The 282,625-nt window shown below is 42.5% G+C and overlaps 22 protein-coding genes and 3 pseudogenes across 23 annotated transcripts; 11 read left to right on the top strand and 14 right to left on the bottom strand.

The window, feature by feature from the left end:
* Positions 1–20,598: 20,598 nt before the first annotated feature.
* dlgap3 (discs, large (Drosophila) homolog-associated protein 3) lies at positions 20,599–36,120 on the top strand. Its single transcript, XM_070921382.1, has 13 exons — positions 20,599–21,651; positions 26,045–26,077; positions 26,685–26,899; positions 28,076–28,178; positions 28,268–28,484; positions 30,127–30,138; positions 30,243–30,781; positions 31,495–31,589; positions 32,536–32,755; positions 34,071–34,365; positions 34,449–34,540; positions 34,750–34,896; positions 35,604–36,120. The coding sequence occupies exons 1-13, from the start codon at positions 20,599–20,601 to the stop codon at positions 35,916–35,918; spliced, it is 3,336 nt and encodes a 1,111-aa protein (XP_070777483.1). The 3' UTR covers positions 35,919–36,120.
* Positions 36,121–43,467: 7,347 nt separating this feature from the next.
* On the bottom strand, positions 43,468–47,270 carry LOC139298719 (tissue alpha-L-fucosidase-like). The gene is made up of 8 exons (XM_070921448.1): positions 46,805–47,270; positions 46,504–46,638; positions 45,586–45,723; positions 45,310–45,415; positions 44,977–45,177; positions 44,641–44,831; positions 44,260–44,359; positions 43,468–44,007 (listed from the first exon to the last, which is right to left on the bottom strand). Exons 1-8 carry the CDS (start codon positions 47,143–47,145, stop codon positions 43,873–43,875), a joined length of 1,347 nt encoding a protein of 448 aa, XP_070777549.1. The 5' UTR covers positions 47,146–47,270; the 3' UTR covers positions 43,468–43,872.
* Positions 47,271–51,647: 4,377 nt separating this feature from the next.
* LOC139299229 (zinc finger and BTB domain-containing protein 8B-like) lies at positions 51,648–55,413 on the bottom strand. Its single transcript, XM_070922131.1, has 4 exons — positions 55,240–55,413; positions 53,781–54,696; positions 53,411–53,589; positions 51,648–52,619 (listed from the first exon to the last, which is right to left on the bottom strand). The coding sequence occupies exons 1-4, from the start codon at positions 55,411–55,413 to the stop codon at positions 52,311–52,313; spliced, it is 1,578 nt and encodes a 525-aa protein (XP_070778232.1). The 3' UTR covers positions 51,648–52,310.
* Positions 55,414–60,950: 5,537 nt separating this feature from the next.
* On the bottom strand, positions 60,951–64,228 carry LOC139299228 (zinc finger and BTB domain-containing protein 8B-like). Its single transcript, XM_070922130.1, is given in 5 exon segments — positions 60,951–61,273; positions 61,276–61,533; positions 62,439–62,617; positions 62,809–63,706; positions 64,055–64,228. Coding segments are annotated over 5 exon segments (1,560 nt in total). The 3' UTR covers positions 60,951–61,222.
* A 12,474-nt stretch (positions 64,229–76,702) lies between these two features.
* heyl (hes related family bHLH transcription factor with YRPW motif like) lies at positions 76,703–80,167 on the top strand. Its single transcript, XM_070922306.1, has 5 exons — positions 76,703–76,782; positions 78,833–78,899; positions 78,989–79,072; positions 79,166–79,247; positions 79,491–80,167. Exons 1-5 carry the CDS (start codon positions 76,703–76,705, stop codon positions 80,165–80,167), a joined length of 990 nt encoding a protein of 329 aa, XP_070778407.1.
* Positions 80,168–82,323: 2,156 nt separating this feature from the next.
* LOC139299226 (coagulation factor XI-like) lies at positions 82,324–85,348 on the bottom strand. Its single transcript, XM_070922129.1, has 9 exons — positions 85,288–85,348; positions 84,906–85,062; positions 84,446–84,555; positions 84,201–84,363; positions 83,990–84,105; positions 83,752–83,884; positions 83,452–83,558; positions 82,719–82,878; positions 82,324–82,426 (listed from the first exon to the last, which is right to left on the bottom strand). The coding sequence occupies exons 1-9, from the start codon at positions 85,346–85,348 to the stop codon at positions 82,324–82,326; spliced, it is 1,110 nt and encodes a 369-aa protein (XP_070778230.1).
* Positions 85,349–86,498: 1,150 nt separating this feature from the next.
* Positions 86,499–92,092, bottom strand: LOC139299225 (coagulation factor XI-like). Its single transcript, XM_070922128.1, has 10 exons — positions 92,032–92,092; positions 91,709–91,865; positions 91,056–91,165; positions 90,782–90,944; positions 89,413–89,531; positions 89,206–89,338; positions 88,825–88,931; positions 87,789–87,948; positions 87,499–87,593; positions 86,499–86,588 (listed from the first exon to the last, which is right to left on the bottom strand). Exons 1-10 carry the CDS (start codon positions 92,090–92,092, stop codon positions 86,572–86,574), a joined length of 1,122 nt encoding a protein of 373 aa, XP_070778229.1. The 3' UTR covers positions 86,499–86,571.
* A 1,189-nt stretch (positions 92,093–93,281) lies between these two features.
* On the bottom strand, positions 93,282–95,889 carry LOC139298606 (glutathione S-transferase A-like). Its single transcript, XM_070921283.1, has 6 exons — positions 95,650–95,889; positions 95,447–95,512; positions 95,145–95,250; positions 94,187–94,302; positions 93,690–93,775; positions 93,282–93,570 (listed from the first exon to the last, which is right to left on the bottom strand). Exons 1-6 carry the CDS (start codon positions 95,815–95,817, stop codon positions 93,438–93,440), a joined length of 675 nt encoding a protein of 224 aa, XP_070777384.1. The 5' UTR covers positions 95,818–95,889; the 3' UTR covers positions 93,282–93,437.
* Positions 95,890–98,196: 2,307 nt separating this feature from the next.
* LOC139299468 (glutathione S-transferase A-like) lies at positions 98,197–101,354 on the bottom strand. The gene is made up of 6 exons (XM_070922377.1): positions 101,141–101,354; positions 100,245–100,310; positions 100,029–100,134; positions 99,241–99,359; positions 99,066–99,154; positions 98,197–98,942 (listed from the first exon to the last, which is right to left on the bottom strand). Exons 1-6 carry the CDS (start codon positions 101,306–101,308, stop codon positions 98,810–98,812), a joined length of 681 nt encoding a protein of 226 aa, XP_070778478.1. The 5' UTR covers positions 101,309–101,354; the 3' UTR covers positions 98,197–98,809.
* Positions 101,355–101,689: 335 nt separating this feature from the next.
* On the bottom strand, positions 101,690–102,955 carry LOC139298551 (glutathione S-transferase A-like; annotated as a pseudogene).
* Positions 102,956–104,616: 1,661 nt separating this feature from the next.
* On the bottom strand, positions 104,617–156,272 carry fhod3a (formin homology 2 domain containing 3a). The gene is made up of 30 exons (XM_070921477.1): positions 156,108–156,272; positions 151,152–151,261; positions 147,304–147,371; positions 131,265–131,332; positions 130,227–130,332; positions 124,885–124,979; positions 124,070–124,181; positions 123,840–123,934; positions 123,391–123,534; positions 122,963–123,198; positions 122,734–122,760; positions 121,378–121,512; positions 120,653–121,072; positions 119,625–119,684; positions 118,904–119,038; positions 118,250–118,300; positions 115,603–115,811; positions 113,489–113,809; positions 112,026–112,723; positions 111,427–111,567; positions 109,597–109,755; positions 109,319–109,501; positions 108,286–108,405; positions 107,834–107,995; positions 106,808–106,998; positions 106,335–106,539; positions 106,138–106,161; positions 105,681–105,888; positions 105,398–105,562; positions 104,617–104,716 (listed from the first exon to the last, which is right to left on the bottom strand). Exons 1-30 carry the CDS (start codon positions 156,270–156,272, stop codon positions 104,634–104,636), a joined length of 4,896 nt encoding a protein of 1,631 aa, XP_070777578.1. The 3' UTR covers positions 104,617–104,633.
* On the top strand, positions 126,220–127,426 carry LOC139299182 (uncharacterized). Its single transcript, XM_070922094.1, has one exon. The coding sequence runs from the start codon at positions 126,220–126,222 to the stop codon at positions 127,003–127,005; it is 786 nt and encodes a 261-aa protein (XP_070778195.1). The 3' UTR covers positions 127,006–127,426.
* LOC139299181 (uncharacterized) lies at positions 128,227–128,937 on the top strand. The gene has a single exon (XM_070922093.1). The coding sequence runs from the start codon at positions 128,227–128,229 to the stop codon at positions 128,935–128,937; it is 711 nt and encodes a 236-aa protein (XP_070778194.1).
* A 63-nt stretch (positions 156,273–156,335) lies between the features above and the next one.
* Positions 156,336–163,352, top strand: LOC139299224 (sodium-dependent neutral amino acid transporter B(0)AT1-like; annotated as a pseudogene).
* Positions 163,353–164,510: 1,158 nt separating this feature from the next.
* Positions 164,511–170,103, top strand: LOC139299423 (sodium-dependent neutral amino acid transporter B(0)AT1-like). The gene is made up of 13 exons (XM_070922326.1): positions 164,511–164,556; positions 164,892–165,101; positions 165,764–165,904; positions 166,581–166,718; positions 166,897–167,078; positions 167,192–167,302; positions 167,853–167,965; positions 168,049–168,177; positions 168,263–168,419; positions 168,543–168,747; positions 168,849–169,008; positions 169,510–169,672; positions 169,894–170,103. The coding sequence occupies exons 2-13, from the start codon at positions 164,903–164,905 to the stop codon at positions 170,101–170,103; spliced, it is 1,908 nt and encodes a 635-aa protein (XP_070778427.1). The 5' UTR covers positions 164,511–164,556; positions 164,892–164,902.
* A 1,606-nt stretch (positions 170,104–171,709) lies between these two features.
* Positions 171,710–176,766, top strand: LOC139299223 (sodium-dependent neutral amino acid transporter B(0)AT1-like). The gene is made up of 12 exons (XM_070922126.1): positions 171,710–171,908; positions 172,782–172,922; positions 173,051–173,188; positions 173,261–173,442; positions 174,256–174,366; positions 174,449–174,561; positions 174,699–174,827; positions 175,326–175,482; positions 175,574–175,778; positions 175,874–176,033; positions 176,248–176,410; positions 176,632–176,766. Exons 1-12 carry the CDS (start codon positions 171,710–171,712, stop codon positions 176,764–176,766), a joined length of 1,833 nt encoding a protein of 610 aa, XP_070778227.1.
* Positions 176,767–179,332: 2,566 nt separating this feature from the next.
* Positions 179,333–184,029, top strand: LOC139299474 (sodium-dependent neutral amino acid transporter B(0)AT1-like). Its single transcript, XM_070922382.1, has 12 exons — positions 179,333–179,531; positions 180,515–180,655; positions 180,766–180,903; positions 181,002–181,183; positions 181,274–181,384; positions 181,467–181,579; positions 181,706–181,834; positions 182,349–182,505; positions 182,605–182,809; positions 182,899–183,058; positions 183,582–183,744; positions 183,868–184,029. The coding sequence occupies exons 1-12, from the start codon at positions 179,333–179,335 to the stop codon at positions 184,027–184,029; spliced, it is 1,860 nt and encodes a 619-aa protein (XP_070778483.1).
* Positions 184,030–185,867: 1,838 nt separating this feature from the next.
* On the top strand, positions 185,868–190,847 carry slc6a18 (solute carrier family 6 member 18). Its single transcript, XM_070922349.1, has 12 exons — positions 185,868–186,009; positions 186,845–186,985; positions 187,094–187,231; positions 187,651–187,832; positions 187,964–188,074; positions 188,156–188,268; positions 188,362–188,490; positions 188,582–188,738; positions 188,953–189,157; positions 189,252–189,411; positions 189,510–189,672; positions 190,629–190,847. The coding sequence occupies exons 1-12, from the start codon at positions 185,868–185,870 to the stop codon at positions 190,845–190,847; spliced, it is 1,860 nt and encodes a 619-aa protein (XP_070778450.1).
* A 983-nt stretch (positions 190,848–191,830) lies between these two features.
* On the bottom strand, positions 191,831–199,983 carry tert (telomerase reverse transcriptase). Its single transcript, XM_070921720.1, has 16 exons — positions 199,774–199,983; positions 198,015–199,326; positions 197,753–197,942; positions 197,475–197,628; positions 197,187–197,354; positions 196,818–196,979; positions 196,615–196,716; positions 196,440–196,525; positions 196,132–196,248; positions 195,934–196,005; positions 195,017–195,205; positions 194,644–194,770; positions 193,245–193,306; positions 192,721–192,845; positions 192,493–192,630; positions 191,831–191,934 (listed from the first exon to the last, which is right to left on the bottom strand). Exons 1-16 carry the CDS (start codon positions 199,981–199,983, stop codon positions 191,831–191,833), a joined length of 3,318 nt encoding a protein of 1,105 aa, XP_070777821.1.
* A 1,040-nt stretch (positions 199,984–201,023) lies between these two features.
* rbbp4 (retinoblastoma binding protein 4) lies at positions 201,024–206,012 on the top strand. 2 transcript variants are annotated; one of them, XM_070921229.1, is made up of 12 exons: positions 201,024–201,160; positions 201,788–201,938; positions 202,046–202,191; positions 202,641–202,814; positions 203,001–203,116; positions 203,252–203,412; positions 203,525–203,651; positions 203,843–203,920; positions 204,162–204,238; positions 204,638–204,695; positions 204,805–204,915; positions 205,124–206,012. In XM_070921229.1, exons 1-12 carry the CDS (start codon positions 201,145–201,147, stop codon positions 205,184–205,186), a joined length of 1,278 nt encoding a protein of 425 aa, XP_070777330.1. In that variant the 5' UTR covers positions 201,024–201,144; the 3' UTR covers positions 205,187–206,012. The 2 variants fall into 2 exon arrangements, with proteins under 2 accessions (XP_070777330.1, XP_070777331.1); XM_070921230.1 differs by having other exon boundaries at positions 201,033–201,160; positions 201,791–201,938.
* Positions 206,013–206,563: 551 nt separating this feature from the next.
* On the bottom strand, positions 206,564–208,915 carry sync (syncoilin, intermediate filament protein). Its single transcript, XM_070922124.1, has 6 exons — positions 207,956–208,915; positions 207,644–207,850; positions 207,342–207,556; positions 206,981–207,188; positions 206,693–206,817; positions 206,564–206,612 (listed from the first exon to the last, which is right to left on the bottom strand). The coding sequence occupies exons 1-6, from the start codon at positions 208,913–208,915 to the stop codon at positions 206,564–206,566; spliced, it is 1,764 nt and encodes a 587-aa protein (XP_070778225.1).
* Positions 208,916–222,652: 13,737 nt separating this feature from the next.
* nhsl3 (NHS like 3) lies at positions 222,653–255,846 on the top strand. The gene is made up of 9 exons (XM_070921769.1): positions 222,653–222,884; positions 248,431–248,589; positions 248,856–248,899; positions 249,007–249,145; positions 249,735–249,842; positions 249,939–250,105; positions 250,214–250,414; positions 250,561–254,050; positions 254,559–255,846. The coding sequence occupies exons 1-9, from the start codon at positions 222,653–222,655 to the stop codon at positions 254,597–254,599; spliced, it is 4,581 nt and encodes a 1,526-aa protein (XP_070777870.1). The 3' UTR covers positions 254,600–255,846.
* On the bottom strand, positions 255,653–260,771 carry yars1 (tyrosyl-tRNA synthetase 1). Its single transcript, XM_070921770.1, has 14 exons — positions 260,724–260,771; positions 260,087–260,156; positions 259,853–259,999; positions 259,566–259,741; positions 259,303–259,432; positions 258,938–259,018; positions 258,502–258,594; positions 258,271–258,406; positions 258,074–258,159; positions 257,817–257,952; positions 257,544–257,641; positions 257,221–257,414; positions 256,986–257,127; positions 255,653–256,804 (listed from the first exon to the last, which is right to left on the bottom strand). Exons 2-14 carry the CDS (start codon positions 260,141–260,143, stop codon positions 256,694–256,696), a joined length of 1,587 nt encoding a protein of 528 aa, XP_070777871.1. The 5' UTR covers positions 260,144–260,156; positions 260,724–260,771; the 3' UTR covers positions 255,653–256,693.
* Positions 260,772–261,637: 866 nt separating this feature from the next.
* Positions 261,638–262,342, bottom strand: LOC139299352 (SOSS complex subunit C pseudogene; annotated as a pseudogene).
* A 1,012-nt stretch (positions 262,343–263,354) lies between these two features.
* On the bottom strand, positions 263,355–279,445 carry mfsd2ab (MFSD2 lysolipid transporter A, lysophospholipid b). The gene is made up of 14 exons (XM_070921321.1): positions 279,250–279,445; positions 276,174–276,299; positions 275,005–275,129; positions 270,365–270,488; positions 269,823–269,901; positions 269,526–269,701; positions 269,281–269,371; positions 268,593–268,711; positions 268,273–268,356; positions 266,476–266,559; positions 266,253–266,365; positions 266,014–266,157; positions 265,388–265,564; positions 263,355–265,295 (listed from the first exon to the last, which is right to left on the bottom strand). The coding sequence occupies exons 1-14, from the start codon at positions 279,337–279,339 to the stop codon at positions 265,241–265,243; spliced, it is 1,587 nt and encodes a 528-aa protein (XP_070777422.1). The 5' UTR covers positions 279,340–279,445; the 3' UTR covers positions 263,355–265,240.
* Positions 279,446–282,625: the final 3,180 nt, after the last annotated feature.

The raw sequence follows: 282,625 nt of genomic DNA, 5'->3' as shown, positions 1-282,625 counted from the left end.
AAAGTTCAGTGTCACTCAGATTCGTCTAAATGATGTTCCAATATACTCAGAAGGAGAATGGTCTCACTCTGTTTTTAAATGCAGAAATGCCCTTTTCACTCTGAATACTTAATACTACTTTGTCTGCACATCTTGATCAAATTTAAATTCAGCAGATTGGTACCATAGCTAGTTCCATGGTGTAATGTGACATTTTGACAATAACAAAAGCAAATTGATTCCCATTTTTCCACAAGCACCACTTAAAGGAGCAGATTTTGGGAAGTGTCTCAGAGAACAGCACCACGACCAATCGTACAGTACACCAATACCTCCCACCTCACCGGTCCATTCAGCTGCTCCACTGCACTTTTGATTCAAGCCCCCCGATTTGTTTTCTTTCCAGCAGTTACTGAACTTATCAGGCTCTGACATGGGTGTGCTGGTCCTTCCCTCTGTTGGCAGCAAGGTGGAGAGTTGCCTTTGTTTGTCAAGATGTGCTCAGCAATTCAATTTCACAGCTCCGTCTCAGATGAGAGCAGGAGGAGCATAAGGAGAGAGAGGACAGTAATTGAAAGGCAGTGGAGCTCATCCTGTGTCCTCTTCTTCTACTTTTATTTCTTTTGTGTACATCTCTCTTATATTTGTGTGTGTGTGTGTGTGTGTGTGTGTGTGTGTGTGTGTGTGTGTGTGTGTGTGTGTGCATGCCTGTGTATTAGTATTTGCCCTCTGTGTCATTATTTGGACGCTCCATGTAGTTATTGACAAAATAATGTATTATGAACACAACTAACATGTCCACCCCCCCGCCTTTGTCCCTGCTTTTGTAGTCAGCATAAAGCTGTCCCAGTTTTGTCCCAAAAAAAATGTGTTTTGATCTCTACCTTGCTTTGAATCAAAGCCCTTTACTTTAATCAATAATTGAATTGCCTGTGTGCCGGCAAAAATAATAATATTAGTCACATGAAAGAACTTAAATTTGCACGGAAAGGTACATTATTATCCCAGTGATCTTTCACTCTCTAATTTAGATTATAGGAGTCTTTCTTTAAAGCTTGAAACAGGGGTGCTGAAACTAGAATTTTGAAAAACAAAAATTAGCTTTATTTATCCAGTATCTGGGTTGACATTGTGAACTGCTAGGATTTTAATATGAGTATGTAATTATGCTGTAAAAGACGAGAAGAGTCTACAAATCTGTTTTGCTTTTGGTTAGTAAAATATTTATTTCAGCCTTCAAAAGTATTGAAAAAGAACATCAGAAATTTTCTATCATTCTTAAATTATTTTTTTGGGGGGGTTATTGGCTCTCTTCTCATTGTGTTAGTGTAGTGTGAACCAACAAGGGCTTTCAGTGGAGTGTAACTAGGTCTGAATGAATGCTTTGACAGTGATTTTGGCCAGAGGAGAGAGAGAGAGGGAGAGTCACACTGCATAATTCAGAGGGGATGGTAGATTATGCGCCATCTGTGCCCATCTCCCAGTGGCCCTGTCAGAATTGATCCACAACCCTTGACCTTTACAGATACTCGGAGTGTTTTCCACCCGCTCTATCGTGCATGGTGTGTTAGTGTGCAGGCATGTGGGCGTTTGTATTTCGGTGTGTTTTGAGCATGAGTCAGCCTGCTGCTCGCTAACCTTTTCCGCTGGATTACAAAGTGCAGGTCAGATATACACGAAGAGTTTTTCTGTCTTTATTTTGTTGTCGCTCAAATTCAAAGGTCAAGCATTTCTGCTAGAATGTGGGATATGTTGTGGCGCTAAATACACTACGTAAATAGGTCATGAGAATGAAGTTAAAGGAACAGTGTAAAATTTTTTGGGAAATACGCTTATTTACTTTCTTGCTAGCTGTGCTACCCGCCTGCCCGCTCCACCTTCCTATCTAGTGTAGGAAAGCGATTTACTCAGTTTGTGCATCACAGACAGGAAGAGGAAAAGGAGGTCTGCAGTTCATTTTGGTAAAACTGTCTAATTCTGGTGTGTTGTCTCAGAGCTCTTAGACCGTTTTTCATCTTTACGATCCCAATGCATGATAAAGGTGCTATGCTATACCTTTGCGTTGGCTGTGAAGCGCTGGCAAAGCAATAAGGACAAACTGTTCTGTTTCTTTTCAAAGAGAAAATTGTTGTAATGGTACAGTATAGGGTCACCGTATGGCACTGAATGGAGTGACGGCTGCGGTGAGTGCATGGTTTTGATCCGACCCTGCAGAAAAATACAGCGAGGCCTATTCTCCTCCTGATCATTAACGTACAGTATTCACACCTCTGCTAGTACATAGCTATGTACCGTAGCCGCTATGCAGAGGATGGCTTCTTCAAGGAAGAAGAATTCTAGCATTTTCTGCATTTCAGTAGATATTTTTCAAGTGTTTCAGATTTGTGTTCTTCCCACTTTCCATCAAACTGCTTAATGATTTTGTATATTTCCCTACAGGCCTCATATGTGAACTTTTTTCCACATAGCTGTTGGTTATAAATGAAGGACAGAAACAGCAGATCAACAGAGTCGTGTTGTGGTGCACCTTGAATATACATCAAGCCTAAATTGTGCTTCCCACATCTGTATGGTTGCGGGTTGCGAGGGTCTGCGTGATGTGAGATTCGTCCCCTGTCTATATCCGCAAGGGTCTGCGCAGACCGTCAGTTATGACAGCATGGACTGTATGTGCCAACAAATGTGTGACAACATCCATGTATACTGACACCCAATGCTGTATAACAGAGCCATGCGATCATCTAAAACACATCAAAATAAGTCTAACTGAAGTAGAAAAAACGCAGTCTTACTTTGTATGTACTCTAATAACACGCACAACCATTGAGTTTTCCTTTATTTAGTACCATCAGATCCACTACAGGCTGATTTACAGGTGTGGTGGTATTACCCACTCTCTCCACAAAATCATGATGCTGACGAACGAGGTGGCTAATCATATACTTTGTGTTGCCCGCATACTTTAATTCATTGAGACAAGTGCGGCAGATCATATAGTTCTTATGAAGTGTTGTACAATCCACAGTGGACCCTTTTGATTGAAAGTCGGCAATGTCTCATTTTCCAGAATTTTTATTCTTCATGGCATATTAGTGAACTTGCTTTTATCCTTACGTCCTTAATATAAAGGCAACCACTCGAAGTTATGAGGAAGTGATACTTTAGAGCACTATCAATACTTGGCACCAGTGTATCAATAGAATATTACAAAAGGAAATATATAGCTCTATGGATTTTATGCCCCACTGCATTTTGATTTTGTATGTGGGAGGTGCAGAAATGCGGTGGAGAAATTCATGTCTTTTCCACAATGGAAAAGGAGTTGATCAGGCCACATGACGAAGCCGAGATGCAGTTCTTGCTTTTTTTTTCTTGCTCCATTTATCTGGCCATTCGCAGGAAAAAGACCTATACAGTGTTTGAAGCTGGAAATAACAGTCCACTTTCACTATCATGTTCCACTTGTAGATTGGGCCAAGCCAATCAGATGCCACATGTTCTCTCTCTCAAAGCTAAAAAGAACAGTTAACAGTCCTCTACCATGAGTAGAGGACTGTTAACTGAACAAAGCACTGACCTTTAGAATCCATTTTTGCTTTATATTAAATCTATTAGCTCAGGGAAAGGTGTACCTTTGGCTCAGGGAATCACTGCATACCCTTTTACCTCTATCCAGTTCTGTACATTGATGTGACATCGTGGGTTAAAGGGCAAAATAAACTATTTTTGTGTTTCTGAATACTGGTAACTGTGGTGAGTTCAGAGCACAGGAGCAGGAGAATTAATTCACTATAAAATATAAATATAAAATGATGCGATACTTGATATTTTCCATCTGTACTGGCGTCTTTTTTTTGGTCCTGTGAAATACAGCTTGATGACCTTTGTTGAAGTGGGCGCATACAGCCTTAACATAAGCACAGTCGAAGGCCTCTGAAGAAGCAAATCGGCTGTGTGATGAGCTTGAACTAAATGACTATCTTACTGTAATTCTCGCTAGGGTTGGGACGCTTAAATACAAAGTGCGACATGAAAGGCCGGGAGCCTCGTCTCTCACACAGCGCACATCAAAGAGCAGACAGGCGAATGACACCGAGCTTTCCTCTGATCCTCAAGGAGTCAAGAATGGGAACAAGTGGTTGACAGTGCTCCTTAAATCGCTCCGTCTCCCAACCCGAGCGATTCTCCCGCCTTCTCTCTCCCCCTTCTCTCTCTCTCTCTCTCTCTCTCATTCTCAGCTTTTGTGATTCTATCTTTCATTTGATTGACTCCCAGTTTTTCCTCCTCTCCCTCCTCATCACAGCTGGCTGAGAAGTTAAGGCCGTTAAGGGTTAGTATCGACGTGATGAGCCCAAATCGTTCCACTTTGATGGCGCCCTTGAAACTTAGTGAGGTCGCACCGCAGATGCCTGTACACATAGAAGAGTATATTGAGGGGGGGGGGGGGGACCCCTATGCATAGCCAGTCGGGCTGAGCTAAGGCCACTGTGTATGTTTGTGTGTGTGTGTTTGTGAATTTGTGGGATTGTCTAGGTAGCACTAATGTGTTGTAGATTTCCGTCTGATTGTGATTAATTAGATGATGAGAAGTGTGCGCTGACAAGCTGCTTATTCTGATTAGAGAGATCAGCTTCCTGTGAGAAGCAGAACTAACGAGGCTCCTGAACCTCGACACCAAGCTTTCTTAACACATCTGCACCTTGTCTGCACTCTCCTCCCTCAGCTTTAGTTTCCTGTCACCAAGTGGCTCCCTGCTTCTTACCTTCTCCATATATTTATAAAAACAGTTCTTATTCTTCTGTAATTAGCTGAGATACACATGAGTGTTGAGCACATAATAAACAGCTACTGTACGTGCTAAATAACGTAGCTTTGCAGTAATGCTGTTAAGATACAGTGCAGTAAGCTAAGCCGTGCTAAGCTAAACAATAATACATGAAAGCACTTCTGAAAGAAGATGTAACACCGTCTTCCTCTTACAAACTATAAATTCATAAGTAATACAACACACTCTTCCTGACCCAGCCTGGCCTACCGAGTTATTTTTTGCTGAAAACAGCAGGTGATGAATGCGGAGTTTGCAGGCCAGAAAACGAAAAAACAATTAACTAAAACAATCAGTTGAAAGAAGCTAAAATGCCCCGTACACTTGAAGAGAAACCACGCAGAGTTAGGTGGTAACTTCCTGGAGGAACCACACACACATTCAATCTATTGTTGATATCAAAGTTATGTGTAGCGCAGCTTTAAAGCAACAGAGGAGAATTTGGATTTATGAAACATATGGTGTTGAGTTAACCATTAACCCACATGACATAACATAACACTTCACTTTGTGCCAAACAGCACCTAGCTACTTAGCTACTCACTGTATGACTGTAAAGTACAGTCAGAGTGGTTTATTGGTTAAAAGAGAAGGTCTGTATCCGTACAAGTGGTTCAAGTGAGAAAAATAGTACCTCCACCATTGAAAAGCTCTGACATCTCTCAGCATTACCCTAAAATATGACTCTGTAGACTCAACAGTGCTCTGCAGAATCACTTCTATTAAAAAATTGGACCACTTGGACCTCTAAATGATTCACCGCTGTTCGAACACTTCAGTTGTTCCATGTACCACCATATTAAAATGAAATTGCTTTGTGGCTCTGGGGTTCAACAGTGGGATTGCATGAATTACAAGTGGACAAAATATTGACAGAATTATACAGTGATTGGTAACATACATTTGAAACCTGCTAATGAGTTTTTTTATAAGCTGTTCAGCGCAAATAAAAAGCTCTGTATGGTCATACACAACTTGGGGGAGTTAAGTGTTTCCTAATAAAGAAAAGCATACTATTTATTTTTGAAGCAGAGGCATTGCTTTGTCCTTGGAGTGGGGTTCTGCAAGGTTCATACCTTTTGCTTTTGGTGCTCAGCGCTCAGTGCACCAATGCACAAGAGTAGGTTGGTTTTTTTATTCGTTATCTGGAGTGATCAGCCTTGCTGCTTAGAAAAGAAAATATCAAGGCTTTCCTAAAGAAAAAAAAAGCTGAATTCCATCATAAAGATATCTACAGCAGATGGGTGGGCTCCTCCAAAATGTACAAGTTTGAGTTAAGGTGCATTTACCCTCCCCGTTTGCTGAATATAGCTTCTCCCTCTGTGTGGGAAGGATTTCTCGGCTATGGCTGTGTAGCTCATCTGTTTCCCACAGATGGCTTGTCAGTCATTCAGTCTCCAACTCACCAGAGATCCAAAATTCCTCCGAAAGTTTTGCTAAGCGTGTCCCTCTGAGTCATCCCAACTCTCTGTGTTTCTCTCTGATTGTGGGTATTTCTCTGAGGGCTCAAGGCTGTCTTTTATTGTCTCCATTGATGGGTGATGGACAGGCCATTCTCGCTAGCTCAGTGACACATGCAAACACACACACACACACAAACACAAATACAAATTTGCAGGCCTGTGAAGCTGTGTGACATTAGAAGAATAAGTCCCCTAGCACACAACACGGCTCACACAGACAGAGATAAAAAAGACTTCGTTGGTGAAAAGAGAGACTGATGGAGCACAAAAGTATGCACCACAAATACCCTCACATACTCACTGCAATTTTACTGTTGGAAACACATTAATCATGGGTGCATTGTCTTCCATTACTGCCAGTCAGACAGGTAATCAAGTGGCTGTTTCCATGAGTTGTTCTCTCCTCATTAGCACTCATTAGCGTTTTCCTCTCCACTCCACTACTTCCATGATCCTGATTATCTGCAAATCTAAAGTTGGCTGTACAAGGACAGAGGCTTCTTAGAAAAGCAGCAACAGACCTCGTTTATCAAGTGTGCACGCAGCCAATTTTCATTATCAGACTATGTTTTTCTGAGATAATTAGTATTTATCAATTCAATTTTTTTTTAAATTGTAAATGAGGCTTGGCAGTTGGGCTGGGAGTTCGATCCCCGGCTTCCCCCGTCATGTCGAAGTGTCCTTGAGCAAGATACTGAACCCTGACTTGCTCCAGATGGAGACCAGCACCTTGCATGGCAGCTCGGTCGCCATCGGTGTGAGTGAATGGGTCAGTGAGACCTGATCTGTAAAGCGCTTTGGAAACCGTTAAGGTTGAAGAGGGCTGTATAATTGAAGACCATTTACCATTTTCCCACTACATTCAAATCTGTGACCTCTTGACCTTGCAGGCTGATTTCATTCAGGCAGGAAAGACTTAAACAGTCATGTTTAAATGGAGCTCCACTGATTTTACACATCAAATTCAGTTCAGAAATGTGAAAGTCTAGACACTGGTGGTGGTGGTAAAGGGATGGCTGAAGATTTGATGTGATGAGGAGTGGACATCTGACGAGCTCAACCCAGACACTGAATGTGATGACTGGAGGTGAGTGGGGTGGAGGAGGGTCGCAGGAATTCCACACTGAAATGACGGCTGACAGCAAGCGACAGGAGAACAGTTTTGGCAGCAGCAATATGATTGGCTGAGATTGTGGCAAAATCCGGTTGGATAGTGAGACAGTAAACGTCCATGATTAGCTGATTAGACAAACGGGAAGAGAGAGGGATGTGAATGAATGAGCAAAAGATCAGTCTTCCTGACTGAACTTACACTGAGCTTCATTTGTATAATGTCTTCTGTAGCTTTGGAGGAGCTTTGTCGAGTCTGACCAAATGACATACTATGATGTACTATACTTACTTACCTGCAGTTATAATCGGACACTCTTTTATCTGGAATACACTTGTAAAACCTGCTAAAAGTTTTAACAACAAAGCTTCACCATTTTGCTTACAGGAGCTCCTAACAGCTTATTGTTTCTACCACTCAGCACTGCTCCGGTGGATACAGGCAGACGTATCCAAGATAACACAATCCTGTCGATGTAACTGTCACTGTCAGGACATGATACAAGCCACCAGCACAGAATATGTCAAAGTAATTGAAGCAATGCGGGTGGAGGCAACTGTGTCCTTTTTGAAAATGACATGTATTTTTGAAATAGTGTTCAGTGGTTTACTGGGTAACTGTTTAAAGAAGGCCACAGCTTATATTGTGGCATTTATACTGTATGTCTTAGTTTTAGCACGTCAGTCTGTTGTGGGGGCTATTTAATATCTCAATGAGGATAAGAAATGAAGTGTTGCTTTTTAAAGTTTGCTATATTTATGTTTATAATACTACTGACATTGCTCTTCGCCCCACCCAAAAGAAAAAGAGAGCTTCCTTGAAGTGTTCATTCTGCATACCCCATAGGAAAACCTGCTGCTTTCCTCGATCTTTTCTTTGACAATTTTATTACATCTGCAGACGTACAGTCTGACAATTTTATCTCACTAACATTTTATTGAACCGGCAGCTTTCATCGCTATGAAAATCAAAGGCACAGTGCGCCACTGTCAACGGGGGAGACACTGTCATTCCCTTCACTCCTGCATCCAAATCTTCCCATTCTACTCCATTGAGCTGATTGAAAATCCAGCGTACATACCACCTGTAAATTTCACCGGAGGCCACTGCGCGAGTGTGTAAAGATTTCTGGATTTGTGTTCTTACAAGTGCCTCCTTTCAGCGTGCAGTCCTGCAGATCATGTCATTGTGACGGCAAGTGGGAAAGTTTCCACAATCAGGCATTTTTAAGGACATCTCAGCGGTGGAATTTGTTTTGGTTTCAACAATGGCGTGATAAATGAGGGCTGGCATCGGCGCTGATTAATGAAGTCTTCATTATCTCCTGTTTCCCCTTTCCTTTTCATTCTCGCTCTCGTGTGGTCTCATTGTTTTGCCTGGTTAGATTGCGCCGATTTTGTACTCCATAATGAGGCACAGAACAATAGTACTTTCTCACTTTTCCTCCTTAGCAGGACTTGTTCTTTTGTCTGAATGCTCAGTGAATGACTCCTGAATGTCACTCTCTCTCTCTCTTTTTTTTTATCCCTCTCTTCCCCATTTTCTGCAAGCAATTCTCATTGATTCTTAACTATGAATGGTGACTGGAATGAATGAGCAGACCTTTCCATTTATAACGCTGCTGACTTATCTAGTTTATAGGCGGCTATAAACCAAAACACCAGTTTCTAAAATTTAAATGCTCTTGCGTTTATGGGATTTTGAATGACATGACTAAATGTCAGATATCGCCGGTTTTGAACGTCTTTCTGAGGGAACAGTGATTGTAATGCTACATGGCAGTGTGCATATCCTATTAGATAGTATCTATTAGAGAAATGAAATTACCCTCAGTTAATTTGATTTGGATAATATTAGGCTAATAGAAGTGTGCGGTGCGCTGTGCTGAATATGAATTGAGCGAACAGAATTATACATTCATATGGCGCACAGCTGCAACCTCTGGATGTGAGATGGGCTGGATTTCAAGGTTTCCTCTTTCTTCCTTAGCTATTCCTCCTTCCTTTGCTCTCTCTCTCTCACTCACTCCTTTCTCTGACACACACTTGACACAAAAGAGTACAGTAATAACAAGAGCCAGCCGCGGTGCTGCTCCAACAAATTCAACACTAAGTGAAATAGATTACTTTTGTCTGGCATTGCGTAAGCGCTGCAATAATGGAATTACATACATCGCTCATCTCCGCTGAAAGAAAAGAAAAAAATCAAAGTAATGCTTGAATGTTTTGGAGGCTTGTTAATGAGAAACAGGGCATTTTACTGTGATAGTCATGCACAATGTTCTCAAGGTGAGACTGTTGTATCTGTTTCCAAACACCTGAGACAAAATAATACATGCTCATATCAAACGCTGTGTTTACTGTCTGTCTGTGTAATGACTTTGATGATCCCCCGACGTTTTGTCCAGCGCCACCATGGGGTTCACATTTGTGGTTTGTAGTGAAATGTCTCAACAACTATTGGATTAATTGCCTGAAATGTGGTCCAGACATGTTTCCTACAGGATGAAATGTAATAACTTTGGTGACCCCAGCACCATCATCAAGTCAAAATATAATTTAACTTTAGTTTATGACCAAATACCTGCAAAACTAATGTCATTCCCATCAGCCTCAGCTGTACTTTGTGTTCAGTGCTAAGTATCAAATGTTAGCCTACTAACTTGCTAAACTAAGAAGGTGGGAACAAGGCCTCATAGTGCTTCTAGCATGGCTGTAGACTTATAGGCTGTGTTCAGACCAAGATTAGCCCGGTCTTGTTTGTCCAGCAAAAAAGTTGAACCTGGCTCAATTTTTGCCAAAACGCAACTTGACTTGACAACTTGTCATCTGGCAAGGCACTGTGTTGGCCAATCACGTACATGCAAGTGCACAGTCCTGGTAGATTTCTTTGTAACATGAACACGTTTAACTCACAATGATTGTGACGAAAGATAAAATAATTGCTGATGTGATAACTTTCCAGATTTGTATATTCCTGTGTTTTGGCATCTGATAAGCCTTTAAATGCATTAATGCATATTCCTGTTACTCCAACTGGACTTCCTCGGTCATACTGATCAATACCGAATGCCTTCTTAGTCTTGTTCATTGTTTAGGGATTTTAGCAGGTCAAAAAGTGAGACTTTCAAGTGTCAAGTCAAGTCAAGCCTTCAGGGAGTCGTATCTCACAGCAGTCGAGGTCCAAACCAAGTCTCAAGACCTCAAGTCCAAGTTTCAATTGTCAAGCATACAGCTCCGCTCTCCTCTCACATCAGGCGTTTACAGCGTCAAAATGTGTACTCAGGGCAGAAACGTGCATCTCAGCACTGATTTGGATATTTTCTGTCAGTATCAAGGAAAATAGCTCAAAGTTAAACTTGAGTGGATCACTTTAATCACAAAAACACCTGGGAAAGCTGCTGCCTGCAGAGCTTTATGCTCACTTCTTAGCCTCTCTGTGGATAGTACGTAAGTGTGCCTGTGCATGTGTGTGTTTTATGGGTACAGGTGGTGGTAGCTGGATGGGGGTAAACTAGTGGCATAAGCACAGCCAGCGGGAGAAGGTAGTACACATGCACGCACACTCTCCACCACAAAACACAGTATTTTCACTGCCTGTCACTATTGCACAGCTGTGTCCCTGTTGCCAGGAGTGACAGAACACCTCTCGGCACGACACCGTTTTCATATTTCTGCGTGTGTGTGTGGAGTGCTCTGTGTGTGTGTGTGTGTGTGTGTGTGTGTGTGTGTGTGTGTGTGTGTGTGTGTGTGTGTGTGTGTGTGTGTGTGTGTGTGTGTGTGTTTGTGCCTGTATGTGTGCATGTGTAAAATCCATCCAGCTATTGATTCATGCATGTGGCACAGGGGACACAGAGCCTGCCTTTTCACTAAACGATATAAACATTTCCAGTTTAGCCAAGATGACTGTTAAACTATTTCTTTTGCACCTTAACAAGATTAAGTGTTATTAAGCCACCACCATCTGTTTGATATAAGAGTTCTCCAGACTGAACGCCGCACTTTTAGCATTGATATTAGTTTGCTCTAATAAGGAGTTGCATGGGGGAGGAGAGAGTGAGACTTGAAGGAGAGAAAAGTGCGATGGGCATAATAAAGAGAAGGAAATATGAGGAAAGAAAAGGAAAATAAAAGACGGGAGGAAAGAAGAGGAAATTATAAGAAAAAAAGGAAAGAAGAAGAAGGGAAAGGAATGAAAAGCAAAGGATTTGGCCCACCTATTGGCACCTATTGCCCTCAAAGCTACTGTACATGGTAATCCTACATCAAAGCACCGACATAAGCAACCACACACATGCACACTTATGCAAATGTGCAATATGCAAATGCATATATACATTTTGCACGTGTACTTTATTTGCATTTCAAACATGCTTACATTTGTATTTCAAACATATTCAACTGAACACACACAAATAAGTCCTAATCTTGCTGCATTGTATTGGAAAGATGAGCTGAGGCTGATCACAACTCTCTCTCTCTCTCTCATGGTGTATGAATGCCCATGTGAAATTTATGCAAAGATGTTCTACATGTAGTAACCTAGTTCACCAAGTAACCTAGCAACACTAGAGTCAGCTGGTTAGAAGTGTGTGCGTGTGTCCATCCCTCTGCCTGTCTATGATTTGCATCTGTGGACACAGCTGCAGCCAGTATCCATGCATGTGCAGCATTTGGAGGAGATTGAAGGGAGTGTGCATGCTGGGAATCTGTCTACAAACTGGTAAAGTTGTGAATTACAACTAGAGCGATCCGTCTCACTGCATGATTTTAGTTCGTGAGTTACTTCTTTTTATGATTTTGTCTTTGCTCTTAAGTACGTCTTACTGTGATTTTTCCTCACCCGTGATCACCTGTCAGTCAAGCACTGGGTCCAGAACTTTAACGTTTAGGTTTCTGTAGGTGGTGGAGCTTTTGATAATATCACACATCTTCCTCAGCAGACAGATTTTGCCCAGTTATCAGGGATGGATTTTCAAATTTCCATGTTTCTGAACACTTTATCCTTATCCATGTTGGCAAAGTTGAGGCAAAGATTGTCACTTGGCAGCAAGAGAGGTGTGTTTGTGTCTGTGTGTGTGTGTTAGCGTAAAAGAGAAGAGCAGAAAAATGAAAATACATCATTCATGGCTAGAAACAAAACTGAGACGAACAAATCAGTCCTTCTACCAGTTTATAAGCATGTTGGCATAAGTGAGAATGAACATTTATTCTTGACCTTGGAAGCAGCTGTTCGTAAAACAATCTCCACAACGTTCAGTGAGGTCCATTTCTTTTCTTTTTCTTTTCTTTTTTTTTTCTTTTCAACCATGGTGGTTATTGCTGCTCATGCTAATTAAACTGTTGAATTCCAAACAAAAGAGAAATGTAGAAATGCATCACTGCTTATGCAGCAGAGGATTTTTTTCCCCTGGAAGTCCTACCCAAATTAAAATATACACAAAACATCCATTATTTAAAGTTATATATTCCTTGGGAAGTTGGAGGTGTGCAGCCTGCAACTGTGCTACCTGCAACTCCTCCATCTTGTTCCATCTATCTATCTATCTATCTATCTATCTATCTATGTGTGAAAAGTGTGATTTAAGATTATTACTACCAATGAATCTAACTAAACAGCACATTCAGGTGAAAAACAGAGGGGTTTAAAGATCAGTTCAGAGTCGGTGGCGACCAAACTTTATGAGAGAGGAAAAACACATTGCCTGTATGTGTGTGTGTGTGTGTGTGTCTTGATTCTCCTCTGAGCTGTGGTTTCTGCATCTACCTTTGGACTTTCTGTCAGGAGAGTTTGTAAAACGACAACACGAGCGGCGAGAGAGACGGAGAGAGAAAGAATTGAGGGAGTGGCAGAAAAGAGGCAGCGATGGGCAGACAGAGAGAAGAAAAGAGGGGAGGAGAGTTATGAAGTGGTAAAGTAAGCGCTGAGGAGAGAAGACGCAGGTGAAGGAGGAGAGAGGGAAAGAGGGAAGAAGAAGGGCAAAAAAAAAAGGAGAGAAGGAATGGCGAGAAGGGGGGAGGGGGTGAGGAAAGCAAGAAATGGAAGGAGAGATATGAAGCTGAAAGGAAGGAGGCGTGAGGGACACTTAGCTTCTGTGTATGATAGAGAAGTACTAGTACTACAGTGTGTGTGGAAGGACGAGCGCTCTCCTGCAGAAGGTTAAGACCTAATGTCTAATGACTGAATGAGCCTATTCTCTCATTGCATTTGATCTCTGTTTACCCCCATCTAATATCCCCGGCAATGTCCTCCCATGTTATCCGAGGTAGAGAAGGAAAATGCAGGCCAATTACAAGCGAGCAGCACTCTGCTAAGTGGTGTTGGTATTTTCCCTCTCATTAAGTCACAGTCAGAGGCCTTCTCAGGCTGTTTTTCAGCGGTGTAAACATACAGCTTTATGTGTCTCGTCATCGTGTTCATTGAATCAAACTGATGAATGTTGACTGAAGGTAGGCTGTTGTAAAGAAAAAGGAAAACATGTTGATATGATCAGTTTGATTTCATTACATAGATTGTGGGCTGCAAGGCATCTCTATGATAATGCATTTGTTTTTGAAAGTACAAATATAACAAAACTGTGTGGAGCTGGCTTAAGTCCTAAAAGTGCCCTGCAGACATTTAGATGTACATTTGAGCCGCACAAACACTGAAAACCTACATTTTCAAGATGACACCTGTGGTCATTTGGTAAAAACACTTAATAACCTATGCTTATGCGCTCCTGACAAGCAAGCTATTGCACTGGTAAATAATGACTATTCTGTCTGAGAAGCAAATGCGGAAATAGTGTGAAGTTGTTGGGGTACCACAAAACCTCTTAGGGAGGGGGAAGGGGTCGATGGTTTGACTGACGCTTGATTCTGACATTGGAGAGTGCTGCACATCCAGTCTGCTATCTCCTGTCAACGTTGGGTATCTGCAGGTCTTGAAAAGTCTTTGAATTATTGAATCAAGCTTTCTCAAAAAAAGGCCTTACAGGGTATTTCTCATGTTAATTAAAAAATGGTTTTGTATCCAATTGTGGGCTGTCAGGAGATCTTGTATCTATATACACGCCATGCGTTATATATACATGAGTAAAACAAGTAAAAGTGGGATTGTTGCTACAGTGGGTTGTGCACACAGGGGGCTGTTCAATTTTGTTTGGAGTTTCAATCAGCGCCAACAAACCAACACTGTCACTACTGCTAGCTACATTAGCTAGGAGGCTATCGTCTGATAATGGGAAAGTGTCGAATCTAACAGAAACTTCACACACGTCTGAGGGCGTTTACATAGCTGCTACTCCCATCAGTTTGCAAAATCAAGACATGAATATCTGTTAAATCTGAGTTCAAAGCAGTTTCCAGAGATATTTTAATATGACATTGAAACATCTACAGTATGTATTATGTGGTTACCTTGAAGGCATTGTGGCCTTGTACAGGCATTGGATCTGTTGCATTCATTTTAAATATGTTCTGAATATGCTTGAATGTGAAAGTTTTTATCTGTACTGTGTGCCGCCACCTCAAATAAAAATCCTATTGGAAATATTAAGTTCCACAAATTGAACTTGAAATGAAATGATTTTTAAATATGTTGTGCTGATCCTGCAGGTCTTGTATACTGAAGGGGTCAGACTTGATTACCTCCTGCACGTCGACAAATGTCATAATGTCGTTTCTGCGAACATGTGTTGTAAGAGGAGTGAAAGTGAAAGAATGGGAGAAACGAGGGGGAGGAGGAGGAGGAGGAGAAGAGGAAGGAGAAAGGCAGGTTGTGCAAGAGAATAAGGGAAGGATGGGAGATGAGAAAACAGGGCAAGAGGAGGAGGAGACAAGGAGAGCAAGATAGAGGAATTGCCCCCTAGGCACTCTTCAATTTTGCCCTTATGATGGGAGCATATTTCCCCTGTGCTGCGGCCATCATCTCTCTCTCACACACATTCGCTCTCATACTCTCTCTGCCTCTCACTCCACCATTTTCATCTCTGTCCTCCTCGCTGCATTTCTGCTGCGTTTTCCTCCTCTCTCCCTCTTTTCTGCTCCTCATAGGCATCTCAAGCCACAGTCAAGTGTCAGCCCTCTTCACCAACACCTATTTTTATGTACAGAGTGTGCCTGTGAGTGCACACGCATGTGAACGTGCAGGTGCAGCGTACCCATCTGCACCACCATGTTTGTATATTAACTCTTGCCAATTCCCACCTGAGGGTCTGCACTTACAACGTCTTCATCCAAAATAGATATGAAAGCATGTACCAGGCCAGCAGGTGCCTTGCATTTTTTAAAACCCTAAGCCATTATTTTTTCTTCTTGTCTTCATATTTCTTTCCACTCATTCCACATCGACCTCCCTCTCCATGTGCACAGAGCTGACAAGCTGCAGCCGCCCGGCCCGGTGCTGCGGTTGTATTTCACAGGTCTTCTTCCGCAGGTCACCCTTGAACCATCCCATCTTTCCTATCATCCTTGATTCTCTCTGGATCACGTTTGGGTTAGCTACGGCAGTCACCTGGCTGCCAGAGCAGCGTGTGTGTGGTGTGTGTGTGTGTGTGTCGTGCGTGTGTGTGTGTGTGTGTGTGTGTGTGTGCATATGAAAAAAGGCAGTGGAAAAATTAAAATAGATCATTCATCGCTAAAAGCTGAGAAGAGGAAATCAGTCCTTCTGCCAGTTTCCCAGCATGCATGTCTCTCTGGCTGGCAAAGTAGGAAGTGCACGCCAACTCACAGCTGAGCCAGTCCTCTATTATTTCCATTCCCATCTTTATGCATTTTACTATTGTCTGTCCCATTCTCCATTATGGGTGTGCAGAGCTCCAGCGGTTAATAGCATCTTTGAAGTCTACTGTACTGGCACATATGGACAGATACCAGACTAATGAAAACTTTCCCATTGTTTGACTACAATTCTAGGGCTCTGTGCTGTTCACCTTCTCGTATTCTCAAATGAGTCGACATATCTGCCCCTGACCACGCTGTAGCTTTGCTCATTGTATCTGCAGTCAAACAAAGCCAGTATTCAGGGACACAATACCCACTGCCTTGCAGCGTTAGCCCATTTCAATAAAAGCCAAGACTTTGGCTGCCTTGTCCAAATGATTGTCTGCTATTGTCTCCCATTCTGGTAGCAAAATAAAACCCTATTTAAAGTAGTAATTCAGGACATTTTAAGGATATTAAAGGAATAGTTTTACAGTTTGGTAAACTCTGCAAAGATTGATACCACTCTCATGTCTGTACGCTAAATACAGCTAGTTAGCTTAGCTTAGCACTTAGCATCCAAACAAAATCTGAAGGGTAAAAATTGTTTTACAGGGGGTTATATGCCAGGATTCTTTTTTTTTTTGCTGGGCACAGTAACATCCTGGAGTCTCCGTTAGCTGCCTGCCTGTGATGACAGGCCACATAACATAATCATCCATCAAACCACAACATTTCAGTTTGGTTTTTGTGAGGTTTAAAGTTGCTTTTAGGTGGATTTTGATATCATAGGGTGGAGCCAGGCTAGCTGTTTCCCCATTTCCCCATGTCTTTATGCTAAGCTAAGCTAACCAGCTGCTGGCTGTAGCTTCATATTTACCAGACACACATCAGAGTGGTACCAATCTTCTCATCTTACTCTCGGCAGTCACGCCCAATCATATTCATGCAGGCGTACATGTACAGGACAGTTCTCACTGTTACCCTGCTGATACACTCATGTCATTGTCAACTTCCCAGTCTCCTCTTTATGTGCTCTTTATTTTGGTATTGTGACTTCGTTGCTGCAGGAACTCTTTGAGAGTCCCCTGAAAGAGCAGCACCTTTCCTGGTAACTCTAATGTTGTTGTTCTCATAGTGGGATTTTACCATCTAAATGAAAATCTAATGAAATGCTCCTGGGCTCAAGGTATTTCTGTCCACCAAACTTGAAAATCTGAGCAATCCTGTCTCCAGACAGGCAAGTACATTTCCTTTGAGTGAGAAAAAAAAAATCAAAATACATTATTTCTGGTATTTCAGCTGTTGAATTCTCAATGAAACACCCTTTGACCCAAAACTCGAAGAGATGGCAGAGAGCGGACAGACTCAGCTGTTAGCAAAGTGGGTCAGAGCAGCTGGCATGATCACATGAATATTTAAAATGAAACAGCTCCAGACTGAAGCCTCTGTAACAATCACGTTGATGCCAAGCAGTGTTAAACAATGACAGCATGTTGTACAGCTCCAACTCCCTCCTGAGCACGCTGAATAATTCTGTCTACACAGGGAGGAGGGGGGAAGTTGTTGGAAATATGGAGAAAACAAAAAGATGTAGAGTACAAAAGGGAAGGAAGTAGGTGTAAATCAAATAGTGGCCGTATGTTCAGATTTTAATTTGGAGAGATCCCTGAAAACGTAGACAGGAAGCAATGGAGGAGGAGGGAAAATGAAAGAAGCACCTATTGTTTGGTGTACAAAATGTGTGTACACAATACTGTGATACCTCAATTATCTAACAAGAAATGAAGAAAAGAGAACACTGATGGATGACAGATAGATCAGCGGAGGCCAAGAGATGAAGAATGGAAACAAACTTTGTAATTAACTCAGCGCAGAGAAGTGCTGACAGGCAGAGAGCCAGACGGACTGACAGGTTTAAAAAAACAGAAAAAATAAATAAGAGTGTAGGGAAGGAGAGACGTGACTGGAGGATGGATAGAAGTAGGTCAGGAGGAGAGACTGAGAGGAGAGGGAGACATGTGGAGAGGTGGATGGAGAGAAGGAAATAAAGGAAAGAGACAGCCAACATTGGGCTGCGTCTTTTCTAATTCTCCATCTTTTCAGTTGCCTCTCTGCACATGGGTGCCTTTTTTAATGTGCGCGCACACAACCACACACACGCAGGCAGGTGCGTGCGTGTCACCGTGATTGACAGCTCCTCGCCAGCAGCCTGCTCCAAAGCCAAAGACTTCATAATAAACAGAACATGGTTTAATTTACTCCTCCAGGCAGAGCGGCGCTGCTCACTTTGCTGTCTATTCATAAAAAGGGACACACACTTGCAAGTACGGCACACTGCAAAAAATATCCATCTCCGTTATGACTTTATTTATTTTGCTTGCTTTTCTATTACAAAGATTTTAAAGCCAAGCTGAAATTAGAATTCTGCTCACTTTATAATGGCACTGCGGTTATTATGCATATTCTTCTGTTTTTCAAGGGATAAAATGATAAAACCAGTTTTCGACATAATTATAAGAACTATTCCTAAACTTGAGGCCCCAGCCCTTCAGGGTGGGCTTTTTCCATGACAGTAGTTGACTGACATTTGAGAGGTGATGTTGCCAGGAGACACCCTGTCAATTGTGGCACACGTCCGATTAAAGTGCCTCCTATATAGCCTACGAACAAGATGCGGCCCCACCTGCCCAGGTGTCCTGGCTGTCTGAAATCTTTCCATGGTGGGATGTTGACTCGGAGAGGCCCATCGTCACGGCCACACCAATGACACGGCTGGATGTGGGTGAGCTTCCTGGGTGGCGGCTCTCATTTCAGCCAATCAAGGCAAACAGGCCACGCTCTATTTAATGATTATCCCAGCATCTGTCCCCTATCTCTCATCTCTGCGTGAAAGCCGACAAACACGAGTGAATCCCATCCAGCCGAGCGGCTCGATTCTGGCTCTCATCGAGTGATTTCATCTCAATTTAATCAAATCTAGAAATGACGGGAAATGGTCGTGTGCTTTATAAACAGGCCCTGTGCCTGTGATTCATTATATAGTTAGCGGAGAACGTGGTTAATAGAGGATGTGATTACAGCAGCAGCAATTAATGCCAGTCCAATAAAATATGATTACCACATTTGGAGCGTAATCTCGGTTGTTATCCATGTGCTGAAAAGAAAGGCAATACAAAGATAGGCTTTATCCTGTTTCCATTCTGTTTACTTTTACTTACCACAATCAGAGGGTGTGGGTGATAAGGTTTACATTGTGCCACATTTTTGCTGTAGCTTGGCAAGGTGTATTGATATCATTTCCTGGGTTTGCTTTGTGGAGACGATCCCATCCTCTTCTGCACTTCTATCCCTTGACGACATGGTTGGTTTCTGCCCGGTCACCTGGAGATTGTGTATCATGTTATTATTCAGCTGGAGCTCAAACGGTGAATTTGCAGTGTAATTGATAGCACAGACGTTTGTGAATATGCTTGGACGCTTGCCGCCACTCTCTATCTCCCCTGCGTTAGGATGCAGTTGATCAATAAACACATTGTTTTCCTCAGCTGTAAATCATGTGAATGCTCAGAGGCTCCCTGCGGACATGGATGGAGGAAGGAGAGACAGACAACAAGGAGTGCCGGGCTGATGAATATAACGATAAACAGGAGAGAGGAACGAGAGGCGCTAAATGGGAGAGTGAGGCAGAGACAGAAGAGACACCGTGAGAGAGAAAGAAAGGCTAATATTCTTGATTTATCAGCCCAGCAGCCTTTGAGATGAATGAGAAGAAAAGAGCTGTCTGTGGCCGCTTATTGCAGCCCGCGGGATGAATGCTCACTATTGCACTGTTTGTCTTTGGTCGGGTAAAAAATGAAGTGCTGAATCAATAAAAATGTTAATCAGAATAAGAAAAAAAAATATTGTTTTCACTTTCAATTTAGCAGACCACTTGATAGAAGAGAGAAAACAATCTGGACATCAATCTACAAACTCTATTTCTTTTTGTTGTGATTCATTTGTAAGTCATACCATGAATTACACTCAACTGCACCTCCCACCGTTGTGTCTCACACACATATACAGTGCAAAAGCATCAAATAAGTTATTTATACCTGCGCTCACTCGGAACCATTCTTTTAAAGGATTATAACACTGTTTTCGTATGTTATGTTTCGCAAGCGTATTCCCATGTGTGCGTTATTTTGCCTGTTCAGAAAGCTTGAAATCTCAGCAGTTATTGTGGTAACAGAAGAGTGATCGGCTGTGATCAGCAACACCCACTCATCATCTCTTATTCTGTGTAATGAGACAGAAAAATCTTATTGATTGCAAGACTGAACACTAGATTCCGTTATTTAATAAGATTCAGATTGTTATTCATAAACACAGTGTCTTCACTCCTGTCTCCCGAGATACAAAACCTAAACGGTTACTCTTTTTGTGCCTCCAGGTGAGACCGGTGCAGCCCTGTCACGCCCACAGCGCCCCCTTTCGGCCCGGACGGCCCACCACGCCCCGGCGCCTGTGAAAGGGTACCATGTCAGCCGTAGCATGTCCCAGCATTCCTCTGGTGGTGGAGGCCCCTGCCACTGCACGCCTGAGGACTGTGACGGCCCAGGAAGAGACTACTACCAGGGTCACAGCGATGGCCACTATTACCCTCCAGGAGGTCCAGCTGAGGCCCTGGCGCTCGAGAGGCACCACTCCCACTCCCACTCCCATAGCCACTCTGGAGGGGGGACCTTCCCCCGCTCTCACCCTAGCCAGCACCCACCTCTCCAGTCGTTTGACTCTTGCGAGGAGTGCCTGTCCTCAGGCCACGGAGGGAAGATGCACCGCATTCCCCCGAACCTGATGGACCAGTTTGAAAAGCAGGTGCCCTTTCATCCTGATGGCTTCCACACACTGCAGTACCAGCGCACTACTAGTGGGGGTGCTGAGCCGCGCAGTGAAAGCCCCTCACGTATCCGCCACCTGGTCAACTCTGTGCAGCGCCTCTTTGCCAAGTCCCATTCCCTGGAGGCCCCATCCAAACGGGAGTACAACGGCATGAGAGGAGGCGGGGACTACCGTGGCGAGAGAGGAGGTGGCCACCGGAGTGGAGGAGAGGACGGCGGAGGCCACTATTCAGGCCACCAGCCTCGCTCTACTAGGAGGAGCAAGTCTCGAGAGCGTAGCAAGAGCGGAGACTCGAGACACGAGTCAGGCAGACGTCACCGCAGCAGGACAGCAGGCTGGTGGAGCTCTGACGACAACCTAGACAGTGACAGCAGCTACCTGGTCAGCGGGGGCAGACGGGGGTATCCCAGCGGACACGAAAGCCTGGATGCAGCCATCCAGGAGCTCACCATGAAGAGGCCCAAGGAACGTAGTGGTGGGCCGGGGCCTGGGGAGTGTGTGGCCTGTACCACAATGGCTCTGGCTGGGGGTGAAGGAGGGGGACACCACGGGCACCAGGGCCACTCCCTGAAAAGAAGCACCTGGTCAGCCATGACAGTGAGTCAGGCCAGGGAGGTGTACCCTTCCACCAGGGGAGGAGGCTACGATAAAGCCCTTGTGCCCGTGGAGAATAAGCTGAAAGAGAGGACCTTCCACTACCTACAGGTGTGTGTACGCCTGCATGTCAACCAAGGTATATGTGTGTGATTGTGTGGGTACAGAGGGAGTATGTGGGTGACATTGTTTGCTGCTCAATGCTGACCTGCAGCAAGAAAGAAACATTTCTGTAAGTTAAGACCTTACATTTTTCCTGCAAGGTTCCCACATATAAGACAATGTGCATCAGCATATGAAGAAATCACACTGAAAGAAAGTGGCCCTGGGACTGAGTCTTGTGCAGGTTAGCCCACGTTTTGCATCAACAATTTCACGCCGAGTGTATGTCTCTCTTTCCAGTGATAGCAGTGTTTCCAGTGTCCATTAAGGATTAATGTCCCTAAATCCATTTCACAATCATGTTAAAACAGTGCTCCTTCATCCCTAATAATCCTCATATTTTGACTTTTTCTTCTGTTTCAAAATGAATCCATTTGATTGTTGTCTGTACATCCATGGTTACTGTGCTAACAAGAAGCGCTAGCAGCTAATGCAGCGCAACTTCATGGTGCAGATTCGCCCAAATGTCAAGAAATATAGGCTAAAAATCATGTGTGGATTACAGCTATCTAACTGACTCCTTGACAACATAACACTTCCTATTTGCATTGCTCAAAGCATGATGGGAACCGTAGTGCCAAGAATACGAAATGCTTTAATCCCAAATTGAAAGGAAACCAAAGCATGGATATCATTTTACACTATCCATACATTTCTTTTGTCAAGGTAACTATGTCCCATCAATAAACGTGACAGTTTTGAATTGCGTAAAACTATTTTTTCATAACGTGATACGTGAAAATTGAGCAAAAACAGCCCAGAGTTCAAAGGGTTAAATGTCCACCTGAAAGGTCCAATAGTCTGTCACCCAAACAGAGATTATTTAATGTCTTTCCCAACAGTCCGTCTCCCAGTCTCAGTCACCACAGCCTAACTCCGAATCCAACACATACAAGTTTCCCTTCACCCTTTCACTCATTTTGTATACATGAATTCCCTAAAATGAAAAGCCAATGGTTGTTACAGTGTACCTACAAAGTCAGTTTAAGGAGCACACACACACACACACACACACACACACACACACACAAACAAGCACGCACGAAACCTCCAGCTGTGCTGAGGTAGAGCTGCCATGCAGACTGTGTTTCTACGGAAACAGCAGGTAGCCACAGGAGTCCCTGGTGTTTTTCCAACTCTCATCCTTTAGACACAGCTGAGGTCTGCTGATAGAAGAGACAGAGAGAGCAGGGTTGTGTGTGTTAGTGTTTCCAAAGGACAAATCCCACACAATTTGCCTCTGTGCCTAAGGCTGCCATCACACTCACACCTTAGGACACAAAATGAACTTCCCCACTGCAGCTTTTCTCATATCTCCAGGTGTCACTTGCAGTTTTGTGGGAGGGGAGGGGGGGGGGGGGGGGGGGCACTTAGATGATCCGTGGCTTCAGAGCAGACAGCCTCCCAGAGCTGTTCAGGTCTACTCCATCAGTACTACACAGCAGCACAGGTGCCATATTGAAGCAACAGCTCCAAACTGAAGCCTCTGGAAGCAAAACTGACAATGTTTGCTGCCAGAGTGTGTAAAGTCCACACATCATTCATTCAACAACTGACTTTAAAGCAGCTATCGATGTTCTTACACTAACGATGGATCACATGTCTACTTGTAAATGAAAGCGGTCGCTCATGGTGATGAACCCTTTATAGCTTCATGGCCATAAAGGGCTTTATAGCTTATTTTAGCTCATTGTTTTGGCTTTATGGCCCGCAACTTTACTGTTTTGGTTCACTCCTATAACTCTCATGGTGTCGATTCAGGCCTTTTTCAGCAAAAAAGCTCTAAAAACCCACTGCACCGCTACCTGTCCAGCACCAAACAGCAGACAGACACAGTTAGCAACTAGCTGGTGAACATAGTGGAACATTTAGCTGCTAAAGAGCGAGATATTTCCCTCAGGAGTTAGTGGAGACCAAAACAGAGCTAAGAGGAGATTGAACATTGGACTTACATTCATCAGGTGGCCAGAAACGTGACTCCAAAAGATTGCAAATACTCACTGTACGATACAAACTGAAGAAAAGATGAAGGAGAGACATTTTTCTTGACACACTTCTAATTTTAACCTTATTCTTAAGTCTGGTCAGATTTGTGTGGTTGTTGGGTTCATACTATATGAGAGTGTTTTTCCCCTCAAGGACATGAGTAAAAGTTTTGAAAGAATATCATAGTCTTTATAATAAAGTTACAAAGTTCTTTTTGTAGCACAGTGAAGACACTCTTCTGAAGACAAAGCCAGTAGTTCATACAGTACATTTCAAATCAATTCACAACTGCTCCTTTCAGTCAGAAACAGACAAAGTAGTTGTTCTCCCAAGCTTCCAACTGGCATTTTCTAACATTAACATGTATATACAAGCTTACACTGACAAGTCCACACTGGGTCATCGCTCAAGTTTGAGCACAAAAGCAAGAAAACAAATGAAGCAGCGCAAAGTGAAAATTAAAAGAAACAAAAGTGCATGAATCTTCACAAGTCTGAATTATTGTGGTCAGAGGCAAAGGGACATGTGCAAGGTTTGTTCCCATGGTGTCAATGACAATCACGATGTGCGGCATCAGAACCCGGTGCTCTCCATTCCCTAAGCCTCTCCCTTCCCCTCGGCCTGTGTCTGATAGATAAGGAATGATAAAAACGAGAATATGGAGCGAGTGTGAAATGAAGACAGAAACAGCGAGGGAGAGGGAGAGAGAGACAAAGATAGAAGGGGGAAAAGAGCACGGTAGGGGGATGCAGAGATAGCAGAGCAAGCTCAGGGTTAGAAAAGAGATAAAGGAGGTGATGGTAGCCAAGGGGCAACGCGAGAGAAAGAGCAGGATGAGAAAATGAGAGCGATAGTAGAAGGCCAGGGGGATCGGGAGATTAGGGCTGAATCATCTTTTAAGTGATGACCTTAAAAACACACACTCAACTGGATGCCAAACCCTGAGGCCTTGACAGTGTGTGTGTGTGTGTGTGTGTGTGTGTGTCAACGTGTAGGTGTTTTAATTTGATCACATATGCGAGACAACACACCTCAAAGCATTTGCAAAAACTGAAAGATCGAGGGGTCTCTCAGCACAAGCAGCTGCTGTTGCCTTCTGTTAGATGGTGTAAAGCTTTCATCATGCTGGAAGAGAAGTGGGATCAAATGGTACACACACACACACACACACACATTTACATATCGAACTGAGTGTTCTTCCACAGTGTTAGAATTATACAGTATGTACAAGGTTAATATCCTCATCTGCTTTGATGCTAATTACATTATTTTCTATATCAACAATGGCTCAAATCACTATGTAATGTGAAAGAATTTTAGCCTCTTTTTGCTCGTTGTTTTGGTTTTCCCATGTCACATGGTCACATCAAGCTGTTTTCAGCAAAAGAAACTCAGATAAACCAACCATGCGCTACCTACCAAACCACACACACACAAAGTTAGCAACTAGTTGGTGAAGAAATCTAGCAAGATAAAAAGCCAGATATTTTTTCTCAGGAGTTGGTGGAAATGAAAACCGAGCTAAAAGGAAATTGAATATTGGACCAGAAACACAACTCCAAAAGGTTACTAATGTTGCTGTTTGTCTGCCGGACTGTAAAAAGGTATTTGCTTGCTTACACATTTGCCACAGCAACTAGGGGATAATATGTCAGATGTTGGGTTTTCAGTTGTCCGGTAGCCCCCAAATGGCCAACAAAACATCAGCTAATGTAGCTTTAAAGACATGAACTGTGACGTGTTTCATTGTGTCTCTCTATAGCTGCCTGGCTCGCTGTTTTTCATTGGTCAGGTTCCCCACAAATCATGGAATTCTTTTGGAATATCATTGAATTTAAGAGGTCTATTACATTGCATTAGATTTTGTCTCAAGCTTTTTTAATTCTGAAAAACTACAACAGCAACAAGAAAGAGAGCTTAAAGAGTTATGAAATCATTCTGACTTAGTTATGAAAAGTCATACACTTTACATGATGGCCACAATGGGAACCTGTCAATGTAAAGTTTTTGTTTCATTTCAGTGCTTCTTATGAATTTTGTATGTGACGTCTTCCTCCTTAGTTTCATATCTTGACTGTGTTCGTGTGTGTGTGTTTTTCATTTTGTTGTCTCTCATTCGTCTGCTCATCTGTCTTCCTGATTTCTGCCCGCATTTGTCTGTTATTCAGCGTCTCTGCTTCTTTTTATTTGACACCCTGTACGCCCGTCTGTCTCTCTTTCTGCCACCTTTCCTGTCTGTCTGCCCGCATTTTGTCTTGTCTGTCCATCCACTCTGCTTGTGCCTTTTTGTGCACTGGTTCATTTGCTCTCTGTCTGTCGGCTTCTAGCTTACGCTGTTTCTCCTTCTCTGTGTCAGTGTTTCTCCAGCTGTCAGAGTTTCTCTCTTTCTGTAAGTCCCTTTGTCCCTTTCTCTCTTTCTTTAACTCCCATGTATGCATATATGGGCGTGTGTGTGAGTGTGTGTGAGTGTGTGTGTGTGTGTGTGTGTGTGTGTGTGTGCTCTCATTGTGTGCATGAGCATGCTTAAGCTATCTGTGCTGGTGTGTTGGCTTCACACTGGGTGCACGTGTGCCATGATCATATGTCTGATTCATCCCTGTCCTTCTGTTCGAGGTGCAAAATATGTTTCGACGATGAAATATATTTTTGTTTCGAGAAGTCTTTTGACTTCAGTAACAGATATTGGGAAGAAGCTGCCAACAGTGCAGTGAAAACGCCTTCAATATCTCAACACTAATTTAATTTAATAACATTGTGATCAATTGCTTTTCCCATAACAGTCGGTGTAGAAGAAGAATGCATACTTACTTTTAACTCATTTTAACTGTTTAACCCATTTATTGAAAGTCTGACTAAAACCGAGTTTGACCATGTATATACTCTACATGGTTGCACACTTACATTCACTGTATGTTGCAGATGCAGATGAATCCTCCTCGGCCCTTTGACTAATCTATGACTGTGTGAATGTTTGTGTGACATTGAATGTGTCTCAGGTCCCGTCAGAGGACTGGGGAGGTGGATATGGCGGTGGCGGTGCAACCGACAGCGGAGGGGAGATTCCATGCCGTCGCATGCGGAGTGGCAGCTACATCAAGGCCATGGGCGATGATGACAGTGTTGACTCAGACACCAGTCCAAAAGCCTCGCCCAAGTCCACCCTGATCGCCCAGAGGGATGCCTTTAGACGATCTATCAGCATGGATCAAAGGTCAAACGTCACAAATGGAGTTTTTACAGTATATGAATGTTGAAAGACCCTTTTTGAAAAACAGCTGGTCTTTATTATATTGCCAGAAATGACAGTACAAGTTAGCTGTAGTTAGATTACTAACTACATACTCATTTAATGTTTCTGTAGAAAACGTGTTTGCTCCATTTTGCCATAGAAGGACATTTTGCACGATGCGTTGTACTTTGTGTGGGTCAAGCTCCACTGGATCCTACATTTCCCATTATGCAACTCGCATAGCATATTTCATTAGACCCCCCCTGCCAAGTAAATGCCCATGTCTTGCAAACTTCACACATACAGTATGGCAAACCACGCTTTAAAAATGTGCAGTCTTAAAGCTGGGATAACCCTGATGACATCATCCCTGGGTTATTTTCTCCCTCCAGAGTCACAGGGGATGTTATATAACTGTTTTCACTGTACAATTGTGTAACATTGGTGTGTGGAGTGCTTCTTTAAGATATTCTGTGACATATTTTAGTAACATTCAAACCATTCAGCGGTGAAAACTGCGATCTTGAAATGAGGATTTTGTCACAGTGTGATATGGAGAGACATTAAGTGATAATATTGAATTATTGCACTCATACAAACATTAAGAAATCCAACCTTTTTATCTCAACAGCACAATCCAATTACCATCACAAAAAAAGAAATAGAAAAGTAGCACTCATGTTGTTATAGTATATGCAGTAGTAGATACCTTCATATAGACAAGCTCCGGGGGAACTTGGGGTTTGTCGTTGCACTCAGAGTTTTTAGATTTAACTACACTTCTGCATAAACAACATGAAAAATACATTTACTCAAGAGTTCAGACAGATTTCCAATAAGATAAACAAGTTATAGTTATAATTCATTGCAGTTTTGCAGCATTATGACACTCAAAATGACTCCAGCTGGCAATAGTCATAGAACATGACTCAGTGACATTTTCTCTGCTAGTTGTGGTTAACCAGATGGTGTACTGCATGTTGCTAGATGTTACAAACATGAGTTTTTGACAGAAATAGCACAGCACCTGGCTGAAGATTTTACAGCCAGAATATCATCAACATCAAGTGAGTAAGAAGTAACTCTCTGTGTCGTCATACACTGTAGTTGCTGCAGTCTTCAGTAAAGCTGACTATGTCTATTATTTGTTTCATTCAGGTACTCATGTAAGCAGTGTACAGACTCCTACCCCAACAGCCGAACTACACCTAAAACCCACGCCCGCACTCGTAGTTACACCCGCTCTCTGACCAGCTCTCAGGTAACAAATGATGTGGTTTAGTTGTGTGAATGATGTATTTGCACAGATGTCTTGACCACAGCAACGTGTCTCTCTCACCTTCCCTTCAGCTGGGAGACACGTTGAACCGTCAGTTTGAGGCGGTGTGCGAGACCATGTTCGGGGAGGTGGAGTCTCAAGCCGTCGAGGCCCTGGATCTTCCGGGTGTGTTCCGCACTCGCAGCCACAGCTATGTCCGTGCCATCCAGGCTGGCTGTTCCCAGGACGACGACTGCCTCTCCGTCTTCTCCATGTCGGGCCCCCAGGGAAGCATCAAGGGCGGGGCCGGTGAGTGTGCTCATGCGTGTGGTTTGGTGTGTGTGTGCATGAATGTGAGTTTGTGGCGTCTGTGTGAGTGTTGGAAGGATGTGTGTGGTTGTCTTTTATGCGGTGGCAACCTGGTGGGGGACACAGCAGGACAGCCGGTGGGAGAGGGAATTGTATGACAGCTTGTGTCTGCTTACCTCGACAAAAGCCGGTTTACGCACTTTCACACACACACACACACACACACACACACACACACATCCACAAACCCTACACCCTCAGTTATTGCACAGCTGCATGCAATGAGTATATCCATTTTTCATTTTTAACCTTTTTTCCTCTCTATTCCTTCAATCCGTATGATCTCACTCTTTCACCCAAGCCCCCTGCTCCTCTGCAGCACTTTCCTTGTGTTTGTGTGTATGTGTGTATACTATAAGCATAGACTTGTGTGTGTTATGTTATTGTGCATGCTCTTTGTTCTCCGTCATCTCTGTCTTGTCTCTCTATCTCATCTCTCCCATCACCCTCCCCTGTGTGATGGCAGGTTTCTCAGTAATAGGTGCAGGAAGGCTCATGATTATGGTGAAGGCTCAGTGTCTCCAGCTGCTTCTTTCTCTCTGTCTGTCTGTCTCTCTGTCTGTCTCTCTGTCTGTCTGTCTCTCTGTCTGTCTGTCTCTCTGTCTGTCTGTCTCTCTGTCTGTCTGTCTCTCTGTCTGTCTACAGTGCATTTCTTCCTGACGTACTCTCACTCTTTCACCTTCTTACTCTGTACCACTCTTTATTTGAAACATGCCTGTTATTTGTGCATTTTGTGGGGTTTTTCGTTTTTTGTTTCATCTTTGCAATCACACTCTTACTCAAGCATGATATACAGTACGTCTGCAGTCATTTGTAATATTGTGATAGTGTGTGTGTGTGTGTGTGTGTGTGTGTGTGTGTGTGCGTGTGTGCTTATATTTGCCTATTTGTGTTTGTACAGTAGACTGCAGAGCCACTCCAGTGCCTTACAGGACTCGAATTCTGAGCTCAGACCAGCAAATCCCCCCTGATACTTATTAAAGCCTCTGTGAAGTGTCATATAAATCAACTACAAACACTCAAAAGACACATACACCTACATGCATGCTCCCACACTGGAGCTTAGAGCTTCATGGTTAGAGTCTCTGGAAACTGTGTCTAGCTGGCTGGTGATGAAGATGCTTGGAAAGAAATGCATTAAAGTTTGATCCTTTATTCACTGAAAATAAACAGTATGTGTGTGTGTGTAGGCATATACATTTGAACAAAGCTGGGGGGGGGGGCAGAATCTTTGGCTTCTCATTTTAATATTTCTCTCAGGAAATTGCTTTATCTTCTCAAGAAGCAGAGTTAAGTTAGCTCAAGAGAAGAGGTTTTCTTTTGTCACTTCTGTCATGTCTGTCTTTTCCACCTCTTCGCTCCCTGCCTCTCACTGAAATTCATACCAAAAGCTGATTTTTGGTGAGAAGAAATGGTGCTTTTGAGTTACGTATAAATCTTTCTGACACATCTTGCATCTTGCCATTATTTCTTAATGATTTTGTTGTTTTCTCTCTTTCTCTCTGTATTGGTTCACCCCCTCTGATATCAACAAATTTCCATCTTTTCACTCTTTGTCTTTCCTTTCACGTTCCCCTCCCAGTCTGTCCCTTTTGTAAGTATCCACCTCCCCTGCTCCCTGCTGATATAGTACCCATTTTGCTTTTAACAGCCCACTATGCCTTTGTCTTCCTTTCTCCTGCTCTTCTCACACTTCAGTCTTTCCTTACCGTAAAGGTGCTCCTCCCCCACTCCCACCTCGCATGTCCAAGTCTTCGCTCTCGGTGCGAGCCCAGAGCAGCACCGAGTCCACACAGGATGCCTACTTCCAGAGCAGCGGACAGTTGGCCTCAAGCTCAGGCCCCGGGCACCCCAAGCTGCACAGCAACTCCGTGGACCTGGGCAGCTCCGATGTCCCCTCTGGTCGCTCCTCCAGAGGAGGCTACTACACCGCCACGGGCCCTGGACGTTCCCGACAGCACAGTAACTCAGCAGAGAGCCTTGATGGGGTCAGGGGTTCGCGGGAGCTGGTGCCCTATGGAGGGGGTCCAGGAGTTGGGGTGAGGGCCAAACACAGCAGTTCGGCTGACAGTCTGCTGGAGGGGCCACCGAGGCCGGCCAGGGAGAGGGACGGCAGGGTTGGGGGCAGCTTGGGGAAGTCAGCCTCCCTGCCTCAGAACAGCATAATACTGAGTAAAGCTGGGGGGCAGGACGAAGGCCGTGGCGGGAGAAAGTGGAGGCCATCCATAGCAGTGCAGGTGAGAAGGGACATTTTATTCCATCAAAACCAGGCTGCAACTAACATGTCTGTCGAAAAGTATTCAATTTACAATTATATAAAACAGACAAAAGCAGCAAACCATCACATCTGAGAAACTCAAACCAGAAAACTTGATTTAGATGACTGATTATTTCAGCACTAATCAAAATGCAAGGTACATGTCAAAGAAACAGTTCAACATTCTGGGAAATACAGTAACTTTCTTGCAGAGAGAGAAGATTGACACCACTCTCGTGTTTGTGCATTAACTACACAGCCAAGAGTCGGGAATCGATACGCGTAGCTTAGCATAAAGGCTGGTAACAGGGGAAACAGCCTGCCTCTCCCCAAAGTTAAAAAATATGCCAACCAACACTCTAAACTCACTAATTAACAGGTTGCACCTATTTGTATATGTTGTAACTATGTCTTGGCAACTAAAGGCCGGGCACACACAACTTCCTGGAGACATGAGATGTGACAGATGAGTATCGATGTTCTAATTTAAAACAATAGTTAGACATTTTGGGAAATAAATTATGAATATTTGCATAACCGATCTTCTCATCTAAGCCCGAAAAAGAATGAGCATACATACAAAATGTCTAACTATTCCTCTAATTCCAGTTGTGTATGATGTCTTTAGGGTGTGTGTTTCAGCAAACGCCTCGGTGCTCTGACTGTGGTGCTTTGTGGCTTCTTCTGTTCCAGGTGGACAGCTCAGAGACTCTGTCAGATTCAGACGCAGAGGGCAAAGCTCTTACAGAGGTCCACTCTATAGGCGTCCAAGTGGAAGATGACAAAAGGTAATGGAAATAAAACTAAAACTCAAAGCAGGGAAAAAGTATTTATCTTTGGAATTTCTTCCCAACTTGAAGTGTGTTTATATTGCCTGACATTTAACTTAATTATGGACACAAACTTACAAACTAAGACGTGCGTTTGTTTATTTGTTAATTTATGTTTGCCCCAAAATATGTGGCTTCATCAAGAGCTTTTGGTCTTTGCACAGTAATTTATGTGAATAATTTTAATATATAATTTGAAAAAGCCTTCATCTCCTGGGCGCCCGACAGTGCACCCATCTATGGTTGATTTCTAGGCTAGATCCCATTATTTCATTTAACATTTCATCAGACATCACAGCTTGAACTCAGTAACACTTTGTTCCAAGAATGTCTTGTTTTTCGACTGTAACCATGACTACTGCAAATCATACACTCGACATGACTTTCACACATGATGCAGCCCTTCTCCTAATTATATCCAGCATCGCTTATGGGTCAGATTCACACGCATGCATGCGAGCACTAACAACATCACATACCCCCGAACCCCAAGCACTGTGTGATCATGCACCTGTTAAAAATGTCCCCCACCTCCTGCAATCATCAAGGATGACAGTGTGACGTCGGGGGACAAAAACAGGAGTGCAAGAACGGAAATCTGAGTCACACCTCACACCTCATCAGACAGCAAAGACGGATGAGGGGAGGTGGGGTATAAACTTGTAATAGAGTAAACACTCATCACTGAGTCCATTGATATGACATTTGCACACACTGGTGCGTCATATGCCAGAGGATTTAGCAGGGCTTATCACAACCGAGTGAGTAGTAGTGACTGCAGTGACAGCATGACTGTCCCTGCTCCAATAGGAATGAGGAAAAACATGATTTGAGAAAGGCTTTTGCATGCGATACCCTGCGTGACTGGATGGCTCCGGGCCTGCTGTGACTCCCTGTGTTGCAGGCGGGCTCGTTTCAAGCGCTCCAACAGCGTGACGGCGAGCGTGCAGGCCGACCTGGACCCGGAGGGCTTCCCGGGGCTCAGCATCGCCGTGCCAACACAGGACAAGAGTCTTCAGTTCGGCTGTTCCTTCCAAAGGCACTCGTCAGAGCCAGAGTCAGCCAGCCAGTTCACAGAGTGCCACCGCACCGTCCACACACAGGGACAATGGGCCTACAGAGAGGTAGGTCTGCAGTGATACGCAAAACATATCGTCTCCTTGATTACAGATAGTATTCATGTAAACTACATTCAGGGTTCCCACCCGATTGACGCATTGTGATATGCTTGAAACCTGTCAAAGGTGTTGAATGTATTTTGTTCCTCATGAAACATTTCCAAAGACAATAAAAATGTTGCTCCATGGTGCCACTACCGGTCAAAAAATCCACTGGGTACCTTTACAGGAATAGTTTGACATTTTTCTGGCATCTTGCTGAGAGATGAGAAGATCGATACCACTCTCTTATTTTCCTGTTAAATATGAATCAACAGCCTGAAGACAATTAGCTTAGCTTAGCTTTACTCTTAGATGTCTTTTGTAGGAATTAAACAAACGGAATTTAACGTATTAATTAGTGAGCTTTAAAGGTGCTGGTAGGCTGATCTTGTTACCTTCGGACAGAGCCAGGCTAGCTCAGCTAAGCTAATGCTGCTGGCTGTAGCTTTGATGGATACACTATATATGATAAATGTATGCTATTATTAGTGTCCTGGTATTCTCATGGTTCTTATTGCAGATTTCTTGCATTCCCTCATGCACAAAAGAGGCCCTCTTGGTATATCTTTCCTGAGAGGCCCCTTGGAATTACCTAAAATGTTGCAAGGAAGAAGTTATATTTCAACCTACAGAATATGTCTTGATATATATATATATATATATATATATATATATATATATGACTTTATTTTACATACTGATCTGCTTCTTGGGTTGAACTCAAGTAGGTTCATTGTTCTTGTCTTTCACAATTCATCAGAATTTGAATAAAACCCACAGCTTCATATTCAGCGAACAGACATGAGAGTGGTAGAAATCTTCCCAAAATGTCAAACTAAATATGGTCTGTTTTTTAAAATGATGCTCAAACTAGTCTAGCTTAGGTAGGATGTTACACAAAACTAGTGATGAGAAGAAAAATGTTTTCTTTTAAAAAGGAAAAATACCAGAGATTGAAAAAGTAGATAACTGTAAGTAAGGTAAAACATTTTTAGAATATATCAAACATTTAGGACTTTTTAAAATGTTGCCTCAGATATTTAGTGACTTGTGTCCAAAATGTTGTCACACTGGCCAAATGCTACTGTATCTTGTCATCCATTAGTCAGTGATCCCATGTCCCCATGTTGATGTGGATGTAGGTATTATATATTGATATATTACCTTATGGACAAATGTATTGCCACTAGACTAAGACATGAGGATTGAGGATGAGGTGTTCCACTTACTGATGGTCCTAATACTATGTGTCCAACAGTGTTTTCTTACGTTATCCCAGGACTTGATCCAGAGTGGATATACTACTGAGGCCTGCCCAGCAGACCCACGGCCCCACCAGCACCCACACTTGCCTCCACGTTCCCACTCCCCTCTGCCCATCACCTCTGAGAGAGCCTGGGCGGGGACGCCGTCCCTGGAGGGCCCCCGGAGCCTGCCCGACTCGGGCCGAGCCTCGCCCTGCATGAGAGACGGAGAGTTCTTCTTACGCCTCCTGCAGACAGAGGTGGAGAGGATGGAGGGCTGGTGCCAGAACATGGAGAGAGAGGCAGAGGAGAACGAACTGCCAGAGGAGAGTAAGTTTTGGGAGGAGGATTGAAAGGATCAGAGATGAAACAATTCTTGGATTTCTAAAACTCATGTGCTCTTTCCTCCCTAGTTCTTGAGCTGATCCGAAATGCAGTTGGCAGTGCCCAGATGCTCATGTCTCAGAAAGTCCAGCAGTTCTTCCGCCTCTGCCAACAAAGTGTGGTGAGTATGTATGATTGTGTGCAAAATCATGACAACACACATTACGTATGGTGCATGGTTTTGCTAAGATTAACTGTCACTAAAGGCAAAATTAGCTTGGGTGCAAAACCACTACTGCAGAAATTGGTCTCATGTAATTTCTCAAATACTTGCATATTACTTTGTCACCCATCACCACATGTCATGTCCCGTCTCCCTGCACCCCCCAGGACCCGTCAGTGTACCCCCAGCCTACCTCTCAGGACCTGGCAGGCTTCTGGGACCTGCTCCAGCTCAACATAGAGGACGTCAGGGTCAAGTTTCAGGACCTCCAGAGGCTCAAGGACTCTAGTTGGAGGCTCCCACCTGAAAAGAAGGTGAGAGGCCCAGGGGTCCAAACAGCCCTGGTTTCCCTACAGCACTCCCCCAGAGCTAAGATGGCAGTGTGCAGAAGAGTAGCGCAGATGGTCGTGCCCTCCAAGCCTTTGCAGGTTGTGAAAATACAGAACAGCAAGAGGAACTGAGCTGAGCTGCCCACGAGACGGTGGAGTCTTAAACTGTTAGAAATCTAAATGCACAGCAGCATTTTTTTTTTTGCGTTTATTGCAGCTGGTCAAGCAGAAGGAAGTATTTGTCTGTTAAATTATTCTCTATAAAAATTAGGCTACTCACTGATCAACTACATTATTCTTGAAAACAAGCTAACAATTGTTTCTCTTTTCTTCTTTTTTCTTTTTACATGATCTTTGTTTACCTTTTCTTCTCCCATTCCATTACCTTCTACGTCACCCAATGTCCCGACGCATGCTGAGATACTTTTTCGCTGATTTTTTTCAATTCAATTTTGGTTATTTGTCTGTCATAATGCTCATGATTCTTCCTCACTTAAATTTGACCTTCTTTGTTGATGGTTTACTCTTTGGTTTGTCATTCTCTTTGTTTCTCCCAATATCTCCACTTTTTTTTTTGCATGGGATCCCTTTTGTACAACCATACAAAACCATTTCTTTTCACCATCCATCCAACATGATAAATCCACTGTCCGTTTTCATCTGATATCTACGTCTCACCATTGCCGGGCTAGGAGGATAAGAAGCTTCCTCCTCCCTTACCAAAGAAGCCAGCAGGCGGGGTGAGTGGCAGCCTCCGGGCCGATAGCGTTGGGGATGGGGGCGCCGGAGGTGGAGGAGGCGGGTCGGGGGGCCTGGTGGTCCCTCGCATGGGTGGACATACTCTACCCATCAGGGAGAAGTCCCTGGACCTCGGGGACCGTCAGAGGACAGAAGCAAGGAGGAGGCTGCTGCAGACCAAGCGCACCGCCTCCTTCAGGCAGAACTCAGCCACAGAGAGCGCCGACAGCATCGAGATCTACATCCCCGAAGCCCAGACTCGACTCTGAACACTAGGCTGAGGTGTCTCCCGCTTACCTCCTCACTGACCCTCCCCCCTGCGACGCTGATCCGCGCACCAATCTCAGTCTTTCTCTGAGCCCAGTTTTGGATCTTCTGCGGGTCACCGCTGTTTATCTGCTCCCCTCCCTTCAGCATTTCCATTACTTCACCTCCCACAACTGCAAATTCACTTCTCTTGCTCATTAAACAAGCAATGACAGCCATTTTAGTGTCTTGAAATTTGGATATTTTACTGACACAGAGGCCTAGACCTGAAATGGTAGCTAGCAGATATGAGTTATAGACTTTTTTTTAAGAATTCTCTGAATTTCTTTTTGGCTGACAACAAACAAGAAACAGTCCACTTTTATAACAGTAATCAGCTGAGGTTCACGCAGTAGTAGCATGCCTGTGCGTGTTCATCTCGTACTTCTCCACCACTGAAAATAAAGGGCTTAACAGGCACAAAACCTCTGTGGAGATGAGGAGATGGCCGAATCTCCCTATGGATCCCCTGTTGCCATCTCCTGAATGCCATTTGCAACAGAATCAACTGAGATATATCCACACTCTTCACTGATGCTATTAGTATGGATGAATAAACATGGATTCATTTCTCGCCATCAGTTTAAATGCCCTTAAAAGTCAGATGGTTGACAATCCCCAAAGATCATTCTCATTCAAGCATAGTCAGTCAACTACAGCTGGCTCCTTTCACCCAGGTGCCATCTGTCCACCCAGGCACCCAGTCAAAGAACATGAAACTATTTCCTGTCTCTTTCCTTCTTTCCTCACATCCCGCCTATCCATTGACTACCCTCAGCATTCAGCAGGGAGGCTGTTTGAATGTGAAAGTGCTATTTGTACATAGTGTGCACACTCATGTTTGCCAAAAGGAGCTTTTGCGGTGTAGCATCACAGCCTTGACAGCTAGAGAGCATCACAGACAAAAAAAAAAACAGAGCTGTTTGCTTTTTATTTAGTCTCTCTGAAGTTTCAAGTGTTCAGGGGTGGGGTTGCTGGGGATTTTTAGGAGAATATATTTTGGTGGCTTTTCAGGACTTTACTGAGAAGGTCCCCATTTCACTGTGAGACTATAGCACCACCACGTGGTCAAATGAGGACCCAAACCAACAACAGTGGTCTGCAGAGAGTCCTTTCCACCTCAGTCAGGAATTAACAGACGTCCTGATGAAACAGCCATGAAAGAAGATCAGTTTCTTCATTACTTTTTTCCCCAGTTCTTTCCCTTGACACACGGTGTGTTTTCTCCTCTCCTCTCTTGAATATTCAGAGTGGACTTTCCCATGTTACGTTTGCATAATTGAAAAGATAAAGCAGTGGTTCACAAAGCAAAAGGGGGAGAGCTGTCAGCAGAATCCATTTGCCGAACTCAATCAATACAATCCTCTCAATTTCACACACCGCAGAAGAAAGAGGGAACGATTTCTCTGATGGAAAGAAAACAAAAGAAAGTCACATTCAATGTAGCTCCCTCCGAAACCCCTTCCAAAGAGTCATCAAAGAGAGGAAACCATCAGGTGTGAAATGATAGAAAAGAAGTAACTTGATAGTGTTTGGTAATTATGCTGAGATTAAGTAACACTTGTTATGAGTGGAATTCTACTGTATGTTTGTTGCTTTGTGTTCCTTTCTCCTTTCTCTTTATTTACTTCTTGAAATCATACTATCTGATGTTTCCACTGAACAAAGTGTAGCATGATTTTAAAAGCTTGGGAAGGGCCTCATGTGCACATTTGTGTCAGAGGAGATATTTTGTGTGTGGATGATGCATATAGGCTTGTGCGCGTGTGTGTGTGCAGTGTGTGAATATGAAGGGCTGTGTGTCATAAGCAACGTGTTATGAAGCCCAATGAATACTAAAAATCCAAATTAGACATTTTAAACAGAAAAAAAAATACAAAATATAAGACTCTTTTAGCATGATGTTTTTATTTTCTTTCTTTTTTAACATTTGGATGGAATGTGTCGGCAAAATGGGATATTTTAATGGGAGATGTATATTTTATAATATAATCTACATTTCTAGATTAGTAGAAACTATTGAGTACAGTATATGTACAAAAACAGCATATATCAAATGTGAAATGCTACAGTATTATTATGATAGATTATAGCATTGTGTGATACTACAGCTATGTGGCATATCCAGATTCAGTACATGTGAAAAATAATTTCAAATGATTATTATCTTCAGTTTGTGAGTGCTGGGTCAGGTTCACAGGGTATAACTGGCAAGAGTATTAATTGCCAAGTATGATCCTCCATAGGCCTACTGTCTGTCTGTGGTTCTAACATATACTGCTGTATCCCCTCCCTGTATATCCTCTTTAGAACCAACTACATGTGCCTAACCAGCTATATGTGGAGGTTTCCTTTGAACACAGTTTACAGTATATACATACATATATATAGAAAGATATGTAAATAGAGAAGTATAAAATCTGCAGAGAATATTGTGAAAGAAAATGTTTTTATTGTACTGACATGACACCCTTTGTCTCCCCCTCACTCTCACTTGCAATACACACGTAAGACTGGCATATTTTGTTGATGTTAATACTGCATGTTTTATGTCAACCTCCTTTGAGAAATTTAGCAGAATCTCCTTTTTGACTGTTAAAAGGGAAGCAAATTTTGTAGCTGATAACCTCTTTTTGTGATTGAAAAGAAATTGACAAGATTTTACAGTGCAGTCACTTTGTACAAAGATTATATCCTCGGAGGACAATGATACTGGCAACCTTGAAACAGCAAACAATGTTTTGATTTGAATCTCGACAGATCAATTTAACAACCTCCATGTGAAACAAGCTGCCCTGGTGATTTGCCCTCTCATCCTCTGTCGCCCTCAAACTTGACAACTTCTCAGTGGTATGTGACACAGCCCTCAAATAACAAAGCACAAAGACCTGCTTTTATACTGTTACTCCACTGTGAAGGCCTCTTGACTCTGCCCTCACAATCCTCAAACCTACACGCAGAGGGATGGCAAGGTCGGCCTTGAGGGACACCAGGAATCAAAGAGGCTTTGTTGGATATTTATCCACTGTAGCAACTTCTTCTTCAGTTCTCGCTGACTCTCTCCTCTATACTTTTGATCACAAGTTGAGGTGTTAGCCAGCCACCTTGCCTTGAAACAGGTCCATTGCAAACACACTTTTGGTGGTATGAGTTCCATGCTTTTTGTTCACTATTTTACCCATCCATCTGTCCTTAATCTTCACAGTATAAATGCAGGAGCCTCAGCTAAAAATAGCACCTGGGTGTATAGTTGTACAAACATGATCCGAGCACTTACCAACACACCAGGCAGACTACTATACGAACCCTTTCACCTCTTTCTAGAAGTGCAAAAACCCCTTGTGGACAGCCAGACGGACAAGTCAACTCCGAGTACCTCAGTTTCTAGCAGCAGTGTCTCCAACCCCAATCCAGGCCTCTGTCCTCAGGGGATTCTTTAACACCACACAACCGACGGACTCTGAAAACACAGGACCAGATCAGTCCCGCCGGAATGTTGTTCATATTCTCTGAATGAAAGGGGAAATCCTTTGAACCCAGATTCTCTAGTAGCCATTTTCTGAGACTGGAGAGCTGGAGTGAAAGAAGTGGTGGCTGAGGCAAGAGCTCAATTGTAGCCAACGTGTGTGTGCTGTATACTGTGCATCTGCAACAAAGTGGAGCAGGAGGGACGCTGTAGCAGCAGATTTGAGTTTTAGTTATGCAGGCATTTCTGAGAGACAGAGCTGCTCTGGAGGTCACTGGTTGAGTTAAACCTCAGTTGGAGAAGCAAAGGAATTAGGAACTAGTTGGCTGAGTAACTAGAGCTAGGAGCTGTGGCTGCTCCTTCTTGTTCCATTACTCGCTGCAATATTTCAAACTGATCCAGTGTCAAAAAATGACGAAAATTACAATGTCTTGTTTTTTTCATGCAACCATGGTCACACCGTGTTTCAGCAGTCGAATGCTTTTAACGAGAATAGGCAAGAATAGGAAATGTTAGGTTAGCATTAGCAGTAGGCTAACTTAATATAGCGCTGATACAGAATTAGGAAAGCAGTAAACAGTGAGGCTGATCAATTAGATAGAATAACACTGGATTACCTACATGCATCATTTCTCTTTCATGAATCTCTTGTGGCAATTTCAATTCGCTGCGGGAATGGCGGACTCTGCCACTAACACTGAAATCTACTATATAGAAAAGGAAATACAGAATGTAAATTATATCTTTAATACTTACCATTCATACTTTGACCAAACTTTCTTAAAACATTTTTGGTTTTCCTCAGAGGTTTTACTTCCCTCTGTCTCCAGAGCAGCTCAAACCCTAGAAAATGTTTAACTGAAACTCCAATGTGCCTTTAGCACAATTGCATTTGTATTTGTGTGTGTGTGTGTGTGTGTGTGTGTGTGTGTGTGTGTGCGTGTGTATGTATTTACATTGTAATGTTGCTTTACAGTACACACACAGGTAACCATGTGGGTCAGAGACAACTGAGCAATTACTGTGTAATTAACAAAAAACACCACCCTGCCACCCTCACGTTTACAAAAATGTAAATACCTGTTGCCAATGGACATTGCTCTTCTCAATATTACATATATTGTTATTACAATATGATTATTATTAGTACAATTATTGTCATTAAAAGGATTAATTATTGCCATCACTCTCATTATTATAAATGGTGTTGTCAGTTATAGCTATGGGTAAACATTGTTCTGTATTCAAGGGCGAGTCTTATGTACAATAACAAAAAAAATAGTTTAATCTATGATGACAAGTCTTAAATCGCTGCTACTAAGGAGATGGAGTAGAAGAAAAGCAAACTGACAATAACTCTGGGAAGATATTCTTTCTCTGGGATCAATGAGGGACACTCCAACGAGGAGTGAGAGATCACCAAAAGAGGAAACCAAGCGTTGAACAAATGGACTGAACGGAAGATCCAAACATAAGACCTTCTTTCTCCATAATTGTGCATTTATTCCACTCTGAACTCTTAGTTCTGCCAGAGGAGGAAAACAACATGGACATCAAACTGCGACTCTACTCTCTCTGTATTCTACTCTATAATGTAGCAAATCCTAAATAGCCCCTCGTTCTCTACTCTTTCCTCCTCTTTCATCTCCTTCTTGTGTTTCTCACTGAACACCATGATTTTTAATCAAACGGGTTTAATACAGCGAGCTTTTCTGTCTTTAAGCTCGGCTTTATTCTTGAGTTCTCTTGTTTTATACATTTGATTCAGTGCCAAGACAGCATATTGTACATACAAACATTAAATGCTTTTGTTTTTTTCTCCTATAAAAAGAACTGAACGGAGCATATAGCAATAGCGATGCCATAAGATATGAACTTTTGTTTCATAATGCCGCCAGTGGATACACAAGATGCATGAGAACACCACAGTGACCGGGAGATGCAGTCTGAACATGTGCTAGACGGCAGTGTAGGGTGTTGCACAGTGAAGTGTAAATCATGATTCTGTTTGTTGTGTTGTGGTTCTCATTTTGTACATACAAATTTATTTATTGATCTTGTATGTTTTATGGATCTAGATGTGTCGAAGGAGCACGTCTAATAGCGCTGAAGCCCAGAGAGATGGCACACTGTGACGTGGTTTACCCCAACACAGAATGTAACACTGTCGACGTTGTCAAAACATTTTCTAATGGCTAATATTATTACTATTAATATGATTATTATAAAGCTATTTTAGCGAGTTAAATGAGGGGTGCAGTGTCTCCTTTGTCTTTCTTTCGTGTTGATTTTCTGACTCTTTTGAATGTTTTAAATGCTGGGGAAAAAAAGTAATCTTTAAGTCAGTTAGCTCTGAATCAAAAGTCCCTGAAAACTTACTTTCAAATCTTTGAACTTCTTTATCATATTAAATATTTAGGACTTAATAAGCAACACACAAGTTACAGTTTGAAAAAAAAAAAAACATTCTTGGTTATTATTCATGTGCTGTCATACAAATGAAAGGTAAAAAAACAAAAAAAAAAAAAATTCACCATCTTACAGGCAGTTATGTGTCCAACTCTTTCCTGGCTCTCAGCAGTTACCAAGCAACCAGCGGAGACTCCAGGAAGTAACTGTGCCTGGCCAAGATATAGTCCAGCACATAGCCCCCATAAAATGTCAAATAGCCGTTTTTACACTTCAGGTTTTGTACGGATTGAACAAACAAGACATAATGTGTTAAAACCTGTACAAGTGCTGGTAGGCGGGATTGGTTACCTTTGGACAGAGCCACGTTTCCCTCTGTTTCCAGTCTTAATGCTAAGCTATCATCTTCTCATCCAACTCTCCGTTAGAAAGTGAATAAATGAAATTCCCAAACTATTCCTTTAAGAGAATTGTGTGTTTGTGCAAGGCCTCATGGCTAATAGTAACAGTAAGTAACAGTTGAGAAAATACTGTTGTTATTATAATAATTATTGGGGCAACTTTCAATGTCATTTTCTGCAATGTGTCATTATTTTACCATGTTTAAGGTATTAACTCTGCTAGTGGCATTATCTCATCCCATTCATGGCAAAATCATGGATAATTTTTGCAGTGCAGACATATCCACCTGGGCAATATCTATTAAAAAGGCAAAGCAGAGGTAAAAGAGAAGGATTTTGCAAAGTGAATTTCCATTTTCTTTCGTGTTTTCTTTGTCTCTCTCTCTCTCTTTCTGCCTGTAGGAATTTGCAATGCAAATACCAGGCAGACCACATAGACCCATTAAGGAAGGTTAAAAGAGAGGACAGAGAACAATTTAGCACTGGCATTCTGAGTCAAATGCACAATCCCTGTGGGTATCCTCTTCCCAGTCAGGTCTAAACTCGGGTCAACACATTGAGGGGATATTTTTGTCCATTCTCACAATAGCTGTTGTAAAGAACTGCACTCACAAATACAGCCTCCTGCTGCTGAATATCAAGTGCCCAACTGAGAGTTAATAACATGCAGGACCATTGGGGTAAGAGAAGCAGGTTATAACCAAAGGTCAGGAGTTAGTAAAATAGAAAAGTGTGGGAGGTGAATGAGTAATGCCATCCTGAGGCACAGAGAACATCAAAACAGTCATCCAGAAGTACCCATGTCATCTTGTTCTTGTCTGTACTATGTAGTATGTATTCACTTATACTTGAGTGTAATAAGGTTTCTACATCTTATCTGAGACTACAGCAATTTGGTTAGGATTTGAGTTTTAGAGAGGTGATTGTGTCTGAGCCCAACACAGCAGAAAGGAACAAAAGTGAAGTGATGAGGCCTGAAGGATGCTTAAAGGGCCATTAGACACATCGTGAGACAACTTTGTTTCTTGACCTTGCTTCAAGGGATTCCAGTGTTTCAAAAACCCTACAGGCCAAGGGCACTGTGAGAGAAGGTGAAGAAAATGGACCATGTTTTAATATATCTAACCCCAAATTCCATACCGAACTCCGTCGCTCTTCCCAGAGCTTCTTCGGAAAAACACAAACCTTTAAGCTCACTAATACAGTGTACAACATAACACAACCACATTAGGCTAATCAAATCATCTTTTATTCAACCACTTTAAAAGCATACAGTAAAAAAAAATTAAAAGTGCTTTGTGTGAACTGTTCATTTTCAAACAAACCACTTGAAAAAACGTATCACTTCTGAGACAGCAATTAGGCCGCTGCCAGAAAAACTTCACAAGCTGAACAGCAGATTCCACTTTTCATTCAATCATTTAAAAAAAAAAAACAGAGCACAATTGAGAGGCGGCAACACGTTGAACCTTCAGTCCTCAGAGCCACAAAGGTATCATTGAAGAGGAGTGTTACATTCTTTTTTGGCAAAAATACTCATCCATTACACAAGCGCTGATCCTCCAGACATAATGAAACCCTGAGATGAATAGATTCTAGATATTCAAACTTGCAGAGGTTGAGCACTTGAGGGTTTAAGGCTCACTGGATACCATCCAGTCTGAGTGTCCAGACTTGACCAGGGGTATAGGGCAGTTCAGGCAGGAGGACAGTAAGGCCAGCATTGGGGTGGACTGGAGACCAGGGTAAAGGCTTTGGATTCCCCAACAAGATCACCTGGACAAGGGACCAAAATCTGTGATTTAGTAGCTTACATTTCACGTACAAGGAATCATACCTATATCCCTTCTGTAAATGAATAGTCACTAAGCTGGTTGTAAAATGTCATGTTGTGGACAGCGAGTAGTACTGCTCCTCTATAATAAAAAACAAACCTATATACGTATCTGTATTTAACAAGGTTTCTTTTTGACAAGGTTTTACTGTTGAGTATCTGTAAAAATAGCAACATTGTCTCAGTCCCTTTACCTTAGTGGCTGCTGATGTTTTGGGTCCCAATAGTTGAACTGTGGGCTTGGGGGGTTTGGTAGTCATGATGGCATAGACAGAGGCTCCTTTAGATGTATACCTAGAAAAAAGGAGATGATAACTGCATCAATGATCTCAATTTCTGAGCGTCCGGTAGCTGAGTGGTTAAGACGCATGCCTCATTTGTTGCAAGTTATTTCTGGCATTTCCTGTCTGTATCTCTACCATCACTATCAAATAAAGGCAAATTATCAACAAATCTTTTTTTTTTTTTATATCTGCCTTTAAATAAATAAATCTGGAAATTGTGCTTTCAGCTCAGACAGGAACTTCAAGATCACAGACTGGTTCTTATGATTCAGCTCTCCCTCTGGGTCTTACCAGACTGGTACAGTGGTGTTCTCGGTCTGGACCCTCCAGGGTTTGGAAGCGTAGATGGCCTCCCCGTTGATCTCCAGCCAGGCTCCAACACCCCTGAGCCTCTCCTCAAACACAGCAGGGATCATCCCATCAGGTGTGGGACCCACATTCAGAAGATAGTTACCTCCCAGAGCCACAGTGCGAACCAGATCCTGTAGCAGATGCAGGAGGGGGAGGAGGAGGAGACCCAGTCAGTCACTGGAAAGAGACACCTCACTGATATTACTATTCTTTTATACATTTTTAAGCAGTAAAAAATAAGACATGTTAGAAATTAACACTATCACATATTCTTACCTCTATGATAGTGGGTAAGTCCATCAGCTCACTCATCTTCATGTTTCGACGGTAACCCCAGGAAAACGTGTCCACAGACGTGCACTTCTCCCACTTGTGCTTGGGCAGCTGGCCTGGAGTATATTTGTCTTCACAGTTATAGTAGCCGCCATGTTTACAGGCACAGCCAGCTCCCCATCTGTCATTGGTCACAACGGTATCCTACGACAAGGAAGATCTGGTAAGTACATGCTAAATTGCTACCATGTGGAAACATTTTTTAAAGAAACACACTGTCTATATACAGCATTCTTGCACAGTTATATGTTGCTTCCTTGTTACAAAAACACTTACTTTGACAGGGCTGTCGTTGTAAAGCCAGGCCAGGAACTGGGTGGAGTTCCAGTAGGTGTCAGGTGCTTCCCAGTCCCCATCAGACCAGATCACCTCAGGTCTGTACCTGCAAAACAACAGGAAGGCAAAGGCTTGAACATACTGCCGTTGGGCTGTATTGACATGTGTCTCATACAGGCTCATATCAATATAACTATGTCTGACTTTATTACATGCAAGCGCAATAATCATGTTTGTGCTGCAATCAGCTGGTGGAGTAATGTCAGCGCTACTGACCTTACAACCATGTTATAAAGCTCCGGTAGCAGTTTATGCATCACAAACTCCTGTGTTTTGAATCCATTCTGCTTGTCGGCCAAGTAGAGAGGGTGGAACCACTCATACAAGGAGTTGTAGAGTCCATAGTGCAATGACCTAAACAAGGAAATCAAAAACCATAAAATCTGTCATTGAAGACAATCAGAGTCAATAAGATTATAATAGCAGGGAATAACTCAGCTCACAGTGTCTGCCGGTCAGGGTCGTTTCTTGCTCTATGCGGACTATGTGGTTGCATAGAGCCCCCATAGTCCCCAAGGGGCCCCCAAGCTGCCATTTTAGTGGGTTCTTTTTTTTTAGAAATTAAAATGACGTGTTGAGTTAAAGCACCTATATGCTCAAAAAAAAAACAACTATATAGTTATTATAAAAATCTATAAACGTTACTGTTAAGATGCTGCAATGGATAGGGGAGCTGTGTCTTGTGAGCAAAATAACAACATTTTGCATGGGGCCCTCACACAGCTGGAAACGGCCCTGCTGCCGATGCAGAGTTCCAATCTCACACCAGGTCTCTCTTTATCACAAACTGAAAATCTGTTTACCACACTGCACGTAACTCATTGGAGTCTGCAGTCCACCGTGACTGCATGAGCTGACAGAGGAAACAAGGAATTTAATGTGAATACGTCAGGTCAACGCCAATTCCTGAACCACTCCATAAGGTCTGTATCTGTGCCGATACATCGGATTGGTGCATCCCTTATCTAAGTGAATGGATTACTATTAAATCTGGAAATACATTTGACCCAAACAACTATCAAGGTGTGAAGTGTGAGCAGCAACTTGGGTAACACACTTCTTTGAGGCCTGCAAGCCCTCCAAATCCACCATGTCTACAGCAAAAATATCACAACAAAACATTTGATGCCCCACCTGTTGCGCACTGCCTCTCCCAGGTCTCCCACTAGGTCCCTGTGAGGACCAGTATCAACTGAATTCCAGTTCCAGGAGTTTGGAGACCCCCAGTTAGTAAATCCTTCGTGGTGTTTGGCAGTCAGGACGACATATCTGCAGTGGAGATAACGTGTATGTATGCATGTTAAAGTGTAACATACAGTATGGCTAACAAACCACAACAAATGCAGGTCAAACAAGAACGTGTTCGATACCCGGAAGTGAAGCTGCCTGTTAGCAGATGCTCTGTCACGACATTTAACTTTAGAAATACACTCACTTTGCACCAGAAGCCTTGAATATGTCCGCCCACTCCCCCGGGTCGAAGAACTGAGCATGAAACTGGGGGGCAAACTCCGGGTAGCTGAAACCTGGCGGGTAATTCTTTGACATGTAGCTCACACACTTCTGGTCCGGGGGCTGCTGGCCCTGCCAGTGCCACCAAAACCACTCACTCCCAAACCCGGGGACAGAAAACACTCCCCAGTGGACAAAAATCCCCACCTTGGATTCGTCGTACCATGACGGCAGCGGTCTGGCGTCCAAACTCGTCCAGTCCGCGGTGTACTGAGCCGCAGTTTGAGAAACTAAAGCACCGACGAATAAAAATACAGCTAGCATGACTACAACAGGTTAACTCCTCTGGCTGATATGGACTGAGACTGGTAAACCAATAAGCCTGTGATGGAAGTTGTTTGGCCGCTGGCAGCTGTATTAGACGGGCATTTCACTTCTTGCCGTGACCCTTCAGGTGCATCGTTTCCCATCACGTGACTGTAATCACGTGAGTTATCACGTGGCTATCCCGTCAGTCGTACTGACAGTTCGCGTTAATCAAACCACATCTGTATCCAAAGCATTTGTCCTAGTCAAAATTGTATTCTCACAATTACATTCTTTAGGGTAGAAATTGTATTTCAAGGTGTCTACAATTTAGATTGTACTCGTCAAAATTACATTTAAGATATCTTTAAAGCCTTAAAAAGTACAAGTGGTCAAGTACGTTTTAACATTTAATAGCTAGACTGGATATATATTGCAGATATCTATAATTACATTCTTCCTATTCACAATTGTCATTTCAGATATCCACAACGTCAGACGTCACTTTTGCCATTCATGTGTATTGGACTTTCAATTTCAGATATCCACAATTGCATTTTTGATATCTAGAAAGAACATTCTGGATTTCTGCAATAGATTTCTTATTAGGAAAAACTCCCATTTCAGATATCTACAATCTAATTGTTACTAGTCATACTTTTTATTTCAGATATCCATAAGGTAATTTTGAATGTCCAAATATACATTACATGCCCAACCGCCCCAGGATCAGGAAAAGAGAAAGAAAACTGTATTGCATTTTAGTTGCTGATCATACATCGTAAGTGTATTGGAACTGCATTTGTTGGAAAGCTATACACTGGCAGCTAATGATCTACCAGACTATGAAGTAAACTGCAAGCTAGTGTTAGCTACCTCGCTAACCTCTATGATCAGATCAGTTGTGCCCCTGCCTTACTAAATTCGGAGCAAACTTTTAAATTAGGCCTTGAAAACCCAATACACATGAATGGCAAAAAGTGATGTAATTTGTCCTTGGAAGAATGTCATTGTGGATATCTGAAATGTTCATTTTGACTAGGAAGAACTGAATTACAGATGTCTACAATATATATCCAGTCCAGCTATTAAACGTTAAAATGGCTTGCCATAACCAACTAGTCTGATGAACTAAGCCTCTCACTCGTAATGACCTACCCTAGCGAAAAACATTGTTTAGAAGCTACTCAGGTCAGATATGTGTAAGAAGCATAAGAAGACATACAACCCCTAAAAAAAATAGGATTAAAAGTAGGGTAGCTTATTCTGTCAGGTAGGAAATATCTATTTCCAACATCTATAAATACTGAAATACCCACCATGTGAAAGTTTTTTATTGTAGAGGGCAAACTCTCCGTAGGTTGCTAAAACACCTAAATTCCCAGAATAGCTACAGCAGGATAACTGCTGATAGAAATTGTGTTAATAATAAAGTAAAAGTGGTTTCTTTTAGAAGTTTGAACTGGATATTTCCAGTAATAAAGCATGTGTTGGAGAAGTTTGATGAGTGTATTCTTCTGATTTCTGTTCATTAGAAAATTAAACTATTCGCAGTGTTTTCATTGTAAATAGACAACAACATTCTGGATAGACATTGATGGAAGGAGAAAGATTGAGAGAACGATCAAACTACAGGATACAGAAATGTTTGAACTGTTTTGAAAGCAACAACATGGGCAAAGGTTGTCTTTTTACAACTGATTCCGTAAAACAAAATTTAACAAAAGAAAGAAATGGACTGACTCCAAAACACACTTCAGACAGTTTTGTCCAGACCTACAGATGGACATGTGCTAAGGCGAAAGAAGAAGGTGAAAACGTATGTTTTGTTCAATACATTGGCAAATATTTTTTTTATTTCATTTGTTTGCTTTTTATTTTTCCAATACTTATATTATAGATTATATGCATTATAAACTCTGTGTGTACATAATCCCGCATGTACATATTGTTCCCTTAATGAAGAAATGCGCCTTTCTGAGGAATTAAGGACGCCATCTCGGAACAAGGTGTCCAGTTCTTTTCTACACCTATGGGTCCGGGTCTTTGCCTGTGGAGGACTGAATTGTTCGCTCGGGGTTATTCTCGTTGCTGCACACAGAGTCCGTGGAGGACTGGATTCTTGGGTCCGGGTCTTTCTCGTTGCTGCACACAAAGTCCGCGGGGGTCTCCGGCTGCTCGGGGCACGATGTGTACACAGCCAGAGCGTCCAGCCCGGCCAGGACTAGAGAGTCCCGCTGCTGAGCCCTGCGGCTGTAGCCCAGCCGCTTCAAGGTCCTCCGGGTGGTTGTGAGCGAGATGGGCTTCTCCTGTCCGCTGCTGTTGTACAGAGCCTGGATCTGCACACTCGTAGCATGGTTGTTAGCCTCCACCACCCTCTCCATCGTCCTCTCACCACTGTCATCGACGAGGCGTTTCCTCCCGCAGGACCCCCGGTGACTGGAGGTTTTCTGCTTCTCACACCATTCCCTGTAAACTCGGGACACCGCAGTCTTTGAAAATCCCAGCCGGTTCACTGTTTCCGAGATGCTGCAGCCGGAGCACCGGGCTCCCACTATCATGCCCCGCTCAAACTCACTCAAATCCCGCGACTTCCCCATGAGTCACCGTGCAGCCCGACAGGGAGATTACGGAGCACCTTTCTGGTAAAAAAAAACAAAAAAAAACAACAAAGTCGTAAACAATCCTTCTTCTTCTATGGTTTTTGGCACATTAGACTCAACGACGGCTTATTGTCGCCCTCCACAGTTGGCTTCGTGATTTCTTCTTCGACCATTTTGTCTCATATTTGATCAAGAATATGTATTATAGTACATGAACATATGACAGCCTAAGATTCAAAATCACACATCATAGCACAGATTTAGTGCCAGCTGTTACACACATGTTTAGTGCAGCACGCACTAAAACAATGAATGCTTAGTCTTCTCAGTCTGCTACTGCCTCTATGAATAAGTAAGTAACAAAAAACCCACATTTTTTTCCTTAGGTGCCCTCTTATCCCATAATTACAATTTTCTCAATTTATATAAAAATTCTTTTTGTTACCACATTTAATGCAAACATGACTACTCTTAAAAGGCTCTTCCCCCGTGGTTAAGACAAGATAACCATCCACCAGCACTTATTCTTTTCAAATTCTCAAAGACATGTTGAGATTTTATATAATATGTATGTGCCAGAAAAGCTTTTGTCAGAGGAGCCCAGCTTCATCCTTACAGTAAATACCCGAGGGAATTAAATACACATTACACAGTGATTGAGCGTACAATGTTTGGGTTTCTTTCTAAATCCTGCTGTGAGCTTTGACAGTGTTTTAATATTACAGTGCATAGTAAATCATATTTGATGCTTACACTTAAACCCCATTGATCACTTTATTTACAATTACACACACTCAGAAGGTTAAGTGAACAGACATGCCCCTTGACCTAAAAACGACTTTGTTACAACTCCCTGATGTTAGGCTACTCCCTCCAGTTTCAGAGACCAGGCATTCCCAGGAGATACTGGCATTATAGGCATAACAATCATCAGTCCAGCTGTTTGCGTCACTGGTGCCCACTTCAGTGGCACAATAGGATAGTCCATAAGTGTAACCTGCAGATGTGAAAGAGTAGTGGGTAGAGTTTATGATTATGGCAAAGAAGGTAACTGGAATTAAACCTTGAAGGTATAAAGGTGTAAGGCTTACTTTTGTGGCCCCAGACGTCCTTGGTGTTGTGAGCTGGAGTGATTGTTTGGACGGCCAGCAAAGGATTATGGCATAAACTGCATTGTTTTTGGCAGTGTACCTATAATAGGAGCACACAGAGGCTAAAGACCAAACTACTACAGGCTTTGCATTGATTTACATCACAAAAATCACATGATGTTGCTAGGGAGCAGGACGCCTGGACTATGCTGCTTAACCTGCAACCAACAATGAAAAAGAAAAAATACAAAATCACAATCTCACCAAACAGCTACAGTGCTGTTCTCCATCTGGACCCTCCAGGGTTTGGAAGCATAGATAGCCTCCCCACTGATCCCTAACCAGGCACCAAGTCCCCTCAGCCTCTCCTCAAACACTGTGGCAATCATACCATTTGCCATTAGCCCGATATTCAGCAGGTAGTTACCACCCATTGCCACCACATACACCAAGTCCTGAGGAAACAGAGAGTCAGACTAATACAAGCTCACCAAATAAATAAGCACAAAATGACTGGACATACATCAGTTGTAGGCTTTGACCTACTGTGACCTTTCACCTTTATGATGGACGGCAGGTCCATGAGTTCACTTAGCTTCATGTCTCTTCGGTAGCCCCAGGAATGGGTGTCAATGGACTGGCATTTCTCCCATTTGTGGTCTGGAAGTTTACCAGGCGTGTACCTGTCAGCACAGTTGTAGTAGCCTCCATGTTTGCAGTAGCAGCCTTTACCCCACCTGTCATTGGTAACCACCACATCCCGAAGAAACACACGAGTCTTAATCTACAGGGAAAAAAAGACTACGGTGGTCAGTTGCTTCCTTGATGCAAAAGTCTTTAATTTCAGTGATTTGCACAGATTTCCACTGAATAATCATTTTCCTCCTCCACTTTCAACCAATACAAGGCGTCAAAGGGCACTTTTTGCGTCACAATACTGCAGGTTGATCAACTGATGCAAATCCATGACGAGCAGCAGGGAAGTGTACACATATCACAAGATTAGAAAGTATCTACATGTAGAAAAGCACATAAACACTCAAAGTGTGATAAAAGGAAATGTCCACAGTTACACAACACATTTATTGCAACAATACCCACAATGGCCCCATTATAACCACAAAGCTCATTTTATCCATGAACTGTAATATTTTTTGGACAAAACATGTAATGAGCTATAATGTGGACAGCCACATTCTCTTTATGTACAGCACATACAGAGAAATTTGGATTTGATCAGCTGTGCAAAGACATGCATGAAATTAAAGACCACATTTATGATTTATAAAAAACACAATCATAAAACACTGGATCTATTTGCTGCCAGGCAAATCACTGGAGCACAATATGTCCAACAGGCAAAAGGACACATTTTCTGAGTCAATATAGTCATTTTACAGTAATAATTTAACATCAATAACAGTATGGCCACAGTTAACTGAACAGTAGAACGGTTCAAGGAAGGGTTTTCTTCTCTAAGTACAGCGGGCTACAGATTCACATCTGTGCAGGCAGCCAGCTGCCTTTCAAGCATCTGTTTCTGTACCAAGTCCTCCATTCTGCCAACCTCCACCTCATCTACGTCGTCCATAAAACTGGACCAATCCGTACCACCGTCTGTACGTTCCATGGGCTCTGGTTGGCTGGCGGAGTGAACAGGGGTGGAATCATCGTGAGTGGTTGTCACGCAGTTGCAGCTGTCGCAGATGCCGAAGCGTCTGAGTCCTGGTGAAACACTGGATCCGGTGAAGGTTCGCCTGCAGCTCTTACATGATACTGGCCAGTAGTGTCTATGGACCTGTCAATGGTCAGACAGCAGAATGTGAATCATTTTGCTCAGGCAACACCAACTTTAAGAGTATTCTAATAATAATAACAACATGGGAGCCAAAAGATGTACTGCTCTCATTGTGCTTCCTTCACAGCTCACAAAACAACAGGGGAAAAAGAACCAAATTTAACAGCACTCAATTAAAGAGTGAGACGGCTAATTACTGTTTACTGCTAACTGCTAGCAATTACTGGCTTTAACTGGTTTTGTACAAAGCATTATATATTAACTATTATTCAGTATACAATTCTACTACAACCGAGACAAAATGCAACAATTTGTAAACTACAACAAGAAGACAGATAACTCCCACTGTGTATTCTCCCACAAAAAGTTAGTTAAAAATGGATTTTGAAGTCATTCATCAAAATGATAAACAATTTAATTAAAAATTGTTTTCAATAAGTGAACTCCTTTTTCAGACAGTTGCCGACACACGGCTGGCCACGAAATTCCTCAATAATTTAAAACTATGAACAATTTCAGAACAATTTGTAATTTGCCTGTTTGACTTTGTAAATATCACATCCCTTCCAACAAAACACCCAGCAGTGATTACAATTGGAAATTAATCACAATTTCTAGCTAGAAAATAAGGCAAAAATGCTCATAAGAAGGCATATATTATTGTATAATTCCTTCTTCAATTGACTTTTGTATCATAAGCTCCCTCAGACTCAAGAGGCCTACACATCAAAACCAAGTTAGACGTCACAACATAATACATAACCAGGCTCATCGTCTTGCAGAGTTCTTACACTCAGGGCATGGCTGCGAAGGTGCTCCTGTCTTGTGAACCTCTTGCCACACATGGGACAGGGGAAGGGCCTCTCTCCTGTGTGGCAGCGAATGTGTCTCTTCATGATTCCCTTCTGCTTGGCGGTGTACGGGCAGAATGGGCACTTGTGGAGTTTCACTGGCACTACCAAACCATCACCTGCAGGGGGAGGCAGAGGCCAGCAGTTTAAATTTACCTCAAGAGGAAAAGACTGAAAAATGTGTACACATGCGCTGCTGCTTGAGAATCTATTGAATGCAATGCAAGAGAGTATTCATTTCAACAGCCTACAAGGAAACATATGTCACCCTAAGCCATTTGCGTGAACTTAGATTGATTTTGCCAATTACCTGTGTCCTCTCCAAGCCAATCAGACTGAATCTCCATGATAGATGATCCTACAAACCCTAAACCTTCATCCATTCTGCCTCTTCCAGTGTTGCCGCCTAGCCCTTGGGTAAAGCGCTGCCCCCCTCTGTCCCCCAGAGGACTGGGGCCTTCACCTCTGGCCAACATCTCCATCAGCTGCCTAGCATTAAAGGAAGGGCTGTATCCCAAGGGAGAGCGCTCATTGGAGGGAGAGGGACTTGGGAGAAGTAGCCTACCATGATGAGGGTTATGGAGAGAGGGCCCAGGATATGAGGCCAAGTCTTTGGTGTCCGGGGACTCCATAAGCTCCTCATCTGGGTCATACTCTATCTTGGGGTTCACTAACTCCGGGGTCAAAACAGATGATGAAGAGGATGAGAGGTTAGTCTCATCCATGTGTCCCTTCTGTCCTTCACTCCCAGATGCAAATTCCTCTCTGGAATGGTAGTCGCTGTCCATGTCCCTGCTGGTGCCTGGAGTTGTGGTGACAAGGATAGACAAGGGGGTTCTAGCCGAGGTCACAGACTCCACACCTAACCCCGAGCCCCTATCTGCCTCTGCAACCTGTGAATGAGGCTCTGCAGCCCCTGCACCTCTGGAGACTGTCGCAGCAGGAGTGCCGCTGTCTGCTGAACCCATCCCTCCACCCTGTACCTGGTCCTTCTTCTCTGTGTCCCTCTCCTTCTCCTTGTTGCAGATTTCCAAAGATGAATGGATGTATCCCTTACAGAAGTTTACCAGATCAGTCATCTGCAGGTAGCTGGCTGCTGACATCACCTCGATGACATTGCTTCTGTTCAGGGCCAAACGGCCAGTGTAAAGGAAGTCCAGGATAATAGAGAAGGCATCGGCTGTCACAATGTCCAACGATGCGGTGCTGTAGCGCTGTCCACTATCCTGAAAAAAGATGTATTGTAGAAATTCAAGACAATCTAGGACTTTCTTTACTTGAAAATACTATTTGTTTTAATCTGCCTTACTTCAAACTTCTTTTGACTGTAACAAGATTTAGAATGAGAAGCAGAGCAATGATTTTGGCAAGCTTGATTTAACAGATCTCTAATTTCTGATATCTTAGCAGCATACTGGATGCCCTACTTTGACAAGTATGTCCCGCAATACAAAACAATGGAGAATCAGCAGTCACATTAACAAAACAGACCAGGCCTCTAAATCAGTTCACTTACACAGTGCCCCAGCTCCCACCATCCACCCATGGGGAAGTTATTTATTTCTTATATTCTTCTTCATATATTATATTTCTTATGTTCTTCTTTTTTTATTTCAGGACATTAAAGGAATTATTAATAACACAATAATAAACATATTATCTTAGCCAAATCATTACATTTGTTTCTAAGAAGCCATGCCCAACACTTGCCCACCTCTCCTAGAAAAAAACAAAAACATTGGTAGGCAGTGATAATAAGCTATTCTCACCTGCAGATAGTGAACCAGAAGAGCCCGGAAATAGCCGCTCCCAGCAAACAACACATTACGATGGGCCTTGAAGACACGGCCTTCCACAAGGATGCTGCAGTCACAGAAGAAGTCCCGCTTACGCTGCTCATTCAGCTCAAACAGCAGTTTGGGCAGGTAGCAAGGCACTTCCATGTCTGCACCTCAGTGAGCCCTGCCAGGAAAAGGGAAGAGAGGCACAATCATTTAAGGGAGTGTTCATTAAACATCACAGTGGTTGGTATTGGACTTTTTGGTTCTGAAGTGCCAAACATTTGATTTAAAGTGAACTACACACTTAATGTTCTTGTGTAAGACTTCACATGTCTGGTTTACACTTTGTTAGAGTATACAAATGTAATTACAACAGTACTAAGTCAAACCTTCACTAATTAATTAACTTAATCACTGAGTTCAGGCTACGTTTCATGTCACTTCATCATTATGTAAAGCTTGTGTTTAAATGTTTAAGTGGACTTGCTCCTCAGCCTTTCTGCAAATACATCAAGAGATCACAGAGCTGCAGCAGATCCACCAGAGCAGCTTCCATTCTGCTAAACATCTTCTGCTCAGACAGCTTTTTCTGTGAAAGTCCTGGAACTCGCTGATCACTTGAAATCTGCTGCACACTTCATTACTTTTAAGAAAGCTACTAAATCCTGGTTAATTCAGCAACAAACCTGTACTCATGCCTAGTTTTTAAATGTGTGCTTTGTTGTATGCTGCTGTACCCAGTTTCTTTTCTTTTTTTATCTCAATGTTTTAATCTCTTATCAAAAAAGCCCTTTTAGTGACGACTGTTGCAAAGTAGCATCTGCTACAAACACAGATTATCTATACAGCTACAATATATCTATCCCTGTCAAATAAACTACAAATAAATAAACCACAAACAAATACTAATTGAATACCCTAAAAGTCAGAGAGGATATAGCGTTAAACTAAATACATATGCGTTTGACAGGGGAAATAAAAAGAGAAGGGAACTGTCAAATAGCTCTGTGTTTACTTACAAGCTAACTTGTGTTGCTAGCGCCGAGTAGCTAGTTGGTGATACATTATTGAACAAAAAAAGCACACTAGCAATACCGACTGCTCTCTACGAAGCATGTTGACACACCGTAATATAAACAGGACATGTAATGCGGTCTCACCTGTATAATCAAGCGACTGAACGTGAGAAAACCTTTGTCATAACACAAAGATAGACATTAAAAATGTTCATTCTCCCATGTCCACATTAGCCAGCAACTTCCGCCTTCATCTAACAGTGACGTTTTTCAGTTATCCAATCGGTGGCTGACGGAGGCGTGGCCAGTGCACATTGTTTTTTTTCACGCCTGAACCTTTTTCAGTGCCAACACAATACACAATATGAAACAATACGTGTTTCCATAGCAACCCTTACCCCACCTGTCATTGGTAACCACCACATCCTGAAGAAACACACGTCTTAATCTACAGAAAAAAGACTGCAGAAGTCATTTTCTCTCATTTGATAAAATGTGACTTATGGTTCAACTCAGTGTCCCTTAACATGAAGAATAGGCCCACACATGCTGACGGAGCTGGAATAAATTCAATTCAATTCAATTCAATTCAATTTTATTTATATAGCGCCAAATCACAACAAAGTCATCTCATGACACTTTACAAAATAGAGCAGGTCTAGACCGACTCTTTATAATGTTATTACAGAGACCCAACAGTTCCCACCATGAGCAAGCACTTTGGCGACAGTGGCAAGGAAAAACTTCCTTTTAAGAGGCAGAAACCTTGAGCAGAACCAGACTCTAGGTGGGCGGTCATCTGCTTTGACCGGTTGGGTTTTAGGGAGAGAGAGAGAGAGAGAGAGAGAGAGAGAGAGAGAGAGAGAGAGAGAGAGACAGACAGAGACAGAGAGATAGACATAGAGACACAGATAGACAGACAGACAGACAGACAGATAGGTAGGCAAAGATGTATGGCAGCACTAACAGTAGAAATAGCTGTAATATTAGCTGAGATTAATAATAGGAGCTTTAATAGTGACAGAACTACGACTAAACATAATAACGGTAGTGATGGGAGTCAGGCAGGCCCATGGCAGCAGCAGCACCCAGGCGTACCAGGACCACGATCCACAGCGACCTACGAGTCGACAAAGCACAAAGAAACTCCGGGGAAGAAATAAAGTTAGTAACATGCATTGGACTGTGATGAATGTGCAAAGATGAAGAGGGAGAGGAGGAAAGCTCAGTGCATCATGGGAAGTCCCCCGGCAGTGTAGGCCTATAGCAGCATAACTAGGGGGCTGGTCCAGGCAGGCCTGAGCCAGCCCTTAACTATAAGCGTTATCAAAAAGCAAAGTTTTAAGCCTACTCTTAAAAGTAGAGAGTGTGTCTGCCTCCCGGACCCAAACTGGGAGCCGATTCCACAGGAGAGGAGCTTGATAGCTGAAGGCTCTGGCTCCTGTTCTGTTTTTGGAGACTCTAGGAACCACAAGCAGCCCTGCATTCTGGGAGCGGAGTGCTCTAGTGGGGTAATAAGGTACTATGAGCTCTTTAAGATATGATGGTGCCTGACCAGTAAGAGCTTTGTAGGTGAGGAGAAGGATTTTAAACTCTATTCTAGATTTTACAGGGAGCCAGTGCAGAGAAGCTAATACAGGAGAAATATGATCTCTTTTCCTGGTTCCTGTCAGTACACGTGCTGCAGCATTCTGGATCAGCTGGAGAGTCCTCAGGGACTTATTGGGACAGCCTGATAATAAGGAATTGCAATAATCCAGCCTAGACGTGACAAATGCATGGACTAATTTTTCTGCATCTGTTTGAGACAGGATCTTCCTGATTTTTGCAATATTACGGAGGTGAAAAAAGGCAGTCCGTGAAGTTTGTTTTACGTGGGAGTTAAAGGACATGTCCTGATCAAAGACAACTCCGAGATTCCTCACGGTGGCGCTGGAGGCCAGGGCAATGCCATCTAGGGTAACAATATCCTTAGATATTGTATTTCTGAGGTGTTCAGGGCCAAGAACAATAACTTCTGTCTTGTCTGAGTTCAACATCAGATAATTACAGGTCATCCAGGTCTTTATGTCCTTAAGGCATGCTTGGAGGTTGGCTAACTGATGAGGTTCTTCTGGCTTGATCGATAAATATAGCTGGGTATCATCTGCATAGCAATGAAAATGTATGGAGTGTTTTCTAATAATATCCCCTAAAGGAAGCATATATAAGGTGAATAGTATTGGTCCAAGCACAGAACCTTGTGGAACTCCATGACTGACTTTGGCGTACATGGAGGATTCATCGTTAACATGTACAAACTGAGATCGATCTGATAAATACGACTTAAACCAGCTTAGTGCGGTTCCTTTGATGCCAATTAAATGTTCCAGTCTCTGTAATAGGATATGATGGTCAATGGTGTCGAATGCAGCACTAAGATCTAACAAAACAAGTATAGAGACAAGTCCTTTGTCTGATGCAGTGAGAAGGTCATTTGTAACTTTCACCAGTGCTGTCTCTGTGCTATGATGAGCTCTGAAACCTGACTGAAAGTCCTCAAGCAACCTATTGTCATGTAGAAAGTCACACAGCTGGTTGGCGACTGCTTTCTCAAGGATCTTGGAGAGAAAGGGGAGGTTAGATATAGGTCTATAGTTGGCTAAAACCTCTGGATCAAGTGTGGTCTTTTTAAGAAGAGGTTTAATTACAGCAACTTTAAAGGACTGTGGTACGTAGCCTGTTAATAAAGACAGATTGATCATGTCTAGTAAAGAAGTGCTGACTAAAGGTAAAACCTCTTTGAGCAGCCAGGTTGGGATGGGGTCTAAGAGACAAGTTGATGGCTTAGATGAAGAGATAGTTTTAGTAATTTGGTGAAGGTCAATGGGAGAAAAGCAATCCAAATATACATCAGGTTTTACAGCTATTTCTGAGATTCCTGTGTTTGAAGGTAGGATACCACCTGAAGACAGGAGGTGATCAATTCTGTCTCTAATAGTTAGAATTTTATCATTAAAGAAGCTCATGAAGTCATTGCTGCTGAGGGTTATAGGAATACATGGCTCAATAGAGCTGTGACTCTCTGTCAGCCTGGCTACAGTGCTGAAGAGAAACCTGGGGTTGTTCTTGTTCTCTTCTATTAGTGATGAGTAATAGGCTGCTCTGGCTTTACAGAGGGCCTTCCTATAAGTTCTAAGACTATCTTGCCAAATTAAACGTGATTCCTCTAGTTTGGTGGAGCGCCATTTCCTTTCAAGTTTCTGCACTGTTTGCTTTAATTTGCGGGTTTGGGTGTTATACCATGGAGCTGACTTTCTTTGTTTTATTATCTTCTTTTTAAGAGGGGCAATAGAGTCAAGTGTCAATCGCATTGAGCCTGCAGCACTGTCAACAACATTGTCTATTTGAGAGGGACGAAGGTTAGCATAGGAGTCCTCAGTTGTATTGAGACGTGGCATTGAATTTAATGCCGAAGGAATCACTTCCTTAAATTTAGCTACAGCACTATCAGATAGATATCTGGTGTAGACTTTTTTGCCTAATGGCGTGTAGTCCAGTAATAGGAATTCAAAAGTTATTAAATAATGGTCCGATAACAAAGGATTCTGTGGAAAGACAGTTAGATGTTCAATTTCAAGTCCATATGTCAGAACCAGGTCGAGGGTGTGATTAAAACAGTGAGTGGGTTTCTGTACCCTCTGACAGAAGCCAATCGAATCCAATAAAGAGGTAAATGCAGTACCAAGGCTATCCTTATCAACGTCCACATGAATATTAAAATCACCTACGATAATGACTTTGTCTGTTTTAAGGACTAAGCCTGATAAAAACTCTGAGAATTCAGATAAGAATTCAGAGTATGGACCTGGAGCGCGATAGACTATAACGAATAAGACTGGCTTCAGTGTTTTCCAGGTTGGGAGTGAGAGACTCATAACGAGGCTTTCAAATGAGTTATAATCCAGTTTAGGTCTAGAGTTCATCAACAGGCTTGAGTCAAAGATGGCTGCAACTCCACCTCCTCGGCCGCTGCCTCGAGGGATGTGAGTATTAGTATGACTGGGCGGAGTGGATTCATTCAGGCTGACATACTCTTCATGACACAGCCAGGTTTCTGTCAGACACAGTAGATCAATATGATTCTCTGATATTAGCTCGTTTACTAATACAGCTTTAGATGACAGAGATCTGATATTTAACAGTCCGCACTTAATAAATAAACATGGTCTGATGAAACCTGTTCTCGTAAACGCTCTCTCACCTTGACCGGGCTGTCGTTGTAGGTATCTGGTGATTCCCAGTCCCCATCAAACCAGATCAGATCGACGAGTGATCAGGTACTCTGTTAAAAGTATTCTGGTTTGACTTTTGACAGACAATAATAATTATGTGCTGAATAATAAAGATTATTGTATTCTGATTATTATGGCCTGAATAGCACTGCCTGCAAGCAAACATATAGGTCTACAAGACAGGTGACTCTACCTGTCTGAACATGTGCATTACACCTGAAAGCTGATGGAGGGAGGGCAACCGTGTGCCGCCAGTCGCCCTCTGATGGTAGAGTTCCTGCACAAGATAAATGGCTTAAATAAAACTATGACATCCATCCCACTTAGACTTGACTCACTATTTACTGATTTTGTGCAATTCCAATAACAAAAAACAAACAAAAAAATTAATTTGTTTTAATTGATCGCTTTATACATTTTACAGTGGTCAGTTGTTTCCTTGATGCAAAAGTCTGTAAAGACCATATTTATGATTTATAAAAAACATAATAATAAAACACTGGATCTATTTGCTGCCAGGCAAATCACTGGAGCACAATATCTCCAACAAGCAAAAGGACACATTTTCTGAGTCAATATAGTCATTTTACAGTAATAATTTAACATCAATAACAGTATGGCCACAGTTAACTGAACAGTAGAACGGTTCAAGGAAGGGTTTTCTTCTCTAAGTACAGCGGGCTACAGATTCACATCTGTGCAGGCAGCCAGCTGCCTTTCAAGCATCTGTTTCTATCTACCAAGTCCTCCATTCTGCCAGCCTCCACCTCATCTACGTCGTCCATAAAACTGGACCAATCCGTACCACCGTCTGTACGTTCCATGGGCTCTGGTTGGCTGGCGGAGTGAACAGGGGTGGAATCATCGTGAGTGGTTGTCACGCAGTTGCAGCTGTCGCAGATGCCGAAGCGTCTGAGTCCTGGTGAAACACTGGATCCGGTGAAGGTTCGCCTGCAGCTCTTACATGATACTGGCCAGTAGTGTCTATGGACCTGTCAATGGTCAGACAGCAGAATGTGAATCATTTTGCTCAGGCAACACCAACTTTAAGAGTATTCTAATAATAATAACAACATGGGAGCCAAAAGATGTACTGCTCTCATTGTGCTTCCTTCACAGCTCACAAAACAACAGGGGAAAAAGAACCAAATTTAACAGCACTCAATTAAAGAGTGAGACGGCTAATTACTGTTTACTGCTAACTGCTAGCAATTACTGGCTTTAACTGGTTTTGTACAAAGCATTATATCTTAAGTATTATTTAGTATACAATTCTACTACAACCGAAACAAAATACAACAATTTGTAAACTACAACAAGAAGACAGATAACTCCCACTGTGTATTCTCCCACAAAAAGTTAGTTAAAAATGGATTTTAAAGTCATTCATCAAAATAATAAACAATTTAATTAAAAATTGTTTTCAATAAGTGAACTCCTTTTTCAGACAGTTGCCGACACACGGCTGGCCACGAAATTCCTCAATAATTTAAAACTATGAACAACTGAACGAACAATTTGTAATTTGCCTGTTTGACAGAGTGTAGTGCTTTGTAAATACCACATCCGTGCCAACAAAACACCCAGCAGTGATAACAATTGGAAAATGGAAATTAATCATAATTTCTAATAAACAGAAGAGAGACTAAACTGCTGGTTTTTGTTGAGCAGGCTACGCAATGAAAAGAGCTCACCACTGAACAGACGCTAAGTAACTGAATAGCTAGAAAATAAGGCAAAAATGCTCATAAGATGACATATAGTAGTTGCATAATTCCTTCTTCAATTAACTTTTGTATCATAAGCTCCCTCAGACTCAAGAGGCCTACACATCAAAACCAAGTTAGACGGCACAACATAATACATAACCAGGCTCATCGTCTTGCAGAGTTCTTACACTCAGGGCATGGCTGCGAAGGTGCTCCTGTCTTGTGAACCTCCTGCCACACTTGGGACAGGGGAAGGGCCTCTCTCCTGTGTGGCAGCGAATGTGTCTGTTCATAATTCCCTTCTGCTTGGCGGTGTACGGGCAGAATGGGCACTTGTGGAGTTTCACTGGCACTACCAAACCATCACCTGCAGGGGGAGGCAGAGGCCAGCAGTTCGAATTTACCTCAAGAGGACAGGACTGCAAAATGTGTACACATACGCTGCTGCTTGAGAATCTATTGAATGCAATGCAAGAGAGTATTCATTTCAACAGCCTACAAGGAAACATATGTCACCCTAAGCCATTTGCGTGAACTTAGATTGATTTTGCCAATTACCTGTGTCCTCTCCAAGCCAATCAGACTGGATCTCCATGATAGATGATCCTACAAACCCTAAACCTTCATCCATTCTGCCTCTTCCAGTGTTGCCGCCTAGCCCTTGGGTAAAGCGCTGCCCCCCTCTGTCCCCCAGAGGACTGGGGCCTTCACCTCTGGCCAACATCTCCATCAGCTGCCTAGCATTAAAGAAAGGGCTGTATCCCAAGGGAGAGCGCTCATTGGAGGGAGAGGGACTTGGGAGAAGTAGCCTACCATGATGAGGGTTATGGAGAGAGGGCCCAGGATATGAGGCCAAGTCTTTGGTGTCAGGGGACTCCATAAGCTCCTCATCTGGGTCATACTCTATCTTGGGGTTCAAAACAGATGATGAAGAGGATGAGAGGTTAGTCTCATCCATGTGTCCCTTCTGTCCTTCACTCCCAGGTGCAAATTCCTCTCTGGAATGGTAGTCGCTGTCCATGTCCCTGCTGGTGCCTGAAGTTGTGGTGACAAGGATAGACAAGGGGGTTCTAGCCGAGGTCACAGACTCCACACCTAACCCCGAGCCCCTATCTGCCTCTGCAACCTGTGAATGAGGCTCTGCAGCCCCTGCACCTCTGGAGACTGTCGCAGCAGGAGTGCCGCTGTCTGCTGAACCCATCCCTCCACCCTGTACCTGGTCCTTCTTCTCTGTGTCCCTCTCCTCCTTTTTGCAGATTTCCAAAGATGAATGGATGTATCCCTTACAGAAGTTTACCAGATCAGTCATCTGCAGGTAGCTGGCTGCTGACATCACCTCGATGACATTGCTTCTGTTCAGGGCCAAACGGCCAGAGTAAAGGAAGTCCAGGATAATAGAGAAGGCATCGGCTGTCACAATGTCCAACGATGCGGTGCTGTAGCGCTGTCCACTATCCTGAAAAAAGATGTATTGTAAAAGTTCAAGACAATCTAGGACTTTCTTTACTTGAAAATACTATTTGTGTCCTGACAAGACACCCCATATTGTTGGCAAATTTTCCTAACCAGTAGAGCTTTCCTACAATTTGTTTCGATCTGGCTTACTTCAAACTTCTTTTGACTGTAACAAGATTTAGAATGATTTATTTCAGGACATTAAAGGAATCATTAATAACACAATAATAAACATATTATCTTAGCCAAATCATTACATTTGTTTCTAAGAAGCCATGCCCAACACTTGCCCACCTCTCCTAGAAAAAAACAAAAACATTGGTAGGCAGTGATAATAAGCTATTCTCACCTGCAGATAGTGAACCAGAAGAGCCCGGAAATAGCCGCTCCCAGCAAACAACACATTACGATGGGCCTTGAAGACACGGCCTTCCACAAGGATGCTGCAGTCACAGAAGAAGTCCCGCTTACGCTGCTCATTCAGCTCAAACAGCAGTTTGGGCAGGTAGCAAGGCACTTCCATGTCTGCACCTCAGTGAGCCCTGCCAGGAAAAGGGAAGAGAGGCACAATCATTTAAGGGTGTGTTCATTAAACATCACAACGGTTGGTATTGGACTTTTTGGTTCTGAAGTGCCAAACATTTGATTTAAAGTGAACTACACACTTAATGTTCTTGTGTAAGACTTCACATGTCTGGTTTACACTTTGTTAGAGTATACAAATGTAATTACAACAGTACTAAGTCAAACCTTCACTAATTAATTAACTTAATCACTGAGTTCAGGCTACGTTTCATGTCACTTCATCATTATGTAAAGCTTGTGTTTAAATGTTTAAGTGGACTTGCTCCTCAGCCTTTCTGCAAATACATCAAGAGATCACAGAGCTGCAGCAGATCCACCAGAGCAGCTTCCATTCTGCTAAACATCTTCTGCTCAGACAGCTTTTTCTGTGAAAGTCCTGGAACTCGCTGATCACTTGAAATCTGCTGCACACTTCATTACTTTTAAGAAAGCTACTAAATCCTGGTTAATTCAGCAACAAACCTGTACTCATGCCTAGTTTTTAAATGTGTGCTTTGATGTATACTGCTGTACCCAGTTTCTTTTCTTTTTTTATCTCAATGTTTTAATCTCTTATCAAAAAAGCCCTTTTAGTGACGACTGTTGCAAAGTAGCATCTGCTACAAACACAGATTATCTATACAGCTACAATATATCTATCCCTGTCAAATAAACTACAAATAAATAAACCACGAACAAATACTAATTGAATACCCTAAAAGTCAGAGAGGATATAGCGTTAAACTAAATACATATGCGTTTGACAGGGGAAATAAAAAGAGAAGGGAACTGTCAAATAGCTCTGTGTTTACTTACAAGCTAACTTGTGTTGCTAGCGCCGAGTAGCTAGTTGGTGATACATTATTGAACAAAAAAAGCACACTAGCAATACCGACTGCTCTCTACGAAGCATGTTGACACGCCGTAATATAAACAGGACATGTAATGCGGTCTCACCTGTATAATCAAGCGACTGAACGTGAGAAAACCTTTGTCATAACACAAAGATAGACATTAAAAATGTTCATTCTCCCATGTCCACATTAGCCAGCAACTTCCGCCTTCATCTAACAGTGACGTTTTTCAGTTATCCAATCGGTGGCTGACGGAGGCGTGGCTATTACGCATTGTTTTTCTTTTCATGCCTGAACCTTTTTCAGTGCCAATATTTTTTTCAGTGCCAACACAATACACAATATGAAACAATACGTGTTTCCATACCAATGTTTCCTTTTTCAGTTTAGGTTTTGTTTTCAATGCCAAAATTGTCATTGTCCTGGCTCCATAGCACAGCCGCCCTCCACATGTACTGTGATGGATTTAATGATGTGGAATTAATGAATTCATGTTTGTAAAATCCCTTATTAGTAGGTGGTAGAACACAGAAAACTTGATACAATTGGTTGCGGGTACAATCAGCCAGACAATTCATATCAGACTAAATCCAATTTGGTCTGAATCAGTGTGTATGGAAAAGTCCCAGGCATGACCCAAGTAAGATGTTTCCTGTGCTCTTTTTCGTATGTAAATTGTATAACTCAAACTGACTTGTAATACAATGTTTTTACCTATGTTTTCAACAAAATATTTTATAGGGTTATTAAAGTACTTTTTGCAGAGAAGTCTGTATTTCATCTACATCTGCGTTTTCTTTGGAATCATGGTAAAACCCTAATACATGGCAATATTAATTCAATTCAAATAAACATCATGGTGCCAGCCTTCCTTTGCTGCAGTGTATTGTCCCTTAGGGCGGCTGTAGCTCAGTTGGTAGTCGCAAGACACTGACATAGATTAACTAAATTAAAAGGAAAAATACTGTGCATCATGTACCTGATGTGAAACGTTATTTTAGACAATGTTCAACTCTACTTAGATCAACCAAACAAAAATTGGAATACTAAATATAAAAAAGTTATGCAAGTGCTGTTTGCAGGTGGGTGAATGAACTCGCACTGCTCGGCTGTAATCCCATTGTACATCTCTAAAATAGGGACAAAAACATACAAATTAACCAAAATAACCTTCATAAAATTTCGCTTTAATTCAAGGTGTGATAAAAAAAAAAGACATATTAAGCAAAATGTTTTATTATTGAGCAGTTAAAAGTATATACGTTTCTTAATCACCCTTTTGTTGGTAAATAATTCTGTTTTCAATAATAAAATCTTTTCTTTAACTCCTATGAAGTTTGAGTTATGTCTGCCATTCTCCATTGCAGAAACTCATTAATAGTGATGATGACAATGATGATGATGGTGATGATGTTGTGGGGAAGAACCTCAAAGTGTCACCCTCCTTCTCATACCAAGTCCGGCATGCCGCTGCACAACCGCAGGCGGCTCTCGCCTGCCCACGTTGTCTGCTCAAGAATACTTGTTTATTTGCCTTCCAGAAAATAATTCCTTCTTTTTATTTTCGGACATAGCGAGAGTAAACAAGTAGTTCCTTCAGCGCCGTGCCACACCCTCTCAGCACAATCCACAGCTCTTAGAAGTGTTTTTGCACTGATGGGTGCCGACCGAGCGACTTATTTGTTTCAGATATTTTCCCATGGCAAACAGGGCGAACACAAAGGCTTCGTGGTGGCCTGTGGAAACCACAGGGTAGGCGTACATGAGCCTCCATACTCACCCTCTTTTGAAAATGAAATTTACGGCACCTCATAAAAACTCTATTCATGCTTATAAGCACTAAATATAAACTAGTATAAACCAGCAGGGTTTGACTCAGTCCTTGTAAACTTGACCTGAGGGAGCGATGTGTCCAGCTGAAGGCAGGCCAAACGTCGGTTGACCCAGCTGCCCAGCCCAAACACGGGTCTGCCCCAAAGCAAAGCTGAAATGGGTTGAATTCTGAGGTCGCTCTGGCTGCTGACCTTCTTCTTGCTCTGACTCGGGGAAACACAAGGCCTTTGTTTTGGTCATTTGTTGACATAAGGACAGGAAACTCCCTCTCCATGGACCTTTCACAGCCAAGCGATCGCACTGGAGTTTCAACAACGCTGCCCTATCCGAGTGGCAGTTTAATGCTGGTTCACACCCAGCAACCCCTTAGGAACAAATTATATTCATGATTTATGATTGGGCTTTGGCTCACGCCTATGATTATGATGGCGTATGATTTACTGATCGAAGCCCAGTCTAAAAAGTAAATACATGTAGCGATGGCTGTTATGTAAGGCTGCATCCAGATTTGGGACCTCACTCATTGTGTGTGTTAGCCACTGTGAGACCCACGGCTGGCACAGAGGGCTCCAGCAGCACCCCTCTGGGTCCCTGTGGTCTGCGCCTCAGCACATAACAGCCACTTAGGCCAGCATTTTCCCAGGCTGAGACAACACACCACGGTGGCAGTGCGAGCCACAGAGAGGGCCTGATTAAAGAGTAGGGACAATGGAGGGAGAGAGACCGTGGTGGCATTTTCCATCTCCGCCGCTGTCTCCTGGGGGGACCAAGTATGTGCCGTGAAACGTTTGAATTATCCCAGAATCTCTGGAATTCAGACAGAGGCACCGCGGAGAGGACCCTCGACCGGGGATCAAAGAGCTTTGAGAGGAGTGCGGTGGACTGGTGGTGAAGTCGCGTACATAGGGGAGTATGAGTGTGTGTGTGCGTGTGTGCGTGCTTGTGTGTTTCAGAAAACTGACTTGAAACAGATAAAAAACAATGTTTGAATTTGAATCATATTTTCTTTTATGGCTACATGTCTAAAGATGTTTTCAAAAAAGCCATGTTTGACTTCTGAGGAGGCGGTGATCACAGAGCAATGAAATACAGGCATGTGGTGTGTGTGTGTGTGTGTGTGTTGCTGTCCTTTTATCCCTCATGGGATCAGATAATGCAATCACAGCCAATCAATGGGAGTCTAATACCCTCTTTAGTTTGGAGACGCCACTCTCCTCTGTGGTGGCAGAGGAAGAGGAAGAGAAAAGCGAGAGGGGGAAACCTCGTCCATCTCTCTCTGTAATTATCACTTAATGTTCTTCGCTGATCTGGAGACGTCTGTCTCTTGCTTAGTCCTTTCTTCCCTCGCTTCGAGAGGAAATGTATCACAGTCTGAAATAAATCTGCCAGCCTTTTTATTATTGTATATTTAGCACCAGAACAGAGTAGTAAATGGAGCCGTCCCAGACCACAAGCTTCCGGTAGCGCCGGGCCTCAGCGCTGGCTGGCTGTCTTTGCCACAGCCAAGTCCAAAGATCAAAGCCTCCTGTACTATATACAGTCAGCTAGTCGTCCTCAAGCATTGACCTCAAGCAAGTTTTCATGTCTGAGAGAGACAGCGTGTGTTTGTGCATGAGCTACATGCAGTGTACAGAATTAGTTCACTACACAAGTATGCCTCCCAGTTTTGCATCAACATCTGCTGTGTGTGCTCTGTGCTGTAAGTCAACCTTTGTCATGGCATTGTCTTGTTTGATGTCAAAAATGACAGCATTGCATTTACACAGAATGCAATCCCAGTGGACTGGGAAGTTGTCTCATGGCATTCAATGAGCACAGTTAGCATCACATATGATCTGATATATGAGTCCCAACCAGTGGTACTTCTACCCTGGAGGAAAACTCAATTAAATTAACTAAACTTCTTGTAATTTGATTTGAAAGACATATCCACATATTTGTATTATGGAGGAAAATAGACAGCCAGAATAGGACTACTAATTGTTGTGACACTGATCTTTAGTCAATTTACAATAAATAAAGTGAGCTGCCCGTCAACGTCAGTCGTAACACACTAACACCACATGTGCAATTGAGTTAGCTGGTTAGCAAGGGAGCAGATACATTGAGATAGCGAGCTAATTAATAAATTAATAAGCAAATAATTAGCTAATGATGAAACAGTTGAAATGGCAAGCTAAAGGTAATGAATTAACGGCTTAAATTAGTTAGCTAAAGGTAATGGATGTACAATTGAAATAGATAGCTAAAATAATGAATAAACAGTTAAAACAGAAGTAATAGATGAACAGCTGAAATACTCAAAGTCATGGATAAATGGTACAAACATCTATCTTTTACAACTGCAAGTGGTAGTAGCATGTTTGCTTGCAAATGCAAACTTGACCAAAGGAACATTGACAATTCAATGATATGAAATTTGCTTTTAACAATAACCACTTTTACACAATTAATAGTGTTAAATAACAAGTTTTTAATCCATTCATAAAAACATATTTGGAACATGGACGGGTGGTGTTGATGAAGGGGTATTTGAGCTCATCTGAAAGGGCAGTGGGAGTATGTCAGACAAAAAAGAAAGGGAACCACTGGGATTTCTATTCAAGATAGGGCCATATCACGCATTCACTCCAAAACACTAATACCTAGTGTGCATGTTTATAGATCAGCTGATCTGATCCAGTCCATTAATTTTACTGAACAACACAGACTTAGTTTGGTTTCAGTTAAAAAGAAATGCTGATAAAATCCAGATTCAGTGCATCCATTATTTCAGTTCTAGTAATTTTGAATAATAAAAGCCACTATGAGGACCAATAAAAGTGGTACCAATTCCCTCAGGAGATGAAAATTCTGTTTGTCATTACCCTCATCCTTCCCCCGTCAAAAGTCTTCCTGTCTTTCTCTGCACACTCACTGTAATCCCCTTCTGGGAATGCTAAAAATTACCCAGCAGTTCGGTGGCGGCAGGTTTTTATGCTGGTTTTTAGGGGCTTATGTCTGCTCTTCCGAGCTGCCGTCGGAACGAGGTGTCGGCTGGATGCCTCCCAGATAAGGCCGTAATCTGAGGTGTAAAGTTATAAGAGGGATTTGGGAAAGTGAGAGGCTGTCAGAGGGCAGCAGCCAAGAGTGTCTCGGGCAGCGTAAAACAGGGATGGGGCACCATCTCCTTGGTTTATGACTCTGTGAGAGCTCTTCTCAACCAACCTGGTATCCAATTAATCCAAATCTCTGAATTTCAACCTGACAGAGGAACAGATGCATATGTTTTCTGTTTTGAACACACCCTTGTCATGTACAGTTTGATTTCTTTTCAGAACTACAGGCTTCTACAGAGAACGCCTTTTCTTTAGACACTGACGAAAATAGAAAGCTGATGGAGGAATTAAGCATCACATGGCTCCTTTGCAATAAAAATGAGTCTCCTCCATAAACTTGAATGATAGTCAGCTTCCAAGTCAAAACGCTTGAGCGAAACTAGCTTTACAGTGGCTAATATTAGCTGAGTCTTAAAATCCCCCCAGTCATCAAATCGGGCATAGTTGCATGCATGGCTGAGGGGACGCAGTGGATTAGCCCTGAACTCTTTCATTTTTCACTTTCCCCTTTTTCCGCCTCCTCTTTCTCTGTGGCTCATAAAAGATTGCGTCCTGTGTGTGATGTGGCGGAGGAGTGCAGTCAGAATGAACTGATTACGGACGAGGGCCGGCGTGCCTTTGAGTCATGGCACCGAACGACATTCTTCAAGCACTTAAAAATAGTAACCGTTGGCTTTTTTTCAGGTTTGTTTTTCTCATTGAAGGACTTTGGGGCATCCTCTGTTGGCTTTTTTTGGAGAGTCGAATCATAACCAGATTCTTCTTTTTCTCCACCCCCTCCCCCCTTTTCTCTCTTCTTTCATTTTGTTATTGGGAGTTTGTTTAATCTTGTGAAGAAAATTGGCTTAGCGTGGGAAAGGCAGAATGCTTTTGGGGATAGGTTTTGTTGTTTTAGAGTTGTGCGCATTGTTTTTTTGTTTTTTTTTCCGTGCAGGAAGAAAATGTGCCAGTTTGTGCCAAAACCTCATGAGGTATAGATAAAAAGGGGCTGAGTGAGAGGGAGGCCGCAACACCACGACAAAGATATGGGCTGTCTAAGCAAAGAGCTTTACAAATGACAATCTCCAGGGGAAAAGGGGGGAGACAAAATAAGGGAGGAAGGCAGTGGAAGAGGAGGGTGGAGGAAAAGAGGAGAAACAAATGTGGATGGATTGGTAGGAGGAGGAGGAGGAGGAGGAAGATGGGTATTGGGGGGAAATAACGCAGAGCAGTGAGGAGGGAGGGGAGGAGATGAGAGGGGAAACATTCCCCCTTGCCCACATTAAAGACATAAAAAAGAAAACAAACAGAAAAACATGTCTGACATAAAGAGGCTGGTTTCCGCGGCGACAGCACAATGGCTGCCTGTGGCTCTCGGGGCCCTCGCCGTCCCGTCTGGGGCCCGGCACCAGCGAAAGTCACCACAGTCACAGGGCCCATGAGCGTGTGTGTGTGTGTGTGTGTGTGTGTGAAACATGGTGAATGTCATCACAGGCCTAGTACTGTGGGAACCGCCATGAAAGGGACCCCACTCGGAAGCCACAAAAGTTCCTTTCTGCTTCTTCTCTTCGGCTTTTAGCCTCTTTATTTATCTGTGTGTAGGGGAGCCGGATGAGGAGGGAGGACTCTCTCTCGCCCTCTCTGTTCTCTCTCTATGTTTCTCGCTCTCTGACAGGCAGCATGACCCATCACTGCAGCCCTCCTGCCCTCTTGACACCTCAAATCACAGCAGCCACTATCTCAAACACATATACTGACTGTGTCTAACCCTATTTCTCTGGAGGTTTATTCACACCTCATATCAGCTCAATCAGATCATTAAAAACACAACGCAGCTCTTTAGAAACACCCTATAGGAACAAACCTGGTGTTCCCAGGAATGCCTCATATATCCAGGTTATTTGGAGTGAATCATGGAGATGGCCAGACAGGCAGTGCCGCAGGTCCCAGGCATTCCTTATGTGTCTGAAGGGCAGATAATTCCCTCATGGGTCCCGCCTGGACAGTGCCAAGCTACTCCGGTGCCAGTTCCCATGCCAATCCAATCTTGACCCCAGCGACTGAGCGCCCAGCCCCAGGCTGACTACTACAAAGGCCTCATACCAATAAGAAATAAACAGATTTTTTGGGTGTATGTCAATAGCACTTGCATACAGCAGGGCACCATGCAGGGCTCCTTTGACCACAACTGGCCTTTCATATATTCTCTGCAGGGGTTCTAGACAGTGAACAAACATTAGATTTTGACTACTTGATTACATCTGAGGAGTTATTTCTGGGTATGTCAAACGATTTATTTACACCAATGCCATTCTTACTAAGGTATTTTTCAAGGATATAAATTAAAATAAAAGTAAATAAAACCTTTTTAAAACCACAGCTTCACAGTTACAAAAAAACAAACAAACAAAACAAACTATGATAAAAAGCATTTGAATGAATATTTAAATTAGAGACAAGCAAGAATCATTAAAGAATAACAAAAGTGGCTCACCATCTTGGCTTTGCTCCCTTGTGTCATAAAAAGTTGCCATCTTTGTATTTCCTCTTGTATTATCACAAACATGCTCGTGATTTCAACGCAACATTGTTTCTATGTTTTTGTATTAGTTGCACATCGTCGCTGTACAGTGAAAACCATGTTTCTAAATATTAAAGTTTTCTGATTAACTGAAAGATTATCTTCTATTTTCTGTTTTGAGAAAATTATCTCCCATATGTGGCAAAAATCAATCATAAATTAACATAAATTATTGCAGAAAATTGATTGTCAATGAGCTTCAAACTAGGCTGTTTTTCTTATTTTATGAAAACGTGACATGTTGGAGATACATTAGACTGTCAAACATGCACTAAACTGAGTTTATGAATATTATGATGTATTCCAGCTTTTTCACTGAAAGTCTATATATGCCTGAAAACCACTGAAAATGTTACAAATTTAGAAACTGTTGCTTTCCCAAAATGTGTTTAGAGGTTAGGTTTAGATACATAAATGAGCACTTTCAACTGCTTTTCCCAGCTTGTTTCTGCATGATATATAATAATAAAGTTATGTTAATATAAATAACACATCCTCAGTGTATTCACTGATGAAGATTCCAGACGCTTAAAATGACTGGTATTTGTATATATGATATAAGCACCACTACTGTTTGTAGTTGTGCACTTTTGTGAGAAATAAAATACACTGAAAGGATTGACTCTTTGTATCTTTTTTGATGTTTAATGGTTTACTAAAAGTATTGTAGTATTTTTGTCTTTGGGTGTCTTTTTACACTGGAGTATCTACATTTTAGGGGGGGAAAGAGGCTGAAAGTTGGCTTTCTGTTACTGAAAAACAGAGTACAAATAATCAAAGTCAACCATCTAGTGAGACATATCTGATCAGTTATTCAGTTTGACATGAATGCAGAGAAAAAGTCACAAACAAAATATCCTGCTGAGCTGGTTCCATCTCACAGACTTTCAAACAATAGCAATAGTCATGCATCAGGAACAATAATTGCAGCTGAGTGTTTGTGCCTTATAAATTGTGGGTATGCACTGTCCACATTCGTGTGAAGGAGTTGCGTGTGTGTGTGTTCTTGTATGAATCAGCTCATTGCCCATATGTGTGTATGTCCCTGAGCGTTCACACGTTCATATTCGAGTTGCGCATGTGTGCGTGTGTGCGCAAATTGTAAAAGTATGAGCTTGTTAATTTCAATAAGGGACGTCGCCTTGTTGTGGTTTGGAGGGATGGGAGGGAGAGGACTTGAAGTGGCCGACCAAGATCGCCAGAAATCTCCCAGAATTCCATCCCACCATCCAGTGCCAGCTCTCTCTCTTATGTTTCTCCCCATCGCCCTCCCTTCACACACCCCCACCATGAAACCATTTTCATAATTAACTTATTTATTTATTCATTCATCTTCTTAATTACTTTCCACTTTGTGCATGTTTTCCATGCATCTTGCCCCATCCTGGAACAACTGGGAGGTGTGGCCGGCCAAAAACGATGAGAGAAGCCAGAGTGATTTCAATTTCTTTTTTTTTGAACAAGAAAGACTGGTGATACAGAGAAGAAAGTTATTCTTTGAAGACAAGGGCGGGTGGGTGATAAAAATAACAACAGAGAAGAGACTGAAGCCTGACTTCATAGATGTCTCTTTTCTTTCAGACTCTTTCTTCCCTGTTTTCTGATGCTGAAATTAGATCCAGATCTGAATTAAGGAATGATTGGTAATGAAAGGATATGTAGACGGGGGGTTGTTTGGAGGGGGGGGGGGGGGGGGGGGGTTCTCTTTTCTGTTAGTCCTGACTCATACTCACCACACCATAATCCCCCTGGTGATGGTCACACTGATTACTGACACTTGGGCATTACAAACACACGCACACGCACATGTTTTAAGTTAGTTTATTACTTTACATGTATGATATGATAAAATGCAGACGGGCAAGGCTCAGTTACATCTAATGCAAGTGAAATAAACAGAAAAACAAAGCACATCGTCTTAAAAGAGACAAAGAAAGAGAAACATCTGGAGTAAGAGAAATAAATCAAAATACACCTGATTTTATTTACAAAGAGCTCTTTACAACCTACAACTGACTAACTAAAAAAGACACTCGTTCAAAAAACATGCACAAAGATCTTGTGCTCATGCATTGTCGTTTAAACTAACACACCCTTCCAGTCTGCCAGGCAGGAAGAGACACACTCAGCTGGGCATTGTGTGGAAGGGGGCATGCCACTTGGCCTCTCTCCGTCTTTCACACACACATATGCACACACTGCTGGGTCAGTCAGGCATCGCTCCTAACAACGGGCGCCTGGGCTTTGTGTTTCCATGGCAATCTGTACCAGCAATCTTCCCACGGTGGCGGCGGAACCGAGCGCTAAGTGTTGCAAGGGGCCGTGTGTGTGTGTGTGTGTGTGCGTGCAGAGAGTGCTATCTTGTCCAGTGAAGAGCCCAGATGTTCAGACACTCACTGGGCTGAGTCCTCTCTTGACCCCTCAGTACCTGCCCTCATCTCTGCACACACTGACACACTCAAGACAGATCAAAAGTTTGGAAGTAGGGTTTAAAAGTGTGCACCTGAGCTCCGATCTCGCTTTCTCAATTTGCAGGATTTCTTTATGTCATGATTACAGAAAAAAACACTCCCAAATCTGTGTCAATAGTCACATTTTCAAAAACCAATAATCAGCAATCTGTAAATCTGTGTATATATGTATAATTCTGTGATTCACAACCAGAGTTAAGTTAATTGTAATGGATAAGAAATAGTTAGCTAAGAGGAATGCATAAACAGCTGAAATAGTTACATTTGGTGAAAAGTAATGAATCAGCTTTTGAAATAGCTAGTTAAAGTAGTGGATTAAACATCTAGCTTCTGCTACTCCAAGTGGTGGAAACAGCCTATGTATGTAAAGTTGAGCAACGAAACCTATACACTGACAATTCAATTGTATGAAAAAAAAAAATATTGTAACAATAACCCCTTTTGTATAATGAAACAGATTTGTAGCCTGGCGAGTGGTGTTGATGAAAGGGTCGGCCTGAGGTTTCACTGATTGGGAATTACTGGTGTAAATGATTTACACCTTAGTAAGCAGTATTAAAGCAATATGAAGTATTGCTTACGGATGAAGGGGAAAAAAATATGCATGCTTTTCAGATTTGTCTTCATATTGTGGTTGTTTGCTGATCACTGACAGCTGCCTAAAGGGTCATGGGCTATCTTTTTATTACTGCAGTACTGTTTTCTCTCTCTGCTGTTTGCCTCTCACACTCACTCACAAAAAGCAGTTCACTAACTCCATTCTCCAAGTCACCTGTGCGATTGTGTGAGAGTCAAGCTTTATGCACTGTCACACACTCCCCTGTTAGACGATGGAGTGTTTTCACGGTCCATCATTCCCACACTCCTCACCTCTCTCCCTCCCGTTGCCATTGTTCTACAAAGCAGTATAATTAAAGGAGCAGAAAGAGAAAGAACGGAGGACAGAAAGAAGGAAGGAAGGAGAACAGGATGAGATTGGAGGCTAATTGACTGAGGATGACTGAGCAAAGGGGTGGAAAGATGGGGCCGGGGGGTAGGGAGGGAGGGAAGGAGGGTGACAAGCTGGGGAAGGCCAGATTAAAGGGAGGGAGGAGGGACAGGGAGAAGAGGCGGGGGAGCCAAAACTGGCAACCCTGCCCCAACTGCCAAAGTCCTATTTTGTCATTGGGTGGCTGTGACAGAGAGAGGGAGCCAAGAGAGGAATAACAGAGAGAGAGAGCGAGAGACTATGATTGGATGCCAGTGATAGAGTAAAAGACTAAAGCAGCTTGTGAATTTTCTTAGTTGCCATGGGCCCTTGGGGGTCGATCAAGTGGCACTGCTGACTCACAGAGGAAAGGACAGAAGACACATGAAGAAACAACAACAAAAAAAACCCAAACACAAGTGACAAGAAGTAACTAAGGACAACAAGGCTTTTATAAGTAACAGCTCAAGAGAAGCAGAGAGTGAGGGGCACACAGGGTGAGCGCTTAGTCCAGAGGGGAGTCGGTCTTCAGTGTGTTGCCTCCACGCAGCAGAGATAGAGAGAGAGCGGCCGACAGGATCACAGAAATCCAGCAGTCCATCATCTATCCGTCCATCCATCAATCCAGCCGGTGAGGAAGGGGCAGAGACATGAAGAGACCTCACGACTACAGCTCCCCAGACTCGGACACAGACGAGTTCATTGACGTGGGACAAGAAGACGGCTATTGGTGAGCATCCGCCAGCCACACCTGAGGTTGTAACACATGCCCTGCAATCACACTTTAAAGGAAAATGACACGACATACAGCTGCAATTAGTAGCTACACACATATTTGGCAGTGTACTGTTGGCTTTACAAGCATGTTGATAGATACTTCCATACACAAAGCTGCAGACAAGTTGAAAGACGCCAGGAAAAGTGTCAGTTTTGAAGTCTGAGAAGCTGGTGTGGTTTATGAAGCAATAATGAAAAAAGATGTTGTTGCTGTCAGTGTGAAGTTTAACTCCAGGCCTCTGGCAGCAAACCTCCCGTATTCACTGAGATATATATCCATTGCATTTCCCCTCTCCGTGAAACGGTGTCATGTTTGCTCCTTTTACTCGCCCATGTGAGTAAATGTAGAGGTTTATGACATGCATTACAATAAGTATAGGTTAAAAATGATGATGATGATGATGGCCTGTCACGTTTGGAGTGTGGTGATGGGTTGTCATAAGCAGCATTTGAGAATAAATGTATTTAATATAGAAAATATCTTCAGATCAAATACATCATGTGAGTCAAGATTCACAATGTATTCATCAATTATTTTGGGTTGATTTATTATTGCACATTTTTGTGATGCAGCCTCTCCAGTTCCAGTTCAGGAACTCTTCGATGTCGCATTAAACAGAAAAAGTGAGCAGTCAAATTAATATCAAAGCAACAAAGAGGGACGACTCGTATACTGAGCATTTTATAATAGTTTGTGGGAACATTTGAGGCACGCTGTGTATGAGTGAATGCAATTAAATTATTTTATTTACCTTTAAAATATGACGTTTTGATTCATTTGAGAGATTTAATTCACGATCAAAAATACGGATATTTCGAAAGGCTTTTTTTGCTCTGTTGTGTGAAAGTTATAATCTTATATCCAGGAAACCTCATGATAATAATTAATCATAGTTTGTTTTTATTCATTATACACACACACGTCATTATTCATGTGCATAGTTATAGAAGACATAAGGTGGAAAATGCAAACTAAAAACTAAAATGCTTTTTATTTGAAAGAAAAAAAATCCTTTGAACCTTTGAAGGCAAATGCGACCTACAATGCCAAGCTGCTTACCTGCAGTCTATTATTTATAACTTGATAAGCAGTAAAATGACTCCTAACACTGCACACACATTCTTTTCAAGTCATTATCCCAATTTGCTTTTTAGGTGAATTAGTCAAATTCCTTGTCTGGAATTACAGAAATGTGGATTAAAGAGAATTAATGAATATTTAAGAGTGAAATGTTCATCAGAGAGTATTTGCAATAGTGCATCTAGAGTATACAAAAACACATTCACACCAATACTGGTTACATCACAAGCCCTGAGCAAGCCAATAGCACTGAAGACGGTTTGGATAAATCAAATTGCCATGTGACATGCAAACAGAAGACAGTGCCGCCTTTTCAAGTCAGCCCCATCAAACATAAACCTAAACAAAAACACACAGCTAAATTGGCAGCCTTCATGTTAAAATCTAATAGAAACTCAATAAGTCTCTGGTGGGACAGTTTGAAGACATCTCCAAGCTGTCAGGCTCTTTCAGGCCTGTAAGATGAGAGTTCACAAACAAACACGATCCACATTGAGTGACTGTACTCGGAGGAGCTCAGATCCCATGCTGCACGTTGGAGCCCCACGCGAGCGAAAGCGTCGCCCCGAGGCTATATAATCATCTTTCTAAAAGTGCTTTCGCTCAGATGGAAAGGAGAACAGCATGTCATTTCACTGAGACTAATGTCCAGAAACGAATTAAACTAAAAACAATCTTGTCTTCCCTCCTCTCCCAGCGCTCCTATGCCTATGCCCAAAAAACTAATTAGATTGAAGGGAGCTGATGTGCCATCCTGCCTCTGTGTTATATTAAGGAGGATAATAATAACAATATGCAGGAGAATCAAAGTTACCATGTTTCCCTCTGTGCCAGTGCCATCCGCCCCCTGCCCCCCGACCCCCTCCCCCCCACCTCACCCCCCTCATCTCTCTCTTTCTCTCTCTCTGTCTCCATGGTACAGCCCAGTCACCGGGTCCATGTCTCCTGGCAGCGCCTCGCAGATTCTGGCTCGAAAGAAGAGAAGAGGGGTGAGTGGATTACAGCCTTGGATCTTAATCTTTTTAGTCCGGTTGTTTTGGTTGGCCCTGACTGTCCCTCTGCTGCTCTTGCTGTGTAGATCATAGAGAAGAGGCGCAGAGACCGGATCAACCACAGCCTGTCAGAGCTCAGGAGGCTGGTGCCCAGTGCTTTTGAGAAACAGGTAACTGCTCATGAATCAATTGAAACAGAAGTAATAAACCAGCTTCATGCCATCTGATGCAACTGAGTAAAATGTTGTTCATTTTCCCTACAGGGTTCATCTAAGTTGGAGAAAGCAGAGATCCTGCAGATGACTGTGGACCACCTCAAACTTCTGCATGCCATGGGAGGCAAAGGTGAGACTTTGTTTGTTGTTTGCCAAAAGAAATCACTTTGCAGCTTTTTCTGCTTGTCATCCATTTTCTGTGGATCATAGACACAAAAAGCCCTTGAAATAATGCAAGAAAACATCTAAAACCCTTTAATTATTTGTTGTCCTCTTTTTTGGACCAGAAATAATATAAAATAACTAAATCATGACGAACTGCATTCCATTACTATTATTCAGTGCATGACTAAACTCTCTGTTTCTCTCTTAGGTTACTTTGATGCGAGGGCCTTGGCAGTCGACTACAGGACCCTGGGCTTTAGGGAGTGTGTTGGGGAGGTGGTGCGGTACCTCAGCTCCCTTGACGGGGAGTCCCCGGACCCTGTAGGAGCCCGCCTGGTCTCCCACCTTTCCCACTGCGCAAGTGAGCTAGACCCTCTCCTCTTACAGTCGCCCCCGGCCTCCGCCCTGCCCTTTCCTCCTTGGCCATGGGCGTCCTTCCCTCAGATCTCCCCCACCTCATCGGCCTCCTCCTCGCCTCCTTTCCCCAGCGGGCGAAGGGATCTGGCCCTGCTGGGGAGCTACCCGTCGCCCGCCTCCCTTCGCCTCGCTCCCCTGGCCGGCTGCCAGCAGGGCGCACCACCGCTCCTTACGCCTACAGCCCTGGCCACCATCCACAGGGTGTCCTCCCTCGCAGCGTCCCCAGCCCTAGCCCCCTCTAGACCGAGCCTGCCGTCCCCCCACAGCGCCACCAGGGCCTCGCCTCTTCCCCTCCTCACACCTTCCTCTTCCTCTCCTTCCTCCTCTTCTACTTCATCATCTTCTGGCCCACTGCAAGTCTCTTTCAGGCCCTTTGAACCTCTGGGGTCTCCCACAGCCCAGCGTAGGGGCTTAAGCGGTTCAGCCAAGTCGGCCCAGGGATGGGGGACTGAGATTGGAGCTTTCTGAGGGTCTACCCTGGTTTCATTTTCCAAATGAACTCTGTACAGTGGACGTGGAACTCCCATGTGCACCATGTAGCAAATATGATACCTTTGGAGAAAGAAGTGTTGAACCTTTGAAGGACTCTAAAAGCCATATCAGACTGTGGGTGAAGTGTCAGATAATCACAAACAATCACAAATAATGGAAGAATGAAGGAATGTGAAAGAATAGAAGATTTGAATAAATTCACATTCATGATTCTTGCTTGACAAATACACACAGTGTCCAACAGAGCCATATATATATATAAAGCTCGACAGAGTGAAGTTGAGTTTTTACTGATCTTTTAACTGTGATATTTGTTTGATGTTTTGTTTTTTTTTCTCTCAAAACATTTATACATTTGATTGCATTTTCCAATTTTGAAGAATGTTTGACAAAAATTTCTATAAAGACTAAGTGCCTTTACCTTTGTTCATGTTTTCCTCTGTGTGTTTTTTCTGACTGTATGCACAAATGGCAGCGCGTACTTGCAGCTAACCATTATCTGCTGTCAATGCAAATGGCAAAGGAATGGTCGAAAGCTACATGTTAGCCACTTAATCCATATTAGCCATGTCTTACACGTTCCCCAGCCGGAACCCCCTCTGTATCTAAGCTGTCTCCAGTGATGGCTGATGGGAGCTGTGGTCTTGTGGCTGCAGAGGATAAACATGGTGGGAGCTGGTGATGTTTTTGGGATGCCGCGGCGAGGCAAACAGACCCATCACTTTGCCCTCTAATTGGCAGTCCCCTGTAATTAACTTTACCCTCATATCAGTCTATGTATCTTTCTCTCCTCTGCTGTCTCTCTGCCATTCTTTCTCTCCAATCTTGTGGTACACCAGCGGATATCTTTTCTCCCTGTTTGTCTGCGCCACTGTCTCCTCAACAATGGACAGACAGAAGAAGAGGGCGAGAGGGAGGGATGGAGAGGCTGAGAGAGGAGAAAACAAAGAAAAAAGATCTGAAGGGCTGTGGTTGGGTGACTGATTTGGCGTAGACGTTCAATAACAGGGCGGGAGGGAGGCAGGAGACAGGGTTAAGGGGGAGATGAGAAGGATTGTGAAGGTTTAAAAGGACAGGAAGAGGAATAGTGTGAATCACAGAGAGTCGGCCAGCGTGAACAGGGCGCACGAGAAACCCCCCGAACAATGACGACTGACAGTTGCGACCAGTTGTTTCTCAGGAAGATCAGCATAATTGTGCCGTGCTTCACCAAAACGGCTCCGCGGGGATGAGAGAGCAGAGAAGAGCCTTGTGTGTGTTTACTGCTGGAGAACACTTTGATCTACTTCAGGATGCAATGTCTGTGGTCTGCGGTCCAGAAATGTGTGTTCCGCAAAGTGCATATTGTTTATTTGAGTGAGTGTGCTAGTGTGTGCTTAAGCCAGTCTCATGTGCTTGCTGCCCTATGTGTGTGTGTGTGTGTGTGTTTGTGCCTTTCTGAGTGTTTTGTTTATGTGGTGTTGTGTGCACACACGTCCTATGTGTGTGTGTGTGTGTGTGTGTGTGTGTAATGTGAGTCTTCTGGGCTGGCGTCAGGACTGAACCGCGGTGGCGGCGTGGCTCTCGTGCGAGGCCGGCCGGCGGTCGGACGGACGGCATGGTGGTGGAATGTTTGTGGAGGGTGCATGCGTACACATACACACACGCAGACAACACACAAACATAGTAGACACACACACACACACACAGGCTGGCTGGCACTATTCTAGCCTCTGAGCGGAGGAGCCAGAGTCACCACCACAGCTTCCAGGAAGGACAACCACAGTCACACTGCACTGGGTTTCCCACGGGGGAGGGGAGGCCGGAGGGAGAAGAGAGGAAGGAGGGAAGGGAACGATGGAGAAAGAAGGAGGGAAGTGCGCCTGTGTTTGTGTATGTGGGGCGAGGGTGTACGGAATAGTTATGGTTCAAGCTGGATGAGGAAAAGAGGAGGGTTCGATACACAGGGAGGAGGCAGAAGTGAGAGAGAAAATAAATTTCTCCACTGACGTGTAAAAGAAACTCATCCATGTATTAGTGTTTAATCTTTTATTGGTTTATATGAGTGCAATTTTATTTGCTCTCTCTGTTTGTGTGTGTGTGTGTGTGTGTGTGTGTGTGTGTGTGTGTGTGTGTATGTGTGTGCGCGTGCTCTACACACAGTTCTTGAGGGAGAATCCAGACACAACATTGGCCAGTTTGGTAACTTTAGGAGGAGCAGGCACGGTGATGACACGCTTTAGATAGCATATGCGCCTAGAAGAAAAAATCAACGAGAGCATCTTTAATTACGTGCCATGATCAATTGTATGTAAAAATACATCTTCAAATTAATTCAAATGAAAAGTGTGGCTACAAAAAGGCAATCGGAGCACTAATTGAATATACTGATACATGATTTCTGGGTGCTTATTTACTGCTACACTTTTAATATGAATATGATACAGGTCTCTGGTACTGTATGAGCAATGCAGTGTCACATAATGCAGCTTCATCTGTTTGTGTTTGTGTGTGCGTGTTTGCCTGCATGCATGAGGTACAGGCATACCTGTTAGCAGCCTGAGAGAAACCCTCAGTGGCATAGGTGTAGAACTGGCAGTTGGGATCGTCAGTACACGTCCTCTGGCATGCCTCAGCGTCATCTGTCAGCACATTGCGAAGGTCAGATCCCCTGAAATCTACTCCTTCATGAGTTGTGTTAGCCCAGTCTGTTAGCAGAGAGGAACAGGTTTAGACTGCTGCTCCTTGCCAAACTACAGAAACACAACAGCAACAGTAAACTGAGAGGATAGAAACAGACACACATTCATATTTATTGATTATTCCAATCCTTTTCCGTAATATTACATTATATAAGGACCAAATCTAAAATAACAGGTTTTGTTTTAAATTAAATATTTGCAGGTTTGACTCTGGTTTTAGTGTGTTTCACCGCTCAGGGAGTAGGCCACTGTTTCACTTTCACCATAACATCTTAAGGTGATAATACGTGTTCTGTTTGCAATTTGTTGTGCTCAGTCATGGATGAGATGAGGCAGGACAAAAAAAAGTTGGTAAAAAATAGGTAATGGCACAACTACCCCAACCATCAAAAAAAAATACTAATACTATTCAATAGACTGTAAATGCTAAATATACAAAGCACAAAGGAAAACACAAAGAAAAACATTAAAGCAGGGTTAGCCTTTCTGAACACCCAAAACACTGTGCTGGTCTGTTGAAACTGCGTCAAAATGTTTCTCTGTCAGTAATGTGTTTTATATTTGAGAAGTGGTACATACTGTTGTCTAGCTGACAGGAGTGTGTCGGCATCCCAGATGTGACTCCTTCTTTAGCTTTTAACACCATTTCATTTGGATTGTTCTTCAGGTGACACATAAAGTCATCACTGGAAACGTAACGACAACAAAACCTGGTCTCAATGTCATGTGTACATTTTTTAAATGAACAGAAGTTGGGAAAAAAAAGTTAAATTCATTGTTTTCCATCTGAGAAAGTATGGTCAAAATACTTCATACCGCATTAAATATTGCTACTGCTACTACTGACTACCTTAATCAAAATGTACATCCAGACCCCACCTGGCATAAGAGAAGTAGGTACACTGTGGATGAGCAGTGCACAAGGCGTGACAGTGTTCAGGAGAGGCAGCAGGCAGACTCTCTGTGCCATTTCCTGGGGTTTTAGCATTTGGAATTAACTTGATCTGACATTCTGTAAATACACAATTAAAAACAGTGAAAAACTATGCACATGCAAACAGCCTGCAAGATGCTCCCGCAACCAATGCAACCACATTTGCTATGAGCATTGGTGTACCTGTGTCAGACTGTTGTGTTATTTGTAGACTGTGGGAGAATCCGGACACTAAACCAGCCCCTGCCTTTACGCAAGGCCTTGGCACCGTCCAGCTGAATTTAAGGTGGCACTTATATCTACAAACAGAGGAAGAAATAATATTGGTGGGGTGTGGTACGCCATCACTCCACCCTGTTCATCATTTAGTAACAGTAACATTATTCCCTTTCACCTGTATTCTGCTGATGTAAAGTTTCCACTGATAAAGGTAAAGAACTGACAGGAAGGATTATGTGTGCAGGCTCTCTGACACTCCTCATAGTTGGCTGTGAACAAGGTCTGGTAGTCTGCCCCATAGAAGTCCACTCCGTAATACACCTGAGACAGGCAAGGCTCTGGGAGACAGACAGAGTTAAAGAAAGTGTCACCACCAACCAATGTAGCTACCGAACTTGTCTGAAATAGTTGCATGCCTACTTGAATCTGTGTTGCAGGGTTTGAGAGAAAAGCCAGAGGTGAAACCCTGCGCTGAAGTCCGAACGTAGGGCTCCCCAGAGGGCGTGAACTTTAGGTTGCAGTGGAAGTGCCTGGCGAAGAGAGAAGCAGCAGTACTGAGGCCAGCAATTGGCAAATACACATGGCAGGGGGGCAAAGCTTTCAGGACCTCCAGAACCACAGAAGACATTATACAACTGTTTTCACAGGTCCAGTAGTACTAACACTGGCCCCTTTAACTTAAAACTTTCAAAAAATGTAGAGATTTGGTCACCACATTTGCATTTAAGACCTAAGAAATTACATCTGATTAAAACAGTAGGCAGGATTTTATGTTTTAATTTTACAGATTTAAGATTTATTTTCTGAAAGTGTTATATACTTTACTTCTTACAAAATGACTCTTTTGCATTTATTTCAATGTGTATTTTTAGTAACGCACTGCTTTTCGTCACTGGAGTTGGACCGTACGAAGGTAAAGAAGCGGCAGGAGGGGTGCTGGGTGCACAGCAGCTGACAGTGCTCAACATCAGGAGAGTAGAGAAATTGAATGTCTGTTCCCGGGAAATTCTCGTTCTCCAGAAGCTCTGGAGTACATTCTAAAGAAATGGAAACGGAAACATGTACATGCACACAGGTTTAGATAGATTTTTAGATGTTAAGTAATAAAATAGACACAAACAGGATGTAAAACAACATACCGTGTAGCGCGTGTGTGATTTATGTCTACGGATAGACGTGCTGTATATTTTACCGGTAATTAAGCCCTCTAAGACACATTTTGGGCTATACACATATATTTGACTTGACTTGATGTGTATTACCTTGACTAATGGAGACCCCAAAGAGGTAGAGCAGACCCACTAAAATGAAATGTGGTCTCATCTTCATCAGTTTCGAAACCAGTAAAGATTCTTCAAGCACAGCAGCAGTCAAAGAGCTGGTTCTGCAACTGCAAGTGTTTTTTTTTCTGTCCCCACATTTGTACTTTTGAACTATTTGCCTGACTTATTGCTGACTCATTTAGTGATTGGTTGGCATCAAACTCCGTACAACTCTGACCAGACCTGCTGTGGGGGGAAAATGAGGACACAACTTAAATTTGAATAGGCATGGGCTTAAATGAGCATGTACAGGCTGTTGTATTAGACTGCATTAGTTTTAGCTAGGTGTGCTACATGCTGCCGTAGTCGCTTGCAAGCTTTTATGAGCTGGTGCTGTGAAGCCTCTCAGGTCTAATGGTTATTTCAGAGTTGAGATTTTTAAATATTTTGCTGCAGTGGCAAAATAAAAACCCTTCAAAGCAGCGATCAGCACATGGGACAGTTTTTTTCAGCATTGTTTTATTGTTGTTAAAAATTTCAGCTTTCATCAGAGGCCAAATCTTTTTCTATCCGCACTGAGTGGTGTTTTTCACACCCCATGTTTTCAGAAACGTTCAACATGGATATATATATAAAAGGACAAGGAAAACAGCTTTTCCACTATAATGCTGTATGCCTGCTCAGACATGTTCACAGCTGTGTAGCAGTGGAGGTACAATTCTTGCTCTGAACCCCAGGGTAGGTGACAAGATATAAGGTATATAAATACATACAATGGGTCCTAAACCTCATGAAGTTCCTTATATGAACTTGAGTCTTTTTTAGATGTGAATACATTGGCGTTCATGTTTTGGTGGTACAATGCATTTCCACTGGAGAACTGAAGGTGCAAGAGTAAATTGGACTGAAGACAGTAAGTTCAGCAGTGGTTTATACATATAGTTTAGTGACCTCTGCTGTCAGAACGACATAGGTGCAGGAATCAAGGCAATTTTGTATCTTGGTGTATAAACCCACAGAAACATTTTAATATCATTACTCCCCTCAGTAATATAGTGACAGAAAAAAGTGAGAGAAAACACAGATTGCTTGCTGCTGAATCATGTATTGGTTCACATATGGATTACACTGGCTAAGTGTGCATTATGTTTATTTCAACGTCTGTTTATGGGAATTGTTGGATTCAAACATTGTATTTATAACAACAGTTCTTCAAGGAGAAGCCAGGCACGACATTGGCCAGTTTGGTAACTTTAGGAGGAGCAGGTATGGTGATGACACGCTTTAGATAGCAGCGGCACCTGGAACACAAAATCAACAGCATCTTCAGTGAATTTTATATAAAAACAGAAATACACCTGTCTTCAAAATACAAAGTGGGGCTACAATCACATCTGACTGAGGATTAAGTTTAGTATTACATGGTTTCTGGATACTGAATCATATGGCATGCTGTACCTACGTCAGTGATGTAGCTATAGATCTCAGCAGAGGCTCAGTGTCACCTGACAGGATTGGTACCAGTTTGACAAGAAACTGCAAATTCTAAAATCTGTCTAAAAGGTCTGATTCACATTCTATCCTGGTCAGAGCTGGCTGATTGACAGGTCGTGATAGTAATAAAATAAACATATATAATAATAACAATAATGTCATCTCAAAGGCACAATCCATAGTAACCAAAAGTAACCAAAGTGCCCCATTACTACTATTCAAAACACAAGATTTGAACGTGCTAACACTCCCAAACGGATGGGAACATTTATTTTCAATTATGATCAGCTGAGGAATTCACAAAAACAGATATCTTTCAACATCATTGCTCATCTCATGCGTATCTCTCTAAAATATATTCCAAAATAGCTAAAATAGGGCTGTACTGACTTCAAAATCTATAAAGCAGCCTGAAAGCAAACTGATATTTTTTTGATTTTGTTTACACACAAAAATAACCATCTTCAGTTTAAATAGCAATCAAATGACGTTTGACAATTAACCAAGTCTGGAGGAAGCAGAGAGGAGGAAGAGATGAAGACCGAAGGGGGGAGGAGTGTGCATGTGAAGCAAGGGGACATGAAAATGCACATGTGATGGCACAAGCTGAATGAGGAGAAGAGCAGGGTTCAACATGGAGTGAGGAGGGCAGTAGTGAAGTGTTTGAAATGGGGAAGTCAGATCTGTATGCGTGTGTAAGCAGAACAGTCTACACACAGTTCTTCTGGGAGAAGCCAGACACGACATTGACCAGTTTGGTAATTTTGGGAGGAGCTGGCATGGTGATGACACGCTTGAGATAGCAGCGGCGCCTAGAACACAGAATTAACAACAGCATCTTGAATTAGGCACCATAAACACAGTGGGGCTACAATAGTGTCTGATTGATGATCAAGTTAAATGTTACATTTCCAGGAATTACCTGAATTGCTGGTACAATTTTATTTCAAAAATTGACAATATTTGTGTTTATGAAGGTTTGCATGAAGACATAAAGAATACTGTACCAGTAATTACGGTCAAAGAAGCTTTCATTGGCATAGGTGTAGAACTGGCAGTTAGGATCTTCAGTACATGTCCTCTGACATGTGTCTGCATCATCCATCAGCTCATAGCGGATGTCAGAACCTCTGAAATCTACCCCTTCGTGAGCCACCTTAACCCAGCCTGTTAGCAGAGAGAAACAGGGTTGAGGCACTGCTGTTGGCTAAACGAGAAATCCTTCACTAACAGTTCACTGAAAGGATAGATAAACAGTAATATGTACTGAATGGTTCCAGTCTTTGTAATATTAGATCACATAATAACCAAATCTAAAATAAGAGTGTGTGCCATTTATCTATACATGAAATGTTAGAGGAAATGTTTTATGGTTGTTATTATGATTCAGTGAAAGTTGCCTTTTAATAAATACACACAAAGATGAAACATGACAAGCCCAGCTTTGGTCTTCATTATACAGAGTTTTCTGAAATTCTATCAATGTTTTTAGACTTAGACTTCTACCAGATTTGCTTTAATTCCAATTATAACTACTGAGAATGAATAGCTTCATAATGTAAACAAGAATTAGAGTCTACAATCATGCTAAGTCAGCCATCGAAGTACACTTCATCCCGTGGGGAATATGAATGTGTGTACTAAATGTCATGGCAATCCATTCACCAAAGTCATGAGGATACATCATCTGGGAACCATGAATGTCTGTAGAAACTTTTGTGCCAATCCATCAAGTAGATGTTCAGATATTTCATTGGATACTTTGCGCGTTCCGGCAAAATGTAATGTGCAACCGCTTAACGAGAATAGAACCAGGGATGGGGAATACAGTACATTGGCACAAGAGATGAGAAGCATTGACTAGAGAAGTTGGAGCATGCGCAGTCACCCTGTTACAGTTCATGCATACAGTCTGTACGGTCACACATTTTGGGCTACACACAGACATCCACATAGGGGTCTCTAGACCCTCGCGGACCCGCAAATGTGGAAAGTATGAAGCAGGCTTAAGTAAAAACTAGCCTGTTAATTAATGATACATACTGTTATCCAGCTGACAGAAGCGTGCTGGTAACCCTGATGTGCCTCCCTCTTTAGCTTTGGTCACCATTTCATTTGGATTGTTCTTCAGGTGACAACTGAAGGCATTACTGCAAAAAAAAAGAAAATAAAATGTCTGAAGTTTGAGATACCATAAAGTAGAGAACAGATTTGAGTGCAAAGGAGAACCAAATATTCTACCACATCAGGACAGTGAAGATGCTGTCAGATAAGTTTGTGGAACCGCTAATATAACTCGATACTTTCCAATTACTCATTGTGTTGTCTTATTGGACAAGCTTTGTCTTTTTGCCACATGAGAGAGTAAAAAGTTAGAAATATTTGTTTTGTCACTTAGACAAAGTTTTGTCAAGCACACACTACCTGTCATAAGTGAAGTAGGTGCAGCGTGGATGAGCAGAGCACAATGCCTGACAATGTTCAGGAGAGGCAGCAGGCAGCATCTGGATGTTGTTTCCTGGGATGTCAGTACTTGGAAAGAGTTTGCCCTGACATGCTGTACAATAACAAATACAATAAGAAAGCATGCACAACAACCTGCAGGATGTTTTCCTAATGCTATTTGTGTACCTGTGTCAAAGTTTGAAGTTATTTGTGTTTTGTGGGAGAATCCAGATACTACACCAGCCTTTCTCTCTACAATAGGAGTCCTTGGTATTGCCCAGCTGAATTTAAGGTGGCACTTGTACCTAAAACAGAGCAAGAAACAACATAATTAGGGAATTGTAGAGCCTATGCCATGTCGCCACCCTGCTGGAGCCAGAGCAAAATCTTTCCTCTCATTGGTTGAATTTAACCTGGACTTGAAACCTCCAGGTACCATTACCGTTGATGTGTCCCAGTGCATCAGAGCACCAGAAGATGTACGTAACAACTAGCTATGACTGATCTGACCAGTGTTCCAGGAAGAGGCTGGACTCTTACGAACAGTGGACAGTTCAGAGAGAGGGCAACCTGCGGCAGGAAGGGTTGGCAGCCCGACTTGCATTTTCCACACAGAGGAACACCACAACACTACACACAAGCTATGGGGTCAAGGGTCCTGGTGCCAGTCAGGACACCATAGGAGAGTTCAGGAGAGTTCAGGAGAGTAGAAGCAGGAGAGACAGCACCTCTTCCTGAAACATATTGAGGAAGAAGCTTGTGATATTGCTTAGGGCTAAGTCGCACAGGAAGAGATGGAGGGAAATGGCCAAGAGACGCCTTTGTCAACTGTTATAGCAAATGATCATATAGTCTCATACAGTCAGACTTGTATTACTTTTGTGCCCTGTAATCCTATGATGACCTCACAGTGAGCTTCCACTGTGCATTTATGATGACCTCACCGCTTTTGTATTTCCATGCTTGTGAAACCTGTTGAAACCGGTTCTCTGTCTGTACCAGGATGAGATGGTGGATTCGGCAAAATCTTCTGTCTCTGACAGATAACACAACCTTGAACAACAAAGTTAGTTATTCACAGACCAAGGTGTTCCAGCCACCCTGTCTCCATCACCCCTTTCTGGTTTTTGCTCTGTAACTGCAACTGATGAGGATTTCACATGCTGGTGAAAGCTGCACAGGTGGAGCGCAGGGGCTGCCGGGGTGGGTGTTGTAGCAACCTCAGTGGGGTGATTTATGCATGACCTCACTGACTGAACACACATGAATATGAAAATCTGTAGTTTAAAGAGAAATATTTATGTACGTGCAGTAGTTAAGCTAAACAACATAGCATATATAGACTACATTTTCGAAGGTGACAGCAAAAAATGTAATCTATATAATATAACGTCCTCCTCTATAGTCTTCCTTTGCACTGGGCATCTTTCATAAATTGTTGAGGCCACAAACACTTTGCTCACAGAGGTTTAGCTCAGCCTCCGCAGCAGCCCTGTCTTTAAAAAAATGACAATTAATTTCAAATGCAATGTAACATTATGTGATCCAGTTTTACCTGATCTTCTCCGGTGTGAAGACCTCATTTACAAAAGTAAAGAACTGACAAGCAGGGTCCTGTGTGCAAGTTCTCTGACACTCCTCATAGTCGGCTGTGAACAAGGCACGGTAGTCTGCTCCCGGGAAGTCCACGTTCTGGTACACCTGAGACAGACAAGGCACTGGCAGACAGACAGACAGACAGACAGACAGACAGAGTAAAGGAGAGTGTGACCATGCATCACTAATTAACTAATGGTTTTCATAATGGTTTTAAACAATTGTGAGCCTACATGGGTCTTGGGTGCAGGGTTTGAGAGAAAAGCCAGAGGTGACGCCCAGAAGTGGAGTCCGAAGATTGGGCTGTCCAGAGGAAGTGGACTTGAGGTAGCAGTAGAAGTGCCTGCAGAGAGGGGCAGATGTTTGTTTGTTTGTTTGTTTGGTTTTTTTGTGTGTATTTAACTTAAAACTAATTTTTAGTAAAGTGTAAAGAGTAAAGTGGCTCATTACAGTTGCAGTGAAAACAAATAGAAGAAAAACGATAGTAAGACAAATTAAGTACCCATGAAAATTACATAACGAGCAAATACAGCAGATTTTAGAGATAATACCTTTAATGTGAGGCTGTGAAAGAGCTGCACTAAAACTGCATGTTTGCAATGGAGAAAGGTATCTTATACCGTATGCTTTGATTTGTTTTCATTTACACTGTTTTTTGTATCCAGCACCCTCTTGACTTCTGCGGCTGTGTGGTAGCTCTGGATTAAAAAACTTAAAATTTATACATCTTTTGTGACAACAGGTTGGAATTATTATTTTTTCTTTTGGTCCAGCTTTCAGATTTTTTCAGTTCAAAATGTATTTTCAGTATCTGTTTTCGCTCTTCACAAGAAATAAGTCTTACTTAATTTATTGTAATTGTAAATGTCTACTGCTTGTTTTGTACCGGTTATCTCTGGTCCAGTCAGCTCGAACAAAGGTAAAGAAGAGGCAGGAGGGGTGCTGGGTGCAGAGCTGCTGACAGTGCTCAGCATCAGGAGAGTAGAGAAATATAATGTCTGTTCCCGGGAAATCCTCATTCTCCAGAAGCTCCTGATTACATTCTGAAGAAATGGAAAAAGAAACACACACACATTTACATGTACAAATACACACATATTAAATATATTTTACCACATATAAGTGGTGAAATAGACCCTTAAACATGTGGCCACACTTTGGTAGCCGCATATAGTACGTCCTGTAATTACAATATAGTGCATGTATTACCTTGACTAAAGGAGAGGCTGCAGACGGAGAGCAGACCCACCAAAGTCAAATATATTACCATCTCCTCAGTTTTTGCGATACTATTCTTGAAGCTGCAGTAAAGAAGTGGTTCAAATGAATGTTTCTCAATCCCCGAATTTGTACGTCTGATCTATTTGTACAACTGATTGTTGACACAACCAGTGACTGACCTGCAGCAACCTCTGTACTTATAAGCTTGATGGGAGAGTTGATGTTTGTTAAGTTAGCCTGCAGAAGAGATAACTGAAAAGTCAGCAAAAATCATGTCCAATATTATAATATATCATATGCTTATGCTTACCTGTCTTTACAGTGAAGCCATAGCCATAGCCATGAGGGGTGTGTCACTTTCATTTTGTTGTACTTAATTCTTGATTGTTGTTGATGTTGTTTGACTTTTTTTGTATTGATATATGGTACAGTTGCTTCAAAAATACACTTTAAAGGCAGTTCCATGCAAGGCTTTGCATGTCTATGACTTCTCCTGCCTATTGACTGTTTCAAAGTCCAGATTAAAATCAACATTTGGATGTACTGACACCAAGACCATGGATCAGTCCATGACCTTTTTCTTACCTCAAATTTTGCTGTTTCCTTCCCAGCATGCTGTTGTTTTTATGGCATGCTGAATTCTGTCACTGCATAATATTTTTAGAAAACTAATTTTTACTTGAGCAGCATGATTTAACTAAGTTCTTATTACCATTACGTCGTATTGTGAGAGTGGGGGATGACGAAACGTTGCTCAGAGCCAGAAACTGGCAGGTCAACAGCAGTGATAATGGTTTTATTTGCTTTGATGCCGGGGGGAGGGAATAAACAGCTCAGTAAGGTGCTGATAACAAACAGCCCACAGGGACCTTAACCCAGACTCTTTGATATAAAAGTATCTATTTGTGGTCTTGGTATTAAAACATCTGAAAACCCAGAGTTCATGTTCTGTTTGGATGGTGTGGTGCCACCTGCTGGCCAAACAGGAAGGACAAGAAAACTGCAGGTCGATAATAAAAGCAGAAGTGGTTTATTCAAGTTTAGCGGCCTCTGCTGTCAAAACTGTAAGGTGCAAGAATGAAGTAAAATGTTTTCATATTGAGTTTTATATATAAAAAAGTAGCATCTGAAATTCAAACTTGCTGTGTGAGACCAGTTTTGATGCCTATGTTCAAATATCCTCTGCAAAAGAGGGCTTTACGGATACTGACTTTGAAATGAATAAAGCACACAAAAGGTGAAAGTCAATTTTTTATTGCTTTTGTTTACAGCACAAAAAGATTCATCCGCACAAACAAATTATGTTAGGAAATTAACAACCACAGTAACAGCAAATGTGTATTTCTTGAAAATTAACAGCTAGAGTAAAGCAAGGCAAGGAGTGTGTGAGAATCTCAGATGTCTTTCAGTAGGTCTTGTCCCTGTGGGTTCTCCAGCCAGGTAGGAGGCCAGCTGGCTTTGATGCTGGGTCTGACCTTAAGAGAGTTATAGTAAGCTGCCAGTTTAGGGTAACGCTCTTCACATAACCTACAGAATGGAGAAAAGATGGTGTGAGTTTCAATAGACAAATGTTTCACTCCTTGGTAATACACACATTCATTTTGTCAAGCAGCTTAAAGTAATTTTCAGCCATTTAATCCACATACCCATAACAGTAGAGATAAGCAATGGCTGGATAAACCGTCACGTCAGCCAGTGAAAAGTTCTTTCCGGCCAGGAAAGGGCCTGATGCCTAGAAGACAAAACAGAAGAGTGAAGGCCACATTCATGTGCAGGTGGGCAGACCTGACCCACAAGATACTCATGTCAGCTGCTGAACAAGGCTGCATTCATTTGCTATTATCCCCACAAACAATTACAATTTACATAAATGTTAGCTGTAATGGGTGGCTATACTGTAGCTTGGCTAACTAAAGTACAAATAGGTGCATGTGCCTTTAAAGAAAATGTTCAACATTTTGGGAAATACACTTATGCTTTCTTGCCGAGAGTTGTAGTGTCACTGATGGTTTTGTGCTGCACTATTTCTTGGCCAGGCGCGGTGACTTCCTGGTTAGTCCAGCACATAACCCCCCACGTATAAAAACAGCTTTTCCTTACATCCAACTTGTGTGTTTGAGCATTTTATAATCTTCAGGTTTACCTGCAGGTATCCTTCCCACAGCTTGACCTCAGCACTCAGGGCCTCTCGGTTTCTCTTCACTGCAGAGTCGTGTCTCTCTCCCTCTGGGAACTTCCAGTTGTAGTAGATAACATCAGCTGAAAAATGTCAAAACAGGCAATCATTCATGATGGCTGCTCTCGGAGCTACAAGAGATATCAATCAAATCTATCCACACCCTATATAACATCCGCCCCCACATTATGCCTTGACAAACTGCTTTCATTTCTCTTGGAGCTGAGGGTGGGGTCAGTCAGGGAAGACGGTAAAAGTGGCTCGTATAAAGTTTGAAGCAGCCTATGTTTTAGGAACTGTATTTCTAAGTATGCACAGGTTGATTGGAATTAATACGAAATTCAGCACTCTTCTTTTTGTAGCCCTCCCCCCAAAAAAAATGTAAGCACCCTGTCCCATGACTTGAGTTTTGCATGCAAGCTAGTCTGAGCATGTGACCACTTGTGGGATTAACGCATGGCCTTTCAACATCACTACCTGTTTTAAAGGGGTGCACCGCGTAGACTTAATGCATGGTGCCATGGCTTAATTATGTGAATGCACAGCCTCATTAGTGCATGGGGTGTGTTTTGAACAACTCAGGCCTCTTGGGGAGGGGGCAGTTGAGCTGCCTCTGAGGATATTGACTGGAGACATGAAGTCTCATCGGTGCAAGGGTGGCAGTTTGGTGTATGATGTTGCCAAGAGCAATGTAGTTGAAAGTCCCAAAAGGCCCACCTCATAATAAATGGCAACAACATTAGCCAAGTCATAAAGTTCTTACAGAAAAAGCTTTAGTAGCCTGGTTAGGCTTTAACAACTAAATCTAAGTGGCTGAAATCTAAGACCATCTATGATTATGAATTTGTAGGATTTATAGGGTCAGCAGGTATGTGTTGTTTTACAGAACAACAGTGAAACACTTTGCATGTCATGGTTAACGTACCCATTTTCTGGGTGAGCGTCTGACCCTCAAACATGTGCTGGTACATCCGTGCTTGCTCAGTGGGGCAGTCGGGGATCAGCTTGTTGCCTTGGGACCTGAACTGGCTCTGAACCAGACACTATTATAAACAGCTGCATGGAGCTCCAGTTTCTCTTCCTCTGTGGTGTAGGGTGTCCGTTCGTCTACGAGGCATTGTTGAGCACACACAGCACAAGGAGGCCTCCTGATTATTAACTTGCTGGCATATGGCTGCAATAAAAGTTTAATTAGAGCCAAGTTCAAGAGCTTGGCCAGGTTCTTACCTCCAGGTACATGCAGGCAGCATAGGACTCATTCAGGACCTTGTTTCCATGTTTGAAGGCAGGTAGCTTTAAGAAAGATAGAGTCGAATGAAAACTGTTATTTTCATTACTAAAATGAAGAGGAATTTGTGCATATCAGGAAAAAGCAGGCTGAATCTGTAAGAGGATCTGTATTATCTTTAATTAATGAAGTGTTAACTTACCTGTCCCCTGGGGTTCATGTCCATGACTTCCTTGGACTTGTGCTCCATCTTCTCAAAGGAGAGCAGTTTTTGGTTGTAGCCCTGCAGGTTCTTCTCCTCCAGAGCGATCATCACCCTCCAGCAGGGAGGAGAGCCGGAGCCCCACAGCAGAGTCATGTCCTGGGCCATGGTTTGGGAGTGAGTTGCTTAACCTGAAGGCAGCTGAAGTTGTGAATGGTGGAAGAAGTGAAGAGTGAAGCTGGGTTGTGACAGATGCCTGGTTTTATAACAAACTCCCGCCCTTGGCATCCGGATTGGTGGAATTTAATCCCATCCCATTTTTGTGTCATCGCCAAAGATCCGCGACTCAAGACAGTTAAGATAGTTCCCGCCCTCTGTTAACTCGAGGCAACACGATGTCATATTGAAAGTCTGCATATTTCAGCAAGCGTATTGAACTATTGTAATATTGGATTATGCCTCTAGCAGTTTATTATCCTCAAGCAGTAGCAAAGTCAGATGTGAGGTCTTGCTTCGCATTAATAGTCTTTGAAATCAGACGCAGCAAATATGTGCCAAAGGGAAACATGAATCCAAAACTAAAATAATGCAATTTTGTGCACTGATGGGAACTTATAATAAGACCTATACAGTGAAATTGTAACTAACACTATATTCACTGAAGTTAGAACTATATGTTATACAGTAGTTTTATGGTGAAAATATGATAAAAAACTAACAATACAATCACACAACATAGGAAAAAAGTAACTGTATTCTCGTTTTTTTCCTGCAGTGATTTTAAGTGTCATTACAATTCAGAGAGCAATTATTTCTTATGTTCCCTGATATTACTATGGCATTCCAGCAAACATTACTTTGATGACATGTGTCTGCGGAAACCTGTGTCAGTATAATCTTGGTTCCTTCTTTTTATTTGCAGCAGTGATTTACTGGTTTCCTGTTGCGCGTTTAGCAAATTTGACCTGAAATTTGACTGACCTCACAGTGACTCAGCACTTTTCCCTCACCCCTGTACACACACACACACACAAAGAAAACCAGTTCTGTCACAGATCTTCAAACTAAACAATCAAATCTCCACCTGTCAAATTTGTACCTTCACTTGAGGTTGAAAATTGAGCACCCATTGTTCACATTCCATCTGCAGTTTCCTTCTGCCTCTTTCTCTGAGTCAGTCTTTGAACTCCAGGCGTTGTGCACTGCTGCCCGTATCAACACTACACTGAAGTGAACTGTGTGTGAAAATAATCCACAATTCCCTCTTGTATTAGATACAGTTTGCAATCACTATCTCTGCTATTATGGTCTGCAGTCGCATTCCAGAAACAGCTTGTTGGTTAGAAGAAAGCTGCAGAAGTCACATCGAAAACATGTGGTGAAGCTGAAGCCTGTTGCTTCCAGCAATACATCCAACTGCTGACCGGTTCTATTTTAGGTTTCTGAGACTCTTTTTTTTAAAAAGATTGCATCATAATTCCATAATTTTTCAAGGACAACCCATTCCGAGCATTTAATCATGTGAGTCAGTTTTCACTTCACTAGCATGAAAAACATTTTCTGTTGGCAAAGCATATTGATACGGATGAAAAGCAATGGTGTTTACAGCACAACTGGTTTTTCTGCAAAACTCTTTGGCGTTGATCCCGATCCTGCTCTACATGCATGACTTAGAACAATTGAAGAAACATTTGACATGTTGGTTTGATGCCCATTTTTACATTTCTCAATTTTACCATTAACCTTCATGTACTTTTTTTTCACTCGTTTGTATTATCCTGCGTACACAGGGCGGCCATGCAAAGGAGAGCAATTAACTTAATGTCATTGTCATAAAGAGGGGGACCTGTGGCTGCTGACCTTTCCTCTAATGGTTCATTGGTGCATGTGTGAGTCTTAGTTCAGTGTGAGACCCTCAAATGTGCTTTTCCTTTCAGGAATCAATTTGGGTTTTAAAAACTGAAAATGATCTTATAATGCAAATAAGACGCTATTTGATCAGACAAATGTTTTCATAGATCTTATGTACAATGTAAATCCTTTGAGTACTCCTTGTCTGTGAACTGCCACAGAGAAGCATACAGTGCATGTTGCTGAGGCTGTTGGTTGGATGGGGTAGCCTCATGATAGTTATTGTATCTTATTGTATCCACATAAAATACCAACTGTATTCATCAGCTGATGGGGCAGGTCCACAGTGCTAGATCCAGACCCTTCAACAGGTAGCATTGGATAAAACGGCCAAGACGAGGACAAGAATGTCACTTTGCACAAGTCTTCCAGTGCTGCTCTACTCAGTAAACTGTGAACGCTGCTGTACTCCTGGCAGTGTGTGCAGGTTCATAATCCTGTAAAATGGCTCTACATAGCAGGTGCACAAGTCTACTTTTTATCTAAGTGATATAGAGCAACACACAGTGAATTGCAGCTGCTGTGAATGTACAACTATCTAATTTATGCAAAGTCATGACAACAGAGCATTTCACTGACCTTTGTCGTGAGCAAACCAGTTTTGGCACAGCGATTGGAAACAATAAAACCATCAGGTCATGTCCTCAAAGACACCGCCTACCTTTTTTTAATCAAGAAGTGAGATTGACAATCTATGCTAGACTTGCCCTGAAAGTTGTTCAGCAGGGGCATCTGGATTTTATTTGGCCTATGCTACAGTTTAATTGCAGAGCTAATACACCAGTTTACAATGCAGTGTGTAGCCTACAAGACATGTTGTCTAGAGTGGAGGTTAATTAGTACAACAACAACAACAACAAGGTTAAAACCTATTAAAGGAAAATAACTGACTTCATAGGACGACTCAAAATGCATTGAAAACTGCTGTTACTTGTACATGCATTAGTCAACAGAGATTGATACATGCCATGTATGCACACAATGTCAACAATATCACCATGTGACATTTTGCCTGTTACCCTGCAAACATAACATAGCCTGTGTTTATCAACTGTCAAATATTTGACAACATGACTCTTTCAAACATTTTATAACTAAATATAAAAGTTAGATTGACAAAATAAAATAAGAGCTGTATCAGATTTGACAACTGTGAGCTGAAACTATATTAAACAAAAGCAAAAGCATTTTTAAAAACACCAGACCAAAGCATTACAGGTAGACGTGACTGTGTGAGTGTGTGTGCATCTCAGATGTCTTTGAGTGTGTCTTGTCCCTGTAGGTTCTCCAGCCAGTGAGGAGGCCAGCTGGCTTTGATGCTGGGCCGTTCCTTCAGCAGAGCGTAATACTCTCCCAGTTTAGGGTAATGCTCAGCAGACAACCTGGGGAACATAAAGTAGGAGACAACTGAACTGCGACGTCAAGCCATGCATCTACAGATCACCACTTATTTTGTCAGTGTGACAAAAAAGTGTGAGAAAATGCAACAGCTTTCTCCCACTCACCCAAATCTGAAAAGAGTAGCAATGGTTGGAAAAACGGTCACGTCTGCCAGAGAGAAGGACGGTCCTGCCAGGTGAGAGTCTGAGCCCAGCTTGAAAGAAAGAGGTTAAAAGTACAGTGTGAGTGAGCACTGCATGTTGAGTTTGGTTTTTTGTGTGTGTACTGTACATAAACTACCTTCTGCAGGTAACCCTCCCAGAGCTTGAGTTCAGTGGCCAGAGCTTCCTTGTTTCTCTTCAGAGCTGAGTCATGCCTCTCTTCTTCAGGGACAAACCAGTCATAGTAGATAACTGCATCTGTAAGAGGCATTGGACAGTGGCTTCACTGGGTGTATGATCTCCTTTCCTTGGCATAAAGTCTTGCTGAAAGGTTGGCATTTTCACTATTTCAATATTTTACTGTTTAAGGATAAAGCTGCGGCATTCAACGTTTTTTGTTATTGTCTATATATCCTATGAAAAGCAGGTCACAAATATATAGTTTCAGTGTTTTTCTTCAAACAGCTGGGCACTGTAGTTTTCAGTGAACGTTACTCAAAAAGGAGTAAATAGCACATCTTTTGGGGGACTATTTTTAGCCGCAGATTAATACACATTTGGGCAGTGATAGTGTATGTGACTCAAAATAAACGATGTGTCCACATTCATCGTAACAAGGAAACATGTCACCCAGTACCCATTATTATTATTATCTTAATGGGATTTGCTGGCAGTAAGAAAAATGCAGAATATCACCGGTTTTTAAATCATACTTTGCTGAAACTATGAGAAGAATGATTTACTGACAACAGGCTGAAACATAACGGGGATATTCCTGATGCTATTATGACCTCAACAGTAGAAGCTGTGCATTCTTAACCTGTGTGGTAATGAAATAATATATAAAATACATTTTTGTTACAGCCTGAAGACCCCATACACTGCAGCCAGAGGGCTTCAGGGATTTTTTATTTATTTATATCTTACTGAGTTTTTCGTAGAACGTGAGGCCCTCAAACATGCGTTGGTACATCAGCGCTTGTTCCGCCGGGCTGCCTGGGATCAGATTGTTTCCCTGGGACTTGAACTGACTCTGCCATTAGGACAGAAAGGACACACACATTTGAACACGCCACATTTCATCATGTTGAATTTAGTGTCTGCACATTACATGGATACTTCTTCGTTAACAGGCTCACCCACCTCCAGGTAAAAACAGGCTGCGTAGGATTCATTCACGATGACGTCTCCATGTTTGAAAGAGGGAAGCTTAAAAATCAAACTACAATGTGAGCAAGACAGACAATTCAAGTGTTAACTGCTATTAGCATTCTCATCGTCATCAATATGCTATCTTAATGCTAATGCCACGGGGAGCTAATTAGGACAACCCGCTGAGCCATATGTATCACACAACGTGTTTTCAACAAAACATGGCGGTTATCTAACACTATGAAGAATAACTGTTTGTGTATCGTTTTCCAGGGCAGCATGACTGCACAAGTGTTTACTGCAAATTACTTTTTCACACGGCCCTGTATCATAGAACGTACTGTAGACTCATATACACCTTCAAAATCCAGTCAATTAAATCGTATCTTGTTCGCTGGTAAAATGTAAGCCTGGTGAACCATGAATTAAGACTTTTAAGTGACAGTTAAAGGCTTATGATAACTTCGGCGTGCTGATGGTACACCTACTGCAGAAACACGTTACCGTTACTTGGTCTTTACCGCCCTCTGTGGTGCGTTTGTGTGAAAGACACTTGAGTGAGTACATTAATGCAAATTCAAGTTCAAATTTTCCTGAAAAGTGTGCCGCTTGTTGAACTTGATACAAGCCGAATTAAAATACACATCCCTGTGTTTCGTTTCGTCTGATACATTTTGAATGGTGTTTGGCGTGGCCTTCCACAACAGCGCGTCTGTCGGGGATAATGAAAATGGTGGGTTTGCAGGTTGCGTCTGCTATTATTAGAAGCTGTAGCGGTTGTTATGCGCTCAATTACAAAATTATTTTGGGGAGGGAAATGTCAGGGGTGATCGTCTACCGTTATTATACTATTTTACAGTTTACGGTGGGTTTAAGCTACTCCCTACCTGTCCTCTGGGGTTTATATCTAACACTTCTTGGGACTTGTGCTCCATTTTCTCGAAGGAGAGCAGCTTTTGGTTGTAGCCCTGCAGGTTCTTCTCCTCCAGAGCGATCATAACCCTCCAGCAGGGAGGAGAGCCGGAGCCCCACAGCAGAGTCATGTCCTGGGCCATGGCTTTACTTTCAACAGCCTTCTGCCTGAGCCCTTTATATGTGTCACTGAGCAAATAACGCCCAAGAACGAGGGGATTATTTACTCTTTCCACACTTCACGGGGATCTCAATCTACAATAAAAGCGCATATTGCCACCTACAGGCCAGGATGAGGTAATACAACTTTTGATCTTTCAAATAATTTCCCTTTATGATAGCTTTACCTCAAACCCCATAATTTATAAACAAATGTGTTAGACTTTTGGTCCCACTTGAGATATATTCCACAGGGAAAACTAAATACACAATTTGTTTTAAAATATATATGTTTTTAATTAATTTTTACCAATAAACTTACTTACAGATGTACAATAATATGGTGAAGGCTATGTCTGTATGTTTCACAGATCCTTCAGGATGTCATAACCCTGTTGGCTGGCCAGCCAGTGTGGGGGCCAGCTGGCTTTAATGCTGGGTCTGTCCTTCAGCAGGCTGTAATATTTGGCCAGTTTGGGGTAACGTCCAACAGACAGCCTAAAGAGAGGAAACAAGGTTATGATGTCACTGAAAACCAAAGCAGGGATCATCCTTCCATCAAGTGCCGAACTCAGTCACATACCCAAAACGGAAAGCATAAGCAATGTTTGGAAAGACTATCACATCAGCCAATGAGAAGGCGCCTGCCAGGTATGAGCCTGCAGCCACCTTGATGCAGAAATCAAATGAGAGAAACACTGCTGTCATCAAAATGTGTGTACAGATGTGTGTGTGTGTGCTGTTCGTAAGTTACCTTCTGCAGGTAACCCTCCCAGAGTTTGAGTTCAGTGGCCAGAGCTTCCATGTTTCTCTTCACAGCAGAGTTATGTCTCTCCTCTTCAGGGACAAACCAGTCATGGTAGATGACCGAATCTAAGACAGGTCATCCAATATGAATATCACTGTAGTTTGGTGATGGTGTCCATTTTTTCCTGTCAGTCCTATCAGTGCTTGTTCTGCAGGACTGTCAGGTATCAGCTTGTTGCCCTGGGACTTAAACTGATTCTGTCACAGGCAGCAAAGTAATAGAAAACATGAAGATCAGGCCAATGTGTCACAGTCAATATCCAACATAATATTCAGGATATTCCATATTTTCTCACACTGTTTTTTAACTCTGAAATGGAGAGAAGAGGCATCGGTTTTTACACTTTACCTCCAGGTATAAACATGCTGCGCTGGACTCACTCAGTATGTTGTCTCCATGTTTGAAGGCAGGGAGCTGGCAGAATTAAATTACATGGAACATTTCCATCAAAGATTTTTTGGTCTGTAATCGTGCAGTTTTCATTTGAATTCATAAAACAAAGATGAACATATTACACTGGCTATAGGAAGTTAACCCTGTATCCAGAGGCCACCCCAGTTGATATCGTTTCACTGTAACAGCTAACAACATTGGGATAATATAAGATTGTTTTGACTACACTTTGCCTTTGCAATCATGTGCATGCTACACCGACCTGTCCTCTCGGGTTGATTTCCAAGACTTCCTGGGATTTGTGCTCTCCTGTCTCAAAAGACAGCAGCTTGTGTTTGTAGCCCTACAGCTTCTTGTCCTCCAGAGTGATCATAACTCGCCAGCAGGGAGGGGACCCAGCCCCCCACAGCAGACTCATTGATTTGGCCATGGACACAGAAGCTATGTCAATGAGACAGAACGAGAAGACTCTGCACAGGCAGAATGAGCAGCAGTTGAGCAGTTTATGGCACCTCATTGATCCAAAGGTTGGTCAGTAGAGGCACACCCACCTGTTCGAGTGTGTATTCAAGGACTCAGAAGTGAAAGCAGTGAAGAAGAATGACACACACATCCTTTTTTCCAATGGTTTTAGTTTTTTTTTTTATTGCAGAATGTGTATACACGGCATTTCAAGTGAAAGTGTATGTCACCATGGTTTCATGTTCAGCTCACTACATGATATTTATGCAGTGATATTTCCCAGTTTTGCACTGTGAGAGGAGCAGATGGTTCAGCTGGGACTTAACATTATCCACAACCTGTTCAAGTTCATACAAAGTACAATGTGACCACAGGGTTCAAAGCAAATGTCCAAGCACGGCTCCCCTCTCCCAGCACGGAGCGACGCGTACTTCAGCTGGGACCATATCTTTCATTTCCTTTATCTTTTATTACAATTCACAGAATAGCCTCTCTTTACCCCTTCTCTCACTATATAATACAAGTTTCTACAGAAATTACAAAAATAATACATCACATGAACCGCACGAAACATGCACACTGAAGTACTACAGTATTTTAGTACCTGGCAGCTGAAAAGGGCATTTACACATTTTATGCAGAATTCTCTGCATGTCCTTCAAAATAGATTATTAAAATTAAAAAAAATGTCTATCTTTTTGTCTTTTTACACTTTACAAACAGTTCCTCTGAGATAAAAACTTCCTTTTGTTTCTGTGTTTTGACTCAGTCGTTCATTTCAGCATGAGAAACCATTCACGTTGAGTAAGGTGCAAGATGTTTTGCAAATAAATACTGAGAACAATTTTGCCAAAATAAAAAAAGTGAATCGTAATCAATGCTCACACTTGATAGAACTACACCTGTGAATGTGACATCTGTGAGTTATCTGAGAAGTAGGAGGTGAATGAAACAAGAGTGCTGGCGTAAAAGGTACAGCATTGTCCCTTTTGAATGAAAGGCACACATCAGATTGAAAACCTTTCACATTCCTATTAAACACAACTACACTCGTCACTTGTCAAACGTGCAGCTGCAGAGGCAAACAAAGGATCACTCTGAGTAAGCCTCTTTGTTTGTGGTGATCTCTTGGGATTCTTTTGAAACGGAATAAGAGGTCAAAACTTCCTCTTCTGCCAGTTCATCTTTACAACTGAAATTCACAGCTTAAATAAATGAAAAAATGGTGAAGTCACAGCTGCAGAAACTCACAAGCAAAAATTATCCCTTTGGACTAATGCAACATTTCAATATATGTTTAGATAAACGCGTTTCAGTTCAGTGTAAAGGCAGCGTCACTGAATCAAACTTTTCTTTCCCTTCCCTTTCCCCTTCCCACATTAGTCCTTATTTGACGCATTCTTTTTCTTCATTTCCACTTTTTCTTCTGGGAATTTTGTTGCATCAAGACACACTATCACGGCTGCAGCTTCATCACTCGGACACATCAGGCAACATTAGCAGCTGGGAAAAAACCTAAAGGGGTTTGTGACAGGTGGAATACGACTCTCTGAAGTGTGACGAAGGCAGGCGGCCGACAGAGACGCCGCTTTGATGACCGTAGCCGTGTTTCCACGGCCAACGAGGACAGGGCGAAGCTCGGGTGATCACATTTGCATGTCCGGGGAATCGGTTAGTCCTAAAGCAAGAGCTTCTTCTGGGGTCAGACCGTTCTTCAGAGTCCGCCTCACTGCGAGAAGAGACGATTATTTAATCACATGGTCATCTGCTGTGCTCAAACTGAGGGTGTGTCCCAATTCCATACTACACACTAACATAGTACATACAGTATGTACTATATACTAAGCTCTATAGTATACTGTATTTGCCGTTAGTATACTTGTTTGGACAAACAACTGTTTTGTACTAACAGGAAATGATACTTGCTCTCTTGCTTTGCTGACATCAATTAAACTATGACTTTAAAATGTTATTGCCAATGACACGCTCCCCAAACACATAACTTGAGAAGTTCCTCAAGCCTCAAATTTTTAAAACTATCCTGATGAAAGATATCCTGACCTTTAGTCTCTGGTGTGGGCCGGCTCCAAAAACACTACATTTCCCACAATGCAACCGACAGTGTCTTTCATTAGGCCTCATGAATCCCCACCTCCTTCAAACTGCATGCACTTAGGATCATAATGCAGACTTTCCTTTAAAACTACAAGGTCTAGTTTCATTGTGTATTGCTTTGTGGGAGAATATTGTACATAAACAGCACATTAAAGAAATCAAGGTTTTAAATAGACACTGACAGTTTTCAATATACTTTATCTTTCCAGTGTGAAACAACACAACATAAGCAAAACCTGCTGAGAATTAGTAAGTGGTTTGGATTTGGGACAGAAGTTAAGCTTTGAGGTCTTACATGACTTGCGGTTGGCCCTGGACCTCCTCCTCTCGCGGGGCTGGGCTCTGGTTCCCGGACCCTGTGTGGCCGACCTCACTATACGCTCCATGATGTCATCTGCTGCGTCGTCTCCACAGATCTGAGCGTCCTCCACTGCTGGCGTCCATGCCTGCATACTGCGACCTGAACAAATCAAACAGGACGACAAAGTCTTATGCCTTAACAAAGAAACCCTTTTAAAGTTGTTTTACTGTTTGACGTCTCTGTGTGACTCTTGTAAGGAACTGCCTGTGATCCTCACCTCCCCGTCCAGGCCGGGATCTTGTCCGTGTCCGAAGCCCCGGTACGCCGCTGGCCTCCTTGTCTCCGCCACTGAGGCTGGTTCTCAGCACTGCTTTCATGTGCTCGTGCTCTGCAGCATCCGCAGAGTGGCCCAGACCCTGAGGCTGCTCGCTCTCCTGGCTGCCACCAGGGGCGCTGTTGTTGCTGCTGGAGCCATGTCGACCACACTGAAGGGGAGAGACAGAATAAGCATTTGGCAGCTTGTATTTGAAGTATTTTGGGCTTTGACTCAAACATGCCAAAGCTGAAGCATCGAGGAAAACACCCAACCTGTAAAGATTACAATGCCAACTCTACTTCACTGAGAACTCAGATGTGAAAATCAGTGAAAAGGAAACGTAAAGGTAAAGTGGTCCAGTCAGGGTTAGCGGTTTCATGCACACACACATGCAGACAGCCAGCACACATGTTGATACCTCACTCTCCTCTTCATCATCAGACTACAGGGGAAAGAAAGAGGGAAAGTCAAAGACTAGCTCAAAGAAAATGAAGGGGAAAAAAGTGAAAAAGCAGCGATTTGCAAAGAGAAGAACAAGAAAAAGTGAAAGAGTTGAAAGTCTGAGTGTGTCTTTGTGTGTCTTTGTGTAATGGACTGTGTGTGTGCGATGCTCACAGGAGCGCTGACGTCCATGATCATCTTTCCCCGGGTCTTGTTGCGTTCGCGGTGGTCGGCTCGCTTCTGTTTCTGCTGCAGCACGCGATCCCGTGTGGTTCTGTACTCCAGTGCAAACTCGCTGAGGATTTTACTGAACCTGTGGACGCTGATCTCTCTCACACTATAGGCCGGATGACCGAGGAACAACAGGAACGAGTGGAACCTGGGAGAAGGAGGAGAGGGACAATGAGAACCAGTCTGTATTCTGCACTGAGACATCAACATTTTTGGTTTTACTGACGTATTTGGTGAAATCCTTTCAACTGAAAATGACTAGTTCAGCAACTAGTGATCAGAAATGTATCACGCTACTGTGAAGTGGAGTAATGACGGAGCTAAGCTGGTAAGATGAGGTTAAATATGCTGGCCAGAGAATCTGTGTGTGTGGGGAAGATGTTGTGTTCTGGAGAGACTGTTCTGAGGGGGACAACCTGTTGATGATCCTGCGGTGAACAATCTTGAGGATGATAATCCTCTCAGCACAGTCTTTGAGGAAGTCAGACATCTTCTGCTTCAGCTGGGGCTTCATCTCATGCTTGGCGATCACTTTCAGGTGGTCCCATGAGGCTTTGCAGCGGCGCTCCATCTGACACAGGTTCTCCTGCAGTTGGTCGAAATCCACCTGACGGAAGAGATTTTGACAGAAATAAGGGACTTGTGGAGGAGGGTACCTCAAAAAACTGGCATCCAAAACAAAAAGTAAGAAGTCCTCTTAGTAACTGTATCGCATCCCTCTTTCACAGCATTCAATGTCATTCAGCTATACTGTAAAACATTATACAGAAATGAAGTGGAATCACTTAATCTTTCATAAATAATAATGTAAACTTAATGTACATACATGATTTATTAATTCCAAGTTAATTCAACTTAAAATCTCTAGTTTCAGAACTTTGAGTTATTTTTACTTGAAAGGACAATTCAAAGGAAACTTGGTTTGTTCACTAAGATGCATGATTTGCACATTGGCAGACTTCCCAGCATGCATTTGAGAGCCAAATCTCTCCAGAGATCCTTCTTTTTTGTAGTTTGAAAAAAACATACATCAGTGTTTCTTTAAGTCATTAGGTCATGGCGGTTTCCTCTGACAGTAATGAAAACAATGCCAGTCACGATGAAGGTTAGTATCCTCTTCTGTCCCTACTTTACTAAACTTTTAAAAGGGACACTAGAAACAGCCTGACAAGTTACCTGTCTTCAATGAAGAATCGACTCAAAGCAAATCTGACTGTAACAAGTTGGTTTGATTAAACAGTTATTGACTGAACGTAATATCTTAAGTTGTTTCCTCATGTTCAGTGAACTTAATTCAGTTTCACATCACAACACATTCAAGCTGAGTTCTGTTACTGTCACCCGCACACTTTTAAGGCAGCAGGTTATGTTTTTTTTTTTAAGTTGGACCAGCTTGAAAATGTTTTACAGTGTAGGGATGCATACAAGCTTTCCAAGCATACTTTTGCAGATCGCGTGATGGCTCCGATCTCGGAGTAGAGGTCGGTGCTCTGAGGGAAGTTCTCCACCACCGCAGAGCATACGTGATGCAGCAGAGACTGCTTATGAACCGTGTCCTTCACTTCTGGAACCTTCTCCAAATAGGTCATCTCGAAGCCTTTGGCCTGGAGACACAGACACACAAATCATTTGAGTTATTTCTGTGTTTCCTTTTATGTATGTAATGCATGAAAAAGGAGCAAAGAGTACGTCTGGAGCACTATTACAGGGTACATCTGTTCTCACCAAATTATAGTAGCTAATATGTGATGTAATTTTTAATCTACAAAGTACAGGCTTAGAAAATCCACACGCCATTAAAATCACTGACTATCTCTACAATTACTACAAACAAAAGGAGCCTGTCATTATGTCCCAGTATGATGAAGTGAACCTGTAGTGGTTCATGACTCACATTGGTGCCATTGAGGAAATTTCCAATAGAGAGCAGCGTGGACAAGATGTAGCGCAGAGTTTTGTTCTTCTCCAGCTGTTCCATACCCTCCTTTAGATCCTGCAGCGGCTCAGCCACTTCCTGGCAGGATTAAAACACACATACGTCATTAGTTGAGTCAATTAAGACTGCCCAAAAACATGTGTTTTGTGAGTCGACAGTTACATAAGCGGTGAGCAGGTGCACCTAGTCTGCGCTTGGTCGTGACAGGTCGTCTGAAGGACGTCGCCTCGCTCGGCCTTTGCTATCAAACGTGCTTCTGATTACATGGAGCTTTTGTTTTGGTGCAGCAGGTTCTCTTGTGTGTGCGTGTGTTTGTGTGCCTGCACGGTATGTTGCCCTCCATTAAGCCTCCCACTACCAAAACCTGTCCCACAGAGTGCAGTCGGGAACGCCGCTCGGCCCGAACGTGCGGTCAGGAATCGTGGGTCTTTCATGGAGAGATTAAAGGCGGCTGCATCCTGCGGAAAGCCGTAAAATTTACAGGACAGAAAAGGAGAGGCAGCGTGTTTTTCATTCTCTGGGTTTTTTTTTTTTTTGACTTTGAACTTCTCCTCCTGGACGCATTCCTCGCTCGAGTAAAACATGGTGTGCCAGGAGAAGACTAGGTGCCGCTAATAAGCGTGCATATTTTGTTATGTTGTTATGATGTAACTCTGTTGATGCTTTACGGATGTTGTTTGTACTAAAAGGGATGTTGATACTAACTGACACGGGCATAAGGCACACACACACACACACACACACACACACATGCTGTGCACATTTACTCAAACCTTTATGGTGCAGAGTTCACTTGGCTTTTTATGTGTGTGTGTGTGTGTGTGTGTGTGTGTGTGTGTGTGTGTCTGTTTCTGCTTTAATACAACCACGTTCACTTGCTCAGTATGATTTTAAATGTGCGTTTGATAATGGTTTTGGTTTTGGCCTTTCCTCCGCTGCAAACATGCATCTGCCTTTTTCTTTATTCAAACTGCCCTGTGTTTATACGGACCTTCTCGGTGGCCTCGTAGTCCATCTTGAAGGCCCAGAGCTGGAGTCTGGCAGAGAGCTCGCTGATGGAGGACAGAGTGAGGAGGAACTGCTCTGCTGAGCCCAGCGGGACATCTGGGTTGGCCAGCTGGGCCTCCTGGATCTTCTGCTTCTCCTCCTCTGTGGGGATCATTGTCAGGATTTTCTGAGGGCGAGGACAGAGCGAGGTAAGAGGGGACAGCAGTACGTGGGCTTATGTTCATCACTTTCCTCCTTATCACCATGGTCTGTATCTCTCACCTCTATGCCCTCCTTGTTGAGCGCGTACTCGTCAAAGTTCAGGATGGCCGTCTTGATAGTGCGAGGAGGAGGCAGCACCGTCAGACCGATGTTGATGGCGTTGCTCCTCTTGGAGTCCAAAACGATGATCTCCTGACGCTTGCCGTCTGCTGCTGTTTTCTAGGACACAAAAATACAGAGAGGGTCAACGCTGGGTCTCCCCCCCCCGCCTTTGCCTCTCTCTTTGTCTCTTTTCTCGCTGTGGTCTGCTTCCTGGACTTGTCAGGATTAGAGGGATCACTCAGGTTATATTGAAGGCAGCTTTGTGTGTGTGTGTGTGTGTGTGTGTGTGTGTGTGTGATTGATTGCATAAGTCTGCAGTCATATTGTCACTGTATGTGAACATATGACCTCACCAGCACTTGGGGCCGTTATAAGCTATTGGGAAGTCGTAATATGTCACCACATAAAAGTGTAACAGAGTAGGTGTTAAGACCTGCCACTAAGTTATATACTCAACATATGTAGACTGGAAGACTACAGTACAACGTATGCTCTTATGATATATTAATATTTATATTTAACTGTTGTATTTAATACATTTAAGCGTTTTATAGAAAGACATCATCATAGTTGTTGCTGATAGAGGTGAAACATAAAAATAAAGCTAAAGGCAAAGAATTAAAGAAAAATGTGACTTCTTTTTTAAGCATTGTCTAAATGTGAAATGTGAAATAATGTTTCTGTTGTCAGAAATCAGTCAGACAGGGAGAACCAAAAGGAGCAAAGTTTGAAAGCAAAGGACTAATAGTTGCATAAAGAAATACACCAAATTATACTAAACATGTAGGTGAAAACCGACATGAAATTGTTTTGAACCTTGCAATCTCTAATCTGTCATATCTAAAACACATACTTAACATTCTGATGGGTAATAGCACCTAAAGAAGGGAACAAAGGAGAGTCTGCCAAAGCAATAACAAAGCGATATCAGTAAAGTTTGCTCTGACCTCTGATGGCTTCAATATTCCGGTGGTCCTCTAAATCTTGGATTCTCTCATTAACTGACAGCTTTGCTTGAGCTGTTTGGATACTGCAGCTGCAGACCACCATCATGCCGACACACTACTTGTCGACGTAGAAGCCGGGCTGAGGTGAGCTACTAACAGGTTGGGCTCTAACAGAAGTCGTGATTTTGAAGCAGTGGCTCAGGAGTTCAAAGCGTGTTGGGCCTGGTTTCAGCCCCCCATCTTAGCAGACCATACTTTTCTTATTTAGGGGCTTTGTGAGAATTACGGAGGATTCAAAACTGATCGGGATCAGAACACACGTGACCTTGCTTAACCTTTAAAACATCAGCGTTCAAGTGATGGCGATAATGGACACCAAACCAAAGAAAAGGTGTTTGTGATAGAGCACCAGCCATAAAAGTACATAAAATATAACGAAAATACAAAGTACATGACTCCTGCCAAACTTCTGTAGTTTACACGAGGTGTTGAGACTGCTTTAAATATGTTACATACATAAGGTGGTGGATTAAGAATTTCATACACAGACAAATCTCATATGCTGATGCAAGGTGACCAGAAAACATGGCTGTCTTTCCCCTAATCAGTAAAAAATGTCAGATTTTCAGTAGGGTAACACCACCTTTGACTGACTAAAAATTTAAACCGTAATGTCTAAGGGCCATAAAGTTTCATTTTGAAAATACTGCACCACAGCCGTAAGATGCATCACTCCTCTAACTTTTGTCGAACCAGAATTACTGGTCAGTCCATCATGTGTGATGAAAGATGAACAAACTAACAACACTTCCCTTAGATGCTATAGTGATTTGTAGTTTACCTTTGTAACTGGTATTTCCTTTGATTTTGTCTCAAACAGGTGCTCCAGTTTGGCTGTGTCCAACTTCACTGGTTCCAGTCTGGACCAGAGCGAGTCTCCACTCCTCTTGTAGTCCCTGTACTGAGAGTCTGTCGGACGCACCTGATCACAAACAGAACAAGGATGGACTGCATTAGCTAGTAACATGTGTCAGACTCCCATTTCCTACAATAAAAGAGGCAAATGAGAGACTCTGAACACAAACAACCACAAATTATAGCAGCAACAGGATCATTCTGTTACTGATGACTCCTTAATCGTAACTGGCTAAAGAAGACATGCTGTCTTATGACAAGTCTTCATCTTGATCTTGAACCAACAATATAGGTCAAATATTTCTGACAAACCAAAAACGATAACATGACTTTATTCCTCTACACAAGGGAAAGCCTGTCATGGTTGATATTGTAAGCTTAGTTATTGTAATTAAGAAAAATTGCAATTATGGCGAAACATAAATGATGTAACACTGAATAAAAAACGTAATGCAATTGTTTCTTTTGTCAAAAAAGCCTTAGTTGTACCTGACTGATGGAAATGGTAATTCTGTTTCGACTCACCTCGCTCCAGAAAAGCCTGATTGTCTTCTTCTTCTTGTTGAAGAGAGGGGGCTCCGGGGGAGGAGGCACTGGAATCGGGGAAATAAAGCAAGGGGGTGGAGGAGGCCTCATAATACCAATCAAGGGAGGGGGTGGGGGGCAGCTGCCTAGCATGGGTGGGGGCGGAGGGAAGCACGGTAGGCAGGGTGGAGGAGGCGGCGGGGGCGGGAGGTCACTGCACCCTCCCATCAAAACAGCATCCAGAATGTCCTTGTCATCGTCTTCCGTCAGGTCGGTGAAGTTGATATCTCCGATACGTAGCTCTCGAGGGCTGGCCAGGAGCTGGTCCCAGATCGTGTCTGACTCCTTTTTTGGTGGGGGAGGAGGGGGCTCGTTGGCTGGGACATCCCGGTGAGGGTGGGGCGAAACAAGGTCCTTGATCAAGTCTCCAAACCGCTCTGCAAACGGTCGGATGGTCCCGCGGTTCTCTGATTTGTCAGACCTGTTGTCGCTCTCTTGGTCATCACCCTGTTGCTCGTGAGCATCCTCCGGGGTTTCTTTGTCCTCTCCCTCTTCTTTCTCTTTCTCCTTCTCCGCGTCCTCTTCTTCCTCCTCCTCATCACTGGGCTTCTTGTTCTGGGAGTACAGCATGTCCAGCATGAAGAGCTTGCTGTTGAGGAGTTTGCTGCCCTGCTCATTCACCTCTGCCTCCTTGAAGCCTGAGAAGGTTGATGGGGTTAAGAGAGAGGGATTTAAGAAACAGTGCACACTGCATGCCAAGTACTTTAGAGTGTCAGCTGAATTAGAAATACAATATGATATATATATATAAATTAAGAATTACTAAAGGGGCAAAAGATCTGGTGTTTATGAAGTTTGACCTTTAAGAATCATGTTCATCATATCTTTCCTTTTTCGTTTATGGTCCAGCATACAGTGCTTTGACTCTAAAGCTGGAATTATGCTTCCCCAGGCTGCATGTAGGCGAACGTGATGTTCGCATGTCTGTTTTTTATTTTTATCAGGACGTAGATGTTGTTGTAGCTATTTGAAACTGTGCAAAATCACATATTGGTGTAAATGCAGTACAAATTTCGACATATTTTCTCCATCCACTGTATAAGTCAGTAAATGTTCAGAAGACAATAGAACTGCTATTGGTCTTGGTTTACATTCACTGTTTCTCAGCAAAATGTATTGTGTTACATCCATATCTGCTGCTGTAAACTGGCAGCAGAATGACACCCACTCCTCAAAACACTGCTCAATAGCGCGAGCGTGTTTTATACAACACCAGAAACATCCATCTTAACAAGTCATTTACTACCATATTAGTTGAGAATATCTTAAATATGAATAATAATCACATAATACATGTCAGAATACAGCATTTCCGATCAATACAATCCTTAAAAGCAACTTACTGACTAGACTTGGAAATGTCACTTGAATGTTAGTTCACAATGCAGTGCAAAACTACCCACCATTCTCGTTGCTCCCCCTCTCCTCTCTCTCCAGAGTGCTGCTGGCGGAGGAGATGCTGGAGGCCGAGCAGTTGTCCTTCTCGTTCACTTCCTCATTCTGTCGCTCCTTGTCGCTCAGGATGCCACTGTCCTCCTCCGCCTCCGCCTCCTCTTTCTCCTTCACCGGTTCCCGCTCACACTCTTCACCTTCTTCCTCCTTTTCTGCTGCCGCTTCCTCCTGTACTTCCTCCTGCACTTCCTCTTCTGTCGGTTCTTTCTCCTCTTCTGCAGTGGCCTCTTTTTCCTCTGTTTCTACACTGGCACTGGAGTCATCAGCCTCTCCTGTCACAAAAAAAATGCTGGTTTATGATCCATGTCTCTCATTCCTTGATTTGACTTTCTGCAATCCTTCACACAGAAACATACTGTAAAGTGTGTGACTTAACTGTGATGAAATACTGTTTGAAACATGTGAGATGGCTGTCTTTGATTTTAAAGGCGCCTCTGTTTAGGCTGTACATGGTACACTCCTGTATCAACACACATCCTCACACACACACACACACACTAAGAGGAAAAACAAAAACACACACCCCATACACTAATGTAAACAATATGGCTGGTACAGAAAGCTGGGTTGTTTCAGGACCAGGATATGAACAGGAAATGAAGAGTTAAGTTCCTGTTTACGTCAAAACACACTCATGTACACGGTGCAAACGCGTAACTCAACAGTACAGTCCATGCAGCGATGCAGGCGGGGTTAGAATAACACTGTGAGGCCTCATACACTCGCCCGTTTGAGCGAGAGTACCTCAGCTCATGGCTGAGCATGCTGCTCCAAAACAAGGCTTTTTTTCTTACACAAGATGTTTTGGCATCACACTTTCAAAAAGGTCTTTCAAAAACCAATTTGACCCTCTCACCCATGAACTCTCTCTCTGTGTTTTTTTTTCTGTCTACCTCCCCTGATGGTGTCCCCTCCTCTCCCTCAGTATTTTCCACAATCTGTCTCGCCTCTCCCTCTTTTGCTCACGCCTGCATGCTAATTGAAATGGCAGGCTGCAAACTGAAACAATTTAAGGTTAAGAATGATTGCTTTGGGGAGCACAGTTGGGGACTGAACTGGCGACCCCTCTGGTTTTAATTATAAGTCCCCAAAGCATTAACTAGCAGAATTCAAGGTCATACAAGTGCTCTGAAGAGACCTTTAACACACACAACATTAAAGTTATAATGCTCAGGATTTTCATAAAGCCAAACCCCCCATTTTTTTGAAGCTATGTCGGCATTTTTCAGCAATAGCCTTTCAATGTCTTTACATTCAGTAATTACCTCTCTACATAGTCATTTTCATTGTTAGTGGTGAAGTCCGCCATTCTCGCGCTGGATTCATATTACCTTCACAGGCACGAGGGATACACAGGAAATGACGCATATGTATGTAATCCAGTGTTTGCAATTTTATGTCACCGATATTACTACTTGCTATTGCTGACAGCAATCATTCATCCAAAATACTTTGACGTACATATACATTGTCGCTTTCTGATTTTGAATGTTACACGGAGTAATGGAAGAAGTTGCCACAGTGAGACAGGCTGCACACATCCAACTCTTCAGCAACCCTGCTCTTGTCTACTACTGTCCACTAACACTACTTACAGCAGCATAAAATCAGACTGTGGTTGAAATTATTGTTGACTGACTTCTTGGGAAACAGAAGAAACGGTTTGTTAAACAGTTTGTTTGGCTGCACTGTAAACAGATACACCACTGGCCCTTGTGTTTTATTTTTGACAAAGTAGCTGCTCAATAAGTGTAATTTAGTGCTATAGAATTAAACCGCAGTTGCTGTTAGCATAGTAACCACAGGTGTCGCCAAATCAACCATGACTAAAACCTTATGGATTATTACTTTAAATTGTGTTAAACTGAATTTTTCTACCATCATTATTTATCATTACACCAAAAGTCATTTCACAGCATAGTATAGCAAACATAAGCTAGCATAACCCCTTTAAACCCTTCTTTTTAGTAGTAGTAACTGTATTAGTAGTGCTGACAGTACAAGCAGAATAAATGCGTCGATGCATGACAGCTACTCCATCAAACGGTGTTCTCACTTGTCTTACCGGTCTCAGAGGGGGTGGCGGGGGTCCCGCCTTCGAGGTCAGCCTCTGCGTCCTCCTGGGAGGCGAAGGAGGATGGGGTGCTGCTGCGCGATGACGAGGGCCAGGCCTCCGAGGGTTCAAAGGTCAGGTTGAGGTCAGGGCGAGTCCTCGACACCCTAACGTGCTCCCTCTCGTACTCCTCCGCCGCCAGACGCTCCACGTTCTTATACCTGAAGGAGAGGGGGAGAGAGAGGGAGAATCAGAGGAGGAGAGATGCAAAAGTAGAGTCAGAGACAATGCACCTTCTGTCTCTTCTCTCAGTTTTGGTCTTTGCCAAATTGCCCTAAACTAAACTAGTTCCCACTCTTTGCCAAGTTACTTGAATTCATCACAAACTTTCAACCCAGTATGTTTACCTTAAAAACACTCAGACCATTCCTCTGTTTTTTCTCCTCCACAGCTGCCTTGCCACCTCTTCACACTATAAGCGCACCTCACTCATCTACCTTGCCCCATTAATCATCCACAAAGCATTCAAATTCATCACACAAATCCAGAGTTTCGCCCTCCTGCCCGCCTCTCCTGTCTAGCCAAATGCTCAGCTATCACCAGGAGTCCAAATATGCAACCAAAGGGAGTTTAGAGAAGAAGAGACTGTATTGGGAGGGAGGGTAGGAGAGGGAAGGAGAACGACAGGAGAGAAGAATGGGAGAGATGGGGAGAAGTTAATGTTAGTTTGGCTGCTGAAAGGCCAAACATCAGAAGCAAATCAGAGCAAACCTGTTCAAGATGTGCCTGGATCAGCTCTCCTCCCTTGTCCTTCTCCTTCCTCTCTTTCTCCCCCTACCAAACTCTACCATTCAGCTTGCCGGCCAGAACAGAGATTTAGAGCACTGAATCAACCCTCTCTCTCTCTCTCTCTCTCTCTCTCTCTCTCTCTCTCTCTCTCTTTCTTTCTCTCTTTCTCTTACCCCTCCTCTTTCCCACCACACCACGAATGTGTGGAGCTTCTGTTCAGAGTTCATTAGCATCAGGCCACTTCAGAGGTCTCAAGAAACAGGATACCAATATGTGTGTGTGTGTGTGTGTGTGTGTGTGTGTGTGTTTGTGTGTATGTGCATGTGATTAAGAGTGAAATGGAGCGAGTGAGCCAACTGTGTATGGTGCTTCAACTCAGACCAAAACTTTCAAAATCCTGTATGTCCTTTCAACTCACAGGAGATGACTGATAGTTTGCAAAACACTCAAGGATGTAAGCACTGTTTATGTCCATAAATCACTCTTTGATAAGCTGTTTACTGTATGTGTCTGCTAAGCTGCGCTCAACCAATTCGTCTACGTATTATCCAATATTGACCCGATATTGCTATTTCATTAAAAATCTGTTGACACCCAGCCAGGAGTGATATGAATGACACCATGGATGATGATGATGTAACATGGATTGTCACGATTTATTTAGTATTTAGGAAGAAGACCATGAGTCTACAGCCATGCTCGCGGCCGTGTGAGGCTATGCTTATGCACAGCGGTGCTCTGAGCTAAATGCTACTCTCTAAAACATCAGCATGCTAACATCTTTACGATGATAATGCTAAAATGTTTCGCAGGTATAGTGCATTACCATGTTCACCATCTCAGTTTGGTGTGTTAGCATTGGCTAACATTTGCTACATGCTTCAGGAATCCTGTTTCAGTCCAACTCTAGTATGGACTCCGTTGTCTTTCATTAATTCTATCTTATTTCATGCAAGTCCTTTTTGTCCAGGTGTTACAGTGCAGCATCCCTCAGGGAGGTGAGCCGGGGTAAAAAAAAAACTGAAAACTGTGATGCCCAAATACACAAATACATCTCCCTCTCCTGTGGATGCATCTCCCTCATCCTCACTCAGAAGCTCATCTCCCTTGTTTCCTCTGTCTGTCGTTGAACCCAACTGCTCTTACGTTGTCTATCTTTTGTTCTGCCCCCCTCTATTTCTTTTTGCTCTGACTCCACGACACTGTGTGTTATTGTATCAATGGCGCTTTAAATTGAGGGTGAGTGAGGTCTGAGCCTACAGGAAAAGCGACAGCACTTGGCACAGTACATAGACTGTCAATAGACGAAAACAAAGAAGAAAAGGTAAGGGAAGGAGAAAAAGAAAAGGCGGAAGAAGGACCTTTATTAAAGCTCATTGAAAATACTGTGATGATCACACTGGATCTGCTACCAAATCTGATCGTGACCTCACATACCCCCTGAGTAAATCTCTTGCTTCCTGTGATTCCCATTTGCACACAAACGTATATTTATTAGCCTCATGAAAATTCTTCTTGTGTGTGTGTATAAACGTACATGTGCTTGAGTAAAAAAGTGTGTCTGTGTACGTGCTCATGCATTCAGTGTGAAAAGCTTGATGAATCTTCTCACAGCATGCAGCCAAAACAATCAAGCCTCTGGCAGAGCGCGGCAGTTAAAATACAGCTCCTTAAGAAAGGAGAAAACAGGCAGACAGAGCAAAGAAAATCGGTTCAGTATCCACCCAGCCTCTGGCAGCAAAGGGCACCTTTTTAACCTGAAAACAATTACACTATTACCTCGCTTCCCAAACCACAGGCTGAAACATATTCCCCGCGGATTCAGCTGTTCTGTGAGTGTGTGTTGTTTTGATTTAGTGCACACACTTACCTCTCCTCCCGCGCAAGCCTGGCCTCTTCCATTTTATCCACATAGTCACGGCTGTGAGAGACACACACAGAGAATTTTGAAACATAATAATCATACCCTCCATCTGTAGACCCGCCAGTGTGTCATGCACTCTAACCCTTTTTAAAAATATATCAAAGCCACATCTTTTCATTGATACTTATTTTGACCACTCATTATTCTGTAATTAATCTTTTTATACTTAATTGTTGTTAAAGTTCTATTTAATTCCTGCCATTATCTATATGATTATTAATTCTGTAGTAATCTATTACATCGATATGAGTATTTATATTCTACTGAATGTCTTCCACACTGTATGGAATGCAACACACAAAATCCTTTAGTTAGTTTTACATTTTTGTAACACACAACAAACTTTTTGGTTTTCTTACTGAGAGTTAGTTGAGAGGATCAATACCACTCTCACATTTGACGCAGCTGGTTAGCTTAGCATAAAGACTGGAAAGGGGGAAACAGCTGGCCTGGCTCTGTCTGAAGGTAAAGGTAAATCTGCCTACCAGCACCTCTAAAGTTCACTAATTAACCAAAATGTAACAATGACAAGTTGCATTTTTATGTAATCTATTCTCTCATTTCAAACTGCTTTCAAAAACAAAGCCAGCGATGTCTCACCTGTGCTTGTTCCTCTCCTCTCTCTCTATCCTCTGCAGTCTCTCCTCTCTCTCCACGCGGCGGCGCTCTCGCTCGGCCGCCAGAGATTCCTGGTGTTGCCGGTAGGAGGACGACAGGAGACCGCCCAAAGCAGGCCTGAAGGAAGGTTAAAATACAGAGAGAGAGAAGGAAGAAAATAGTTTCATTACACCCCTGCACAGTGTGATTCTGTGATCCTCAAACACCACATGGGTTTGTAAAGCACTCATAATAAACATATACTCCAAGACATTTTTCTTCTTTATTATTTATTGATTATCTCGCCATGTGAGATTTAGACAATGTTCCATAATGAAGGCATCACTGTTTTTTCATGTGGTAGTTTCTGCTGCACCATTTTAATCTGCTGCTCTATGGGGATGCAATGTGACAATATAAATAGCAAAATGTTGTTAGTGAATCTGTTCATGTGCTCCTTGCATACACGGAGCTTCTATATGTGTAAGAATGTATGTAACACGCTGTAAATTGTGTTTTAATGGCTGTATTCTCCATGGAGGAAATAGGAACAGCTCAGTAACTAGGGAACCAGAGAGCTGAGATCACATTCACTTCAGTGTGTCATCACGATGAATGCACTGCGGGGCTGCACGCAGTCCATACTTGTTCCACATGAATATGTGCTTGTATGTGAACTCGTTTACAGTACACGAGTGTGTATTTTAAGGCAGAGTCCTCTCACCTGGAGCTGGTGGGCGTACTTGGGGTGCTGAGAGAGGAGTAGGGCACGACACCTCCATTCCTGGGTGAGAAAAATGGGAGACAGTCAGCGACCTCTACAGTCACCCAGTTACACGACACCCTGCTGACTCAACGGTGCGAAACTGGTGGCGAGAAATGAACGTGACACCTTGTTACATAACAGGAATGCTGTTGGTGCAACACTACAGAGACCCTAATTAGTAATTCCCTTATGGTTCCAGGCAAGGTGCCCCTCCTCTCTTACAGTCCACTGTGAATCTGAAAAAACCCTTTGCTTGTCATTTAGCCACTGTTAGGAGGCAACAACGTTCTGGTTTAAGTTAGTGGTTAATGTTATTTAAGGTTCTGGAACTCAATTTCTGCTTGAATATGCAGGGCTGTAAATGGTAGCATCTGAATATAGCATTATCATAACAAGCTATGTATAGGTGAGGTGTAGGTCATATGGAAATACAGTCCTATCCAGCAAGAGAAAAATCAAACACAACAATATTATACACTTAAAATATGGACAGTGAATGGAGAAAGTAAGGATGAGAAAATGCAAAGTTCGATTATGATCAAGCTAAGAAGCAAGAAGTGACTATACAGGTGAGGAGCTGAAAAGTGCATCTGTGAAAACACTACTGTACACTACTGCTGGTCTTGAAAAGAAGGGAAAGGCTGTGACACTCGGAAACAAAGAGGATTGCAAACAAGTGTGGACTATCCACGCACTGACAGAACTAAGAAAAAGAGATGTGAAGGAACAACAGGTGATAATAAGAGTGTTGACAAACTGAAGGTGAGAAGCCGTGCAGTCTAAGAAGTGCAAAGGACTGGTGAAAAGGGGAGGTGATGAATAACAAAAGTGGTGCAAAGAGATCCAAACTGGTGCCAGGATAAAAGCCAGAAACAGAAGTGGAAAGTGAAAAGGGAAAAGTGCGAAAAAAAAGGTCGAAGAGATGCAAGGAAAGCTTTCTGTGCTTCTTGAACTCATGGGAGATTGAGTTCTGCTGTCCATCTGACCTGGGAGGTGTGGTTTTGGGAGACTCTTCGCTGGGTTTGGCCGGAGCCGGGGGCGATGGCTCCTCGTCGAGGTCGTAGGAGAAGAGGTGGAAGGGCGAGTGGGGCAGGTAGGGTAGCCGGTCGGGGGAGGGACGGGAGCTGCAGCGTGACGGCGGGCTGACCTCCTTGGTAGCCGGGACAGTGACGACGGACCTCTTCCTGGCCAGCAGGGAGGCCAGAAGGGAAGTTTGGGCTGGGGGGCTGAGAGGGAAGGAGACGGGAGGAGCGGAGGTGGGGGTAGTGGGGCAGCGAAGGGTCGGCGCTGGAGGTGGTTCAGTCCGATTCCTCTGCTCCTCCTCTTTTATATTCTCCTTTCTAGAAGTGATGGTGATGGACTGGAGGGTAGTTCGGTGAACTACGGATGGAAGATGTCTAGCCGGGCTAGGAACAGAGGAACGGATTGAGAGGAATAAACGCATGAAAACATAACTAAGTAGTAAAGAAGTTGTACCATGCGTACCCCAATGTAGCTTCACTTAATCAGGTTTAAGGGCAACAGGGTATTGCATTGATACTAAAAACTACCACAGGGAGATAAAACCAACCAGATACACAACAGGAAACAGTGACAAAAGAGACTTTTAATAGCTTTGTGGCTTTATGGCTTCATATATAGACCCTCTAGATATATAAGAAGTCCACCAGACATTATTTCATTTTTATTTTACCACCATGTCCTAAAATACCTGGGGGTGGTCTGTTTAGACACTGTATCAGCCCCCTCCTGCTCATCCGAATCAGACTCAGTCACTGGAGTCTCCTCCTCCTCCTCCTCCTCCTCCTCCTCCTCCTCCTCCATCCCATCCTCACATTCCTCCTCTCTGTGGAGGTGGGGGGGAAGGACGAATGGATGGATGGGGGGAAGGGGGGCATTTAAGGGAAGGATTGAGGGAGAGATGATGCGAAACATGAGAAGGGCATGCAAATGGGAATCACCACACTTTTGAAGAGATAAAGAGATGGAAGAGAGGAAGAGGAGAGATGAGGTTGATGTGTGGAAATAATGTTGACGGCTGCGCTAACAAACCACACAAACTCAAAGACAACAAACAAGGACATGACCTTTATCAGACTGAGATAAAGAGACAGAAAAACAAAAGGATTAAGACAAGAGAAAACACCGAAATGTACAGTAGGAGAAGGGGGGGGGGTGAATGTTTCTCATTACACACTCCATGCCTCCAGTTTGTTAGTTTTACATGCACACAAAGATAAAATATGATGACAAGGAAGAGGGGAAGGAACGCTGAGAGGAGAATATGCCGTGGCTGAACAACTGACTTGAGATCAGTGTCACCAAACTGTTTTCTCTAGTGAAACCAGACGAGCCTTGTTGCAGCCAGGTGTTTGTCCCGCAAGACCAGAGCCATGTGTGTGTGACGAATGGGACGGCCAATAAAAGTGGAGTTTCTTTTTCTGTGTGTGCACGCATAACGTCGAGCAGGATGCAGTCCCTGACATCAACAACTTTCACCCACCACCTCATTCAACAAAACGCATGCAAATGGGTTCTCACACACATTGGGCACATTTTCACTTCTGTTTCACGATACGAACGTGTGCTGGTATTCGTACACACAACCACCATTCTAACACTAGCTGAAGCATGGGACACGTTACACACCGACAGGCTGAAGAGAGGAAGGGAGGAGACACACAAAGGGAGTGAAAGAGCTACAGTGGATGGGGGGACATAGAGGGGAAAGCTTTACCTGAAGTAAACGGCTACAGCCGGCTCCAAACTCCCCTTTTGTGCATACACACACAGCACTGAAATAAGCCTGTGATGGTTTAATAACGTTCACGCTTGTATTAGAATTACAAGCAAACCCTGAAGGCTGCTGAGAACTTTTTTATTTCTTTTAGTGGAGTCTGCACCAGTGTTTCACGGCAGAGTAAAAAACCCACTCAAAGTGCTTTATGTGATACCAGATACACTAGAAGCTGTTGCAGCATGTAGGTGAGGAGCAGCAGTAGGAAAACGTAGCAGAGGGCCACAGAGGTCAGCAGTTGACCTTTATTTAAAAGACCTTTGAACTTACATGGATGGAAGGAAACCTGACAGTGCTCTGGAGCAGAAAGTGTTGGTACAAGACAGTCAGAACTTCTCTCTTGAGCTCAGATAACACACGTGTGGCTCAAAAGTGAAGACTAAATATTTGGCACAATCATTCTTTATACCTGCTGCAAACCAACCCCTTTTCCCCTCTGCTCTGTTGGGACCCTTTTTCAATCACCCTACAACTTGCTGAGTATGACATCTCCTCTCACCTCTCGCTCATGTCCTCAGCTCTCTGCCCACTGAAAGGCTGGAAGCCGGCTCTCTGTGGGGACGCGGGGCTGCAGGGGGAGGCGTGGCCAGATCGTCCAAGAGAGGCCCGACGGCTCCGCCTCCTCTCCAGGCCGCGCTTTTTGTCCCCGCCCCCGAGGCTGACACGCCGGCGGTCCCGGCGTCCTGTTGGTGGAGGCTGGCTGTCATCGTCGCCGTCTTCATGCCGTAGGGTCATCTGGGGGAAAAGTTGTTTGGGTGTCAAGTGGGAGTGGCAACAGGTGCTTCATAGTATTAAGCAAATGTACTATAAATACTGTAGGGCGTCATATTCATTGGCCGTGAGCAGTACTTACTAACTGAAATCTGACCTCCAACAAAAGGCTTGCAATATTTTCCTTGTGACCTTATGACTTTGTGTGTCTCAAACCTCATAGATGTTGAGCTGCTCAACCAAGTCCAGATCAGTGCCTTTCCGCCCCAGGTGTCTCTGGGACACTGTCTCCATGCCCTGCTCCTCCAGACCGTCCACCATATCGTAGAATGAATCCTGGTCCGGCAGCGCCGCAAGCGTCTGAAAAAAGAAAAAGAGACAGATAATTCTTAAAGGTTTACAGAGATTTAAAATCCTTTGATTTTAAAATATTGCAATATTGCATATTCAGTCATTTCATTTTTGATCCCTGTGACAGTGTGTCCCAACACATCTGCTCAGAAATGTTAGTTAAATAACAAAACACTTAATGAAAAAGTGAAATGAACAAAGAATGAGGAAAAGAAAAGAATGCTCTAAAATAGCAGTGATACTTAATACTTAATGATAAAGAATAATAAAAAGTATAGAAACATTCAGTATATAGACACTACAGACATGGACACCTTATTGATGAGGGTCATGGCGTAAACCAGCAGCTCTGTATCCACTCCATCCTTCTCATGCAAGATCTCCATAGTATTGGACCACGCCTTGCAGCCTGGAAATCAGTCCATGGCAAATAAAAACATGAATTACATGAAACCAAACAACTACAGTAAACAGCACAGGCTGACACAATAATGAATGAGAACACATTCTTCAGCAGCTGGTTGGCGTGCTGAGTTATGTATACCTCTCTTGGTGTCCACAGAGGTGATGGCTTCTATCAGCAGCGGGGTGTTGGACTCGGAGTACTCCACAAACACCAGCAACAGCTTCAGAGCTGTCTTCACCACCAGGCGGAACTAGAGTTGGGGGGTACGAGGTTACAAACTCACACAGAGACAAGAAACAATACAAACAATGGATATATTATGGTCCTGTGACCATTATTTTGGAAATCTACAATGACAATTTTTTCCCCCTGTGCTTGCATCATGAGACATCTTTAAATCCTCAACTTTCTAGACCAGATGGTCAGGCAACCAGGAAATTCATACAGACCTTAATTATTAATTTAATTGTGTGTATTTGTACATCTGTGAATGCTGTCTTTGTTTCCTAACTACAGGTCCCCCGCTGTCAGACCCTGTACATTGCACACATGTTATGTGTGCTTTTGTTTAGATGGCTCAGTGTCATTCCCTGACAAGGTTAATGACACGTAGATATCGGGAGTGTATTTGTTGTATAAATGCAATGACACGTCCATGTTGAAAATAAATAAGAAAGACATTTTAAAAATCAAACAAAAAAATAGAGGCAATGCAATGTTGGACTTTAGGCACTGGAATAAGGACTGATACTTTCAGTGCAAAGTAGAGGTGCAGCTTTAAAGACACCACCCTCAGGCCAGGACACAGAATACAGTCAGTAGCAGACATGTTGGTGTTTCTGGGTATAAAAGCTAAAAATAACAATGAATGGCGAGTTCAGCTAGCTCAGAGCTGCTTGCTGTTTGTGTGTGTGTGTGTGTGTGTGTTTTTTTATATGTATGCTCAGCTATACCTTTGAGCCAACGAGAGTGTACAGCCACTGGATTGTCTCAGCGTGCCCAATGACACCGTTCATCCCGTCGACATACAGCATGATCTGCCCCAGAGCTGAGAGAGGGGCAGGAGAACAAAACTAAACATTAGAAAGACAGAACAAATATAGAAGGATGATTCAACACTCACTGTAAACAGACCCAGCACACCAAATGGCAGCTGTGTGCAGCACAGGTTTCCTGCCTTGTGCTTTGGGTCTTTCCAAAAATACAAAGGAAGAGCAGAGCAGCAAATGGAAATGATTTGGAAATATTCTTGGGTGATCAGTAATGGAAAGTAACAAAGTATATTTACTCAAGTACCATGTCTAAGTACAACTTTGTAGCACTGGCACTTTATTTGAGTATTGGTATACTTCATAATTCTACTTCACCACATTTCAGTCAAAGATATTGTCATTTTTACTCCATGTATCTGACAGCTGTAGTTACCAGTTACTTTGCAAATAAAAATGTACATACAAAACATACAATCAGCTTAAAATATGTTATAGACTAAACTACCCAACAGTATATAAAGTAGTTCCTGTCAACCTGCTCTGCTCAGCTTTAAATACTTGAGTGCCTTTTTGCTGATAACACACACTAAAAAAAGAAGACCTTTACTTGTAATGGAGTATATTTATATTGTAGTATTGCTACTTTTACTTAACGAAGGGATATGAATATTTCCATCATGAGGTTTTTGACGATAAGTCATTACAGAAGAGTTCATTCACTTTCATTTACATGTTCCCCCTTTGAAGTGACGTAAATTAATAGTCAGTAAAGCAACATAGAAATCCCTGTTGCAGCTGTCAGCTGTTGCTGTACATCAAAGCACAGCGCAGATCGTATTACACCCAAACCATGAGTCAAGGTGAGATCTCACATCTTATTTCAAGTGAACACAACTCACACACAACATGAGCAAGAGAAGCAGAGAGCAACCTGGCTCATATCCTCCTCAATTATTTCAAATTTTGACTCAAATCTGAGAATTGAAGCTGTTATCTTCACTTCGAAGAGAGAAGATGTATGAAAAGAGCAGATCTTCTGTCTGTTGATGAATTTCATCCAAGCACTATCATTGGGAAACAAAACCTATATTTAAATGCATATTCTATTGTAAGAAAAAAAGTCTGTGTGCTGCATGCAGTGGGCAGCGCTGCGTCAAATTCCAGTCCGTCCCAGCTGCTGCTGTATGTCAAAGCAGTTACATCCAAACTTAGAAAGTGAAAGTGAAACACAAATATAAATATACAGTCTTGTAACAAGTGAAGGGCAGAGTAACTCCTATCCTCTCTCTCTCAACCATGGTGATAGACTCAAATTTGAAAATTGAAGCTTTGTCTTCACTTTTTGGACAAAACCTTCAACCCTACGACAAGACAAGATGTGGGGTAACAGCATGTATTTTGTCTGTTCAGCAATTTCATCTCCACAACCTCATCCTGAAGCTAAATGCTTATGTGAAGGAATCTTTCATCGATGAGGAAGAATTTTTTGACCCCAAGTATGACTACGACTTCACTAATGTCTCGGACTCAGCTCAGTGTGTGAGAGGTGAAGAGATTTACGTGCGCCCAAAGGGTTGGTACCGCATCGCCTTAAAGGTCAAAGGTAAATATCCAGATGGAGACACCTGGTTGGGCACAGATGGGTGGAGGAGTCACACTGTACCGGGAGAATGGCCTGTTTCCTACCATGGAACACATGTAGATAGAGCCAAAGGCATCATCAGGAGTCACTACAGGGCAGGAAACGGAGCTGAACATGGAAGAGGAATCTACTCAACGCCAGACATCCACGTCGCTGAGGCAGAGAGGTACGCCAAGACCTTCACATCGCAGACGACGGGGAAAATGTACAAAGTGATCCTGCAAAATCGAATCAACCCTGAAAAGAGACAGATTTGCAAACGATCTGACTACTGGCTCATTCCTGTTCGTGAAGGAACATCTGCCGAGGAGGAGAAACAGATAGTGGAGGCCTCTATTCGCCCTTACGGCATCCTGATTAAGGAAGTAAATGATGACGCTGCTCATTTAGCTGGTGGTGTTTCTGATTTATTGATTTCTGCATTTAAAAAAATGTTTTAATAGAGCCAGAGTCTGATTAACATTACAACAATTTTGTTATTTTACACAAGGGAGTTCTGTGTTTGTGTTTCATCTGTGCTCCTCTCTGAACAGAAGAGAGCAGAGCTTAGAAAAAGAAAGAAAAGAAACTGTCAATAAGCCGCACCCACACAGTTCTGACGAGGAAGATGGACGGAGTTCTTGAATGTTAATCTCTCCCTAAATAATAACTACGGATGATTTGCTTCCTAACTTTTACTTACATGTTTTCCTTATGCTTACTGCGACAGAGACTAACAGTGATTTGAAACCAAGTTTCTGGGTGCTTTAAGAATTACTATAGCTATGATTAGAACATATTTATAGAATCTTGTGGTTTAGAAACTAAATAACTGATGATTTATTGTATCAAAGCGTCAGCGCTCTGATGCTTTTAACTCTATAGTAACTTCTTTTTCACTGGACTTTACTCCATCCAGTTTCCTTGTTACACCCAAAAAACATGTTTGTTAAGTATTCATTTGTTACTGTATAAAATAAAGAGCTGTAAGTTCTCTTCATGTCAGTGTTTTACTGGTGCTGGGGTGTTAGGGGATTTCCTACAGACACTCTGGGAGGTTTCGAAACTGACTGCTTATCTGTCGGCTGACGCAGACCACATGTGTCTTATGCAACTGTGCTAACTGCACAGAGCAAACTTTTCCTTTGCCCTTAATACAATTGCTTTCACGAGTTGTGAAGTGAAGAAAATGGAGACCTCTCTGTACAAAGACTTAGGATTCAAAACAGCAACTGAGAAGTCCTTCTGACAGACGAAAGGTCAAAATCGAGTTTTCTTTTCCAGCCTCAGTGGCATCGTTTTCCACTGTGTTTTCTATCACAGAAAGAGGCATGTTGTTAGTTATATATGTACACTAGTTGAGATGTGGTGTCCCTCTCACTGAACAAACTTGGAACTCTTTAAGAAACTTTATAAAAGCAGCAGTTCCCCTCCCTCCTTGATTTACAGCCAAGTTTCCTGTTGTTGAAGCAGCACTCGTGTAATACTAAGAAACGCTCTTACGTGCACTTTCGTTGACCTTTTTCCACTTTAAAGTCAGTAAAGCGACATTTGTGAAAGTCACACAAACAGGGAAAACAATAAAGAAAGCTTCTGTCATAAATTGAAAGTGAAACAAAGCGCAGCTCGCACATCGCGAGCGCGAGACAGGAACCACAGCGCTGCACGTGTGCTCCTCAAACATGCTGTTGGACTCAAATTTGAAACTTGAAGTTATATCTTCACTTCTTGGACAAACCCTTCAACCCTACGACAAGACAAGGTGTGGGGTGACAGCGCCCGTTCTGTCTGTTCAGCAATTCCATCTCCACAACCTCGTCGGGAAGCAAAATGCTCACGTGAAGGAGTTTTTCGTCGACGTGGAGAGGTTTTTTGATCCACGGTATGACTGCGACTTCACTAATGTCTCGGACTCAGCTCAGTGTGTGAGAGGTGGTGAGATTTACGTGCGCCCAAAGGGTTGGTACCGCATCGCCTTAAAGGTCAAAGGTAAATATCCAGATGGAGACACCTGGTTGGGCACAGACGGGTGGAGGAGTCACACTGTACCGGGAGAATGGCCTGTTTCCTACCATGGAACACATGTAGATAGAGCCAAAGGCATCATCAGGAGTCACTACAGGGCAGGACACGGAGCTCAACATGGAAGAGGAATCTACTCAACGCCAGACATCCTCGTCGCTGAGTACTTCGCCAACACCTTCACATCGCAGACGACGGGGAAAACGTACAAAGTGATCCTGCAAAATCGAATCAACCCCGCAAAGAGACGGATTTGCGCAGAACCCCGATACTGGCTCATTCCTGTTCATGAAGGAACACCTGCCGAGGAGGAGAAACAGATAGTGGAGGGCTCTATTCGCCCTTACGGCATCCTGATTAAGGAACTATAAAACAAGTATTAAAGCAGTGACTGATGTAATTAGTCAGTTGTTTTTGCCAAGGCCTGTTGTTCAAGAAAGTGTCCCATTCTCTGTCGCTCCAGGGGCTTTTAGAAAACGTTGTCCACAACCACCATCTTATCACTTAGTGTAGTTTTTCTTTCAGTAACGTCTGCTTGTGCACACACACACACACACGCACACACACACACGTTGCACATTGTATCATGTCCACATAGAGTCACTCATTATTATATGTGTGTTTTCACAGGTTGGGGGGTTGCTGGGGGGTTTAGCAAGAGACGCTGCAAATAGTGAGTCATTAGACATGTTATGTTATTATGTTATGTTGCAATGATTGTCCGTGACACACGTTTGCTGTGGAAATGAAGGGGAAAAAACTGGGTAGGAATGTCCCAGTGTGTATTTTTAAATGTGAAAGAGAGAGAGAGAGAGCAAGGACCTCTCTGGGGAACCCAGTGTATTTACTGCTTTTGGAAATGATATTAGCACGTGTGTGTGTGTGTGTGTGTGTGTGTGTGTGTGTGTGTGCATGTTTGTGTGTACAATCATTTGTTTACATGTTCCTAAATGTTTACCCACATCAGATTGTTTTCAAAATCATAGGATATACACAATAGTTTGCCAAACCGAGACAATGTCAGCGCTACTCAATGTAGTGAGTGAGCTGCTGAAGCTAATGGCTAAAGCTAACATCACCTCAAAAATGCCTACATGACCTAGAATGCCCCCCCCCCCCCCCCCCCCCCCCCCCATTGCTATACTGTATCTCATATGGGTATCTCATTCATTCACAAATAAACAGTTTAATAACTGCTCAGGTAACAAAAGACTAAAAACTGTACTGTAGTGTCACAGCCATCTCTGCTGTTTTGAACCTCAGATTTCATTTTTCTTTTTTCCACTTTCTGTTTTTTCTTTTTCAATGTATTCATATGTATAGATAGTTTTTGTATTTCTATCACAATTTGTATTACTATCAAAAAATGTTTATTTACTGGCTCTATTATTATTTGTATCATTAATAGTATGTTTGTGTAAGTCACACACACAAAACTAAATTCTGTTACATGTTAAATCTGCTTCTGCAGTCAGGTTTTAAAAGCATTTCATTCTGAATTGTTGATTATTAGATACATGTATTATTGCTTTTTTGTTTGTTTTTTTTCCCCTTAACAATTTTCTAAATATATTAATATAAATACTGTTTATCTGTGTCAGTACTCATACTTGCAACACTGCATGTGACTACGGTCACCAGAGAGTGAGAGAGACTATACCTCTTAATATGTAGTTCTGGTAGTTCTGGTCAGCTTCTGCTCCCACCTTGATGAGACATGTTAGGCCTTCAGCCATCACAAACTCATGGACCAGATCTTTGTCATCCTGAAGTAAAACACACAGAGTTAATATACACTGGCTGCATACGCACAAAACTCCCCATCATTTTACCACATGGTGTCAGTAATGTGCAGGATTAGGATTAAAGTTGACAGTACATAAACTTTCAGCTCCCCCCATTGGTTGAGGCCAGCTGATACACACACTCCACATGTCAACAACCACGGGTTTTTGCCGTGTGTTGCTTTTGACACATCATCTCTTATATCAAAAACTAAACTAAAAGGATGATGAAAGCACTTTAAGGTAATTGTCTGACCAAATGCTAAACTAGTGCTGCCTTTAGGTGCACTCTCTAAGTTCGGACATCTTACTTGTTCTCATTCATGGGCTTTTGGTGAAAAATAAGCATGAAACCAGAGAGAAAGTCATGTCATTGCACAAAGCTTCATGACGAGGAGATGTATTGGATGTTTTCATTCAACTGTTGCTCCAACGCCATCAGGTACAGACATGACTTCTATGCTCTGGTCAAGTTATTTTGTGCCATTAAAAAGTGTACAAATTGTAATCACAATACTTACAGCACTTTCTGCAGTAATTTAAAGTTCTCACATGGCTGTTTTGTTTGCTGAACGTTGTGTTGCTATATTTGAGTATTCTTGTGTGTGTGCTCCAGAAAAAGCCCTTGGTATTTTAGGTGGCTGACTCCTCTCAACTTAAAATAAAGATTCACATAAACACAAATGCAAACACCCCCCCACACACACACACACCCACACAGATACACACACACACACACACACACACACACACACACACACACACACACACAGGGAGAGAAATGCCACGTTGATGGAGATCCCTGTCATCATGGAAGCGCTCAGTGGCCACAATAACCTGTAAATAAACTGTATTCTGCAACAACAAACTGACAGTAATTGCATGTAAAATATGTGTGTGTGTGTGTGTGTTACCTGAAAGATTTGCTTTAGAGAGAACAGTGCCCGTCTCAAGTCACGTCCATTGGAGTTATACAGTCTTTCTGGAGAGAGAGAGAGAGAGACAAAGAAGTGGTTATTTGTCTATGATTCAACAAACAGTAACAAGGCTTATTAGAGTGACCCATTTCAAAGAGGCCACGCAAGATATGACAAATGATGTTTCCACCTGACTCGACACAATCTGCACTGTTTACTCCCCTGTGCACCTTTTATCTCTCTCCAGCCTTCATTTGTTTCACGACTAGATCAATAAAACTTGTGAGTGAAATGAGTCTCAGCTGTGCAAAAAAGTTGCACAATAGTTTTGATATGCGAGGGGAACGCTGGGAGCCGATGGAACCAATCACACCGCTCGGCTGGGATCACCTGCGACAGGCACTTCATCACACACTTTCGCTGCGTCCTCACTCGCAGAGAGCAACACGTGCATGGTCTCTCTCTCAAACACACACACACACAAACGTCCTCACACACACGTTGCAGTGGTGATTAGAGCTGTATTGGAATGTTAATGAGCTGCTGGCCGGGCTTCAACTGTGAGGTATTCAGGTCACGACACGGAAAGCACTCAGAACAAACTGCTATAAGAGCTCTCATACCACCACACTGATATTTAGCCTCATTATTTCTATCCTTGAACACAAAGAGATCATTAATTTATACATCGGTGACGTTACAGGGCCTTACAATGTTTAATGTGGCCCTGTGAACTATACTTGGTATGTCTCATCTCCTATAATAACATTGCAATAATCCTCTTTTAAATGTGGGGTTTGTTATGTTTTTCTATATTCAATGTTGCATCTATGTATCTATGTATTTACATAGGTAGGTTGTATGTAGGTTGACAAAATGCAACGCTTTTTACATTTTTGGTAATAAAGTTGTTGATTCAACTCTAAGGTCACTTTTGAGGCAGTACTTTGTGCTGTTGTTGCACTAAATTGTATTCATTCATTCCTCATTTGTCCACTCCTGTGTATACAAGTATTTGTATTTGCATACTATACAGTACTTGTATTTGCATGTATGTAACATAATGATTAGAAAAGTGCTCTGCGTTAAGCTCAAAGTCGGTTTAGTTAGCTGTCCATTTGTGCGTATGAACAGTTGTGCATTCGACTGTGTGTCAGCGGGGGGTTTGGGAATCTGCATGTGTAAATCCCGAGTTTGTGTGTTGATGACAAATCCTTCAGTCTACCAGGAGGCGGGGGGGGGGGGGGGGTTAAAAGCGCACAGAGGTAAGGACCTGCTGTCTGGAGCTCAGTGGTGACCGTGGCTAAGCTAGACAGGGCTAACCCAAGGCCAGGGTCAAAATCATTATCATTCCGCACACAGACGAAGAATTAAAGGCCTGTCTGTCTCTCCATCTGCAGGACCCTTTCTGTGAGATCAGCGGGGGCATTCGGGAAATGCATCTGCGATAGTCTACAGCAGAGATAATCAAACCATCCAGATCATTAAAGCCAAGAGGCATCAGGCACTAACGTGCCTTAATGTGTGGGAAAAAGTGACTCCAAACTCACCAAAAAAGCAAAGAGTTGGAGGGAAAGAGAGGAAAGAACATTTATAATGGAAGGAAAGGACAGGACAGGAAAGGAACTGAAAGGATGGGACAGGACAGGACAGGACAGGACAGGACAGATAGGAAAGGAAAGGAAAGGACAGGACAGGACAGGACAGGACAGATAGGAAAGGAAAGGAAAGGAAAGGACAGGACAGATAGGAAAGGAAAGAAAAGGAAAGGACAGAAAGGACAGAAAGGAAAGGAAAGGGGTGACCACTGAGTACAGGCCGGTGTCTGATTTGAGGAAAGAAGGCCAATTGCTTCTGGGTAATCAAAGCAGAGGAGACAAATGAGAGAGCCGAAGACGTGGAATTCCCCTTTCAAAAATACACTACATATATGTCTCTACCATGTCATTTGAGCAAAAAGTAGATTTTGAACCTTTTCTCAGCTAGTGCAGCTGATCGAAAAAGATGTTTGGTTTACAGTAAGGGCCTGGCAGTTGACCACAGCGTCAAACCCAGCTGTCTTCACATTTATTCTGTCAGGTCAGCATCATAGGTATTTCTTTTATTCCTCTATTTGACAGAGAGCATTTTGGCACAACCACTACCTGTGGCACTACCTGTTCAATTCACACCCTGCGTCTGAGGTCAACATGGCGCTGAAACAGTCTTCATATGGTTTAATGTTCATTTTCTGAAAGGGAGGAGAACACAGACAGGTGGCAGGTGCAATTTCCCCCTGGGGATCAATAAAGTATTTCTGATTCAATGACCGGCCATCTCGTTCAGCAAATCGTAACAGACTCCAAACTGTGGTTCAGCGATGACTTCTCTTTTCAAATAGCCAGTTTGGTCTGATTTGTTGTTGTTCTCGTTTCTCTAGGTTTACCTGGAAATAAAGTGGCCACTCAATGGTGCAGGGAACACACTCTGTCTGGCCTTTGAGGGTCAATGCTTCATTCGGTCGGTCACATGTAATGTTCAAGTTCTTCATCAGGCCATGAGAGGGGCTGCCAGGGTAACCTTTACCAAAACATCTGCTGTCCATCAGGAGCATGTCAGCAGCAGTGATAAGCCTTAAACTTGGCTTGATTTGTTCTGGTGTAACACTAGTGATGCAGTAAGGTGTGAAAAGGTGTGCATACTGCGTTATAATTAGCTAGAGTTCGCAAGGAGAACAACCAGCAATGTACATAAACACATACTGAATAAAAGCTCTATAATTCCTTGATGTTATTCAACAGTCTGATTCCTATACTTCTCTTCCTCGTCTCATACTCTTCATATCATGACAATGCTAACCTCCAAGCCATTTGTTGTGCTACAGTTTTTAAATGAAATGGACTTAGGGAAGGGACTGGTTTAGAAGAAGATCCTTATCCTTGCAGTTACTGTCCTTGTTTAACAAATAATATAGTTAGAAACTGAATTTAGGTGTGGTTCAAACACATACAAGCCAATCACAAAATATGGGCCAGATATATGAATGCAATAGTTACATAGCTTTATTTCTTTTTACTGAGATATGGACTCCAAATGAAAGTGTCGCGGTTGCATAGGACACATTTAAGGACCCATTATGTGCAGGCTAATGTTGGAGTGAATACATGACGGATTCATTATCCTAGCTGCATGCAGATGAAGTACAGCATGCCATAAGCTGTGAGTTGAGTGAGATAACTGTATTTGTTTCCAGAGAAAATCCCCTTCTTTCACAGATTTTCTTGAATCAAAAGTCTTCATTTTCTTGATATAAAAACACTGAGAGAATTCTTCACTTGTTTATCTTTTCAGACCTAAACAATCAGTAGTACATTTGTTAAACTTATTACAATCTCACAGTCATGCCAACATTAATGTCGTCATGGCAATGCCCTGTAATCACCTGATAGTTGCTAACAACGTCTTGTCAACGTAATTACCCTTCTGCTCCAGGGTAAACAGAGTTTGACATGCTAAATAATCAATGGGCCATTTTCCCATTGGCACAAAGGGCTCCAGCTGTCTTAACACTGAGTGTCTAGAGTGGCGGCGCATTCAAGCTGGAAATAATTCAAACAAGTCACTCTCACCTTCAACCTCTGGGCCAAACAGTTTGGCCTAACAACACTGCTTCAGAGCCTGCATCTCTCTCAAGGGAGACTGAAATAACAGCAAAACACACACTAAGACGATAACACATCTTAATTAGATGCCCACCACTAGTCTGAGAGATGGAGCAGTAGCAACAAGTGAAGAGGAAGGAGAGTAAAAATAGCAAAAGGATGGTTTGTGAAGGGAGGATTTGCCAGTCCACGTGTCTTTTGCTGGTCATTCTCCTTTTTTTCCTGGCCCTGGGTTTTATTATTGTCACAAGAAAAGCTGAAACACTCACTGGGATGTGTCATTGTGGCTGGTGCGCATGCTCGTGCAGAGTGTGTGTGTGTGTGTGTGTGTGTGTGTGTGTGTGTGATTGTGTGCACGCGCCCATGTGTAAGCCAGTGCCTGTGTTCGTTGAGTGCAGACAGACATATGAAGGAAAGACAGAAAGGCACATTTCATTTATAGGTTTGCTTGGAGTTTTACTGTTTTGTTTTGGAGGACTCACAGTTCTTGTCCACACCGTTTCACCATGACCTCACATGCACTGCAATATGTCGGCCTTTACGAGTCATTTAGCCCCATATTCCGTCTTAAAGTTTACATTTTCTTAAAGCAGGGGGGAAAACACGCCTAAGCTATTTTTGTTTTAATCTAATATAATTAAAAGTAAACTCTTGGTTCCATAAGCCTATAATGATGTTAAACAACACACAAAACCTATAACTGCATCAAGTTCCTACACTATCCCAGTACGTCGGGCTAGCTCTATAATTAGAGCTGACATGGACACTGGAGTCCAGTTACTGACGGGGCTTGGTTTACACTCTTATAGGATTTATCACATCCTAAACACAATAAGTGAGGACACAACAGATATGAAAAGATATCATCATGTCTACTGTGCATCATCCAGCTCTTCTGTTTGTTTATCATTCTTTTAATGTTTAAAATCCAGAAAAATATCAATAATGGGTTAAAATACCTTTGTAAACAACAGTGTAAGGAATAAATGAACTACCACTTGTTTCAGAGTATAGTGGAAGATTACAATGGAAGAACCTGTAGGTGCGTTAGCACGCGTGTGCATGTGTGCGTGGGAGTGGCCTCTGCGGTGAAACAGGGATTTCCCCCAGTGCTGAGGCTGTCTGCGAAGTCGTCCAGGAGTAGTCAGATCCCTCCTTCCCCTCCTAATAAGATTAGTGCTGTGACCCTTCAGCTTTGACTAATCCCTCAACATTTACTGCACCATCTACACATCTCCAAACAGATAAACACACAGGCCAGCTCAGGCTACATCAGACCTAATCCACAGCAATTACACTCAAAACTGCGCTGTATTTTGTTGTACTGAAGTCTAATTCTGCTTTGTTGGCCTTAGCAAAGGGCAGCAACAACCTACTACTACTATGCTTAATCCTCTGATTTAACAATAGGCAGCCAGCTCAGCAGATGTTTCCCAAAGGCTACCTGCTTAAAGAGACAGTGGTCTGAAGGTGAGATTGGCATATCAGCATATGAGCATTTCAAAGGGGCATTGAGTCATTTATTAAACATTATCGAGCTCTATTGGTGATTGGTGTCTCCCTCCTTCACCCTCACCACTCTCATAGCGTTGTTTTCGGCCACAGAAGCAGCTTCCTGCCCAGGCAGCACCAAACAGGAAACAGACAAAGTTAGCAACTAGCTAGTAGACAGTGGAGCACTTAGCAGCTAAACAGCCGAATACTGGATTTCCCCCAGGAGTTCGAGAAGACTAAAAGCAACAGAATATTGGACTTTATTCACCAGGGGGTTCTCCATATCATCTTGAAAGGTGATGATGAAGTCAATTTTATTCACACAGCCCGATATCACAAATCACAAATTTGCCTCACTGGGCTTTAAAAATAGATTGTTTCCACTGCCCCCAAGTGGTCAAAAAGTACTTATTGCAGGTTTAAATAAACATGCCACACAGAATGAATAACTGAATTCATTATAGAAAGGAATAATAAACTAGATGCCACTAGATGCCACTAGATGCTGGCTCCTAATACCAACTGAAACTTCTCCCAACTTCTCTCCAGAAAAACGAATTCAGTGCATTTTTTTAAGTTGGGGTCTCAGCAGCTAAACTCACTTCTTCTACTGCGAAAATTATTTTCCCCTCAAGAAGATTTACCTGTAATTGCATTGAGTTGCTTCTTGCTTTACCCACCTAGGCTATAGCCTGTTTGTTAAAACAATTTCCAAAACTTGATGTCACAGATGTTACATTCATGTTGTCCTACACTCTTTGGAAGTAAGCGTAAGTGATCCAATAGAACTGCTTTATCGTTTCCCCTCTCTGATCCTTTTCCCAGCCATAGCTTAAACGTTGAACTTAATTAGGACCATTAAGACAAGGAATACAGCCTTTGATATAAAAAAGCTGGAGAGTGACAGTACAAAGAAAATAAATGCAGGCAAAGACGCAATCCCCAACACAATCCCCGACATTTATTGGGTTACAGGATATCTACAGATAAGCACGCACTGAGGTCAAACAAAGGTAATATTTTTCAGGATGGTACAACTGTCCATGGATCAGCTGAGAGAGGGGCGGGTCACAGCTGGTGGTCCTGCATTTAAGCCCAGTCATAACCGCTGACTCGTGTTTCTGGAGGATTTCATTGCACCCCTCTAAAAAAGCCTCCACGCGGCTGTCTGGGCCAATCAGTCAGTTGGCTTTCAAACTAGGTCTTCAGCGGGATCTAAAATAAAGGAGTGAGAGGAGCATGAGGTGTAACGGCACGCTGGAGAGCTTGACTTAATCCCAGGAAGTCTTTCCCTCTCTGTGCTGGTACCACGCTAAATATAGGTGGGCTGGGTATCAAACATACTGTAACAAGCCTAGATACTTGGTTCAATCTTTGTTCAGGTCATGCAGTGCGCTGTGTGTGCACTGCCCTGTAGCCCTGCATTCAGTCAAGGAAAAATTAAGTCAACTGGATGAGACAATTCCACTTATTTCCAATGTAGTTTCACCTGTGTCAGGAATTTCTTATAAGCAGTTCCTTTTGTTTGCAGCTGATCATTGGAGACAAGGAATTTCACACCACTGGCAGATTTGTTTTCACTTGTTTTAAGACAACAATGTCTCAGTGCAAAATTAAATGACGGCTTAATATCGACCTTTTAACATTTCTCAGTCAGGGTTTGCATTTTCATATCAGTGCCCATGTGCAAAGGTTCAGTTGGGTGGTATTTGCTTCTTGTATGCACACATGTGTGCAGCGGCAAGTCCATTAATCTGTAGTTAAAAGAATAAATACTCCATCAATCTGTCACAATGGAATATAGTTTGGACAATAATGCATGATTTCAGTCTCATGTCAAGTGAAGTGAAAAGGAAAAGTTGGCAGGCAGCAAAGGCCAGACTGTGGAGGACAACTCGGTTATTTTGCGACTGTCTATTTTTTGTCTGTTGGTCTTGGCCTACAGTGAGAACACTGGAGGGTGCTGATGGTAGAGATGACGATAGAGGCCCCATGAGCTCAGTGTGTGTGTGTGTGTGTGTGTGTGTGGTTGTGTGAGAAAGAGAGAGACAAGGAAAAGAGAGAAAGTGAGACCTCCAAGGTTTCACTGTAGGATTCATGAGATTTAAAGGATGGCGACGGACCTAGACAGAGATTACACTCGGCTCAGCAATGACACACACACGAGTGTGTACACACATCATCTGGCAGATACAGTACAGCAACAGAGGCCTAAATGCTAATGTACTGTGAATGGAACCACTTGGGAGTACATGAAAACAAACTTTCATATGATGCCCATAAATCCACTCCTGTGGAAACAAACAGCTGCTATATTTTATAGTTAACACACTGATATACAGCACATACAACATACCTACATATACACTGTCATTCACATACACACACACACACACACACACACACACACACACATGTGTGTGAGACATCTCCAGACTGTAACCTTGAACCCTGATCAAGGCCATCAGCTGTCAAAGAAGCTCAGAAGCAGATGTCTTCAAGAGGGAAATGTACTCGGACACAGACACACGCAACCACATAAAAATACACAAACACACACGCGCACACACATGCTCACAAATACAGTACGTTCCAACACACTCCAAGACCAGAACGTGCCCTGTGCCCTTTATATGCCCCTGGCACCTCTGAATTAGCCCACAAACACACACACAGGAATAGTTACCCACAATACAAACACAAATATACCCAGCTTTTCTTACGGGGACCCTGTGTTACCACGGCGATGACAGGCCTGAGACCGACAGGCAGCTCTATATTCACACACACACACACCACCAAACTATACTGTATCCACAGGGACAGTGACAACTCATTATATACTCAAACCGATCTTTCCTGTGAGTTTGTTTTCTTGCATCATTTCTGGATATGAATTTTACACAGTGTAACTGTTGGAAACCTTCACATAAAAAAAGCCTCAATAATAATCATAAACAAATAAGACTATGGTGGAGATGACTGCAGCCCTTAGGCTATGTCATTGTGCTATTGTAAGTGCTAGTGTTTCTTAAAATTAACCCCATATCTGCCATAAATGCTGTAATATTTCTGTTGCAGTACAAAATGTTAGGCTACAGTCAGCAGCTGGTAAGCTTAGCTTAGCATAAAGACTGGAAACAGAGGGAAACAGCTAGCCTGGCTCTGTCCAATGGCACCAGCACCTCTAAAGCTCACTAAATAACACAATATATTTCCTGAAGTTTCCGCGGCCGCCGCCAGACATGGGCTCCAGAAAACTTGCTTGTAACCAAGAAATAGTCTGGCACATAACCCCTGTTAAAACCACAACGAGTCCTTTTTACACGTTTTGTACAAATTAAACAAATGTTAATTAGTGAGCTTTAGAGGTGCTGGTTGTCAGATTTTGTTACCTTTGGACAGAGCTAACCAGCTAACCTGGCTGGCAGCTTCATATTTACAATGCAGACATGAGAGTGGTATTTGTCTTCTCGTCTGACTTTCCCAAAATGTTCCTATAAATGCAGAAGAACAAGGCTGGCAAACTTTGTTTATGGTGACTGTTTTACACCATTAAAGTCTTTTTATTCAACTTCTGTCAAACTGTTGCATGCAACTGACATTACGTCGGGGAGTTGCTCTGTAATCGCATTTCATCTGTGATAGTGCGTTCGTATAAAGTGTGACCTGATTTTCTGCAACGTGCAGTCAAACACAAAAGCTGATTGTGGGAAATATTGTGGTGTTCAATCCCACATACAAGTGTGCACGTGTGAAACAAGCGTCCAGTGTTTTCCCTCGCTCACCCTTTGTCATTCTGTTTTCCCTCGCTCTCTCTTCCTCTCTCACGCTTGCTGTGTCATGTCATTGTTAGCTGACTGGATTCACGGGACATGTGCAATGACAGTCTATGTCAGATATAAAACAGACAATCAGAGAGATTAAATGAAGCAACGCCTTGTAACTAAATGTTCTCAATTTGGGAAGTGTTGATTATGTAATACTATGTAATAATGTGGACAAGCCAAATTATCATTTAAAGGTGTTTTAAATGTCTAAACTGCTCTTTTGTTGGCTTTGAACATGTACTTTGGCAGTCATCCAAATAAACTGGCTGGATGAAGTACATAGAAAAAGGGAGCCTGACAAATGAGAGAGAGGAAGACGGACATGAAAGAGAGAAGAGGCAGCCATAGAGAGAGTGAGAAAGGCAAACACAGCAGAAAGCAGAGTAACTAAAGGCAGCCTGAGCGGGTAAACAGAGAGGATATTGGAGGATATGTCCTACTTGCTGAGTGGATTAGCTGAGTGAAATCTTGCTCTGACTCATTCCACACTTGCCTGTTATTGCGCTCCTCCCTTGCTTGTTTGTGCACGCGCTTATTTCTGTGTGTGACCTTAATACAGCAGGCATGATGACATATGACAAAAGCTACTGTATAAAGGAGCTATGGAATAGTATATTTACCGAAAGACATGAGACCAGCGAGAGAGAGAGAGAGAGAGAGAGAGAGAGAGAGAGAGAGAGAGAGAGAGAGAGAGAGAAATAAAGGAGTATGAGAAATAACTACAGTGTGGGGTGCAAAATTATAATTAACCTCTGGATCAAATGTGAAATTAAGCCTCACATAAGGTAAATGGAGACGATATACTCTATGACACTGCAGAAAGCATTTGTTTATGTTGGAGCATGATTTGCACTGGTTAAGGACTGGGGTTAGAAGCAAAGTTATTTTCTTGTCATTTCAACCAAATTATTCTTCAGATGAAGCTGCCAAAGCAGTATTCCCTAACTTTTGTTGATTTATGTTCAGTACAATATGGAAGAATCACAGTGTGTGTTAAACTCAGCAGAAAACAGTAGAACTGTACTGTACCAGGCACAACCACCTCTCTTTCTTCATTCTCCTCACCTGTAAGTCAGCAGACCAGAGAGCTGTGACATAACTCGTGGAGCCGCTGGCCACATGCTGCTGCTCTGTCTGGCAGGTGCATTTCCTCCTTTCTTTGTTTTTCCCTTGTGTTTCCTTCCCTAAGTGATTTACCATTTCCCTGGAAATCGTCCATCTCCCCGTCTCTCTCCGCACATCCCCTAAACCCATCATCTCTAAAACCCCACGGCTGGATAAGATGCCAAGCCCGCAGATTCTCCAGTGTGTGTTCTGGATGTTTAGCTTGTGGTAACTGTAATGTTTTATTGCATTATGTAATAGTCTCAAAATGATTAAAACAGACCAGCCAGAGGTTTGTGCAGGCACACGCGGTTGCACATATGAACAAGCCCAGACATAATACACACACACACACACACATATGTTGTGATATATTTCTTACTTTCTTTGGAGTACGGGAGGGGAGAGCAAACCCCAAACAGCAGCGTGTTGTGCCACAGCGCAACAGTCGGGCTGCTCATGTTTGTGAGCGTAACTAGAGCCCAGGGAAAACCCTGCCACATCCACAGAAAGCACAACACTGTAACATACAGACGGGACCCACCACGCCACAGCAACCGATCACAGCGACTAGAGACACACAGCTGCAACGTACAACTGGATTACACAGCAAAAGCCACAAATAATCACACTGTGGCTTTACTGCATAATGCAGAATGCAATGTAAGCAGCGCAATACGCACAGTTGTTATTTCTAAGTGCTTATGGCTTACTGCAACAGAGAACACAACAACTTTGTTTAGTTCTAGTACTAAACTGTAAGACAGCGAGTTATTTACGGGTAGAGACAGAGTGTAACTGCAGTAAGAATGGAGAACAGCTGCAGGATAGATGTGTGTTATGGGCCTTTCTACGGCAGCTACTGCTGTAAAGTTATTCCACCACTTCCACTGCTCTACACCTCCGTCCCTAATGCCTCGTCAGCCTATCTCTCCATCTCCCACAGCAGTAACTAAGGCATGACTCATGTGGGCGCAATGCTCTCAGTCGCTCCTCAGGGTCTCAGCTGCTGGTGAGGGTAGAGGGGAAACTATTCGAGTGATTTTCACATTCTCTCTTTCTCTCTGTGAAACACAGATGAAAAGAGAGAAGGGCGTCCTGTGATCTGAATGCATAGCTGCTGATTTTAGGCAATGGTGAGATTGGGAAAACAAAATACGGACACAGAAACATAAACACACATTTGCACGGAAGATGTCACGGCCGTGCACAGATAAAACACATCGAGTGACAGGTTTGAACTCGTGCAAACAGTTCATCGAGCGGAGTAAAATATCCTTGTTGACTCACACACGTGCACGCAGAGATCATAAGGCACAACTCCTAGAGCCAAAGCCACAGGTGTCTACAAGAACAAAGAGTCACGAACATTATGTGGAGCTGAGCAGAGTAAATATAGATTTAGAGAGCAGGGAGGGCAAGGCCAGGAAAAGAAAGAAATGCTGGGTTTAAACAACAGGAGAGGAGGTTTAGGAGATGGAGACAAATGGACAATGTGGAGCAAAGTAGGCTAATAGAGGATGAAGGGGAAATGACGGCAGATTGAAAAGTAGTTAGAGCATTTTGGATAAGGTTTGCGCAGATATTAGAGGGCAGAGTGTCAGCAGAGCCATATAATTGTGTCTGGAGTTTTAACGACTGCACAGCCACAGATGTCCTACACCACTGCCCCCTCCCAGCTCACCCATTACCATGCATTATCTCCCTGTCACACTACGCCATTACCAGGCCTTATCTCCCACAGCGGGGGGGACACCGACACAGTAAATCGCTGCTGGAGCCAGCTGTAGTCATCTCTTTCTGCAGCATCTCAAGGGCAGACTGCTGTCAGTACCACGGCACCCCCCCCCCCACCAGCAAAGCAACACTGAACAGTGACTGCTGCTTTGTCCCTAGAGACCACCATGTCAGTAAGCTCATATTTACAGAGACTTTATTTAACTCTCACTGATGCCATCAAATCCTCAAAATACCTCTTTACAGTGTACAAATACAGTTACTATAAACCCTCGCTTTTTTTGTATAGCGGCCTATTATTATTTACTTTTTTTTATCCAGTCAAAGCAGGATAAAAACAACTAGAGCTGAAGGGAGAGAAACAAAAGTGATGTGAGGACAGGCGTATTTTGGGATGCAACACAACCTTCAAATTTGTTGTGTAACAGCACAACCAGAGAAAATCAAAGCAAGTCAACCTTCACTCCACCTCGGACTCTGGCCCCCGCCTCTCCCTTACAGTGCTGCGGGGGGTGATTAGAGATGGATAATTGGGGGCGCAGAAATCCAACAGTATAGAAGCCAAATTTTTTGGAAAAGGGCTAAATTCCAGAGGCAAGTGCCAAGGGATTGAACAGGCTCCAGAACACATGCAAGGTCTTTTGTCTTGCCCTCCGGCTCTTTTGTTTCACCTGCTGCACCACTCATTACAGGGAGCTTTACCTGTCAGATAGCATACCCTCTCTGTATTTGATCACTTAAACTGTATTTAATTACTGCATATTCTTTCACTTCAGGAGAGGCTGGGAAATGAGGCCACATGGGAAAACAAAACCTGAAAACATTCTTTGTAATGTGCAGTTTAACAGCGTACAAATGAGAAGATTATAGCTTGTGCTCAGCCAGTGCAGCTTTCTATGTGGTTTCATCATTAATCTTTAATGTTTTTCTAACTTTGGCCTTGAATTTAATGAATTTTGTCTATGTGTGATTGCCATGTATAATGTTTTTAATGTTGTGTTGTGTAGAATTGGCAAACCATCTCTGTAGTTCCCCTCAGCTCTACAAAGCTTTATGGCGACGTTGAACAGTTTTGGTTTTCCATACAGCCGCATGCAACTTTTGGTTCACTCTCATCACTTTCATAGTGTCGTATTGCAGTATTGTAGACTTCTAGTCTTGTTACATAAAGTTCTTGCTTGGTACAGTTTTTAGACAACAACAGATAACATTCATATAATTTTCTCGTACTGCCTATTAACATTATTCCGCCTGATTCTCCTCTATCTTCCTCAATCAATCCTTTTTCGCCCCTTTTGCTTCCTGTAACTCTCACATTTAGTGAGTAGATGTTCGGCGCTGTGCTGCCGTCCTCGCATGTTTCTGTGCTGTCAACACTTTCTAAAGATAACACCTCCACTTCACCCCCCACCCCTGAACCACCTCTCTCCACCCGTCACAGCTACAGCCCACAACAACTCTGCTTCTAAAATTAACCCTTAAACAAGGGGTTCTGATTGGCACTCTGAAGGGACTGCAGACCACGGGATCAACTGACAGAAGGGGGAGGAAATCTAGAAGCGGGCACATGAGCAGATATTGAGAGACAAAAGAACAAACGAAAGAGAGATATAAAAATGTGGATGGGAAAGGCTGAGGACACTCAGGACACCAGCTCTGTATAAAAAAAAAAGGATAAATTCCAGTAAAAGTGACCCCAATCTCCCAGTGGGGGTCATGCAGTGAGTGCTGAGAAGAGCTGGATCATTAAAGTGCCACAGAGGCCTCTCCGGTGTGCCTGCAGAGTGGCGCTTACACCAGCAGACGAAGCAGTCTCTGCTTTGCTGACCATGCCAATGTGTCCTTGTTTTCATATACAACAGAAAAACTCATTAACTCACACACATCATCACACCCTCACTCACACATACACGCATCAGGGAGCATCCTTAATCCCAAGTTGGCATGTCATTTGATCTTTTCGTTAACAGCGGTGCCAAGAAATGCCAAGGAGAGCTGTGTTTCTCACAGTTATACTCGTTTCTTTCAACCTTGTGGCCCTGAAAGAAGATCAATGAACGACTGAAGAAGGTCGCAAACCCTAAGATCTTCCTAACATTTGACCTTAATACAATCAAATCCGGATCCTTGTCAATCAAAACCGAAAGCCGATGAAGCATGTTAGATTAGGAAAATCTGTAAGGAATTGATCCTTTCCTGCATTTCAATCACGTGAACCAAAGAATTATCATGCATGTGGCACAGTCAGCAATCCACGCACGTAATTCAAACCCGTGACACGCGATCCTACTATACATACCAACTTATTGTGAGCCACAGATACTTGATTCCGCAAGCAATTTGTATCCTTGATTGTGACAGACTTTTCACTTAGTGGATAGTATGTTAACCACCACTCTGGTGATTTGAAGGTCAAGGCCCCCCGAAGGATTAGAGAGAGTTTAACGGGTAGATGAGTGGAAAGCTGAACGGACTCATTGAAGCAACTCTGAGAGGGGGTGGAAAATGGTCAGTAGATCTCTAAAGTGAATGGATCGCTCTGACTCGCTCACGCTATCTGATTATATGTCCGTTTAATGCAGCAGAATTACGAAGTGCCACTCCAGCATATCAACTCCAGTCTGGATCTGGTTGCTGCCACGCATCTGTGCCATGCTGAATGAAATCTGGACTGCATCAAGCCTTGGCACTGAGCAAAATTCAAGTTTCACTCGTGCCCTTCAAAAGGAAATGCATCTCATATGGTGATGATGCAGCCTTTTCTCCAATAAAAAGTTATGTACTGCTAAGAAGTTGACAAGCAAACCAAGATGAGCCATGGGAAGATCCCTCATAAGAGGGTTTGTGTGTGTGTGTGTGTGAGTTACACCACTTCACGCTCCAGTCACTCAGGCGTTTGTGTAGGATGTATATATATATATGTTTGCAGCAGATGGCAAGTTTTCTCAGAGCCCGTCTGTGGGACTTAAGAGAGCCCTCATTCTAGAGATCTACTAAAGGTGGGGAATATGGACCAAGTTCATGGGTCATGTCCTTAAGATTGGATGAATGTGAACTGCTTTTCACAGCATGTTGCAAAAATATATCTACAAGTCACTTGTGTAATAATAGTTTCGAATTAACTGTCATTTTCTTCTAATGTCACCTTCATTATGTCACCTATGTAAAAAAAAAAAAATCCTATATTGAGAAGCTGACTTTTTCTCTGTATGCGCACGTTCTCTCCGCTTGACACCATTAGTCCCACTCCTGGTGCACTTTCACCTCATCACGTTCTCAACCAATCCAAGGCACTGATTCTAGGATCCAGAATTAGTACTGCTATCACTGGCATGGAGAATGTTGACCATGCAGACGAGTCATGGAGGAAGAGGAGTGAGGAGCGCAGACCCACAGGAAAGAGAGACTGAAGACCCTCAGGAGACGCGGACGACAAAACATATGAATATAAATGTTATATGACTGGCCTGACACCAAAATCATCCATATGTAACTCCATATATCTACAGGTTACTTTTGGCTTGCGGGTGATCTACTAGGCACACATGATTGATTTTGTTGTCTATGTTCTCCTAACATAAGGTAGCTGTTTATCCAACACAGACTTCACATAGAGATAAAAACATGCTGCAGTACCATGATATACAAGATTTGTTGGCTCTGCGTTGCTTGACACCCTCTTAACTCAACCTCCTGTCATTCCCTCCCTCTCTTGTAAATCTCTCATTCAGTTCTTTCTCCTTAATCTCATCGTAACATATTTTCTCTTTTGTGCAACTACTTTCTTCTTTAGCAACCCTCTGGCTTTCAATGATACTCACACCTCCCTCCTCCTCTTCACCATTACAGTCAAAGTCATCACACTGTGAAGACTCCACCTGCCCCCAGAAGGGAGTCGTCACCTGAGCTGCACAGTGGCACTTCAAGCCACATTAAAAGCTTCCATTCACTTTCCCCTCTCTAGACCATGTAAAAGCTCCCACCATGCATGTTTAATGCAATTACTGACATGATCGAATGTGGAAAAAATTCACATACCAGTCAAACCTGCTTCTGAGTGGGAGGTCTCAGGTCTGACCCCAGCATGTACCACATGTAAACCCCTGGACAGCCATCTAAACGTGCAGTACAATGTGTTCTTAGGCTGGCTGATGTGTCTGCCTGCGCATGTGTGTGTCCAGGGAGAAACTCATGTTGAACACATATATAAACATGTCACACAGCACTCACCGATGCAGGCGTGCACACGGACGGTCAGCTGGGTCCGTAGAATAACACTGTGCTTCTTGCCCCTGGACCTGATGAAGAAAGAAGCAGGAATGATATTATTGTCTAGTTGCTGCATAACCTAATTGACTTTCATGTACTTTCTGGAAGTGTAATTTTCTTGGTACTGGTGATCTGTCTTGTTTCACAATTTATTCACACTTGATTACAAGAAAATCCTGCAACAAGTGAAGCTGCATTGGAAAAGGAAGTGCAGTTATCTCACCCAATAGAGTGTTGCAGGGATGACGTATTTTTTTGTAGGCAAACCCGGAGGTTAGCATCGCCCTGGTTCCCTCAACAAAAGTCCAATGGGATTTTGGATTATTGCAGAAAATAAGCGCTGTGGCAAAAAAAAGTTTATGCTACTTACACGTTTTGTTCAGCAAGATAATCTTGCTTCATTAAATGAACACCACTTTTATGACTTTTGAAGCGTAAACGGAATCGCCAGAAGTAAAAAGCTAATGTTAGGCTATAAACGAACTACACCACGGTCGCATTACTTCAACATCACAACCACTATGCATAACTTTTAAGAAAATATAGATAGCTATAGATATATAGACAGATAGATAGTGTAGAGTATAAACACAACAAGGCTGTAAAGGTGGACTAGTGAGTAGTCATCTTACCAAAAACCCATTCAAAAAACCCATTGACTTCGAGGCGAGGGTAAAAATGTTTAGTATTAGGACTCATTCCTGCAGCACTCTATTGGCAACTGCTTTATGGAAAACAAAATTTGTGTCAAGAAATATTTGATTTTAAGACAAAACATGTGGCAAGGCCTTGTTATGATGGGCCTTTTTCAGCATGCAGAGGCAGTTGGCATGATGGGAATGATGCAGAAATTGGATTTGTACCCCTATACTGATACTCATCTGAGCCTTGAGCTACAGGAACAGACACAACACACACACTTACACGCCTCCACATACCACAGTGCCATCGTGCGCACACACTCACACAGAGCATATTTCCTGCGGGAAAACAAAATGAGCACACACAAACACGAAGGACGATGGAGTATGATGGTATGATGGTGGAGTCAAACTCCCTCTCCGAACCTTAGCTGTTATCCTACAAATCTGTAGGAGCTAATCACTGACTTCCATCACTAACATGCTGATAGCATCCGATCCAAGCAGGGAAAGCAGTGCTCTGATAACACACACCGCTGCAACGCACCCGTTGCGCGTGCAGAAAGGATAACACACCCAAACAAGAGACCAGCTGGGCTCTTATCCTTTCCGTTAAGCTGCGTTATCAGCTTTGCTCGGACACAGAGCAAAATGTTAACACGATCTGCTGAGATGCTGATAGCAGTGTGTTTTTCTTGCAAATTCATTTTTCTTGACGCACCTGTCTGATAATGTATTGTGTGAGAATGACAGTTAAATGAGAGGCCCGGGTAGAGTGAGGTTTTTTTTAAGCCATTCAGAGAACAGTGGAAGGATAATCCGACTCAAGATGCAACCACTGGATGTGGGACTCTAAAAGAAGATTCAACATATCGAATGTAAGGATAAAAAAAGGGGGGGGGGTATATAGGATTCATTATATTGTAGTTTTTAACCATTCAAACCACAATTCCAGTTTATTTTGAATAATAATAAAACGGCTCAAATGGCTTTGAGTGACTCGGGCCACTCTGCATCCTAATCTACAGCACCCAATTTCTCTCCTCACTCTCTTCTAGTGAAATCATACTCTGGGCTGTCCGCGTCACCAGAGGACCTTGTTTACTGTCAACTGTGGTGAGCAGTGTCCTGCCGCAGCTGTAATCACCGCACATTTTTGATGCGTGGGAACATAAATTCTGGGAGAAAATCACTTTACACCAATCTACACTTTGTGCAGTGCAGTTTTCCAGTTCAGGTTTGTCAGTAAATAGCAGATAAAATAAACCTTACTTATATAGTATGAAAATATATTTATGTGTCTATATCACATGTCAACAGTGTCCATAAGCCAATCACCATACAACAATACAGACAAGCTGATCGTAACGGCCATGACAAACAGCTATAAATACAGCACAGTACCACCACAGCTCATGAACGGACACATCTAGTCACTCCCAAAATCCACATCCACTATGCCTTTAAGTTGTTACAGCTGTCAAAAACTGACTTTAAAGCACAAGTAAAATATGCGGTGTGAGGCTGAGATATTGAGTGGGATTAGTGTATTCACTTTTGACACTGTATAAATAGTGTTTTTTCCACAAAGGGAGGACAGGACATGCTTAGTCAGAAGCGTCCATCCTCAACCTTTGTGATGTTTTGCCAAGAAAGGGTCAAACCCAACCGAATGTGTGGATCATTTCTTACTGTCAGTACAGTATGACCTTGGTGAAAGCCACGTTTGACAGGGTGACAGACAGGCCTGTCCAATCCAACCAGTTCCCCAAGATCTCTAACACTTCAGAAACACACACATGCCTCTTTCACCTGTCCGTCATCTGTCGCATGGTTTACCAGGCGCATAATAAAGACACACACACACACACACACACACACACAAATAAATGTACACACGGAAACAAGCACACACAGACAGAGACAGAGAACAACAGCTCTGTGGGTCTGCCATCACTTATCATGCTGTGGCCCCCAGTCTCCAAACAGATCAACATACCACAACTCTCCGCAAACACACACTGTCACACACTTACATATGCAGTCAGTTAACAGCTGTGTATTTATCAGAGATATACGTGACAATGCTTTGTCACCCATGTTGGAGGCCACAGCTGAGAACAAAGGGCATTTCAAAAGTTGTGACTCTGAACGCCTTCTAAACAGCAGCATTGAACACAATTGACTTGTATCTTTTTCAAATGGTTCAAAGTTGTTGTAGCTAACATGTTAGCCTCAGGTTTTCTCACAGCGTTTTATAGCTGAGGCTGGGTGGCCCAGGCTGAGATAAAGACCGCTTCCACTAAAATAAAAAAAATGTATATGCTTTTATGAAATATAAAAAAGGGTAGCAGTGCTACAGTAGGTGGTGCGGAAAATCAAATCAAAGATCATTATCATTTATGGAAGATCGGAGGTCAAATTGACATAATACACTTACATAGTGACATATGTTGAACAACAACAACAACATGTTGAAATAAGAGCTGAATTATCATACAAATATGATAATTATTGTAAATCTGGCAACGCTGAGGTGCTATTTTACACAGAAAAAGCCAAATATTATAATCATATTATTATACAATAATGTAATATATTATAATAAGTGTTGCTATTTAGGCCACAATCTACTTCCTATATTGATCACAAGACAAAATGTGTCTAGGATCTAGGTGGCTTACAATGCTGTGGGAGAAATCCTGAGCCCTATGTTTCCACTTTCCATTTCTCTTGTCGACCCAAAGCACTGCTGCTGGGAGATCTGAGAGACTGAAAATACTTTACGACAGTGCTGTTACAAAGTGATCATGCTGTCTCTTCTAGAGTTGACAGGTTTGTGAACTGTGAAATTTTGTCACAAAGAAGATCAGAATATCAATTATTGTAAAAACACAGAGAGACGAGCTGTAGCTGTGGAGGGGAGGGCACATCTGTCCCGCTTTCCAGAGTGCTTCATACTTTCCGTGAATTTGTGCTTCCAAGAAATCCATATCCAGCAGCTTGTGAATTTTCTCATTTTATAAGAATGGAGAAACTCAGAAAATATATGTATATGTGCGGGAGAGAAAGGGCAAGTGGACTTATCACTTTGTTTCAAATGGTTATGGATGTTTTGACAGTGAGTTTCTGACTGTTTCAAAGGGTATAAATGTGAATCAGCCTCACCCTGTGTCATCCTGCTGAAAGCCCTCCAGCTCGTCCCTTTGCTCAGCCAGAGAGGACTCCAGATCCAGATAGGTGCCATTGTGGGAGAGCTGCAGCGTGCAGTCATCAAGCTATAGAAAAAAGAAGGAAGAAAATCCTTTGAATACAAAGTTTTTAATGAATGACATAGACCTGAACTAAGATACTGGACTGAATTTAACTGTAAAAGTGGTTACCAGTTTAAAATTGGCATGTATACCTAAATTAGGGATGGAAAAAATGATTGAGCACTTGGACATACGGGGTGGCATGTGAAATTTCCCTGGCCAGGCTGTGATGTACGTACATGAACCACCCACAGGAATGACATTGGTCTCTGGGCCAACAATTTTTTAATACTCCCTCACTATGTCTCCGCATGTGTTTCACACCCTTTTTTAAAACAATTTGAGCCCGTAAAATAAAGCCAGTTTATGGGGCAAGGATTTGAACACGAGTGTGTACAGTGATCCATGAAAAGTGGAGAGAGCCATATGCGGTGTGGCTCTGCTTTCGGCATTACAAAGCTGTTAAGGGAATTAACTAGTGGAGACGTAGCTATAAAGGCTGCGGAACATGAAACCAAAACCAGAGGGAAACACGGAGCGAGAAAGAGAGATTTTAGTGTATTTAAATACCAGGTGTGAGAAAAATGACACTTAAATATTGTTGAAATTGTGTACAATATGAAGCTGCAGCACAAGTCTCTGTCTGTTAAGTCTCTGTATGTTTGTGGAAGGAGCAATCACATTCCCACATACATGTTTTACATGTGTACATTTATGCACAAGGCAGATTCTGCTTTGGTTCTGTCATTCGCTTCTCAAGAACCGCCCAGGCCATCTGCGGTTGCATGATCTAAGGTAGCACTGCAGAGCGGCCTACGTCAGAATTAACCCACTATGCTGTGTAATGAGAGACCCTGCTGAGTTTGGGACCAGGTGCACGGTAATATATCTGCACACCACTGGCATTGATGTTTATGAGTACAGTCACAAGTTGATAGCAGGTGCAAGCAGCCGTCCCAGCTACGACTCATAAAAAGTAGCGGACAGCGTCGTTGTTACAATCAACTATGAGCTTTGCTACTTATTGTTGAAGCTGCTGATGTATGAATAGGTGAATGAGATCAGCGTCATGAGATGAGTTAGCATTTAGCACCTCTATGGTATTGGTAGGCCTAACCTCGCCTGGCATCTGGAGCGCTGCCAAGCGCCCCCTGACCGTCTAGGCGGGCTGCATGACGACACTCTCTGACCAGCAGAGACCTGCTGCTGCTCTCCGTCTATCCCTCCTTCTCACTCGGAAACAGAGAGACGGACTGTCGGATGGACTCACAGCATAAATATAACCTTGCTATATTTACTCTGCTCTGAGGCAGCATGCACACAGGAGCTCCAGGGTGGGTGTGTCTGCTGGAGCTGGGAGTTGAAGGGGGGGCACTGCCAAGGCCAAAGTGTCACCAAGGAGAAGCTGACCGTCATCCATGTTGCGACGAACTTTGCAGTCCTACGCTAACCTATTATATATTCTTCAAGCAGTCCCAAGCTCAGAGCAAGGCATCGTGCCCCACAAGCAAACGAGGTGACTTTGGGTTCTGCTCCAGTTTCCCCCCCTCAACAACATTAATCCATCTGTGCCAAATAGCTAATCCACAAAGCAAAACACACAGTTATTGGACACATCCCTAATTTCTTTTTTCAGTTAGGCCAATTAAAATGCTGTCATAACCATATTTTCCCAGGTAGACCACTGTGATATGGTCTGGACAGGAAAAAATAAGGATGAGGTTGAAAGCTAAGGAAAAAGATAGTAAGTGGACTTTGAGTGGCTTACATTAACTCTAGCATGGCAACATGCTCACAGTGGCAATGCCAATATACTCATGTTTAGTGGGTGAAATGTTTACCAAGTTCACCATCTTAGTTTTTCGTGTTAGCATATATATGGTTCAGATATTTATATCTGAACTTAATCTGATATATCTGAACCAAAGTGGTGGACCGACCAACTGACAAACCAACATTGCCATCCCTAGAGCCTGCTTGGCTGCTAGCACGGCTAAAAATATGAACTAATCAAAAAAGAAAACAACGGGAACATTCTAGTGCAAATATTTTAAAGGCCATCTTTGTAGTCTAACCCCAATTTCATCACCCTAGTGAAGTGCCGTTGTTGTTCACACTTTCCGTGCCAATACGGCATGTGAGATTTGGTAAATCTCAGATTGAGGTTTGACTGAATAGGGGGGGGGGGCGAGACAGTAAGGGGGTTAATCATACCTTGTCCCACTGCCCCGGTTTTATGTAGGAATAACACCAAAGCCTTTCTTGTGCCCAATCTGCTGGCATTATTCAGCATTTTTATGTATATTCCACTTACACTTAACAGTATGTGTTGTCCTTGAGTGAGACTTTCTTTCTCTGAAAGTTAACAGCTCACCCTCCAGTGGGGGTCTCTTTCCCAAAACACTTCGTTTGGGTAATAGTAGTAATGACATAACAAAACCCATCATGCTGGACGGAGCCGGCGGAGAGGTGGCTCCAGAAGGAACCGCAAGCTCTTCACACTCAAGGCTCCGGGACGGGCCAGGGAAACACTTAGTGGCTAGTATACTTTACACTCATTTAATCAAATTCTCCCAGAAGAGCGAAGCTGGGGGAAGAAAAAAAGAGTGGGGGTAGGGGAGTAATTACTTCCACGTTAAAACAACACCAAGCCTGCTGGCGATCACGGCGGGTCGACAGTTAACAACGCCCTTACGTAACTTAGACGATGGGTTTTTAAGAACTTTTTTTTTGTGTCAAAATCAGAGTCACAGAGGATCAGGCTCTTTGAAGAGCGCGGAGGAGGGTACGTTCTACACGGCTATTAAATCTCCCAGCGTTGCTTTAATGGGAACCCTTTGTAATGAAATAAAAGTTGAGCTGTGAAGTCTAGGCTTTGTTGTTTTTGAGGGAAATGGGAGTTTTTCCCTGCAGAAAACTGTAGCTGTGTGACTGATGGTGAGGCTCCGGCATCCAACATTTATGTATCATTTTGGGGGGTGCTTAATGTAACTCCCTAATCTTCACATTTTAACATCGTTAACATTCAAACGTTCATCTTTGTTGAGTCTTATTTATTGTTTCAGGTTTATTTCTTTAAACCTAGAGGAGGAAAGTGATCAGATCTTCTGTGAGAACCAAAAGGAAACTTGGATGAAATGACACATCCCATGCACCCAAACCAGCGATACACTGATTTAGCCCTGGCAAGTTAGCCTAACCTTATTTGTGTGTGTGTGTGTGTGTGTGTGTGTTTATGTGTGTTTGTGTTTGAGTGTACGAACTGGTGCATGGTCAGAGAGGTGGAAGACGAGATGGAGGAAGAGGTCAGGAAAACCACAGCACCCAAAGTGAGGAGAACAAAGTGTCGCAGGGATCCAGGCCCCGGGCCACAGGAATTCTGGGACAAGTGACCTATACTTTACATGCAGCCCAGCCAGCTATACACAGAGCTCTACCATCGCAACATAATAATACAGTAGGCTTTTCTCAGAGAAGAGCACAGAAGGTTAAGACAAAGACTGAGAAATCGCTCAGGAAACTGTCCTCCTAGCCTTGACATTTTCCAATAATTTAATAACATTCAAGCCTTTTAAACACAGACGTTTCGATCTGGACAGTCTGAAAGGCAAATTTGCAACAGTTCAGTTTCATCCCTATAATCTTAGCACAATATCCAGTTGCCATTGCGCACAGCCTTCCTCCTGATGTGAGTAAAACTGCAAACACGAACGCAGGCTGTGCCATCTGCCCGTGTGTAGGTTGTAATCATAAGCTTTTCTGTGCTGTGGGCCATTTTTCATTTGTTTTGTGGCTTTTAAAGATGGGGCAGCAAAAAGATCTACTCGGTCTGGAAAACCACTCTACTGTTGAACGCTGGTTTGCAGTCATGGGTCATGTGCCAGCAGTGGAACGCACTCTCTCTCTCTCTCTCTCTGTCTCACTTTTACTTTAAAATCTATTCGATCTATACTTTCACCTTGAATTAAACAGCATCTACTTACCAATGAAGAACAGAAATAAGGTGACATAGTATCTGCTTTACTTGTATAGCCTCCGTGGGTGCGTTAGTGTCACTCAACCTTGTCAATAAGGAATGTGTTGCAGGGTTTTTTTTGGGTTGCTTTAAACACTAAAATTGACTAAAAATGGTACACTGACACTTTCTCTCTCGCTCACACACCCATCGCAATCTGACACTCCCCCACTAAATCTGATCTTCGCTGGGCACCAGAGATCTGTGGCTGTCACTTGTAGATGAATGAGGGAACTCAGGACGTATCTAGTTGCACTGATGCCTTTGCACACCTGTCACTGCGGCATGCTAAGCAGAGTGCAAAGTATATTCAGCAATATGAAAGGTTTATTCACTTCAAGGAGGGGATGTATTCTTATTTCCAGCCCCCTCAACAGAGAGGTCAAAGGTTAGAGTCTGCATCAAGGTTTCTTTCTAAAATGTATGCCAACATGGGATTAAATCAGGATATTTAGTCAAAAAAACAAGTGAAGTCCGTGTTTAAAGACGCTGTGGGCTTTGAGGCAAACATTTCCTCTGGCTGGAGAGCCAATCAGTTGTGCCTGCATGTGTTCTCAAAATAGCCTCTGAATGGTGGGTATGGAAGTTTATTTGCAGTAGGCTTGAAGTGAAAAAACAGCAGTCTTCAAGGTCCCAAAACAGCCTCATGTCGCTCTGATTTAAACCTGTGTTCACAAGAATGTGTGTTTGAATATAGACATGAGAAATAATAGTATCCTTATTAAGATTTTTAGTTGTCCTTGAGTTTCTGATGATCTTATATTGCTTTAAATATTAAGATTCTACACATATCACATATTTCCATGAGGCTGCACAAGTTAAGTCTAAGATGAGTTGTTTACCACTGGTACCTACCTTGTGTGGGGCTTTGAGGAGCCGGTGGACGCCTGCCAACTGGTTGATCAGTGGGATGTCCTCCCTGAAGGTGTACAGCGGCGGTCTAGTCGGTTCTGGGAAATTCGTGCTGTTGAACGGATCGGTGTCGTCTAAAAACTGAACCCTGCAGACAAACGTGGCCATGGTGCATCCATGCAAGTGGCCCCTCCGAGGGGGCAGCCCGGTTCAATGAGAGCTGTACCAGCTATGGCTCCGGTCGCCGAGCGCTCCTCTCCTGGTAACGACAACAAACCCGGGTCACCAAGCGCGCCCTGTGCGCAGCAGCCGGTCCTCCCGCAGGACAGAGGCAGGAGGGGAGGGTGCTGGAAAGCCGAAAAGGTTTGCTACAAGGAAGCGGCCGGTTTGTTGTCTCGCCTCCTCTCTTTCAGTGGAGCTCGCCCTGAGCTTTCTGATGCCGCCGTGTTATTCTCGGAGAGGCAGGTGGCCAGTGACAGAGGAGAGGCAGCAATACTCCTGCTCGCTGCCGGAGAGTGGAGGATCAGCGCAGCTTGGGACAGCCGGTCTGCTGTCTGTCTGAGTCCCAGTAAATCCACCCCCCCCCCATCCTCCCCCCTCCCTTCAGGTCACCGTCCCCGGTTTAGCAGTGGCTCCCTGTGTGAAAATGAACTCCACTAATCCCATAAACAAATGTGTTCAGAAGCGTATGAACATGTAAATGTAAAATAATGATCTAAGATGCAACATTACAGAAAAGGCTAAATCATAAGTAATAAATAGGGTAAATGAACTATATTCACAAGGCTGTATTATCTCTGAGGCAGTGTTAGACTTTATTGAATGTCACGGAGCTATTAAATAAATAGCCTATTAAAATGTGGTGTGGTGTAATCTCACTACACGTCTGGATAAGAGTAATGCAGGTATACATTTTGGCTGATAAGAGTTTTGCTGCAATTTAAAGTGCAATGTTGATCAATGTCGACCTCTGGTGGCCAAAACGTTTAAATGCAGGTTGTACTGTATTTCTATCGGTCAAACTTGGACCGACTAATGCCCTTTTTCTACAGTATATTAAACTGATTGTTGAATCCTACAAGTGCACTATCAGCTCATATATAGGAATACTGGAATATTTAAGGCACTATCATCTTCTGTAGGAACATCAGGGCATTTCTGTTTGGATGCAGCTGCATTAGGTTACTGGTGTTATCTGCAGACGTCACAAGAAATTAATTTTATGATCACAAGACCACAAAACAAAATTATTATACCTCAGGTCTCTGTGGTTGTAGACACTGTCTTCAGACTTAAACACACTGGTGTATCTATAGTAGATGGAAACATGAGAGGAGTGAGACCTCTTTAAATTTTACTCTGAAGTGTTAGGCAGGCCTCATTAGCCTGGTAGAGCAGGTTGTTCACTAATCACAGGGTTCGTGGGTTCGATCTCCAAGACACTGAACCCACACTGCTCCTGCTGGTCAGTGCCTTGCTGATGGCAGCCAGCGTGTGAACGGGAGGCAAATTGTAAAGTGCCTTATAAACGCAGTCCATTCACTACAATACTAGGCCCTTTGTCTGTGCGCCTGTAAACATCATCAGAATCAGAATCAGAAATACTTTATTGATCCCCGGGGGGGAAATCTGTGTATGTTAGCCAAATCTACAGCGTAACATGTAATTAAAATCAGTGGGGATGGCCTCTTTGTTACCACTGGAGGGCAGAAAGCCACGTCTTTTAACACTGAAAACACATCACCTTCACATGCACGGTGCAAGCGCAGCAAGTTAATGGCTGGTTGTAAAGTAAGGAATAAAGTGCAAAGATTCCTTCCCACACCCTGACAACCACTCACTGCATGCCCTCTTATCTCTAGCTCCAGGAATAACCATCCTATCTTAATCTATGCAGGTAGCCCCTAACCATAAATCCTCATCTTGAACGAGTTGATGTGCTTTGAATCGGCCACCAGCTGAGTCATATCACATCTATGATATGGTTAAGTTAGTATATTTAACACTTGCTATCAAAAGTTAAACCAAAACTATCCTGGTGTTAGGAGTTCAATGATTGACCGCAACACATTTGTTGAATACCTGTAAATTATTGCTGGTGATAGTTACCAAAAACATAAAATAAATACAGGTAGACTTTTACTTGGTCTGCCCTCACCATAACAATAAAACCACAAGATCACTAACTTTGTTTTTCATATCGTTTCTTATTTGAGCAAATTGTTCTACGTCTATTCTCCCGTCGATGAAAAATTTACATTGAATTATAATTACTCAATATTATTCAACATAAAATGAAGCACGTTCATTCTGTTACTTTTGTCTGGTGATTACACGAATGATAATGATTTGTATGTTTTAAGAGTTAATTATATCTAACTATCCCTAAAATGTCAACAAAAAAATGCAAGACATTTTGTTAGCATCACTTTTGTATATATACATGTATAATACAGCCCAACTTTTTTGGTTAGGTGTGTGTATTTCTGTCAAAGACAGAATTCTGGTGTGAGTTGAAAATATAAAATCTAAATAAAGACGTACTGAGCAAACATACTCCATACATCCAAAGTGGCATTATAAATCCATGATGCATCATTGTGAGCCTAATATCTGCTCTTAAAGTGATTTAAGTTAAATATTAACTCATGTAGGTGAACGGACATTGCTGTATAAAGCTAAAATATCCATTTTACAGCAAAGAACCACTGACGTGTTAAACCACTATACAGAGCCATTTTTGAGCAAGGAAGTTTTATTTTCTGTTATTTTCTATTTAGCTACAGAGCTGTGGTTTAAATGTACAATGTTTGCTGATAGCTTGATCTGAACGAACAATGTGACAGGAATGAAGAAACAACAACTACTGGCAAACTGGCTTTGTGAATTGTATAGGAAGTGTTTTTGCAGATTCCTTGAACTCTACCTCTTGACTGTGAGGGGTGTCATCACATGTAAACAAACTTGGCCTTGTGCTGAGGTGTTTCCTTGGAGGTGCTCAAATACCACCATCACTTATCAGACAAATCAGCTTATCTCAAGTTAGCAAACACTCGGCCAGTACGGTGCACACCGATATAACATTGTATTCTGTTATTCTTTTACAACTTAAAATAAATCATCTGCAACAATTTCATGAAACCAAATCACTAAAAGTATTAAATTATTAAATATTAAATATTAAAACAAGACCAAGAGTCTACAGCCACGCTAGCAGCTCTGAGGCTGTACTCTGAAAACCCTTTAGAGGTGGAAATCCGATTTCCCAAACATCTCTGTGTCACTCAAGGTGAAGCACAGGCTGCCAATCAGCTTCCGGGTTAACGTTTAGCTCCTTTTACCACTGAGATCTTCAGTAACACAAGTAACAATCTGTCGTTGAGTAAATAGCCCTCACTCCGTACAGGCCACAATGTGTCAAACTCTACCTCAAGAACTCAAAATGATTATCCATGAGGATCATAATTGGATGTGTATTTCAGCTTTTTCATATCAGCTGATTATCTAAAAAAAGTCCTGATAGCGGAGTGAACCTTCAGCCCTGAGCCTTACGCCACCTGCACCATCATGCATGATAATGAAGACAATAAAAGCTCCTGTTAATCCCTTTTGTTTGTTGCCATTGTACTGTATGTGTAATTGTTTCTGGCATGGTGTTGAAGTTTTGAAAGATTAATACCTGTAGAAAAGGAATTGGGAGGACAATGAATAAGTGTATCTTAAAGGAATTGTGCCGAGTAAAAGATAGGAAGTGCTTTCATGATGCGAGGCATACATTATAGACCGTTTCTATGTGTTGAGGTGTTGTAAAGATGTTCCAATGATCACACATGGTTACAGTAAACAAAGTGTGTCTATGCTAACACGCATATCTCTGCTATCTTTCCAGTTATCTAAGCTTACCTTGGTGTGTCCACAGGTGCTTTTATGATCCCTTTTCTTATCCTACTCGTCCTGGAGGGTATCCCACTGTTGTACCTGGAGTTTGCCATCGGCCAACTCCTTCGAAAGGGTAGTGTGGGGGTTTGGGCTGCAATTAAGCCTTACTTGACTGGAGTTGGTGAGGGCATGCATGAGTGATTTTTAGTCCAACATGAAATATTTGTATCAGTGTTTCTGGTCTTGAATTAAGATGTTGGATATACTTCTCTTAACCAGCTCTCATCATTATTGTCACTGGTTATGGTTATAATTCCTCTTGTACAATGTATGTAAGATTCATGAGAAATATCTGTGGTGCAAAATGTAACATGTAATGTTGCTTTTCCCCTTCCCTTACAGGTACTGCGTCCATGACTCTCTCCTTCTTGGTGGGCATGTACTACAACACCATCGTCGCCTGGGTGATGTGGTACTTCTTCAACTCTTTCCAGAGCCCCCTGCCATGGAGCCAATGTCCTCTCAATGATAATCTCACAGGCATGTCACCAGTTTTTAAACATTTCTTTCAATATTCAGTCAAACATTTTACGATCCATTCAAACAATTAGATGTAGGTGCAGTGTCAGAATGCAAACGCAGCTCTCCAGTGGACTACTTCTGGTACAGAGAGACGCTGAACACCTCAGAGGCTATAGAAGAGGCTGGAGGCCTGCAGTGGTGGATGGTGCTTTGTTTAGTTACTGCTTGGAGTGCGCTCTATATCTGCTGCATTAGAGGGATTGAGACCACAGGCAAGGTAGGACATCTACGGCAGAGATTCCTCATGTCATGCATCAGCAATATGTCTGACCGAACATTATAGTTTTATATAAAATTGATACTGTGATATGCTGCATTTAAAAGGCCATACACATCCACGGTACACCCACACCTCTGCCTAGGACTGTGTGTGTGCATATGTGCTAGATTGACATCTCCCTGTCTCTCCTTTTAGTTTTGTTGCACCTGTGAGGGAAGGAAAGAAGAAGGAAAATAAGTGTATATGCCAAATACTTTTCCACTCTTGAATGGGAGCATCTGTAACTTGTGTAATTTCCCACCAGGGATCAATAAAGTATTTCTGATTCTGATTGTTTAAAACCCCCTTCCTTTGCAACAGGAAATGTGATCTTGATTTTGAGAAATATCATGAGAATGTCATGTTTGTTTCTTACAGAAATGTATTTTAAGACAATACGATGTTATTGTAAGATTAAAACTCCGCTTGCCTTTCTCTCAGGCTGTGTACATCGCCTCCACTCTGCCATACGTAGTCCTCACTATCTTCCTCGTCAGAGGACTGACGCTGAAAGGCTCTGTAGAGGGAATCAAGTTCCTCTTCACACCAGATGTTAGTATAGCCATCATTTAATGACTTTCTCCCTGCCATAGGCATGGAAGACATAACACTCTGCTGACGATATTATCGATTTCTAGCTAGATGAGTTGATGAACCCATCAACGTGGTTGGATGCAGGAGCCCAGGTGTCTCCCTGGCCTTTGGAGGTCTCATCTCATTCTCCAGCTTACAACCCTGTTCAGTAAGTACATGCTGTGGGTCTACGTGGCAGCTAATTGTATCAGTCAATAATATTTCATATTCTATTTGAATGTGCATTCTCTCAAAATGAATTTGTTTGAAAAAATGTGTAACAAAACTACGAATTTGTACTTTTCTTCCAGCAACAATTGTGAGCAAGATGCTGTTATCATCTCCATTATCAATGGTATACTTCTGTCTATACTGCCACTCATCTACTCCATCATCGGCTTCCAGGCAACAGAGCAGTTTGATGCCTGCCTTAATGAGTGTGTGCATTGACTGTTATATCCATTTATTTTAGTCAATCAAGGCAAAACTAAAGAATCGCCTAGCTAAATGTTACTTTTCTCACAGTGTGAACCATTTGTTGGTCACTTATGTTCATAAATGTCCTCTTTCAGAAACATCATGATGTTGCTGAATGCATTTGATCTAGCCGAGGGCACCGTCACAGAGAGCAACTATGATGAAATGCTGCAAAACCTCAACAGTACGGCGTCAGGGTCAGAGGTCATTCAGGGGCTGGGCCTCAGCTCCTGCAACCTGAGGAGTTTTCTCAGCGATGTACGATGATTTTAATTCACTATCAAAATATTTTTATTCCTTTCTCAGTGAACAAGTCCACCGCGTGTTGCAGTTGATTGTGTGCTTGTTTCCCAGGGAGTGGAGGGAACCGGTCTGGCCTTTATTGTGTTCACAGAGACCATCACAAAGATGCCTGTTTCTCCTCTCTGGTCTGTCCTCTTTTTCATCATGCTCTTCTGTCTCTGCCTCTCCACCATGTTTGGAAGTATAGAGGGAGTCGTAGTTCCTCTGCAGGACCTAAAGATCTTTCCTAACAGATGTCCTAAAGAGGTGCTCACAGGTAAACGATCCTTTAGACCCATGGGACCCGATGTGCTGACAGGACATACATTTTTACAGTGGAATAAGGTTGTAAATAAGTTATTTTGTGTTGTTTGGGATTTTAGGAATTGTATGCCTCTCATCCTTCTTGGTTGCACTCATCTTTGCTCTGCGGTCTGGTAATTACTGGTTAGCACTCTTTGACAGTTATGTAGGCTCCATCCCTCTGCTCATTATCGCCTTCTTTGAGATGACCGGTGTGGCCTACCTGTATGGGATGGAAAGGTAAGTGGTTCAGACAACTTGAACCGGGGAAGCCTATTTTCCATTTTCCCTGGAATCTACATGTAGTTACTGTGTTTTATGTTTATGCGTGCATGTATGTGCCAAGTTGATTATACCTTTCTCAAATCAAAGTTTTATACAATCAAATATGACAACATAACTACACAGTCCTGAGTCAGTTCTCTTTGCTTTGACAGGTTTAATAAAGATATTGAGTTCATGATTGGGCACAAACCCAACATCTTCTGGCAGGCCATGTGGAGAGTGATCAGCCCTTTGATTGTCTTGGTCATTTTTGTGTTTTACTTTGTCACCAAAGTAAAAGCCCAACTGACATACATCACCTGGAATCCAAGCTCGGTATGTTTGACAACTGTCGTTAGCTACAGTACATTGCTCCAAATGATCATATTTTTAACAAATCTGTTTTCATTTTGAAATTTTTACAGGCAAACTTCCCAGTGTTGGAGACATTGCCCTATCCCAGCTGGATCTATGTTATTATCTTAATTCTGGCGGGACTTCCAAGTCTTTTGATCCCAGGATTTGCTTTGTACAAATTATTCCAAAAATGCTGCTGCAAGAAAACCATCAATAAGCACGAGCTCCACACTGTATCTGCCAACGTGTATGACTCTCCCACAAAGTCATAAAATGATGAGAACATTTTGCTGGAGTGTGCTGCTTGACACATGTGAACCCACATTTCTCTCTAGCTAAAGTGATGTAAAATAAGGCACATGCCAAAGTGTTTTATGGCATCACTGTAGGTATTATGCACTTAAAAGCTCAAATATGGTGTATACTTTCTTCAAAACCAGAGGCAAGTGCAACAATGATTATTTAATTGATGGTGGGATCTCTATCGCTCTGCTTTGTTAAAATTCTGTTTTGTTGAAGTGATTTCATTTGAGTTTAGTTAACATACTGTATTTTCTGTGTGTTAATGTGTACATTGAGTGTATGTGTTTGATTATAGCCGCTTTAACCATGTGCTCCCTGTTACGTGACCATTGTAATGAAGAATATAAACCCTCAAAGAACTTGATATATGATATAATTTTCAAAAAATCACTAAAGAAACACGCATCAGTTTCCTGATTTCTTACAGTTAGACAAATATGACTCAACATATCTACTGACCCACTGCTTTTTGGTGGTTGAATTTACTGTACCTTTACAAGGTCATAAGTATTTTGGACCGCAATACTGACGCACCTAACCCTAACCCTGTATACATATACACACATCCTTAAAATAACCCTAGATATGACCACTACAGATTTCCAGTCAATATACACCCCTTTGTAAACGCCGACACCAGTCTTCCTTCTGTTAATAATTGTATTAGACAGGAACACTGATAAGGTTTATGCACTCTGAATTGCTTAACAATTACACTGTAGAAAAAAACATGTCATGATGCAAAAAAGACAAATCACTTCCTTTAGTCAGTGACATTTTGATGATTACTCTAAACATTAATATCAATCAAATATTGAAGCATATAGTTCAATATTTGAATCACAAGTTTGAGAGAACATGGACCAAATGTGCCTGTACAGACTGAAATGATATGCCTGTACATCCCTGTGCAATAAAACAATCTGATTTCTCAAGGACCAGAGGAGGCGTGGGCTGATAGTTAAGATAAGCTATGATGGAAAATGTGTTGTGTGTCTGACTATAGAATGTTTTATCCTTTATTTCTGTCAAACTGACAGCCATCAGTAAAATCTTGCAGTTTTACGAGCAGTGATATAGTAAGAAAGCAACCAACACAACTCGTTTGATATACTGTTAATAAAGGCCTCTCATTTGTTCATATCACATCTCATTGCACCATTTCCCTCACAAATCCATGAATACTTAACTCATCTTTCAGGGAGAAGTGTTGGTGATGCATTAACCATTATTGAGAGGGTTGCACCTGCTGACATTACATAATGCAACACAGACTGCAATGAGCTACTGATAACTGTGGTGTAGGTGCCATAGTTCACAGTAAATACCTCAGTGCCCCTTCACACACAGTAAGGGTAGAGGATTTGGAAAGAGACAGTCCACAGGGACAGAGGAGATTGTATGAGAAAGGACATAGCCCCTGGACGGTTTACAGGAAAGTAGGAAAACAAACAACAGGAGACTCAACGGCTACATTTAATAATTCGGTTAAGTCAGGTGAAGTTTACAAGAAGCCACCATGAAGATCAAGTTACCAAACCCAGGGCTGGATGACCGGATCCCCTCTCATACGGACCTGGAGAGGATGGAGAAGGAGGAGGCAGGGGACAGGCCCAAGTGGGACAACAAAGCCCAGTATCTGCTCACCTGTGTGGGCTTCTGTGTGGGACTTGGCAACGTCTGGAGGTTCCCTTACCTGTGTCAAAGCCATGGAGGAGGTAGGCTGGGAAGAGACTGGGTGTTCCCTCTTTGTCTTCTTTCAGAAAGACATAAAAAAAACTAAGAGCTGCCAGAAAATGAGCATGTGTGGATTATTAAAAGGATCTTAATGTGTCTTTACCCAGTTTCTGTGACTGAGGAGGGCTTTTCCAAATCTCAGTCAGTCTACTTTTAATCAAAATGAAACCTTGTGTATAACATCCATAATTATAGTGGATTGTACTATAACACATAAACTGACACATTTGAAGGGATTTAGTCATTACAACTGAATATTTCTCTCTAAAATAAGATTATTTCCTCAAAATTGGGGGTGGCCTAAGTTTTGGGAAACTCTTTTAGTGTATGTTTAAAAGTGTTGCAATATGTTTACAGACAGCAGAGATACAGTATTTGTAACGGTGCAAACAGTCAGACAGTCTCGTATCTCTGCTCTTTTCACTTTAATGCAATGTAAAAGTGAATGTGTGAGCCTAAAAATAGTCTTTATATAGTACACAGTGTAGCTAATAATAAAACGTGCAATCCTATGGATTATGGGTGTCTTTATGGGAACAGTTTTGAGTCCACTGCTCAATATTTACTCACCTTCATCAAAGAGCTAATCAAAGTGAATCACTCACCATATTGTTAACTCATTATGATAATGTTGTACCTCTAGGAGCATTTATGATCCCATTCCTTATCCTGCTGGTCCTGGAAGGAATCCCACTGCTGCACCTGGAGTTTGCCATCGGTCAGCGCCTGAGGAAGGGCAGCGTGGGAGTGTGGAGATCAATCAATCCATACCTGACGGGAGTTGGTGGGTAAAAAGAAAACCATGCACATGAGTTTGTGGGTTTCAGCCATGCTAGTGGCATGGCTCCAGGTATGGCAATAATGTCAGTCTGTTTGGTCAGTCGATTGGTCCACCACTTTGGTCCCGACTGAAATATCTAAACAATTGTTTGATGGATTTACATGACATTCATGGTCCACAGAGGATGAATCCCATACTGACTCTGGTGATCCCCTGACTTTTCCTCTAGCACCACCATGAAGTTCACTTTTGTGGTTTTATGTGAAATGTCTCAACAGCTATTAGATTAATTGCTATGAACTTTCGTACAGACAAGCATGTCCCCCACAGGATGAATTGTTATCACTTGTGATCCCTTAATATTTCATCTAGTGTTTTCATCAAGTCAAAATTTCACATTGTGAACTTTGGTTTATGACCAATACCTGCAAAACGTATGACATTCCCTGCAGCCTCAGCTATACTTTGTCTTTAGCAAATATTAACATGCTAACATGCGAAACTAAGATGGTAAACATGGTAAACATTATAACTGCTTAACATCAGCAGGTTAGCATTGCCATTGTGCACATGTTCGCATGCTGAAGTTAGCATTTAGGTTCGAAGCACCATTGACTCTTAGTCTTTTAGTTAAAAAAAAAAGTGTTACCACAAGACTAATTGTTTCGTTTTGTTACAGGTATTGCGTCCTTGCTTGTCTCCTTTTTGGTGGGCATGTACTACAACACCATCATGGCCTGGATCATGTGGTATCTCTTCAACTCCTTTCAGGACCCTCTGCCTTGGAGCCAATGTCCTCTTAATGCTAACAGGACAGGTATGTTTTCAAATATCAAGATGACAGATAGACTCCAATAAACCCACATCTGCTGTACAGTCATCTGCTGTCTGTGGTAACATTTCTTTCCAAGGTTGCTGACATCCTATTCTTAACTATATGATCCTTAAGTTTGCCTTTTGCTATCTCTTTATCTGCCCTTATCTGTCCCCTGCAGGTCTGGTGGAGGAGTGTGCTCGGAGCAGCACTGTCGACTACTTCTGGTACAGACAGACTCTGAACACTTCAACAGCTATTGATGAAGCTGGAGGCCTGCAGTGGTGGATAGTGCTATCCCTGGTAGCTGCCTGGACTCTGCTCTATGTTTGCTGCATTCGGGGCATTGAGACCACTGGAAAGGTATGAAAGTCACATTAATGAGTAATCTAATGTGGGAGGGATGACTGCTTTGGAGATGTTCAAATATACAAGTATGTGTATTTGGCTCATTTTGTCATTCTTTCATTTCTCAGGCTGTCTACATCACATCCACTCTGCCATATCTGGTCCTCACTATCTTCCTCATCAGAGGACTGACTCTGAAGGGCTCTGTAGAGGGAATTAAGTTCCTCTTCACACCAGATGTAAGCACTGACTGTGTCACTTAAATTAATATCGTGCAAACTTTTTGAAGCAATAGTTCAACATTTTCTTTCTTACCGAGAGTTAGATGAGAAGATCTGTATCACTCTCATATGTGTCCATTAAACATAAGGTTCAACCAGCAGGTGGTTAGGTTAGCTTAGCTCAAAAACTGGAGAGCAGTAACTCCCTGAAGTCTTGTTGTCAACGTGAGATTGACTTCAGATTGATGCACATAAACGTTTCGTTTTTACACTCCGGTTTTTATACGGATTAAACAAACAAGAGGTCAAACAATCTTCTCATCAAACTCTAGTAAAGAAAGCAAATAGGCTAAGCTATTTTCAAAAATGTCAAACTATTTCTTTATTCTTTATTTATATTTGCTGTTACGAACACCTAGCGTCTTCAGGTGCAAGAGGAAAGTTCAAACACATACTGTTTACAATATTGTCCATTTTAAAGAGCAGAAATATTACAATAGGAAGTCATTTGCACAGTCTTTCAGCTCAGTCTTATTGTTAACATATCCTAATTTCTGTACTCTTTTAGGTGAATGAGTTAATGAATCCATCGACCTGGTTGGATGCAGGTGCTCAAGTTTTCTACTCTTTCTCCTTGGCTTTTGGAGGTCTCATCTCTTTCTCCAGTTACAACTCTATTCAGTGAGTAACTGCCTAAAGTGCACAGCATTATAATTCACCATCTTTTGAACAGTTCTTCTCACATGATCATAATTTTCTTGCAGTAACAACTGTGAGCAGGATGCTGTTCTCATCTCCATCATCAATGGCTGCACCTCAGTGTACTCCGCGACGGTTATCTACTCCATCATCGGCTTCAGGGCCACAGAAAGATACGACGACTGCACAGGAGAGTGAGTTTCAAATTGCAAAAAGAATTCTTAAAAAAGTACGTTGAATTTCATCAGACTGAACTCATCTCTCTGTGCTTTTTTGCAGCAACATCTTGAAGCTGATGAATGCCTTCAACTATCCTGAAAACAACATCACAGAGAGCAACTACAATGAAGTTCTGATGCACCTCAACCAGACAAATCCAGATATCATTCAAGGATTGCACCTACAGACCTGTGACATGCAGACTTTCCTCAGTCAGGTCTGTACATAACATTTAGATATTTTACTACTGTTGTTAATTCATCTATTGTTAACAAATTAGCTAGTGTCTCACTGACAAGAGGGTCAATGGTTTGAAATATCTGGTGTATAATCCATTTAGGGAGTAGAGGGAACAGGTCTGGCCTTCATCGTGTTCACAGAAGCCATCATCAAAATGCCCTTTTCTCCTCTCTGGGCTGTCCTCTTCTTCGTCATGCTCTTCTGCCTCGGCCTCTCGACTATGTTTGGCAACATAGAGGGGGTGGTGGTTCCTCTGCAGGACCTCAAACTGTTGCCCCGAACTTGGCCCAAAGAAGTTTTCTGTGGTAAATTTATGAATCTCCCATTAAATATTTGTGCACGCCAGGATTAGAAAATTTGATTTCCAGATATGAATGTGACCCCTTTTTTGTATTGTTTTTTCCAGCTCTGACTTGCTTCATCTCTTTAGCTTTTGGGCTCATATTTTCCCTGCGCTCTGGAAACTACTGGCTAGCTCTTTTTGACAACTTTGCTGGCTCTATTCCCCTTCTGGTCATCGGACTCTGTGAAATGATCTCTGTTATCTACATCTATGGCATAGATAGGTGAGTCTATCCAGGAAGTGATTATTGGTACAGAGTGTGTAGCTTTTTATAGCCACGCTAGTGGCTTTGTATTTAGTGCTAATTAACAAATGTTAACATACTAAACATGGTAAACATTATACCTGCTAAATATCAGCATGTTGCCAATGTCATTGAGATCAAACTTTAGCATTTAGCTCAAAGCACCACTGTGCCAAAATACAGCATTTCAGTAATACTGTTGATGAAAGCAGTAAAAATGTTACTTATAAGTTATAAAATGTGTCTTAACTGTTAGGTTTCCCCTGTTTCCAGTCTTTATGTTGTGTTAGGACACAAGGTTTTAGACTAAAATAACAGAGTGGAGTTTTATTTCCTCGACGGCCAGTGCAGCATCAACATGTTGAACACTCACACGCAGCTTTATGTACTGTATCTAATAAAAGTACAAGGTTGTGTTTTATGGATGTTTTCATACACGCTCAGCTGACATTACATCTCCCTCTTATTGCCTACAAACAGGTTTAACAAGGACATTGAATTTATGATCGGCCACAAGCCCAATATTTTCTGGCAGGTGACATGGAGGGTGATTAGTCCACTCATTATGGTCGTCATCTTGGTTTTCTACTTTGTAACCCAAGTCAGCAAGACTCTCACCTATTTGGTCTGGGACCAGGAGGCGGTAAGTGTGCTCATCACCAGAGTTTAAGCCTAAAGACATTTTAGATGTGATGTCATAAAATGTTTCTATTGTCTGTGGTAGAAATCCCCTGAGAGAAATTCACCACTGAATGCTTTTTCTTATCATTAATGATGGTTATAAAACAAACCATTGTCATTTCAGACCTCTTGTGTGTTGTACATTGCTGTGAATTGTAACATTGTCCTTGCCTCTGGCCATAGGAGGGCTTCCCCACCCTCCAAGCGCGTCAGTTTCCTTCCTGGATCTACGTCATCATCTTCATCCTGGCAGGAGTTCCCAGTTTATCTATCCCAATGTTCGCCCTCTTCAAATTCATCCAGAGGAAATGCTGCAAGCAGAAGGACTACAGTGACGACACAGTGGACACTATCTCTGCCAAAATACAAATGAGTGACAAAATGAAGTTTTAGATAGCTTTTACTTTGAATATTTAATAACAAAATGAATGTGGACTTGTTTTATTGTTGTTTGTATATTATGCTCATGCCTTTTTTCTTCCTTATGCCCTGTACAGTAAAAGCACACTAGTGACTACTGACTTTTATCTGTGAAAAGTATAAATAAATACATTTGGAAGTATTTTCTGCAAAATAATGTAGTTTTGGAGAAAAGAGTAATTGTTATTGCTTTTCGTACTATTGAAATAAAAATGAGTTTCCTGCTCTGTGTATGTTGAACATCAAAAGAATGGTTGGACATTTTGGGAAATGCACTTATTCGCTTTCTTGTCAAGAGTTAGATGAGAAGATTGATACCAGTCTTAATTTATAGCCAGCAGCTGGTTAACTTAGCTTAGCACTGACTGGAGAAACAGGAAAACAGCTAGCCTGTCTATATTCAAAGGTAACAAAATCCATCTACCATCTATCTGATTTCTTTAACCTGTAAAAAACAAAACAAAAAAAAGTGTAAAAGTCACAATTTGTAGTTTAGCCAGGCTGTGCCCACTCTTTATACCAAGCTAAGCTAACCGGCTGTAGCTATTCATATTTGGCACACAGACATGACTGAGGTATCTCACCTGACCCTCTGTTTCAAAAAATGGCTGACCATTCTTTTAATATTGTAAGTTTACTATATGCATGTGTCTAGAAAAAATAATGTTTTGTTTTAATATTTTATTTTGTAAATAATTTTCAATGGTTTGAAATATCTGGTGTATAATCCATTTAGGGAGTAGAGGGAACAGGTCTGGCCTTCATCGTGTTCACAGAAGCCATCATCAAAATGCCCTTTTCTCCTCTCTGGGCTGTCCTCTTCTTCGTCATGCTCTTCTGCCTCGGCCTCTCGACTATGTTTTGGCAAATTAATACATTTATGGCATCAGTGCTTTTTAGCCCACTTTTGTGTTGTTTTTGGCATAAAGAGGGGGCTGATGTAAAGTTACAGCACTGCACTTACACTGCCATAAACTGTAAGCTTATGATCTGTTAATAATCCTCTCACCAGTTCAGACTTAAGAGCAAAATGAAGTGGTTCATATTTAAAGAAATATATGCTATTAAAATAAATCATATGTAATATCATGAGGTTACTGGCAGTTTTAAGGATTTTGTCTGGCAACACTTGCAATGAGGCACATATTTTAATTATTGTATTGAACCAATGAAATCTCCTGCTTAATTTCCTGTCTTAACACTGACATGCTGGGATTTTGAATAAGCCCCTTCAAAATAAAACACTTTCATAACAAAAGCAATGAATACAATCTCTTCTCACCTCTTTGTGACAAGGGAGGCCACCCAGTTTATTTCCTGGAGGCCATTAAGCTTTAATTGGCCTGGCCATGAAATTCAGTACATTTTACGTTTACTTATTAATGTCAATGGTTATATAAAGACAAAAGTACAGAGTGTGTACCGGCTAATCTGTAGCCTGTAACAGATAAAGCAAAAGATCATAAACTTGTTTCAACATTGCTGAGTGCTCTTATGTGGACATTCATACGTAAACCCTTCACTAATGCTTCAACTGTAGTAGACACTACTTCTCTGCCTCACTGCACATGTGGTCGCCATGAGATTTGTGTTTCCTAACCCAGGACTGGATCTCCGGATCCCTAACCATGAAGATCTGGAGAGGCTGGCGAAGGAGGAGGCTGGTGACAGGCCCAAGTGGGACAACAAAGCCCAGTACATCCTGACCTGTGTGGGCTTCTGCATTGGGCTTGGTAACGTGTGGCGATTCCCTTACTTGTGTCAAAGTCATGGAGGAGGTAAGCTCAGACAAAAAGGGTAAATGGGTGGTCTGTGGTTAGGTTGTCGAATGAGTGTTTGACAGATTTGAGTGTGGCTGAGGTACCCAGGAGTGAATCTATATTGCATTTTATGTTGCCTTTTACATATGATTTTCTCTGGGGGACATTTTGCAGTGCAGAATTAGTGTGCTTCTCTGAGGGATTACAAAAGGCCAAAGCTACTGCCAAATATCTACGCTGTGAACTTAACCATTTCACTTTAAATGCAATCACTGGTCCTTGGTACCTAAGCCCAAAAGGAAAGTTAAATATATCACTCATTCATGGCTACAAGAGAGTGGCGTGAAATCACCATCAAGTTATATTAATGATTCTCAAGACTATGAGGTCTTCTAATGTAATGGCTAACTTTTGGCATGACATATGAGCTACAGACAGAGACCCTGAGGTCAGCTGTATATTGGTTAAATTGAAACTGAATGCTAAGAATGCTGTGCATTTATACTACATACATGATGTGTGTTTTTCCAAATGTGTTTGTGTGGGTCAAGTGGGTCATTGTTATTCTTTTGAAACTCTGCAGATCATCTGTGGACCATGTTTGTCTGTTCAAAATTTCATGGCAATCCATTGCTTGTTGAGATATTTAAGTCTGGACCAAAGTGGTGGACCAACCAACATTGCCATCCCTAGATCCATGTCGCTAGTATTGGAATTACCACAACCCCAAAGAAAAGAAGAAACCTGACTTGTCTTAAACAGTATTGACAGTGCAACATAGCACACAGTGACTGACGATAACGTTACAAAAGTCAAAACTCACTTTGTACAGAAAGAGAATACCTCCCAATGTCATGGCACTTATTACCACTTATCCCATACATGTTTCAGGTGCCTTTTTGATTCCCTACCTGATCCTGCTGGTGCTGGAAGGAATGCCTCTCCTGCTGCTGGAGTTTGCCATCGGCCAGCGTCTCAGGAAAGGCAGCGTGGGAGTGTGGAGGGCCATCAACCCTTACCTGACTGGTGTTGGTAAGTAAACAACGGCTCGGGAGCAAAGCAAAAGAAAAAAAGACCCCCTGGCAATGCAACAACACACAAGTTATCAGTGATTATCTGGCTTCCTGTGACTGATATCAGTTAATGATGTTGTCCCTCAGGTATTGCCTCCATGCTGGTGTCCTTTTTGGTTGGACTATACTACAACACTTTAATAGCCTGGATCATGTGGTATCTCTTCAATTCCTTTCAAAGCCCGCTGCCTTGGACCCAGTGTCCTCTCAATGACAATGGGACAGGTATTTGAATGTACCACACCACACCAAAGCACCCAAATTGCATCAGTTAATGTATATTTCTTGCCCCTTCAGGATATGTACCAGAGTGTCAACGGAGCTCCTCTGTGGATTACTACTTTTACCGAGTGACTCTGAACAGTTCGGCCTCTATAGCTGAGTCTGGGGGAATCCACTGGCCGATCGTGGTCTGCCTGTTAGCTGCCTGGACAGTCGTTGCTATCTGCTGCATAAGGGGCATCAGCACTTCAGGCAAGGTTTGTCGAGCCTCGAGTCAACTGACCGTTCCCTAAGCCTCCCTTAGTTACTGTTGCTATGCCGTTCAAGCTTTCCATTCTTGGGGAGTACATTTACAATGATAACAGGCAGATTTACTTGCCTACTCAAAATCCGTAGTCATTTTCAAAACAATGGGTCCTTTATTTCAGACAGTGGCGGATAAAAGCAGGTGTCTCATTTCTAGCACACCACTGAGTTTGTTGGTTGAAATGGCAGCTCTTGCTAGCAGATTTTATCAGCTGTAGCAAGCTAGACAATGAAGCTAATGTTGGTTGGAAACTGCATCTCAAGCTGACTCGTTCTGAAACCTGTAAAAGGGTCTATTATGCACTTGATGCGCTACACACATAATGCATGACGTGCTAAAAGATAAAGGTCAAAGCCACATGTCCAAGGCAAAAAGTCAGCTTCCTCACCAATTTATGATCCATGTAGAAAACAGCACTGTACTTTTATCCCTGTGTAGAGCTATTTTGTTTCGTTCTAACATGAGCCTGTTTAGCTGCTTTGCCTACACATGGACAAGAAAGAGAAGTTAGGTTCATGCTTTATTCTTCATATTTTAAAACAGTATTTTTCACTTTTAATATTATAAGAGAAAAGCTCCATGCACTCCACTTTAACATGCAGAGGAATCCAAAGCTTGACAGGCTTCTGTGCATTCTTGCAGTTGCTAAGCTATGATTCCTCTATTGATGTTTTGGGAAGGGGTCAATTATGATACATTACTGAAAAAACTTCAATCTAATGTCCATTATCATTTATTATATTTTTCCTTGTCATGACCTCAGGCAGTGTACGTCACAGCCATCCTGCCTTACATAGTGCTGGCCATCTTCCTGATCCGAGGACTGACTCTTAAAGGGGCCCTGAGTGGAATAAAGTTCCTCTTCACACCAGACGTATGTTTCAAGTCGCTATAGCCAATCACCAATAATACAGCTCATAAAACAGACATATCATATCTATACCTCCCTTTTGCAGGTTGATGAGTTGATGAATCCAACAACTTGGCTGGATGCAGGTGCCCAGGTGTTTTATTCCTTTGGCTTGGCGTGGGGAGGCCTTATCTCCTTCTCAAGCTACAACCCTGTTCAGTAAGAGACATATAGAAGACCGGTGGTGTTTCTTAATTTTTCATTTTGCTCACTTTAATTGAAAAAAAGAGAGTAGCCATTCTCAGACCCAAAGTCAGTGTGTGTCTTGGTTCTGTTACTTATTTCCTTTCCCCAAGCAACGACTGTACGCAAGATGCCGTGATCCTGTCAGCTGTAACTGGCTTCACCTCAGTCTATGCTGCCGCAGTCACCTACTCCATCATTGGCTTCAGGGCAACAGAGAAATATGACAACTGTATGAACGAGTGAGTACAGTTATTTTTTAAATTATTGACAAACTCAAACATGATTTTCCATCTATTACAAACTCTTCAGTTATATGGCATGTGTATATATGTCAGATTATTTTCACATCTATCTCAATACATTACTCACATGCTGTCCTTCCTCCTGGGAGGGTATTTACCAGAGCGACAGTCTTTTAGCCACACTGGCATGGTGGCTCTAGGGATGACAGTGTTAGTTGGTAGGTTGGTCCACCGCTCTGGTCTAGACTGAAATATCTCAGCGGCTATGGATTGACATTTGTTTTGACAATTTTGTACAGATATCCATGGTCCCCAAAGGGTGATTCCAAATGACTTCTACTAACAACTTGACATTAGTGGCTTCAGTGAAATGTCTTTTCCAACTATTGGATGAATTTCTCATGTTCATGTTCCCCACAGGATAATTGCATGAACTTGGTGCAATGTGTATACAGTATACTTTGGTTTATGACCAAATATACATTTTGTCCCTAGAAACATCATGACATTATTAAATGCATTTGACCTTCCTGAAGACAGCATCACTGAAAGCAATTTTGAGGCAGCGTTCAATCACCTCAACAGCTCCTCACCTGATGTTGTTCTTGGATTGGGCATCAAAACCTGTGACATGCAGACACTTCTCAGCGAGGTGACTATATTGATGAATACTTATCACATTCCTAAGTCATTTTAATTCTTTGCTCCCACCTGCATTGCGACTAATGTGTGTGTTTGTGCAGGGAGTGGAGGGAACAGGTCTGGCCTTCATTGTGTTTACAGAAGCCATCACCAAGATGCCCGGTTCTCCAATCTGGTCTGTCCTCTTTTTTGTCATGCTTGTCTGCTTGGGACTCTCAACTCTGTTTGGCAACATTGAGGGAGTGGTGGTCCCACTGAAAGACCTGAATGTATTTCCTAAAAAATGGCCTCATGAAGCACTGACTGGTAACTTGGTTTTTCATCTCCCAATGAAACATCTTTAGAGTTAGTCTCTGGTTTCTGTTTTAACACAAACTTGTTTTTGTGCACGTGTGTTTCAGGAGTAACATGTCTTGTCGCCTTCATCATCTGCCTCCTGTTTGCGCAGCATTCAGGGATTTATTGGGTAGATCTCTTTGACAGATTTGCTGGATCAGTTCCACTACTGACCATAGGATTGTTTGAGATGATAGCTGTTGTTTACATCTACGGCATAGACAGGTTAGTACTTATTCAGACTTCTTTTAGCAACACATTGTCCTTCTGTGTTTGCTTTACACCTTGATATATGCTGCAAAATGACCATACAGTATAGCCAGTTATTGAGCATATCTTTATGGAGATGGCTGACCTGTTTACATTGTGTGTAACAGGGATGACTTCATGACATATTTCAAAACCTTTCAAAACTAATTAAGATCTTCTTGTGTGACAGGTTCAATGAGGACTTGAAGTTCATGGTCGGACGTAAGCCCTCCATCTTCTGGCAGGTTTCATGGAGGTTCATCAGTCCTCTAATCGTTCTGGTTATTTTAGTTTTCTACCTGGTGACACAAGCCCAAGGAGAGCTCACCTATTTGGTCTGGGATCCCAACTCTGTAAGTACACAGGCTCTGTGATCAGCTAATATATCATCCTAAGCATCACTACTTTATGTTCCCTCATTGCAAAATACACAAATTATATGGCATGCTAAACATTTGTAGGTAAATGTTCCTCTGTGGTACAGCATAGAATATGCAATGTGTCAGTAGTTAACTGTACTTCAGGAACGTCTGGACAGCCAAATGCACTAATCGTACTGTTTTGTGGTTTACAGGAGGAGTTCCCATCTCTGGCATCAGTACCTTACCCTCCATGGATCAACGTGATCGTCTTTCTTTTGGCGGGAGTCCCCAGTCTGGCAGTGCCTGTGTTTGCATTATGTAGGCTGGTCCAGATAGTGTCCAGATAAAAAATGAACCTAAACTGACTAAAAGTCATACTGTACATGCCTACAAGATTTTTTTGCCATTTTGTTGTATTAGAATTTTTTGAATGGTTGCAATGGTTTGTCTATTTATATCACAGGTTCTTAAAGCACAGTTCTGATGTTTTATTGATGCACTTCAGTAAAATACTATGAATATATGAATATCTACTACTAAAAGTAGTACTACTAAAGTATTTCTGCTCATGTTTTGTGCACATTTATTGCTGCTGTATCAATATATTGTGCTTACTCATTGCACTAATTAGCCTGCTAATATGGTTTGTTGTTGTATTCAACCTTTCTAGATTTAGAGACAAGACAGCAGGTTTTATACCTGTTTATTCTTGCCGTTTAAATACTTTTTCCCTCTGTGAAGTATGATAATAATAATTGTCTATATAAATATCTACCAATATCTAAAAACGTCTATGAAAGATAAACAATATAGCAACTATAAACTTTTCTAATGAGAATGGGCACAATGTACAATATGTGCATCTGCCCACGAATTGGAATCAAAGAAATTTAATTTTTACGTACACATCATTACATTAATTTAGATATAATCTAATACCAGTGGCGTGTAAGAGCAACTTTTAACCAAAGGCACGAGGTAACTTGAGGGAACGCATCAGGTGGCATTTGCTCTTTGACATCAGTTTGGTGTGTGAGGGACCTAACCATACAGTGTGAATGTTTTAACAAGCAAAAGATGTAGAGCAGCACATTGGCCAAGAGAGGGAGACCTCACACTGAGTGGTAGTAAGGTCAGACCAACCAAATGCAACAAAGCACAACACACTGGAAGGAGCAGGCAAGATACCCTGCATGTGATAGGGATAGTGGAAAGCTGAGAGGGACTGATCAGCAGCCTGTGGTGTTAATACAATGTGCAATAAATAACATGATAACTTATAATAAGTAACTTAAATAATTATTAATAACTAAAAATAAGTTTTATTGGACAATGTTCCAGTCAAACTGAACTCTGCCTCTTGATCATTTGGTGCACATGATCAACTGCCAGACTATTATCCTTTAATGATTCACAACAATAATGATAGAAGCCAGAGAAACCTATACATGATATACATGTCCACGTGCTGATGTCTTACATAATGAGTGAATCCATGAGGAACTAATTTCATTAGTCAGGGAGTCCTCATGTAGTCTTATTCGAAAATAATGAAAATCTGACCGTTGGACCACTAGTTAGATTTGTGTTTTAGCATATGGTCAAATAAATGTTAGGGATGTTTTAATTAAAGGGTGCTCTTATGGTCAAAAGAAAGTACATTACACTAAGATAGTAGTCACCTACTATACTTCCTCCCCCCACTCAGGGCTAAATATATAGTTTTTACTTGTGACCTGGCCTCATGTTAGATGTTTGGTAATTTTAGTAACATATTAATTTGGGGATATACAACATGTAAGCACAAAACTGAAATAATGACTAGATTATATAAATGAAACTAGATTTCAACAAAGGAACCCTTTTCAAGTTTAGATAATAAAGCAGGACCCACCTTAAGGCCCTTATCAGCTCAGCTGATGTTGTTGTGTTTTAGTGCCGAATCCCAAACAAAGCTGAAAATAAATAACACCCAGTTGGCATACCGTAAGGCTGGAACTTTTGGGGGCCTCTGGGCAGTTGCCCACTTTGCCTAGTTGGTAATCCAGCTTTGGGTATGCGAGGTATAATATTTGGTATTCCAGTATAATTATATAGTAAAATCTATTAGCACAGAACAAAGTATGTCCATGTCAATGTTAAAACAGTTGTCACAGCGTAAACAGTAGGTAGATTGATGAACAATACCATCACATTAATTATTAACGATGGCCAGGTAAATTGGAAATAGTGTTTATTGTCACTTTTAAGTAGTAACTGAATCTTAACCTACCCAACATATATCCTCTCTGAATGAGCTTATACATCCAGTCACATGGTTGTGGGCAGGTGCACAGGTTTTCTTCTCCTTGGCCTCCTTGGAGGTCTCATCTCATCCTCCAGGTACTACTCTACCCAGTGACTAACTGTCTCAGCCACACAGTTAGAGGCGAACCCTCTGTTCATTTGTACTCTCATGATCTCCCTTCATAATATTCTTGGAGCAACAACTGTGAGCATGACTCCCTTCTCATCGTCATCATCAGTGGCTGCACCTCAGTGTACTCTGCAACAGTTATCTACTCCATTATCAGCTTCAGGGCCAAACAACAATATGACTACTGCATGGGAGAGTGAGTTTCAAATTGGGTGAAAGGTGGGGGTACTGCCAGCACCATTGGATTCAAACACAGGATCCTCTCGCTGTGAGACAACAGTGCTAATTGCCATGCCATTGTTTTACGTTTAGTGTTTGATTAAACTGGTTGACTGAATGGTGGTATAAAAACAAAAGTGCAAAGTGTGCAGCGGCTAATCTGTGGACTGCACTAGATAAAGTCAAACATCATAAACTTGCTTCAGGAAGGGGCCACGGACAGCCCTCACTCTGACTTCCAAGAACAATAGTGTAACATCTCTGTCAGTGGGGTCGCAATGAGACTGGTACTTCCTAACCCAGGACTGGATCAGAGGATCCCTTCCTATGAGGATCTGGAGACGATGGAGAAGGAAGGGGCCGCAGACAGGCCAAAGTGGGACAACAAAGCCCAGTACATCCTGACCTGTGTGGGCTTCTGCATTGGGATTGGCAATGTGTGGCGATTCCCTTACTTGTGTCAAAGTCATGGAGGAGGTAAGCTCAGATGAAAATGGTAAAGGGACATCTTATGATTAAGCTGTCTATGGACCGTCACTACTTGAATGATTGTTTGACAAATTATAGTGTGGTTAAGATACTCAGGGCTACCTTATACCTTTTTGGTATTTTTCAAATATGATTCAAATAATCTGACAGTTACTACAACAGGAATATATTCCATAACTGCAGCATTAGAGCCACAATTGCCATAATTTATGGCTACTAACACAAGCAAGTGTTACTCCCCCAAACCAGTTTGGTGAGGGAGGGGTGTGTGAATAAACCCTGAGAGTAAAAACACAAAGAGGCAAAACTTAAGCTTCTGCTTAGCTCGACTGCAGAATTTATTCTGCACCCAAGCTCAATGCGCCATCTCGTGACGTGTTTGAGTATCGCTCTGACACAGTACACAGCAGAAACAATGGAGATGATTTCACATTAAATTGCTATTTGTGACAAAATACATTTTCAAAAAATATAGGGGTACCTGTTTTTTTTTTAAACTAATTTCACTTATTATTTTAACCATGAACTCAAGTATAGTACCATAATGAACTTTACAGACTATGTGAATTTTTAACATGTTTTTTCCCCATTTGTCCACATTTATGAATTTACTTTTAACCCTTTACACTAGCCCTCAAGCTATCTTGCTACCTTGTTAGCTAGTATTTGCTCACAATAAATACCAGTAACTAGACTACACATCTTAAAATAGTTGCCAGAAGTTTGCAGTAAGGTTTCATAACTTCTAGGTAGTGCTATTACCTGAATGCCCAAAGCGGGAGGGGTCGTCACATGGGTTGTTCATATTATTATGCAGTGTTCACAGGTGGGGCCCTGTAGGACTGCTTTATAGCTCGGACTAAACATTATAATCATCGTCCAAGCTTTATTTGCCCACTGAAGCATTTTCATATTGTCATAAATGCAACAATACAGATGTATAATTGTGCTACTGACCATACATGTTTCAGGTGCCTTTTTGATTCCCTACCTGATCCTGCTGGTGCTGGAAGGAATGCCTCTCCTGCTGCTGGAGTTTGCCATCGGCCAGCGTCTCAGGAAAGGCAGCGTGGGAGTGTGGAGGGCCATCAACCCTTACCTGACTGGTGTTGGTAAGTAAACAACGGCTGTGGAACAATTTGTCCAAAGCAGAGGCTAAAAGGCCATGGGCCCCACAGAAACACAAAGCAATCTGTGTGATGATGATGATGCTGTTCTTCAGGTATTGCCTCCATGCTGGTGTCCTTATTGATTGGACTGTACTACAACACCTTAATAGCCTGGATCATGTGGTATCTCTTCAATTCCTTTCAAAGCCCGCTGCCTTGGACCCAGTGTCCTCTCAATGACAATGGGACAGGTATTTGAATATGCACACAGAGATACTCAAACACATTAAGCACCCAAACTGAACTCATGATTAAAACATTTGCAGAGGACTGTTTCTCACCCCTTCAGGATATGTACCAGAGTGTCAACGGAGCTCCACTGTGGATTACTACTTTTACAGAGTGACTCTGAACAGTTCGGCCTCCATAGATGAGTCTGGAGGACTCCACTGGCCCATAGTGGTCTGCCTGGTAGCTGCCTGGACAGTCATCTGTATCTGCTACATACGGGGGATTGGCACTTCAGGCAAGGTTTGTCGAGCCTTCAGTCAAACAATATGCATGTCTGAACGACCACTGTCAAAATTATTTCACGTTCTTCTTTCCTTGTCATGACCTCAGGCAGTGTACGTCACAGCCATCCTGCCTTACATAGTGCTGGCCATCTTCCTGATCCGAGGACTGACTCTTAAAGGGGCCCTGAGTGGAATAAAGTTCCTCTTCACACCAGACGTATGTTTCAAATCGCTATAGCCAATCACCAATAATACAGCTCATAAAACAGACATATCGTATCTATACCTCCCTCTTGCAGGTTGATGAGTTGATGAAACCAACAACTTGGCTGGATGCAGGTGCCCAGGTCTTCTACGCCTTTAGCTTAGCATGGGGAGGCCTCATATCCTTCTCAAGCTACAACCCTGTTCAGTAAGAGACATTTATAGAAGCCCTTGTTTAGCATAACCACACAGCAGATCAACTCTTATTTAGCTAGTAGCATTCTCAGATATGGTGTGTCCTGAATCTTTTGCCTTTTTTTTTTCTTTTCCCAAGCAATAACTGCATGCAAGATGCCGTGATCCTGTCTGCCATAACTGGCTTCACCTCAATCTATGCTGCCGCAGTCACCTACACCATCATTGGCTTCAGGGCCACAGAGAAATATGACAACTGTATCAGTGAGTAAGTAGTCACAGGATGTGGGTTTCTATGTTTTTGTACATCACAGTAGAGTAGTTGCAATTGTATATTCTAGTTTACTTTGCATTTTGAAGGTGCAATCTGCAATAAAATTGTAAAATTTGGGTAAACTTCAAAACTCAAGTTTGGAGAAATATATACAGTATATATATATATATATATATATATAGAGAGAGAGAGAGAGAGAGAGAGAGAGAGAGAGAGAAAATAGCAATTACTTTAGATTGACTGGTATTTTAGACATAGACATAAATAACATAGTTTTGTTCACATCAGTAATGTCTTTAAGGACTCCAGTAAAACTGTATTTTTTTATATTTTCAATTGTGATTATATTTGTGAACTTGATAAAGTCTTTAACTCACTTTAACTATACTCAAATTCTTTAACTATGTGTACATACCTCAAATTTGTAGGGTAAAACAATACAAATTTGATTTCTAATGTTGACTCCAGTAATGTAGAGTTACTAATCAGTGACATATTTTCTCCCTAGAAACATCATGACGTTATCAAATGCTTTTGACCTTCCTGAAGACAGCATCACTACGAGCAACTACGAGGCAGCCTTTAATCACTTCAACAGCTCCTCCCCTGATGTTGTTCTTGGATTGAACATCAAAACCTGTGACATGCAGACACTTCTCAGCGAGGTGACTATATTGACGAATATCTATCACATTTCCAAGTTATTATTATTATATTATTATTTACGCTTTTCTGTACTGCGACCAATGTGTGTGTTTGTGCAGGGAGTGGAGGGAACAGGTCTGGCCTTCATTGTGTTTACAGAAGCCATCACCAAGATGCCCGGTTCTCCAGTCTGGTCTGTCCTCTTTTTCGTCATGCTACTCTGCTTGGGACTCTCAACTCTATTTGGCAACATTGAGGGAGTGGTGGTCCCACTGAAAGACCTGAATATGTTACCTAAAAAATGGCCCCAAGAAGCACTGACTGGTATTCAGTCTTGTAGTTAAAACAAGTTACACGCTGGCTTGCTACACGTCTGATTTCAGTTTTAACACAAGCTTTTTTGTGTGTCTCAGGAGTAACATGTCTTGTCGCCTTCGTCATCTCCCTCCTGTTTGCGCAGCATTCAGGGATTTATTGGCTAACTCTCTTTGACAACTTTGCTGGATCTGTTCCCCTTCTGACCATTGGATTGTTTGAGATGATAGCTGTTGTTTACATCTACGGCATAGACAGGTTAGTGCGTAAAGCTGATGTATTTGCTTAACATGGTATTGTATGATATTGTAAATTGATATAGTAAAGCCTACTGCAAAAACACCATATTAGCAGCTACACATCTGCACAAAATGAATGAAGAACATCCTGCTGTTTGTGTTTGAACATATAGTCACTACTTGTTCCGCTTTATGTATTCAGTTAAAGCTGCACTAATCAATATTTTCATATTCACAATGGAAAAACAAACCCACAGATAATTATACCAGACTGTGCAGTTCCCCTCTGCTTAATGGACCATTTTAGTGCCTTTCAGCTCATTGTTTTGGTTTTACTGCCCACAACTTTACTGTTTATTAATTACTCTCTTTATTATATTCTATTTTATTATAAGCCTGTGGTACGTGTCTTGTAACCTCTATGTTCTGTATTTTATGTGCTGCTGCTGTAAAATAGATTGTTACTTGAGGTACTTTGCTGATTAAATACAGTTATATAATTAATACAGTCATAATCTAATTAAACCCCTCTTGTGTGACAGGTTCAATGAGGATTTGAAGTTCATGGTTGGACGTAAGCCCTCCATCTTCTGGCAGGTTTCATGGAGGTTCATCAGTCCTCTAATCGTTCTTGTTATTTTAGTTTTCTACCTGGTGACACAAGCCCAAGAAGAGCTCACCTATTTGGTCTGGGATCCCAACTCTGTAAGTACACAAGCTTGACGCCTTTCTTTTTAATCACGCCTTGTTGCAAAATTACAAAAATTCATGATGTATCGAACATTTCTATGGTAACTGTTGATAGTTATACCGTTTTGTGGTTTGCAGGAGGAGTTCCCATCTCTGGCATCAGTACCTTACCCTTCATGGATCAATGTGGCCATCTTTCTTTTGGCGGGAGTCCCCAGTCTGGCAGTGCCTGTGTATGCATTGTGTAGGTTGGTCTTTGTTCACTGCAAGAAAAAAGTACAATCCAGTGAAAATGAATAAAATGCAAGATTATGTAATTTGTTGTGTTGCTTTATAATTAAAAAAAATCATATTATTTAAATTACTTCTACAAACTGTGTTTTGCCTATTTATATCCATGCATGAGTTCTTAAGGCACAATATTGAACTTTATTATTGAAGCACTTTAGTAAATTGCTTATATTTCTGCTACCCTATGATATACAGTATCTGCACTGTATCTTTACAAAGACAGAATATACTGTTTTCCATCCATCCATGTTCTATACCTGTAATGTCTTATACTAATATAGCTTGCTTGTGAGTTTTGCCATATAAATATTTTTGTCTCACTGAAAAGTAACATTATTCATGTTTTACAGTATTTTGCCTACACTGCAGGAATCAACAACTTGAACATGAAGGACAAACTGGCTTTAAGAAAGAAATTAAAAATGCATTAGCATTCAATCATATATAGACTTTGTGGTGTGTTTAAGAGCAACTTTTAATTATAGACATGATATCAGTAGGTATGTGTCAGCACTGGCTCTTTGATGTCAGTTTGGTGTTTCTGGGTCTTAACCATGCAGTACGAATATTTAGGCAGGTAGAAGATGTAGAGCCGCAAATTGGCCAAGAGAGGGGGACCTCACACTGACAAAACACAGAGAGGCAGTAACGCCAGGTGACTCAGATTCAACAAAGCACAACATGCGGAGCAGCCAAGATACACTGCATGTGATATCGGGATGTTTATGGATTAAACAAAGAATAATATAACAATATATTTAGAGGTGCTGTTAGGAGACAAGCACAATACAACTTTTTATTATTATTATTATTATTTTGTAAGTCGATACACAAAGGACCTTCAAACTTCTTAATTACATTAAGAATTACTGGTATCAATGTGCAGATGACATAAAACTTCATTCAACTAAACCAGCTTAAAATACAGTTTGCAGTTATCGGCTCATGCAGACATGATGTTTTTATTGTTACTGACTGATCTGACTGACTGATCTAAGCTGCTGACGAGGAATAGAACTAAAACCCCATTCAGCCACAGCACCACACGGTCAGTGCTTTTGTTTCTCCCCGTCAGATAAACCTGCGCCTGCATCTGCAAAAATTAGAATCAACTACTGTGACATACTGATCGCAGGTCAGCTCAAAAAGTCAATTACACAAGAATAACTTTTCTTGTACAGATAATAAACAGGAGTAGAGACAACAGCTGATGACTCTCCTGTTCACTAACTGGATGTTAGTTTTTTTGTTTTTGTTTTGGATGTTTATTTAAAAGTATGTTTCTTTAGTTTTTCGCCTGTGTTCTTTCACTCTCTGTAAAACACTCCCCGTCTAATTCCATTGTACAAACTCTGCTGTATAAGTTTAATTGATTGAATAAAGACATGCCACGATCGTGATACAACTGTCATGATGTCTTTTTTTAAGGACTGCATCCGTTCCCTTTAGGTCACTGTAACATCGAAACAGTTATCCATTACTGGAAGCTTAGCACACTCCCATATTAAACAAGCAGGGAGGTTTGACCACTAAATCATTGTGCCTTCTGTTGTCACTGCCTTCCTAGTGGCCCGATTTCCTCACAACAAAACAATAAAATCTGTAACTCTGCACCTGATAGGACATTAAAGGACAACCCACTAAAGAGAGTAAGACAGAGGACATCACTTAAGACCAAACCACTTAAAGACAGTATTTTTTTCTGACCTACACTGAGCTGAGATCAGGTGGAGAAATCTGGGCTAAATAAAAACATAAACTACCTGACTGAAGTATACGTCAGGATTAGGAGAGCTGCATCCTTGTAACAGAACTGGACTTGTTCCGAGCCTTTTTGCCAGCTGAGGATGGGGGAAACAAAAGACTCTGGGGCGGAGGAGAGACCCAAATGGGACAACAAGATTCAGTACCTGTTAACATGTATTGGCTTTGCAGTGGGTCTTGGAAATGTGTGGCGTTTTCCCTACCTGTGCCAAATCTATGGAGGAGGTGAGATGCGAACATGTGGCGCTATTATACATCATCATCATCATCTTAGTTTAATTAAGTCTGTTGTTAGAGATTTTTAAGTTATTTTTACACGGTATTCCTAAATTGTTTCTGATTTTATCCGGACATGAGATACTTTAATCTTGGCCACGACTGAACGGCACCAACACTTTTTCTGTGTCAGAATAATTAGCCAATAACAAATGGATGAGGCCAGTCATTGTCACTGTGCTCAGGACATGATGAATCTTATCAATGTCTGATTGATCACGGTGAACATCATGAGCAGGAATCGCTCCCATATTTACTTCTTCATAGTTCCCAGTGAGATATCACAGAATCCTCAAGGACCTGGGTCAAGTTACAGGGTCTGCTATTCTCACATATTGACTCTGAGATTCCTGATTCCCACAGGCACTGCTACACTCAGCTGAGCCTCTATTTGACCTCTGCTTAGTGATTATTTAGTCACCTTGTTCTTGAGTAGCTTTAGCCATCTGTGGCTATCTTGTTTTTTTTTTTTACATTTTTACTAGCCTGATTCCACTTGTGTTTTTGGTCACTTTGAAAACTGCGCACAAAAAAAATCCAGTCATGACTTATATAAATGTATTTCAATTTAAGGAGGTCTTTTAGTAGTGCAGTGGACTTATTTAGCAAGGCCTGAAATCTCACTTATTATGGCTTGATTAAGGTACTAAAAAGTAGTCGTCATTTGTTGCATTAAGATGGTTCAAATAGCCACTCATGATCCTTATCCTAAAATTTCTCTGCCAAGTATGTTGACAGTCTAATCTGGCAAACTGTGAGGTAAACGTTTGCTTCATGTCCTCAGGTGCATTCCTCATTCCCTACCTGATAGCGCTGGTGTTTGAGGGCCTCCCCCTGCTCTACTTGGAGCTGGCTATAGGACAGAGGCTCCGCATGGGCAGCATCGGCGTCTGGAACTCCTTGTCACCACTACTGGGTGGAGTCGGTGGGTGGAGCAGTGAAACTATTAGTGAAATTCAACTGAATTTTTATTTGTCAGATTCTTCATTTTAGTGGAATGGAAAATGTTTATCATTTTTTTTCCCATGCGTAGGAATTGCCTCCATGTTGGTGTCATTCCTGGTGAGCATTTTCTACAACACCATCCTGGCCTGGGTGCTCTGGTTCTTCTTTCACTCTTTCCAGAACCCCCTGCCGTGGAGCCAGTGTCCACTCAATGATAACCACACAGGTAGCAAGAAAACCCACCAGCCATTCTAGTTGCTCTTGATACATGATTTGCCACAGTGACTTTAACAACAGAAGTATTGCCTGATAGCAGCTCTACACTATTTGTCACCAAGGGGAGGGGTTAACTACCAGGCTCTGCATGGCATTTCTGGTCAGATTTAATAGGAAAACTACTGGATTGTTTTATGGCACAAAGAGATACTGCACCACAACATAAAAAAAGAGGACTTCCCACATGTTAAAATTAAACTATGCAGGAACACATTTCTTAATGAACTACAAATCTTAACACTGAACCCCAAAATACGTGAGATTAGTTACAGCTAACGCATGTTTAAACCAAAATAAATACTAATAATTAAGATTCTTGTAGAATTTTATAGATCTCATGTTAGCATTGTTTTTGGCTTGTGTATGCAGGCTATAATGTGGAGTGCGAAAAGAGCACTTCAGTCAATTACTTCTGGTACCGTGAGACCCTGAACATCACACCTGACATCGAGACCAGCGGCTCCCTGCAGTGGTGGTTGGTCGTCTGCCTGGCCAGCGCCTGGTGTGTGGTCTACATCTGCTTCATTAAAGGCATCAAGTCCATTGGAAAGGTCTATTTGCCTGCTGAGAAATACATCAAGTCCCGTTTCAAAGTTGTCACTGCACCATACATGCTTGACATCACTGCTGACAATTACAGTAAGATGTAGAAAGAAAGATGTCATGTGTTTGCATGTTTCAGGCTGTGTATGTGACAACCACATTCCCTTACCTGGTGCTGACTATTTTCCTGATCCATGCCCTCACTCTGCCTGGAGCCACCGATGGGCTGATTCGCCTCTTCACTCCTAACGTGAGTTTGGTCACTTGTTGCTACTACAGGTGATGTAAGATTGTGTCTTGACCTGATGTGTTGCTTTTACACTCCATGTAGTGGGAGATACTGAAGAAGCCTCAGGTGTGGCTGGACGCTGCCACCCAGATCTTCTTCTCTCTCTCAGTGGCCTTCGGAGGTCTCATAGCTTTCTCCAGCTATAACAAGGAGAGGTAAGGACAAAATCTCCTTAACCCCCTCTTTAAAATTATGATGATTTGTGTGATGACCTACAAAGCTGTTTTTTTCTGTTCTGTGTCCATTAGAAACAACTGTGAGAGGGATGCTGTTCTAGTAGGAGTAATAAATAGCGCCACATCGCTCTACGCCTCCATTCCCATCTTCTCCATCCTGGGATTTAAAGCTAACACCGCCTACAACACCTGTCTAAAGGAGTATGTATGCACACGTATCCTATGTAATTATACAGCTTCTTTTTGTCTTGCCGATACCGATAAGGCAGATGTTTTTGTATGCCATCGACAGAAACATCCTGGCTCTGACCAACCAGTTTGAGTTTTCAGACCAGAACATAACAGTGGAGAACTATGACGGGTGGTTTGAGTATCTAAATCGTACATCTACAGATGAGGTGGCCAGTTTGAACCTGAGGGTATGTGACCTGCAAACCTTCCTTGACCAGGTATTGTAACTTTGAAAACACACCAAATCTTGCACATCGCATTCTTTTTGTCTGAGTCTCATTTTTCTAATTTCCCTTTTCCCTTAAATCACGGTTGTTCTCGGCTCTCGCCTCCCCTTTCTCATCAGGAGTGCAGCACATCATGTTCTGGTTAAACATATCAGTTCATGCTTCCTCATTACTTCCTTGCCTCCCTTTCATCTTCCTCCCCCAGAGCGCATCAGGTACCGGCCTGGCTTTCATTGTGTTCACAGAAGCAGTGATAAATATGCCAGGCTCACAGGTATGGGCCATATTGTTCTTCATCATGCTCTTCAGCTTGGGCCTCTCCTCCATGTTTGGCAACATCGAGGGAGTCCTCATGCCCATCAACGACCTGAAACTAATTCCTAGTTGGATCCCTAATGAAGTTGTAACAGGTAACTGAAAATCAAAAGTTCTAAAGTCAAAAGGATGTTTTTTGTTTTTCCTTCGAATTCCCTCTCTGAAAACTTTTTTTTCTCACTTCCTTAGCAATCATCTGTTTGGTGGCCTTCTTGACGGCTCTCATCTTCACCCTGGGTTCGGGGAACTACTGGGTGGAGGTCTTTAACAGCTTTGTGGGCTCTGTGCCTCTGCTCATCATTGCATTCTTTGAGATAACTGGAATCATTTACGTCTATGGAATGAAAAAGTAACTTTGTTTAATACAGTCTAACTCTGTAGTCTTGAAATTAAATTTTGATCCCAGTGTGTTTTAACATGTTCTCTGGTCCCCTTGTTCTCTGCCAGTTTCAGTGAAGACATCAATTTCATGACTGGGTCGAAGCCCAACTTCTTCTGGAAGGCATGCTGGATGGTGATCAGCCCTTTAATGCTCCTGGTGGTGCTGATTGCCTATGTGGTCATCCAGGCACAGAAACGCCCCACCTATCCCACATGGAACCCAGCTTATGTAAGCCAAAGTGTACTGACAAGGAAATGTTAATAATGTAGAAGAACTGAATCCTGTCTCTAGTCCATTACATTAGAATAGTTGTGAAAACATACAAGGGCACATTTTCTGACAGTATTTGAAGCTGCTATAATCAATACTTTCATATCAATAATGGATTACATGACCCCTTTCACATACATGTAGTCGTATGTGAAAGGGGTCACTAATTCTGACAAACCCACAGAAAATGATCAAATTATGCAGTTCCCCTCAGCTCTACAGTGATTTAGGATCATTTAGTTTATTGTTTTTGTTTTACACCCCACAATTTTACTGTTTTGGTTCATTCTCACCGCTCTCATTAGCGTCATTTTCAGCCAAAGTAGACAGCTGTTTTCAGCAAAAAGCTCTGATAAACAGACTTTACACTATCAGCTCATGACCAAAGTTAGCGACTAGCAGATGAACATAGTGGGACATTTAGCAGCTAAAGAGCCAGATACTAACATATGCCAGGTGACCTGAAACATGACTGCTAATGATGATGTCGCTGTGTCTGCTCCATGTGCACAGCAGTTTGCTAAAATGTTCACCATATAAAATTTATAAGGTGATAATATGTGTGTTACAATGTTCCCAAAATAAATCAAATAATGCAGGTTTTTTGCCGAGTGTTCGATGAGAAGATTAACACATTTTTGTGTGTGCGAAATCACCTATGATGCTCGTGCCAGCAGGAAATTAGCTACGGAGGCAGGAGGAAACTAGGAAGCTATCCTAATCGCTTGCTGGCTGTAGCTTCATATTTAGCACACAGTTATGAGAGTGGTAATGATTTTCTTCTAACTCTCAGGAATAAAGCCAATAAGCGAATTTCACTAAATGTCAAACTCTTTTTCAACTTCATTTTAAAATTATATAATGTTATAAAATTCGATACATTACATGTTTTACTTCTTTGTCTCTTTCTTCAGGAACTATTCCCCGAAACTGAAGTGAAGCCCTACCCAGACTGGGTGTTTGCCATAATCGTCCTCCTCTGTGTGCTACCTGTGATTTCCATCCCTCTGGTGGCTCTCTACAAACTGATCTTCTGTACAATCAAGAAGTCCTCTGCTCGTGGTGACCTAAATCCCTATTGCAATGACAGCTTTGAGATTGAAACACAGGAACAGAACAACCAGAGAGCTTAAGAAATGTTGCAAGTAATGATGTTACTGCGTTCCTGAACAGAAAAGGACATCCTTATGGCAATCACTGCTTCTTAATTCACCAGACAGACAAGATATTATCAGTCACTGAACTGTAATCGTTTCCTCAAAAACAAAACTGGATTTATTTAACAGTGAAATGATTTCCTTTGAACATCGTTGTGTAGTGTACACAATTACATTAAATCTAACACATCATACTGAAACACAGTCAGTCTTTGATTCCACATTCACAAAACCTCACATTTGAATGTAAACGTAGTCATAACACCATGAGATCTCAAGTTTCCTGCTGTTCATAGAAAGAACTTTGATTTCTGAGAGCTTTTTAAAGATTATCATCAGTGTACTACATCAAACCTGAGCAAATCGTACAAAAACTTTGACTTATTGACTGTAATGGCTGACCATATTCCTGAGAACTTATTTAGTAACGTCATGTCTTCTTTGTGGAAAACTACCACAAAGGGTAAATCAAAGTCCAGAGAGACAAGCAGCTGTGGGATGAGACGGGGTCTAGTACAGTAGCTGGATGGGTTTCAATTATCAATCTTTATTGTTCTGGTGGTTGTTGTTTTATAGGGTGTGTTTATGACCGGGGGTTATCATTTAAGTGTTTTATATCATATGACTAAGGCCTGTTTTTCTCAGGTTCTCTGCAGCCAGATTTCCCAACACTGTATACTGTATACAACTGGTTTGGCACACTAACAGATCAGATCAGATCAAAACCGACTGATTTCAATACACTGCTCATCTCACTCCCTCAAAACCTGAGAATGAGACAAGCAAAAAAACAAAGAGAAAAACCGGACAAAAATTGGTTAAAACCAGTGCCTACATTTTCAATGGAGTTTGTAGAAAAATAAACAAAACTCACAACATAAACAGAAGACATAAACAGAGAAGCTGAACCACATATGTATCTATACCGTTGGGAGCTGTGATTGGGGCTAGCTGGCAGTCTACGTCTGGATGGCCAAGAAGTCGACAGGGGTCCTGGGGTTAGTGGCCTGTCGGACTCTGGCCAGCCTCAAATCCCCCAGACGCCGCTCTAGACTGCGCTTCCCTGTCAACAGGATGACAGAAAATACTTTTTCTTTCTCTTTGATGGTAAACTGTAAATTTAATCCTCTGACCTTGATCATGGCAATAAACTACATGTAAGATCATGTTCTACCTAGATTTGTTGGGTTGGGTGCACCTCTTACAAAGTCCACATTCAAAAGGGATTTGCCTTCCTGGCAAGATGCAAAGAGGATGTTCTGTCCATTTATAGAGTCTTTTCTCAAGGAGACAGAGGGCTGTGTATTTCTGCAGGTGCAAAGCCAGCTGTAGTGCATGCTCAGTCTGTGAACTGTTTTTTTCTCTTTTAAATGAATCTGTTTTGTTTTTTATGTTGCTGCCTCTTGCATGTCTTTTTATGTGCTTGTTTCATCTTTCGTGCAGCACATTGTATTGCATCTTTTTGTATGAAACATGCTATATAAAATTTACCATTATTGTAATATTAAATATATAGATATATAGAATGACAGTCATCTTGTGCTGCCATACGATAGTTCCTATGTGATCTTTGTGTGTTTGTGTGTGTGTGTGTGTGTGTGCGTTTCCTGAGGGTACATACGTTTGTGCAGGTGTGCGAGCAGATCCTTATAGAGAGGACGGTGGTGTGACAGCACGAGCAAGAAGGAAAGACAGAAAAGCAGCTCCACTGCTTCATACTGTACAATGCCGGTCTGGGCTTCGCTGCCTAAAATCAGTCCTGGACAAAGAGGAAGAGATAAAAAAAATGATTTTGAACATGATATAGCTTAAAATATTAATTTCCAGATGTATGAAGGGGAAATGTTGCCTTTGTTGCTGATCCTGACAAGCCGGTTGGCGTACTCGGCCATATCCCATATCATCTGCAGGAAGTAGACAGGGTTCTTAGCAACAGTCTGGCCAAAGGGCAAACTCTGGGCACACACATGGAACCTAAAGAGAGACAAAAGGAGAATACAGAGACGAGCCCTGCCCATTCAGATATTTACATTCTGAGATAAAAAAGGCAGTACAATTAGTTTTCAGCTCAGTGCAGGTATTGATTGACAACCATCCCTGTGCTTATTTTAATAGCAGGCCAGTGAACACATACGAGAGGGGAAGTGAATAGCATGTGATATTCCTGATCTGTGTTTATCACAACCATATTTCAATACTTCAGGTGGCTAATGGAAACAAATTATTGGCAGAGCCCCTTTAATCTATTTAATCTGAATAAGTAATACAAACAGATAGACAGTGGTATCTGTGCATATCATGTGACAACAGTAGAATTCACATGGTAAAGATTGCACTTGGTTAAAGGAGTCAAAGTAAGGTCACTGTCTTTACCTGCATGCATGAAGCAGCACTAGCTTGTAGATGTTCTTATAGACGGCCTCAAGAGAGTTGGTCTGAGAAGGAAAAGGTGTCCATTATTATGTTCAGCACAAAAGCAGAGCTGCAGAAATGTAATAACAAAAATATATGTGGAACTTTCACTTCATTGATGCATCTCAATCAAATACAAAAACGTTTGTGAAAGGTAAACTTGAGGCAGACTGTTTTTAATATTTGTATATGATATATAACATATTAACTAGTTACTTTTTCTGTCCCTTGACCTGTTTCACCATTTGTCACGTACGTATTCTCTGATATTTACTATCTATCTGCTACATTGTTTGTCCATTATGTGTTGAAGTGAAATGTCACGACTCATAAACTCAGTTATTGTGGAACTTGACAAGCTTACAACCACTTTCCGGCTGGTCACCTTGGATTTTTGACTCAACATGTTGATAAATGCCACCTGACTGCATTATTTGTTAGAGGAAGGGCAGGTTCAGGTTTCTACTTTTGTGTAGGCTGTGTCTTTCGTAGAGGGCAGCCCCTTAACTGGGACACAGCTAATGTATGTTTGTTTTGCAGCTGAGTGTAACATATAGTGGGGTTACCTAAACCTTTGTAAAATGACCTGTTATTCACATATACCCTTTCCTTGCTTATGTTATTAAAGATAAATATGTTGCTTGAATGTAACTATGCCTATGACAACAAGACTGAGAGTCTACAGCAATGGTGGCGACTATGTGAGGCTGTACTTGGGCACAGCAGTGGTTTGAGCTAAATGTTAATGTCAGCATGCTAACATGCCCACAATGACAATATTAATACGGTGATGTTTAGCAGGTATAATGTTTATACCATATTCATCGTCTTAGTTAAGTGTGTTAGCATGCCAACATTTGCCATTTAGCACTAAACACAAGTACAGCTGAGGCTGAAGGGAATGAAAAACGTGATCTGATGATGGCGCTTTCGTGGGGGACATGAATGTCTTTATGGTCTTTTATGGCAATCCATCCAATTTTTGTTGAGATATTTCAGCCTGGACCGAAGTGTCGGACTGACCGACTGACAACAAAGCGATCCTTATAGCTGCACCACTAGCATGGCAAAAAATCCTAATATAGGATTGTCACAATCTTGACTTGCAGCATATATGGAGGCCAGGTACAATGTTTATCTTTTGTCCATACATGATACCAAACTAGCCAAATTAGCTCCTGCGTTTGCAGCCGTTTATGCCAGGGTGTTCTTCTACTTCTACTTGTTAACTACACGTTGTTTTCCTGTAGCACTCTGTATTTCTATCATTTGTCCTTGAAAGCAACTACCCATCGTTGGATCAGAGAAGTCTGTTAATGGTGGGCATTGATGGGATTTTGAAAACCATTATGTCCCTCACCTTCAGGTCCAAGAACAAGGCATGGCACTTGAGTCTGAGGATTGCCATCAGTTTCCTCCTCATCTGCTGTCCAGCTGATTGGAAAGAGCCCAAAGTAAGGCTGTAGCGCAAAGACAGGCCTGCGTAGCTGTGAGATGGAAAAAAACAAAACAAGAGAGTTTACAAAACGTTGCAAATGGAGATGTAGTTATAAAGTTTATTGTGTTCTATACAAGAACATTCATCATCCCTTATATACTGGGGTTTTTCTGTAAGAATGTTTATATGTTGGTACAAAGTTCAGCTTACAAGAAACCATAAAGACTGACAAAAGCCCAATAACAAAAATAAATCAATAACTCTACATATAATTCCAACTGACGGGATGCTTCACCTAGAATAGTCTTTGTAGATGTCCAGTGAGTGCGTGTCCAGCAGCAGTCCACACCAGGGGAAGAGGCAGTGAGGGGGCAGCACACGAATGCCGGGACAGCAGTCCACGCTTCCTGACACCTGGAAGTTGACCACCACCTTCTGCGGGTTGACCACCAGACCATACTGTGGTATCCCGGCCAGCAACATCCTACACACAGCGTACAAGTGCCGTTATCGACTGCTTAATTAGAAATTCATCATTGTTTTATGTTAAATCTGTTTTATGTTAAACATATAGCCCTATGTGGATTTGCTGATACAGATACTACCACTTATCAGAAATGAACTGGAAAATAAAGTGAAAATCTTCAGCACTGGGAACTAAAAGTGTTATGAAGCAGTGATGGTGAAACTGTATACAGATCAGATTTGGATTAGGGACAGTCATGTCAGAGGAACTACTACTATTACTAACAGATATTTTTGATAATGAGTCCCAGCACATCAATAAACAAATTCTGCCCTCTACTGGTTCCCTGTAAGAGCAAATACAGCCTGTTGCAAGAAATCTTAATGTTTTGTTTAATAGTAATTTATTTCAATTAAATTTTCGTTTTGAGCAGCATATCACAAAGCTTGTAAAATCCTGTTTTATCATCTTACAGACTAAGAGGTGTGATCACATCACTTCCATTTCAGCCTCCTTACTCTGGCTACACGTATATTTCAGGAATGATTTTATGATCTTATTGATTACTTTTAAGGCTCTTTGAGGCCTTGCTCCTTGCCACGTTTCTGTCCTTTTAGTACCACACAGGCCTGTACGTAGCTTGAGATCCTCGGGCAGTGGTTTTCTCTGTCAAAAATAAATGCTGGTTGAGAGCCCTTGTGTCACATGAACAGTCATGTGTGTGAAAAACATGGTGTGTGTCATACTTGAGAAAGGTTTGTGCTTTGTGCAAGTCTGGGGTGATCAGAAGGAAGTCATCCACCAGTCTCATCAAACACCTACAGGACACAGAGAGGAAAATAACACATACTGTGAATAGAAAAAAGAAAGATTGCCTTCTGCTGCTGCAGATGTGTTATTACATCAAGTTGATGTTGACTGAAGTACATAGTCGTCTGCTGTACCCTTTATTTTCAGTAATGTCTTTGAACAGGACGCTCTCCATGTGACCGTAGCAGAGACAGCAGAGCAGACTGGACACGACCGACCCCTGAGGGATCCCTCGGCACTGGCGGTATGTTCTGAAACAGAGGGCCAAAATCACATTGTAGCTAAAAAAGGGGCTAATTAAGTAGGACTTGTGTGGAGAGCATTTGTGGTGATGTTGTATAATCTCAATTATGTACCAAGTTCAGTGAATGTGATCGCATTTACAAATGCGCTATGACAAGCTGTTCACAATGTCGGTCTGTTCAATGCTGGTAATACTTACTTCTTCCCAAACTGTACAACACTGCCAGTTAGCATTTGGGTGAAGAACTGCAACGCCTCTCTGCCATGAAGATCTGAGCAGAAATGCTGAAAGGAAGAAAAGAAAAGAAATGCTCAGGTTAAAAGAAGCATCAAACATCCTCATCTGAAGAAATGTCTGAGGATATCTCTCTCACCTGCTCTACCAGAACGGTGTGATGAACTTTTCCTCTTTTCTGCAGTGATGTCACAAACCCCTTCATGTTGGTGGATCCCATGTTATCCTCCAGGAAGTCTGCCTGTATGAACAAACATGAGAAACTCTCCAATTGGGTCAAATTGAATACATGTTTAATACACACACAAGCATACTGTATACAGAGTGTGTGTATGACGGCACCTGTCTAACAAAGGACTTTTTCAGGCCCTCGTGGGAATCAGCCCAGATCTTGGCATAGCGGCGGATGGTAAAGAGTTCATCCTGAACGGGTGACAGAGCCTGGCCAATCACCTCAATGAGTTTGTCATGAGGCAGACTCTCATAGGCTCCACTCACATCTACCTAAAACGCAGAGAAAAGACAGAATCAATAAGCGAAGGAAGGAAACAGCACTTAACAAAAAAAAATCAAATTTCACTGTTTTAAGCTCTAAAACTACAGTTTAACGTTTCTGTCGCAGTGTCATCACAAAAATATATGAAGACAGCATAAAATACATCACTAACTTTATGTCAGTCTCTGCCAGGACAATTAAGTAAGGACAAAAACCTTAACAAAGTAGAGGGGTTGTGGCTTGTCCTTCTGGGCCGGAGCTATAGAGCGCAACACCTTGTGGATATCGGTCATCCCCCACACTGTGGAGCCCAGGAGGGATGGAGTGGAGCGCACACAGGCCCGCAGCATATCCAGCAAGTCCCGGACACGCCCTCGGTAGACCTGCAGGGGAAAAGAAATGTCTTAAAAAAATGTGCACACTCTCACAACATGTGATAACGCACAACTCCTGGATACGTAAAGGGAGAAATAATTTCATTTAATGTCATTATCATAATGTACCCTTGTTTTGGCATCCGCTCCTATGACTCGTGTGATAGGCCTCATGCCATCCGTCTTGGGGATAAAGCGAAGGCGGGAGATGACAGTGGCTTTGGGGAGGGAGGCCACTTGAGTTGGAGTCAGCTCCTCCATCTGACCCTTGGAGAGGTGACCTCTTAAATCACAAAAATGGATTGTGAGCTTGTGTCCTATGACTGTATGAGTATGAGCCATTGCCGGGGTGTGTGAGTGTGAGTGTGTGTGTGTGTGTGTGTGTATGTTTGTGTGTGTGTGTGTACCTGAAGGCCAAGTCCTGCAGTTTTGCCCAGACTTCCTGTCTGTAGAACTTGACGGCGTTCTTCTGGCCCACACTCTCTGTGACATAGAAACAGGCTCGAACCAGGCCCACCACATAGCCGTCCAGAAGCCAAGCCAGGAACTGACCCAGGATCTGTGTCCGGTATGAGAGCTCACTGGGCGGGAACCTGCCTGCAGATGACAGTGGTTGGTTAGGTCAGCCAAAATACATGTGGCAGGAGAAACCACCTTTGACAAGCTTACCTGTTTTACTGATCTTCAACCAATCGCAGTCGTTCACCCGCATCTTCCACATCAGTTCAGCTAGTGAGAGCCTCTCAAACTTGCCACTGCGTAAAAGACCCCTGACCCTGATAAAGAAATGTAGTTTGTTGTGGTCGGAGCCCCACAGCTCCTGAGGGATCACAGAGGAGAGGCACTCCTTGACGAACAGGTAGACCCGGTGAGGTGCACAGTGTTGAGGCAAGAGGGAGCTTAATTCCCGTTGTGCTGCATCTCTCTCTGCCACAGGGCACATCCTCTGCAGTATTCTGCTGTAGGGACATCTCCTGTGTTGACGCAACAGCTGATTGAACAGGGGGACCATGTTAAAAAAGCGCCGGGGGAGTTTCTTTGGCTTCCTCTCTATCCCGTTTAGATACGCCAGTCCCTCAAAGAAGACTGTTCGTACCAAGTCTTGCCCTTGTAGCCTTCTGCATCCATCAGCACTCTTCTTCTTCCTATTAAGAAGGAAGCCACGCATGCCCCTTCCCCCATACAGGAATCCCAGAGTGCGGATAAAACATTGCGAGGGGGGCAAAGGGGGGAAAATCCCTGATCTCCAACTGGGTCCACCCTCCAAGGGAAGTATGGCTGTTTGCATTTCAACAGGCCGTTTGGAACCAGGAGCGCCATTTTCCAAAGGCCTCACAGATAGTGTTGGTCCCACAGACACGGGATGCCCTTCCTCCACTGTTTCATAGCAAACCTGCTGGATTTCCTGTGTGGGTTCTTGCCGTCCTACCCGTCTCCTCTTTCCTGAACAAGTCATAATCTCCTCCTCATTCTTCTGATCCGTTTCTCTCTTTCTTTTCCCCTTCTTCACTTTTACATCCCTTCCGTTCATCTTCTTGCCGACAGTCGGATCTTCAACTTCCTGTCTACTTTTCAAGGTCACTGCACCTCGATTCTTTCTGAAGTGAACGCCGCCATGCGTCCTTGGCCGAGGCTGTAGATGAAACCCGGAGGAGGCAGTAGTCATGGACACCCTGTCATAGACAGGAACGCCACACACCTGGAAAACACACGAAGGAGGGACTGCCACAAACACAGAGCAGCTCTCCAACAGGTATCGTGTGATGTCTGTGCCAAGACGTACTGTGACTTTCTTCCACAGGTCACTGCCATGGATGTAGGCAGCGCTTTGAGTTACATCTCCTTGGAATTTGAAGTGGTCTGCATCCCGCTCCTCCTGAGCCAGGGACAGAAAATTGTAGCCGTGTGCCAAGACATTTCTCTTTTTTTTTCTTTTCAAACTGTTAAGAACAAAGGCCAGCAGTTCGGGCAGAGTGCAGATCTGTGGAAAGCATAAAATACATCACATCAACATACTGTAAGAGGTAAGAGTTATATTATTACACGCTGACATGTTCCGTTCCTTTCTGCATAAAGAAAACATCAAATTCAGTCTCTTAAAAACATAACTGCTTTTTATTTTGCAATAAAATGTAACTTACTTCCTTTAAAGTCCACAGTTCATTCAATAAACCGTATGAGTCATTTACAGCTACTGCCATGACAGTTTATGATGAACTGCTATTAACATATCCTGCCTCAGCACGTGCCTTTGTCCCAACTCTTTTACAGCCAAAATTGAGTGATATGTCATATTCACATGAATACTACACCAACCCTAATAACAGTTAGCATGACAGCTACTGTTAGCTACAGTTACTTTTCCAGGGTTCTACAGAAGTAAGGTCAACTCTAAGCAACAAGTCGGATAGTTTTTTAGAGAAGTTACCTGGTTGCAGCTTGGCACTTGCTGTAGTTCCTTGTCAAAGCATACAAACACACTCTGGATGAAGGATTTGAAGCGGTTTGTGTCGGGCTGTTCTATAAGCACTGCTCTCTGTCCTTCTCTGAACACGATGCTGTCCGCAAACTCCTCCAGTGTCTGCACGTGCTGATAGAGTGACCGCAGAATGTCGAGCGCATGGGACATATCAGACATACTGGCAGCATGAACCCAGGGGACATGGTGGACAGAGTACTTAAATGATGCTTAGCAAGCTTGTGTTGAGCTTTATTTGCAGTTTATGTACCCGCGGCATCGTCAGCCAATGAAAGATCAGTTTAATGTAAGTGTCCAATCATATAGCCCCATACTCCAATGGCGAATTCACAATTGACCAATAGCCAACAAGAAAAGGAATGTTGTCTTTTTTCAACAGTAGTTGTTAAAATTGACAGTTCCACGTGCATAAAAGGTTTTTCCTGTGGAGAGAATAAAGTGTAAGTGAAAAAATAAAATTAAAATAATTTTTCTGAAACGTTTTCTAAATTTCCTGTATGGTAAACGTTTGGTCTGACTGATATTTAAGTGGGCTTACAGTTCAAATAAAAATGTAACAGGAACCAATCCTTTTTTTGCACAACACAGTAAGGATAAATGCTTTGTCTGGCAAATAATAAACAGAGCAAAGGATAAACAACAATATACAAGGCATACACGCTTTAGAATAGGTGCATAAAAAAGTAAGGGTATATTAAAAGAGGAAAGTAGATATATTGTTTTAGTTGCTTTTGAATTGGACAGGGTCACAATATAGTTCGTTTTAGAATATAATATACGATGGCTTTGTTTTTGTAAATGTACATCTATGAATGTTATATATGGAAAGAATGAAAATAAGATTTATAATAGTTTTTTCTTTGAACTCGTTTTGAAAATCCGACAGAAAGCCATTGTTGATGTAAGACTCAATAAACTCAATAATTTCACACAAACATTTCTGCGTGTAGATGCGGCACCGAAATAAGTAGTGTATTGTCTCTGAGTAGTACAGTCTTTGTGTATATATACATCTATGAGTGTTCACTGACCAAATAGGTGATTTACGGCAGCATCGGACGGTCTCCTGGTGCCCTCTGCTGGTTAACACGAGCACAGACGCTGCAGTCTGATTGGCGGAAGGACTGCCCCTTTTGCTTGCACTGAGCGAGCGCGCGAATGCACCCACGTCTCTCACAGTCGGCGGCTCAGTTAGCTGTTAGCTTAGCGTCGCTCACTCTGTGCTTTAAACAAAGCACGCCAGAGGAGGACCTGAGACAAGGCTCTTTAACTCCGCATCTAAAATAACGTTAAATCTCGGTGGTCTATAAGATACCTGCAATGGCGGACAAGGAAGGTAAAGTGAAAGCTTTAATTTGTTTCAGAGACCAATAACGCGGTTATCTGACATGTCTTAGCTAGCTGCCTGGCTAGCTTAGGTTGCAGCTAGCTGCGCTATAGCTCATGAGCTGGCCTTTATCAATCACAACAAAAGCCGGGTAATGTTCATTGTGTGAGCTGTAACAATCTCGGTTTCAGTTTGCAGTGTCTGTTTTTGCATTGTTTGTCACCAGTTTACGTTTTCTGCTATCTACTCTAGTAACGAGTTAGGCCGCAGCGCCACTGTTTTAATAAGTATGCTAACGCTAGCAAGCGCATAATCGTGATAGCCAGGTAAACTAACGGTGATATATTTCTGAAAACACTTCCATACTGCTAAGTTACTTACTGAACACTAGTCAGTTAATTTATGTGACATTTGTCGTCTGCAAAGACAACCTTAAATAGCCGTTGATGAAGTGCCATAGCCTTAACTGCCAGCTTTGACTATCGCTGAGATACACTGGCAATTCCCCCAATATTAAACTGACGTGAAGGTGGAAGCTGTGGACGCATGTTGCAAGCGTTTTGAGTAAATTAAACATGAAATTGTTTTGGAACAGTCATTCATCACTGGTCCTGTCATCTCTATCTGTCCTCTCAGCAGGTGCATTTGATGATGCAGTTGAGGAGAGGGTGATAAATGAGGAGTACAAGATCTGGAAGAAAAACACTCCGTTCTTGTATGACCTGGTTATGACCCACGCTTTAGAGTGGCCCAGCCTTACCGCTCAGTGGCTGCCTGACGTCTCCAGGTACACACTTTCACACATTGGACCAGTCGTAATTCTCACACTTGTATGCAACATGCACTTTTTATGTATGAATGACATTAATGATATCGTTTTTTTTCCCTTACCAGGCCAGAGGGGAAGGATTACAGTGTGCACCGGCTGGTGCTGGGCACTCACACATCTGATGAGCAGAATCACCTGGTCATTGCCAGCGTCCAGCTGCCCAATGATGATGCCCAGTTTGATGCCTCACATTATGACAGCGAAAAAGGAGGTTGGAGACTTGCATAGTCACATGTTAAATAAGTAAACAAGGAATAATTTTCATCTACTGTATGGGTTAGGGTTTTAAAGAGATGCATAACATGCACATTACAATTTTTGTTGTAATTAAGATGATTCAATAGCAATAGAGGGATAATTAAATTCTTGAGTGGATTAGAAGCCATTTAATGAAAAGTGACACTTTTAGTTGCTATTAGGCACTGTAAATCAAGCAGACACATCAGCAAGCATTAAAATGCAATTGTTCCATGTTACATAGTTGCCTGTTGTATTTATTTACAAAGTCACTTAAGTGGGGTTCAGTCACCTTTTTATTATTGGACTTTGGGCAGATCAGAGTTACACTCCCTAGATCCATTGCCTTATGCCAGAAAAGTATGTAATGACTCCATATTGTGTCTGAATACTATAAACATATTTCCTTGTATTTCTGTGCAGAGTTTGGAGGCTTTGGCTCAGTAAGTGGCAAGATCGAGATAGAAATCAAGATCAGCCATGAAGGAGAGGTGAACCGTGCCCGCTACATGCCCCAGAACCCCTGCATCATTGCCACCAAGACCCCCACCTCAGACGTGCTGGTGTTTGATTACACCAAGCACCCCTCCAAGCCAGGTACGTAGATCAGTGCAAGACACTGCTAAAGATGGCATGTTGTTTGACCATGTTTTGAAAGTAAAGTGGGATAAATGGTACTTTTGACCCACTGAAAAGTATTTTAACTCATCCTCATTACTGCGTATCTGCTCTTGTTTTGCTATGAAAGAAATAGAAAATGTGCATTAATTTTATTGTCCACAGATGCTTCTGGAGAGTGTCGCCCTGATCTGCGTCTCAGAGGCCATCAGAAAGAAGGCTATGGTCTCTCCTGGAACCCAAATTTGTCTGGCTCACTACTTAGTGCTTCAGATGACCATGTAAGAGAAAAGTCGGGTTTCATTTCTGTACATTTTGGGAATTCATGCTGAATTTAATGAAATTTAATGTTTGTTCAAACATGGGATCTGAAATTTCGATGGGTCTTATCTACAATTGTCTTTCTTAATCTGTAGACCGTCTGTCTGTGGGACATAAGTGCTGTGCCAAAGGAGGGGAAGATAGTCGATGCAAAGACAATCTTCACCGGTCACACTGCTGTGGTGGAAGATGTCTCCTGGCACTTGCTTCACGAGTCACTCTTTGGATCTGTAGCAGATGACCAGAAGCTCATGATGTAAGGAACTTGACAATAAGTCAAATCTCACAGGCAGATGAAACAGTTCACCTGAAAAGTTATGTGAACTTTGACAGCCCATGGAATGATTTCTGTCCTTTTTTCACCTCAGTTGGGACACTCGTTCGAACAACACCTCCAAACCCAGCCATGCAGTAGATGCCCACACAGCAGAGGTCAACTGTTTGTCATTTAACCCTTACAGCGAGTTCATACTTGCCTCTGGCTCTGCAGACAAGGTAATGCAATATTCCACCACATCTTAATTGTTGCTATTTAGTTTAATTTAGGGGTGTAACTTTGTGATATCATGTGCATTTTATAACTCTGACTAAATTAATACTGATAATGTTTCTATTTTGTAACTGAAGTGTTATTGCCGAGTTTAAGAAATGTTTGTACATTTGTAATACCTCTCTCCCGCTCACAGACTGTGGCTCTTTGGGACTTGAGAAACTTGAAACTGAAGCTGCATTCCTTCGAGTCACACAAGGATGAGATCTTCCAGGTAAGATATTTATAACACTGATGCAATTATAAATTGTAATCTCTTGAGTTCTCAGACAAAGGTTTCCTAGTGCTTTGAAGAATTTCTAATGTATAAGTCAAAAAAAATCAACACTCAAGCAAAGACATGTACTCTGAGATAAATGTTACTGACAAATTCTTTGTGATGAGAGTTTCAGTGTTATACGTCTGCGTTGATGTTCAGGGTAACCTAATTTGAGTTCTCTGACTGGCTGTTCCAGGTTCAGTGGTCCCCCCATAATGAGACCATATTGGCATCCAGTGGAACAGACCGTCGCCTCAATGTCTGGGACCTCAGGTAAAGAACTTAACATCTTACCCCCAATGTCCACCATGATCCCCTGCCATTCTAGCAAGTGTGGGGATGTCCATTGGCCTGCGAACAGTCTCGCCCATGTTTCATGTGCAGCTTTTTTCTCAGCTCCACTATCTTTACATGCTTGGGTCTATGTTTGGTAGAGCAATGCCATGGATTTCCTTCTGCTAATTAACCCTATTCAGGGAATACAGATGAGTTTTAGAGATGAGATGACGTGCTGTAGTACAGTCATCACAGTCACTTGCAGACTCTCCGCTTGTGAAATTCTCTCAGAGGACATTTGAATCATGACATAGATGTTACAAAGTCACAGCCGCATCCGGTGGACACTTGTAACATTGTCTGGAGGCAAGTTTAACTCTTCTCTCTTTTTGGTAGTAAAATCGGAGAGGAGCAGTCACCAGAAGATGCAGAGGATGGCCCGCCTGAGCTACTGGTGAGTCTCATTGAAGACTGCTGAACTTTGGGAGATGAGATTCTCTATTATTGGTAGCATCATCTTGTATCACAATAATGGAAGTGGTGGCCTTTTGTCTTTCTTCTAGTTTATCCATGGAGGCCACACAGCCAAGATCTCTGACTTCTCCTGGAACCCCAACGAGCCCTGGGTCATCTGCTCGGTGTCTGAAGACAACATTATGCAAGTCTGGCAAATGGTAAGAGACCACATTTTACTAAAGCATGTTGGCTATGAACAGGTATGATGATTCCTTATTTGTATTATATTGTAAAACAATCTAGAAGAAAATACGTTTTGCAGCAACATGTAAAGGTCACAGACAGCATGCGGCTCTGACTCGTAAATATGTCTTAACAACCTGACAGTATGTGGCTGAATGACTGACACACTGATTCTCCTTTTAGGCTGAGAACATCTACAACGATGAAGATCCAGAGGGTTCGACAGACCCTGAAGCCACAGCCTAACACCTCTGCTTGCTGTGTGTCTTAACTTACGACCTCATCACAAACTGCCAAACTGCCACCTCAGTAGTTTCATGCAGCTACTTCTTCCCATCCTTCTCTACTTTACTGGTGGGACACTGTATGCCGCAAATCACTGTAAATACAAGAAAGAATAATCGTGTAGCCCTGGTCCCTTTTGGAATACTCAAAGTGAAGAACTCTCCTTTTACTGAGTAATTTATTGCCTGAAAAATCTCATCCGTGGTTTCCTTTTTTTCACAGTGCATATAAAAGTTATATTTTTGTAACCAAATTGGCCCTCCCCTCTACACTGAAATGTTTTAGCTGTTGCTTTTTCAATAATAAATAAAAGGAGTTTTTAGAACCTACAGTGGTGATCAAACTGACAATCCTCAACAAGTGGTAATTTACAGTAAGCTGCTGTTAAATAGTGTAAACAGCTCCCTCTGTACATGTTGCAGGAAAAAAAACGCTTTAGGTAAAATGCGGTTCAGCTTTATGACACGATGCACAGCATAGTGACATTCACTGCAACTTTGAAGTTGTTTGCAGGCTACCTTATTGTCCTAATGTCTGTTTCATTGCTTCAGTCTGGTCATCACCTAATTGTTCTGGACACTGATTTTTCACACCAGCTGCTTCTGAATGAAATTCCAAATTATGGAGTGAATCTGCGTTTGAAATGTCCATCTGTGGTCCCACCTCCCCTCCCCATAGTCATACAATAATCATTTAAATGTTTTCGTGGTATAGATTAGTGGTTGAACTTTTTCTATGTTCAATATTTGTACAGTGAGTGCATTCTTAATAAAACGTGTTTCATTAGTCTTTGGGTCCACTTGATGTATTGTCCACATTTCTCAATATGAATGAATGTGTTACATATTTCATTAATAGGATCAGCATCTTGCTAAGCTTGGAAGTATTTTTAAACAACCCTAAATAATCCTTTTAGGCAAAGAGTTGGTTATGCCTCATGACACTTTGAAAGTCTTGGTGCTTTCCTGTCTGCAGAACTTACTCTCACTCTATTACTCTGTCCCACTGTTTAGTTCTTCAGCCATGATGCCCTTATAAGTACATGAACCCCTGTGCGCTCCATGTAGAGACATAAACTCGACAGTCGCACTCGGATTACAACGAACACAAAGCCTTTATTCATAACAAAAACCTTTCTACAAGTTGCGGTCAAGTAAATTATATCCTAAAAAACATTCATAAATTTTAGTTTTTTATTCTAAAAACAGCATGTTTCTTAATATGTGTAAAGTGCATTAATTGAACCTTGGGGTTCACTATGTTGCAGCCAAAAAAATAATGATAATTTTGGTATTAAATCACATAACTCAGTTTTCTTTTTAAATGAAGAACATACAATCATGTTTTCTCCTCATTGTCACCCTTGTTGTGGTCCTCAATGGCAGCCCTGTAAGAAATACATTTTAATTAGAACAATTCCCTAAAGGTTGTTTAAAGTATGATACAGAATAGAAAAACAAATCTTACCTGTAAAGGAGTAGTTGTTTGGTTAGGCTGTCTCTCAACTCCTCTATCTCTTTGGTTTTTCTTGTCTGAATCATTAACTCAGTCTTCAGCTCCCTGCTGCTGTCCTCCAGCCAGTACACTGTCTCCTGTAAGAATGGCATAGCGTTATTGCTCTGTGTATCAGGTGACCCTTTTATGGTGCACAGTTGAAGGACAATTTGTCTACTTCTAAGCTCAATGACTGACTGCCCCATCAATTGTTTGTCTCCCCCCCCCCCCCCCCCCCCCCCCACCTGACATAATGCTTACCTTGTACTGCCCCACATCCTCTCTCCTCTGTATGTGGATTAGTTTGAGTTTCTCCTCCAGACAAGCCCTCTGGAGCTTCAGCTTTTGGATCTCCTCCTTTAGGGGCCTCAGCTGGGCCCTCAGCTCCTGGGCCTGCTCTTTGGCTTTCACCAGTGCTCCGGCTGTTGCCTCTCTCCTCTTCAGCAACATGAGCAAAATGGGTTCATACCTGGCCAAGACAACGTTGACAGTTTCATGAGAAACATGCATTTCATCGGCCGCTACAGGTCTGTGTTTAAAGTGTAAAACAAAAAAGGATGATGATAATTATCATGACCAAATATAAACGATTAAAAACATGACTTTTAGTCAGTGACAGCACCTGTCCTCCAGCGCTTGCAGCCCACCCTGCAGATACTGCTGGATGTCCCCACAGGAGTGCCTCCTGCACTGGGTCAGCTCGTCCTGGGTGCTGGAGGTCTGACTGGAGCTCTGGGCGTGAAGCTCTGCTTGAAGGTCTAAGAGCTGTTGTTGTTGGGCCGACCTGAGCTGGGAGCCCTCTTCCTTCAGCTGGAGCACCAGTGACTGCAGCTTCTCCTGGAAGATGGGAAGAAAGAGATTTTACGTGGCGGTTTCCTTACCCTGTGAAGAACAGATAAAGATTTTTCGTGAGGAGTTTCTCACCTCTTCTCTCTTCAGCAGCTCCACCTCACGGTGCTGCGTGTTCAGGGCGACCTGGTTGTGAGCACAGTCCCTAGCCATGGCGAACAGCCTCCTCTTCAGCTTTCGGAGCTCCTCTTGCAGCCCCTGTCTCTCCAGGTTCACCTTCCACATCCTCCTCTCCTCCTCTGCTCTCTCCTCCCTGAGGCTCTGGATTTCCCTCTTCCTCTCCTCTCTTCTCCCCTCTTCCTCCCTCTTCAGTGCATTCATCAGCTCTGCCACTTTGCTATCAATTGGCTCCTCTGCCTCCTTTCCCTCCTCATTGCTCCTCTCTGCCTCCTCTCTGTCTTTATTCCCTCTCAGCTCCAGCACCTCCACCAGCAGTTCCTTCCTCCTCTCCTCTAACCGCTGTACCTCCTCTATGCACTCCTCCATCTGACACCCTAGTGCGGCTAGTTCATTCATGCCAGATCCCAGATCAATGGTGTCCATCTTGAGCTCCTGTATCTCTTCAGCTGGCAGTTCAGTGTCATCCATTTCAATCCCGGTTACGTCTCCCTCTGTGCTTGTGCCTTCATTAGTAGATATATATCCTGTCTTTGTCTGGTCGCAGTACATTGGATCATTTTCTGTACCATCTAATGGCATTGATGACCCTGAAGACATGTACTGAGGATCAAGAACCACCTGGTCTGATTTCAAATTCCCGTCTCTTTCCTGTCTTTCCATTGAGAAGCCACCCATATTGTCACAGCTAAGCACAGGATTCTGCTGGCTTCCATGTGTTGCTGAACCTACTGTCACCTCATTTCTGCTTCCCTTGGAGGCTTCACCTCCCCCTGCGTGTTGACCAGCCCAGGATTCTAATTGCATTGGCTGGGTCTCCAACTTCATGGGCCTCCCCTGCTGAGCAGGCGCCAGTGTTGTACCCCTGCAAAGTTGAGGATTTTTACTGATGTGCACATATTCTTGGCTTGCATCTGGGGCCCAGTTTTGGGGCTCAAAGTCCATCCCAGCTTCTTCCATACAGCTCTCCAACATGGCCAACATCCCCAAGAGCTGGCCCTCGTACTCCACCATGGTGTCACTCAGTTTGTTCCCCGCTGAAGTGAGAGGCATTTCACTTTGGCGAGAAACGTCTGTGGTCCCTCCGCACCTGTTGATGATGGTGCCCGAGCCTTGCGACTGGCCTCGTGCCGGCTGGTCTTCTGCTCCAGCCCCATCCATGTGGGTGTCAATGTAGCTTGTGGACAGATACGCTTGGGGAGAGATACTTGTTTCTCCATAGCTCTCCATGGTGTCTTCTTGTTTGCTGCAACTACGAGTTGATTCTGTCAGGCTTGTTTCATTGTAACTTGCTGAGAAGTGAGAGCCAAAAGGGATACCAGCGAGCTCCTCGCAGCTTTTCAGTAAGTCATCCATATTCTGTAAGTATGGCTTAATCAAAGCTGATTGATTCAGCTGTGTCCCTGTGAAGGTGATTCCAGACTGTGCCGTGTTGCACTCCCTTTGCTCCATGAGGGTTCTGTCCGGATCGGCATCCTCTTCTTTAATGAAGAGAGGGGGGAACCCTGTAGATGAAATGTTATCATCCAGGTCCTCCATTGGTTTAGCCTTATTCGTGTAGGCACTTTCGATGTCTCCTTTAAAGCCGCCTCATCCCTTGACAAAAGCAGATGAATATGTTAGAGAGCCTAGCTGATGCATAGTAAGCATGATAGCTGTAGTTGCTGACAGTTGTGTTACATGTCCCAAATACTAGGCCTGGCCGGCACTGATGACATGTCAACATAGCAGTTGGGTTAATATTTTGGTCAGACTGCTGATGTCATAGCACATGTAGGTATGTAGAGCTGGGCAAGGGGGCAGTTTAGCGGAGCAGCTGTTTAGATGCCCCTGCAGGGAGCGACTGACTGCTTGGCAATAATCAGGCCACCTCATGCATTCACATGAACAACGGCAACAGCACTAATACACAAACGGCTTTCGTCTGGAGCTCCAACAAGTGGCATTACACAGATTACATTAGAGAGCAGATTATCATAACATGTCATTGTGCCGATGGATGTGCATTTGCACTCCCCCGGGTGAATAATGTAGCTGTAATTTCACCCTTTGAGGTGTTTGCCAAGACTGGCCAGAGACTCCCAGAGAGTAAATTGATCAAATTGACCCAATACTGTCATCAGCAGAGATTAGTAACATAGAAAGGGCATGGAAGACAAGTGTGACATTTATTTCATAGCTGCTGTTTCCTCGCCAAAACCTCCTCGGAGATACAAGAAATGTACCAACAACTCCCTTCTTTCTTTTGCTCTGTCTTTTTCTCAGATTTTTTCCTTATAAGTGTTCTCAGTGCACAAGAACTAGACAGTGTTGTGCTATGCATGGCGGACCAAAGCCCTGGGGAAGACATGACAGTCACCAGCTGTCTTGCTGCAGGACAGGCGTGGGCACAAGTCACATTCCTTCAGTCCTCCACCACCCAAAGACTGCACTGGCCTATATTTGCTGAGCATTCGGAACATTTGCTTTTCCTTCTTGTATCAAACATAAAAAGATAACTTTCTTTTAAACTTCATGTGCATGTGATACTGCTAAGTTACGTCAACTTACTTCAGACTTAGTTATTTGAAAGTTGACTCTTTAGAGCAGCATGAAAGGGTTAGTGTTTGGATTTTTTCAATGTCAATTACACAAACCATCATGTAAACATGAAATATAATTGTACTTACTTCTGTGTACATGCGTGTTTCCTCCGCTCTTGTGCAGTATCCTCAGGATGAATCCGTTAGAGTTGTGGTTCAAACGACAAATGCAAAGTGGGCGGCAAAGAGTGAGCGGGAGCAGAGTGTGCAGATGAATTGGGGGGGGGTTAAAGACAGTTGACCCAGCCCCTTTCTCAGTCAGTGTGCTGCTATGTGTGACCATGACTACCTCAAATCTGTTTAGGTTTATTAATAAACACTCGGCTGGGAGAAAGAGGAGCCACTGCAGGCTGTTTCAACCCGAGAGAGATAAAGGATTTGCCAAAATGCACCTCTAAGAATTATACTGAACACCTGGTAGCCATATGCAGTTTCCAACCAGTTTGTCTAATTTTATATTTGTTGGAAAGCTTCACAACAACCTCTCTGAAAACAGAAAACTTGCATTTTCATGAGTCAAGTGACAGTGTCTTCATATACAAGGATAAGGAATAATCTGCGTTATTTCAAGATATAAACTGAAGGTGAAACTGCATGAGAAAGTACAATTAAATAATCCACTGGCTGAATGTTTCATTAGTTTAGTTAAACTAGACATCTCTTATATTTTACTTTTAAAATGCCAGATTGGTTGGGGGAGTTACAGCTGGATGCATTTGTTATGGCTGTTGGGAGGTGTGTGTGTGGCCCAACTGTGTGTGTATGTGTGGACGGTTTATGGTGTGTGTGTGTTTATGATGAAAGAGAGGCTCCAGGATTCCACCCATGCCTCCTCATTATCGAGTTGTCTTTAAATAGCTCCCTGCACTTTTCTGGCCGCTTCCCAGGGGGGGATTGGTTTTCGCCTAAACTTCTGACCCCCGACAATGGACCACAGGTGGTCTTCTGTAGTCTGAGGAGAGGTCAGAGAGGACGAGACAGGGCTGTAAAAGAGGTGAAAAGATGTGGGAGGTGTAGGAGAAAGATTCCAGGCTAAAGGAGGACACGATGGAGATGGTGAAATCTGACTTAATTCGACGTCCCTTTTATGATATATATTCATGTTTTTTGCCTTACTTGTCATATTTCATACCTTTCATTACACACTATTTTTGAATATTTTTCAATATATAGGAACACATGTAGCACTCAGACGCCACTAGATGGCCTCACAGTTTAATTTTAACTCCTCTCATCTTAAGGGTAGCGTCAAAGAAAATGTTGAGTGTCTAACTTTGAGCAACCAGTTAAGACACAGTTTCAACCTCTCAACCCAGTCTTTCTGTAGGCTTTTCTATGAATACAGCTATTCATTTAATAGTCATGATTAAACAATCAACACAGGATTACATAGAGGTAGAAAGAGAATGATGGACGCCTGTTTGTGCTATAAAATGAAAAAAACTATCCAAGATTAATTTACTGCACATCCCACTTTAGAGTATTTACATTACCCTTTTCACTAAATATACTTTTATTTGCAGTTAACACCCTGTAAAATGGTGACGGCCATTCCTTTGAGATCCTGATTCAGTCTTTCCATGACAAGATTACGTCCCTTGTGCTCAAGAAGAGATGTAATGTTTATCTAATTCTCCCTTGTTGACCACTGCAACTGTGTTTTGGCAAGTCTAGGCTTTGGGAGAGAGAGGCGGTAATTTACATGAGGTTATGTCCGGGGATTATCCTGTTTCAACACACTGTTGTGCTGATGCACACCCACACAGCCACTGGGACCTAGAGAGAGACTCTGAGACTCTGCCATAAAAATCATCATATTTTCAACTCTTCTTAGTCTCTAATTTCCTTCATAGAGGATGGAGAGATCATCAGTGTGTGAGTGGGTGTGGGTGTGGGTGTAGAGTAAGGGGGAAACCAAATATTTAAGGGGGCATTGTGGTTGAGGACTGAATGTCCCACTGAGATGGGCCATATGCTGGACATTCTGTTGGACTGGTCTGTTACTGTCTGCTCCAAGTGCTGTCCAAACTCACCAGAACATCCTGTCAGTGTGTCCTCTTCCTCCTGTTTCTCCTCTCTTCCCATCCCTTAATCTGTCTCGCAAACAGCAGTAAGGCGTCACCATCCAGAGAACGCCGAATCTTTCTGCGCCACTAGTTTCCTTTGGTATATTGCGGAGATGTGAAACACACAGGCTCTCTGAATATCATACTGTTCAGATTTCAAACCTTTTCTGACATTTAAGGCTGGCAGTACAGCATGTCTTGGCTCAGAGCTGGACTTTGGTGGAGGACCACCTATGCAGAGCAGTATGGGGTGTATTATTCACTAAAATCTGTTCTGGGATCTGTTCTGTTTTTGTGTAATTTCCGACACCTGTGTTGACTGGTGGGAAGTAACGTAAATTAACGTAAAGTAAGTAGTAAAGTGCATTTACTTAAGTACTGTACTTAATTCCATTCTGGTTGTTTTATTCAGTTTGGGTGGTCTCACCAAGTTTTGGCCTTCAGACGAAGATTATTCCGTGTAATTATGATTTTGAAATAAAGTAAGGTTAAGACATTACTGCTGAATAGTAGCAATAAAAATAGTAGTTCATAAAATAGTGCATAACATCTAACACCCAAACAAACCACCGCAGTCACACTGGTTGTTTATCAAGTGTTTGATTAAGAAAATAATTTAAATTTAGGAGACAATCCAGCAGCCGCAGTTTTGGCAGTGTATTTTTTAGAGAAAAAATGGCCGCACATCTTTCTAAAATACGACTTACCAGCCCGCGTGTACTGTACAGCCAAAACAGTAGCAGTCACTGTTTTCTTCTGCATCCAACATGCATTGTTTCAATTTGACTATAGTAATACGCAATGGAAAAAAGCCTACATGTGCTGTGCATCAGTGGGAACACCAACGCCTGCACATAACAGTGGTTCAGAAAGATTCATCAGAAGATTACCACGGATAACGGACACTCCAAACTCTTAACTTCTGTCCTCTCACTTTGTTGTTCCCTGCCGTCTGTCATGTTGTCATCATACAGCATTGTCTCACTACGGCTAAGTGTGTTTTAATGACAGTGACCTTACCGGGTGTTTATTTTAAAGAGAGTGCCTCTGCTACATAATTGTCAGCCGCCATCTTCTTACTGTCATCAGCCACCCAGTGTTTGTACCAGTTGGCTTTTCATGGTCTTAAGGGATCACTTAATATAATGAAGTAGGGGGCCACATGTACCTACTTCAGTGTGTTTTTCCACTGTTCTGGATTAAGCATGTTTCCTCTATTTAAAGATGACGGACACGCTCACCCTTAAAAAGACACAGAGCAGATACAGCTTGTTCCCGCAGCGCATTGATTAGCTCTTTTATCTCACCCAAAACTCTCAAAATGGAGTCTTTGTAGGGAAGGTTCACCCTTTCCAACAGTTTTTTGAAAATGGCCCTTGTTTAAAAGTATTGGGACAGAGCCCAGGTTTCTTTTTTAGTATTGCATCAACCCTTTCTAACAGCCGTTTATTGTTTAGTGTATCACCTACATACTCTGTTGCAATGTAACAAGCAGTTCCCATGAAGGGACGCTGCAGATGAAAACAGCTGATATGCAGAGATGAGAGGAGCTGACAGAGATGAGATCACATGCTCAGTCAGTGAGGATCATAGTGTGGGTTCAGTCATGGGTGACAGACTGAACAGTGGCAACAATAAAACCATTAGATCTGTGAGTCTTTTAACCAAAGACTTAATAAACAGGGATCTTGAATTTGAACAGGTTGTTTGTATGCATGCGAGGCTGCGTGCACAAGCTTGTATGCAACGTCTGCGTCTACTGTAGGCGTGTAGTGTCCTCTCATCAAGGTCATTCATCTGATAAGAGGTTTCAAAATCTTTTTTCTCACACTCCCCACCCCCCCAAACAAAAACATCTCCTGCCATCTGGGTGACATAATTTGTCAAGACATTTCTAGGAGTTGATTCGTGATGGGAGCAAACAGTGAATGTGAGACAGTGTCTGAGAGCCAGATGTTTTGTTCATTTGTTTTTGGAAATGTTTGCAGTTTTTAGCTTCATGCTAGCGGTGTTGTTCTGGAAATGGCCCTGTCAATCTGTCGATCGGTTGGTGGGTCCACCACCATGGTCCAGACTGAAATATCTCAACAACTGTTGGATGGATTAAGATGACATTTTGTACAGACATTCATGGATCACAGAGGATGAAGTCTACTGACTTTAGTGATCCCCTGACTTTTCTTTTAGCACCATCATGACTTTGATATTTTTTGATTTAACTGTTTGATGGATAGCCATAAAATTTGATACAGATATCAATGGTGCCCGAGGACGAATCCTAATGACTTGGCGATCCCCTGATTTATCCTGTCGCACTGCTACCAGGTTGAAATTTTTTACTTATCCTGTGAAATATCTCAACATGTACTAGACGATGTACCCTCTGACTTTGACAATCCCCAGACTTTTCCTCTAGCGCCACCATGAGGTTTGCATGTGTGGTTTTGAGCAAAATATCTCAACAGCTATTGGATGGATTGCCATGAGATTTGGTACAGATGTCCAAGTCCCCCTCAGGAGGAACTGTAATCACTTTGGTGATCCTTTAATTCCTCATCTAGCACCATCATCAGGTCAAACAATCTGTCCAATACTTGACCAAATACCTGGAAAACTACTGTATTGACATTCAGCCTCAGGTGCACTTTGAGTTTAGTGCTAATTACTGATGTTAGCATGTTAACAAGCTAAACTAAGATGTGTTAGCATTGAGCTCACAGCACCATTGTGCCTCAGTACAACCTTACAGAGCTGCCAGCATGGCTGTAGACTCATAGTCTTGCTTGGACATTAGCATACATGGATCTCACTTGGGTCCAGCTGGAGAAAGAGACAGAGAGTACAGCAACATATTATCCACGACACTAGTCAGTATAAATTGTTGCATTCCTCCGGTCTTACTCACCTCTGTCCAGTAGAGGCTCACCCAGCTCTTACTGGTGCCACTTTTACCACAACCATTTATCATAAAGGCTGCAAGAGGACACTGTTCACCTGAAGCTTGCTCTGAACCCAAACATACAAAGCTTAGATGTAAAATTAATGTTGTCACCGCTATGAGTCATTGGCTGGTGTGTGTGTGTGTGTGTGTGTGTGTGTGTGCGTGTGTGTGTGCAGCATGTGTGTCCACGTGCATGAGTGTGTCTGAGGCACCACAGTAAATATTAAGATGGCAACATAATGAGTTTTATAACTTTTCAAAAGTTACGTTCTTGCACACTCCCAAAACGCCTTTAGACTTAGGCTGTGTTCTTAATCCCTGTTGTGTTCAGAAATGGTTTCACCAGAGAGAATCAGCACTCTGGTTTCAGCTCTCTTAATTAGATGTTGTGCGAGTGCCAATCCTGTTATTTTAATAAAGATTCGACAGAGGTCACCTCAGGTTTCCTGGCCGTGACGTCAGCGCCTCATTTAAACGACCCCCCGGAGAGAGTGGAAACAGGCAGAGAGAGTTCCTCTGCAAATGGAGAGAGGGGGGAGACAAAGAAAGAGAGAAAGAGAGAGAGATGGTTGGATGGATGGATGGAAACTTGTGGCCTGTTTTGTGTCCAGTCCCAAACAACCCAGCAGCAACCACACCCTCTCAGGAATTCCTGCTGCAAAAATATTTCATGTTTTTAAAGGAGCAGTTCACCCTTAACATAACATGTTCAATGTTTTCTCACTCGAAAAGCCTCCATGTTGCATAAAAGGATGAATATGGAACTAAACCATATATGTTATGAGGACATTGTATTTTTGCAGAAGAGAACATTGGTTTTGTTGACTAATGTTATGTATTGAATAGTTATCTAAAAATTCATTACATGATGAATTGAAATGAGAAGGATGAATAAAAAGTTAATCAAGGACAACAAATATATTGCACAAGAAAAAGAAGTATACCTTGGTTAGGGTTGAGGTTAGTCAGTTAGCAAACATGCTAACAACCAAAGGTCAAAGGGACAGAATAGCTAGAAAGAAAATAAAAGAATTCCAGACTGTAGTCCAAGACAGTAAAAAACAAGGTTGGTCTTAACCTTGTATCAAGGCCTAAATATTTCTGTGTGGTTTTTATTTGAGTGTACTATAAGTATAAATCTGTGCGTATCTTCATGTGTGTATGAATTGCCGGCCAGATGGCTCTGTACACAGCCAGTGAGTTTTGGCTCCTGGATTCTGAGAAATATTTTACTGTCCACCGCTCAGACAGTTTCTCTCTGATCATCAGACACCCAGGGCTTTGTATGTTTTCTTGGACTGTGTTTTATTATTTCATCTTATAGTAAAAGGTCCCGTGGAGCTGGTCATTGACCATTTGTAACATTTATTGTTCCCTTTATCCAATTTATGTCTGTGTATGTATCTCCAGGAAGGGTCACGTCAACTTAAAGTAACAACCATCAACAGGCCAGCTTCAACTTGTCCAGGCAGAAGCAAACACTGATTGGCTAATAAAAAGCAAACACTGATTGGCTAATAAAATTTGATGGACAGCTTAAGGGTCACAATGCTGATCTATGGCAGGGTTAAACACACGGAGATCCCACCCACCCTCCTCTTCTCTAGATAGCATCAGACGGATAGAAACACTGATACAACAGCTGATACAAATGTGTGCGGCAATCTATGCTGCATTATTCTTGGATTGCAGGTATGCTGTGTCATTTATTTCCAGGTACTGAATAACACACCTGTCCTTTGGAAGTGTGTAGTAACTTTAAGAGTCACAAACTGCAGTGCTTCAAGGATAATGAACTAACAGCGAGTAAGAGAACGACCCTCCATTAGCCGTATTGTCTCTGTCGTCTGGCTCTTGGACAAAATTGCTCCCCAGAGGCACCATAAAACAGACAACCGCCAACTCTTACAGCTTCATTTTCAAGCCATGTTTTCTCTTTCCTGTCTGCCTCATCTCACTTAACCCACCAGAGACGTGACTCAACAATATTTCTTCGACTTTCTCCCTTTTCTCATGAAGGCAATGGAACGGAGACCTCCCTCCTCCGCTCTTACAACCTTATAACCAAGCCTTTTTGTGCCTCCATTAAAGGAATGTGGAAGGGACAGTGAGTGGCTGACCCCACCACAACATGCCTGGACAGGGAGAAGTGGAGTGCAGTGGGATCAGAGAACAGTTTTCTTGCTCCTCCTTTTTCTTTGCACTTTTTCACTCTTGAACTACTTGGTTTTATACTTTTGGTTCATTCCTCTTCCCATACCCCTTTTCCAACCAGAGCCAACAGAGACTGTAACATCTATTCTAGTCGTACGCTGGTGAGACAAAGCTGTCTCTGTTGCACACAGGAATCCCCTCTGTGTTTCACAGCTGAGTATCAACCTGGAACCTCTCCCTCTTCTTTTTAAAACTATTATTACATGCCACGGTTCTCTCTCTGTCCTCATTTCTCTCTCACCACCCTTCCCATCCTCTCAGTTGGTTGGTGTTATAAATAGTGGACTGTGGAATGTAATTTTGGAGAGTTTTGTTATTTTTTCAGTGCTTTTGATTACTCATTGGTTCTTAGAAGTGCTTTTCTAGGATTTAAACATGCACTCACATGTTATAGAGGCGATGGAACAAAACAACAGATTGGTGCAGTTTAGACCTTTTTTTTATGTGGTTTCAGTGTTGCATGCTTTTGTTTGAGAAATGGTCAGAGAGAAGCAGTCGGTGCAGAAAGAATGCGTCTGTCGCAGGACAAAAGCAGGTCGGGAATGATAATGCTGGTCAGAGAGAGCTGGGCTTATCCCAACCGGCAGTATGGATTTCCTGCCTGCAGCCTCCTTTCAGTCACATCCAACACACACACACACACACACACACACATACACATACACAGGTCATTGACAGAAAGTTCATGTTGCTGTTGGTAGTGTGTCTTATTATGGCACTGTGTGAGTGGAGAGTCTCAATGCCTCAACTGTTCTTGAGCAAGTTGCTTACCCCCAATTACTCCACTGTTTGATCTTAAGATGTTGTTTTATGCATTGTATCAGTTGTATTCTTACACTCACTTACACTTTTCCTGTAGCACCACCATGAGGAGGACATTTTAGATTTTTAAATTTTTAATTGTTTTTACAGCTATGGACAGGATGCATTTCCATGAAATTTGGTACAGACACTCATGTTCCTCTCAGGATGAATTGTTGATGAATGGATTTTGCATGCTGCAGCACCATCATCAGGGACATTTTTCCATTTTTTCCCAGTACTCTGGTTTATGACCAAAACCGTGAAAAACTGATGGCATTCCCATCAGTCTCAGCTGTACTTTGTGTTTATTGCTAATTAGCAAATGTTAGAATGCTAAACTAAGATGGTGAACACGATAAACATTATACCGTATTTGTATACATTAGTATGTTAGCATTAAAGCATTGCTGTGCCTAACTACAGCCTCACAGAGCTGCTAGCATGGCTGTAGACTCTTAGTCTATTTCAGTTTAATTCTCTGGATTAGCCAAAACAAGACATTAGCATCTGGTTATTTTATCGACAAACCCTAAATTGAATTTCCAAAATATGTACTATATCACGATACATCATCATACCAATATTGTGATATAAAATTTACATTACCCTTGATATAAGATTTTATCCATATTGCCACCCCTACTTGTTTTGGATTTGTCTTCAGACTGTTTTAACTTGTTTTAGGCAATGGTTATGTTTTTTTTATGCGCACAGTATTCCAGATCCTAACTCATTTTCTGCAATATTTAATATTTATACATAACAAAGTCCTGTATATCTCTATAATCATGTGTCCATGAATAAACAGAATCCCTGCATGTCTGTTTTCCTCCACTAATGATATAGAATTAAGTTACTTGCAATTACATAGGGAATGGATTCCAAAACGTGCTCAGAGGTCCCATTGCCTTATATACATATCTTATTCTACAACTAACTTAAGTTGTTTGCATGGCCGTCTGCCTTCCAAACAAAAGTTTTAACATTTGATATTTCCTCTAGCAGGAGGAAGGCTTGGAAAAAGATACAGGTATGCTTGTGAACGTAGCCAGCAAATGTAGCTAGAAAAGTAGGGATGGAGAAAGAGAGACACAGAGGGAAACAGAGTAAGGGGGGGATTGGTGATACATTCCCCAGTAGGCTCATAGTGTTCTGGTGGTTAATGATTTTGTACTTCTTACTGCACAAACACACACACATACACACACACACTCACTCAGCTCAGAGACCGTACAGCTCCCTTGCAGACATACAGAGGGTTGCTGTTTTCTATTGCATCACCATGGAAACTGTTAAAACATTACAATCTGTTAGGCATGAGTGATCTAAACTATGACTCATTTTAACCCCTCCCAACACACCAGTACACGCACTACCAGTACAGTATGGATTTCCCCACCACATGCACACACACACACACACACACACACACTCACAACCCTCATCACGCACGGAGAAGTCATGACTCATCACTCACTCAAAAATGTGCAACATGTCATTTTTATGTATGTTTGCTCCCAAGATATAGCACTATGATCTACCTGAGGCGTGAAGGCCATTAGAGTTGCAGCATATAAGCACCACCACCCTGACAGTGACATCCTGAGGTCGTGTGCCAGAATTAGGCCCAGGAATCCCAACAGACAGGTAACTTGGCTTCCTCGTCTCAGGAGCTAAACGAAGACAGTGACCCACAGCTCGAAGCAGACCATGTGAATACGACCAGAGTTATGTCATCTCTATTACATATCGTATCAGAAAGACAGACACTTTTTTTTCTGATGTCAGCTGAATCTAGATGCAAATGAAAATCTGAATGGAAATTATTTTCAGGCCGTCGGTAATCAATAGTAGATGGTGGCTTTAACTGAGAGGATAGAAAAGCAAATCTCTTGGACCAGCTGGAAACGGATATGAGTGTAAAAACTTCTTTAGCGCCTTTTGGTTACGCAATACAATGTCTTTCCTGCCTTTTATCTATTATATAGATTTTATTTCAATTATGTTTGTGCTTTGTGAAGTGTTTATTGCTTTTTATTGGAGCTGGGAAAACTAAAAAGGAGTTTTGAGTTTAAAAACATATCATACCTGTATTTTGCATGTGCATGTATTCCCTTCAGGGGTATTTCTGTCGGATCTCTGCTCTGATTAACAAGTTTACTTCTGTGATGTTGGTTTTTTGTGTCAGCTATTGGCTACTGCTTAGCAAAGGGGACAGGAGAGGCAGGGAGGGGGGGTTTGACAGTCTACATTCTTTGGATACAAATTATTACAAAATACAGTGCTGTTCCGTTAGCATAGAATTTACCATAATGAAGAATGAATGAAGCCCCTTGTTTCTAATGTACAAGTTGTATTGTAGAGTGTATCACAGGTGTGTCTCAGTCTGTTCCCCCAAGGCTGCTACACCTCCTCCACCTTCTGTCCTCCTGCTTCCCCTTCCTTACCCCAGTGGGTCCTCTCCACATTCAAACCAGATGAGCCAGTCCCACGACACACACACACACACACACACACACACACACACACACACACACACACACACACACAATATTACACTCCACCCACTTCTGACAAGTGTCTCCCCACCCACCCACCCAAACTCACATACAGTGATGTCAGCTTCAAGACACTTCAGAGTTCAGTTGCAGAGCATGTATGTTGAGGTTGAGCACAACTGGACAATAATTAAAGGTAACTAGCCCTTTGTGACTTGCCCTACCTGTCTGTGTGTGTGTGTGTGTGTGTCTGTGTTATGTTTAACACGGGGTATCAGGTTCCTACCTGGCTGCACAGAGCCACTCCCTCTTATGTGTAGAAAAACAGCTGAACCTCTTCACCTTTGCCAGGACGCCTTCCAACACTGGACTGCTCATTAGTTTTCATCAGATTTCCTTTTTAATATCTTTTTTTTTTTTTTTTTCCACCTGCCCCCTCTGTGACAGCTAAGAGTTACACCAGACATTCTGTCTTGTATTTTGACTTATAGAGTGATCTATATATGGATACACTGGTCCAAGGTGTGTATTTTTCTTTCCTCGCAGCCATGATGCTTCGTGACCCAGGGGTTCCCCTCCTGAGGGAGACTGGGATGACTGCACCTGATCCCCGGAAAGGAGGCTAGGAGGAAAGACAAAAGGAAAGCCAACAGCGGAACAAGTAACTTAGTCATGACCTCAAGCGAAGGACTCAATACTGAAGCTAAAATGCTCAATACCAGCTGTCTGGAACATGAGGACAAGCAACCAGCACTGGAATGGTGTGGCTAACTCCTAACAGCACTGTGAGAGGTGGGAGGAGAGGCTGGCTCCCATACAGAGGGAGGGACTCAGAGCAGAGCATGGAGCTTCATTCACTCTGCTAAACACACACACACACACACACACACACACACACACACACACACACACACACACACACGCTCTGCAATGCTGTTCTCAGGCTGAGAGAAAAGAGGGGAGCGGAGGAGAGGACAGCACGCTCGCTGAGTAAGTTGTACACAGTTATATCCTGTCTGACCATTTTACAGCAAATATGTTGCATTGTTTGCTCATTTGACAACACGTAGACAAAGTGCGCGCATTCATCTGCGTTCTTTAACTGTGTCTTCATGTAGTAAAAAGTATGCATTTGAAGTATTTTTTTTCCACTGCTAGATTTATTGAATTGAGCGTCTTTCTCTTCTCCAACTCACCCATACACACGTTTTCTGTTGATGTGAACCACATGTTACACATGCGTACACACACACACACACACACACACACATAGACGCTGCAGAGGTCCAGCTCTCCTCCCTGGGGCTTCTCCTCTACATACACAAAAATGAGAGAATAGAAAAAGGGGAAGTGGGGGTGGATGAGTGAGGGAAAACTTTAGTATGACAATGTGTGAATGCTCTTGATACATTGTGAACGGTTAGGCTCTTATATTTACTCGTTTTATCTTCTGCTTTTATTTTCAGAGTTCAGATTTCCTAATCCCTTTTATTTTGTAATACTCCTGTGTGAGTTTGACTTACTCCAGTTAATCTCCCTATTCTGATGAATCTGCTCTTTTTCTTGTTCTTGCTTTTTCATGTCACTCCCTCTAGCTTCCATTTTTACCCTAGTTTTCTGTCTTTCCATCTCTCTCTCTCTCTCTCTCTCTCTCTCTCTCTCTCTCTCATCCTGCTGATCTCACTGTTGTCCCAGGTGGTGACAGACAGGAAAAGACACTGAGCGAGGCCTAAGAGGGACAGAGGGGTTCATCAAACCTGTGGAGACCAGAGAGGTTTCAGATCGTGTAACTTGTTCCAAACAGAAGACACATTGATCCGGGTGGAAGTACCGGGCCTAAGCTCCTAGGACCAACCTCCAGGATGTCCCGGAGGAGGTCTACAGGCGACTTGGTGCCCAGGGAGATCACAGAGATCTTAGCCCGGGAGGCGAGGGCTCAGCGTGGGCAGAAGAAACCGGGAAGCTCCCTGGGACAGGCCCTCAGCTGGTTAAAGGGGAGCCGCAAGAAGAAAAACATTGGCAATGGGCTAAACCGAACTGGTATTGGTGTGACGGATGCCAAACTGGGGCTTCAGAACCATGACCCTGCGAAAGGTGAGTGGGTCGATATGTTTTAATTTTAGGTGATCAGCTGATGCTTCTATGCAGTGATAAATGTTGAGACAACAGAAGAAGCTTTTGCTCCTAGATCACAGAAATTGAGAAGTCTGAATCTTTACAAATAAAATTGTATAATTTCACTCACTTGGTTCTCTGTCAACACAGTTCAGAAAGAATCATCTAGAGAAAATCTGCCTGATATCAATAAGAGTTTTTGTCTCTAATATGAGACGCATAGAGGATCTGTTCTGTTGTCAGTTTAGTTGATGGTAAGAGTTTTGGTTTGCTTGTGTGCCAACTCTACTGTATAATTATTCTGTCTTGTTTGGTCATGATGTTTCTGAGAAATGTGTTTACTCTTGGATTAAGATGGTAACGTAATAGGGATTTAGTTATTGTCAGGACATCAGTCTGTACATTTATAACTTGGCAAAAGTCACACACACACACACACACACACACGTAGACTGTCACAGGGGTCTAATCCCCCTTTCTGTTTACTGATGCGTTTGCTTGGTCGGCAGCACAGAGATTACCCACAGTTCCCATTTCCTGTTTTTGTTCCACCTCTAAAGCCATCCCTTTCTCTTCTGTCATTGTGAGTGTGTGTGTGTGTGTGTGTGTGTGTGTGTGTGTGTGTGTGTTACTGTAGTAGTTATCCAACAACTCTTGGAAATCCAGATTGAAAGTCTTTCAGACCCTTTTTTGGTCTTCTGTGGTTTTTGTGCTCATTCTGCCTAAAAGGGACTTCCATGGTCCCTTATTATGCTTTATATTGTGGTTTTGTAAGGTCTATGGAGAACTATGAATGCTGGATGGGTAACAGACAGTGACTCCATTTGAAATCAAAGATTAACTAGTAGTGGGGCTAATAATTCCCCAGCAGAGGATGTGGTCAAAGGCTGATGGTAAGAATGTGTGGGAACCATATTTTGGGATTTTTTGTCTCAGTGATTTTGTGATTTTAAGACTGAAGAGGACCACTGTCAAACATGTCCAAGAAACAGATTATCGCTGATAAAAATGTTTGCTGAGGTAATAAAGCAAGTGAGTAGTAGGGTCATTTTCTCATAGACTTCTATCCAATCAGACTTCTTTTTGCAACCAGTGCAGTCGCCCCCTGTTGGCCATTAGAAAGAATGCAGGTTTATTCGGCATTGGCTTCACTTTTCAGACCCAGAGGTTGGTGCTTGGTTCAATGTGTTGTTTTAGTTTGTCTGTTGACTGATGGTTGAAAGTTTTAGTATTTAAAACAAAGGTTTTCTTTACAAAAGCAGAAAGTGGAAGGTGAAGGTGACCCTGAGTCGTTGACTGGTCAAAGTGAACCTGCTGTCAACACAGGAGGTCTGCAGCCTGGGGAGTGATGATTTGTTCCTTATTTCACCAACATGAACAGCTGGTGCTTTCTGTCTCACCTATGTGTGTGTGTGTGTGTGTGTGTGTGTGTGTGTGAACAAATTGTTGGGTTTGGATTGTTTTCTTTGGTACTTTGTCTCCCACAGAGAAAGCGAGGGAAGCCTGTTTTCCCACCAGTAAATAGTTATTATTATTTTCCTCTTGCTGCGGTACATTCCTCCTGAACCCGCTGGGTAACTTTACCAATCTGACGAGACAAAGCAAGCAAAGTCTGTACAAAGAAAACTGTCTCACACACACACACACACACACGTCACTTCTTGCACGTCTGAGCTCTGAAGTAGCATTTCCCGGTAGTATTTTCCCTTGCGGCCTGCAGCCTTTTCTCAAACAAGGCTTGTCTCCTTGTTGTTATAAACAGCCACATACCGAGAAGAAAGAACACAAAATATTTGATGTCCTCCATTGTGTTCTTGTGTTCTCCTTTGTTTACTGCGGTTGATGCGGCTATTACCATCCGGTAACCACCCCGCCTACATTTACTACTATATAGTACTGTGTGCGGTGGAAACGCAAAACAGATCTAGGGTTTAGGGACAGTAGATACGAGTTAGGTACGGGTTACAAGTGTTTGGTGGAAACATGGCTCATTTGACATGAGCTGCAGTGACCTATCCTGTCCTGTCTTGATACTAGTGTCATTATCAAACGAATTTCTTCTTAACTTGTTTCTTCTTTCAACAAAAGTTTAGAAACAAGTGGAATTAACTCAATCAATTGAAATAACCCACATCTGAAATCACTCCCTAACTGCTGCTTACTCACAAGTGTCCTCAATGTCTACTGTCTATAGAGTACCCCATGAAGTGTTTATCATATAGGAAGCAGTGATATATAGAGAAGCATATTTGTTGTAGTGTGCGGACATTTGACATGATGTTTCAAAAGACAACCAAACACAGTTCACCCCCCAAAAGAAATTCTGTCTCTATCCTCCACTGCACCTTCTTGTTCCTGTAGCAATGACATGTGGCTCTCCCTATAATATGTCTTTGTTGGTGGGTTTACATCGGCTGTGTCGTCCCTGCGTGACTGCCTCAGATCTGCTCGTCCGTGATCCAGAGCTCTGCAGTCCAGCGCTGACTGCCGGCTATATTTTACAGAGATTCCTCTCCTATAAAAAATAAAAAAACACTCTTTGATGTGCTGAATTCCTGGGAGACGTGCATCAGGGCGGTTTGTGTATGTGTGTGTGTCAAGGTCTGTTAGCGTGCATGTGTGTGTGCGCGGCAGCCTGGATGCCAGATTGGGCTGAGAGTTATGCGATGGAGAGGAGAGATTACAACAAATCACAAAGCCCCATTCAGCCTGGAGAGGACTCTTGGGGAACACTCTCTCAATACTTTTTTAATTAGAGCGACTTCTCAGCACACACTCACACACACACTCACACACACACACACACACACACACACACACACACACACCGATCTATGTTCCTCTCAGATTTTTACAGTCTCTTTTCCTATTCATTACTGCATATTACTGTTTTTGATTTGCTTCTCAGATTGCTTAACACCCTCTATTCAGCGCTGCTGTGGGTGTGTTGGTCCTCACTGCTTATTATTGTTCAATCAGCGTGTTTAAAGTTGTGTGTGGACGTCTGCAGTCGTGTGTGAGGGTGTGTGACCAAGTGCTACCCCGTATCAGAGGGTATCTCTGTGTTTGTGTGTCAGCAGCATATTGCTGGGCTTAGGGCGGCGCCGACCCAGCGCCAGCACTCATTACATCACCTCCAAACACACACACACACACACACACAAGGGCGTATAGAGCCCCACGCAACTACCTGCTTTGTCCAGCACAGCTCGTCTTCAGCTGCTGGCTATTTGAGCGGTGAGGTCATTTTGGACAATCCCTGGGATTCCACGTGTGCGTCCGTGTGTGTAGTCATTGTTTTCTACTTGTGTGAAGTCATGTGTGTGTGTGTGTGTACGCGTCGGTATGAGAATGCTTTTTATTGTGTCACAAATGCAAAGCTTGGTCGTAATGGATCCCAGTCTTTGCTTGAGTTTCTCTATCTGAATGTGTGTGTGTGTGCGCGCGGCTGCCACATCACAAAACACAGTGAGGGTGTGTAGATTCACAAACTATAATGCAGATTACAGACCTGGCAGAGTAATTGAAGAGCAAACATTTCATTACATGGAGAACATTGTATACAGTCTTAGCTCTATTACAGGCCACAGCTCAGGGCTGCTTTACTTTAATGCAGTTTGGCAGGATGGAGGCAGCGAGCGGAGGGCAAAGAAAGGCATGCGGCAGAGAGGGAGGAGTGTGAAAGTTTAATGCAGCCACACAATGTTCCCTGCGAACATCATTCATCGCTCACACACACACACACACACACACACACACTTTGATGAGCGAGGTAATTTTACCTGGGTAAGCAGATACCTCCGGCCCTCATCCATCACCGCAGACCTAAAGCCAGGCAGGTGAGGTAAACGTCTCCCAGGCAATGGCATTGTGAGGAGCACGTTGCCGTGGCAGCAGTGCTGCGAGGCAACAATGGGGTCCGACTGTGATGTCGGAGTGAAGCATCAATCGTCTTTCAGCTCATGTTTAATGTGAGGACGCAGCGTAGAGTAGCACGCAGGGACGTGTTGCAGCAGAGTGGGAGAATGGAGAGCGGATGGAGATAACATAGAATAGAATTGGAAAGCATCAGAAGAATTGAGGTCACAGCCCCCCACTGTTCATATGTCTGTGTTAATCAGATTTAATTTCACCCTCATGATGATACGGCCCATCCACACACACACACACACACACACACACACACACACAAACAGAGCAAAATACATGGTAGATCTGATCACAGTAGATGTGTTTTCTCATCTTTACTGTAGCTGTAGCTTTGGAGAATAATCTTTGTGAAAGCCCATGCAAATAACACATATGTGCATTTACATGTACATAGGAAGGGGTGACTAAAATGACTTGTGATCAACATCCACAGCTTTTCTCCAGAGATATTGTTTATGGAATAAGAGCTAATGGGTTGTTTAATAGGACATGCAATGTGCTTGATGTGGCGGCAGAAGCAGCTGGAAGACATCAACGTGGGTGACTGAGGGAGTGGGAGTCTGTATACACAGGGATATACAACTGATTTACCCTCAAGACTGTGTGTGTGTGGCTCCTGTTACGTAACTTGCTGTAATAGATACACCTGTTGAACACTGTTTACCTGATACAGCTGTCTGACTCTGTGAAGAGAAGAGCAGACCAGACGATGACAAGGCAACTTAAGAATTCAGTCAGTCTTCAGTGGAGTGATATTTGGGACCATATATGTTCTGACGGCTGGGTGAAACATCTTGGAACCCCGACCCGTGTCACTTTATCTGAATATGTTAGTAGCTTATGATTTATCACCTGACTGGCCTCTTGTGGCCTCACAAGCTCAAACTCACATATTTATATTTAGAAGCCAGTAGGCTTTAGTCAAGTTCTACACATGCCACTGTAACTTCCATTTTTCTATCCTTTCTTCAAGCGTATTTGGTCACATGACCATCAGAGGAGCTGTGCTAGCTTGGGCTAGAAAAGAACTAGTTTGCCCCACGTGTTGTCTGACCAAAGTGTTTCTGGTCCAAATGGTTGCACTCGGAGGAGGGGTGACAGCCCGCCCAAATCTGACATCAGAGGGGGTTTCAACATCCAACAAGCATTTCACAAATTGTCTGGAGTCTATAGTTAAGGCATCAACATACAGTGCATGAATCATTTTTAAAAATGTCTTAATATATCTGGGTATTTTTGACTGACCCGGAGGACAGAGGACTCACAGTGACACTGGTACTTCCCCAGTATTCAGCAGAAACTCTGCAGTGAACAGAACTCTTTACATTTTGCAAATGAATACAGCGCACACTCATGTAAACAGCAGCTACAACAAATCTGAGGTTGCACCCCTCATTACTTCCCTTGCCTGTAGATGGCGTACATTGGTGCCTCTACATCTGCTGTAGACACTGGAACTGCAGCGCCATGTCTGAAACTGTTGCTCGTGCAGGTCTGCGGCTCTGCGACTGGAAGTTATTGACTGGACATGGTTTTGAGCACTTTGCATGAATGTCACTGTGTGCCCGGAGGGTTTTTATTGTGATAGCAGTGTCTTGCCACAAGATGGGAGTGCTGGGCTGATGTTGGCAGAGCCATTGGATGTGGAAATCAAACTGTAAAGAATTGTATTAAGGAGAGTAGATGCCATCAATGCCATGTAGGTCAATCTATAATGAGTGCCAGTCTTTTATTTTGCAGCTTTTTTCAACAAATGTCATAATTTTGGCCACTGATCTGAGACCTCCCTGGTATCGGGTAAACACTCGACAATAAAGGTACACACATGCACATTTAGAAAGGTAGATTCCCTAATCCTGTCTTGAGGCCCCTTGAGGTGGTCACCCTGACAACCACTTTCTCTGACGACTATTCCCTGACAACGACATTCCTCTACACAAATGGCCTTTAATGTACGCATGCGTACGTGCACACACACACACACACACACACACACACACACGCACGGACTCGATGTGCTCTCCTTTGAGTTCCCTGCTGCCGTCAAATCCGAAAAATCTCTCCTGACGTTGACACATACTTTGATCAGACTCATATTTAAATGTATCTAGGGCATGTTTGGCACGTTGTATTGCAGCTCGTAGGTGACGGCAGGGTACAGAGCATCCAACACACACAGACACACACACACACACACACACACACACACACACACACACACACACACACTAAGTGCTCTCTCATAGCTGTATGACAGATGAGATAGTGAGCTCAGAGTACTCTACCAGCACAAATGTACTGGGTGTGGTTCTGGTGGGGCTGCATTAACAGGCGGCATCTCTTCTGTAAGCCTTTTATTGCAGATCATTTTACACTCGGCAATGTGAAGCTTGAGTGATATCATACTCTTTCACCTCTCTCTCTCTCATGCAGAGACATCTACACACATATACTGTAAGCATTCATATTCATATTTGGAAATTCCCAGTGAGAATTCTGCTCTTCGTCGACACCACATCGATTCCTCCTCCAGATGAACGGGGGATTGTAAATTCTTTGCCCAGCAGTCGAGCTCCTCTCCCCTTCCTCACGACTCCCCCAGTCAGTAAATCTGCTTTTTACTGGAGGCTTTTTATCTTCCAGCAGCTCTCTACACATCAGAGCGGTGGGGGGGGGGGGGGTAAGAAACGTGATCAGGGTGACCATGATGAGGAGTGTGTGGTTTCACTTTCTCGCTCCTCATCATCACACTCCCTTCCTCTACCTCCATTTTGCTCCAATGAGGAATCTCAGTGAGATGAGCAGAGTGCTACATGTCATTTTCTCTGCCTCCATACGTCTCCCTCCGACCTCATTCTGGATGGCGGCTATCGATCCGCAAGCTCTGGGAGGGGTGTCACTGGTGTTCAGTGACAGCAAAGGTCATGACATCATCATTGTGGGACATAACCCTGTGCTCACGCTGTGTTCAACACTGTCAGATGTGTTCATTTTTACAGATAGAGGGAAATGAAACATAAGGAATGATGGAAGATGACGAGTTACTGTAAAGATTGGGGATTGTTAGCACTTTTGCTCAGTGTTGCCCTCTTTATTGTCTACATTTTCCTTCTTCATGTTTGCTGAATATCGTCTCACGTTGCTGTGTTAGTGCTCTGTAAAACATGAGCAATGTTTCTTTGCTGGAATCCCCCCGTCATCCCTATTTCTGTAACTCACCCATCTGGCTCAGCATCTGTATTTCCACTAAGCATAGCTGGAATGTTTTCACCTCAAAACAAGCTTTGATCTATCTGATCTGACCGGTTGACTGGCATATAGCCTGCTCTGGTTTTTATACATGTTGCAGAGTGTGTGTGTGTGTGTGCGTGTGTGTGTGTGTGTGTGTGAGTGAGGAATTTCAAAAGGTGCCAGACAGGAGAGCTGCACCTGTGAAGATCACTTGAATTATTGAGCATCCCTCCGCTGTTTTTAGTTTCTGCTCTTGCCTTTATCTCAGTATTTATTCCCTCTTTTTGGTACTCATTCCGACGCATAAACACCACTGATATACTGCTCTGTTCCCATCAGCAGCTTTGTGTGTGTGCGCGTGTGCGTGCGTGCGTGCGTGTGTGTGTGTGTGTGTGTGTGTGTGTGCGTGCGTGTGTGTGTGTGTGTGTGTGTGTGAGGAATCTGTGTTTTCTCCATCACCACGCTGTGTTGACAGGATCTGTCAGCTGGGCTTATGATGGCTTGCAATAAAGACAACTGATCACTGCGACTACACAACTTCAGAGTGCCACGAGAGGAAGGCATGTGAATCGTCCTGTGATCTATATGAAGGAGATTAGTGTGTGTGTGTTTGTGTGTGTGTGTTTGTGTTTTCTTCCCCTCTCCAACGCTGGAAACGCTCAGCTGTGTGAGCGCTCGGCTGGGGAACTCAGCGATCACAGAGGCAGAGAGTGGGAGGGGCACTCGCACTCACACGGCCACACACACACACACACACACACGGTAGTGAGCTTGTCAGTGCTGGATGCTGCCGTTGCTTCAGCAGCTGGATGTACAGGGCTGGAAGAATAGGACTGATTTGAGTGTTTTTGGATGCTGGATCTGTGTGTGTGATAGAATCAGAACTGGAGCGCGTTTGTTTTACAGGAATTGTGTCAGTGGGTCTTTAGCACACACACACACACACTCACACACACTACACCGTACTGTGTGTGAGTGTGTCAGCAGGACTGATTCAGCAGGAATTATTTGACCACGGGGATCACAGGTTATTGACTTTGACTCAGGCTGTGTTTTCACGCTGGCGAGCGAGGGACTGTGGGAAGGTCTCAAGTGAAGGAGTACAGATGTAATGTTACAGGACGACGAGATGATAGACCCCCTTTAGGGGCTTCAGGACCGCCCCACAATGGGGAACAACGTCCAGAAGAAGAAGAAGGTGCAGACAGAGAAAAACTTCTCTGCACCCCCGTCCCCGAGCCCCAACCGGGACAAGCCTAAAGGCTTCTGGCTGTTTGGACGTCAAGATAAAGTGAAAGCAGGTAAGAGGAACGCAGGCTGATGAGTGGGTGCATAGATATCTGTAATTGACAGTCTTGTTCTTGAAAGACGGAAAGTTGGAAAACTAGCTTTTAATTGGTATTTGGACCTGTCTTATGTAGTTTGCTGCGTATGCCTGTGTGTGTGTGTGGTCATGTGAATTAGTTCCTATGGTAAGCTTTTTAGATGCAGGGTGACAATATTTCCATGCTGACTTCACCTTAGTCAGCTTCAAGGCTTCCTGCTTATTGCACAAGTGTGCAGAAGAGGCTTGTGTGTGGGCAAGAGGTAGTTTTTTTCTGGTTTTGTTCCATCGATTCGTTTCTTCTGCTGACAGATGAGTAGAGTAGTCCCACCCCCCCACCCGCCCCCCAAACCTCCATGTACCTCACTACCACAGTGTACGTGATCCTGTGACTCAGAGTGGGTTTTATTTCATGATTATGTGAGTTGTTATTGCCAGACCACTATACCTGCAGTGGAAAACAGTGCTTAGCCAGTCTCACGCTGATCATTGTCTCTGTTAACAGTCCCTGAAGCAACAAAAAGCACCAGACAAACAGGTTTAACACAAGCTCACACTGACACAGACTGATTGTCAGATAATGCTCTGCCACTTACACAAGTCCATCCCGTCTCTCTTCTGCCTCTTAGGTCATTTTTGACAAAATAGTGAACTTTTCTGGACAAAAGGTCTCTTATACCAACTCTAGCCTTAAAGCTGCAATAATCCACATTTTTACGTAACCATGAATCCAGTTACTCTGTGTAAAATGAAAGGGGTCGCTCATTGTGACGAACCCACAGAGAAATATCACTGGACTCTGCAGTTCCCCTCAGTTCTACAGAGCTCCAAATGGCAGACAGACAAAAAAAAATGACTAGCTGGTGAACAAAGTGCAGCATTCAGCAGCTAAAGAGCCAGATATTCCTTAACTAAAAGTTGAGTGAAAATTGGAGCTGGAGAAACCTATGAAGTTTATATGGTAATAATATGGAAGTATTGTATTCACAGCTTCTTCCACAGATTACTGCTGCTTTAATAAAGGACACTTGGACCCATGCAGTTTGGATGTATCATTTTACTGTTGCTTTGGCACTTTCTTCGTTACCTTGGAAAAGACTGTCACCTGGGTCACCATTCAGCACCCATAAGAAATCATTTCTGATAGCTAAATGTAAGCCTACACACTGTTTCATTTTGACTTTAATCAGTCTGCTGGTTTCTGGAGCAACTTGTCCACCGCAGACCTACCACAGACCTGTGCTGCCTCTTTCGTGAGACGCCTGTCATGGTTATATGGCCATTAGTTGGAGTTGGTGCATTAGAATATGACCAGATGCATTTATCTGCTTGTGTCATTAGACAGCATGAAATAGGACCGACATTAGCTGGAACCAAACAGCAATAATAATCAGACCAAGACTAATCAGTTCTTGGCAGACTTCCATTTTTCTTGTGGGTGTGTTTTTTTCTGTTGCAGTGAGACTTTCAGATGAGAGAAATGCAACTATTTCATATTCTTGCCTCTTATTGTGCAAAACAGGTTCACTTATAGTTGCCTTGAAAGTTTAATTCTTGTGTTTCACGGTCGGAATTAGTCCCTGATGCTACTGGTTTCCATGGTAACGACGGAACCTACTGAACCCTGTGTGTTAATGGTATGGAGGTATACATCGGCTGTCAGTAAAACGAGAGTGGGCTGTTAAGGAACGTCTCTTATCAAAACATCACGATGGCATTTGTTTGTGTGTGTGTGTGTGTAAAAAAGAAAGACTATGCTCGTTCTAGATAATGAACTTGTGTGTGTATACAAACACATCTTGATTTCATTTGCTCTCAGGGTGGTCGATGTGGGATTGTCGTCTTCTGTTCTCCTGTGTTCGCCCGCCTCATTCATGGGGAGTTTATTCAGAAACTGGGGTGTGAATGCATTCCTACATTCCAGACGATTTCCTTACGCATGGGCACCCATCCAGCACACAAACACACAGCTTCTCAGGGCTTCTTCATATGAGGCTCGATTCCTGTTTTTTTGAGGCGATTGGAGCTGCTTTTTGCTGCACAATGCTCCCAAAGGAAGAAGAGGGCAGTGTATTACACAGAATTGTCACTGCACATGGGTGTATGTGCTGATGCAATGCTCTTCAAAGTCGTCTCCATGTTGTTGCCTTCATTTATATACCAGTAAACCATAGCTAACAGCCACAGTAAATGCAGCCACCACACAGTGCATGGTGTCTGTGCTGCAGTAACGCAGCTTCTAGGTGTAGCAGGCTAATGAAACACGCAGGAGATGAAGATCCTCACTCCTGAAATATGTGTCATGTCTGTGGTTTTGGCCATGTTCCAAACCAGAAACCCTGCCTGTGTCCTTCACAACACCTGAGAGGTCGTTTATGTTGGGGAACGCAACACTTAGCAGACTGGGAAACGACTGGATGTCACACATAAAATGCCTGGCTTGTTCTGTATTTTTAGTCAAGGTCATCCACGTGTGTGTTTGTGTCTTCACGTCGTGTTTCCCATTGGCTTTTGCTCAGATGCTGACAAGCTCATTTTACAGGGGGATGTCATTTGTGTGCAAATAATTATAATTGTTCTGAACTTTTAGTACTTAAACTACTTAAACACTGTAAGCTCAGTGAGGTGAGATGTGTGATCCTGAAAAAGATCTGTAGTCAATAGTGTCTGTAGTGTGTCTCCATCATGAAGGGACACCCAAAGAAATAGAATAGTTACTGTTAGGGCAACAAACGATTACTGTCATTATCCATTAATCTGCCAATTATTTCCTCAATTAATCATTTGAGCTAAAAAATATCGGAAAATGAGAAAATGGCCATCACCCTTCTTTAAGTCCAGGGTGACGTCTTCAAATTGCTCGTTTTGTCCAACCACAAGTCACAAACACAGAGATATTCAATTTACTTTTTGCAGCAAATCGTTACAGTTGAGAAGCCAGAAGCAGAGAATGTTTGACAAAAATCTTCTGTCAATTGACTAATAGATGAATGGACTAATTGTTTCAGCTCTAGTTACTATTATATACAACTATTTATGAATTGTCTTATGTCGTTTTTTTTGTAAATAACTTTCCCTCTAAATGGGGAAAATGTTCTTACTGGTGATTAGATGAAAGATGAAACCAGATGCTTTAGAACTTTTCCTTCACCCGGCACAGTCACGCTATCAACTCTTCAGTTCAAGTGTTAGTCACCAGTGACTGCATGCGTTTGTCTGCACACAAACCGTTCGAAGACGCAGTAGCGTGCGGGGTTGAGATGTTGCCAGCTGAGCTCCAAAGTCACAAAGACGCCTATTCATCTGGTGATGTGAGCGCTAAGACAGTGGCTGCGGCGGATAAGATTAGCTCACTATGAACTCACTTCGCTGCACCCACAGGTGGTCAGTGACGCAGATGGACACACACGCACACACAGAGAGACTGTTTGCGCTGTCATCGTCTCATTCTTGGGCCCTGTCGGGGCTTTGTGATGCAGCTGACGGGTCTCCAGATGTTTCCTATTACCTTCTCACAACTGTCCACTCTGCAGGGAGAGCCTCAGCTGGCTTACATCAGACTGATCCACTGTCGCTGTAAACTCAAGACTGAAATGTGAGGAACCTGCACACCTTCTCCTGTCTTTTATCTTCAGCTCATTCCTTCACACTCCCGTCTGCTTCCTCTCCTTTGTGCTGTTATCTCCCTGACCTTGGACTGTTGGCTGGTTATTTATCTTCCAGCATTCCAAAAGGGGGGATATTTACATGTATACGCGGTCAGATTTACACTGACTGCTCAGCTTTGACTGTGAAAAATGGAAAGATTGTGACTTCAGGGATGATGAAGGATTGAGAGGTGAAGTAAAGTGAAAACTGATGACAGAATTAGGGGGGGAGAACGGAAAGAAGCTGACTCTAGTCTAGAGAATATAATGGGTAGAGAAGAGAGGGGCACATTGTATAGGGCTGTGTATAATGCGAGAACAAGGCTGCCAGCAGATTTGCCTGCCATTTTCATTACGACTGTCTTGAGCGGGGTGTGATATTCCATATTCCATTATCCTGTTGGGTAAGGCTCGCCTAAGCCTTTTGATTTCTGTAAGCGGGGCTAAGACGCTCTCTTCTTGGTCCTCCTTTGAAGATCCCATTTACTGTGTGCCACTGACTCCCTGCGGAGAGCTTAGGCAACACACAGTTGGATAAAGAGGAGATGACTTTTCGTCTCCGCTATCTGTCCCTCCTACGCCTCACCCCATCTCGTCTTACTGCCCTGATTTTTTCTGTTCTGTTGCTGTTTCTCTCGCTGCTCTCCTCTGCTTTTCATGCAGGCAGGTACATCTCGACGGTATACATATATAACCTCCATTACCCTTCTTTTACTTTCTTTTCTGCTGAGACGATACAATAGGAAGAATGATGTCGTTATTCTTTAACCTCTGTCCTCTAACTTTCCTCTGTTTCCCTTTCTTCTCCATCTACAACTTTCAAACTTCTCTGTGCTTTAGACTAAGTATAAAGCCCTCCGTCTGTTTAAAAGCCCTGTCATTCATCACTCCTCTCCTCCATCCTGCGACATTAGGCTCTCAGGACCTTCATGGTGGCGCCGCCTGTTTTAGTTGTCGACATCTATTTCTCACCTGTAACATCATGTTCTGGCCTGTTGCAACGACGTGTCGCCGAAGTGCTCTTTGGAGATGAAGGGGGATCGTTAACCTTCCTCCTTTGTCCAGCCCTCTCATGCCCTTCAGCAGCAGCAACTTTTGTTGTCTTCCTCAAAATGAAAGGACCTTTTTGGCAGCATGCAATTGTGGTTAGTCTGCATATTCTGGTCCTAAATGCAGCATGGGAATGTTTTTTTAGCCAGTGGATGCGGCATCTCCAGAGAACTTTAAAGTAACTATAATTCTTTCTAAATGATCCACAACCCGTTAGCAAGTCTCCTGCATGCGAAGAGAAAGTGTGTATGGAGTGTTCCTAAGGTTGCTACGTGATGGCTTGACCCAAATTTAACTTAAGCTGCCACTTGGAAAGAAATCCTGTTATTTCAGCCATGGTTTTACTCATTTAAAAAAGTGCTACCTGAAGGCAGTAATCCATGACACCACTTACTGCATTCATTTTTCATTTTCATTTTTCCTTACAAATTTTGCTTAATCAAAGCTGCACTAGTCAACAATGGATCAAATGACTTGTGGGCTCGTATAGTAACAAACTCACGGAGACTTTTTGCCCCGACTCTTCCTTCAGCAGGAACAGGAAAAGCAATGACTACATCAAAGTTGTGTCATTGGACTTTGTCATTGGTGTTTGAGCAACATCTATTTCAAGTGACATAACACTGGTTATGACCATGTATAAGCCATGTTGCTGCTTGAGTCCCCTGTAGCTTCAGAGTTGCTGTTCACTCTACAGTATAAAAGGACCCAGTGTTTGAATGGCTCTGTAATGGGGCTCAGTCCAGTGACTTCCTGTATCGCCACCTAAATTGAATTAAAGTATTAGACCATACCATTAAACAATACAAATACGCACAAACACACAGGCCTATGTGTGACCTTGCCATTCAGACATCATCATTTCAACTTTGGACACGGCTTGGATTTGATGTTCATCGCTTTGAAACTAGAACAAAATCATCTTTTATTTCTGACGTTAGGCTTTCATTTTCCAACTTCATTGTGTGCAATCTGTAATTTGAAACTTGTGACAGCCTTAGCTAAGCATGTCCTGCCCCGCTGATGGAGAAGAAAGTGATATCAAACCTGAGATTAGGCCTCACTGAAATTAAGTTATCCATCACTTCTATTGGTCGTCTCAAAGTGCTCATTTAGAGTTTTCCTCTGACACTGATGAAAAGAAATCTGATTTGCTAAGCTGCAATAATTACACATGTTCTGTCTTAGGTTAGAAAACCAAGACTAAAGCCTTTTTTAAAAAAAATTGATTTAACTTTCGACCATAATCAGCTCTTCAGTTCCATGAAAATGCCTCAGAATCAGCATTTTAGACCATTACAGACCCTGAATCCCTTATTACAACAGTGGAATCTTTCAGATGCAATAGAAGTGGGACTTTTTCAGACTGCTGAATTTGAGTGAAATCCCCATCAACACCCTGGAAATATTTATCTCGTCAGACATCTGAAATAACAGTAACAGTAAAAATACATTTGCTGTGGTCAGAGAGGAACTATGGGCTCAAATAAAAGTCAAAAAGATTATGAGCCTTGGAAATTATGTTTAGAAATAATTTCAAAACCTCTATATTTCCCTTCATAAACCTGAGGAAAAAAACTCATGCATGTCTGAAGGGTAACACGTGCACAAATGCTCACAAACACATTTAAATTACAAGTAGGCTACGAATTTTGGCCCTGCTTTTACAGACAAAAACATGGCCAAAATTCGTATTTCTAACTTCAAGGTGGAGTTTTGAACCACTGGTAGCATTATGGAGCAGTGAGCAATGCGCACAAGGATGCATATCCACACGTCGAGGCAGGGAATAAGAAGCCTGCAAGCTACGGATGTAACGTGGTTGTAAACAATGCAGGATTTAAAATATTCCAAAAATCGGCTTTGCAAATGTTTTATGAGGAAAGAAACACATTCAACACATTTGTTAGACCTCAAGGATATTTGGTGAGAAAGAATGAATGTAAACACAGCTTTGGTTTGTTTACAAGAAAACTCCACAGGGTACCTTTACATGTGTGTGTGTGTGTGCATGTTCAACGTCATTGTCAGTGTGGGGACTTTGAGTTTCACACACAGTTTCCTGCTTTGACTCAGATGTTCACAGAAGCTGTACTCTTTTCTCAGTTGTTGTGCAACCTCACTGTTAAGATCATTTGTACACAAATGTTGTTGCTTTACAATCTCATTTTTTATTAGAACCATGTCTCTCACAAACTTGAGAACTCCTACAGAGTTTATAGGTTTTAAAAGCGTGATATACAACCACAGAATTATTTTTGTATATCATTTCTTTTATATGAGAGATGGCACCAACTCCAAAGCCTCTTGTGTTTTGTCTGAAGTCTCAAAGTCTTCATGTTTACCTGTAGATGGAAAGTAACTGGTACAAAGCGTCTCTCCTCTTTTTGCTTTTTGTACAATAAATGTAATAAAACAAATATATACATGTCAATCAGTGTAATGCGTTGATGACACCAGCTATAATTCACCTCAACAAATTAAGTCATGTCATCTTACTGGTGTCGGGAGACGTTGGACTCGTTTCATTGGGGAGCTGAGTATATCTGTGCCAAGCACACGACGCCGAGCCAGCGCCGGCCTCAGACACTTTCTGCGCGTCAATATTTGGCAGCAGGTTTGCTCAAACACGCTGTCGTCTTTTCACGCAGATTTACAAGTGTTTTCAAACTGATTCGGTCAAAATGTGTGCCGAGTTGTTTACGAAAGAGAAGCTTAGTTCACTGGCCGTGCATAATGGGATTTCACTGAGGAAGAGTGACGAGGAGGAGTGTGTTTTCTGGGACTTTAATGAAGGCTCACAATTGGCAGAATGAGATGTTGTTTTCTGTGGGCAGGAGGCACACACACACACACACACACACACACACAACCCTCATTCTCTGCATATCTCTCGCTCACATACACACATTGGAGCACTTATCTTGCTGATGAACAAACTCGTACTTTCACTGCCTGTGCGTTTATGCGTTTATGTGTGCGTTACATGTGCGGCGTGTCGAAAACAGGGTGCATCTGTTCAAGCCTAATGTGTTCAGTGTGATTCAGATGACACACAGTCAGATGAAGTTAAAGTCACACACTTGTTCCTCACAGCTCAGAGATGTAAGGAGATGTGTTTGCCATCTAAACTCTGCTCCTCTCTTCTCATCCCCCACTTATATTGATGAAAAGCATCGACATTTCCACGGTGACAGAGGGAGCGCTTCATCTTGAAAGCCTAGTTTTATACTTTTCATTGTTAAACAGCTTCTATATCCATTCCCTGCGTGTTTCAGCAACTGACTCACATGATCCATTATAACAGACTGGAGAGTCCATGTATAGAAGAGGGGACGATTGTCTCACAGAGCAGTCCATGTCTGGACATCTTTACAATGTCTATGACTTCCAGAGGAGGACGAGAACATGAAATGATGGAAATGACATTTTGGTTCAAATGGAAAAGTCAAATGCAAACATACATTGTGATTTGCTAATGAGACAAACCAGACTGTGACATTTGGGATTTTGTGCCATTGTAGCATATTGAGAGGAGGTCAAGGAGAGAGAACAGCTGCTAAATGGGAAAACAAATTAACAAGACATTTCTGTCTTGAAATCTGTGCTTTGCCTACTTTAAATGATCTGCCAGTGAGGGGAGGTATTTCAAATCTCCAAAAGAAATCGATTCAAGTATAAATCCTGACTTAACCAAAACTGCTTTATAGGCATCGTTTGACATTTTAGTAAATGTGTTTATTCATATTCTTACCAAGGTTAGTTTAGCTTAGCATAAAGACTGGGAGCAGGAGAGGACATAAAACCATAACTTGTTAACCTGATTGAGTCCGACAAAGGAGTCAGACTTCAGGGCATCAGGCCTGTCCCGTCCTGTCCTGCTCGGAGATGAGTCTGTGCGGAAGCTGTAGGTCTCTCATTAACTCATCAGTCATACTAAATAAGACCATTCACCATTAGGGAGACATGCCCTCGAATAACCTGCAGCACCTGCGCCTTTTTTTCTACTTCCAGCTGTGTTTCTTGTGGACTTTATGTATATATCTAATCTGGTTTTTGCTTCTACACAGTTTGCTTTCTGTCAAGTTATGTGTCTCTGTGATTCTTCATTGGAAACATACAAAATAAGTCCAGACAGATCTTTTTTTGCATTATGCTCTCCACTTGTACTCTGTCTGTCTTCTCTCAGGGTGCTTTTGTCTGGAGGCCTTTGGGTCTCTCCATACCCTCTAATTTTCCAGGGTCATCCAGAGGACTCCTGTGCTCACTCCCACGGCAATTGGCAACAAATAGATTTATTATCTTTTTGTTAAGACTGTGGATGAATGTCATGAACAGTGAGTCAACATCCATATCAGTATCTGTGTTTACAGAGAGTTCAGTTTGGCTCACAAAAAGCTTTAAAGTTAGAACAACAAGGAGCAAAAAACAGCTCATCCTCCAAGAGGAAAAATACCCACAATCCCCTTATCAGGGAGAGAAAGAGACAGCGAGAGAGCGAGAGAGAAAGAACAGGAGGGAGAGAGTGATAATTACAAAAAGAGTGACAGTTACTATTTTTAAGCACAGCGGGTGCTGCAGCAGCTTAGTTTGACTCCATGTTTGTGTTCCCTGAAGTGCAGTCAGTCACCTCAGCTCAGGTGCACAACCTGCTTCAGGTCAGGATTAAGAAGTGGAGTAAATACAGAGTTGATCTCTGCTGAGGACAATATAAACCATCAAGGTACCATGCACGTTGATTAAGTGCAGTTTATGCTGAATGAAGTGATGTTCTAAATAACAACTCAACTATTTCTAAACCTGTGTTAGGCTAAGATGTCTGATGTCTTATTTTTATTCTTATATATATATCCAAACCTGGTAGCTGAGCTGACACCAACCAACCAAAAATAAATACAATATTTTAAATGTTAGTCACACACACACACACACACACACACACATAGACGTGTGTATTCAAAGTCTCAGTTAAGAAGAATATATCTGCAGTGAGTGAAATGTATATTTTTAGCAAATGTTTATTTTCCATAACTAAAAGCTTGCAATGACTTGGTTGTACTTGCTGCCCACAGTAAAAACCTAATCTTCATCAAAGCTATTTGTCTTTGTCTTAGAACTGCTATCTTACTTATTTATGTGACAAAGAGGTTTGATTTTTTTTCACATAATCCAATTAATGGTGGAGAAATTTTGGCTAATTTCATAAAATCCTTCCGATACAGTTTTGCTCACTTGTTTCACTCTCTTTTTTTTCCTTTGCCCTCTTCATCCTCCTTACCATTTCTATTCAACCCAGTCTCCTCCTTTCTTGTTCCCTCTTTATCTCACCACCTCTGCAAGCCACCCAGAGGAAATCAGAAATGCAGATGGTTCATGTGTAGTGACAGTTACTGTACTCCGTGATTTATGTCCTTCCCCTGCCCTGTACCCTTCTCTCCTCCTCCTCCTCCTATGTCCTCAGCCCTTCCTCACATCTCTGCCTTTCTCTCTGCTGTCGTCTTCCCACCATCTCCTGGGTCCTGCAGTGCATTTTGCAGTTTTACATTTTGTATGTTTTGTTTTTATGCTCCCTCTACGACTATTTGCTCCCATCAGATAGGTACAGTAAGGAATGAGCCTAATCTCACAGTTCATATTTCACTCTCTGCAGGCCACCTGAACAGACGGTGCAGTGCCAGATATTATCATAACAAGATACATGAAACATGAAAAAGTCCACTGGATATGTGCATGGAGGACGGAGGTTGGGCTGCCTCGCTCTCCCCCTGGTTAATACTACACTCTTCAATGTAGGGGAGCTCATAACTCAAGTCCACCACAGCAGCCATAGAATACAAATCAGGGGAGCGGCAACGAGCTGAATAATGACACCTGTGTGTGTGTGTGTGTGTGTGTGTGTGTGTGTGTGTGTTGGACCAAGGTTTATTGCTGGTCACATTTTAATCTCTTCCTGTACTCTGGCAGTTTCATTACCTCTGTCTATAGGGATGGAAAGAGCAACTGGGAGAGAAAGGCATTGCAGCCAATCACTGTGGTCAGGCGACAAAGACTGTAAAGACTGTAAAGTGTAAACCCACTTTATAGTATAAGGAAGATGATATTCTTTATTTTTCTTCCAACAAATCCCATGAAAAGATCAAAACAAACAATGCATTGATCCAAACAAAACATATTGGCTCATTCCCTTTGTGCCATAGAGCAACAAACACTATGAAAACACTTCAATGAGCCACACCATTGCACTGGATGACATGTTTCCTTGTTAGCATTAACATGGGTACCCTATCTCTAACCCGGCCTCCCCACGTCCCCCTATTTCTTTTCTAATGAACTCGGCATGTACGCACTGAACCACACACCCACTGATACACACACACACACACTCACAGTGGCTGTTTTCAAGCCTAGCCGGGCATGAAGTGGAAAGCCTGTTGCTCCTCATGGCCCAGTGGCCTGTGTGCTCACCCGATACTGATGCTGAGGTTATGACAAAGGCAGAACAGCTATCACTTTTTATTCTCTGTTTACATCCTTTCTCCCCTGAGCAGAACGTGAAAGAGTGACCTGAGGACATGAGATGAGCTAATACTCACCATGTGGCCACAGGATGACATTTTCCAATAAGTGTGTGTGTGTGTATGTGTGTGTGTTAGCGTCAGCGTCTGGGCTTGGTCAGTCCACCGGGAGTCATATTTTACATTAAGCTGCTTTTCTCTGTCCGGCATCAGTACAAACTGGCCCTGTGTGTCTACAGTAAACGTCCTCATCAGATGACCTGCTGTTTTTGCAGAGTCAGAGTTGATACAGCACTCTCTAGTGGAGCAGGAAGTTATATGTGTGTGTACAAGAAATGACATATGTTGATGGAGAGCAGCTTATCTTCGTGATCTCTCCTCAGAGAGATGAGGTCTGTGTCTGCTCCGGTAAAACATATATATATATATATATAATATATTTTCCTTTTATTAAATAGGCCAGTCTTGTCTGGTTACTCAGCAAGTTGAGTTTACTCATCATGAGGAGGGCTACTCAGGCTGTAAAAACTGTATAATGTCTCCTGTGGCTCTGGAGGAGCTTTCCAAAAAGGAATCTTTATGTGGCCGCGTCTCCTGATGACACGCGACCAATTGATGCTCTTTTTTAGATGTATTTTAGATATCCATGCAAGCCAGCAGGAGAGACCTCAGTTTCATCTTTGACTCAGAACTAAATTCTAGGGGAGCGACACAGAGAGACCAATGCACACCTTTATATCCAGCAGGCTAGACTACTGTACTGCTCTCCTATCTGGTCTACCCAAAAGACTTATAAATCAGTTACAATTGATTCTTTTTTTCAAGTTGTTCCAAAGTGCAGGACAAAACCTTCTGGTGAGGCAGCTTATAGTGCAGTAAATGTGAACCATTTATTTTATTGTATACATGTTTTAAAAAATGTTCTTTTCCCTGTTATCGATTCTGTCATAGATACATAGATAGATATATGTGTTGTATTTAGTAACACAACAGATTCTGGCAGTACCTGGCTGCGATCCACAACATGAGATGTAAATCAAAACAGGAGAATGGCACGTCGAATCATTATCGTTATTTTGAATGTGGCTCTTACTAATGAGGTTTATGTTGTTTGGCCTTTGACATTTTAACAAGCCTGTTTTGTTGGCTGCCTGAACTGTGATTGTCCTCCAACAGGCTGCTGGACCTGCTAACTAGTCCAACAGTCTGGCTCCGTTGATTTATGATATGATCGTTACACAGAAACACAGTAAAACAACTTCTGAATAGCCCTTAAAAAGGTAGAGTTCTTGATTTCAAATTGAAGTTGAAAGGAAGTATTTGGCAGTCTGGAGTTGAACAATTCCTTTTTTGTAGTCAAAATGTAAAGGTTTGGGGAAATCCACATTAACATGAAGTTAGCATATGTTACTCTGCTCTGTTGTAATGCACTGTGTTATTTTGCTTATGCAGTGGAATGGTGTGTTGTGTGCACTGAATCAAAGGCATGTGACACCCCTCTCTCCCCTCTGCCCTATCCCCCAAGACCAGATGGTGTCTCTTTAGGCCCTCTAATGAATATTGATATGAGGGGTCTTGGTTAACAACAGGGGGGTACACAGTCTGGGCCAGAGACCCACAAAATTGGCAACTTAGTAATGGTCTGCATTTAGGGGACTGGGTGTGGAAGGGATTTGGAACTTAAAGGGCCACATCACTGCAAAGTAAAGCAGTTTTCATATGCACATAAGCTCCCACGTGTCCCATATTGGTATACTGTCTCGCACAAATTAATATGGATTAGGAGTTAATGAGTATGAATTAGCCGCCCGCCTGAGTGATTTCATCCAGAGGATACGTCAGGCTTTGGTGTAAAGTAAAAAGAAAGAATTAAAAAAAGGGGGTAAGAACGTAACATTTTAAGCAAAAGACTGAGATGAGAAGTGCTGATTAAAGAGTAAACACAAATGTCAGGAGCGAGGGAGTGTAAGGTGAAGAGATGGACAGGTTAAGCCACCGGCAGAGTTAATCCTCTGGCATGACTCCCATGTCTAAAGCTGCTCTCCTGAAGGCCTCATCTTCAAATCAAGTCGAGGCTGTACCACCGCCAACACCCCGGGCCAGGCAGTCTGACCCTGGACACTGGGGTGGAGATTTCTTCACTGGGGAAGCTTAGTATCCCCACCAATTTCCCAGTGCTAGGAGTTCTGAGTTGGTGCCTGAGTGAGGAGGGATGGTGGATGTATGGATGAAGGTGATTGTGTTACTACCCTCCAGCTGGTGCGGGTGTATGGGCCAGCTGTAGCCCCCTGCTGGGGCACTTTATTGGGAATAAACATCCATTCAGAGGGCAAGTGGACCAAAGTGCTGCTTCTAAAGTGGGGAAATAATCCTGGAACACAGCACTGGTTGTTTGTTTGGCACAGAATCAGCGTTTTAAGTTTTTTTCCCCCCTGTAGCCGTGTTGTATTTCATACCCTCTGCAGTTTGTCAGGAAACATTAGTAGGCGCATAGAAACCCGTCCCCACACACATTGCCATTAGAGCTGCGATGATGAACGGAGGCTGTGCCAGCTATTTATAACTCCAACTAGACCTCTGTGGCTATAAGGCAAAGGGGGCAGACAGGAAGAGAAAGGCAGAGAAGAAGAAAGATGTGAAGGAGGAGGATTGGCAGAGACAGAGGGAGGGAAGGGGGCAGTGGAGAAAAGTGGTGCAGTGATACAGAAGAGGGTAAGACATTTCAGTACATTCAAATGGTTGTTGTTAAGCCTTTCACTGTGAGGACACAACCTCTACTGTCATACGTGGCCCCTGTAGCCCTTAGATAATGAGACAGAACCTCAGACAGATACATGATGCTGAAGGCTTTCATTAGGGAAAGGACAACAGCAAATAGAACCATATAACCCTGAAATATATCAAAGATTATGGTGTAATTTTAGCTTTTATTAAGGCCACAATTGGAATTGACAACAATAAACACAAGAGGAATGCCTCCGGTGCTGCACACTGCAGAGAATGTCTTTAATTTAAAGTAAAATGTGTCTAAATTATTACATATCTGTCTAAAGATAATTTATATTTATTATACATATATTTGGTTATGAAGGCAGTTTACATCTATGCATTTTGAATTAAGAATCTTTTCATTTAAGTTGTTTTAGTCATTACAATGTGTTTTAATTTTCATGTTATTTCAGTAATTATCAAGGGGCTGTTTCACACCAAGATACCCTGTGAAATGTTCATATTGAACACACATATTGACAATAGCTTTGAAAACAGTACAAACTCAATGTAAACCCAATAAACCCTTAAAAAAGTGGTCGTTAAAAGGGAAAAACCTTCCTGCTACACAAAATTACACTTATTTTTGTTCGATTTTTCACTAATTCTCACGTTTTGCTCAGATAGTTTTATCTCTTCAGGCTTCAACATGTTGAACTGGGGATTCACATGTGTGGCGTGTGCGCTGCATATACACAATCACACGTGCCGGTCTATATTGAGTGAAGTGGGGGTGGATGCCTGCTGAAAGCCAAACTTTGACAGCCGTTTTGCTGGTGGGGGGTGGGGGGGGGTCTTCATTTGACAATAGAGAGGGAATCGCAATGGAGAGAGCCAGTGTGAGCGACAGAGCAAAATAGCGAGGGAGAGAGAGCAGAGGGGGGAAGGGAGGAGGGTATCAGACACAGGGATAAGGCAGCTGGGACAGGCTGCCTGGCTGGAAGCAGATCTTATTGTGCACTTGTCCTTCCCAAGTCACTCAGACACTCTGCTGAAGGAAGAGAGAGCCTCTCACTCTGACAACAGGCCATCTACAGTCACTCGCTGACAAACTGCTGTCAATTGCTCTATCCTCAGAGTTCATCTGGATCTAAAAACAAACTGATTTTGCTCACCAGTGACAGAGAGAGGACTTGCTGGACTCTGCTTATCTCCACCACAAATATTTTGATTTTGCATCTGCTATGGCGCTGCTGTAGGCATGGTGGTCTACTTGAGGAAGAGCATCCACTCTCTGCTGTCTGTCTTCAAGAAGAAGGGTGAGTGCTGACTCACATGGAGGAATTTTGGCAGGCTGTGGCTTTGACTTTACGGCTGCTGACAGAAATGAACGCTGGTTTATACGGCAGTAATACTCTTTAACTTTGCTTTGATTGAGGCGTATGGAGTTAAGCTGACCTTTTGCTAATACTTAACATACCCTAAAAAGTTTGTGTTGCACGGTTCAGGTTATGAGATGATGGGTTAGTGACATGAAAAATGTGATGATAACTGCTGATTTTGTGCGCTGGTCACTGTCTCTCTGTCTCACGCACACAAACACAAATACACTGGCACGCAAGAATTAGCTTTGAAGGCAATTTGGGGGTCCTGTCTAATGAGATAAAGGGCTTAACTGACTTTTTCGACGATCGTCTAAATCGACTGAAAGCCCTAAACCTCCTGCTGGGGTCTGGTGGAATCTCATGGAGCTCTGCTTTTCCAATTACTCACAACTGCTAGTTAGAGCACAACACTTTAAATGTGAGTAATATGCACTCTGCTGTGGCCATTTTGTACTGAAATGTGTCTCTGTTACTTGGATTGCATCAGACAGTCTCAATCAGGTTCACAATGACCTGAGATTTCCCACAGCCACACACAGGCGAGGGCATTGTGTCTGGGCTGCCTCACCTGTGTGAATGTGGGAGGATAGGGGTAGGTAGGGGTGTCTGTTCCCTTGCACACACACAAACATGTACAGTATGTACATCCACACTCGCACAGTGTCACCTAACCAGGCGAGACTGAGAGACACAGTGTTGAAAGTGACAAAGGAGGGAAAGCGGACACCTCACATTGACCTTTGATTAGCTAATAACTGACAATACACAACTTATATAACTTACATAGCCCACACAGCCAAAAGCAACACACACACACACACACACACACACACAGTCATAATAGACAAAAAACTAAGTAATAATAAAATATTAATAAGCAAACAATTCTCACAATTACACGCTTTCTTCTCATCATTTGTCTTCCCTTGCCTATTTGCAATTATGCCCTCTAGAATAAAATAGTGCCCAACCTAAACAAATGCATCGGTTCGGTCTTTACAATTCTGCAAAACCCTAATACTGTAGTTTAGTATAACTGGACTAAAGCTGGCTGTTTTTTTTCTGTTCAGTCTCCACTGTTTTTGGCTGTCCTTTGACATTGAGTAAAGCCATCCTGAAGGAAGAGCCCGCTCCAGTTCCCACGCAGGAGGTCCCCAAGTAGGGGGTCCACATGCGGACAATCCAGATTATCTATTCCTGCATGGACTAACGAGGAAGAGAGATCCTGCAGGAGATTATCCAGGCAATAGTTTACTGTTGAGAGTCTGGTCAGGCTCGGGCGTCTGCCCACCAAACTGCTTGGCTGAGGAGATTTGAAGAGTGTGCTGCGTCAAAGGTGCACCAATAAACACATTTGCGCCAGGTGGAGGTGCAGAGGATTCACTGTAAAGCTGATAAACGTCGCACCTGTTGAGTCTGTTTGCATGTGTTGATGTTTGTATCCTAAGAGGCTAAGGAAGCACCTGTGGGATAGCTTCTCAGTGGAAAGTACGGTTTAAATGGCTTGGAGAAAGCTGATATATTTCAGAATTGAGTGTGGTGTATTTGGTCCAAAGAGAAAAAGGGGCAAAATGTTAGATACACAGTAATTAGAGGGAAGTGTAACAAACTGCTGTTGAATGACATTTAAGATCAGTGTTAGCCTGGTACCCATTCCAGCCTATTTACAGTTAAATTACAATAATTCTTCTTCTCTGTTTTCCCTGACCCTTTCTTTTCCCACCATCCCAACAGCTGGTCCAAAGGGGAATGAAGACCAGAAGAGGTTGACCGTCCACTACACGACCTCTCAGCACTACCAGGAGAATGTTTTCATTGAGGGCAGCCGGCCACAGTACCTGGAGGACCTCCACACTGAGGCCCAGGAAGGGCTCAAGATACTGCAGCAGGAAGGTCAGACGCATCACTATAAATATGAAAACGTATTAGTTCATTCAGTAGACACTTACTGGCATATATTGTACCCATGTACTGGGTTTTCCAATAAATGTAAACCCATCTAAATAAAGCTTACCCACAATATTTAATGACATATTGTACTATAGTGCATTATAGTAAGTACTACCTGACTTAATGAAGGCATAAGAGTGTGTGATTGTGTATAGAGTTTGACAGTATTCAGGTTCTGTCTCTGATCCTTATCTATTTGGTTCACACAGAACACAAGAATGGAGTGAACTTTCCTGACGATGAGAGCGTTGCTGTAAGTGCCCCAAAAGCCCTGTGGATAACATATCGTTTTTCCTTCACTTCCTACACACGAAGAATGCCACCTAACTAAATACTGCTGTGTGTATGTATCCCCTGCAGTCCACAGACACTGTGCATCCAGAGCAGGACATCAGCTCCAAGGACGGAGGTGGCTCTCCAGAGTCGAGATCCACCACCGGGAGTACTGATACCACACTCACCTCTGCTGTGTCAACTAGGCCTGTGCTCACCCGCCAAGGTAAACGACTGCTCTATTTGTATGTGTGTGTTTAGGGAGAGACTTGGAAAGGAAGCATCCATATCTCATTCATCTTCGGGAAATAGGGGCTAATAATCATAGTGTTTGTGCCTGTGAAAGCAGTTTCAGCTTTGTTTCTGGGTTTACTGCTTCATAAGGAGACATAGGCGTGTACTTACTTAGCATGCACGTCTCATTCCCAGCTGGTTGGTGCCTCTGCAGTTGTAGTGTGAAATCAAAGTAAAATGAACTTGACACACACAAATGCAGCTGAAGCTTTTTTCGGTTACTCAAAAGTTCTAAGCATCTGAAGACAGCACTGCGGCTGCCTCTGCATATCACAGCTGGAAGGCAAAGTATGCCGTTCTGTGTGTGTGTGTGTGTGTGTGTGTGTGCCTATCTGTGTGTGCACAAAGAAAGTGTGATTGGTATTCTGATCCATATTTCAAACATCCTTTGTAAAATCCTCTGAAAAAGCCAGTTTTCCAATATACTTTACTCGGTTTCAGTGCCAAATATAGTTTTTTCATAGCAAAAATAATGCTCCTCAAATTCAGTTACTGTAATAGGTTTTTCCTCTGTCTCTCAGGTTCAACATTCAAACCTTTGAATCCAGTAAAAAGATTAGATAAGAGCAGGAAGAGGAGCAGGAGGACCACCATCATGGGTATTCCCAACCAGGTCCAGAAAGAGCTTGGTATGTGAACACCATCATCCTTGCTAAACCTATAGACATCATGTATCCTTGGTGGTAAACATGTTATTGAAAGTGTGACATCTGCCCCATTCCCAGCATTGCACAGAAACTCAACCTTCCAGCAGCTTGTTTCTACCCAGCCCCTTAATCTCGATGGACAGGTCAGAAACAGCCAATCAGGTGTTGTTATCATTCCTACGGTTGATGGAGGGACTCCAGTAGCGAATAAGGAGGGAGCGAGGGTGCACCTTTCAGAGCTGGAGGTAAAGGGTTCTCCAGAAAGAATGAATGAATTCAGAATGGTTTTTAACATACATTACAGGTTTTGTTTTGTTTTATCACTTAAGAATGGCCCTGTCTCTACTCCTAAGCAGGCATCCAGAGGTGAACAGCTGCTGAGGAAGCACCTTCGGGAAATGTACCAAGACGAGCAGCCCTTCAACCACCCGGGCTTTGGCTCCTATCTCTGCCCCACCTCCACCCTGAGACCAAAGTCCCTTGCAGTACCTGGCATGACTACTTCCTCCTCCTTCACTCCTTCAACGATGTTTAGCTTCCTCCAGGAGCCCCAGGTAAGAATGAAATCAGTTAGTTAAGGATATGGCTTTAAAATTCAAGTTAGTTTTCTGAAACTTCAGTCTTTAGTATCTTACCTGATTCTGTCTTGACCATTTGTGGAATTTAGCCATGAAATTCCTATTTCTGTGTTTTTTTCTAGGGCCCAGTGATGTCAATGTCTCCTCAGGCCACCTATTTGTCTACAATCATCCCTAATGCGGTCTTGCCAGCCTCAATTGAAGTCATAGAGATTGACCGCAGCAGCAGCCGGGCGCGTGGCAGCAGTGTAAATCAAGTCGGTAGTGTCCGCACTGTAAGCAAAAGCAGCCTGGCATCTGGGGACTCATCAGTCAGTCCTTTGTTGTCCAGAAGATCAGATGGTGATGGTTCCCAGACTGAGAACTTCCACAACAATTCCACACTGCCCTCAACGGCTTCAGGGTCGAACTGGAGCGAGTCACAGTCTTCAAAGACTATTATTTCAAACTCTTCCCCTGTATCCTCTAAGGGTAGCACACGAAGTGGTAACTCACAGAGAGTGCGTCTAAATGGGCAGGAAAGCCAGACAGAGCAGTCTAGTGGGGACCAAGACCTCGTCAGTCTCCGTAGCTCAGTTAGCATGATTAGCAGCCCCAGCAGTAAAAGTGAAAATGTTTTATCAGGTCAAGGATCTGAGTCTGGTGTTTCAGGGTCAGTGGCTGCTGCTGCGGATGCAAAGACCAAACAGAATTTCACTCGTAGTCTATCGGTAATGAAGACCAAGCAACCCCCGGCACCTCCACGGAGAACCAACTCTCTGCATAGTAATAAGATCAAGAGCAATTCCAGGGTTCTGGTGGATAGCAGAGAACTCGATGACTCTGTGTCTGGAGAGGTGGCAAAAGCCACAGAAAATATTATAGTTATGGATGTGATAAAATCAGATACCAGTAAGATCCCCAGCCCTGTATTGATCTCTACTGGGTCCAGCTCTCTAGATGCTTCCTCCAGTCCTTTGAGCCCCACACAGGCCTCTTCCAATGAGGTGAGAGGAGCAAAAGAGCCTCAGCCAGAATCCATCAGTTCCTCCCCTCAAAAAACTCCCTCAGAAGGGGGGAAATTTGAACGGACCATGTCCCCTTCCAGTGGCTACTCAAGTCAGAGTGGCACTCCGACACTTTCCCCAAAAGGGATCTCCCCAACCTCCCCTGACAAACAGAAGAAGAAACCGGTCAAACCAGAGAGATCTGTGTCTCGGGCCTCATCCTCAGCAGCTTCTCCTTCTTCCTCTCTTACCTCTCTCTCATCTGGTACATCTGAGCATGTCAATCCCGATGTTTCCACATATACCCCTACTCTGCCTCCAGAGGGCTCTCCACCCACTGCAAAAGAACTCACACTGAATAACAATTCATCAGCTTTGAGAGTTGAAGTTAGAGAACTGTTGAACATCCCACCACCTCCCAAAGTCAAAGCACCATGTCCCCCTCCTCCAGAGACATGGGTTCACAACAGACACTCCTTTGAGCTCCTGTGTGGGCCTTGCCCTAATGTTAGCAAAGTTACCCAGAAACCAGCACAGATACAGGACTGCACAGTTAAACAAGCAGGAACTCAGACTGAAGCCAGCAAAGAAACGCAAGTTTTAGTTGAAAAACAAACTATAGACAAATCTCTTTTAGAATTGTCCGAAAGCAAAGCAAATCCTGAAACACTGTTCGTAGCAGGTCCTGCAGGTGTTCACAGGGAGCTGGACAATAGGGAATGTCCAGGTACCGAACAAGAGAGAATGGAAGAAAGTGCAGATGTTCCGAAACAAGAGCAGAGTAGTAGCCCTGTAGTGAAGGACCCCAAGAGTCAAGAGACAACTCAGAAGAAAGATCCCCCTCCTGTCATGAAGAAACCCATGACAGCACTGCACAGTGAGGAATCTGTGTCAACAGAGCACTCAGTGGATAGACAGCAAAAGAAAATGAGTAGCAGTGCCACGACAGAAGTTAATTTACCTGTTGAGAACCATACAACCTCCTCACAGAATGGGGTTACAGTTATAGTTGATAAGTGTGAGAATGAGATGGACAAAAGTGAGGTCACATCAATGCCAACACTTTATGTAGAGGTCCCCAAAATTAGTAAAGCCTCACCACCACCTACCCCTCCCCCAGCATACCACCCTACACCTCCTCCATTAAGAAAGACACCTCCTTCATCTGTATCTATGCCACCAGATGAATTACAGAGGGTACAGGAGGAGATCCATGTTGTAGAGTCTTGCTGGCCACCTCCTCCACCCCCTATGGAAGGGGACTCAGTCTTTGATGGAGGAGATGAGGTTGACTTTCCTCCACCTCCTCCACCCTTTGTGACAGACAGTGTGCCAAATGTGATGGAAAGTTGTATCACAGAGATGGATGTCTCAACAAGACCGACAGAGGAAGTTGGAGAGACAATTGAGGATTCAAGTGAAGCTGGGACATCTGTACGTGGACAAATTCCAGATTTTTCCCCTGCTGTTCCTCAAACAGTAACTGATACCAAACCAGAGGTTGTCATGCAAGTTTCAAAAGCTAACATCTGTGATGAGATTTCTTGCAGACCAGTTTCAGACAGTGTCCAACCTCCACCAGTGGAGGCACCTCCTTTGCCACCTATTACAAGAGCAGAGAACCCGGTATCAATCTCAGCTTTAGTTCCTCCGAGCAGTTTCCTGAGGCGAGACTCTCTGAACATTGAAGATCAGTCACTCTCTGAGCCTCTCATCAGTGCCCAACCTCCAATTACAGTCCCAGTAGCACCCCCTTTACCAGTAGAGAATCTAACCCATGGGGTTAATTTCAGAAGGCAGCCCAGTGTAGCAAATCGAGACGCCAGGAGCAAAGAGCTCCTTTCCCGCCACAAAAGTGCACCCATTCCCAAAGAGGATGCTAACATACCTCTAGTCACCCCCTCCCTGCTTCAGATGGTTCGTCTCAGATCAGTCAACATGACTGAAGATCAGGTGAAAGCTCCATCAGAGGACAAGTCAACAAACCACGGAACTCCAGTTCAGGAGAATTGCCCGGTCTCAATCCCAGGACCTCAAAACATTCCACAGAAGCCCATTCGCAAGTCTTTGTCACTAAAATCTCCCCCTCAGACAGTAAAAACATCCTCTGTGACACTGAACACCCCTTCCATGCGCTTGCAGGAAGCCATACGTATGAAAACTGCAGCCATGTCTTCAAGAGATGGTCTTCCATCCCGCCTGGGAGTGAGATCATCCACTTACAGCTGTGTCAGTGAACAAGGAGCTCTGTCCCTGAAATCACCTGATGGATGTGACATGCACAAGTCCCCAGCCTCTACCGCCAGCTTTATCTTCTCTAGAAGTGCAAAAAAGGTTGTCATAGACACTGCAGCTGCCTCCTCCCCTGAAGCTCAGGCAAGTCTGAAGCAAAGCTTGGCGGCTGAACTCATGCAGGTGTCTGACCAATCAAAGGCTGCCGCTTTCTCCAATGGTGGGGTGAAGTCCGACAAAGTTCCTCCACCAGTAGCTAAGAAACCAGCCCACGGGAGCATCAGTCCTTCCCAAAATCTTCCTGCTTGTTCAGCAAAGATGGGCTTCAGTGTTGAAGGAAACGGAATAGGAGGAGTGCAACATATGAGTGGAATAACACCTCCTGAGACAACAAGTAAGAGCAGCAACATTATTCATAATCATGATTTTCTGTCATTATCTTTGCAAAAATCATGAAGGATGGCCACTGCCTTCATCAGTGTGTTTCAGTGTACTGCTACTGACTGTATAAACTCATTAAGGATGATTCAGTGATTGCATACATCAATAGCTAACGTGCCACTCTCGTCATTAAAAAGAAGAATGCAAATCCTATCATTACCATGATCTTCAACAGCCAAGCAGTTGAACATTACCTTAAACAGCATATTTTTTGGTCTTCATACCAACAAGAGCACACACAAGGCCCCTTCCGCACAAACACAATACAAATGCTGCTGACTTGCCTACAGCTTTTTCCAGTCAAATGTGCAAGCATGTGCTCCCATCAGCCTTAACCTGAAGCTCATGATCATGTCTCAGTAACTGAATTAGATTAGGACAGAATAGTCATTACGTGTGTTCCTGTAACTGTATTATGTTGATGCCATAATGTCTAACCTCCTCTTGTCTCCCCTCTTCAGCTACAAGAGTGACAGCCGACACAATTGAAACACTGTTTTGAAAGAGCTTTGTGATGATTAACTAAGGGCCATGCCAGAGGAACAAGCAAAGACTACAAGCAAGTAAAAAGCCGACTCACAGCATGGACTGACATTACTGAGAGACATATAACAACTATCAGAGTGTTGTGTGTGTTAAGTCTCCTCCAAAAGCCTTAGCCTGTAATGGCCTTCCTACATATTTATGCAAAAAATGTGTCGCTCCCAATTTCTTATGATAGCTTTATTCTGGAGTATTTTTCTAAGCTATAGTTTATCTCTTATTAAGGCCCCTCAGGATGAAATGGTGTACATTGACTGAACTGTAAATATTTGGCTTGTGTGAGATCGCCTCCCAGAGGTAGAATTAGGTAGTGGTCACTGCAGCTCAGATAGAAGGATTTGTCTTGACAAAGCATTTCTGTACAAAGTTTTACTGTCTGTTAAGTCTTTTTTCCCTGTTGTAATATAATACATAACTGTCATGGATGGATTTAAGCAGTTGTCAGAAAAGGCTGACAATGGCATCCACTACAGGACAAATCAACAACACTTTGTTTGCTTAAAGATTTGAGTAAAAACTAAATACACTCAGTCCTGCTTTTCACTGTGTGGATAGATATATCTGGAATAGTATGTGAGAAAAAGGGATGCTGCATACTCACAAGAATAAGAGGAAGATATTTTGTCAATTAAGACAGGCATTTTGTAAAGCTACAGATGATAAACCAGTAAGACTTTACACAGAAAAGCATCTGATTACATCAACTGCTAAAATGTCAATTAGATGCTTCTACGCAATCTGCACAACCTCTTCTTGGGTTTAGTAAAGGTCAGCCCAACACATTCTGAGAAATCTTTTAGGAAAACAGTAACTAAGTATCCTATTTATTCATGTGTGGTTGTTGCCACTTGTAGCACTGTCAGTCACCTTTTCCTACCAAATATGAAATATTTAAGAATCTATTTCATCTGAAAACCACTTTTAGGGCTATGGGTGTGACGACTGGCCCTGGGTGATTGATACACTGGAGTAGACTTAGTGTGAGGTCAGTGTTTTTATTAAATGTCCTGTATCTAAAACCTCGGCCCAAGCCTTTTCGGTGGAAAATCCAGCTCATCACTATTTGCACAAAATGCTTTCCCCCAGCAAAATCATTGGTGAATGAATTATAATGACTCTTCGTAATGGGTCACAAATCTACATCTGGATGATTATAAAGACTTATGTACAGTTATTACTTCTATAAATAAAATTTAAGTGTATTAAAAATAACGCTCCCTGCATTCTTTCTTTTAGGATTGGCACAGACACCTAAATGTGGTTACTTTACACATACGGTATCTCTGATCTAACACCAATGTATTCAATTTCTGCAAACCACAGAATTTTACCCAGCCTTTATTTCGTATTAGAGATTATGCATTATTTGATTATGACAGTAAATGTTCAGATATTGATTCCTGGACAACACTAGACCCAATGCAAATGTCCAATGTCTTACAATACATGACATATTGATTTTTATATACATGTGATGTCTGAAACCCATAAAACCATTCTTGTTAATTAAGTTTGGCAGATTGGCCACCGCCCTGACATTTACCATGAAGGCAACACAGTGCAATTTCAACCCCAAAAAGTAGTGAAACATTAAGTCCCTTTTTAAACACCTGAGATTCCTTGTCAGCTACTACCAGGAACTGCAACATTAAAGAAAGTAATCCATTGTCTGAGTAGCAGTATGTCTCTTTTACAGAAACTCTGTCATATTGTATTTGTACCTTTAAGTGCGTTATGAACACCAAACAACCACTGGCAAATAAGAGAAACAGTAACGAATCATAGGTTGATTAGTTACATAAGTTTTGTAGAACATGGCTCTTGTGATTTTAGGAATTACACATTTTTTTCTAATGAAGTCAAAGCAAGGAAACAGAATTTGTCTAAGCCAGTCCAAAGTATCTGAGACTTTTAGCATCAATGTCCCATCATTCTCCAAGAAAACATCCAGATGAAGTTTGACCTTTGTTGCCATGGCGATTTGTTAAGGAGTATTCTTCTTGTAATGTGGCCGGCAGGAGCAGCTTCGGTGGTGAATGTAACATACGTGTATCTAACTGATGTTGCCTCCTTTGAGTGTCTTACATGTGATCTGTCCTAGTTTGGTCATCAGCTGCTTGTCTTTCCACTGAGCTACACACTCGTCTGATATCTTCAGGTCCACCTGGGGAGACAGAATAATAATACAATCATTATGTACATATAGTCTATCCGAGGAATTTTATGCTAACTGCAACACATTGGTTCATATTTTTTAATTTTGGATTTTGAAGAAAGAACATTACTGGAATTTACTGCATTAGTCTTTTTGAACAGAGTAACGATAAAATCTGACTGAAACATACCTGTAGTTTCTCCCACACCTTCTTCTTTGGGTTGAGTCTGTCGTCTGGTTTGCCCGTCTCATATCCTTCGACAAAGACCCCTTCTCCTGGCGACGACCCCTCTGGAGGGTCCAGGGGCTCCACTCGCCTGGGCTCCCCTTCACTAGAAATCAACCAATCAGAGAGAGTAGAGGAAATCTAAAAATGAAGCTGAGGGATGTGCCGTGTGTTTGTGCAAAACAGAAATAACACTCACATAGAGGCACACAGCAGCATGGCTTGAGACTCAATCCCTCGCATCTTCTGGGGTTTCAGATTGCACAGCACCAACACCATTCTGTCCTGTAAGTCCTCCTGTGAAATATAGGCCACCAGGCCGCTGACTACCGTCCTTGGCTCCGGCTCCCCCACGTCAATCTTCTCCAGGTACAGCGAATCAGCATCTGGATGCTGGAATTTGGACAACACAGAAACCCATGTGAACACAGAGAAAGAGGGCTGTAATACAAGTGGAATCATCTCGACACACATCATCTGAAGTAGATGATCAGGTATCAAGCGATGATCTTGACGTCCTACCTTCTCCACACTGATGATCTTGCCCACCCTGATGTCCAGTCTGCAGGGGGCCAGCTCATCGTCCTCCCCACCTCCTCCTCCTCCTCCTCCTCCTGCTCCTCCTGCCTTGGCACCCTTTCCTGCTCCTTCTGATCACACACAAACAATAGCAACACATGAAGCTAATTGACATCTCATTTTATGCAGAACTAGCCAAGCCGCTACATTTAGATGAACAGAATTAATGACGTGAGAGAGCAAAGACACAGTGATGACGGTGGGTAAAATACTGACTCGTCTTTGAGGGGTTGGGGTAGGCAGAGTTGGTAAGTTTGCGGAGCTCAGGCGACTCAAACTTCTTTCTGATTGGCTCCAGCAGTTGGTTTAGTGCTACTTCCACTGAGGCCTTCAGGTCTCCTGGATGGACGATCTGACAAGGTCAGAGATTACTGATGGTTAAACCAGAGCACGAGGGGAAAATTAAACATTTTTCAATACTTCAATACTTATTATTATTATTCTTCAAATCAACCAGTGTGTCCATACTTTACCTCCTCAGAAAAGTCCTTCTCCACTTCTTCAAACGCAGTGTAGATTTTGTCTCCACCCCACTTTGCGTCTCTTTTGATACAGAACTCTGAAACACAATGATCCCAATTATCAACTAATTTTATATTCTTTATATGAGTGGAGGAAAAGTCTGAAGCCAAGACAACAGAAGGAATTTCGGGAGGGGTGGGGATTCTACCTCCACGTAGAGGGAAGAGGACGTATTTAACAAAGGAGAGAACTCCATTGTTCTGGATGTTGCCTGGCTCACAGAAAGCCTTCTTCAGCTTCTTCTTCACATCTTCTTTGGAGTCCAGTAAGTCAATCTTTGACTCCTGCAGCCAAAAGATATAATGTTACGACTGACCACCAAGCATTAGAAGAAAATGTTCACACAAATCTTGGCTTATTTTGTTTAACTGTGACATACCTCTTCTGAGGAGCTCATCTTGGACCCTGTCAGTCCTGGTACCATCGGGTTCATCAGATGGGCGCGCTTGGCATAGCCAAGAGAGGGCAAGTACTGGAGACAAATGAAAGACCACAGTCACATTATATATTTCATATTTCATTTCTGAAAACTGGTTCATGGAATCACCCTGCTGTGACATCCATAGTTCATCATTTCTATAATCATTTCTATTTTGTTTTTATGTCAAGACCTGAACCCTAATGCAGAGTGCTAGAACAAATAACTTAGCCATGTGCTATCAACAAACTCACAGCAACTCCTAAACTAATCATCACGTTCCACAAGAGCTTAAGGGATAAGGTTTGTGTTGAAAATGACAGAGGAGGTCAGTAATGTAGGGAAGAGAGAAGGTGAAGGGATGAAATTAATGTACAAAGAAGGAGGGAGATGGTACCTTCTCTGCCAGAGTGAAAATCTTCCTCTGGTCAACTCCTCCAAACTGAGCGTCCACCTTGAGGTACTCCTCATCCAGAGCCTGAGGACAAATAGAAATCTCATTTACTACTCCAATACGACAAGTTCTAAAGAGTTCAAGATGTGAGGGTGCACTCAGGATCACATCCACTAGCTGCTCTACTTTAAAAACAGCTTTTATTTGTAGTATTTATATATCACCATATGTAGACATTTAGCTGTAATCACAGTAATAACTGTAGTTCATCTTATCATCAGGGTTGTTAGGAGATCCAGAGTAACCACTCCTTAGTCGCAGTGTAATGAGTCTGGCAGTTTCTTCTCCATCTAGAACAGTGTTATTACCTGCAGTCCAGGGTAGAGCAGACCACTCAGCAGGGGATGCTCCACCTGTTTGACGACCTCAGCTCCAGCCTTCTTAGCATCATGCTCTGTCACCATGGAGGACAGACGGTACACATCCAGAGTGTACTCTCTGAGAAACATGAAAATACAGACCTAAAACATTAGTTTTAGTATAGGCTGTGGCTACAAAGTCTGTTTTGAAGAATGTAAAGTTAAACAAATGCATATTAAGACAGTCTCAGAGTGCCGGCAGCACAACTGACCTGCTGAGCTGGTAGTCAGTTCCTTTGACAAACTTGAGTTTATCCAGAGGCACACCAATGCTCTCCAACATGGCCTTGATGACCTGTTCATAGTACTTCACCCTGAGCTCCAGCAGCTCCCAAGGGGCTTTCATGTTGTCTAGGTAGGCATGCAAGTCTGCAAACAGAATAGTGACCTGAGGAAAAGAAGAAGAAACTACTGGTAAGCACAACTTTGATTTCGCACAGAGTACAGATAAAATCAAACTATTTAACGACAGACATGATGCTCAATGAGACCTACATACCTCACATCCAGCCTTGAGGAAGTCTGCTATCTTGGACATTGGGACAAAGTAAGCTACGTGGGGTTTGCCAGTGGTGGCTGTGCCCCAGTACACCTTCAGCTCTCTCTCCTGAAGAACCTGCTTCAGCTTCTCCTCCCCAAGGAACTCCTGCATGCACACGTTCAAGATATTAATGAGACCAAGCTACTGGGGGACTTGAGTCGCTGTGAATATACGTTTGTTTGCATGTCCCACCTGAAGGTTCCTGGTAATGAGGTGGAACTTCTCATCCGGGCTTAGCTGATCTGCCATGGTGCAGGGCCTTCTGACTTGGAAGATAGGAGTTTAAGCATTGTTATGAATTCATGGCAGCAGTCTCTCTAGAGCATATATGGGTTCAAACTCTATTAAATCGCTTTCTGTATAATGTTGCCCTTGTGAAACATTTCATGAAAAAATAATCTGCATCTTAACTAATTTCCTTCATGGCGAATGTATTAAACGTATTATGTATGCTCTATCCGGGTAAGTTAGCCACTGAGAAAGGTGATGTTGACGTTAAACTGACTGACTTGGAGCCTGGAGTATTTAGACAACACTGGATGGGGAGACACTGGCTGAAGTTAGCAATGTTTTTACAATTAAATCCCCAATTTGCTCCATATGCCATCTACCTTACTGGCCAGCTCACCTTTAACGTCGCGATGATAATGAATGAGCAAGCTAGGGCTATTTAGCTAGCTAGCTAGCAACAAAACCATGTGCAGCTAACGTTATCTAGCTCCGGTGGTGTTTCGGTTAAAACTGCGACCAATTTAGCACCTATATTTTCAGTTTATCTGACAGAAATATCAGTCTATCATAAAGCAGACTGTAAAGCCACTTGACTCACCTCAGAACCTTGTCTTCTTACAATGAGCCGTGGGTGAGAAAAGCCGGCTACGTGGTGGAGCTGTCAGTGTGTTGCATCAGCGATGGCATCAAGTCTGCGATCGACTCACGTTAAACTCCAGGGGAAAGCAATCGAGTGCAGACTGTAATAGGCTCTGCAGTCTGCACTCGATTGCTTCAGATGCAGGCAAAAATTTTGCTTTTTTTTTATCGTCCAGCTCTACTGAGTCTTGCACATTTTCTGTGCTCAGAGTGAATTAACTGTATTTTTCTCAATGTATGCGCCATGTAAGCACAGGTAATTAAAGTCTTACAACACTACATTTTGACATTGGGTCCTTCTAAAAGACAAGGCAAGATGAGTACATAACAATGCAGGACCCACCTAAATTGACATTGTACCTTACTGTTGCAAATCCCTATTACGTTTAGCAATTAATCAAATGATATGCAACTTTGGAGCCCTTGAGAGTCTAGGGTCCTATGGCAGTTGTCTGGTTAGCCTAGTTGGTAATCCAGCTTTGCCTCTCAGGCTTTTGACAATAATTATTACCTCCTGTAGACATACTGTGTCCTAAAAATGTGTTTTATTTTCATATTGTGTAAATTGTCCCTTTCTGTCCTCCTGCTGAAGCAAATGCTTTCCCACCCACTATATCACATTTCTGTCTCCATCATCCCTTTTCATAGAAAAGCTTTGACTATAAGCAATTGGTGTATTAATGTGTTATTACATTCTTATGGCATTAAAAATCTCATGGCTGGGCATCCAGTTTGGCAGGTAAAATCCACCATTAGTGAAGAGAAAGGCAATGATGATTGTGTAATTACAGCAGAATGTATTAATCAATTACAGGAGGGCTGACAGCACACTTCTTCCTGGGGACCCAGATTCCCTATCTACACATCTGCTAATAGAGCAACACTGATTGCGGTCAAATATCATTATTTATTTATTCCGTCAGTTGGGGTTTTTTGGATCCCTAAATCACCATTTGATTGATTACAGGACAAAGAACACAAAAAAGAGAGAAATAGAAAAACATGTATAATTTGCATGTGAGTTGTTGTCAATGTCGACCCGGACCGGGGCACTGGTCAGTGTTTGTTGGGAGGTTAAGAGTCAAAAGTCGGGCTCCAGCCGGGGGAGCACCGGGAGGATGAGGTTCCCAAACGAGGAATCCTGAGTGATGAAGAAGCCGGACGAGTGGACGTGAGCGTGCTGAAGGGCGGCCTTCTGCTGGGCGGCGATGTGCTGCTGCTCCGCGCTGTCCCTCACCTCCTTCAGACTGGGTCTGGACGACAGAGGGATGTTGGCCCCGGGGCTACTCATGGACTGGCTCTGCATCAGCCGCCTCTTCTCCTTGTCCAGCTCCGCCAGGATGGCCACCCGGGTCTTGTTCGGAAAGCCTGGTCCTGGAGGGTTAGCAGCCATGTCAACTTAGCGGAGAAAATAAAGGTTTAACAAGTCCATGAAGCAGATATCTGAGAATGTTTTTTACGTTATGTGCTTGTCCAGTTAACGTCGTTGTAGTTTCTTTTTAGTTACGACGGACATAGAGCAGAAGCAGCCAGAAATAGCTGTGAAGTGCAGGTTCTTTACCCTAGCTGCCGCATGCTAACGATATGCAAACACTTCCGGCTTGAGGGTTTGTCCTTCAAAATAAAAGCGAATGACTTCTACCAGAGGCTTTTACTGTATTTACACGAACTCTTCCTTTATGTAGTCATTAAATGAAATTGGTAAAAGCTCAAAGTAAGTGTTAGTGTTAAAGTTGCTGAAAATCACCATAACATACTGTACTGTGAAGACAATGTGACAATAAGGGGCTTAAAAAATGACAATATAAAACTGGAAATCAATTCACAAGTCATCATTCATAATTGTTGCACGAAATCTTTGGTAGAATATTCCTACACTCACCAAAACAACTAAAATCACAGCCCAATAACTCACAGATGGATGAACATGAACATGGTCTCAAATTAAAAAATGTCAAATAAGAATATTGAATCTGTTATTTTAGTGGAATGTGTTTATAAATGCAATAGACATCTGTTATGAAACAGGAATAAAATGAATAGGTAGTAGTTTGATTTGCCACACAGTTACTGTAGCTTCAAGCTAATTTTTTGCTTATCAATATTTTATAAAATTGGGAAAAACCCTGGCAATAGGTGGCAGTATTTTACCATGAATAATGCTAAGTGTGTAAATGGAACTGGACCTACACTGAAAGTGTGTAGCCTTTGTAAACTCTGTAGTAATCAAAATAATTAGCTAATAATTTCCCCACATCATGCCATGCTTGATTAGTAAATGTAGTGACATAAATTAGTATTTTTTTAGTTAAATAAATTTGCGCATTTTCAAAACTGTTCTTGAACTACTTGCTGCTCCCTAACCTGTTCCAGGTACCTTTGAGACACATTTTATGATGTTTTGAAGACAGGGTACATAAGAAGTTACTAAAATATCATTATTATATTATATCATTCTCTTTAGTAGGTGTGGGTTACAGCTAATTACCTACATGATGCATATGTGTACATTAAAAAGCTCAAAGTGACTCAAGCTCGTGTTATATACTAACATAGTTGTTTCAAGTAAAGAATTGTTGACAGCTTGTTCACAGTACACTTATCAATTAGTATTTATTAACAATATCTTTTTCTTAAATAACTACAGAACAGTGTACATAGCTTCATTTCACTTGCAGCCACAAATATCAAAGATATTTACAGGTTTACATACAATATTTACATATGCACAGGAGGCATGTACACAAGGCTTCTGTGTGTCCCTGTGGGATTAAAGCTCACACATTTGGCTACAGCCTCAAGAGTCATGAGGGAAGTTCACAGACAGATCCATAAAAGACAAAACACTGACAAAATAAAACAGGAAGAGATTTACAGGATGTACAATTATTACAGGCTCAGTGAGTGAAAATGGCACTGTGTTGGCGGGTACAGTAAAAGAAAAAATAGAATAAAGTGAATGAAACATGATTTGCACATCGGCAACCCAGTTGTCAGAAAAAAACATGTTGAAGATGTATAACATATGACACGGTATGAACACATTTCCATATCGATGGATTTGAAACATGTCAATCCACACTTTCATGACAGGGACAGAGATGATCACAAACCACCCTGGTTGTTCCTTCAATAAACACACATATATACAAAAAAGAGAAAACATTCAAAAAACACTCAAGGGAGACGACAAGTTCACTCCCCCATCTTCCAGTCTTCTTTTTTCCCTAATTATGTGCTTCCCTTTTTGAGTGCATACGGAGTAAAGACAGTAGTGATGGCAACAAGCATTAAAAGGCGTGTTAATGTTTTAAAATTTGACTCCCACCCAATTTTCCTCAATACTCCCCCCCCATTTTGAAACTTCATTTTGTTATACGCCTTAAATAGATTTACATACTACAAGAAGCATGACTTTCCAGTCATCAGGAATTCAAAAAAAAACAACCCAAAAAGCAGTAAAATCAAAACTAATAAATATTTAAATAATGATATTACTAAATTAGTACCGGCTGTTGTCACCATTTTCCTCAGTATTAAGGAAAAGAAAGCATCTAGAGGAAAGAAGCATTCCCCGTCTTCAGTAGCTGTCCTATAAATAAGATAATGTGAGTAATGTAATAGCTGTATAAACATCACAGTTATATGTGCAAACTAACTGCTTTTACTATTGTAGTGGTTTCAGTGCTATGGCGGGAAACTGAAAGGAGCCCTTCAGAGCATAGCTGTTACTATCTGGCCACTAGTTCCAACATCACATTATAACGGCTTCTTTATAAAATAAAATAAAAAGCCAGTGGGGTGGGAATTAGATGGAAACAAACTGGCTGACTGGTTTAAGTAAACTATGAGGGTTATTTGTAAAATTACATGACACATTTAAACACATTCAAAATACACACTAATGATGTCAATGACTCAAGAGCAAGTGCTGACACAAGTGGCAGTTTTGAAGTTTTAACCCTGAAACGTGGCTGAAATTAAGGCGTTCTCACTGTTTGTTCAAGTTTCTCAAGATGTTCTCATCTCAGAACTATCAAGTTGCTTTTAGCGCAGTGCTCTAGGTCATTAATGTTCTATGTGGTATGTACAAGCTGTTCAGCTCCAGCAAATAGCACCAATAATGGCAGCACCAACAAAATATGCTCCCATCACATTTCATGGTTTGGTGCAATTTTAACTGACAGACCAACCTGACCTGACCAACCTTTTAAAAAAGGATTTTTCCCCCCCCTCACAGTACTCAAAAGTTGTATGTTATACAAAAAGTAAGGCTTTTGAGACTGAACAAAAAGAGGAGAGTGAATTTCATGCCGGGAAAATGTTTTTGTAGTCAAGTTTTGTGGACGTGGAACAGCAGCAGTTGTGATTGGACAAGGCAGTGTCTGTGTGATCTGACAGGCCCAGGTCCGTTGGTCCCGCCCAGTGCAAAATGCCAGTCGATCCCCCAATTGGTCCGTGGGTCTCTAAAATGTGCTAGATCATGTTGACCAGTTCTGTCGAGTCTGTTTCTGAATCTGCCTCGTTGTCCCTACAAGAAAATAAAGAGTGTCTTTAGTTGGAGTTTTGCTTCACTGACACACAAACACAAAGAGATTAAACCACTTCAATCCACAGCCTTACCTCTGTTCCTGTAGCAGCTTGCGGTTGCCTTGCCTCCTCTCCTCATCGATCGGATACGAGTACAATATAACCAGGCCGATTATGATGAGAGCTACGGGGGCGGCGGAAACCAGCAGTTTCAAGGTTAAATCCACTTCTTTTGGTTGAGAGCAGCCTCTACTGATGTAGCCTGCAAAACTTAAAAAAGAAGAAGCATTTATTATTGTGAAACTGAAAACAGAAGCACTTCACATCTTTATGCATTGCAGAGTACTAATGTTAAGACATACAGTACATCTACTATGGTCCATTTCTCAGTAAAGTCAAGATCTTGATGTGATTGTAAAATTCCTCAAATCGTAGATCAAAGACCAACACACTAAAAGTCAACTACAGCCTTACTGTACTTCATCTAATGAAAGAAAAAGGAATTCCTTGCTTTGATGTGGGATTTGGGGACTGGGAGATTTGGCTTAGCCTCATTTAGACTTTTTTCATTGTGTACCAGTGCATTGGATAAAACCCGAATGAAACACCTACAACCTGTGTGTGTGTGTGTGTGTGTGTGTGTGTGTGTGTGTGTGTGTGTGTGTGTGTGTGTGTGTGTGTGTGTGTGTGTGTGTGTGTGTGTTTAAACAAATACTTACTCTAAACTGAGAGTGGAGATGCCAAGTGAGACTCCAGAGGCGAACTTGGTGAAGAAGACGTAGAAGGAATAGAAGAGAGCTTCGTGGCCGGTGGACTCTGGGTTCTGAACTTGGAAATCGTCGACAACATCAGGCAACATGGACCTGAAAAAGTTAGAGTCACACTTGGTTACATATGTGTATTCCTGAGAGGAAAACATGGAAAAGCCAAAAAACAAAAAGGTCAGCAGGGGTCTTACCAGGGAAGCAGGAAGGCTGCAGCCACTCCGACCCCAGCAGCGAAGGAGACAATGTAGGTGACAATCAGGTTACTCTTCAGACACACCACCAGGATCATGAAGGGAACCACAGACTAGAAAGAAACAGGAACACATTAGACCACTAAAGCACACTAGCTGCCATTCAGAGATTTACTTCCCAAAACAAGTCTCTTAATGGCACTAGAGCCGTTGTGGTCCTTACCAAGGTGCCAGCGTAAACCGCAGTCTTTTTCCCAAAGCGAGTGAGGAACCACTGCCAGAAGGGGATGGCCAGAGTGGCGGAGAGCTGAGGAAGGGGGAAAAAACATTCACAGCCTGGTTAACCAGCTGTCTGGTTTTCTTTTGACAAAACTCAAATAAGTTCCAGTAAATTCCACAAAAAGCCCTCTATTACAGGTTAACATGACTTTGTAGAGGCAACCAGGTGTATGTAACAGTAAAGACGCATGACATTAGATGCATTCTCAGAATGCTTCAGCTTCCGGTTGGGTTCGACTCTCACATCTGCCAAACACAACAGTGAAGATGGAAGACAATATGTTTTCTATGGCTCTTCCCAAAACAAAACTGAGCTCAATGTGATGCAAAATTCCACAGGGGTCATCGTGTGATACTACAGGGGGGCAGAGGGCTCCCTCAGATCAGTCTGACCCCTCCATGTTTGACTAAGGTAAAGATAACACAAAGCCATGGTGCAACAGTATTTTTCCCCCTTTCTATCTCATGATACGAGTGAAACGCTGAGCCAAGAGACAAACCACCTACACATCACTTCTGTCTCGCTGCACAGTCACATGTGTTACAATGACTTCATTCTGTGGCTTTAAAAGCTATTTTATGTGGTTTCTCACTGTGAGTAGATGAGCACTTTCATTTCCCTTCCTTCCCATTTGCATGTACAAGATTGTTTCATTTTGTGTTGTATGTGTGCACTTGAACTGAGTCTGAACTTCAGTTTCAAAACCACCAGTCCATACCATTTCCTTGTCCAGACACCAACCTCTGCTCTGTGAGTCTTATCAGCCTTGTCCTCAGATATTCAACATAGTGATCAGTTAATACGGCATTATCTTCTGAACAGCCCTAATAAAGCACTCTTTACACAGCTGACCTCAGTGATTCCTGTCAAATGAAACTGAATATTACAACACACGTAAACACTGTCCAGCCCTTAAAAATCAGTTAATTAGCGGTGCAGCAGCAAAGCTAGAGAACAATGTACCATACAGCGTGCTTTCTTCAACGACCTTTACCGCTTCAATCCATTAACTGACAACCAGTTTGAGTTGCGAGTCCTTCTATAATGCCTGTTAGTTTGATTTGGTGAACTTATCATTGTTCAAATAAGATCAGAGCTTCCAGGATTAATCTGACATCTCCTCAAATTACTGAAGGTGCTGACACTGTTGAAGCCTCCAAAAAGTAATTTCACTAAATAAATGTACTTTAACAAAAAAGGTCACTTCCATGGCTCCATAATCCTTTCCATAAAGTAAAGGATCAAAGCTTGTAATCTTTTCAACCTCACTACCCTGTACTTTCTCAGCCTGTACACGTCAGCTGTGCGTGCTACAGAGGGCACATCTATGGATTAATTGGGTTTAATACCCGTCAGGATCTGAAGTGATTCTTTTTGAACTTTTCCAAGAGAGACAAAATGACCAAATGTGGCTCCTTTACTGTCTGTGGGAATGGGATGGCATTCAGGCAGAGCAGTCAGAGTGGCCACACATCATGGAAGTGGGCAGCCAGGAGACACTGCTTTTTAACAAAGTATAGACCAGCCTTGTAATTGAAAACAATTTATGTGTTTGCCCTGGGAGGGAAGCTTTTGTCTGCACTCTGCAGCTATTGCCTTAACTAATTCCACACAAATGGGCTGCTCAAAGTTTTGTATGCTGAGGGAAATGCGGTCATTGCTATGGGAACAGCGCACCTATCTGTCTGAAAATGCCACCTGTCTGTCTGTGTGTGTGTGTGTGTGTGTGTGTGTACTCACCATGATGACCAGCAGGATATTCTGGAAGTCGTTTCTGAAGCCCAGTGTGGAGCTGCAGAACAGGGCAAAGTTTCCCTCCAGGAGCTGCGGGACGAAGCACAGAGACTCAGTCAAATTCTGCTGCCTAAACACACACATACCTCGGGCCAACCTTGAAGGCGCCAAATAAACTGGCTGGGACATTTAACTTAAGAGCCAATTGAACTCAGTAACCAAAATACAAACATAGAGCGGACACAGAGACTAAACACAGTGACTGACATACTGGACACACACTAACTAAGCCCATAGCATAATCGTCTGTATGTCAATATACGCACCATGAAGGCTAGCGAGGTAAAGAGGAAGACCATGACTAGTTTGGCGTACGGTCCATGCCCCATCACCAGCTTAATCCCCTGGAAGAAAGACATGGGCTCTGACCTGGGACGACAAAACTCTGGAAAGAAGAAAAATAAGAAAGAATGAACAAAGATGCAAAATTACATCCACTTGAACAGATTTTCAACTCTTGTATTCCTACTACCACGGTTTTTCAGTTCATTTTACATGAGAAGCGGCCTTTCAGGCTCATCCTTTCTATTAGATCCATCACTGGTCACGAGGCCTCTAATTTAACCAAAGCCTGTCAGCCCACAGTTACAACATATAACTGTGCATCCCCATTGGATTAGAGTGGAAACATCAATAACAGCTCTGTCACATTAAAGACAAGTGTTTGTGTGCATCCAATCAGGACGTTGAACGCGAGCAACTGACGTTTTTGGGGATGTTAGTGACCAAAAGCCATGAACTCATTCAGCTAAACAAGATTCACACAAAAAAGTTTGATTTAACAGTTCAAGTTTCATTTGAAATTTGATTTCAAATCTGATTCACTACTCATTTTGAGTCCCCCCCCCCAATTTGGCTTTAGATGCAAGTCAAAATGAAATTATTAAAAAGGAGTAGACAATGGCATCTAAATCAAAGGATGGAGCCAGTTTGATTGAGAGATAAATGCCTCACCTTTTTGCTCTCTCACACCGAAGAAAAGAACGATAGCACAGAGGACATAGATTAAGCAGATGATACCAGAAGAAATCATGTAGGCCGCTTTCTGCCAGGAAGCAATGAGAGAGGGAGAGGACAACAGTTAACACCATTTGCATCCCAAATTTTACTTTTATCTTTTCTCATCAGTTCTTGTTGTTTGAACAGTACAGTTGTTATTAGCCTTTAAGACTATAAGACTAATGAATGTGTTTGTTTACCGTGTGCTCCAGGGAAATGACAGGCTCTGAGTCATTGAGACCAACAGAATTTGAGGAGTTGCTAAGGTCTGCCACGATGTCAAGGGGTCCTGGGAGGCAGGGAGCGTTCGCCATGCCCACGATCTGGCCCTGGATAGCTGTACCAAGAACAGTGCCCAGCACCTCCACCGTCATCCCTGATTGGTAGAAACAGGCGAGATGTTTAGTCATTGAGGAGGTGACGCACTAGACATGTCTTTTCCTTTCAGGAGATTCATTTAGAAAATAAGAATTTTACATGCCGACTATGATACTCACTGTATGCAGTGGCAGAGTCTCTTTCTTTCTGCTCCGAGCTGATGAACATGGTGAGAGCAGAGTATGGCACATGGAAGCACTGATTTGCAAAGAAAAAGAGTAACATGGTGAGAAAAATTAAAGCAGCTCTTAATTACACTGTTTGGTCAAGTAAAGGTTATTGGAAATCTTTTTCTTCACATTCTGGCAGAGAGTCAAATGAGACGATTGACAGACATTCTGATGTCTGTAAAGCGGTTGGACAGGACCAGGCTAGCTGTTTTGCCTTGTTTCCAGTCTTATGCTATGCTAAACTAACCCTATTATATATTTTGGAAAGATTGCTACACTTTGTGATTATCAAACCAGTTTTTAAATAAAAAAAATAAAAAAAACACTGATTCACAATGGTTACTTCATATTTCCCCCCATAATAACCTTTAATTTTATAATAAGGAGTCATGGGGGGGGGGGTTAAGGGAGTATAAATGGTAAAATTCGTCTTGGGAAATGAAAACATTAGTCACGGGGAGTGTCAGTGTGTTCACGAGTGTGGTACTCACAGTCTGAAGGGTCTGGAAGATGCAGTAGAAGAAAAGGTACCAGATGACTTTGCCGTCCTCAAAGGGAGGAACGTACCATATGAGGAAATAGGAGAGTACAGCCAGAGGGGTTGAGAGCAGGATCCTTTGGATGGACAAAGGAGAGTAGGGGAGGGGAACGAGAAGAGACAACAACATCAGTGGATGAAAACGTGATCTTACTCAAGTGTGAAACACTCTCACTCTGTAAACAATTACCAGTCTTTATGAATAGAGGGGACACTCATTACATAACAAAGTGTGGCCATTTATGTGTGGCTGTCATTCTATTTGCGCCAACTTTTCCTCAGCGCAGCACTGTTTGGCGGTTCACTAGCGAGTTAACCTTTTGACAATGATTATCTTTCACAGAGACGCAGTGTTCCTGGTGTTCACATGCATGAAACGTGTTGAGTTTCAAGTATGGCTGGATGTGAGAGGATCCAACACTGAGGAATGTTTTCATGTACATTTAACACCTTCTAAACAAACAAAAAAAATAAAAAATAAAAAATAAAAAGCCTAACAAAAATGTTCAAATGTCCATAAGGAAAAGAACATGTCATTTTAGTTTCGTAATCAAATCCATGCCATCCTGTGTTCTTCCTCCTCCTACTATGTGTAACATCCTGAAAATTCACACCATGAAGTCATTTTGAGAAAAAAAAACTTCTGAAATCCTGTGGGAGCAGAATTCCTTTGGTCATTTCCTTCTTCCTATGGTCTGATCGACGCTCTCCAATCAGACATGAGATTGTGAGAGCAACCGCACCTCTGGAAATAAGAGTGTAACAGGAAGCAGCCCGGGCATCCTGCTCCTCTACAGTCATCCTTATCGGAAAGGATATGAAGTCACACACGCATCATAATGGACTAAAAGCAAGAGCATGCCATGGTCATATATATAAATAAAACTGATGCAACTCAGCACCACATCGGCTAATATCCAGTGAAAGTGCTCTGCAACTGAACAGCTTTACTGCAGACTCACCACTAAATCAACTTAAGCCAAACTCTGGTGAACAGTATGTGCTTTAGAGAAATATAAAGTGGCAGCAGCATTCAGCAGACTCCCTCATGCATGTCATGTGATTAACTGTACACTGGTGTGATGTCACTGCGAGAGTGTGCAGGTGTGGCGTGCAAGTTAAAGCAAGTTTCATTAAGAGATGACACACACTTAGGAATGCATTTTTTTTAAATAAAGCTTATTTCCTCTTTGACAAATGAAACCAGAGCCAACGACATTAGCCAAAATTGAATTCAGAGATCCTACAACACGGACAAAACAAGCTGTAGAAAAACATAAAGACTGAATCCCTGAATTCAGGGTGTGTTGAACAGCTTGCAAGGCTAAGCAAAGACTTGCACTGTGCTCGCAGAACTGCAGTGACACAGAGGGCCATATAAGTACTGGCCTGACGCCACTCCTGGAATCATATTTAAATGTCCTCTGAAATAGCCATGCTGACTAGGAAGGGGGTGATTTTATCTCAGCAAGTTAACTTGGCAGGAGACAGCTTTTAATGTGGCACCTATTAACTGTGCAAACTTGTTTCATGGGCTGACAGCGATATGTAAATTCTGTCTTTTGGCAGTCATCATTGGGCTGGGTGGGTGAACAGCTGTAATAAAAGATGGAAACCTGGCCAAGAATCTGGTTTTGAGGACTGTCTTGACTTCATGTTTTCATGCTCCAATAACAACTTAAAGAATCAGAGACATTTCTAAAATAAATCCTGCTGTTCGTGAACTTTGTGAAAAAAATTGTCTTAAAATCAATAGTAAAGGTAAGACGACAACATATTAACCTTCAGAAGAGTTGATTTCATTTGAAATTTATATTAGGCAAGGCAGGCAGTCAGTATTTTTTTAAGTAGTAATACAAACTCAGGATACTTAACAGTCCAAAAATGAATTTAAATGCATGTTTCAGGAATAGCAGGAAGCCTGCAGTCTGTCACTTGTGACTGCTTCAGTAGCTCTGCAGCAACAGTGCAACTCATTCTACCCCTGCTCCGCAACTTGAACTGTAGTAACCTACTGGATTCCTCAGCCAGTCTTTAAAAATCCTACCGGGGCCTTCACCGCTGAGAGCCGAGACGCCATTGGCTCACGCATGTGGTATGTTGTGGGCTGGACCAATGAGAAGCTAGCCTGACTCTCATCTCCCCTCCCCCACTTCTTACACATGGAGCTTTTAAGATGGAGCAGCCCCGGCCACCTCTCTGCTGCTTCCTCCCTGCTCTCGGCCATCGCACTCATCTCCTCACATCTTTTACAACTGAACTGACCGCAATGTGGCTGAACATGCCAATCATTCCTGCATCCTTTCCTCCTCCTACAACCCCCCACCCACCCACACGCCATCTCTGAACACAATTGGATGAACGATGCATCTTGCTTTTGCACAAGCAGCACGAAGCGTGACCCACTTTTGAGATTCAAACATCCGCATCTTGATGTTGGCTGGAAATTACAATAATGACATACTAACCTGACCACTCCCACGCACTAATTCAATTAAGCTCAATTCAACAGAATGTTATGTATAAACAAGTCTTTGAAAAGGAAAAGCAATTTCTTCTTGAACAAAAGTATGCACAAAATAATAGTCTTTGGATTACTATGACACACAATGTTCCATAACTGCTAACATGTAGAAATCTAAAAAATAACGTTCACACTACTTTTAAGAATAACTGCCGTTCAAAATTGCTCCCAGCTATTCTTGTTAATTATTTTTGTCAAATAGCAAATCCCTTATAGCACTGTAGCAGAGGGGGTGATCATTTGGTTATAAAACTGCCATCTTCATTTTCAGAGTGAGAAGTTATTTCAATATATTTTGGGCGTCTGTAACTGCCATAGATTGATTTCAATACAAAAGAGGTACATTTGTGACACTTCTCAGGAATCACTAACCAACAGCTGAACAGGAAGATAATTCCTTTGTATTCAAAATTAATTATGCAGCTGTTCTCAATGTATGGACACCCAAGGGAGCATTAACACAGGAAACCTCCCTGACTGGGTTCATCTCCCTGTTGTGCCCCTTCTTACACAAGGTACATGCATTTCACAGGCAATTAGGGAGATTATATTTCTAATCAACCAGGCAAGGGAGTAAATAAGTTGGTGTAACACTCAGCCCTGCATCTCCCTGCGGTGCTCATTATAAAGCTGCCTAGACCCTCTGAGACATTTACCTTGTCTTATCAAAGTGTCTCTCACGCCCTGTCACCCTTTAGCCTGATCATGAGGTACTGCATGTTCCCAAATACTGAAGGGACAGTGGCTCTAAAATACCTTCTGTGTTGACAGGAGACCACTTCTATAACCAGCAGCTCCCTCTGACACCCTGCACCGTACGCCTCCCACATAACAGTGTGATTTATACCCTTTAGACGTGGGAGCACCAGGAGGGTGCTGGGATGCAGGGATTTAACAGTCACACAATATTCATGAACAGACAAATGACTCGTGTGAGATAAACCCCTGCAGGTTGCTCAGAGATTGAGAGGCAGAGATGTGGGGGAGGGGATATAGCAGCTAAAAAGAAAGGGGTCAGTAACCTTTCCGTAAAAAAGGCCTGAAGCATCGCAGGCCTCCCACTCCCTCAGCCTGGCTGCCACACACCGACAGAGATGCAATTTTCACATTAATTTTGCTTCAGATTATGCTGCTCATGAGGGGGACAGAGAGACCACTGGTCACTGGTCAAACAGAGAGCAAAACCTAAATACTAGCTGTCATTTTTTATGTCTAATTTTGAAAAATATCTCTTTGGGTCAATTTGTACAAATGAGAGTGTTATTAAAATATCAAGTAGCTGAAAATTGGTTCCCTATTCAAACATGCAGAGATTCAAGTATCTGAGTCCTGCAGGGGAATTCCTTCTGAAAAATGGTTTGAGTACTTGCTGTAAGAAGCAGACTCGGTAGCAGGCAGGAGTTATATTTGCCAATGCCATGCCAAAGGCTGCGGGAAATGTGCAAGACTAGCACCTACAGGAACTCCCTATATTCATTTAGTCAAAAAAACAAACAAGGCTGACTGCCTTACTGCCAGCTTGGCCCATTTCAACTAAAGTCATTTTTCAGTTTATTAATTTTTTCTGGCCTGTATGCAAAGCAGCAGTTGAGGGTGTGTGTGAGAGAGAGAAAGGGGGGAGGGAGCTTGAATGGACACAATCGCATGTGTGGGCAATGACAGAGTGGTAAAGCAGCGATTGCATCAGCATGACCAACAGTAACCTCTCTTGGGAGAATTCAAAGCAGTCCCAGCCCAAAGCCCCGCCCCCAAACACTGACGCATGTACAGTGTACGGTTGGAAATCTTCCACTCACAGCTCTGACTCTGGGAGGCTGACGGCAGCCCCCCAATTAAGCTTTTTTCCAACAGCAAATATGTGACAAGCGCTTCAGTGACATGACTGGGCTTTATCAACAAGGAAATGGAAATGGTCTGGCAGAGACTTGAACATTACAGCTGGAAGAGGAGGGTGCTCCGGAGTGAAATTACACAGTTCTTCTAGTAAAAAGCTCTAAAATGTAATTCTCATAAATCAATCATAAGTCAAACGATATCCGACTGTGACTGTGGTGGTAGTTTAGACCTACCAGGGCAGCATTCGTCCGAAACGCGTCCATGGGCTTCGGGAGACCAGGAAGCCCACAGTGGGGTCCGTTACGGCGTCCCATGCTCGGCCCACAAACAAGATGATGGAGGCATAGAAGGGATCCAGCTGCCAAAGGAGAAGACACAAAGATTAGTGCAACTGTAACAATTGTCAATACAGATATCTCTTGATGGTCCAAAAACCTGCTTTTCAGGTACAAATTCAATCCCTTTGCTAGCATAAAAATATTACTCCAGGCATTGTACATCCCAACACACCATCCACCGTAGAATCACTAAATGTCATGAGCAAGTTGACAAACTATACACAGCCTGTGGTTGTATAGTTAAACTGTTAAGCTGTTTGATGAAGCAGTCAGCAGTATAACTTTAAAACATGACATTACAGTGAGTCGTGTTAAGCTATCAGCTTGTTTTAAGTCCATAGTCAAAAGGCAGCATTTAGCAAGTATCAAGTCAAATAGTGAAGGTGCCACTTCATCCAGCATTGTGCAGGGGAGACAAGCCTGACTGGAAGCCAGGCAGGATGAATGCGCGACCTCTGACTGTACAATCTGCGCCATGCTGTGTCAGCCAATAGACTCATAATCAACAATCTTGGTAGCTGGACAAAGCGAAACCCCTGGGAAGCAGTTGACTTACACGCTATTTTGGCCTTAACCATCAGATTAGTGTCAAAGCCCATTAAAGCGAGCCCCTCCTCACCGTGCACCCCCCTCCCCTCAAACATTTTTTCAGAACAAACCCGTGTAAGCCTTTTGATACAGTGGAGCCATCATAGAGTCAATAACGGAAACAACAGAGAAACTTTTTCCACCACTCCATTTTGCCAGGGTAAATCACCCCCTTTGTTTGTGAGCTTTGGCGGTCACAATGTACTGTGTGTGCCCTTTTGAGAGAGGGGATTTAAGGGCACAGGAAGGATCATGTACGGCTCCTTGTCCTCACGTTTGTGAATGCTAGCACACATTCTGTGGCAGGACAGCACAGGGTATAGGAAGGACAGTAGTGTACAGTATGTTCCCATTCCCAGTAAGGTGGACCTTTAAGGGCAGCACAGTGGCTATATTTAGGTCTGTGTTATAAAAGTGACACCAAACGTCTGGACAGGTGTGGCCATGGAGTTTTGAAATAACCTCAACCAACTCACCTGAGCTACGTCCAGTAGATAGATCTGCAAAAAAAAGCCCAGGGCACATCCTGTGATCTGGTAGGGTGCTCCACCGATGGCATAGCATATCTTGTTGCAGACTGACAACCTGTTGCTATGCTCATGCTGGGAAACAAGAAAGAGAACAGAACAGTTAGAAAGTGGAACCAGTTTTAAGAACTTTTGCACAAGTGCAGACATGAGAAGATAACGCCTAAGAAACGAACACTGACTTTAAGCATATTGCGCATTCAACATTAACTTCTGACTTGGAAAAAGGGCCCTGAAGGCAAAGTATTTGCAGCTGTCCTTTGCAGGCTTTGGCAGGGCCTAGCGCTTGTAGTTAAAGGAGGGGTCAATTCTGCAGAATCAACAACAGCAATCCTAACAGGGGGGCTGCAACACAGCAGCATACAATTATATTCCCCAGGCTTATAAATAGGCAACTTTCTCCATTTCTGTCTGAACAATTTAATCTTCAACCAGTCGCCTATTTCTCATTAGTGCGATTAAGACAATAATACGTTTTTCAGTGCCTCTTAAAGGAATGTGGCCTAAATTCTTAATCGCCAGAGAGTCTTAAGAGCTGAGAGTTCAGCTGGCAAAAAGCTAACCATCATGGAGCGTATTCGGCAGAAGTCAGGGACAGCCACTGGGAAACAAGAGTTCCTTGGTTTTCTAACAAGTGCTCATTCTTTCATTTCCCCGACAGACCCTAAACAAACTCTCTAATAGCAACACAAATCTCTGCAGATTTGGTTCCAGGGCATGACAACACCATGGTGTCACACACACCAAAAGCCAGGGTGACAGCACCTTGGCAGCCGTCTGAAGTGGCTTAATATCCAATGGGATGCCTGCCAGTTTGACCAGTGCTCTGACCACTCCTGCCCACAGAAGGGTGAAAACACACCCTCCTCCCTGGCCAATCAAAAGTTTGTGTTTGGTGCTGCCTAAACGGCCCTCTTTTCAGCTGGTCAAAGAATTTTTCATCACCGGTGCTGATTGAGTAAAAGGCTACTGTTATAGGCTCAGACAAAAAGATAAAAACCGTTTCAAGATGGCATCTCCAGCCCATGAAAACGACCTTGAACTGCAGGCACATTTCAGTGTTTCTCAAGTATGTCACTGATGTGCATGAGACGAAAACGGACACTGCCTCATCTTAGGTCAAACCACAACACAAAACATCAGTGTGTCTGCAACTGAATGAACCGGCCTCTGTCTTGTTCAGCCGTTGTTTAGGTGACAAAACACTCTGTGGCTGAAATGAGATACCAGCACCATAAAAACAAAAGCAGTTATTCAAACTTTAGTGACTAAACACAATGGCTGGCACTACAGCAGTTGGACTACCCCTCAAACTAATGTAACTAAACAACACAGCTGTAAACTGGGCAAAGAGTGGTCACTAAAGAGTTGTCTGCCAGACGAAAGTCTATGACCAAAACCTCTTTTGCTGACAGTGTGAGTCCAACTCACTTTTTCATTTTATAAAATCCTCCCACACCTGTTCTACCTGTGTGTATACGATTACACATTTTTTCCCCTCCTAGTTTTGAAATGGCATTACAGTGAGTGTACCTGCTGTGTAATGTATCTGCCATAGGAATGTGGTAGTATGACAGTGTATTAATGTCACTCTCTTCACACGGCTTTGGAGCAATCCACTTAAATGCCTCCTCTTTGCATTACCCATCCTAATTACATCAGTTACAGTAGAGGAGGAATAGGTCTGTTGAGCAAAGACAGAAACGTCAAAAACTCCTGTTTTAAATGGGATTTTAGGAAATCTGCCTCTGCCTGCTCCCCCTGTGTCTGACACGTCGCCTTGGTGGGTCCTTCCTGCCGCATTCACAGCTGTCGGAAATATGGGAATTGCCCCCAAAGGCACTTGAAATACCAAATAAATCGGGGGGGTTTCTTTAACAACCGAGGTTACTTGAGGGGAAAAAAGATTACGTGGAAATCCTAAACAGTGAAAAGAGATAGCTTACTTGCCGTTTCATAACAAACCCACTAATATATCAATGAACTACTATGCTGATGCAAATTTCATGCTCTCATTTTGCTACTACAATGCAAAGCATTGTGTCACAGTATTTCTGAAGCTCAAAGACACGTACCAATACGTTTAGGTTTGTTTCGTTAAACTTCCTAATAATTAAATTCGAGTTACATATGCCAAGGAGTGTCAGAAGTGGCGTGCTTTCTCTCAGATGAGGGGGCGTCAGATGGGCTCCTGAACGCAGCACTGAAACACACCTATTTGGCGACGGAATCCCAAATAAACTGATATGAGGGATGTAGCCTCGGTGCCTCATGTTGGTAACGTTATTAGTCGACGACATACTAACACGGTTTTTCAGACTTTCCAGCGTGACTGCAAATATTTCATCTGACCATTATGCAAATGAGAAACTCCAGTGTAACTTAACGTTATGCGGATAATTTGACGAGCCAACTTGCGGTGACATAAAACGAACGTGGCCATATTTAAAGTTAAAAAGGCAGCCGTTACGGAAGAAGAGTACCGTTTTCGGACTTAAATTTAGCTCTGCGTGGCTGGGGGTAATGAGTGCACCGAAAACCCCTATCATTACAGTCTATAAACAAAAACTGGGTCTTAAACCTACTATATTTAACTTGTCTCACACCGCCCAAAGCCTTGTATCATACGATTTAAAAGATTTGAATAATGCCTCGTGATATGCGGGAGAGGGTGAAGCAGCTTGCTGAGGATTGAAAGATGAAGCAGTATTGATTTATTGACTGAAATTAATTGTATTTTTTTTTTTTATCAATTACTTCCTTCATCTAATAATCTATTGAATCACTGATGAGAAATATTTTGGTCGACTGTTGTGCAGGAATATCACAATGAGCTTCGCTCGCCTAACGTGCATGACTCACTCCCTTGAAATGTCATTTTACCGGCGTGCTCCATTCATTCAAATGTTCAAGATACACTCCCGTCGAAACCATCTTCTTGCTCGTCTTGTGCTGTCTGGTGAGGTGATTTGGAAAAGAAACCGTCGCCATAAACCATCATTTTTAAATGAATGAATGAACTCACCTTCCTGGCGAGCTTGATGCCATCCGAGCTGACCGGTTTATTCAATAAACTGGCGTTGGAGTATTGTTCACCTCCCTCTCCCTTTGCCATAGCAGAACAAGATGGCTTTCTCGGTTGAACTTGACACAACAACAAAAAAACGCAGAAGTATCAAACACGTCTTCCGATAAGGTTTGGGGAAACACGTCCAATGGTGTCGTCGTGGTCTACAATCTGTTTGAAAACTGAGAAGATGCGGAGGCAGCAAGGGTGGATGTAGTAATTTTTAGAGCTCCCCGCCCCTTTCAACGTGCCATTCACCCCATGTTTCACCCCGCCCCTCTGAAGGCGGGTCACACGGGCGGCTATATCTTTATCATCGAGCTACAACCGCTGTATCGTGGAAAGACGAGACATCCGACTCTCATCCGACTTTTCAGAAGACATTAGTATAAAGATAGAGCTTCATCAAAGTCTGATCACGTCAAAAAAAAGATAAGAAGTAGCATGTATCCTTCCGCTGTCTCCAGTGGATGTGTCACACGTTGCATATCTACTGTAGCCTGTATAAACACACACACACTGTTAATATATCCCTCAGGGCCGTAGCTACCACTGAGGCCATGTCCTAACATATGTTTTTTAGGCTCACTATATTTAAATTGGGCAACTTTTGGACCACAGAGGAAATTAAATGGATTCAGTATCTAGAATATTATTGAAATGGCGTTTAGATCATGTTGTGAAATAAAACCTGCGGAAATCATAGATTAATAGATAACTAAATAGATAAATAAAAAGCTAAAGTCCCTCTTGTTAACGTCAGGTTTTTGTGTGAGGGTGTGTGTGTGTGTGTTTTAATTTGTTTTTAATCTTCTATTATCAAAAAATACACATATAAACAATTTTACAAACTTTGCAATTCAAACCAAACAACAAATCAAAGAAACAACAACAACAAAAAAGAAATAAATAATAAATTGTGTGTCTGAAAAGGGATCAGTAGAAATCCATATTTTGTCATTTTGATTGATTGATTGATTGATTGATAAATGTATCAGAGTTAATTTGTTACAAAAAGATCATACAGTATTTATCTGTGTAAATATATTCTTTTGTATATTTCCTATATTTCCCTGCATACTTATAAGCATTTCACCAGAGGCGTACATTTCAGATACCATAACAAAAATATCCAGTAACTCAGCAACGAAACAGCAGAAAATGTATGTCCCTGTAGGAATATCATCACCTATCACTATTTACACCTATTTACAATTTACATTGATTTCAGGGAATCAATAAGTGGCTCCACATTGCGTGTGTGTGTATCTGGTCAGTCATGCTCTACTTCATCTTTAACGCGTCCTGCATACTGCTGGCAACTCAAAGTGACCACCTTCCTCTGTCCTGACCATCAATGAAGACGGCTCAAAGTGACCGTTTTAACATCTTTTAATATGGACACACATGTAGCCTGGCTCATAAATGGAAGCATACACAAGAACCTTTCTCATGTGGCTAGTTGGAGGTTCTCTGACTGAGGCCTTTATTTGCAAAGTGTGTTCTCCTCTGGCCCGAGGCTGTGCATGTATATTTTCCCATTTTAGCTGAGCACACATTTACATATGCAGTATACACACAGTTTCAATACTCATCTGTGTGTCCCGTAGGAGCCTCTGGATTGCAGGAGTCGTATAGATATTTGCAATGTTTATTTATGGCCATGCATACACACAGTCTTTCCACCCTCACACACACTTTCACACACCTCACACAGATGCAAGTATGCACACTTGCCGCGTCCCAGAGCTTAAACATGCATTTACAATGCAGGTTTATCTCTGAATCATACACCTATTTGTTTACACACACCCAATACACACACACCTCTAAGAGGGACTCTACCGGCTACATTATTAAACCCCTGATAGTTGAACCCTGACCTTGCCAACTGTACAGTCAAGTTCAGACCATAAGCGCACGTGGTGTGACTGTAATGGTACAGACAAATCAATGTGTGTCAACATACTGCAGATTAGATAAGATGTTATAGTCTGGCTGAAGCTGTTGTACATTTAGGTGACAGTAACACTGTGCAAAATGTGTACTGCTTCTGAGCACACATTGAAAGCAAAATTGTAATAAAATTTAAATTACATCCAAAGCAGAGAAAAGATAACCAGTGCATGGTGAATGTTCAGCTTTGGTGGGCTCTTTCCCTTTGCACTCTGCAAGGATTACACAAACATTTAGTTGGTATCAAAATGTTGTCCAACTACTTCTGATTTACAAATGTCACTCATCGCTGAGTGTCTCCACACTCTGACAGTCTGCTCGCCTTTGAGCTCATTTCAGTAGAATTAAAGGATTTGTTGTAATACCTCTGGAGCAAAGAGCTGCTGCTCTATTGCAAAGTGCTGTGTGCATGTTGAAATATTACTAACTGCCAATAACAAGACTGTCTGTCTGTAAGACTCATTTCGTACAGGAGGAAGGAAGACTGGAGATAAGTAATACAGTAAGACTGATGGACAGAAGTTGATGTCAATTTCCAGGAGGGAAAAAAGAAAGAAGGCAGCATAGTATGTATAATAGTATAATTTGTACAAATAAATGAAGAGCAACTGACTAATATCAGTGATGGTCACAACCTTTTAGCGTTTACCCTCATTGTCAGCCCATTTCACACAGTTCTTACAATTTAAGCATCAGTTTGACCATCAGCCAGGGACAAGCGTCTCATTCCTTGTAAGGAAATACACACAAAGCTAAGTGAATGTGTGATTCTTCCCAGAGCTCATCTATACCAAGGGGTTCGTCCTAACTGATTCGAAACCAAACTCCCTTGCATTTTATTGCAACAAGACAAAGGCTGTACACTGCGCTCTGCATCCTGAGAGACCTAGCCCTCATCCAACAAGGTACTTTCCCATGGATCACCTTACCTGTCCCACTTCTTTTGGCTTGGCAGTACTGAAAAAGCACCAGAAATGGTTTGGTGTGCATTCCCAAAGGAGCTGCTGTGACCCCTGTGTGTAACTTGGAAGGGACATTTAAATTGTTGAAATAATGTCGTGGATTTGGTCTGTGGTGCTGTGTTGGAAAATGATTGCAAGCAGGGGCACAGTCGCACTGGAAAAGCTTGATCCAGGCATGGGCACAACAAAGCCCAAGTCATTTGGCATGAGTCTGTGTGTGTGTGTTTGTCTGTTTGATTGTACGTGTGTGTGCCCTTTGTGCTACCTTATCAAGCACCGCCGCTGTTAAAGTCACACAGTTACTTGTTGATAGACATCACTTAGGCACCTGTGACGACTGCACTGTATACAAATACAGATATATTTATTGTGTGTGTGCGTATACAGTATGTGTGTGATGTGTCTGTGAATAGAGC

Source organism: Enoplosus armatus, chromosome 16, assembly GCF_043641665.1.
Source record: "Enoplosus armatus isolate fEnoArm2 chromosome 16, fEnoArm2.hap1, whole genome shotgun sequence".
NCBI lineage: Eukaryota > Metazoa > Chordata > Actinopteri > Centrarchiformes > Enoplosidae > Enoplosus > Enoplosus armatus.
This window is presented reverse-complemented; position numbering and strand designations above follow the sequence as displayed.

What these genes read in the sequence shown, in the direction of transcription:
- nhsl3 (XM_070921769.1), top strand. Translation starts at nt 222,653, where the DNA reads ATGTCCCGGAGGAGGTCTACAGGCGACTTGGTGCCCAGGGAGATCACA. An exon ending in CTGACGATGAGAGCGTTGCT is followed by an intron (nt 248,900 to 249,006) that starts GTAAGTGCCCCA and finishes TATCCCCTGCAG; the next exon opens with TCCACAGACACTGTGCATCC. An exon ending in GCTTCCTCCAGGAGCCCCAG is followed by an intron (nt 250,415 to 250,560) that starts GTAAGAATGAAA and finishes GTTTTTTTCTAG; the next exon opens with GGCCCAGTGATGTCAATGTC.
- heyl (XM_070922306.1), top strand. Translation starts at nt 76,703, where the DNA reads ATGAAGAGACCTCACGACTACAGCTCCCCAGACTCGGACACAGACGAG. An exon ending in CCAGTGCTTTTGAGAAACAG is followed by an intron (nt 79,073 to 79,165) that starts GTAACTGCTCAT and finishes TTTTCCCTACAG; the next exon opens with GGTTCATCTAAGTTGGAGAA. An exon ending in GCATGCCATGGGAGGCAAAG is followed by an intron (nt 79,248 to 79,490) that starts GTGAGACTTTGT and finishes TTTCTCTCTTAG; the next exon opens with GTTACTTTGATGCGAGGGCC.
- tert (XM_070921720.1), bottom strand. Translation starts at nt 199,983, where the DNA reads ATGTCTGATATGTCCCATGCGCTCGACATTCTGCGGTCACTCTATCAG. An exon ending in GAGCGGATGCCAAAACAAGG is followed by an intron (nt 197,355 to 197,474) that starts GTACATTATGAT and finishes TTTCCCCTGCAG; the next exon opens with GTCTACCGAGGGCGTGTCCG. An exon ending in CCTTGTTCTTGGACCTGAAG is followed by an intron (nt 193,307 to 194,643) that starts GTGAGGGACATA and finishes TTTCCTTCTCAG; the next exon opens with ACCAACTCTCTTGAGGCCGT.
- LOC139299423 (XM_070922326.1), top strand. Translation starts at nt 164,903, where the DNA reads ATGAAGATCAAGTTACCAAACCCAGGGCTGGATGACCGGATCCCCTCT. An exon ending in AGTTCCTCTTCACACCAGAT is followed by an intron (nt 167,303 to 167,852) that starts GTAAGCACTGAC and finishes GTACTCTTTTAG; the next exon opens with GTGAATGAGTTAATGAATCC. An exon ending in GCCCAAAGAAGTTTTCTGTG is followed by an intron (nt 168,748 to 168,848) that starts GTAAATTTATGA and finishes TGTTTTTTCCAG; the next exon opens with CTCTGACTTGCTTCATCTCT.
- rbbp4 (XM_070921229.1), top strand. An exon ending in ACAAGGATGAGATCTTCCAG is followed by an intron (nt 203,921 to 204,161) that starts GTAAGATATTTA and finishes TGGCTGTTCCAG; the next exon opens with GTTCAGTGGTCCCCCCATAA. An exon ending in CTCAATGTCTGGGACCTCAG is followed by an intron (nt 204,239 to 204,637) that starts GTAAAGAACTTA and finishes TCTTTTTGGTAG; the next exon opens with TAAAATCGGAGAGGAGCAGT.
- yars1 (XM_070921770.1), bottom strand. Translation starts at nt 260,143, where the DNA reads ATGGCAGATCAGCTAAGCCCGGATGAGAAGTTCCACCTCATTACCAGG. An exon ending in ACTGACTACCAGCTCAGCAG is followed by an intron (nt 259,433 to 259,565) that starts GTCAGTTGTGCT and finishes CATGTTTCTCAG; the next exon opens with AGAGTACACTCTGGATGTGT. An exon ending in AGGTGTGGGAGAAACTACAG is followed by an intron (nt 256,805 to 256,985) that starts GTATGTTTCAGT and finishes CTGTCTCCCCAG; the next exon opens with GTGGACCTGAAGATATCAGA.
- sync (XM_070922124.1), bottom strand. Translation starts at nt 208,915, where the DNA reads ATGGAGAGCTATGGAGAAACAAGTATCTCTCCCCAAGCGTATCTGTCC. An exon ending in CTGCAAGCGCTGGAGGACAG is followed by an intron (nt 207,189 to 207,341) that starts GTGCTGTCACTG and finishes TGTCTTGGCCAG; the next exon opens with GTATGAACCCATTTTGCTCA. An exon ending in AGGATGTGGGGCAGTACAAG is followed by an intron (nt 206,818 to 206,980) that starts GTAAGCATTATG and finishes CCATTCTTACAG; the next exon opens with GAGACAGTGTACTGGCTGGA.
- LOC139299223 (XM_070922126.1), top strand. Translation starts at nt 171,710, where the DNA reads ATGAGATTTGTGTTTCCTAACCCAGGACTGGATCTCCGGATCCCTAAC. An exon ending in CCCTTACCTGACTGGTGTTG is followed by an intron (nt 172,923 to 173,050) that starts GTAAGTAAACAA and finishes GTTGTCCCTCAG; the next exon opens with GTATTGCCTCCATGCTGGTG. An exon ending in TATGACAACTGTATGAACGA is followed by an intron (nt 174,828 to 175,325) that starts GTGAGTACAGTT and finishes TTTTGTCCCTAG; the next exon opens with AAACATCATGACATTATTAA.
- LOC139298606 (XM_070921283.1), bottom strand. Translation starts at nt 95,817, where the DNA reads ATGGCCCAGGACATGACTCTGCTGTGGGGCTCCGGCTCTCCTCCCTGC. An exon ending in ACATGAACCCCAGGGGACAG is followed by an intron (nt 95,513 to 95,649) that starts GTAAGTTAACAC and finishes TCTTTCTTAAAG; the next exon opens with CTACCTGCCTTCAAACATGG. An exon ending in CTGCCTGCATGTACCTGGAG is followed by an intron (nt 95,251 to 95,446) that starts GTAAGAACCTGG and finishes TGTCTGGTTCAG; the next exon opens with AGCCAGTTCAGGTCCCAAGG.
- slc6a18 (XM_070922349.1), top strand. Translation starts at nt 185,868, where the DNA reads ATGGGGGAAACAAAAGACTCTGGGGCGGAGGAGAGACCCAAATGGGAC. An exon ending in TCCAGCTATAACAAGGAGAG is followed by an intron (nt 188,269 to 188,361) that starts GTAAGGACAAAA and finishes TGTGTCCATTAG; the next exon opens with AAACAACTGTGAGAGGGATG. An exon ending in TGCAAACCTTCCTTGACCAG is followed by an intron (nt 188,739 to 188,952) that starts GTATTGTAACTT and finishes TTCCTCCCCCAG; the next exon opens with AGCGCATCAGGTACCGGCCT.
- LOC139299468 (XM_070922377.1), bottom strand. Translation starts at nt 101,308, where the DNA reads ATGGCCCAGGACATGACTCTGCTGTGGGGCTCCGGCTCTCCTCCCTGC. An exon ending in CACGTTCTACGAAAAACTCA is followed by an intron (nt 99,360 to 100,028) that starts GTAAGATATAAA and finishes TGCCTCTTACAG; the next exon opens with ATGCAGTTATCTACTATGAC. An exon ending in GCTACTCTTTTCAGATTTGG is followed by an intron (nt 98,943 to 99,065) that starts GTGAGTGGGAGA and finishes TATGTTCCCCAG; the next exon opens with GTTGTCTGCTGAGCATTACC.
- LOC139299181 (XM_070922093.1), top strand. Translation starts at nt 128,227, where the DNA reads ATGCTGTTGGACTCAAATTTGAAACTTGAAGTTATATCTTCACTTCTT.
- LOC139299225 (XM_070922128.1), bottom strand. Translation starts at nt 92,092, where the DNA reads ATGGTAATATATTTGACTTTGGTGGGTCTGCTCTCCGTCTGCAGCCTC. An exon ending in GACTGGACCAGAGATAACCG is followed by an intron (nt 91,166 to 91,708) that starts GTACAAAACAAG and finishes CCCTCTCTGCAG; the next exon opens with GCACTTCTACTGCTACCTCA. An exon ending in TTCTTTGACCGTAATTACTG is followed by an intron (nt 87,594 to 87,788) that starts GTACAGTATTCT and finishes TCTGTGTTCTAG; the next exon opens with GCGCCGCTGCTATCTCAAGC.
- LOC139298719 (XM_070921448.1), bottom strand. Translation starts at nt 47,145, where the DNA reads ATGCTAGCTGTATTTTTATTCGTCGGTGCTTTAGTTTCTCAAACTGCG. An exon ending in CTTTATAACATGGTTGTAAG is followed by an intron (nt 45,416 to 45,585) that starts GTCAGTAGCGCT and finishes GTTGTTTTGCAG; the next exon opens with GTACAGACCTGAGGTGATCT. An exon ending in AAACATCAGCAGCCACTAAG is followed by an intron (nt 44,008 to 44,259) that starts GTAAAGGGACTG and finishes TCCCTTGTCCAG; the next exon opens with GTGATCTTGTTGGGGAATCC.
- LOC139299474 (XM_070922382.1), top strand. Translation starts at nt 179,333, where the DNA reads ATGAGACTGGTACTTCCTAACCCAGGACTGGATCAGAGGATCCCTTCC. An exon ending in GGATTGGCACTTCAGGCAAG is followed by an intron (nt 181,184 to 181,273) that starts GTTTGTCGAGCC and finishes TCATGACCTCAG; the next exon opens with GCAGTGTACGTCACAGCCAT. An exon ending in GCCCCAAGAAGCACTGACTG is followed by an intron (nt 182,810 to 182,898) that starts GTATTCAGTCTT and finishes TGTGTGTCTCAG; the next exon opens with GAGTAACATGTCTTGTCGCC.
- LOC139299229 (XM_070922131.1), bottom strand. Translation starts at nt 55,413, where the DNA reads ATGGAAGTGCCTTGCTACCTGCCCAAACTGCTGTTTGAGCTGAATGAG. An exon ending in TTCTGGTTCACTATCTGCAG is followed by an intron (nt 54,697 to 55,239) that starts GTGAGAATAGCT and finishes ATCTTTTTTCAG; the next exon opens with GATAGTGGACAGCGCTACAG. An exon ending in TTCGCAGCCATGCCCTGAGT is followed by an intron (nt 52,620 to 53,410) that starts GTAAGAACTCTG and finishes GACCATTGACAG; the next exon opens with GTCCATAGACACTACTGGCC.
- mfsd2ab (XM_070921321.1), bottom strand. Translation starts at nt 279,339, where the DNA reads ATGGCAAAGGGAGAGGGAGGTGAACAATACTCCAACGCCAGTTTATTG. An exon ending in TTCGGACGAATGCTGCCCTG is followed by an intron (nt 270,489 to 275,004) that starts GTAGGTCTAAAC and finishes GTCCATCCAAAG; the next exon opens with GATCCTGCTCTCAACCCCTC. An exon ending in ATCTCCACTCTCAGTTTAGA is followed by an intron (nt 265,565 to 266,013) that starts GTAAGTATTTGT and finishes TTCTTTTTTAAG; the next exon opens with TTTTGCAGGCTACATCAGTA.
- LOC139299226 (XM_070922129.1), bottom strand. Translation starts at nt 85,348, where the DNA reads ATGAGACCACATTTCATTTTAGTGGGTCTGCTCTACCTCTTTGGGGTC. An exon ending in TGGGGTCTCCATTAGTCAAG is followed by an intron (nt 85,063 to 85,287) that starts GTAATACACATC and finishes CCATTTCTTTAG; the next exon opens with AATGTACTCCAGAGCTTCTG. An exon ending in AACACAACAGTCTGACACAG is followed by an intron (nt 83,885 to 83,989) that starts GTACACCAATGC and finishes GTGTATTTACAG; the next exon opens with AATGTCAGATCAAGTTAATT.
- LOC139299182 (XM_070922094.1), top strand. Translation starts at nt 126,220, where the DNA reads ATGGTGATAGACTCAAATTTGAAAATTGAAGCTTTGTCTTCACTTTTT.
- fhod3a (XM_070921477.1), bottom strand. Translation starts at nt 156,272, where the DNA reads ATGGCCACGTTTGTCTGCAGGGTTCAGTTTTTAGACGACACCGATCCG. An exon ending in TCCTCAAAGCCCCACACAAG is followed by an intron (nt 151,262 to 156,107) that starts GTAGGTACCAGT and finishes TTTTTTCTATAG; the next exon opens with CTTGATGACTGCACGCTGCA. An exon ending in AGGAAATACCAGTTACAAAG is followed by an intron (nt 109,756 to 111,426) that starts GTAAACTACAAA and finishes TTTGTGTCCTAG; the next exon opens with AAAACAGCAGCAGACGGCAA.
- dlgap3 (XM_070921382.1), top strand. Translation starts at nt 20,599, where the DNA reads ATGTCCCAGCATTCCTCTGGTGGTGGAGGCCCCTGCCACTGCACGCCT. An exon ending in GGCCATCCATAGCAGTGCAG is followed by an intron (nt 30,782 to 31,494) that starts GTGAGAAGGGAC and finishes CTTCTGTTCCAG; the next exon opens with GTGGACAGCTCAGAGACTCT. An exon ending in GCCTCTGCCAACAAAGTGTG is followed by an intron (nt 34,541 to 34,749) that starts GTGAGTATGTAT and finishes TGCACCCCCCAG; the next exon opens with GACCCGTCAGTGTACCCCCA.